This window comes from Polypterus senegalus, chromosome 7 (genome assembly GCF_016835505.1).
Source record: "Polypterus senegalus isolate Bchr_013 chromosome 7, ASM1683550v1, whole genome shotgun sequence".
NCBI lineage: Eukaryota > Metazoa > Chordata > Cladistia > Polypteriformes > Polypteridae > Polypterus > Polypterus senegalus.
In genome coordinates this window covers 125,956,812-126,175,641 of record NC_053160.1, presented here as the reverse complement: position 1 = coordinate 126,175,641, position 218,830 = coordinate 125,956,812, and the positions used below count along the sequence as shown (strand labels likewise).

Genomic DNA, 218,830 nt, shown 5'->3' with positions numbered 1-218,830 from the left:
GCCGCAAATCTTAATTCTTCACTTTTCTGGTTTTTCTTTATTCTCGGGGGTTTGCTGTGTATAGGGTCCTCTCTCACCAGCCTGCAACTTTTAATCCTATTAGAAGCTCTTCTACAGGTTTTAGAAATGTAGGCATGTTATTGCATATAATGTTTTTTTCTGTAATTGTTGATTGTTATTGTTGCTTATTGAACTCATAATAAAAACTGCAATCACAAATAAATAAATAAGGCAAAGCCATAGTTGTCTGAGCTGTTAAAATGCCAAATTGGTTTTGCCCAACTTCAACCTGCATTGTCTTTCTTATTAAACTTTATCACAAAATATCCACAGAAATATTTCATAATTATGTGCCTTACAAAAAAACATATTGACCTTGTTAAAAGCATAGAACTTTGAATGGAAACATTGACAGTCAACCCCACAGAAAAAAGGTTTTTATGATTTGGCTACATAGTGCACAGAATAAGCTTCAGTTGTAAAATTGCTGGTGATGTTAAGTTACATTAATGCTGTTTTCACTTCAGGAAAGCCACTGCAGGGTAGATGTGAAATACATTACATTTACTGGCACTAAAAAGCACTCAGTTAGCAACAGTAAATTTGCATATGACAAAGTCCTGCAGAGTTAGCACTCGCAATCACAGGTGACCAGAGGAGGTTACACACCGAGAGGCATGTGCTTTTGAAGTAAAAGTGCACACAGTTGCAGTATCTCAGCCTGAATTCACTGCCTACTTAGATAGTTTATTAACTCAACGGCATGGATCGAGCAGAGGTAAGATGAGAAGATAGAGAAATCACCAGAAATGAATCTTGCTGGCAGTTCAGACTGCATGGACACAGGTCCTGGGGACAGCTGTTGTCTGGAAAGGAGTCTGCTGAGGGCCAACACAATCCTGAAGCCTGTCTCTTCTCATGAGACTGTAGGAGCCAATGATAGTAAGGCATGCAATCATATGGAAGATACAGACTGGATGAAAGAGAAGTCCTCTCCCAGTTTAAGGCAGGTGGAAATGTGTCAGTTTGTTTTGCCTTTCCATGCCAACCACAAAGGAGAGCTTTCTGCAGGGCAGCTTTTAAAGTGGATTGACACCACAGCATGTCTGGCAGGTGAGTGGTAGCTGCAATGCCTCAATGGTTTGAGCATGACAGAATCTGAAGTTAAACATCTCTGCGTAGGATTGCTGGCCTCAACAAAAATGAAATATGACTGAAGAATAGCTGTTAGTCTTTTCACTTTGTCATAAATGCACCATCTAGGCCCTATGAGGCCCCACTCAAGGTTGGTTTGCATTATGTACCTGATGCTCTTTAGATAAAGCCCAACCCCTAACACCCTGTAGCAGAGAAACTGTATTCAGAGAATGGAAAGATGCCTCCAGTGTTGTATGTCTGGGTCTTCAAAGGAGATTTAATCCTAGTAAGATATGCCTAACTAAAGTCATCCATTATTTATTCTGTGGTACCCTTGCTAAAGTGCTCATCAGGTTTAACTTATTGTCATTTGTCTTGTTTTCTTTAGCCAGATAATTAAAATAATTCAGATTTTGGTCTGTGTTGTACTAAACATCCAAATGAAAAATGGGTCAGCACTAATTACAGTGAGCAAAGTGGGCATGACTTGGCATGGAGATCCAGTTCGCTCATTATAACACAGACAGCTGGCATGTCATCCTTTCAACCATTTATTTTTTGGACTTGCCTTATCCACTACAAGGTTATAAATATGATGTGTCTATTTAGGCTGGATTTAGGTCTGATCTGGATGCCAGGTCATTGTATGGCATTCTAATATTCAATGGGCAAATCAGCATCACAAGGAATCCAAACCACAATGAACACCGGATAGAGAATTACTTCAACAGGATTCAAACTACATTCAGTTAAAATATAAACCACTGTATCATCATGTTACTGTGCCTGAATATATAATAATAAAAAAACTATTAAATAATAATGAAAAATAACAATTCTTATAAAAACTACTATCATAATGGCGGGACAGCATTGCCTTACAGTTTCAGGAACACCTGACATGGTCACTGTGTTTATGAAGTTTGCATGTTGTCCCAATGTCTATATTGCTTTTTTTAACAGGTAGTATGGATTCTTCTCAGGTGTGAATGAGTCTGTGTATGTGAGTATGCCCTTAGTCCTGTCCAGGGCTGTCTTCTGCCTTATGACCAATGCTGGCAGGATAGGCTCTGAACTGAATGAAGTATGTTTTAGAAAATTATGTTTTTTGTTTTTTTGTATGTAGAGGGCAGTGCAGTGGTTTGTAAAAGGTTGAATTCCAGGCCAAGTCTATGTCTGTTGGTTGGTTTCCAACCACAAGACATTCATAGAAGATTGTGGTAAGTTAATGGGCCTGGTGTGAGCAAGTATGAGAAGGCCACTTTAGACTGGTAGTGGACTGATGCTTCATTAAAGGGTGGGTGCCAGCCAAAGCAGATTCCAGCCTCCTAGGACCATAAACCTGGATTAAGCAAGTTTAGAAAACAGACAGATAGTGAGTACATATTGGCTCAGTATCAGTAAATGTGGGAGTGTACAAGAGTGCCCAGTAGTGCCAGGGCAAGCTTGTAACTCTACAATGGAGAAAGTAGGTTCAAGAACTGTAATAGTTTTTTCTTTGTTTAGTACTTTTTTTCTTCATGGAAATGTGGTTAAATTGTTAAATTGTATGTTTAACACCAGCTGCTCCCAGAGTCCACCATGTTTGGCAAAGAAAGCTTTTCACTTATGCTACATATTGTATGCTCCCTGATGTTTGTATTTCTTTATTGTCCTCCTGTTACCCTTCTCTCTGATCTCTGCCCTCCTCTGTAAAGCTTATCTAATTTGAAGCTCCCAAGGTTTAATCTTTGTGTTATCTCTGGTCATGTTGCTGTAGTTAAACTTTAAGAAACCGAAAAGTACACCTGGCAACTGATGGTACTGTTCCTAAAAACTCCAATGTCCATTCAGCGCTTATTTTACAATTTTTCCGATAAATAAAAAGAAATAAATAGGAGAAAATACAAAAGCTAGAAAATTTCTGATGAAGATTTTCCTCAAGTTAGACAAATAGGAAGGAATGGTAACAAATTCAAACTGCAAGCACACTTAAGCTTTGTCAATGTAAAAATATGAAAAGGCATTTATATGTAATTCTTTGGGCCACCTTTCAAGAGAGATTTATTGTTTTCAAGCTTAACAGCTAAAGCACTCAGTCATCCATCCATTTATACACATACTTAGGTCCATGTTTAGGGACATGGGATGGGATTAATCTAAACAGGAGAGGCTCATACCCTGGATAGGACATCATCCCAACTCATGGATGGCCTTAGGGGCCGTCAATTTCCCTTCCAACTGGTTTATTTACTGGAAGCCAATTGTTGCCGTTAATGGAAGGTGTTTTAATCCAACTGCTTCTTTCTGCATTGTTTCTGTCTTAACAGAGGTTCCTATTGGTTGGCATAACCATCTGAGTACAGGATTATACCAAGGTTTTTTACATTCTCATCAGTAGGATGTTCTCATTTACCAGAATATTCTTGTACTAAAAGTCAGCCCTAGCATGCGAATTGGATGACTTACATGCCCATTAATGCAATGTTATTGAAACAACATTTTATTTTCTGATTTGAACAGCAGAGAAAAATGAATGAAAACTGACATACAGACATTCAATGGACATGTAAATTGCATTCAATAACATTTTTGACGTATACCAGGTCCGTGTGGTCCGTGTACTTTTTGGTATTTGAAATTTCATTTTAGAAGCAAAAACGAAAAAACGAAAATGAAAGGAATTTTGATTTTTGATTAAAGAATAAAATGAGAGAAAATAAGGTATTTTGTAATTCTGTGATAACAAATAGCAGTCATAAAGTTAAAATTACACACACTTTTCTGGATTTATTTGTGATTCAAATAATGAAAGTGAAATAGCTCAAAAACAATAAAACAGACGCATTTTCGTTGTCTGAAACCGTAAGTACTTCTTCTTCTGCATGATTTTTGACGACACGTGCGAACCTCCCAACGTCCTCCTCACAAGACATCGACTGACGGCCTTGAAGTTACACTGGCATTAGCAGAGGATGGACCATCACGTTGTTTTTCAGAACAGTAAAAGAGTGACACTTTGGGACGAGGACATGACTGCAGAAAAACGGAGTCGCATCTTTCCGGTAAAAATACAAACTTTGCTTCATTGATGTAGCAGTTGTTTATGAACATTATTGTTATTACTTACTGTGAAACCGCGAACATTTGGTGATTTCATTTACTAACACTAAGTCTGTCAATTTTTATAGTGCTAGCATTTTGAATGTGTGTAAATGTGTGAATGGTTCCTCATTGACAAATGTAACACATGTTAAGAAAACTTTCTGTAAATCACATCACTCTACTAACGTGTTACACTTTTGCGCACTGTTAATACTCGAAACGTTTACTAGCTATAGTAGCCGGTAAAAGTCAATGAGCAACCATTCAAAATGCTAGCACTCTAAAACTTTACCAGACTTACTGTTAGTAAATGAAATCACCAAATGTTGGCTGTCTCACAGTAAGTAACAACAATAATGTTCATAAAGGGCTGTTACATCAATGAAGCAAAGTTTGCAAAGCTTGTATTTTTACCTGAAAGATGCGACTCAGTGTCCTCGTCCTGGAGTGTCACTCTTTTACTGTTCTGAAAAACAACGTAACGGTCCATCCTCTGCTGATGCCATGCAGTGTAACTTCAAGGCTGTTGATCGATGTCTTGTGAGGAATACGTTGGGAGGTTCGCACGTGTCTTCAAAAATCGCAAGAGAAGAAGAAGTACCTCCGCTTTCAGACAACGAAAATGCGTTGGTTTTGTTGTTTTTGAGCTATAACACTTTCATTATTTGAATCACAAATAAATCCAGAATAGTATGTGTAATTTTAAGTTTATGACTGCTACAGTATTTGTTATCACAGAATTACAAAATACCTTATTTTCTCTCATTTTTTTCTTTAATCAAAAATCTAAATCTGAAAATTCCTTTCATTTTCGTTTTTTCTTTTTTGCTTCTAAAATGAAATTTCAAATACCAAAAAGTACACGGAGTGACCAGATTAATAGGGAGTGGCATATTTTCAAGGAAATCAATAGGGTCAGCAAAAGGAAGTGACTTTTAGAATCAATGAGGTCTATATTTCTCTATCTGTGTGATTGTAGATGACGCCCAAGGTATAAACACTAAGTTCTTGCATTTGTCATCTTGTGAATAAGTACTTTTATAAAATCTGGAACATCTGGTGTAGATTGATCTAAGTTATGTACCAGATGGAAGGAGAAGGAGAAGGAGAAAAGGGTGGGTAGAGTTTAACTAGTCAGAAAATTAGATTGAATCCAAAGGGGGGAGAAAGTAATCTTGACTGTAGAAGCAGCACACAACCACCCTCTCTACTGGTCTCTCATACTTCATAGAGATAATTGCCCTGTAGAAAAAAATCATTCCTTTCTGTGAATTTCTGAATATCTTCGTGACTCAGAAAGATCAGCCTATGGTGAGCATTTCATCAAAACAGATGGATGGTGTCGCATGTTATAGTGCTGAAAATAGTTTTACATTGTTGAAACATTTTGTGTTCCCTTGTTATCAAATTGCTTTCTAAGGCTTGGTGTACCACCCAGGCAAACTGATATCAGTTTAGATAGATAGATAGATAGATAGATAGATACTTTATTAATCCCAAGGGGAAATTCACATACTCCAACAGCAGCATACTGATAAAAAATATTAAATTCAAGAGTGATAAAAATGCAGGTAAAACAGACAATAACTTTGTACAGTATATTGTTAACATTTGCCCCGGGTGGAATTGAAGAGTCACGTAGTGTTGGGGAGGAACGATCTCCTCAGTCTGTCAGTGGAGCAGGACAGTGACAGCAGTCTGTCGCTGAAGCTGCTCCTCTGTCTGGAGATGATACTGTTCAATGGATGCAGTGGATTCTCCATGACTGATAGGAGCCTGCTCAGCGCCCGTTGCTCTGCCACAGATGTCAAACTGAAAACACTTCACAGAAAAGTGACTTCATAAGGTCAAAGCACAGCTCTGTGTAACAGTGAAACTGAGACTCTACTAAGGAGGAAATATAACACGTTTAACAATGATAGACATTTAAAAAATGTATATTTCTATCAACATCCAAGCTTTAAAGCTAAAGCAGACATGCTGTTTAGAAGGTTTTTAAATTATAAATGTTAATATTTAATTTACATTAAGATTATTTTTGCTTCATAAGATTTACATTTAGTTATGCAGGTTCTGTTTTCTTGAAAACTCTGCCAAAGGCTGTTCATGAGGCCTTAATAACTGTTAACATTAAAATCAAAACTGAACACCTAGTGATGCTCAATGCAAAATTCTTGTTTCTAGTTGTGTATCCAGCACAGATGAACAAGGTTCAATGCTGAAAACTGCACTGTGGAAAGGTTGCTCCACTTAAAAGACCACCTGAAAGACAAAATTACCTACAACAACAACATTTATTTATATAACACATTTTCATACAAAAAATGTAGCTCAAAGTGCTTTACATAATGAAGAATAGAAAAATAAAAGACATAGTAAGAAATTAAAATAAGACAACACTAATTAACATAGAATAAGAGTAAGGTCTGATGGCCAGGGAGAACAGAAAAAACAAAAAAAACTCCAGATGGCTAGAGAGAAAAAATAAAATCTGCAGGGGTTCCAGGCCACGAGACCGCCCAGTCCCCTCTGGGCATTCTACCTCACATAAATGAAACAGTCCTCTTTGTATTTAGGGTCCTCATGGAAGGACTTGATGATGATGATCATGCAGACTTCTGGCTTTTAGTCCATCAATGTTGGAGCATCATGATGCTTTGAGTAGATGGTGGTGGCGCAGGCCGCCACCACAAAGAAACCAGAAAAAGAAACAGAAGAGAGAGTAGGGGTCAGTACGGATTTTAGAGCCACCATGAATAGTTATTATAATAAATTGAACATACAGAGTATCAGGATTAAATTAAAGTGAAATTATGAGAAGGCCATGTTAAAGTAATGTGTTTTCAGCAGTTTTTTAAAGTGCTCCACTGTATTAGCCTGGCGAATTCCTATTGGCAGGCTATTCCAGATTTTAGGGGCATAACAACAGAAGGCCGCCTCACCACTTCTTTTAAGGTCATCCACGCCATCCCTGAAGTGGTGAGCGAGTCACCGGGCTGGACCACCCTGATTGCGCATGATATAGTCACAGACCCCGGAGTGATCGTCCGAGAGGCCCTATAGACTCCGGAGGCTTAAACGCCAAAGTGGAACTGGAGGTGCAACGAATGTTGGATATGGACATCATTGAGGAAAGTCATAGCCCCTGGTCCAAGTCCTATCGTCCTCGTTTCCCCGTTTTTGCAATGACTTTAGACGTCTAAACCAGGTCTCCAAGTTCGACGCCTACCCAATGCCCCGCATTGACGACCTACTCGAGTGGCTGGGTGTGGCCCGATACTTGACTACCCTTGACATGATGAAAGGGTATTGGCAAATTCCTTTAACAGCATCCGTGAAAGAGAAAACGGCCTTTAGCACCCCTAGTGGACATTGGCAGTTCAAGGTCCTCCCATTTGGGCTGCACGGGCCCCAGCTGACCTTTCAACGCCTGGTGGATAGAGTGCTGAAGCCCCACCAGTCCTATAGTGCCGCCTACCTGGATGACGTCGTCATCTATTCCGGCACCTGGGAGGAACATCTATTGCAGGTCTCGGCTGTCCTCGCGACACTGGCTAAGGCTGGCCTTCGTATTAACCCCTGTAAGTGTTTCTTTGGCTTAAAGGAGGCCAAGTATTTAGGCTACCTTGTGGGACGAGGAGAGGTGAGACCCCAATGTTCCAAAGTCAAAGACATTCTGGAATGGCCCTGTCCGAGTACCAAGAGACAGGTGCAGGCTTTCTTGGGGCTGGCCGGGTACTACCGCCGGTTCGTACCCTATTTCTCCGAGAGGGCAGCACCCTTGACTAACAACAAAGAAAGGCGCTCCCCTTCATGTGGTATGGAACGATAAGGCGGAACACACATTCAATGACTTAAAAAAGGCCCTAACGTCGGCACCTGTATTAAGGACCCCTGATTTTGGGTTACCATTTATCCTCCAGACCGATGTTTAGGACACAGGCCTGGGCAACGTGTTGAGCCAAAGCATCGATGGTGTTGAACACCCCGTGATGTATCTGAGCCGGAAACTGCTGGACCGGGAGACCCGGCACGCGGCGGTGGAGAGGGAAGCCCTGGCCATTAAGTGGGCCGTGACTTATCTCCGGTACTACCTGTTTGGTCGCAAATTAACTCTAGTGACTGATCACGCTGCGCTGCAGTGGATGTCCCTTCATAAAGAGTGGAACCCGCGGGTCACCAGGTGGTTTCTGGATTTACAGCCCTTCACGGTCACTTATCGCCGCGGCGGCCTTCAGGCCAACGCCGATGCCCTCTCTCGTATTCATGACCTCTCGGTTCGGTCCGCCCGTCCTGACGGTCTTGGGCTAAGGGGGGGGTCGTGTCACGCATGCGCGAGTAGGAGGCCGCGGATGGACTTTAAACCACATCGAAATGTTCGCCGGCAGGGAGTGGCGGGGTACTAACCTTTCTCCTTTGTTTTCCAGGACTAAAGACACTCCGCCATAAGGAACTTTCCCGCAGTACGTCCACTTCCGCCCTTCCTCCGCCATCTTCCCTGACGTCAGCAGTCCCATCATCCTCACGCCCTTCCCAGCATTCCTCCACTTCCGGCTCCTCCTTTATAAAATGGCCGCCGACGCCTAGTATGGCGTCGCGCAGATGAACGTGTTTTGTTTTCACTGTTTTGACCCGATTTATTTTGAATTGTGGATTGTCGACAATATACGGGGCCGGATAACCCCAAACCTTTTTGCTGCCTATTGTTTAGTCTTTTACATATGTTATTTCTAATATCATTAATTTTTTGATTGAAAAATACAGCAATAGCCTCACCGGTTTCACTGGAAGTATTTTGGAGGCATTCCTTTGCAGTACCTGGGTTTAGCAGACAATCAATCGTAGAAAATAAGATTCTGGGATTGTTAGCGTTGTTATTTATAATCTTAGAGAAATAGCTGCACCTCTCAAGACGGACTGTGTTATTGTATTCTGTTATTTTAACCTTAATCAGTTTAGTTTTCCTCCATTTACGCTCAGCTCTATGGCATGTTCTCTTTAAATCAGACACTCTTTGGGTCTTCCATGGTGTAACAATGCTAGACGATTTTTTAACTGTCTTTTCAGGTGCAACTATGTCAACAGCAGCTCTCACTTTAGTATTGAATCTTTCCACCTTACTATTTACATTATCCTCGCTATTATAGTTGGCACTATAAAGGGACTGATTGCTTAGAATGTTTGTAAGTTTTAAAGCTGCTGCTGAGTCAAAGAAGCATTTTTTAACAAGTTGCTTCTCATGAATGTTTTCTATCATTATTTCTATATTAAATAGTAGAAGAATATGGTCTGATAGACCCGTATCAATGACCTGTTATACATCATCTTTTAGTTCTTTGGTAATTACTAAGTCTAATGTATGATATGCTTTATGTGTAGGCTGATTAACGAGCTGTCTCAAATCAAAAGAGTCCAGAAGGTTCATGAACTCCTTTACTTTTAGGTCACACTGATTGTCGATATGAAAGTTAAAGTCGTTGACTATTAAGAGTGTGTCATAGTTCGTAATTAAAATTGACATTAAGTCTGAGAATTTCTCAAAGAAAGACGTGTTAAATTTAGGAGGTCTATACACGGATAATACTAAAACGTGAGAATCTCCATGAATAACAATGGCGAGATACTCAAAGGACTTGAATTTACCAAAACTGACATCTTTACACTTTAACTGGCAGGAGTAGATGTTTGCCAAGCCGCCATCCTTCTTTCCCTGGCAATCCACACGAGTAAAACTATAATCCAGAGGTACAGATTGGATTAGAACCGCCGCGCTGTCTGAGCTAAGCCACGTTTCATTTAGTGCAATAAAATCAATTTTTCTATCACTAATAAGATCGTTGATAAAAAACGTCTTGTTAGTTAAAGCACTAACATTTAATAATGCCATATTTAATGTTTGGAGGGGCAGAGCTGAATTCTATGTGCGTTATTGATATTTGGAACATTAACTAGATTATTTTTGTTAGCGCCACTGTGTGTGTGTTTTTTTATTTAATCTATAATCTGTTGTTATAGTTTTAATACACTGATCGTCTAAAGTAGTAATTGCAATTAAATTATTGGTGTTTATGCCGCACTGCCTAGATTTTTTACGTGCATTAAGATTGGTTATTAGGGTATTAATGTTGTGCACTTTTACAGAAGACTTTGTTAAGCAATTATTATGTCCTATCAAAGCAATAGCATTACAGAAGGGGTTAAGAGTAGAAATAGATAGTCAAGATAGACGAATTACATTTGCGATGTTTTCGGAGAGGACCCGGGCGCCAAATCTATTCGGATGCAGGCCATCCCGCTTGAAGAAACACGGCCTTTTCCAAAAGAGGTCCCAGTTGTTGATGAACCCGATGTCTTGATTCTCACAGAAGCCTTTCAGCCAGTTGTTTAATCCCACCAGACGACTGTAGTATTCATTTGATCGTCTGACGAGAGGTAGTGGACCTGAAATGAAGATCTTTGCCGATGGGGTCCTCTCCTTTGTGTCTTTAATTAGTGTTGCGAAGTCAGCCTTGAGACTCTCCAACTGTCGGTGCCTTATGTCGTTTACGCCGGCGTGTAATACAATGGATTCAACTGCCCTCTTCTTGTGCTTCTCGTAGACTGTCAGCGCACGTCTCATCACATCTCGGACACAAGCACCAGGAAAACAAGAAACAAAAGATTTCCGATTAGGGCATGTGATATTGAGGTTTCTTACAATCGAATCACCTACCACAATTACATCACCCGGGGTTGAAGGCAAACTGGGGACGTGGAGAGGGTCAAACTGGTTCTGGGTCAAGATGCTCGCCTGTGCTGATGGAGGTGTTCTAGCCTTGAACCCCCACCTGCATAGCTGAAACACGCCGAGGTCATCATTGGTGGTGTCGTCGTCGCTCCTACGAGGCGCGGGGTGAAGCTTGCTTGTCCTTGGAAGTGAGCAGCACAACGTGGGGACTTCAGATGGCGAGGATGATTTATCCAGCAGCCAAGCCTTCAAATCCCTAAGGTACCTTCGTCTGGACAGGAGTTTCTGAATCTGTTTGTTGAGTGCCTGGAGTTCTTCTATGATGACGGCAACGCGATTCATCTCACTGTCGGCCATTGTCTGCTTCTACTTCCGTGCCCTAGGAAAGAATGAGAGAGAGATTGGTTAGGATGAGAGAGAGACTGGCAGCAAGTATAGCAATCTTAGTATAGCTATCTCTGCCCCTATCACAATGACAATAACACAAATCTATCACACACAGAAATGATAATTTTATACTTTCTTGTATGCAAAAAACTGTATTAATGAATGTTTCAGCATACCAATCTGAAAACAGGCTCTTTTGGGGGATCCACAATAAACGACAACAGAGATGAATGCAACAGTCAGTGCTCTCTGTGTTCCTGTGGTTGTCCTCTTCAGATGTTGCAGAAGTATGCAGAAGTTTAGAGTGTAGAAGGCTGTGGAGAGCTACAAGTCCTGGGTTTGAACAGACATGTGGTGCACAGTGTGTCCAGGGTCCAGCAGTTGTAGTGTCTGAACATGACAGGGTGTAGTAACACTTTTTTAACATTAGGATAATATTGTTTCAAATAAAATAAACCAATCATCGTCAAACCAGCAGTTTTACTACATCTTTTTTGGAAGTGTTTGTAAAACACAAAAACATATTGACCTCTGTCTTGGCAGAGCACACTAAATGCTTTCTTATGGATCTGTACAGCACAAGATGAAAACAAAGGCAAACAATGTACAACATAAAGGACAAACATAACACAGTGCTATTACATATAATAATAATCAGAAATAAAAATATAATATGAGCAGGTTATTTATATGAGTGCAAAGCCTATTAAAACCATAGTGATACACTGAAAATCTTCACAACAGCCTGCAAGTTGTTGTACAGCTTTTAATGTCCCCTTGTGAAAATAAGATACATTTAACAGGTTACTGGTTGAAGTCCAAGACAGGATGCCCCAATGACTTGTGAGCCTGCACTGCTTGGTTTTTTCAGTAAGTTAGCAACCTTAGGAATGTTTCTCTTTCTTGAGTAATGTTTCCAAATGAACTTCCATTCTTTTCTTAAAAATCAGGATGGACATGACATCAGCTAACTTAGTGTGTCTTCCTCCACTCTAAAGGCCAAAATATTAGATGTTTTATATACTGTGTATCACCCTGATTCTTCTTCCAAGTTCTACCCAACAAGACTCTGTAAAATACTCTCCAAGCTCTTCTAAGTTTTTTAGTTTTGCCCTGAATTTTTGCTCTGTTTGTTTCTTAAATACTTCATCATGGTGTCCTCTGCTAACAGTAAAGGCATAGGGATAGATTGATGGTTGGCATAATGGCACCAGATTTAGTGCAGGTATCTCACAGCTCCTAGGAGCTAAATCCAGTTTTCACCCTGTTTACCGTCTGTATCGACTTTTGATGTTTAAAAGCATATTAGATTAGTTGCTGACATTGAACTGGCCTTGTGTCAGAGAGGTGCTGGTGTGAGTTTGTGTGAATGTGCTCTGTGAAGAACTAGTGTCTAGAGTGAGTTCTTTCTTACTTTGTTGTATATGAAGTATAGGGAAGTATTGTAATCGTCCAAAAATTCGACTTTGAGATTTTGATGAATATCGACATTTTAGACCTCCCTGAGTCTGATTTACTTACTCGTAGGGAAAGTATTGTAATCATCCAAAAATTCAGTTTGGAGATTTTGATAAGTCTTGATGTTTTAGACCTCACTGAGTCCGAAAATACAATTTTTGGAATTATGTCAGTGTGTGTGTGTTTGTGTATGTAAACATGATAACCTAAAAATGCTTTTAGTTAGGTCAACCAAATTTTGCATACAAGTATTAGGTACAAATCATAGATTTCTGTCATCTTTTGAGCTATTTCCGCTAACCAGAAATGGTACTTTTTTATTCATGCAGCTGCAGAGTCAAATTTATTCAACTTTATTTTTATAATAATTGTTCAATATATTATTAATTTGATATGATTTGTTGTTGATGGTTCTTTAATGTACATACCATAAAAATATAATCATTGACTTTGGGTTTACTCCTCAAATATCCATCCCCATGTCTGAGTATACGAGAATATCTAGGGGAGACCAATCCCGATTTTTTGTGATTGATGCTGCCAAAATAGATTCTCATTTTTCACAATAATATATTAGAAAAAGTTGGCTCCAAAAATCTTTTCATTTTAGAGTTTATGATTTGTTAATTGGTCAATCAATTCACAGTATACTAATTATTGAATATAATTTAGTGACCATAACATATTCTCAAACCTTTTTTGTTTAATTCAGGTGTTTTCTGAGGCCAGAGCTTATGCTAGCAACACTGGGTATAATGCATTAAATAAATTACAGCCTTGAAAAAACACACAAAAAAAATAACATTTTTTGGACCAAATGAACAAAAAATCATTTAAATAGATTTACAGAATGAAAACATGCACAAGAGATGTGTTCAGAGTCAGATGTGAGTCTTGACTGACATTGTGACAAGCATTAAAATTATTCCTAAAGAAGAGCCTGAATAGTTGCCTTCCAGCTAGTCTTACAAACGCCTATAAATGTATGCAGTGGGTGCTTTTAGTGGAGTATAATATGTTTTTTTTTCAAATGTCATTCTGGCGATGTAGCATTTCCCAGTGGACAGTGTAAAATGGCCAGTGACATTGTAAATTCCTTTTAATAAATCTTTCAAAATCTCATATTGAAAGTTGATTGATGGATGACTGATGGATATTTTTGAAAATGAGTTGTGCCTACTGCAGTAAGGGAGTTGTACAAATGTTCTGCTGAACTGACACAATTAGACTCATAAGTTTGAATATTTAGACTTTCATGGGGCCACAATGAAGCAGTCCCCAGGAGCTAGCGACACTATGCACTTTAATTATATTAGGTTGGCAGGGGTTTGCATGAAGGCTGCAGTTTTTAATGACCCTTCTTAGCTCAGATAAGTAACCGTCTGTCTACAAGAAGACATTATTTCATATGCATTTGGCAAAGTCCAGAGTTTGCTAGAAGAAAATAAAAATTGCAGATGGATACTCACGGATACTCACAGATACTGCAGGACTGCAAGATGCTTTTGACTGTGGTGTCGAACTTTCCTCTAGCTAGCAATTTATTATTGCTATTTTTAGTGCTTGGGCTGCAATTGTCAGAAGTCTGTTCTATTATTTGTAAACATTTTGTTTATTTTACACTTCTTTTTCACACCCTAATGTCTTACCCAGATGATTTTGCAAGGGTATGCTGTAGCTCTGCACCACCATGTTCCAGGCTTTGCCAAAATTAACATGCAAAGCACAGCTTTAGTAGTTTTTATTTTATATTTGTTCCAATTAGGCCAGCTGTCCCATTGATGTCATGTTTCAGCCAGCATTTCCCCCCCTGCCTGGGGTTCAAAGTTATGTTTCTGGTCTGTTGTGTCTACTTATATGCCATTTATTTGTATTTATGTTTATTTTATTTATTATGTACATTTTACTTAATATTCAATTGTATGTGGTAATGACATAAGTTATGTACCTTGTGTTTTCTGGGTGGTTCCCCAAGGAGCGGGCCCACCTGCCACTGACCACCAGGAATGGCTCTCCACCCTATTTATGGGAGGGCCTTGAATAGTTCCTGGTGGTTCATTACAAATACACTAGGGCAAGCATTTCAAACTCACTACCAATAGGTGGGCTGCTTTGACTTCCATATGTGCGTCTGCGGGCTACACTGTAACAAATACTATTATACAAAGTTACTGCAGCTTTCTTTCCAATACTGAAAACTTTAATAAATGTACCACTTAAAGTTTAAAGAAAAACTATTTATTTGCATACAATCTCCATACAACAGCATACAATTAGAGTCTTAGCCTCTTAGCTAGGTCCTTATATAGGAGTCTTACAGTCTGAGATCAATTTCTTTTGTCCCGACACTTGGCATCTCTAGTTAGTAACCAGTTTGTCAATATCAGGCTTGAAATCTTGTGCAGCTGCAACTTTTATTAGGGATGAAAAGTGCTCGACAGTAAGTCTTGAGCGATGTGGGGTTTTGGAAGCTTTCATTAACAAAAACGATTGCTCACAAAAGTAAGTGCTTCCGGACATAGACCGTACTCTCGATACCAACTTACGGATCTGCACATACGAGGGTGGCAGGTAAGCATACAAGCCTGGCAAACCAACTTCGTTGTATTTTGCCTTCAGAATAGAATCTGACTGCAGTTCAATCAATTCCATTTGGATATTCTCAGGCGCATTCTCAACGCTGTAAGAGAACAGCGCAAAGTCCTGTTCATGTGAACTGAAATCATGAAAACTCTAACTGAATTCATTGCTCAGTAATTCAAGTTGGAAAACAAATCCTCCAATAATCAAATTTTACTTTACTAAGATTACTTCAAAGTTTATATTGTAAAATAAGCCAATATGCCAAAAGCCCTCTGACCTACACTAATTATACAAATTCAAAATCACAAAAATCTGTTAATAAACAACTCACCAACTTCTCACGTCCACTTCAGATCTTCAGCTGTAGTCTGCACTAACTGTTCATTACAATACTAGCTCAAAAATACATAAAACTAGAGCGAAAAAAAAAAGTGAAAATATGCAAGCTATTACTAGTTGTGATGGTCAGTTCTGCCCAGTGGCCAGTCTCAGCAGCCCAGCCAGTAGTGTAGCCTGCCAGGCTGCTGCAGCCTAGCACTTCTGTTGCGACGTCATTGACTTTGTTCAAGCTTGTTTGGGGTTGATTGGGGGAGTGTCATACCTAGGGTATCAAGGAACTGACACCGCAGCTGGAACTATACTAGCAGATGACTTTTCCGGTACTGTAATGCCACGGGAAAACGTGCTTTTGTCAGAAGGCAGAAGTAAGAAAAGTCAATAAGTAACGCCGAAGATGCAGAATGATTCAATCACAAATGACAATAATCATTTTGTACAAGTTTAGTGCTAACTAGGATCTGTCATGCGGGATGCATGTTTGACATGCCTGTGCTAGGGAGTTGAGTGTTTCTGATGTTTTCTCTGCCTTCCTGTTGTTTTTCGTGTTTCCTGGATTTTTTCAACCTATGCCCTGTTTTTTGACAATGATTTTGGATACTATATTGGGACTTTGTTTACTGTGAATTACCTTGCCTTTTCAGCCAATTCCTTGGTACTCTTTGGAGCTTTGTGCTTGTACTACCCTTTGTTAAAATATACCTTTTATTTTATAAAGATCTTCATGGCCCTTTTGGTGTCTAGTTGGGGTTTTAATGATGTCTTCCCCCCTCTAGTGGGCAATTTCTGTAAGTGTTTTGGGACTTATGCTCTTGGGACTTTTTTAGTCATGACAACTGAATGGCATTGTGGTATAGTGGATGTCACAAGCCGTCTACTAAAGCAGATGGCCTGCTAGTAGTTTGGGTCCGACCAGGACTGAGGGAGTAACCAGAGAGGCACGAGAGGGGCAGATGTTCAAAACAGAAGGTAATTTATTTATTCCACGATGGAGTAAAAAAAATGATAGTTGTTGATGGAAAAGAACAAAAAAAAAAGGATGGTCAAATCCACTGACAAGACAAAATCAAATTATGAATAAAAAAAAAAGACAAAAAAATAGAAATTGGGAAACACCAAGGCTCTTACCCTATATATATATATATATATATATATATATATATATATAATCAATTCCAGTCCATGAAAAGTCCAGGGCAGCCTTAAAATAATACAAAACTGGACTCTGTTTCAGTCCAGGTCACCAGTACAACTCCTCCAAAAAAAAATCTCAGGAGTCTTTTTTTTGGTCCTCAGGAGCTTAACACACTCCTTTACAGCAACCAACAGCTCAGCCACTAGGCACCTCTTAGGCTGGCGTGCCTCATACTACCTACTCCTCTTAATTCTCTCCAAGCGATCCTTTCTTTCTCCCTTTTCTTTTTTTCTTACCTTTCTTGTGGCCACAACAGTACTTATAAAGCCTTTGCCATTGCCAGGATCAGCTTACCTAATCATAGGGAGAAACCATTTAAGTCCTGCCGGGGAAATTGTACACTGCAAGTACAAATCAAAATAGCCGACAACAACATATACATAATAAAACAATAAAACATTTATACCTAACCTCGAGGTTACCAATAAACAAACTTAAACATTACGATACATGTACACTACTAATGCAACTTGAACTCCCCCTATAGCTGTCGTTTGATCTTCCCAGGCACCTATGACTGCATTTAGCGTCTGTGTCCTTGTTAAATAAAAAAAAAAACCTGGCCGGTAAAAATAGTATGTTACACGTGAAACATCTAGAAAATAAACTAAACAACCGGAGGGTAAGACCAAAAATCTTAAAAGAAAAAAAACTTTTTTTTCCCCCCGTGGTAAACTTGCTGATATATTGTTCACCGTGGTTCACACTTAAAACTTAGATAGTCCTGCCCCATATCCATCTAAACCACCATGTATCAGCATTACGGTGAGGCTATAGTGTCACAGTGGATCCGTGGCTTAGAAAAAGTTGGTCATTTTAATAAATGAATAATTAATTGACCGGCTTGATCTCCATGGTTGTGTGTGCTCATGCAGATGCTGGGGGGTTGTCGGAGTACCTGGGTTGAGACACACTTGCATGTAAGGGTGTGGTCTGTCTCAATTGCTTCATCGGCTTCCTGTGGTCTGCGATTGAGATGCTGTACCCACGGAGGCATATAAGGATGAGCCGGCACAAGAAAAGGAAAGAAAGATCAACGAGAGGAAGACCCAATTGGGAGAATGGAAGTTAAAGAGAAGAGAAGCAAGCAGGAAGACAGGAGAGTGTTGGTGTGAGTAAGTGAGAGAGAGAGGGGAGGCAGGCAACCAGGAAGGAGAGCTCCTTCTGGGTCTGAAGAAGTGATCACATCAACTGAGCGGTTTAGAGAGTCAGAGTGATGGAGCAACTTGCTACGTACAGTAAGTCCTGGTTGGCGAGGCTTGAACTGAGAGCCACATAGTGAAAATCTTTTGGTACCCGAGCCTTGGGTTTGGATGGGGATATATATGGCCATAGAACAGCAAGGACCCAGACATGTGCAAGGTCAGCTGTGTCTGTTGACAGGGTGTTCTCCTCTGCTGCGAGGTCCAGTGCGGGATGAGCAGAAGAGATGTCAGTATCTAAGGGAAACACAGAGAACCAGATTTTAAATGACGGTTATCTGCCTGTGTTTTTCACTTCGATTAATCCTTCTTAAAAAGATTATTTTAGTTTGATTTTAAACTTCACCGTCACTTTGTTTTATGTATTATTCATTTATTGAATTTTGCACTGTACTTTGGAACAGTGTTTTTGACTTGTTTTTAATAAAAGCACTTTTACACCTTTATGCACCTACCTCTTGCTTTGTGTGAGTGTCCTCATCTGCTGGCTCATTCCTCAGGTACATTATCAATGGTGGCAGGCTCAAGAGGCTCCCTGCAAGGACTTGGTATCATGGGTCTGACCCACACAATCACAGGCATTTGATTGTTTTCAATCTTGAAAAGCAAGGTATATCAACTCCAGCCCTTAGAAGCCATATGTGTCTCTGTTAAACCAGAAAACCAGAGCTTCCAGAATAGTATTTATTTGTAATTTTTTCACCGATCAAAGATAATTATGATCCTGTATGACCGTGTAGCTGTCATCTAAACGTTGCCTCCTATGTGTCTTATCTATTGATGTGTGGATGAAAATTTGGAACTGACAAAATTTTCATATTTTTTAAATTTATTTTGATTACATTTCCTCCATACTATTCTGATGATTGAGACATACCCAAAGGAGGGATTATTTAGACCTTGTTGCCTTATTTGTATCGTCATATTGAACAGACTGAAATGCTGAACTGACATTACTGGAATTCCTTAATTTGGTTGAGGTTTAACAACTTGGATTTTTTGGCATTCTTTTTTGATTTGATTAAGTTTTTCCAATTGATTGTTTGACAAAAGGTTTGACGTAAAATTAATTTGAATTGTATATTCTTTTAAGTTAAAAGCATTTTTAATGAATATTTTCTGGGTGTTTTCAAAGTTGTGTTTAAAATAAGGATGACAAGGAGGCATGACTTTGCATTAACATGACAGGCTTATTGTTGCCTAATAGACAGAAGATATAAATCAGACAGTAGCCTGGTTAGGAGTATCTTCATTTACATCTGAGAATAATATAAGCCCTCTGTGAGTCTGCCCTTGGAAAGGCTCTGTGACTAAGAAATGAGCCACCTAAAAAGAGAATGAAGCTCATCCTAAAACTGCTGCAGCTACAAGAATCCAGGTTGTATACTTTATGTAATATTTTTGCTCCTGTTTATGGTTTTAAATGCTTAGATTATATTGAATAGAACTGCTTGCCTACACTGTCTGTGGATTGTTGCCAAGGGAATTAAGAGTGCATTATAAATTCCAAGTCAGTAGAGATGAGAGGGGATGCTCTCAGTAGATAGTCTGTGCATAGCATAGTCTTAGGTGAAATAGTACTATAACAGCAATTGTGTAACTTAGTGGTTGGAGCCCCCACTGTATTGTGGGCACACTATGACTGACAAACCTCAAGTCTGGTAAGCAGAAACAGGAACACACAGTAAAGGTATATGTTCTCACAGTGAAGAGAACCTAAAGTTTAGTGTAGCTGTGAAAAGCAAAGGACTTTCTATATTGTCTGTGTAGTTCTCAGTCCCATAAACCATAGTTATCTTCTTTGTCTGTCTGCAAAGCTAGCCAACACAACCTAAGAAATGCCTGTTTTGTTTCTTACTAGTCTATGAAGCATTTCAGTTCAATCTGGTGATGAAAGACTTGTTTAAGTGTCCAGCCAACTGCCCTTTTAGGAAGTGGCTGTTCATCTTTTTTTCTATACAGTGTGACAGATAGAGGCTGTATCGCTCCCTTGAACCCTTGTCCACGACTCCAGACACCAGGAAATAGTCCAAAGGTTGACTTTATTTATATGCCACAATGCACAAAGCACCCTCTCCTCCACTATACTCATATAAATCACCAATAATCACTAATACAAATACAATCCACCACTCCCAGATGCGTTGCCACCCTTCCACCCAGCTCAGTTCGCCGTCTGGGAGCTCCCAGAGTCCTTTTATAGTCCCTGACCCGGAAGTGTTTCAATCCCCAGTCCATGTGATCCTTTATCACTTCCGGGTCAGATAAAAGGTCCATGTGACGTACTTCCGGGGCGTAGGGTAAATAACCATTGTTCCTCCCTGCAGCGTCACCTAGTGGCCACCATGGCATCCAGCAGGGCTGTGTATAAAAACTGCAATGTCCATAATGCCCTGCTGGTCTTCAGGGAACCTCCATACTGCAGGGAGGGCTCCACCTGGCGGCTTGGGGGTATTGGCCGGGATAAACGGCCGGCCATACACCACAACTGCTTTACAGAGAAGAAACAGATGCAAAATATGATGATAATTTTTCAATTCTTCATTCCATGCCTTTATAAACAGTTGCAAAGTAATTACTGATAATTTTTCACAGGGGGGCTGATTGCAAATGAGGAATGATTTTATTTGTTCTGTCTGTGTTCATATAGGTTCTCTTTTGATATTTTGATTTCTTTTTATATTTCAAAGATATATAGGGTTTTGACTTTGTGTAAGCTAGTGTACGTGTCCAGAAATAGAGATGTGAAGTGTTGTGGAATGTAGCTGCTATAAAATAAAAGGACTAAAAGTCCTTTAAGCACTTTGAGCTACATTTTTTTGTATGACAATGTGCTATATAAATAAATGTTGTTGTTGTTGTTGTTGTAAAATATATAGCTATGGTAATTTTCCTTGTTCTGTGGTGTTTACAGAACTTCAGAGAGAACCCTTTTTGAAAGCTTCCAAAATCAATCAAGGGGTGGAAAATTTCAATTCTCAGGATACAGGTTTGACACTGAGAAGGATTCAGAGTGTGCCGTACTTGCGTGCCTGGTATCCCGACACGTTCCTAGTGGCAGAGAGTAAAGACCAGAGAAGATCAACAGGAAACCTACTGCTATATCAGGGCGAGAGCAGCCAATGCTGCGTGTGAGTTTTTTTTTCCTTTTCTTAGAAGTCAGAAAGTTAAAATCTTTTACACACTAAACAGCAGCATAGGCATGTCACTCAAATCTTATCAGTCCACACTGATGTATTTTATTATGGTAACTTATTAAAACTGACAAATGGTTCAAAGTGTATTAAATCATGAATCTTTCTTGGGCACTTCTCTAATTAAGTAGTTTCTCAGACAGTGAATGGGGTGAAAAGTCACATGGAAGACTCCCGACAAGTAGTCTCCTACTAACTCCTTTTTATATCTTCACAACAGCAGCCAAGAATGAAAAGGAGTAAAGACTGTCTGCCTTGAAAAAAACGTTTTTTTCTTCCTTTCTTTAAGAAATAGGCCTAGAGAATAGTAATTTCTCCAAAAATACACTTGACTCATATAATAGATTGAATTGTTTTATTAATGTTTCAGATTAGTAACACAGACACAACCTTTAATAGTAAGAACCTTATTGCCCAATTGCAACCTTGAATATGTATTTGTTCATACAGTATATATATACTCATGTATATGTACAGTATAAAAATTAAATAGCCTCACCTTTGCTATTAATTTATTTTCATTATTTGCATTATTGCTTACCCCATCAAGAACAACACAACAAAACTTGACAACGGCATTTCAAAGTAAATATGAGCTCCTTTAAGCCAGCAGGACTCAGTAGAATTTGATCATGTCCTCTGCACAAAATGTCAGTGGGTGGTTTCCAGGGGTGCCTGCCAAGTCCTGAAAGACAGAGACAATCCTGCCCGGACAGCCCTGCTGAGGCATTATCTTGAGCATAATAAAAAGCATAAAAAATGTTTAATTTCCCATAAGAGGCTGGAGGTTCAGAAATTTCTGCCCAATATACAGTTTTATTTTCAATAATAACTTTTAAAAGCATTAAAGTTTTCTAGTGGGTTCTGGAACATGAGAAAACATGAACCAAAGTCGTCAGAGGCTACAGAAATTGCCTTGATAGAAGCACTGGTTTGCCCGGTGAAATGACAATGTACTGCACTACTTAACCTTTTGTGGACAAACAACACAAGATGATTGTCCTTTTTTTAAATTTATGAAAACAGAATGTTGTAATAAATGCCCTTGAATGCGATAATTAAAGCTTGTGGAAAGCCTTACTGACAAATTTGCTATAGTTTTTTTAACGTATCTGTCTCTTTGTACAGATGTCAGTGCCTGCCTGAAATAACCTAGCCTCTAATGAGCAGACAAAAAAAAAATAAAGAGCTGAAAAAGACACAAAATTATGAAAAACCAAAGGAGAGCTGAAAGACACAAGTCCTGGCAGAGAAAAAACAAAAATCAAAATGAAAAAAGGCATGCCATGGAAAATAGAAAACTATTATGTGCTGTCTGTCTTTCCTTTGTGAGGTCATTTTTATACAGAACATTATTGTTGTTACAATAATCTAGTTTGGTGTGCACTGCTTGACATTATATACCTGTATTCCTTGGGTGATAAGTGCAAGAGCACATTGTCTTTTGTTTTGGGATCACGGGGGAATTTAGAACACTGAAACAGTGATTGTAAAAGACCATGAGAATGCAAGAGAAAACAGTCCGTTGTGGACAGCACATAAACCTCTCAATATTTACCACACATATTTACCTAAATATACAGCAGGATGCATTTACCGGCATTTGACCTGCATCTAAAAGATTTTAACTTTAAAATCTCGAAGCTTGAGCTTTAAATTAAAGTATACATTGACAGCACTCTTTCTCCTAAAGTTCTAAATACAGGTACTAAATTTTATGAACTCCTGACTGATGCCAAAATTCATAGATAAAAACAATGGTCAAAGTCGAGAGCACAAAACAATCAAACAAATAAAACACAAGGGCGAAACGAAAAGGAGTTAAAAAAATAAAACTAGAAACAAAACGACACTAAGGCCTACTTGATATGGAAACTAACTGTCATTAATAGAGTTTCTGTCTTCAAGATGTGAATCACACGAGGGATAATAAACATAAATGGCTCCATGTTGGTACTGACACCTCCCATGACATTGTGGATGTGACAACTGACGATGCATTCTCCACAGTTGTATAAACAAAGGAAATTTGGGACTGAAACTATATTAAACTATCAAAATATTTAAAAATTATAAATGGATCCCTAAGCTGGAATCTACATAATGAAAAATACCAAATAAACCAAAATACACATACAAGATGTGTTAACTGTGCAGATATCTAGAGATACACTACTGCTAGGAACCAGAATTAGACTTCCAACCTGGTTTCAACTGTTCAATTCTAGGACTACTTTTAAAATAGATTTTACATTAATTATAAAAAACAAACATAAATAGTTGCCCACTTAATATATACAGAGGAGATTTTTGTTTTCACTCCTTTAATTTTTCCACTGATGCTAATTTCAGGCTTAAAAAACTTTTCAGTTCATAATGAAGTTTCCAAGTTTTATTGAACACTGTCATCAACCCAAATGGGATACGGGGGTGTCTGTAGCTAAAGGTTTTCTTTCTAACCATATAGGTTTGCTAATTTTTTATTGTAATGTAGCAAACATTTATATATGTTATGTGGTGGTAATTTAATTTTTTATCTTAATTTTTTAAGATTTCCCTGATCTCCAAACACCTTTATCGTGTATAAATTATGCTTACTTTAATACAAACTTACTCTGTATCTTACAGGTCAGGAGTACAATTCTACATTGTCAAATTGTTTCATATATTTGTGATTTTGTACATTAAATTATTATCCACTACTCCTGTGGTGGAGTCATGTGTATTATACTATTTTTTAGGTTTATATTACTATATCTATGGATGTAAGAACATTAAAATTTCTAGCAATTATGTTGCCTAGACATAAAGTTCAATTTCAGTATTTTTACCACTATTATGGTGATTTAATTCCACTTTACCAGGGAGTTTACCACAAAGCATGTTTATGAAATAGAGAGTCAGTGAAACAAGTCTTATTATAAGTCTTGTTTGAATACGCCTCATCTTCCAGTTGAGGCTTTGGCTTGTTAACTCAAGACTGGATTAGGATCCAAGATCATGTACATGATATTTAAACAACCTGAAGAAATGATCACCAAGAACATCTTTTATGAATCAAAAAGACATAGAGGAGAGGGTAACATATGCAGATTGGGTGCCTGTGACTTTAAGGAGGAACTAAAGGTATATATGGTTAGTTATGATAAAGCTTGTAAAAGTAAAGGATAGAAAGTACAAACCATCTTGTTGTTTTGTGTATGAAAAATATAACATATTTTAGATAGGGTGGCAGTCTTTTCAGAAACTCAATAAAAACTAACATTTACATTGCTTAAGAAATGTGCCTGTTGATGGGAAAGCAAGACAAGCTACATAGCAAGCTATAGCAGATCGATTAATTGCCTGAGGACATTGTGGTTCTGAATATGTATATTACAGTATTAAAATGACGTGTTTGGAAATTCTATTTGCATTACCCAAATTTGACTTTTTTTATTTTGAATGATTTCCCATTAAAGTGTCATTCTACCAGTTTGGGAAATGTCATACATAATGTATGATCAACATTGCATATCAAGCAGCAACATGAGTGAAATTAAACAGAAGAAAATACTTCAGAATGGTAACTGCAAATCTATGTGTTTTTAATTTGACTGGAATATACATTTGTGTGAAAAATATATATATTTTTTATCAATCAAAAATAAGGCTGCAGCTTCTGTAACTGGTGGGAAGCCCCCAACTCCAAAACATGCTTGTGATGAAGAGTTTGTTCTGACTGATGATTCAATACAACTGGACATACACATGCATGTCATCAAAAATGCTATAGAATAATTCATGGTTTACATAGTTAGTCTCTACTGGATATGCTGTTGCTGTTAGATACGTGTGAGTGCAGACTAATGCACCTATGATGTTTGGGAAGCATAAAGAATATTATTGGATAAACTTAGGTTAAAGATAAATGTATTTTACATAGTTTCATCCTAACAGAAACTTAAAATTTCACCCTTGACTGCATAAATATCATGTTGACCAGAACATACCAGAAAAGGAACCCCTTTTGTCCAAGGCATATTATGCAAACCTCCGACACACAGATGCCTTTCCAAGATTCTCTCTTTCGGCAAAATGGTACAGTAATGCACCAAATGCAAAGAAGCAAACATTGATGGAGATTATACAGTATATATATATATATATATACACACACACCCTTCGGCAGAACTTCAACCACACACACACACACACACTAGACGCCCGTGATGTCATAGTTCAGAGTTCGCCGCTCAGTCATTCGCAGATTTTTCCTTAGAACCTAACTAATAATTGTTAGCGGAAACCACAAATATCCTATGCAATTTTTATGGCTTTTTTTCGTGGCAATACTATACTGTAGAGAGAACAGGAAGCAACAGCGGCTTGGGATAGTGAAAGTAGCCAATAGAATTTGAAACTGCAATTCCCAGCAGTCCCTGCAGTGGCTCTGATTGGTCTTCTGCTGAGGGTGCTGGGGCTGTTTAGGTCAAAGGATGTCAGCGCAGCTTTTAAAAAGGGGGCCGGTGATTAGCAAAAAAAAAGTTTTTGGAATTTGTGTTTCAAGTTCCTGTCTGTCTGCCTGTACTTATTCATTTTGTCCTGGATTGTTTCGTGCATCTGGATTGTCTGCTGTCTGCCTGTGTACATGAGGACTGTAAGTGGATTCATGGCCATCCTGCAAGGAATGGAGCACTCCTGAACCCGTCTTCACCATTTCAGGAACTACCGGTAGGACTATCTGTACATTCCCATTCAACATGCAGATCTCTGGACTATCTATTTTCATCATTACATTTTATCCGTTGCTGTTTTTCATGAGCCAGTCTCTTTTTTTTGGAGTCTCTGGAGGGGGTGCTAAGGGGGGTATCTTCTGGGGACTCCCTCATTCTGCTGGGAGACTTCAATGCTCATGTGGGCAATGACAGTGAGACCTGGAAGGGCGTGATTGGGAGGAATGGCCCCCCGATCTGAACCCGAGCGGTGTTTTGTTATTGGACTTCTGTGCTCGTCACGGATTGTCCTTAACAAACACCATGTTCAAGCATAAGGGTGTTCATATGTGCACTTGGCACCAGGACACCCTAGGCCTCAGTTCGATGATCGACTTTGTGGTCGTGTCGTCGGACTTGCGGCCATATGTCTTGGACACTCGGGTGAAGAGAGGGGTGGAGCTGTCAACTGATCACCACCTGGTGGTGAGTTGGCTTCGATGGTGGGGGAAGATGCCGGTTAGGCCTGGTAGGCCCAAACGTGTTGTGAGGGTCTGCTGGGAACGGCTGGCGGAGTCCCCTGTCAGAAGTAGCTTCAACTCCCACCTTCGGCAGAACTTCGACCACATCCCGAGGGAGGTGGGGGACATTGAGTCCGAATGGGCCATGTTCCGTGCCTCTATTGTTGAGGCGGCTGACCGGAGCTGTGGCCGTAAGGTGGTCGGTGCCTGTCGTGGTGGCAATCTCCGAACCCGTTGGTGGACACCGGCAGTGAGGGATGCTGTCAAGCTGAAGAAGGAGTCCTATAGGACTTTTTGTCCTGTGGATCTCTGGAGGTAGCTGACAGGTACTGGCGGGCCAAGCGGAATGCGGCTTTGGTGGTTGCTGAGGCAAAAACTCGGGCATTGGAGGAGTTTGGAGAAGCCATGGAAAACGACTTTCGGACGGCTTCAAGGAGATTCTGGTCCACCGTATATGGTGGGGATGGTGCGCTGCTGACCTTGACTCGGGACGTTGTGGGTCGGTGGGGGGAGTACTTCGAAGACCTCCTCAATCCCACTAACATGCCTTCCAATGAGGAAGCAGTGCCTGGGGACTCTGAGGTGGGCTCTCCCATCTCTGGGACAGAGGTCACTGAGGTGGTCAAAAAACTCCTTGGTGGCAGGGCCCCGGGGTGGATGAGATACGCCCGGAGTTCCTCAAGGCTCTGGATGTTGTAGGACTGTCTTGGTTGACACGTCTCTGCAGCATCGCATGGACATCGGGGACAGTGCCTCTGGATTGGCAGACTGGGGTGGTGGTCCCCCTCTTTAAAAAGGGGGACCGGAGGGTGTGTTCCAACTACAGAGGGATCACACTCCTCAGCCTCCCTGGAAAAGTCTATTCGGGGGTTCTGGAGAGAAGGGTCCGTCGGATAGTCGAACCTCGGATTCAGGAGGAACAGTGTGGTTTTCGTCCTGGTCGCGGAACAGTGGACCAGCTCTACACCCTTAGCAGAACCCTGGAGGGTGCATGGGAGTTTGCCCAACCAGTCTACATGTGTTTTGTGGACTTGGAAAAGGCGTTCAGCCGTGTCCCTCGGGGAATCCTGTGGGGGGGTGCTCCGGAAGTATAGGGTACTGGACCCCCTGATAAGAGCTGTTCGATCCCTGTACAACCAGTGTCAGAGCTTGGTCCGCATTGCCGGCAGTAAGTCGAGCCCGTTTCCAGTGAGAGTTGGACTCCGCCAGGGCTGCCCTTTGTCACGATTCTGTTCATAACTTTTATGGACAGAATGTCTAGGCGCAGCCAGGGTGTTGAAGGGGTCCGGTTTGGTGGACTCAGGATTGGGTCACTGCTTTTTGCAGATGATGTTGTCCTGTTTGCTTCATCAGGCTGTGATCTTCAGCTCTCTCTGTATCGGTTCGCAGCTGAGTGTGAAGCGGCTGGGATGAGAATCAGCACCTCCAAGTCCGAGACCATGGTCCTCAGCCGGAAAAGGGTGGAGTGCCCTCTCAGGGTTGGGGGAGAGATCCTGCCCCAAGTGGAGGAGTTCAAGTATCTCGGGGTCTTGTTCACGAGTGAGGGAAGAATGGATCGTGAGATCGACAGGCGGATCGGTGCTGCATCCGCAGTGATGCGGCCTCTGCATCGGTCTGTCGTGGTGAAAAAAGAGCTGAGCCGTAAGGCAAAGCTCTCAATTTACCAGTCGATCTACGTTCCTACCCTCACCTATGGTCATGAGCTATGGGTAGTGACCGAAAGAACGAGATTGCGAATACAAGCGGATGAAATGAGTTTCCTCCGCAGGGTGTCTGGGCTTTCCCTTAAAGATAGGGTGAGAAGCTCAGTCATCCGGGAGGGGCTCAGAGTAGAGATGCTACTCCTCTGCATCGAGAGGAGTCAGATGAGGATCAGGATGCCTCCTGGACGCCTCCCTGGTGAGGTGTTCTGGGCATGTGCAACCAGGACCAGGAAGACCCAGGACACGCTGGAGGGACTATGTCTCCTGGCTGGCCTGGGAATGCCTTGGGATTCTCCCGGAAGAGCTGGAAGAAGTGGCCGGGGAGAGGGAAGTCTGGGCCTCTCTGCTTAAGCTGCTGCACCCGCGACCCGACCCCGGATAAGCGGTAGAGGATGGATGAATGGATGGATGGATGTTTTTCATGAATTTTTCATGATTTACTGTGTGTGTTTTGTTTGTGCTTTGTTGTATTTAATGTGTAATCGCCTTAAGGGGAACAGGGGTGGTATTGTTGTTTTCTTATTTTATTTGTTTTCATTACATTCTTTATTTGCTATTTGATTACTGGTTTGCTTTGTTTTTGTCTGTGTTTGTGATTGCATGCGGGTCAAGGCTTGGTGCATCCCTGGAATCTCCACCATAAAAATAAATAAATCACTGTCTTCTCCCGCGGCACTACGCTTACTTAAAAGCCTGAACAGTACCCTCCTTTTTGGCTGATTGCTTTGTTTCTCTCTTCTCCCCCATACATTCTCTGCTCCTGTTGGGGGTTATGCTCCCCTATGATGTTTGTCTATTCTTTAATCGATAACTAACTGCATACTGATCTCCTGTTACTTCTGAAAAAGACATGTTTGTTTGAAGTGTTTGAATAAAGATCCTGGCTCCACAATCTCCTGTGTTTCTGTGTAATTCTGTGACCCAAGCGTGACCCTGCAGTACTGCAGTCTCACTGTTCCTGGGATTGAGCTGCTGCACTAAGGCTAGCCTGCAAGCATCAGCACTTACCTCTTTTTGCTTGCGTGCAGCCAGTTCTAACGCAGTTGGCTCAGTAATTCACCCATGGAGTTTCATCCATGGCATCAGTTGTACTTTGTACATATTGTTCCAGTAGTTTTTAAAATAATTTTTACAGTTCATTAGCAATGTGTAAAATGATCAGTGTTGCAGTAATTGTGATGCTCTTTGCATGAAAAAAAAATGTGTTCCATTAAAATCTCACTTTTTCTTTGTGAATTGTGACGTTTACTTAAGGTGCAGAAAAAAAGTTTTTGGCGTCCAGGGATGCATTAACCCCCAAGTATGTGGCAGTTTAAGGGTTAAAGCCCCAAGATGCCGCCGAAATGCCCTGCACCTTCTAAGGCTTCTGGCAATGAAAACGCGCTTGCATGAATTACAGTATATATAGTGGTAACATTGGTATTTTACATTCTGGCACTGTGTTAGACATAGCAGTACAGTATACAGGTTTACCTTTACATTCTTTATTTTTAGGTAATGTGTTAAGCTAAGTTTGAAATTAAATTGTGTTTAAAAAAAAGTAAAAAGTGTTTTGGGGGCATACTTAGGGTTTAAACTATGAAAATAGGCATTTTTTTAACCACATCCAAAATTTACGGTTTTTCACAATTTGTGGGTGCTCTAGGAACGTAACCCCCACAAATTTTGGGGGTGTACATATATATATATATACACATATATATAGTGATGACACGCATGGGTGGGTACACTGGCATCCCGGGTGGGTTGGACCCAGGAATAATATCCAACCTAGCAGGACTACGGACACAATAAGAGGCACCTTCCTTAAGTAATGTTACCTCTGCGAATACCCGCAAGGCACTGTGGATATTGTAGTTCCTTAGAATAGCCTTGTCAGGTTCTGGGGGCCATGAGGGGGCACTGCAGGGATTCCACTTCCTTGCTTTAAGGGACTTCTGTTTGACCTGGAAGTGCTTCCATCCTGCCACGCCCTAGCATTGGAAGTATTCCTGGGTCTAGGATAAAATAACCTGCTAAACATCATCCAGGCAAGTCAGAGTCGGGTGGAAGTGGACAAAGCTTGACTGGGAGGTGGAGAAGGGAACAAGACATAGTGGTAGGATTACTGTTTATTGCACTTCTGGATTCTCTGTAGAATGTACTTCTGTAAATAAACTGGTTTCATCTAAATGGGACTTGTGTCTGTGAGGTTGTGTCCGTGGTTGGGTGATGTCCGGCACTTTCTAATATCCTATATATATATATTGTCACACACATGCGCATGGGAGGCAGCTAAATGGCCTGAATGAGGGTAATTCCACGGCAGACCAGGGGGTGGCAGAGTGTACTATTCCTTTCTCTTTTTCCACTGCAGACAGATTACAGGAAATTCTGCCTGGTCCCGATAATGTCACCTCCAGATCCAATGACGTCATCTCCAGTTTCGGCCCTGATGACCTCCCTTCCTCTACACTCCCTTAAAACCACCATCTTTGCTTCATCAATATAGTTCTGTTTTGGACTCGACCCTGTACACAACTGTACACAATTTAAATGTTTTGCAGCCAGGAAAAATTATTTGGGTGGATGCCCCAAATCTTTTTGTGGCTCTTTGTCTCATCTTCAACATATATATATATATATATATATATATATATATATATATATATATATATATATATATATATATATATATATATATATATTAATGTAGGTAATGTTGACTTTTGCAAATCTTTATCTCTCATAGACATAGTCATCAGGGGTTTCTCCTATTCTTTCACAATCTTAGTAATTGATGTTATAAAAGGCTGATGTACAATCTGTGCTACTCATGGCTGATCATAAAGGATGTCTGAAAGAAAATTGACTTTTTTGTGCATTAAATCTAATCAGAAACATCTGTATGCAATTCATCAGTGTAAGTACCAGGCCATAATTGCCAATTTTTCTAATGAGGATTTCTGTTTTACTGACAGATACTCAGTTACAAAATGTTTTCCTTTTTAATACCTCATTATTGAAAAGAGAACAATATGGACTTTAATAAGAATAATAAAGAGTTTGTATATGATTAATTATTGAGGCATGCAATTGTATCTATTTAATATGCATATGAATATATTCTACAAATATGTTACTGTTTATTTTTAGACAGTATACCTACAGATATTGTCATGAGATATATCTCAAAAATGACAAAAGGCGGGCTTTCTTTCTTTCTAATCACTATTTGTGCTGGTGGTTTAAAAGCTTGTAGTGAGTGAGCTCCCCCCTCAATAAGATTTGCAAAACAAGGAGCACATTATGTTTGATCCTAAAGGATCTTGAAGCATGCATATTTTATTGTACATTTAATTATGGTGAATACTGTATCTATATTATTTATTGTTAGAATTTCAGTGACTTGTTAGAAGTTAAAATTATTAATTAATGAAAGTACCTAATATAATACACCTTTATATCTTATTTGTATTAACTTCACATATATTTTTTCTTTATCTCTGATTGAAATAAAAGGAAAAATGGGGATATAAAATGTGATATATTAATAATTATTTATGTTTTCAATGGACAGTATAGCTTTTAATATTTAGTCACTTTATAATGAACATGTCAGATTTAAACAATAGTGTAAGTAAGAATGCAGTAACTTTACATATGATAAAAAAAGTCAGAATCATTCTCTAACACTGTGTTTCATGAACTCTCAAGTCGCAACAGTACACTAAGGTTCATCTTCAGCCTGGTATGAAATAGACTATGAGGTGACGCTTAGTTGCTTCAGTTTGCAAGTGAAAAATCACCTAATCCTCATTGGTGAAACTGAAAGTGGCTGAAATATAACCTGGCTTGTCAATTTAAGCAAGGCTTGTGCATGTACCTTCAGGTGTTCTTGTTCTTTAGGCCAATACTGAACTCGCTAGTATGTCCTAACTGAAGTAGGTGCAGTCTTTCAAAATTCCTTGTCATTTGGCCTCATGTCTAGTTCATCATTAATTGTCATTTTCTGGATATAATTAAGGAGAAAAAAAGAGGAATTAATAGGAAAATTACTATAACGAGTTAAACTATTTGGCAAAATACAATTGTTAAATTTGCTATTAATATATTAGACTGTATCTCAAACTGCTGGGCTTTCCTAAGTATACAGTTAGAGAAATAAAAAAGTGGAGCTAATTAAACAGTGTAGAGTGGAGCTGTTGAACAAAAACTTACAGCCGCAAGGGTCTCCCAGGACTGTACCACTCGCTTAGTGCTTCACCTCCTTTTGCAGAAAAGGCAATTACATAAAGCAAAACTGCTTGAAATTATTAAAATTAGTTTTTGAAAATCGGCACCCTGAGTAACAAAGACTTTTGGTTGTCCCCATGACAGCATAGGCTGAAACCATTTAGAGATGCTTGTGCAATAAACGATTGAAGAAGAAGTCAAACAGTTTACAAAATTTTATAAGTGGCTGCAGGGATCTTTTTGAAAAAGGTAATTGGATTAGCCTGGTTATGGAGTTAGTAGAAATGCACCATTTCTGCATTTTATGTAAAGGCATGAGGAGAGGAAGACCATTGTTAGTTGAAACCACTAACCATAAGGTCCTTCTTCTTTCAGCCGAGAAGCATTCTGGAATTCCCTGTGTCACAGCTTCAGTGGATGACATCCAGTTTGAAGAAACTGTAAAGTAGGTTGTTTAATACGATAGTAGTTGAACTCAGTGGAAAAAACTTGGCCAAGTCATTACACTTCTGAATACATTGACTTAACAACATTTGCATATGACAGTGACACATTCTTTTTTGATCGACTAATGCATGCTATGTGTTGGGTGATGTATCATTTCATCTTGAAGTTTTAGCTACTCAAACATGCCCACTTTTGGCACTTCAATGCATGAGGGAAAATGTTTAGAGACACAAAAAGCGTAGTGTAAGTAAATGATGATAGAATGAAAAAAAATTAGGAAGAGACTTGGTCAGAAAACAGGCAAACATTTTAAAACACCAGAATACAGACACACATTAATTGTCAAAGCTTTTTAATCACAAAACCAAGAATTCAGATTTAAAAACAGAGTTGGCCAACACCAAGACCTTCAGGAAGTGCCTTTTAGCTTCCGCTAACACTAAAAAGAAAAAAGGAGTTTGTAGCAAGAAATGGAATCTCAAAATTAGGACACAAATCAATAGATTGCATTACCGTCTTAAATAGCAGCAACATAATAAAATCACATGTCGTGCCCAAAGAATTTCACACACCGTCTTCCACATGAGAATCATGAGGTATCATTACCATAGGAAAGATGGCAGCACCCATGAGTTTTCACCACAGAATACCAGTGCCCAGGTAAAAAAGCTCTCACAAAATGGTAGCATGTTGACATCACCATAAAACAAAAATAATTCACGTCCAGGACTATATAATGTTATAATGTTGGTTATGGTATGAGTTTGCATGTCTCCTCATGGACATGTTGCTCTTATCCATGTATCTTGGTATTTCCTCACATATTCAAAATATATTCTTGCTAATTTGATTGGCATCTTTCACTTGTCCTGGAATTAGCGAGTGAATGTGGGTGTATATAGAAATATGAAATTCAATTGGAATTCTGTCCAGGGTTGGTTCCTGCCTTATGTCTGATCGTTCCATTTAATTGAAAAACGACCATTTAATTGAAAAAAACACATACAGGGAAATTTTCATATTTGCATATATACATATATTTCAATATTGCATATGTACAGTATATTTATAAGATGACTTTTGTTCATCTGACAGTTGCACTCTGTTGGTCATATTCACTGTTAAATTTTGCAATACACTGTCCATTGGAATGCATTTTGTAATGCCTGTAATAATAAAGTGCAACACATTTTTCATTTTAACAGATGACGCATTGCAAACATTGCCATTGCGAATCCTACACCAAATGCTGCATAACTGAGGCAACAGACAAACTGAAACCAAAAAAAAAAAAGAAAAACCTAAATAAAACAAAATATAGAAAATAAAAGAATGATAAACTCATTCAAGCACATTAAACATTCTGGTGATCTGCCCTCCAATAATGTAACAAAATGACAGCATAAGTAAACTGTTTAAATAAATAACAAATTCCTTTAACCATGCTGGCATGCTGACCTCCTAGTACAAGAGTTTGAGACCCCTGTGGTTGTCCAGTTCCATCAGCTACCCACCACTATGTTACAGTCAATGGACTCCAAAATATTGTCTCTTTCAGCCATTTTTATTTCATTGTTTTTTCTGTTTAAAAATTTGTGTTTATTAGGTTATAGTATTGTATGTATCATTTGTTGGAATTAAAAATACAATGTGTTTTCTTAGCAAATGCAATAAACACCATAATGAGAATGATGCCCTTGAGTGAGTGTCCAGAGAGGGACACCACAGATATTGCAGACTCTGGATAGCCCTGATGAGTTCATTTCAATTAGGTGATGTGTCTGCAGTTGTATGTAGCCTTCCTGTTATGTTGAAAAAAATTACACCTTAAGAGTATGGGTCAAACTGATTCACACAATTTACTTAACACATTGACCATTTATTACCAGGACGCTGCAGTATAGACCTATGCATATATAATAAATAATGAACTCAATCAAAAATGTAAAGATTTGTATCAGAAAGCAATATTATTAACAATAACTCTATCAAAAATGGTAAGAAAATCTTAATTATTTTATGTTCACCAGTAACATGACTAAATGTCTTCTTTTAAATGAGAGTCCTTAAGGCGTGGGATCTCAGAGTGCAGGCTCAGCACGTGTACTGTAAAGATAACGCATTTCTTTGCACTTTCCATGCTTGTTATGCACAACACATTTGGTAGTTTGTGATTGTTTGAGCTCAGTGAGTGCCAGAATGCCCATATACTGATTTTTTGGACAGTAGTGACAAGTTGGATCATTATGATGAAGAAACACATTTGGGGAAGCTTTTTCTAGCATGAGTACCAGAGCCTACAGATTCCAAATCATCCAATTGATTGTCACTAAATTGATCAATGGCATTATCATCAAAATATTAATCTATAAAATCTAGTTGCCTTAAAAACCAGCATCGTTATGCCTTTTTGACGATGACACAAATACAGACTGTCTATTTGTTATCACTATTTTCTGCAAGTTGTTGCCACCAAAAAAAACATATGGTTATCTGCTAGGTGGCAGCACTATAGAAGTTAACCAAAACACAACAATGAAGCTTGCCAGCAAGTTGGTTGTGTCTATAATGGCTGAATACCGATATGAGTTCTTTTGAATGTCGTGTTTTTACAGGCTCAATGAGATACGACTTAACTCATACCTCATGTTCAAAGTGTTAAAGTCAAAAACAGGCATGAATCACATTAAAGCAGCAAAACTTCTATTATAGATTTTCAGAACATTCAGAAAGAAATATGAGAACATATGAAAGATACACTATAACAATTATTTACTAAACATTTTCCTTCTCAATCCACAGGATATATGCATGGTAAGCAGACACATCTAAAATATTGAAAAAACTAATCAAAGGCCAATGGACAGTCATGCATTGGCAGCCATATGTGGCTGTAACTTTGTCCAGTCCTTTAGTGGAATTGTAGTTCAATATTATTTGTGGCTTCATGTTCACTCTTTAACTCTGACAAGCAAATTTGTGTAATGTGCTCATTATAAGAACATTCTTATTTATCTTTTGGCAATATGAAACAATGGCTGCATTTTCAGGGAAGGTGTATTGTAAGGAATGCAGAGTTCCTTCTTGCATTCTCATAAGCTCATTGGGAAGTTCAGGTTTTTTTTCTAATTGTTCCCAACATGGTCGACCTTATCTTTTGTAGTTCTACACCAAGCTAGTAGGATGTGAAAAAGACATCACATATTATATTATGATTTTAAAGATCATATCCAGCACCACCAACATCTCTGGGTTCTTGTCGGATGTTTTTTTGCATGATTTTCCAGTGTACAATGGTATATTACATGCATAGCCTAATTTGGCATCACAGGCTGTTCATATTTTGATGGCTTGTCACATACTGCCAGTAAGGAACTGTTTTTGATGATTAGGGGTATGTTGTATTCCATGTATTTGTATGTTAGCAAAAGTTGGAGACTTAGCATGGTGGTGAAAATACACATCTCTAAACCGAGGAGTATATTATACCATCACCTGTCTGCAACATAAAATATATTCTAATTAGCCATTCCCTTACCCATCAAAAACAATTCAAACTTCTTTTCACATGAGTCAGATAACCATATACCACCCTCAAGGAACCAGATATTTTTGTGTTGGGTCTGAACACATTTATTTGTACCTTACACTATCCACGTCAAAATGACCCACAACATTATCTTTGTATAAAACTCTGTACAGACTTTCCCCAGTGCATTAGGGTGACAACACTTCGCATGTAAGGTCATGACCCAAAATGATAAAAACTGAAACAATTTCAGGGAGAAAGACTGATAATAACCTGTATTTTGGATAACTCAAAAATGGAAATGGGTGAAATTGTCCCATAACATAACATAATATACATTAATCTGGGGGACTTATATACTAAGGGGTTCCCCCTGCTCGCTTTGCTCTCCAGCCACTTCGCGTCTCTGCCGCTCGCATTGTGAAGAGGGGGGCTGAACGCACCTCAAGGAGACACAGTTGATCCTCTGAAACCCCCTTTTAAATGGTGATACAATGGGAAACAAATAGGTTTTTTTTTACCCCTCCCTTGCTAGATCAGCTGCTAGCTTGCTGCTGCTTCCGTGCTGCGTGATCTGCATCTTGTGCGGCGTTTCGAACATTTAAAAGCTTGCACTGCAGCTGTCCAACTCTTTGTGTTTTATTTCCGGCCCCAGGCGTGGTTAAATCTTTTGGCACGAAGTCCAGGCTCATGAGATTTGAGTTCTTGATATTTTTTAGTTTATAATTTAAAAACGGAATAAGAATTTGAAAATCTAACAACATTACATTGAAGTTTGATACCAAACATATATATGCAGGTTTTAAAATAAGCCCGATTTAAAGTGTGACAAAAACCTTGACATTAAAATGTCACCGTTGCACTTTTAGGCGTAGGATTTTATATATAGAAAGTATCTCTCTTTTATATAAAAAATCCTGGGATGAGACAAGACTTTTTCAGAGAGCTAATTTAAGTCTGGCAAGATGAGACTTTGAGCCAAGAGATTAAACCATGCCCACAGTCCACTCACCTCTCATTCGTGTAAATGCTATTGTCAGACGCAGTTCCCGTGGTCTCAGCTCTTACCTTTGATGTAATCCTTTTCTGGACAATAATTTTATACGTTATAGATGAAACATCAACAACTAAGCAAAGAAGAAAGGGCAGAGCATCGAAAAGACACCGAAAAGCATCAGAGAGAAAAGAATTCAAAAAAGATCAATAATAATTTAAGTGCAAATTTAAAAAATAAGGAAAGTTATAATCAGCCCAAGTGTAATTAAAAACCTAACACGTTCAAGCAGGTGGAAATAAATGACAAAGAGTAGAAGACAAAGTAGAACATCGTAAAGAGGTTCAAAAACATTGGCACGATACACATGCAGAGCAGGTTAGAGATTATGAAAGTACTAAAATTTGAAAGCCTCAAAAAACATAGTAAAGATCACATCAGAGCTAACAAGTGGAAATTATTACCTGGTGAAATAATGGAACAGCGAAAGATCAAATATATGGACATAGGTGATATGACAGAAATATGTAGATATTGTTCGGCTTTAAAATTTAAGTCTAATTTGTGCTGCCATCAGGGAAAAGTAGTGTTTCTTCCCAATGAAGAGGCATATCCGTGAGAAATAAAAGATTTGTTATTTGGTGAAAGTGAAATCCACAAACATTACAGGCAAAATATCGGAACCTACAATAATCTGTTCATGTTCGCATCATGCAATTCTCAAAACGTAGATTTACACGATTCAGGACAATAAACTATTAGAATCTGTGGTCCTACAACAATGAAACCTACTACAAGTTTAATTTCAAAGAAACCACAATTCATTCAGGTGTGTGATGAATTGTCAGCGATAATAGTTTTGAATGATGGAGATATCAAAGATAGAGTTGATATTCATGTTTATCCAAAAGCAAAGCACGATTTGTTGCAAGTGGCAGATCCTGGAAATTACTAGCACATAGTGGGTTGGCGAGCATAGCGAGCAGGGGGCAGAGCCCCCAGTATATATATATATATATATATATATATATATATATATATACTGTATATATATATATATATACTGTATATATATATATATATATATATACATATATATATATATATTTATAGTACATAAATGTATATAGTATATGTATATAGACTGCTCTCAAGTAGTATAATCCACAGGATTCCCCGAGGGACATGGTCGCATGCCTTTTCCAAGTACACACAAAACATATATAGACTGGTTGGGTAAACTCCCATGCACCCTCCAGGATTCTGCTAAGGGTGTAGAGCTGGTCCACTGTTCCGTGACCAGGATGAAAACCACACTGTTCCTCCTGAATCTGAGGTTCGACTATCCGATGGACCCTCCTCTCCAGAACCCCCGAATAGACTTTTCCAGGGAGGCTGAGGAGTGTGATCCCTTTGTAGTTGGAACAAACCCTCCGGTCCCCCTCTGCTCAAGGCTCAAGTAGTATATGTATATAGACTGCTCAAGTAATTCTTTTTTACTTAGACTCATATTTCATTTTTATTCAATTAAAAACACAATTTTATGTAAATTTGATTTATTTAGAGAATTTTAGACTTAAGATCAGTTTGCAGCAGTGCTATTGTATATAATTATTTTCTATTTGATATTCTGTGTTGGGCACTGCCTCTGTAAGGGATAAGGGGTCTTTACACTGCAGGTGGGGTCCTTTGACAAGAGCCTATAAATACCTAATTTGATTGGCATTTTTAAAAAATTGATTGAAAGAAGGAAGCAAGGAAGGAATATGTACTGACACTGTAATTCATCCTTTATATCTTAAAGTTAAATAAGCATTCACTATATGTTCATGTGTTTATTGCATTAGGTGGAGGTTGAGTGGAGGAAAGTGCGAATAATGAGGTATCATGTTGTAAGTCATTGAATATAAGTTCATCAGATTCTGATACACCAAAGAGCCACATATTGTTGAAGTAAAGATATATCCATCACCACACTCATATTAGTTTGGTCTCTTACTTATGAAGTAAGACATGAAGACTACATAGAAGTGCTACATAATTATAGTCTATTTAGTCTTCAATTTGCCAGTGGAATCTTTTGGATGTCAAGATGAAATCAGCCATTTTGGGAGTATTAGTTTGCAAGGTGAGGCTTGACAAACAGCTAACAAATATTTGTTTCGTGTGTGATGATATGCTTACAAAACATAGAATCAGTCTTTCCTCCAATAAACTAGGATCCAAGTCTCTAATGAGGCCTAGAAAGATAGGGTAGGCCTCAAACAATCAAAAGTAAGTCAGGGATCCAACTTGAGAAGCAGGCTTTGTTGCCTACACAGACCAAAAATGGGAAGAAGAGAACTGTTAAAAATCCCTGGCCTCAAAGAATAAGAGATTGTTTCTTCACAAAAATGGTTTACAAACACAAAAACCAGGGAAAAAGGGTATCTAATGTCTATAGGGACAAACCTGAACATAAGCAATATTAAGTCTGAAATCCTAATAACAAAAGACAAAGACGGGAGCAAGTTTAAAACACACGTAGATTAAAAAGCAAGCACTTATAAGAAGTTAGAAAGTGTACATGTGGCATAACATTCACATGCAACTTATTTGACAGTTGCTGCATTTCAAGTTTTTATAGTTACTTCATCAGAGTCAGTTATCACATTTTTGACTGTTAATTTTGTTAAAATCAATCATACATCATCAATAATAGAATGCAACTACATGTGTTAGTAGACTGCATTAAATACATGTTTTTCAAAAGTACTTAAAAATAGCATGTTACTAAAAAATAGGCAAATACGCTTGTGGTTATTTAATGCCATTTGTGACAAAATGAAATAAAAAAATGACAATTATGAAAAAAATAATTGCATACAAAAATGCAGTGATATATATGAGTCAATAAATTCTAAAAAATAGCATAATTAAATAAAAGTTATCTATAATTAAATACAATGTTTTCATTTTATTTTAGTTCAAAATTGTAATTGTATTACATGTAATTATTGCAGGTTTTATTTCAAAATCGCCTTATTTGTAAAGACCATTTTATTTCACAGTGTGATTTTTCCAAATGGCATAATTCTGAATGGCTCTTTTAATGCCAGCATTGTTAATTTCATAATGCCTCTTCTCATGATGGTTTTGTCACTTGTTAATCAAGCCTAACAGGCTGAACATCATCCTATTGGTTAATCCTTTGCTGTTGATTGCTTTACCTCATTGTAGGCACATTGTATGTTTCATGCTACTGCATTCAAACTGGCAGTAAAATGAGGCACTAAAATTTGCAATGTATAGAGCTAGTTTAACATATTGTAACTGAACCAAGCAATGGGTGTATTTGTTAAATGATAATAAACTGTAGGTAAAAAGCAAAATTAGCTAGTTAAACATTGTCACTGTCCACACTCCACGTGAAAAGAAGACATACTGTTTGTCTTGCTCTGTCCCCCTTCTTAATGTACTACAGTTGGTATATCTGATCACCTGTTCATGCTGTCATTGCCTCTCTCTCTCTCTGATTCAGCAAGAACAATCGACAACTCCTGCCTGGAGCTATTTTCTCTCACCTCTATATCTGTGTCTACCTATTGTCTAGAAACATTACTCCCTGTTCCCTACTTAAGGGTTATTGTCACTTAAGCATTTAGCCCTGCCAATCCTAACAGTGGTCTGTTGGCCATAATATGATGCTGTTTTAAGATGAATTGTGGATACATTGGTAATGCTCTGAAGTGCTCTTCAAAATATTAATGTGGCTGAAGAGTTTCTCATTAGTTAAAGATCAATTGAGAGGAGTGTCCGCACAGAAGATCATCTGCATTCATGAGTGCCTATGTGATTTCTTCACGGGCATTTTCTGTTTAAACTGCTACGAGTAAGAACTTCATCATTGTAAACATTTTGAAGAACACTTTTCTGTCTGAACATTTCTAATATATCATCAATTCATCTCAAAATAGCATCATGTATTAAATTATCTATTTTTTTTGTAATCAGTTTTTATTAATGTCAAACAAATAGCAAAGTAATAAAGAAGAGGACATTGAAATGTTGAAAAAAAAAACCAAAACACCGGTGGCCACCCAAAACCCACCCCATCCTGAAGCTATTTAAGAAAGCTGACACTAATTAAGGACAGATGGTACACTGGTACACAATGGTCATTTACAGGGCCCAGAGGCCCACATAGTCGGTTGAGGACAGAAATCTAACAGAAAAGTTTTAGATTGAAATCAAGGGTTTGCAGTCAGCCATGAATAGATCACGGAGATAGTATTTTCCTGTTTAATAATAGTATCTGCAGTTACCCCATTAATCTGTTCTAATAATGCTAGATTGTAAAAAGAGGGGGACCGGAGGGTGTGTTCCAGCTACAGAGGGATCATACTCCTCAGCCTCCCTGGAAAAGTCTATTCGGAGGTTCTGGAGAGGAGGGTCCGTCGGATAGTCGAACCTCAGATTTAGGAGGAACAGTGTGGTTTTCGTCCTGGTCGCGGAACAGTGGACCAGCGCTACACCCTTAATAGAATCCCGGAGGGTGCATGGGACTTTGCCCAACCAGTCTACATGTGTTTTGTGGACTTGGAAAAGGTGTTCGACCATGTCACTCGGGGAATCCTGTGTGGGGTGCTCCGGGAGTATGGGGTACCGGACCCCCTGATAAGAGCTGTTCAGTCCCTGTACAACCAGTGTCAGAGCTTGGTCCACATTGCCGGCAGTAAGTCGAGTCCTTTTCCAGTGAGAGGAACTCTGCCAGGGCTGCCCTTCGTCACAGACTTTTATGGGAGGTTATTCCAAAATTATCTATAATTCTATTCAACTTAACATACCAAGTTTTGACTGCCTCTGCTTGTTCGCCAGTTGGAATACAAATAAAGTCATTCTAAAAATCTTTGGCAGCCTACTATCTGCAATCAGGGAGGAGTAATCAACAGCAAAGGATTAGCCAATAGGAACTAGCTCAGCCAGTTTGCCTTTGCCTTAATTGATAAACAAGAAAATCATTCTGAAAAGAAGTCTTCTGAAATAAATAACTCAGAAATGAGTCATTTTGAAATGTGCAGTTTGGTAAATTCACATTGTGAAATAAAAATAGGCTTTAAAAATTAGGCCATTTTGAAATAAAATCGATAATAATAAAAAACTGTTGACACTGTATTTCATAAAAAACAGATGACCTTTCATAATAATTAGATGACTTTTATTTAATTTTACATTTTTTCACAATTTATTGACTCATTTATATATATTGTTTCACTTTTTCATGTGATTATTTTATTATTACTATTTTATTCATTTTTGGCACAAATCATAATCGATATGTGGTGTCTCAAAATCTTTCTTAAACTACAAATTTCAATTCAATTTAAATTCTTTAGTGAATTACTGAAGCTTCTCAGCTTTTTATAAAAAAAGAAGTGTCTTTCCGGTACAGCATTAGGGGGCACTACCCCTTTAGGTTCAAAATATGACACAGGACAAAGAACAAACTAAACTAATAAATACACAGTTAATATTGGAAAATCACACAATTAGATAAACAAGACACACTTTATTAAGAAGTAATTAAATACTTAAAGAAAGGTAAACCAGGCACTACAATGACAATACTGTATGCATGTGTTCAACACAATAGGCAGGGGCTAGGTGCCAATGATGAAGCTTCATGGTGTTAGCCTTTTGAAGCCAAACCTTTAAATATATGTAGGTCAGAATATAATTCACCAAACAGTATGTATCTTTGAAAGAAAAATACATCTGTGACAATGCTCACTGAGCTGCGGACTTTCTGTACACACCACAGCTCCTGAAGGAACAGTGCACATGTCTAAGCCTTTTTCACACTGTGCACAGAAACATTTTCAAACATGATTCAGGAATCTAGACAGCGTTTTGTTGCACTAATACAAGTCATACACAGGTTTAACAAAATCGTGGGCCAAAATGATTTAACAAGTTACTTATAGTCCTTCTGTCATTAACACCCCTGTGAAAATCAAAAAGTACTAATAATGCTTTGGAATTATTCACTGTTGTTAACATTGAAAGTCAAAAATGTTTGACTGTAAATTATTAAACTGTTGAACACATACCATCCCACTATGTGACCCTAATCAATCCAACTAATGTAGCAGAACTGAAACTGTCAAAATATACAAATACTAGAGCTTTGCACTTTGTCAGTGTCTTGGAATGGTTTCATTACAGGAACAAACTTTATCATTTACTTACATGGAATCACTGCAAATCCTCTTGTGTTTCTCCTCTAGGATTGGACAAATTATCAATGTTAAGGCTACAGTGAACAGAGCCTTCAACACCAGCATGGAGGTAAAAAGCTCATCTTGTCTAAGTTAGCCATAATTAGTTAGGAATGGAAAATCTGCTATAATTCAGAAGAGCCTCTGCTTCAGAAAACTCCTGTTGCCATTAACAGTTTAAATGTTTTATCTATCTATCTATCTATCTATCTATCTATCTATCTATCTATCTATCTATCTATCTATCTATCTATCTATCTATCTATCTATCTATCTATCTATCTATCTATCTATCTATCATTGCATTTATTTCAAAACCTTTAGTTGTTTCACTATTCAAGAGCCCATCTCACCTTTAAAGCAATACTCCATCCAAAAATTATATATAATGTTTTTTTTTATCTGTTGCTTACCCTGCATTGTTTGTAATGATGTGTAGACCCACAAACAATAACATTATACCACTCCAGAAAATAATGTCCTGCAAGACAGTGAAACACGTTCAGACTGGATCAAGCTTTTGGAGTGAAAAGCTTCATTGAAGACTATTGTATCAAGTATTTTGTAATCTTCATTCTCCATGAGAACATTAAATGAATCTTCAAATAACATAGGGTAAGTAAAAGATGATAAAAAATATGAATTTTGTGTGGCACATTACTTTAATAGAAAACATATAAATAAGTACAAATATTGCCTTAAAGAGAGTATACCAAAGGTGGCATTATAGACATGGATGCAGGCAAATTTGTTGATACCCTTATAGCTCATTGAAAAGTGCTGCATGCACTGCTATATACAATTGTCCCACATTTACCTGCATGCCTTTGATATGTCATTAAGTAAAGCAAAGAAAGTGTGAAAAGAAATAAAGTTTTGCTTCTTCTACAAAGATTTTCTAAAATGTCTTGAACACATTTGTTGGTACCCCTAGAATAGATCATAAATACATGTAAAATTCTGTTACAACGAATATCTTAACAAGGAAATTTTCATTACAACAAAGTATTTTTATGGTCCTGACAGTTTCCCCATATGACACGAGTCTACAGAAATCTCGTTACTAAGAAGTACATTCAGCAGATACTTTCATTACATCGAAGTGACTTTGAAATGCCTGAATGAATCATCCACAGAGTGGTTAGTTCTGTGGTTGCAGCTCAGTTGTGCACAACGATCCCCAAACAGAAACAATGTAAAAAAAAAATTCTTTCTTTGGACTTTGCTTGTACTGTTTTTTTGCTGTTTTTGTTTTCGCTGGTTTTCAGTGATACCTTTTGCTTATTGCTCATCAACATTTGGAAAACATCTATTTAAATTTAACTCATTGTCACCCTCCTATAGAAATGACAGACACGAAAAAACGTTAACAGTTCTTACTAGAAAAAAAAACTACATTTTTGCAGCTCTTGATTATGGTAAAAAGAAAAAAGACGTTGCCAGTGAATTCAGAATTTCGCCATTGACGCTGTCAACTTTCTACAAAGACCGAGCAAAAAAAGAAGAAAAATCTGTTTGAAAACGTATGCGAACTGATGCATTTGAAGACACCGAAAAAGCAGTTTTTATGTGATTCAGTGATGCTCGTTCAACAAACATTCCTAGTAATGCAGCACTCATTCAAGAAAATGTGAGGTTTCTAAACTCTCTTGGGACCTCCCCCAATGGGACAACACGCTGACGAGCATCCCAAAGTGCGATCACTGCATCTGTGGAAGACCGTTTATCCATTGCTGGGGCAACAGCAGGCTCACAGCACTACTGCGGCTCTTCACCGAAGCAAATAGAAAAGATCTTGATGGGTGATGCAAGGAACATTGTAAATGCAGGGAACAGTATTACTTGGCCACTAACCTGGCCACGACCCTGCCTGACTGCTGTGTCTTAGTATAGGAGAGTGGCAGATCGTGCTACAATAAATAACCCTACTGTTCCTGTTTCAAGCTGAATAAAGCTGGTTTTGCTAAAGAAATGGATGATTCAGCTGCTGATTGATAACTGCCCACAACATGCTTCCACATTTAGATAATGTTCGCGTTGAATTCCTCCCACCCAATTGCACAGCAGTGCTTCAGCCATTGGATTTGGGCATCATTCGCACCCTGAAAGTGTATTATCACAAGGAAATGCTGAGAAAAATTCTCATCAGCCTAACTTGTAGACAGGAGAAGGTTAAAATTAATTCAAAAGAAGCTATTGAAATGATTGCAAACACTGGGCACAAGTTAAGAAAACACTATAGTGACAAATACAGAATCTCATTAGTACGAAAATTTTCATTACAACGAAATATTTTTTAGGTCCCTGGCAATTCGTTTTAATGGAATTTTACCTGTATTTAAATTACAGTAATTTTTGAAACTATCTGTTGTCTTTAAATAGAATTAGTATCACACATGTCTCCAATTGTGTATTCAGTCATTCGGGTTATTTAAATGGAGTAAAGTAGTCACTTTTGGTACCATTGTGTTTCCAATACTGAATATGGACCAGAGAAAGCAAAGGAGAGAGTTGTCTGAGGAGATCAGAAAGACAGTTATAGATAAGCACATCAAAGGCAAAGGCCTATAAGACTATCTCCAAGCAGCTTGATATTCTTCTTACAACAGCTGTAGATATTATTAAGACGTTTAAGGTCCGTGAGAATGTAATCATCCTCCCAGAATGTGGTAGCCAGAGGAAAATGGACCCGAGAATGGACAGAAGGATAGTGAGAATGGTAGATAAAAGGCCAAGGACAGCTTCCAAAGAGATACGACCTGAACTCCAAGGTCAAGATCCATCAGTGTCTGATTATACCATCCGTTGCTTTTTCAGTGACAGTGGACTCAATGGATAAAGACACAGGAGGACTCTGCGGTTAAAAGAAAGCATACAGATTCTAGACTAGAATTTTCTAATGTGCCTATTGACAGATCACAATGCTTCTAGGAGAATGTTGTTTGGTCAGATGAAACAAAACCAGAGCTTTTTGGCAAGTCACATAAGTTCTATGTCCAGAGACAAAAAATGAAACGTTCAAAGAAAAGAAAATCATACCCACTGTGAAACATGGAGGATGCTAGGTTATGTTTTGGGGCTATTTTACTGTGTGTGGCACAGGGTGTCTCTGTGCAGGGAGCAAGGAAATCTTAAGATTATCAAGACATTCTGGAGCAAAACATAATGTCCATTGTCAGAATGGTCTGTCTCATTTGCAGGTCATGAATTCACCAACTGGATAATGACCCAAAATACGCAGCTCAAAGCATCCAAGAATGGCTAAGAACAAAGCATTTGACTATTTTGAAGTGGTTTTGTATTAATAAAATTGAATGATCAATTGATGACACCTCCATTATTTTATTTATGTCATCCTCAGTTGTGGTGCTATAGATTTAAAGATAAAAATAATATGTTAAAAGAAAAACAGTAGTGGTTTTAGTTTAAATGTATTGTGAAATTGCTGGAATCACAAGGGATGAAATAAAAAAGTAATATAATCTGGATGTAATTTTCAAAGAAAAGCCCAAATAATTGCACTTTAACAGTTTGTATTATGATTTGCAGGGGACACATGACAAACCATTAGATAATACTCCAAAAAAAGTTTTTAATGCCATCTATTCTGGTTGCCTTTATTAGCAGCTCTAGGCAAAGCAATCAACAGCTTTAGGCAATAATTAGCTCCAATCACACACTTTAATCATCCACAAATTTGTATCCAGCTGCCTTTCATTTTGTGTGCCTTTTTTGAAGAAATAAAATTAACTTTACATAGTTTAGGTTTATATAGATAGTACCTAATATGGCATGACTGGAAGTGGCATATAGTATACAGTATTTATTCTGGATCTTCCGAAAGTTCTATTACGCCCTCTTATCTTCTGGTTTCACCTTTAAGGTGTTTTGTCAAGAATCTGAAGTTTTTGGTTTTTCCAGTCCTCACTTTTAGTTCTTTTGCAGAAAGAGAACAAGATAGGCTCTGAGTATCTGGAGTGAACTGTAACAGTGTTAAAATGGGAAATTACTGGAATGAAATTCTACTCTTCTGCAGTATGACACTGATGTGCACTGCAAAAGCTCTTTACATGGCAATTTACTCTGTAAGTCTGAGATTAAACTCAGCCATGTAATGAATAGATGGATGGAGGGTAATGTCTGATAATACTAATAATAATGCAATATTTATTTGTCGCAATGTTATAATTTTAAAAAGAAAAAGAAAAATGGCAATTGATATCAGCAATTTTCTTAAAAAAATTTGTTATTTATGCAACCATGTTTATTTGCTCAAATGAAATGTTGGCAATCGGGTAAATGTTTCTCTTCAGTTTCTAAATCTGATTATAAATTAGAGATTGCCATCTGTGGTCCAAACAGAAAATGGATGGCACCGAAATCAGCATGTTTTTGAAACTCTCTAGCCAGTTTCTGCCTTGGAGTCCTGGATGATTACTGTTGCCAAGGTTACAGTATGGCTCATCTAGAGTGATCTTCATGACAAACTTTCAGCTTTGCATGGCAGCTCGGTTTGAATGAGATGGTTTGTGCTCACAACTTCAAATGCAAAAAAGGACATTAAAATGTCTTAAGTACCATAATAATGAATACTTTTAAAATTTGATGTCTAAGCTAAAATATGCTACCTTGACCCTCTCTAATAAGACATAACTAGAAGAAATCAGTAGTATTTTGCTCAAAAAAATAATAACAGAATAACAATTTAAGAAAATAATGAAAACATAGAACACATGTTGTTAATAATATTATAAACAGAAAGCAAAATTTACATATAAAAAGAGTGGAGAGTATATGTAAGGACTTTGGTTGCCACCAATGTGCTTGAGCCAGATATTTGAATGCATTTTTGAATAATTCTTAAGTGCAGTATTCACCAAAACTAAGAAAAATAGCTTCAATGAACCTTTGAGTAAGCACACAAGAAGGGGGAATTTTTGTGAATAAAGTCCTAGAAATGAAAATTATCTTCTGAAGTTGATTGTATGTTACTAGCATAATAAGCTGAAACCTACAGTAATTACAACACCTACAGAGCTCTCCAGCTTCCTATTGATTTCATGACGAAAAGAAATATCTGTTCACATGAACAAATGATGTTAATGGGTGAACTGGGAAAGAAGAGGCTTTCAGAGGAGAAAACTGACGAGTACACAGTCAAATCAAATGTGTTAGATGAATACTTTAAGAGTGGACCCATATAGACCCTTGAAGTATAATATAAAAATAATGAAAGATATTTTAAGAGTAAGCCCAAACAGACCCTTGAATTGTAACATAAAAATAATGAAAAATGTAGGGAAGCAGCAAATGGCACCCCAGAAGAAGCAAAACTCACCCCTATAACATTCATCAAGCAAGGCAGTATGTCACAAGCACCTGCACAGAAGAGAGACACCATATGAAGGCCAGCAAAGAATGGTAGATGCTGGTGCACCTCAGAAGGCAGTTAGTCTTCCCGAGAGAGATCTTAACAACCAAGCGCTAGAGTGAATTATTATGTGGTCTACATGGGAATGAAGGGTCATCATAATAAAACTTACTCATCCTCTTTAAAGAGGGCATGACAGCAGCCCATGAAAGAAAACATCTCAAGTATGCAGAGTTGGCAGTGGAGTGCCAAGACACAGGCTGATCAGTTGCCGGACCTTTTTCTGCAAAGCAGTAATTCACCTGCTCCATGGTGCTGGTCTGATGGGGTTAAACTTATGGAAAGCAAGCTGGGAGAGGAGGCAGAGAAAACCAGCTGCTGGCTGTGGCTTCGGAGGAAGGACAACATTTGGGGACAAATACCCCTGTAAAGGCAGTTGCAGGGGTTGATAGGGAGACATCCCCAATGCGCCCTCCTGCCAGGAGTAACGGATAAAACATCTGCAAATGCCAGCCTCCATCTGATAATCCAGCAGCTGACCCAGGGGCACTGACAGAGGTGCAACAGACAGAAATTCCAAAGCAGGAACCAACATCTAACCTGTACAATTTGTGTACTCACTTTATAGATAAGGCCAACACAGAACCAATTCTCAATAGCAAACAGAAACAGAAACCAAAAATCTTATCTTTCCCCTGTATGAAGATGTTTTTAGATATTACAATCCAAAGATTGGACAGACTATTTAGTATGCTACCATCTTCTGTAGATAATATGCACTCATGTCTACTGACTGTGTTTGCAGTCCAGCAGAATACAGTTTGTGCATGCATTGACTTTGACTGGAGCTTTAGAATCAGGTCAGAGGATATTTGTTACTGATATTCAGATCAATAATTTATTTTATTCAGTATCCTCTCTGCAATTTCATGCACAAAGTATAATTTTTTTAGAAAACTATAGAAACCATACAAAAATCATTACAACAAATACTTTTAAATACATGGCGAAAGTACACTGAAAATCAACATCATTTGATGTTAAAATTGTAACAGTATAATTATATTAGAAGTTTATTGACTGTCCAGCTCACACCAATTTCTGAATATGTGATACAATGCCATAATTGAGTTGTGTTACTGACAAATAATAACTGAGCTTAAACCTAATCAGATTCCATGTAACTGATGCTGATATGTGATCAAAATATTTACATACTTGGAGTTAATTTTTTGAGCATCTTCCCCTTTACTTGGAGCACTTTATACACACAGATCCATGGCATGACTGTTTACATTTAGACTTTTTACATTGGTTAACTAAATTGTTCAAGAATACACAGTGAGTCACAAATGAGTTTATTTCATACTTATTTATTTAAATACATACAGCTGCTGCCAACCCTTTAAGGGTACCTTTCGTTCCTGTGTTGCTGACCACAATGTCAGACCTGCAATTCCCAAGACGCACATACTGAGGTCTGTCTGTAAGATAGTCCACGATCCATACCACCAGGTATGAATCTACTCCCTTCTCTGTCAACTAGTCCCTAAGGAGCAGAGGTTGGATGGTATTGAAGGCGCTAGAGAAGTCCAGAAACATAATTCTTACAGCACCACTGCGTCTGTACAAGTGGGATTATGCGAACTGCAGAGGGTCGAGGGTATGGCAGACCTGCGGCCTCAGGTGCTGAAGCAGCAGCCGCTCCATGGTCTTCATCACATGTGACATCAGGGCGACAGGCCGGAAGTCATTCAGCTCACTAAGATGTGATACCTTTGGGACTGCGGTGATGCAAGATGTTTTCCAAAGCCTCGGGACTCTCCCCTGTTCTAGGCTCAGGTTGAAGATGCACTGTAGAGGACATCCCAGCTCCAGCACACAGGCCTTCAGCAGTCGTGGCGATACTCCATCTGAAACAACTGCTTTACTGGCACAAAGTCTCCTCAGCTCTCGGCTCACCTGGGGCCTCATGTATAAACAGTGCGTATGCACAGAATTGTTGCATAAGAACGTTTACACGTTCAAATCGCAATGTATAAAACCCTTGGTGTAAAGCCATGCACTTTTCCATGGTACCTCATACCCTGTCGTACACAAGTTCTCCGTTCAGTTTTACAGACTGGTGACACCCAGCATCAAAGCACTGCTACTGTTCCTGTGTGGTTACCCTTTATTTCTTAGAACCAAATTTCGGATGCGGTTTTATAAATACAATGAAACTAACCGCATATTGTTTACTAGCAAAATACCCACGCTTTGCAGCGGCAAAGTACTGCCTTAAAATTTTTATTAAGAAGAAATTTAAACCTTTTTAAACTGAGGGGAAATATACCAATAAGTATTTGTTATGGATCTCTTTGTATACCACATTGTGAGTTTTGGCCCTCCAGTTGTAATATGACCAAGCTGTGCACTGAGCTTACTCTTGAGCATGCAACGTACAGTTGGCCATGTGAAAAGTAATCTTGTTTCAAATCTCACAGCTTGGATTGCTGCTGTCATAAACGGTTTGAGTTTCATGGTTTGTTTCAATTACGAGAGTATTTGTAGGACTTGTGTTGAAGAGACATTCGGCATCTGTCAAGCGTTGTAAGTATACAACCGGTTTCATCGATAACTTCACATCCAGCTTTTGAGAGTTTAAACATTCATAAACATCAAAGTGTCCACTACTGAAATCGTCACCTGTCAATCTAAGATGTTTAAGAGGCATTGGCGGTTGTCGAAAGGTGTAAAATATTTGGCCATTTCGGTACACTTGAAAGCGACAACCGAACACTTCATCAACTCACATGCAGATCCATAGGTGAAGGGCTTAAGCATTTCACTCTTCTAGTGCTCCTGTGTAGTATAATTATCTCCTGTACCGTCATCAGTCCACACCTTGAACCTGTGCCAGTCATTCAACACATAAGACACAAGACAGATATCAAGAGTGAGCCTGATATGACCGTGCAATATGTAACAAAGAGAATGGAAAAGGTAGGTGCCATCTCCGGGCATGGAAACAACTCAGTAAGTGACAGTTCTTTGATCGATGGTGATCACCTTGATAGACATGTTAATGGGGGTACGGTTGGAATGATAAAGGAAATGGGTACCTGAACAATGTAAAGTAAGTCTAAAATACCTATACAATAACTATAATCATAATAAATTAACAATAAAACAGCGGAGAAGCCGTGGATTAAATTAAGAGGTTGTAGTTATCAGCAGGGAGACGTGAATCCCGTGGCGTAGCAAGGAAGGGAATGTAGAGTCTGGAGCAATGGACGGCCTTATATAGGCAGGCAGCCAACAATGTGGGAGGCGTTTGGATGGGGGACCCAACGCCGCCTCACACGGTGACCGAGCTGCAGGCTATGGACGTATATGTGTACGTAAGTAGTATTCAGTTAGCGTTGGGAACCCGCATACCAAATTTCTTGAAGATAGGTCCATAAGTAACAAAGACCATTGAAAAGTTCTATATGGCGGCCAACAGTGGCGTCATACCACCAAAATAAGTATGTACATTGGTTTCAGTTAGCGCAGGGAAGCCGCCTACCAAATTTCGTGAAGATGGGACCATGAATAAGAAAGTTCAACATGGCGGACGTTGTTGACCGTTATGACCGTTATGCGTAGAATTTCGAAATGAAACCTTCTTAACTTTTGTAAGTAAGCTGTAAGGAATGAGCCTGCCAAATTTCAGCCTTCTACCTACACGGGAAGTTGGACAATTAGTGACGTTTGGAAAATTCAATATGGCGGCCGACAGTGGCGTCATACCACCAAAATAAGTACGTACATCGGTTTTGGTTAGCGCAGGGAAACCACCTACCAAATTTCGCGAAGATGGGGTCAGCCTTCTACCTACACAGGAAGTTGGAAAATTAGTGACGTTGGAAAGTTCAATATGGCGGCTGACAGTGGCGTCATACCATTGAAATAAGTACGTACATCGGTTTCGGTTAGCACAACGAAGCTGCCAACCAAATTTCGTGAAGATGGGGCCATAAATAAGAAAGTTCAACATGGCGGATGTTGTCGACCGTTATAGACCGTTATGACGGTTACGTGTAGAATTTCGAAATGAAACCTGCTTAACTTTTGTAAGTAAGCTGTAAGGAATAAGTCTGCCAAATTTCAGCCTTCTACCTACACGGGAAGTTGGAGAATTAGTAATGAGTCAGTGAGTGAGTGAGTGAGTGAGTGAGTGAGTGAGTGAGGGCTTTGCCTTTTATTAGTATAGATTAGTGTAATGCATCTGATTGTAGATTATCCATCCATCCATCCATTTTCCAACCCGCTGAATCCGAACACAGGGTCACGGGGGTCTGCTGGAGCCAATCCCAGCCAACACAAGGCACAAGGCAGGAACCAATCCCGGGCAGGGTGCCAACCCACTGCAGGATTGTAGATTACCTGTAACAATATAATGGCCCAGGGAATAGCCATAGTATTCCAAATACCATAACTGCTTTAGCGTTGTTACTCTCACTGCATCATCTTCTTCTTTTTCTTCTTTCAGCTGCTCCCTTTAAGGGTTGCCACAGCAGATCATCTTTTTCCATATTACTCTCACTGCACCACTCTGAGTATTTATATCACTGTATCTGAATGGGGAATCACAGCAGCAGCTGATCGGAAGGAGAATTATCAGTATACAGCATCAAGCACACGCTGCCAAAGCCACAGCAAAACGTTTCAAAGCCTTTCCTGTACGGACTTCGCGGTTCAGAAACAGTTTCATCCCTGTTGTGTATTGTATGTTCAGTAACAAGTTCAATTTATATTGATGTTGATTGATATTCCTGTTGTTGGTAACTTCCTGTAGAATGTTAGTGGGTGGGATTTTAGAAGGAAAAAGGAAGTTCTTAAAAAAAGGCATCCTGGTCTTTTTCTTTGTACTGAGAGAACCTAATGAGAAACTGACACAGTTTTTACAGTTATTAAAATACTATATTAAGAATCACTATCAATGCCTGTGTGTCTTCAATAGGTATTATATCCCAAGAACTATAAACACACTGAATCAATTGCTCCTTACCTCACTGTAAACTTGCACTACAGTTATAATATTGCATAACCTGCACTTTATAAAGAGCGTATTTACATATGATGACGATATCATTTTTAAGATGAAATGCAGCAAAATATGTTAATTATATTATACGGATAAAACTTTAACTTCATTTAAATAATCTGTATTATTTAATAATTAAACGTGAGGACACCATGCCACAGCGCTAGCAAGTTCAAATATTGTTTCTGCCTTGCGCGCTGTATATTTGCTGAGGCTGGTGCGACACTGGAAGGATAGATGGATAGAATAATTAAACGCATACTATGAAGATATTTCAATGTTCCTTAAAAGTTTTGAAGAATCGTCTTTGTAAGCTTACAGATGGCTTAATGTCTATTAAAGAGCTGATTGTGTGGTGACTGGGAATTTGGGGAAAGAAAAGTAAGAATAGGAATTGCAGGTTAGTACGTTTGAAATAGACAGGACTGCTGCAATAAATTATTTCACCGAAGGTCGCGCATGGCGCAGCAGCATCTTGTGTGAGACATGAACAATCACTGTGCCATCATGTTCCCATGTTTAATAACATGCTTTCATTCCAATCATCATGAAAATGATATCACGTATACATCTCAGTATTTTAATTATTCAGACAGCTGTAATATCACAATTGTAATGGATTCTGTGTCCTGTCGGAGAAAGAGAAAGAATGGAAGCACGTAGTGATTCACACTCATAGAGCACATTGAAGATCAAATACAAAACAAAGCATTTAACATGCTACTTTAGTTATGATGGAATTTGAGAAACTAGTAAATTAAATGAATTTAAGATGAAGTTTATGATGTTCTACTTTAATGACAAAATAAACTCGTGATTAAAGTGGAAATTTCAAGATTAAAGCTGACATTTTGTGCTTTTTTTTCACTGTGGGCCTATTTTTTTGTTTGTAAACTAATAAGCTCAGACAGTAGGCTACAACTCGCCTTTTCACGGCGACTTTGATGTGTGAATTCTTTTTTATTTTGGCACTGTGTGACTTCGTGAACTTGAGCTTTCGAGTTTCTCCAACACACTATGTCACTCGTTCAACTTCTTTTTGTTCTTTATACCACTGTTTAAATCAACAAATAGTATGTTTTTCCTTTGCCTCCACTTGGTATTTGCTAAAATTCTTATATTTTCCCCTGTGCTTTTCCCCATTGTCTTTTCATAGAATGCTGAGCTTCAGAGCTATTTATATTGATTTGCATATTCAAAGAGGCGTAATTCCGGGAGGAATTGGGGCGGGACAGCACACGCGTGCACGAGCGTTACTTTTCACGCTGACCAGGATTTATGGAGTTATAGTACGCACAGATTCCTACATCTGGATTTTTATGTGCATAAGCACATTTCGGCTTTTGTGCTTACGTCATATTATAGTGCAAATTCTACGCACTGCTGTAATTGTGGGTGGGGATGGCTCTCCTATGCTGGTATCAGCAGAAGGATGGGTGGAGGGTGCAGTATTCCGAGGTGAAAATGGGTTAGGGTGGTCAAACCTGTTAAAGAAGTTGTTCACTTGGTTTGCTCTCTTCACGTGTCTTTTGATGGTGGCACCCCACTTCAAGCTGCAGCCAGTGATGTTCTTCATCCCATCTCACACTTCCTTCATGCCGATGTAGTCAGTAGTGCAGTCAACAACCTCCTCAATGTTCTAACTATGTGACCCTTGCAGGATATCCCAGTCCGTAGTTCCAAAGCAGTCTCTCAGAGCCTGCTCTGCCTCAGGGGACCACTTCCTGAATGAGCGTGTGGTTGTAGGTAGCTCCCTCACTCTTGGTTTGTAGTGAGGCTGAAGCAGAACCAGGTTATGATCTGCTTTCCCAAACACAGGCAGCAGGGTGGCGCTGTATGCATCTTTAACGTTTGCATACAGTAGGTCGATAGGTGTTACGATCCACATACTGGGAGAAGGCAGGTAATGTTTTGTCCAGCGTCACATGGTTAAAGTCTCCAGCGATTAGCACAAGCGCCTCAGGGTGCTGTGTTTGTAATTTAGCAACATCAGAATGGATGATGTCACCCGCTATCTCCACGTCTGCCCGAGCAGGGATGTAAACAATAACAACAATGACGTGTCCAAACTCTCTGGGCAAGTAATAGGGATGCAGACTTACGGCCAACAGTTCAATGTCCCTGCAGCAAGTGGAGATTTTGACGTTTACATGTCCAGAGTTGCACCATCTTGTATTTACATAGAGAGCGAGTCCTCCTCCTTTCCGCTTCCCGCAAATACTTGCATCTCTGTCCGCTCTAACTGTGGTAAACCCGGGTAGCTCCACGTTAGCATCTGGGATGGTAGTTGTTAGCCATGTTTCACAAAAACACAACAAACTTTATTCTTTGTAGTTCCTGACATTTTTCACCAGCGCGGCCAGTTCATCAATCTTATTTGGTAGTGATTTCACATTTTCCAGGATCACAGAAGGCACCGAAGGCTTATAACACCACTTTCTCGCAAGCTGCTTCGCTTTTACCTTAGCTCTGGCTCTGTTGCCATAATACCGCCTTCTTACCTCGTCAGGTAAATAGGGAACCACACCGGCGCGAGCATTTGTTCTCAGTGCTTGAAGTTGACTACTTGAATAGATGAGTCTCGGCTTGTAAAAATCCGTGTCCAAGTAGTAAAAAAAGTAGTAAAAAGGAACGAGTCCACATAAAAGAAAGTGATAGGAGTGATAGGAGCGATCAGTAAAATAGAGTAAAATAGAGAAAAAGGTAGAAAAATAAAGTCGTACACAGAGCTGCTGGAAAAGCTGCCACTCGTGGCGGTGCCTGAGTCATAACTGAGTAGACCTCAGTGTTAATGTTTGCAGTGCACCATGTCTCTATCATATGCCATTTGGTATGGGATTCTCTAAAAACAGTGTTAATGTTTGTGATGCACCATCTATTTGAATGACAAATGCAATGTATTTTATTAATACAAATGTTTGTGACGCACCAACTTTTAAGATGACAGAGACATGACAACTGGACAGTTGGTGATCACTTGACTTTGGATTCTGTTATCCTAATTTTGATTTATCTCAGATTGTGAGAGTCTTTCTGTCTGCTTTAGGCTAAATTTAGAAGATCAAATTAATGTATATTAAAAAAAAAATCACTGAAGTCATAATCTTTTCAACGTGCCTTCCTCCATGTTGGTTTGTCTAGATCTGCTGCCAGCCATGTCTGCATAGCAGTCTTGTGGCTCACTTTTTACTGAATAAAGGCTGGATTAGGGGCTGCACTGTGTGAGCTACTGCTTCTGTGAGGATGTCAGAGTAGGTTTACGGCTGACATATGGCTTCAGGGAGAATCTACAAACATCACACATTAAGCAAAGAGTTGCACCAAGGTCCTTAGAAGTGCAAAGCAGCATCGCTAGTCATGCTGACCACTGCACACTTATACATTTACTCAATTGTTTGCTCATTTTATTTTTGTGTTGACTTTGAAGATGCATTGCAGTTGTTCCTCCCAAATGGTACTGTGCAGATCTGAAAAGATGTATTTAAATTGTAAGGGACAAACTGACAAGAACTTAAAATGTAATAGTTCTTTCCCAGACTGACGTTTGCATATGGCATTTCTGAAATAGGTGTTTGCTTATATTGATATTCAAAAATTCTTTAATGCTCTTACCTCCATAACTATATTTGAGGCATTTAAATTTCACATGGATGAAAATGTTACTCTTGCATAGTATAAATAATAAAAGCTTCCTATGCTTCAAAATAGTTTCAACATTTAAACTAATTCCACTTCATACTATATGAAGACTGGATTAACAGTAATAACGCTACTTATCGGTACTGGCATATGCAGTTTCCTATTGATTAATGTGGCATAAATGGAGAACGACGCTGTAGTTTATGCTAAGACTACCAGTTATTGATTATAAACAGTGCATTTATTGTGATTAAAATGTCACACGTGAGATGGATAACAGAACTCAACAAAAATAGGAAAAGCAAAATTGGCCGACTTACTGTAGTTTTCCTCACAAAATTAATTTGGTTTCTGGTGGGATGGCTTTCTCACTTTCTGCCCTTCCAAAGTACCACTAACACTCTTCTTTGTAACTATCTCTGTCTCTCTTTCCAAATCCTCCTTTTTGTTCTCCCCTGCCAAAGAGCCCTTGTCCAATTCACCTCCCAAATTTTAAACCTGGCTATACTATAGGAAGTGGCCTACCTACATCATCCTAGGGTCACTTCTGTTCCAAGCAACAAAGAATCCTTCAGAGTTAAAAGTATTCTATTCAACTTTCAACTCTCAACCTCACTATGTCTTTTTGTGGTCCTTGGGAAAAATCACACCTTTGGTCCCCGAGTAGACTTAGAAAAGACCTTTCATGTAAGGCAGGACCTGGGCTGACTGATCTTAGTTTTGGGCATAAGAGTTTCAAGTGAAAAGGAGCAGGTTTTCTAATTACTTGATGTTTACTCAGGTGTCCTTACTGCTGTCAGGTTTATCAATGTTAGCTCACATAGTCCATATTTTGAGTTCTTTTTTCATTACATTTTCTTATTTTATATGTTGATTAATGAACAGTGTGGTATTGTGTGTTTTCTGTATCAATTTAGTATCTCCATCTCAGTTCAGGAAGTGAGCAGGCAATATAAGGCACACACTTTGGGCAATTATCTATTTCAAAAACCATCATGAAAATTTTACTAGTTAATCAGAGCAAGTTTCACTTGCCACATAAAGAGATTATTTCCTATTGTAGTCACTGTGGACAATCATAATGGTCGATGCGGCTTTGCGTATCACAGATCTCCAAACACCTCTTCCCAACCTAAATTATGCTTATTTTGAAAGATTTGTATTGAAGATGGAGTGAAATTTTATGTATTGTCATATGGTATTTATTGTGCTCTTTTGCACCATATTACCATTTACCACTGATGTACAGTATAAAGATTTATTATGATGTACTAATTGTAGCTTACTATAGTTATAGCTATGGCTGGAACACCAAGACAAATTCCAAGCAACTATGTCGCCTGGCAGTAAGCTTCATTACAATAATTAATGTCTCTCAAAAGTCCTTCCAGGGAAAGATTCTATTTTGAGAAACATCCTATAATAATAGGATGTACCATTGGCGTGCAGAGAAATTCACTGTTTCTCAGTTTCTTTCTTTTTTATTTTATTGAATTTATTAAAAGTAAGTTTCCCAGTTTCTAAATCTGCCCATCTCTTTCTTTCTCTGCTCCTAACCCTCAATGTGTCCATGCATTATGTAACTTTCCAGCTGCCTCTGATGTTGGATTCTCTTTATTTTGAAATGATTGTGCTTGTTGGAATTTTTGTATTGAATTCACAGTGTGTTAATATGGGACTAATGATTTTCATTATCATGAAAATATAATTAATTTGAAAGGTATTACTAAATAGTTTACCCAAACTGAGACCTGGGTTTCCAATTCACCATTAATTCTTTCATTGTAAGACACAGGAATGTTGAAATTTAAGTGACTATCTTTGGTAAGGATTGTAGGTGTAATATGATGTAATATGAGGCTAGGAGAGCCTATTGGTCCCCTACTTTGGATATAAGGGCAAGTTTTAAAAATGATAAATGGAAAGAAGCCTAAACCTTTTGATTTGCAACCACTAATATTATGAGTCAACACATCAAAGAAATATCACAACAGAGTGGTGTATTTTAAATTAAACATTGCATAATTGCCACTAACGTACAGTATCAGAAAAATATCAGAAAAATATATTACCCACTTGCCTCCTGTTGTCACATTTGTTACCAGGCTGGGATCACTGTTTCAGTACAAGATGTCCAGAGTGGAAATTTGAAAAGAGTCTGTGTTGGATATTCAACATTTGTTGCAAGGCCAGCAGCAGCTGACAAGGTATAGTATATATCCCTAAAAGTTAATATTAATGACAACCCACAGGCAGGCACTACGCACTAGCCACTTTGTGGATCTGCCGCTCGCATGTGGGTAAGTGGATGTACAATTTAAACAGATTGTTATTTTCATGGCAATTGTTACATATGCATAATAGAACTAACTATTTTACATTACAGTGAGTAATTAATCATAGTAAAAAACAGTAAAACCTAATTAATTGAAAGAAAATTATTTTCATGTTGTGTTAGAGGTATTCATTGCGTTATACGTTTTTGTTCTGTTTGGCTTTGAAATTAACATGAAAATACTTTTTAAACTTACACTTTTACTGTAAAACTTCAGTAAAAACAATTTTTTGAATTAAATTTTCGTCAATATCTCTTTGAATTTTGATTCTGTGTTTGGACTTACTTCGTGACAACACAACGTATAACTGCCCGTGAGTGAATATCGTTTCTTTCTCTCTAATAAATAAACCTACTTTTTGTATGTTTATCCCTGTGATTTGTTAATTGTCATAGCAAAAGTTATTGTAATGGGAAACTGTAAATATTTTCATATGAAAGGCATATCAAGATCTCCTTTGGTGTCTAATGTTATCTGTGGAAGATGTACCTTTCTTGTCACCTGTTAAAATTTTACATGTCATAATTGTTTGACAGCATAGTCTATTGATAAGCATTTAACCAATTTTCCATGTAACTGTTCGACAATTTTCACATTAATTCATTTGATTTCATCGTTTCTTGGTGCTATTGCCCGTGTAGGCATTTCTTCTGTTGATAACCCTTCGGGATGAAATTCTTCAATAAGATTTGGAGGTAATAAGTCTTCTTTTATTGGGAACTTAAAGTGAGGAAAACATAAAAATTTCTAAGAGCTGAGAACGCAGGAACGGTGTCTGACAAAAGCATTCACAAGAATGAGTGGTGAGAAGACCATGGGCGTAGTTGTAAATGGTTGAGAGGAGGGCAGGACTTGAAAAAATCTCTTGGCAATAGTCTTGTCTGAAGACTTTCTTTTATAATAGAGAGATTTAAATGGGTGTAAAAATTGTAACTGAGTTATGATATGAATCTGTTAGAACTATACACTAAACATAAGAGCAATTCCTTTTAAGTTATATATGAAACACCCAGTTCTAATGTTGTGACAGTATGTGAACTGACATTTAAGCTGTGCTAAAACCAAATTGAATTTTTAAGAAGATAACATACTTCTATTTATTAAACTATTTATTATAATAATTCAATTCTGAACCAACCACTTGGCAAAACAGATTTTTAAAATAAAAATGTTAGCATGGAAGTCATTTAGTTCAGACTGTATAAAATTAACAGCCATTTATGGAATTTCTAAACAGTAAATGAAGCACAATCAGAAAATATCAACTGATCCCCTTCAAGAGTTCACAGATATTTGCAACATATTTCTCACTCATATTTGAGAAAGTGCACCTGTTTCCTTCTTCCTTCCTAAGTCTATAACCATCTCTGTCCTTCATGTTTACCTTACCTTTTAAGTTATCATTGTACCATTCTAATTTAATGTAATGTTTCACTAGTAGAGCAGTCCAGTGTCAAATTTAAAACATTAAACAAGTCAAGAATTTCTAGCATATCTCAAAAAAGTGTCAGACATGAAACTCTGTACTTATTTGTGAACAAAATGAAAGAGTTTCACAAAGGGCTCTTCCAAGGCACATGTCCCATTATCTGTTAAGCATAATACAGTTTAATTTATTTTCTCTTGATTGCCGTGATTAGCAAAAAATTGCAACAGCTATATTTGAAAAAAATCTATTGTTAAGATTGAGACTAAGTATTGAATTGTATTAAACAAAAGACATGGTCAGCAGACAAAATGAGAAATCAAACCAGTCCAGCAGTACAGTGGTCAAAACAGGCAAGGGTCAGATTATTAGGCAAGAAAATCCATCTAATCAAACCAATTGCCAAAGCCAAAACACTAAACCAGAAACAATGTCAAATTAACATTGCAAAAGGTTCCTAAATAACTAGTTTTGGTTAACCTTAGTTACTCAAGGAATGTCAATGTACTTGTTACTTAGTTGGACTAATATGACAGCAGCGAGTTACTTGTGTACTGCTGTCTTATGTAGTCAGAGAATGACAACATGGTATCATGTGACCTTTGTCACATGACTGGCGGCAGGCAGAGCAGCTATAAACAGGAGTTTGTTTCAAAATATCTGCCACCTTACCAAAATCAAATACAAAATAGTGTGTTTACAGAATAATAATAGCATTAATAAACAAATTTAAATAAACATACAAAAATTCCAGAAATGAAATCAAGTGATTCCTCACACTACAACAGATCTTATTTATCTAGTAAAAAGGTTCAAAATCACAACACTAATGCCCTACAAATTACACAATCAGCAGATGAACATACTGAAGACAATGATAAAATCTATAAAGAAACAGGTAATACTGAATCAGACATTAATTTATTTGCTCAAAATAAAAAAAAATACTTTTACTCCAGTTCCTTATTTTATGGTTACGTTAAAAGATATTGAGCTTTATTAAAACAATTGTTTTCAAAGATGGATTGGCTTGCAATGTCAACTCTATTGCTATACTGTATACATATTATGATTGAGTTATGATTGATGTGCTAAAGTCTTTCTCTTAATGATAAAGCCAAGAGTGAAATCAAATGTCTATTACGCAGAAGGCCAGAAATTACTACCAAAACCAAAATGCTCATCTAAATCTGTATGTATTAACCAAATAAGAATAGTAACATTACTGTATTGCAATGCCTGAATATTGAAGAGTATTTGTTACATTTTGTGAACATTTTTCTGTGAGACAGATTTTAATTTATTCTCACACCAACATACTAAATAAACACCGAGCAAAATCCATCAACAGTGGTAGACTATTTCAACATACATGGAAAATAAACGTTCTGTTTTCTGATATATTCTACGACATCTTTACCTGTCTATTTTTAGATTATTCTAAAGCCAGTCAAATGCCTTCCTACACAAGAAGATCATGTTGAATATTCTCTTGCATCAGAGAGAAGGAGGTTAAGGTTGGACAATGAAAAGGCTTTCAATAAATTAATGCAGGAGACTCGTCTTCAAACTGGTGAGCCATTTTATTTTTTCTTGCTTTATGATTTGGAATACAAAGGAACCTGGTTTTTAATTAAACAAAATATAAATGTAAAAGAGGAACAAATTCCTGACTGCTTTCTACCTCCAGGATTAATGTCAAGTAGTCCTAAGTATTAAAAAACTATTTTGCTTATTAAACCACAAATTGGAGGTTTATACAAAGTACAAGAAAGCAGCAAAAGAAATGAAAGCACACAGGTTTTGACCCTGACTGCTGATGTTTTTCCCATTTCCTTAGCTCTAATATGCCACCAAAGCACTTTCTCTTCTCATTTACCACTGCTCCTTTCTCTCTTTCTCCCGCCATATCTCTCTCTTTACTACTGTCCCTTTGCCCAGAACCTATCCTTTTGACTCAAGACATAATTGTTTTCAATGGAGCAACTGTTAAATCACTTTCTAAGGCTTTCCTTTTAGGCTAAGCCTTGGAATTTTGTCTAGTGTCAGGGATGATGTTGTCTCTTTACCAGGACGCCAATGTAGAGATTTCTCTAGTGGCCCAGGACATTCCTTCCATGAGTAAATATTCAGGTGATGGGACTTACTGGCTTCTTCCTAACTTCTGATATGTCTTCTGGAAGCAGAATCCCATTTCTGTGAGCAATGATTAGCATCCTACTTCCTACCAAATTTGGAGAAATTGAATTAATCTACTGTCAGTTTTCTACATTGTTATTTATTTGGGTTGAAAGTCTGACATCCTCATGAATCCATGTACCATCTCAAGGTTCTAAATTCCACATAAAGCAGATAGCAAGATACATTTCATGCAAAATTTTAAGTACATGTATTCCTTTCTCTATAAACACTAACAGGAAACACAATAAAAAAACCCTGAACATCTAAAAAAAACAACAAAATAAGACAAATGTTAGATGAGCTTAGCTGTCCTAAGACCTACATTGGTCCAGCACAACAAGATAGCAAATATTTATGTGTTTTTTTAAATGTTGAACCTTTTGTCATTGCTGTCTGAAATGCTAGTGCCCTATCTGTCATCTACACTAGCTCTCTGATAACTATGAATTTTCCAGACTTTAAATCACAACTATGGCAACTGCTATAGATTCCACACCCAAAACAATGTACTCTATCATGTTTTTTTCTACATTCAGTAAGAACTACCAAATTCACAAAATCACACAAGACACTACCCTAATTTTAAGCAGTCACTTTCCTAACTACTGCAATAGACTTATTAAAGGTACCCATCCATTTAAAAGCTTGATTATATCTTGCCTGTAAAAGGGGCCTGAGTTGCTTCGAAAGCTTGCACATTGTAATCCTTTTAGTTAGCCAATAAAAGGTGTCATTTTGCTTGGCTTTTCTCTACATTCATAATGGCTAACACCCTAGTAATTGAAAGAAATAAAACTAAATCTGGCGCTGCTGCAATTTCACCACTGAGCATTAACCATAGTCACATCCAAAAAAGGTCTTCACAATGCTCCTAAATCCAAATTATGTTGTCCTTTTCCTCGGTTCCTGTAGATTAAATCCTCATTAATGCTTATTTGCAACAATAGAAAATGCCACTCTACTCTCTGAAATTTCCCCCGGGGGCAAATAAAATTCTTTTTTCTCTTTTACTCCTTCTATTCCTATTTTCCATCCATTCCAAAAATATTTTTTTTCACATCCTTGTTAAATATCACTTACAGTATTGCATTCCTATGGTACCCTGAAATGTTAAAATTCACCAGACTGGCATTGCATTACCCCTTCATTTACATTGAAAATAGAACAATGAAACATGGTACCACCAATATCAACATATAGAAATACATAAACATACAAAACACCCTGTTTAATATATATATTGTGAAAGGCACTACATAGACGCCCAACCTGGCACAGACTGACAACGGAGGCACGTGAAAACTAAAAAAAAAGATTTTCTTTACCTGTGGGGCATGTCTTCCACATGTCCCACAGGTAGTACACAGTCCCAAAAGCACACCAAACAAAATAAAGCAAAGCAACAAAACAAGACACACACTTCACCAGCACCACCACCACCACTACTACTCCTCCTCCTGCTCTTCCTCCTCCTCCTCCCGGCAAGCGTTGTCCTTCTTCTCCCAACTCTGGCTTGGTGGCTGCTGGTTTCTTATATAGCCCACCCGGAAGTGCTTCAGGTGATAATTAACCTAATTCAGGCTGCACTTCCGGGTATGGCTGCTTTCCAGCCCACGTGGGCTCATTAAGCCATGCAGCTCCCACTGGCAGCGGCCACGGAGCCCAACAAGGATGAGCTCCGGTGTAACATAATTGTGGCCCCGATGCAACCCACGGGGACTGTCACCAAGTGTTCCTGGGGGACGTAATGTGCATCCCATGGCTGCGCCTCCAGATCCAGTGCCAAAGGGGTGTACCGGCTGGCCATGGGTCCTGGCCGTCTGCCGCAATATATATTACTGCTCTATATTGTTTCATATTTAGTATCATCAGTTAATTTTGGAGTTATTGTCACATGCACACAGTGCAATGAAATTCCTGTCTACATGTTTGACCAACGTGGAGCAAGCTGCTACTCTCCCGGCAGTCCCAATAAACCCGCCTTAGGTTATGTATAATATTCATCCATCCATTTTCTAAACCCACTTATAATATAGCATCACAAAATAATACATAGTTGTAAGTGAAACAGACAAGTTTCCTTTCGCAAACAGTTTGACAAAATTGGTGCTGAACTTCATTTCACTTGCATTTTGTAACTGCAAAATTCACTTGAATGTAGCTTTGGAGATTTTTGGTGGGCTGTTGAAAGAAAGGAATGTTGCTCCTTAAGGATTTGGCAGCACCGTATACCACTTCTGGACCAGTATGTTTCTCAGAAAGTGGTCCAGATGAAAATAAACAGGGAAAAACTGTCTTTTGGAAATTCATCCTGGGTAAACACAACCCATAATGAAACAAAATGATACACTCAGACAAAAGCTGTAATCCAGAGAGACAATAAAACTTTCACCCAAATTGTTGTTGTGCCAGCAATCTTAGATGAGAATTTGCTTTGACCAGTACAAAACTTTACGTGTGCTGATAATGTTGTCCTCCGATCAGTCCCAACACTCTCATGCTGCATGATGGGAATTACATTTCCCCTTTTAAAAACAGTTTCGATTTGCATCACGTCCATTACAATCTCTATCCCCAATTAGCCTTTGAGTTAAGTTTCACCAATTACAACACACATGCAAAATGTAGTGAAAATCAGTTTGGCCATTTTTATATAATTGGCAAACAAAAACCCAGACATACAGATTGCAATTTTATTTATACTGTATGGATTAACCAAGAACAACAAATATTTAACACATTTTTCAATAAAGAAATACAGTGAGGCGAGGACTTTACATTATTTAGTGAAGACGTCGCCGGGTGCTTAAAAAAATATCAAAATATTGCTTAGATAAAATGGCATTGGTTCCATTCCAACTCCATTCCAGTATTTAAAACAAGGAAGCAGAAGTATGAGTTAATGGGTGATAAATGAGCACTCATTCCCAGCCTCCACAAGCAGAGGCAAAAGCACGCATTGGGAGCATTATGGCAAATACCTCCAATTAAACTCAGAAAATTCTTCAGTGCTTTAAATCATTTCCATTCATGTAAGTCATATCTCTGTCCCGTGTGTAGTCAACATATAAGTTTATTATTTTTTTTTCTTGATACATGACTCTTCATTAGGTCTGACTGCAGCTTACTTTGAATTGAAGGGTACATCCAAATAACAACAACAACAACAACATTTATTTATATAGCACATTTTCATACAAACAGTAGCTCAAAGTGCTTTACATATTAAAGAATAGAAAAATGAAAGACATAATTATAAAAAATAAATCAACATTAACATCGAATAAGAGTAAGGTTCAATGGCCAGGGGGGACAGAAAAAACAAAAAAAACTCCAGACGGCTGGAGAAAAATAAAATCTGTAGGGATTCCAGACCATGAGACCGCCCAGTCCCCTCTGGGCATTCTACCTAACATAAATGAAACAGTCCTCTTTGGATTTAGGATTCTCACGGAAGGGCTTGATGATGATGATGGTCACGTAGACTTCTTCCTTTTAATCCGTCCATCATTGTTGGAGCATCATGAAGCTTTGAGTAGGTGGAGGTGGCGCAGGCCACCACCACAAAGAAACCGGAAAAAGAAACAGAAAAGAGAGTAGGGGTCAGTACCGATTTTAGAGCCACCATGAATAGTTGTTATGATGAATTGAACATACAGAGTATCAGGATTAAGTTAAATTATGATTAAAATGAAGTTATAAAAAGGCCATGTTAAAGTAATGTGTTTTCAGCAGTGTTTTAAAGTGCTCTACTGTATCAGCCTGGCGAATTCCTATTGGCAGGCTATTCCAGATTTTAGGTGCATAACAGCAGAAGGCCGCCTCACCACTTCTTTTAAGTTTTGTTCTTGGAATTCTAAGGAGACACTCATTTGAGGATCTGAGGTTACGATTTGGAATATAAGGTGTCAGACATTCCGATATATAAGATGGGGCGAGATTATTTAAGGCTTTATAAACCATAAGCAGAATTTTAAAGTCAATTCTGAATGACACAGGTAACCAGTGTAGTGACGCTAAGACTGGTGTGATGTGTTCTGATTTTCTTTTCCTAGTTAGGATTCTAGCAGCTGCATTCTGCACTAGTTGCAAGTGATTTATATCTTTTTTGGGTAGTCCAGAGAGGAGTGCATTACAGTAATCTAGTCGACTGAAAACAAACGCGTGAACTAATTTCTCAGCATCTTTCAGTGATATAAGAGGTCTAACTTTACTTATGTTTCTTAAGTGAAAAATGCTGTCCTAATGATCTGATTAATATGTGATTTAAAATTCAGATTACAGTCAACAATCACCCCTAAGCTTTTTACCTCCGTCTTGACTTTTAATCCTAATGTATCCAGTTTATTTCTAATAGCCTCATTGTATCCATTATTGCTGATCACTAAAATTTCAGTTTTCTCTTTATTTAACTTGAGAAAATTACTATTCATCCATTCTGAGATACTAGTCAGACATTGTGTTAGTGAATCAATAGAATCAGGGTCATCAGGTGCTATTGATAAGTACAGCTGTGTGTCATCAGCATAGCTGTGGTAGCTCACGTTGTGCCCTGAGATAATCTGACCTAACGGAAGCATGTAGATTGAGAATAACAGCGGACCCAGGATAGAGCCTTGTGGAACACCATATTGGATATCATGTGTCTTCGAGTTGTAATTCCCACAACTAACAAAATATTTTCTCCCTGTCAGGTAGGATTCAAACCAATTTAAGACACTGCCAGAGAGGCCCACCCATTGACTAAGGCGATTTCTAAGAATGTTGTGATCAATGGTGTCAAATGCAGCACTCAGATCTAAGAGGATGAGAACAGATAAATGGCCTCTGTCTGCATTTACCCGCAAGTCATTTACTACTTTAACGAGTGCAGTTTCTGTGCTGTGATTTGTTCTAAAACCTGACTGAAATTTATCAAGAATAGCATGTTTATTTAGGTGGTCATTTAACTGCATAATGACTGCCTTCTCTAGAACTTTACTTAAGAAGGGCAGGTTAGAGATGGGTCTAAAATTTTCAAGAGCCGAGGGGTCAAGATTATGTTTCTTAAGTAGGGGTTTAACTACAGCAGTCTTAAGACAGTCTGGGAAGACCCCAGTATCTAGTGACGAATTTAAGAACATTATCAATTAGCACGCCTGATACTTCTTTGAAAAACTTTGTTGGTATCGGGTCAAGGACGCAGGTGGAGGGTTTTAATTGAGATATTATTTTTTGTAAATCAGGTAAATCTATCCTAGTGAAAGAGTTTAATTTGTTTATAACAGGATGTTGGGGTTTAGGGGGATCCTTAGTGTTGGGGAGATATACTATGTTATTTCTAATATCATTAATTTTTTGATTGAAAAATACAGCGACAGCCTCACAGGTTTCACTGGAAGCACTTAGGAGGCATTCCTTTGAGCTACCTGGGTTTAGTAGGCGATCAATTGTTGAAAATAAGACTCTAGGATTACTAGCATTGTTATTTATAATCTTGGTCATCAAATGGTCATCACTTGCTTCTCCCTGCATTTTCCTCCACCAACAGAGAGAAACAGAAGTTGGGAGCATGCACTGGTATCCCAAATTAGGACCTGAGTGCATTCGTGTAATGGATGACACCTCAGCACCACACTAACTAGTTCATATGGAATGGAACAGTGTGAGGTTTTTTGCAGTGACTAGAGTGCCAATCCTGCCACCAACCCCTGTGTTTTCCTTTCCACCAACCATAAAAGGAATTCTGCACTGAAAGAGGGTTCTTTAAAGATTTTAAAACTGGTGTGGAGAACTAAAATTGAGGTCAGAAGGACAAAGCTCAGGAGTCCAACAGTCCAAATCAGAAAATAAGAAATATCCACGATAAGTTTAGCAAAGGTTTTTGTTATCCGCAGCTGTAATAAAGACACAGCAAAGTAGGCAGCTATTAAAACCTCCATTACAATAGCCCAACAGATGTTAAACCTGGGTACCACGTCCTCACTAACAACAAGAAAAATTGCCCTGGCAACTGGAACAAGGTACAGTTCACTCAAGGCACATGAGACAACTGCCAGAAGAAATAAAATTCAAAAATATAACATCTCCTCTCCTTTTTCTCCTCTCTAAAGTAACATTCAGTTCTGAAAGTGTTACAGTAAAGCTGCAAAGTAAAGAACAGTAAAACTACAACAAAACCACGAGAATTCTGAGTTGTTTAGATCAGGTGAAAAATACGCAGCTGAAAAATGGCCATTGCTGCTTCAATCAATGATTTTCTTTTATTGAAGATGGTACAGAAACACACTGTACAGGAAGGTTACAACATACTGTGGGGTACAGCCCAGACACAGACAAGCAGACATGCTGGTTTCACCACACACACATTTATGTACAGTCTTATTTACAAGTTAGTGCGCGAACCCAGTGCCTCAGCACCAATCACCCCTTTATGTCCTGGCCGCACAATGATGCCTTTTCAGTCTTCAGACCATCTCCACTCCTTTCCTCTGAGCTCCATCCACTTCCACCCGACTCTCGCCCTCGAATAGAGGGAGGCGGCCCCTTTTATGCACCTCTGGATGGGCTCCAGGTGTTTCCTGAGGAGCCTCCACCGACACACCCCCGTGTGGCAGAAGCACCAGCTGTGTAGCCGGAAGCCCTCCGGGTGTCCCTGATCCTCTTCCCCCCAGCACTTCCTGGTGTGGCGGAAGTGCTGAGGTCCAGGGCTCCCAAGGCATTGGGGCGCCCCCTGGCGGTGCCCCTACAGGGTTGGGCTTCCATGCCCTCTACCCATGGCCCCCAACACAACCAGGGCAGTCGCCCCCTCGTTGTCCAGATGGAGGCACAAGCCCTCCTCCGGTCCTCCTGGGCGTCCTGGCTGGGTACCACCCCCACCCGTGTGCCACAGTACCTAGAGATGACATGAATAGAATAGCTGAAGACTAAAGGACCTCTACTAGATCTTAATACAGGATGCACTGCCAACAGAAAATCAATGAACTGAAACAAGATATATATGTAATGTATATATAGTCACAACTATCAATGAAAAAGGGAAGATGACTTTAAATAGTATTTTCTTAAGATGAGGAAGTCATGTTTATCAGGTTCTGCGGCTGGTTTTTAATTTTTATTCTATTTTTGTTCTTTTTCCCATTTTCTGTTGTTTGATTCTCTTGTGGGTTTATCTGACCATGGTCTTGAATTTTTTTCAAGTGCTGAAGATGGTTGTAATGACGAAGTATCAAGAGTATGTGAGGATGTGCCATGGTTAGCATGGTCATATGACATCATGAATGCCATCTTCCCACCATTAAAGGAGGCCTACAACTATAATATGATGATCAGCTTTTCTAATTTAATTTTGGAATTGCCAGATTCTAACCCTTTAAAAGTTTATTCTGCTTCTTGGTTGCCATTTGTGCTTCTATGCTTTTCACATTGTTTTTGCCATCTTTAGGCATGTTTATTATTGTACTTTAATGCTTCTGTTTGCTTTACCTTCAGTACTGTGATGGTGAGAAACCCATCAGAAGTTACAGTAGCTTGGTGTGCCCTCTAACTGCTCATGGTCAGATATGTAAAGCAAACTCTTTTGTACTCATTGTAGAGCTTTGGTTTTCATTTTTAATAGATTAGTAGTAGGGCCTATAACACCACCATGTCATGGTTTGGTGGCTGAGGTGAGAAAAAGGCAAATCTAAAGACACTTTTAATTTTTGATACGAGAAATGGACTAGGAAATTATGGGCTTTCCTTATGGGGAAGTTCAACTGAGTAATCTTCAGTCTAGAATTAAAAAATAATAATTTGAAGTCAAAGTAACAAAGCAGAAATTTCTAACAATGGCCATCGTGTTTCTCCTCTTTTTGTAATTGACATTGATTTTTCTTTAGCCTTAATACAAAGCTGTAACCCACATAATAACACACTATTTGATATTTTCTGAGGCAAAATCACGGTCCTAATGTATAAAAACCTTGATTCCATAATTTTTCTTATGCTCGAAAGGCAGAAACTGTGTCTACACAAAAAAAACAAAACTTGAATGTACACCACGTGCCACACCAAATTCCTTTATAAATCTCAAATCAACTTAAAACTATGCTTATACTTGTACTCCTCGGCACTGCTGGTGAGAAACAGTGTATGGCTTAAAAATACCTTTTTGAATATTCATGATCTAGTCACCATAGAAATGTGTCCATATTCCTCATTGGTCACTTTACTGTAAACCATGGAAGAATAAAGGAAAAAATCTCTTAAAATAAAACTTAAGTGAATGTGAACTTGAAATATTAATGACTGATGTGGCGAATTGCAAAAACATTTTTTTTTTGCTGGTCTATCTATGGGAGTCACAAATAAAAGAAAATTAAATCAAGAGTGGGAGCAGCTTAGGCTACACACTAAGGCATTTAACGTCCAATGTTGAAGACAGCATCAGTATTAAGACAGCACGTCAATTAACTGTGATATAATTAGTTCAACCGTATCAGAATTGGACTGACTTGTCACAAAATTGTGCAATTAAATGAGATTAAATGAGTTGCTAAAATGCACATAAAAAGAGTCTGCATAGGACTTACAATGTGGAGAGTCGAAATTTGCCATAACTTACAGCCAGTTTCCACACCATGTTTGTGTTTTATAAATGCTGATTTTTGCTTAAGTAATAGCTTATGCGTGTTTCCAAGTGTAAGTAAGTTTTATATATGATGCCCCAAGAGATGAACTAGATATTAAAGAAGACATAAGAGCCATTTGCTAGTTATGTAGGTTAATGTTAAGTTGACAGAAATATTTTCTTAGTTATGTTAAACATTTGACTATATATTAGTGCAGATTCTGTGGGAGGTTTTATTATAAACCCCACAAGCTGAATTGAAATTGAATATTCTATGTTTTGTCCTTCTGACTACAGATTAGTCTCAGTTAGTGACCTGCAGTAATTATGTAAGTAAGGTATGGAGGGCTCACAGTTTCAAACCATGCTCAGTTTGTAATGTAACGTGCTGTATTGGACGTGCAGCGCTATACGTTTAGAACATATTGAATGTGAAGTAAAGTATTGAAAAATAACTCATCTTTAAGTATAGAAAACAACTGAAGTTTAACAAGAAAAGGTTAAATTGAAAGAGGAAACATTTTTCCTTTTTATGCCTATTCTGCATGTGTAAGAACTTTTCTCTATTCTTCTGTGAACTGTTTACCTAGACTTTTCACTAAACCTTTTTTAAAAACAAACTTATTTGGACTGAGAAACTTCTTTTGGTATTCATTTGTCTCATGCTTGATCCTGCTTTACCTACCTAGTAGCTTCAGGAAAAGATATATTTATTATAATAGGATGAACAGAAAATGACAGGTAGACAAAAAGAATACCTAGGCATATCATGGCCGTTCAGTTGTACAGTGCCTTATGCATGAGTTTCACTGTCTGTGTCAATATCTGATGATCAATTTGCATTATCATTACTATTAGCTTGATTCAACAAATGGTTCTGTTTCAGTTTGTTTTAAAACTGGCTTTAAAGCTTCTGGTTTCCACGCCATTGTGTTTTTGTTACAGGATCTGCCTCACACATGAATATTGAGGAGTTACCTTAGATTGGCCAAATGCATAGAAATGTTAATGATTTTTTGCAGCATGCTGGTATTTTATCTACTAGATGGCAGCTGTCCCGAAAGTTATTCACGCTTTTTGCTGTAAAGTGGACCATTACACGTCAATACGAGTCTGACTTGGCCTTAACCAAATTTCATAGAAATTGCACCTGGTGTTAATGCCAAGTACCGTATAAACTCATGTTTAAGTTCTCCCACGGATAAGTTGGGGCTTGATTTTACCGTATAATTTCTGATATTTTATAAAGTCGCTTGTACAAGTCGAATGCAGAAAATTCACTCTATTGGTCCAAAAGATTATGATATGCTACCACTCACCTGAGAACACAGAGCACAGTGCCTTTTTTCTATGTATTGTGCCTACGTGACCACACGGTAATACCTGAACTATTCCAAAGCAACGTTTGCACTGATTTGTGTTTTGTGTATCTCACACCTTCGTACACTTTTACTGTAAGAGGATCCCTTATCTACAATGGAACTTAAATCAGAAGAAGATATGAAGCTGGTTTTAAATTAAAAGTCATTGAAGTGGCGAAAGAAATTGGTAACAGCTCTGCTGCAACAAAATTCCATGTGTCTGAGAAACTGGTATGATATTGGAGGAAGCAAGAAGAAAAAATTTTGTGTCGTATTTTTGAACGGGCGTATAAGTTGGGGTCTGATTTCATGATCGATCGATATTTCAGGTTTCAAGACCCGACTTATACGCGAGTATATACAGTAATTCTACCATTTTGTATTTTTGTGTCTTTTTTTTGGTTTTCATTGATTTTTAGAGTATCTATGACATCAACATGGGAGCCATTTTGTCTTTCTTTTGTTTTAGCAAGATTAGATCATGTTCACGAGTGTGTTTCCATGTGTATAACATGTGTATTCCATGTGTGTAATGGTAGTCTGGAATATGTGTGTGTGTCACTGTGAGTTTGTACCTTTCCTCATTCCTGATAATGGTGGAATGGCTTAATTTGTAAGGCTGGCCAGCAGGGCCCAACAGACTGTACAGGGAGGAGCCAACAGTATGTAAATGGGTGGTGGGAAAAAGGAGAGAGGAGCGCAGAGCCAAGAGAGAAGCAGACGTCATAAAAGGAAAAAGCAAGAGGGAAAGAGATTGACTCCACATGGAAAACGTCAGGTGAACCCAGGTTCGTTTCAAGACAAATTATTTTCCCTTTCTGGTAAAAGGTATTTGGGAGAGGACCTGACAGGCCAGCACAAGGGATTGTTGATCTGTATGTTTCCTGGAACAGGAGGTATGGTTCGGCACAGAGTTTAGATAGTCATCCCCAACAGAGAATATTAAAAGGATTTATGTATTAGTGGTATATGTGATTAAGTGTTTTTTGCCATAATGGAGTGGGAAGCGATGCAGCACGATATGTACAGTTAGGTCCATAAATATTTGGACAGAGACAACTTTTTTCTAATGTTGGTTCTGTACTCAGATGCAGTTGAAGTGCAGACTTTCAGCTTTAATTCAGTGGGCTGAGCAAAAAGATTGCATAAAAATGTGAGGGAACTAAAGTATATTTTTAACACAATGCCTTTATTTCAGGGGCTCAAAAGTAATTGGACAAATTAAATAACTGGAAATAAAATGTTCATTTCTAATACTTGGTTGAAAACCCTTTGCTGGCAATGACAGCCTGAAGTCTTGAACTCATGGACATCACCAGATGTTGGGTTTCCTACTTTTTAATGCTCTGCCAGGCCTTTACTGCAGCGGCTTTCAGTTGCTGTTTGTTTGTGGGCCTTTCTGTCCGAAGTTTAGTCTTCAACAAGTGAAATGCATGCTCAATTGGGTTAAGATCAGGTGACTGACTTGGCCATTCAAGAATTTTCCACTTTTTTGCTTTAATAAATTCCTTGGTTGCTTTGGCTGCATGTTTTGGGTCATTGTCCATCTGTATCATGAAATGCCGCCCAATCAATTTGACTGCATTTAGCTGGATTTGAGCAGACAGTATGTCTCCGAACACCTCAGAATTCATTCAGCTGCTTCTGTCCTGTGTCATATCATCAATAAACACTAGTGTCCCAGTGCCACTGGCAGCCATGCACGCCCAAGCCATCACACTGCCTCCACCGTGTTTTACAGATGATGTGGTATGCCTTGGATAATGAGCTGTTCTACACCTTCTCCATACTTTTTCTTGCTTTTTCTTGTCATCATTCTGGTAGAGGTTGATCTTGGTTTCATCTGTCCAAAGAATATTTTTCCAGAACTGTGCTGGCCTTTTTAAATGTTCTTTAGCAAAGTCCAATCTAGCCTTTCTATTCTTGAGGCTTATGAATGGCTTGCACCTTGCAGTGCACCCTCTGTATTTACTTTCATGCAGTCTTCTCTTTATGGAATACTTGGATATCGATACGCCTACACCATGGAGAGTGTTGTTCACTTGGCTGGCTGTTGTGAAGGGGTTTCTCTTCACCCTGGAAATGATTCTGTGATCATCCACCACTGTTGTCTTCCGTGGACATCCAGGTCTTTTTTGAGTTGCTGAGTTCCTTTTATCTGCCTTTTATCTGCTTAATTGATAATGACATAACGACGGACTTGCTCACAATTGCCCATGAAATAGCCTTTGAGTCAATTGTCCAGTTACTTTTGAGCCCCTGAAATGAAGGGATTGTGTTAAAAAAAATGCTTTAGTTGTCTCACATTTTTATGCAATCATTTTGTTCACCCCACTGAATTAAAGTCTGCACTTCAACTGCATCTGAGATGTTTCATTTAAAATTCATTGTAGTAATGTACAGAACCAAAATTAGAAAAAAGTTGTCTCTGTCTAAATATTTATGGACCTAACTGTATATAGAGGTGTTTCTTAAGTGTGTGTAATTTCTTCCAATAATCATTTTTTAACTTAACTCTCCATTCACTGGAGTGTTTCTGTACTTGGGGTGGTGTAGTAGGAAAGGAGTGTTGGTAGCTTACGCCCCAGATATTTTCTTTTTTTTTAAATTTTTTTATTCTTTGCTGCCGCTTTAGAATGGCAGCGCATATATAATTCTGCAGATTCGAGGAACGGTCCAACCAAAGTCGTTTGTTAAAGACTTAGACTTGGCTTGTTTAGTTTGTGCATTGTGTTTTCTCAAATGAAATACTCTTCAGCCCAGCAAGGTTAGCTTCTTGAGCAACTTCATTTGTTTCAGGTTTTCTTTTGGTTTTGATATCTTGGATCCTTTAAAAATGTAAAAACCGTCCACTTGCCCCTTTTGGTTCTGTTTGTTTGGTGAATTTAGTGTTTTCGGATCCAGTCTGTTTAGTTGCTCCCAAAACCTTCTTGCCAGCCAAAAAATAAAGAGATTGCTGCTCTGTATGATTGTACTAGCATGACCCTTACCATTGTGATTTTCAACAGGAAAGGTAGCTGAATACTGAGATGAGATGAGATGTCAGATCTTAAATATATTGAATATAAGATATATTCAAGGAGTACATAAACAAATGTTTAAATGATGCTCAAATTGTTTCATTGGGTCTAACGACTCATAGGGTTAGCATCTAATAAATATGTGCTATAATAAAGTGCTTACATTAAAATATTTGCCAAGGATCTGGTCTCATTATCTCCATGTAGTGAGGCTTAATCACATCCTACTTCCTTGCTTAGGATTTAATGACCATTAGCAGGGCATGGCCATTTAGTCCCTCTCGAATGGTCATTTCCAAACCAACACTGGATTAATTTCAGAGGATGCCCCACAGGCACCACTTTAGAAGGTCCGCTAGATGCTCCTTGGTACATTATACCCCTAGATCCCAGGTTTTCTTTTGAAGGATCAGGTTTTTAATACATATTTTTAGGCTGCTTGCACTATACCACAGGTGACAGGACCCATGTACAACATTAGAGGATAAGGAGCTGCAACCTTAGAAATGCAGAGTAAACAATATTCAGACATCGGTTAAAAAACAAAATATAACTGAGAGAATTTAAGGAAAAATTACCAGATGAGACATGTGAAAATATTCTATGCCTGAGGAAAAAAAAAAACATTTCAATGGGAAGAAGTTGATTGAAATACTCTGAAGTTTGGAAAAATATATTATTGAAAAATATATATTGATTTAGATTTGGTACAGGTAAGATTAAATTACTCCAGTAATCCAGAGATGCCTCTGTATGTGGTATAGTCAGCCATTCTCAAACCTGCTATATCCGAGCACAGGGTCACAGGAGCCAATCCCAGCCAGCACAGGGCACAAGGCAGGAACAAACCCCGGGCAGGGTGCCAGTCCACCGCAGGGCACACACACATACACCAAGCATACACTAGGGACAATTTCGAATCACCAATGCACCTAACCTGCATGTTTTTGAACTGTGAGAGGAAACCCACACAGACACGGGGAGAACATGCAAACTCCACACAGGGAGGACCCGGGAAGTGAACCCAGGTCTCCTTACTGCGAGGCAGCAGTGCTACCACTGCACCACCGTGCTGCCCTGTATGTGGTATACTTTAAAGAAAATAATACATAGTAAAAAAAAAAAAAAAGTATATTAACTGCACCTACCTGTAATTTTTCCCTCATCTATTTTTATCGACCATGCTTTTTTTTTTATAAGCAACAGTTATAAGCATGGTTTGTAGTGTGAACACTGGCTCTAACAGGTGTCATGGCGTAGCCATCATCATAAACTTCAACTTTAAAATCCAAATGGAAACAGATGCAACACATTGTTGCCTAAATTTGATTTTAATACTATTTGAAATCACACTGCTAAACCTGCCAAATCATTTTTCATAATACCCTGTATGTCACAGAGTTTTAACTTAGTTTGATTATACAAAACAAGGTGGAAGAGCCGATAATTCAGAATCAGCTAGATTTTTACAGAAAGACCTGGACAACATACAGGCTTGGGCAGATTTGTGGCAGATGAAATTTAAAATGAGTAAATGTACAGTATTACATGTAGGAAGTAAAAATGTTAGATATGAATACACAATGGAATGTCTGAAAATTTTAAGTACATCTTATGAGAAGAGTATAGAAGTTGTAGTGAACTCAACACTGTCAACATCTAGACAATGTACAGAAGCGATCAAGATGGCTAATTGGGTATCCGGTTATGTGTGCAGTACAAGTCAAAAGAGGTTATATTTAAGATTTTCAGTTTAACATATCACACAAATGTGGCCCCACCTGGTGTTCTATGTACAGGTCTAATCTCCATATTGCAAAAAAGACATAGCAGCACTAGAGAAAGTCCAGACCAGAGCGACTAGGCGGATTCTACCTGGTAAGAGCGTTGAGGACAGATTGGAGGAGCTGAAACATTTTAGTTTAAGCAAATAGAGATTAAAAGGTGACATGACTGAAGTGTTAAAATGATATAATTTATTAGCACAGTGGATATAGGCTGTTACTATTAGATACATTCTTCAACAAGAACACTGACACACTGTTGTAAACTTTTTAAGGGCAAATTTCACACATTTCTTCACACAAAGAAATATAAACACATAGAATAGGTTTAAAGAGGTAGAGCAGAATGTTTGTATGAATTGCCTATTGTTGTTACAAGTATTCCAGTGTTTGAATTATTTTAAATTAGGTCACAAAAACCTTTGGTTCAAGTCAGATGATAACTTTAATCAGAACTGCATTTATTATGGCATTTCTTCAAAGTGACACTCTTAAACAAAGTAACAGACAATGTTTCACTTTTATGAATTCATAGGTACTCTTCATCAATGGTGTAGTCATGAATGTCTTTTTTTAGGTCAGTTAATCATAGAGTGGAAATGTTTTGCTGATATTAATTTATTGGACAAATCATTTATTGTCTATTAATGGTGTTATGCAAAAGACCTTATTGTAAAATAAAGATCAATTAATTAAATCAATATAATTCACAGTTTAACAAAAACAAGATGGGCACCCTTAACATCGTATTATTAATCTGCAAGCATCCAAAAATGATTAAAGAGCAGCTTGAAAAGAGGTGTCAAAGAAAACAGGCAGTGAATGATGGCAAAAACTGGTACAGTGTTTCAAGCAGAGCCTTGGCTGTATCCTCAATCCCCTTAACTACAGCTGCTAGGTTATTTAGTATAGTCCGTAAAGCCTGCACAGGATGAAGCAGCTCCTCCAGCTCCTGAAGATTGACTCGGCCCTTGGATTGACTTGGCTGTTTCCAAGAGGGACATTGGCTTTTTCCACTCTTCTGCTGTGAGCCAGGGGCCACACGTTGGCTTTGCACGTGTTCTGTTGGGTTTCCCTTGATAACCTGGTAAATGGAAATCAGTAATTCCTATTGCCAGGACATTCTGCTCCATCTTAACTACTTTAGTGATGGAGTTCACACATTGATTCCACAACTTATTAGCATTATTTAAGAAAGAGGAAGAATCACTTGTCCCCAGTCTGGAATTCAGGATTCCTGGAATTAAATTTTGTTTGAGTTTGCATTCACGATAGATGTCTGTGTTGCTCAGGTCTCTCTGCACCTCATGGCATTCATATCATGGAGCTGAAAACACATTAGATGCCCAGCCTCATGTTCCCGTTTTATTGACTTTAGTCTGCAAGGGTCTTTTCACCACTTTTCGGGGACTTTGACCCTTCACCAGAATATACCTCATTCTTTTTTTCCTTGAGAAAAGCCCTGTTGAAGAGACCATCCAGTGTCCCTCCCACAAGGTACTCCTCTTGTCCATACTGATCTCATTATTGGACCCGCCACGTTGGCCTTCCATTTTTATTTATTAAAATGATTATTTGAGCTCCTGGACAGCAACCAGGAGTCCGTTGGACATCTATCATTCTCCAGTCTACTGGTCTTCCTACCTGATCTTTTTTCACATTTCTGGAATTGGGTGTTTGGTGCCAAATGTGTGGGATTAAAGATCTAGGTGGGGTTACAATAATATTCCAGGACCCTGCCAACCAATGGTTAGGTAATCCTGCCGACTACACCAGTGTAACCAGCAGGGCCATACCTGAGCCCCAAACATCAGACACAGTAATGCCCAACACGATTCTAGGATAAAATAAAATTTACCCAAAGCACCATCACAATAGTCACCCATACAACGATCAATAAAGAATAGATTAATCCAAACAAATTTTACACCCCTCCCCTGTAGCGCCCTCTGGCGGTCCCCAAAGACACCCACAGTGGCAGTGTCTCCAGACTACAACTCCCATGCCACCCTATGGGTATAGTAAAGTGATCCAGCCTTGAGGAACACTACCACCTTTTGTGTAGAAGAATGAGCTGCTACTGATGGGCTTTTTCGTCTGCTGCTTCCACTATGGCCTCATGGTCGGGTATTAATCCTTCCTTTACCCTGGCCAGGATTCCTGTTCTTCCTTCCTGATTATACCAGATATTGTATACACCTGACATTTTTCATGTATTGTGTGGTCTAAAGTACATTTTGACCTTTATCATCTTCTGAAGACCGTGTCATTGAACTTCAAGGCTACATTCCAAGGATGCATCTTTTTTCAGTCAAAGCTGCAGATATCACTCTTTATTGCATGTAGTAAACTTTACTACAACTGCACAGTTGATGACTAATGCACTAAATAATTGCATTACATCTTGGGACACAAACTTTTCATTGCAGACATTAATCTGTAAATATACCGTCATCTGAAAGTCTGTACCACAATTCTGTAACATCTAATTTTGATATATTACCGGACATGCTTCTTCCATCTTTTCATTCCTTCTTGTATATTTCAATGATGCCTGATTTTATTTTCATCAGATAACTTTTTGATTTATACAAAGTACTGAATAATTTAAAAATGTATATTTTTTTCTTTAAATGTTCTGATCAATTTAAGGATATATTTTAGAATATAAGAAAATGTTATGAAAAAATAAAAGAAAATGCAGGTCCTTGCTCTTATTATTGAATACTTCGTTTTTGGCAACAATTAGTGTAGCTGTATTTATCTAGGGCAGTGACGGCAAACCTATGACACACGTGTCTAAGGTCACAAGCCACAACATTTTGGGTGACACCCCAGCATTCACCAAGACCCAAGTTACCAATGAAACTGAACAAACAAAAATATAAGAAATATCAGACCCTTTACAACCCAGAGCTTAAAATGGATTCTCACCATCCATATCAGCACATCATCATTCATCACGACAGCCGCATAGTTCAGTTGACTTCTAACCAATGCACCGTAGGGTCGTTTTCATAGTGCAAGCGCGTGATCAGCAACTGCAGTCTCCAAACTGAGTGCACTGTTTTACATTCGTTGCTCGTATGAAGTGCATTGAATTATCTTGTGCCAGAAGTCAGTTCAACAACTACAGAAGCTCTGAACCGCACAATGAAAAAAATTATGGGATAACCCTTACATACTACGTTTGTGATATTTTCACATACATACGGGATATGTACGAGATACATAGTGCAGTTTAGAGCATCCATAAACAACACTGCTGCAGAGGTAAGGAAGTTATTAACCTTAAAGACTATTTCGGTATACTTCCTTCATAAGAGTCTTTAAAGTCAAGTGCTAACATTGTTTTCTCTCCGTTGTTACACATCGGCAAAGGGAAAGTAGACTTCATTTTTAAGTGTGTGCTGTTTTACATTTCTCTCAACTGTCCCTTTTAATCCCTTCTAAAACTGGCTTAGTTTCTGCGTTAATACTTTTGCAAGACCTTATTCTCAGTACTAAACAACATTAAAATCAACAAAAGAAACTGACTGACAGATGAGTTACTGCTGCTTGCTTGGGCTTGAAGAGCAGAAAGTACCTAGCATCAATTTCAGATATATCTATTAAAACTCAACTGAAAAAAAATCATTAACTGATGTAAAATCAAATGCAATGTGTTTCATATTTTTTCAGTTAAATTCAAAATTACTATTAAAAGTTGGGTGATATAGTGCACTATTTTAAGCCCAATTATCATTTTCTCTATTGTAAGTCACTGATTTTTCTTTTACTTTTATAATACAAAGTACCACACATGATTGGGCTGTATTTTTTAAAATAAATTAATATGTAAAGAATTGTTTCTCTTTTGTTTAGCAGGGCAATATGCCAGCAGAGTCAAGTTAGGCATTTTCAGAATTTTTGACATGCCGAGCCCAAAAGGTTCGCCATCACTGACTTAGGGTTTCCAAATAGTTCAAAATTGTTCAAATGCAGCTACCAGACAAGAATTGCAGCACTATCAACATTCTACTGTCACACAGAGTTAAAATTATGAACATTCCATTTTCTATAACTTATAGGGGTAAAACTGAATCTTCAATTTTCTATGTTTAGCTATATTATAGTCAAGTTGAAGTCGGTTACCACATAAATAAAAGAAAGCATGTTTATAACTGCTGTTACAGTACATTAACTTCATTACTGTTCCTCATTCATTGTATACTCTAACTTAATAAGAACTCTACATGATTGAATCTTTGTGTGTTGAATTAGTTTTTAGCTTTAGAATTTAAATTCTAAATATCACTTAGAGTACTGATCCTACCTGAAAATATTTTTTATATTAAAAATATTAGAATTCAAATTCTAAATATCAGAGTACTGAACCTACCTGAAAATATTTTTTATACAAAGTATTAAAAAGTCTCTAAATTTGTCTTAAGAAAATGCAGTGTTTCAGAAGAATTATTTAATTGTCAGGTAATAGGAATTATTTGTGATTTCTCTTTTAATAGTTACCGACCGTCTCATGACTGTCTCTTTAATGCAATGCTTTAAGCTTCTTAAATTCCATTGTTTGTTTTCTCATGTTATAGACCTTTTCCTCCGTGTGATAACAAATTTTGTATCTCTTTCATGTTTCATTTTCCCACCACTCAACAAAAAAACTTTTAATGTCAAACTGAAGACGGATCTCTGCAAAGTGGTTTAAATTATTTACAAATATAAAATACAAGATAACTGAGCACATGAGTGTTCCATTGTACTGGCCATCACAGAATTGCAGAAGATGTGAAGGATGTGACTTTCCACATTAAAGGAATACTGTCTCCTAAGGAAAAAGGGTCAGCTGTGTTCTTTCTTATATAATTCCTCTGTGTTCCAAGACTAGTCCAATCTGTCATTAACGTGGACCCTCAAGTACTTGTAGGAATGGTCCACCTCTATGTCCACTTCTTGAATAGTGACTGGACATAGAGGCACTTTGTTGTGGTGAAAGTCAATAACCAGTTCCGTGGTTTTGCAGATGTTAAGATGCAGACAATTCTCTTTACACAAAGAATTAGTTTAAAAGAGATGACTGATTTGTAGTCAAGGAGTTTCAATTTATTGTAGTATAAATGCACCTGTTTCTAGAAGATATAACTTGTGGTCAGTCAGTCACTTGGCCTAACCCACACAATGAAGAGAAAAGAGCACTCAAATAAAAATTAGAAGGGTTTCAGCAAATGTAAAGAAGTGCTATGCACATAACAATACATGACATGCAGGAAATAAGAGGTGACACATGCAAATCAGGGTTGAGTGTACAGAAAAAGTTCTAATTTAATGAAAGTAAAACTATAAAATCAATCCTTTTTTACATTGCATGCACATATCAGAGCATTGTATACATTATAGTTATAGTTATGCTATTGAATAATCAATATAAATGAATATAAATGTGGGTATATGTGTCTGTTTTTCAGTCTTCAGGGTTCCAAACCTTAGTGCCAAACTGAGATATAAACAAGCCTTGGACTGAATGCCATCACATATTAATAAAAATTATCAACTATGCTGGCTAATTTAAATTCGATAATTACATATTTGAGTGGAGTAAGACTATCAGGTGTTTAACCAAATTCCAACACCTTATTAATTGCGCTGCCTGCTAAAATAGAGATGTGCCTATTGGTCTCACTTGTTGACAGATTTAGTTATTCACTCATTTCTCATACAAAGAGTGTTTTTGTGTTTGTAAAATCTAGTAATTAATCTTACTGAAGTCTTGGAAGTATCATAACGTTTTAATAACCAATCCTAACACTTGTCCATGCATAATCTTGTCAGACAAAGGGATGTTCCAGGCAGGCAGATTGTTCCTGTGCATTAAAGCACGATTATTTTATGATAGGTCTGACAAACACACAAATACTTACAGCAATGCCACATATGTGGTTTGACTCTTGTCTCTCTGTGTTGTCCTTGATGTAAACCCTGTCGCTGCCCAAGCACCTATAGTAAAGTGGAGGGAAAAAACAGTCACATTGGGCAGATGACTATAAGAAGGACCTTTGTATGGTATTGTCTGTTGCAGAAAATTGTAAAATGTAAATTGACACAAATTTACAGTTGAAAAGGAGCATGAAAATGCAGTAGAAGGAGGAACAAGACTGAGCACAATCTTTGTGGTGGAGAATACAAACGTAGTCTATACCCGGCCAGATAGGAAACTGCCACACTTAAATTTGGTGGTGGCCACCTTGAAGACTTCATCGGCTTACATGCTTTAGAAAGAAGCAGACAGAACAGTCAAGAGGATTTAAATTGGATGAGGTTTTTTTTTTCACTTTTATACACAGCTCAAGTAGAAAATCTTTACATAAGTGTACTTGAGGAAAAGTAACATCCACAATAGACACCAAGAAGAAATGATTCACAAGCATTTGTGTGTCTACTTTTATCCCTTCAGCACTAACTTTTAAAAGTACCATAAATTTACACAGGCTATTACAAACTCAGATCAAATGTACTGTATGTTTTCATTATATGATAATAATAATAATAATAATAATAATAATAATAATAACAGCAGCTCACTACTCAAAACGCTAAATGTAGGGTGGACCAGAAATTTGAACCCATTATCTCATGCCCGCTTATCAACTGCGCCACCTGCATGGATCTGAGTGGAGCAGCATATTCACTGGTTGAACGCGATAGTGAAACGCACAAACACACACATAAGCAAACAATTTTTATTTTGTACTGACTGATATTTGGACTTCAGCAACCTGGCAATTGAACACTTTCTTATCCTTAAGTTTTACTTTTGAATAAAAGCACACTTGTTTTGTTATGCTTTTTGTGAAAGTATTTGATATTTGGACTTCAGCTTTCACACATTCTACAATTAATGTCAACATTATGTCATTATTACTATAACATACGAAAGCAAATCTGTTTTAGCTTTTTGTTCAACATTTCCTGCCTCACATTCCCTAAGTCATACTATATCAAATTTACACAGATCCTTGTAGACACAAAACATACATGAAATGTATATATTTTAAATAATGGTTTTTCATCCATCCATCCATTATCCAACCCGCTATATCCTAACTACAGGGTCACGGGGGTCTGCTGGAGCCAATCCCAGCTAACACCGGCCGCAAGGTAGGAAACAAACCCTGTGCAGGGAGCCAGCCCACCACAGATGGTATTTCATTTACTTATATAATTCCTTACAACTCATTGCCAGATAAACACTTTAACACATACTTCAGCTATAAGAATGGTAGGTGCCTGAGGCCTTCATCTGGCTGAATGGGGGGGTTTGGGGAGTGAAGGCTGTGTGGTGTTAATTGACACTTTTGCAAAACAAAAACAGGCAAATGACACAGTGATAAAGAGCTACAAGCTTCCTGGTGTATGTCAGGAAAATTTAGGAGGTCAGGGACAACGAAAAACTTCGTAGGCTTCAGGGATTCTAGCATTAACCACCTAAAGAGAAAGTATGTGGCCTGGAAATGGACTTCTGAGTGCCAAGATGCAATGGACCAGCTTAAGGCAGCCCTTCAATCCCCACCAATCCTGGCTCAATTTGACCTCACGCTACTCTTTCAAGTCCAGCAACTATGGCCTTGGTGCTGTTTTATCTCAGAGGAAGGATGGATTGGAGAGAGTGATTGCTTTTGCGTCATGAAATCTGCATGGAGCAGAGATGAGCTACTCCACCTTTGAAAAAGAATGTTTGGCAGTGGTAAGGGTGGTTGAAAAATGGCATCATTCCCTGGAGGGAGTTGCGTTTCAGGTATACACTGACTATAGTGCCCTGACCTAGATATTTAACCAACCCAAGATGTTCTCCCGATTGACCAGGTGGGTGCTATAACTCCAGGGCTTCACCTTCAAGGTGTTCTACTGGAAAGCTTGTGGCAATGTAGTCCCTGATGCATTGTCACAGATCCCTGAATCAACAAGAAAAGTGTGTGTGGCTATGGCACAAAGCCAATGGAATCATTTTCCCCTGGGCCTTCAGGACTTAGCTGAAGCCCAACATGTTTGTCTTGTGTGCCAAAGATGTAGGGAGGATCCTGGTAAACCACAGCCTGTAGGGTTGTGGAACTGTAGGGTGTACTATATTGATCAGTGCCAGCAAATACTTGGAGGAATCTAAGCTCTAGCTAGTGGTCTCAGAAAGGTACATCCCTGAATCCCTCCAATATTATAATGATAGCCCATTTGGATGATATCTTGGTAGGTTGAAAACCCTGCTGAGAGTGCTGGAAATGACAAGGTGGCCCTCTGGATGTGTGGGATCATATGAAGAGGTGCCAGACATGCCAGATGATGAAGGTCCAATCTGGAAAACCACCAGGAGAGCTATAATCAACCATGTTGTCTGGACCAAGCGAGATGCTGGCTGTGGACCGGATGGGACCCTTTCCTTCTACATCCACCAAGAAGATAGTCTTGATGGTCGTTGTGGATAATTTTTCAAAGTGGGTGGAGCAATTTGCCCTAATGGATGCCAAAGCCCAGAAGATCTGCTTCCATCCTGATGAATGAAATATTCACCCACTTAGGGGTGGGAACCAAAGCACTGTATATAGCATCTGACAGAGGCCTGCAGTTCACTAGTATCTTAATGCAAAAGCTATATGCTGCCAGCGGATTAAAGCAGAAATTGACCACAGCCTACCATCCCCAGACCAATCTGATGCAGAGGGTGAACCGGACCTTAAAGACTATGCTGGCCTACTACGTAGGTAACCACCATCAGGACTGGGACACGTGGCTTCTGGAGCTGTGGTTTCCCATTAATATGGCAGTGCATGAGGCTACTATTGCAACCCCTGCCTTGGTAGCACTAGGGCAACTAAAGGTCGCACTTGACCATCTGATAACAGCAGTACCTTTACACACCCCAATGCCTTACACTCACCACCCTGGGACAATTTAGGAGGAATGTTCAGAAAAGATTGGTGAGTGTGACAGCCAGACATGCCAGATATTACAACGCCTGGCAGAGTAAAGTGCATTGTTCGACATGTGACCTGGTGGGTTAGAACTCACCATCTCTCTGATGCAAGTAAAAGGTACAGTATACGTATGTTACAAGAAATCCCAGCGCTAAACTAAACAGAGTTAAATGAGGTCATCTTAACACATAAATAATAGGAATAGGTGAAACAGGACAGAGAATAAAAAAGTTTATAATTTTTTATTTTGTAACATGTATAAAAAATAGTTTTTTTTATTACATTAATTATAGACATTTCTTATTGCTAATATTGAATTTTATTCATAAGCCATTCATGAAAATCAAATATATTCAAGTAAATATATAATTTATGTTTGTGATGAGGAAGCATTTTTTGTGAAGAAGTCATCTAACGTGCCTTTTTCTCTGTCATTCAGCAAGCAATTGTTGATAGCAAGACATCTCATCAATGACACTTTGCTTTGCCTTTGAACTTCTAGCAAAATTGGGATTGTTTCATATAAACTGATCCATAATTTCTGTAATAGTGTTTAAACCTTTTTTTAGAAAATCTATTGAAAGTTCCTTTTGTTCCTCATCTTCAGAAACGCTAATTTGGTGTTCACCTGAATTGAATTGTCTGAGCACCTGCATTTTAGTTTCCAGCGAAATGCTTTTCGTTTTCACTTTGCTTTCTTTTTCTTTGCAACCACTCATTTTAAAACTAAAAAGGGATAATTGTTATCTATTACAGTAAAATAAAATTTTATGTTTATATCTTTACAATAACGGTGATGACCAATCATAAATGAACAGTGACACAGCAAACATACGTAATGTACTGTACTGCACTGATATCAAACGTGCTGCGAGACTGCATGTGAGTATCTAATTAAGTCATGCAATTGCAGTGAAAACCGATATTCTCGCTGAAAACCACACTTTTATGTGACTACAAACTGAATCAATGAAAAATTAGAATTTGAAAAAAAAACCACGTAATACCAAAACAGCGTTAAACAGAGCAGCGTTAAGTGGAGTCTTACTGTATTTCTTAAAGCTTGTGCCTAAATGGACAGGACTATCTTTAATTCTAAACCAACTAGGACCAAAGAACTACTACATACAAAAGGGTAAGGAAGCAGATATTAAAATAGATACTGTAAATGTGGTCAACCTTAAGCCTTATGTCCCCTCTTTATTCCTCTCTGACAGAGGCTGGGGAATGGGGAATTATGTAGCACTGCCACATAATATATTTTCTGGTTTGTCATTTGTATCTCTGTGTCATCCTTAATGTAAACCCTGTCGCCAGCCAAGCACCTATAGTAAAGTAGATGGAAAAAACAGGCACATTGGGCAGATCGCCATAAGGAGGACCTTTGTAGGGTATGATCTGTTGCAGTAATTTCCGGGAGGTTGCCATGGTAAATAGATGCTAGCTTACAGCTGAAAAATAGCATGAAAAGGCAGAAGAAGTATGAAGAAGAGTGAGTGCAATCTTTGTGGTGGAGAATACAAAAGTAGTCTATCCACAGCCAGATAGGAGATTGCCTCACTGAAATGTTGAAGCCCTTTCCAATTTTTGAAGTGACCACCTTGAAGAATCATCGTCTGTTGCACTCTAGGAAGAAGTGGATGGGACAGTCAAGAGGATTTAGATTGGGTGAGCTGAAAGCAATTTTTCTTTTTTTTCGGATAGAGCATTTTAGAGACTCTGCCAGAGAGTTAGAGAAAAAAGACTGCAATTTCATTGAAGAAGTGATAGAACTGCGTGGACTTCGCATATTGCCTGTGGGCAAAGAGTAATTTCCATTTGTGTTATTTTTGTACTGTATGTGTTGGTCTGGGGCAGGGGTCCTCAATTCTGGTCCTGGAGGGCCCCAGTGGCTGCAGGTTTTTATTCTAGCCCTTTTATTCATTACGGTGTACTGTTTTTGCTGCTAATTAACTGTTTTTGGATTATTATTTAATTGACTTGTTATTTAAGATTTATCTCCCTGAATTTCTTCATTGTTCCTCTGAATTGCTTAATTTATTTCCTTAAATGGCTCCCAAACAGAAATGAAATAAGAAGTGAGTGAGCCAACAGAAGACCAATTAAATCATGGCCTGGAACTCCAACCAATTTCACTCCAACCAGTTGCTTAATTAGGCTCTGATTCTTGTTCTTAATTAAACCTGTTCTTTAATTCTGTGGCTTGTTGCTGCTCTCATTGTGCAATAGCATATGTTTCCGAAATTGTTGATTTTCTCTTTTCAAAGAGCACTGTTAAAATGCTTTGGGGACCTGAGCAGATCAGCATTCCTGAGACCTTCAACTTTCATTATTTTCAGATATTGTATAATCAACAAAATGTTTTGGTTCATTTTATATATCATTATTGTTTGCCTGATAATTAAGGAAAAGGAAACAATTAAGGTATGAGGGGCCAAACAGGCCATAAATCATATATTTCTGTGTGTAATCTATTTGTTTACGTGTGAACACTATTGGTTTATGAACATTTACTATCGGTTTGCCTGCATACTTAATTGGTTTGCGTGCGTACAATACTGGCTTCATTCATATGAACTATATTGGTTCTTGTCTGTATATTATCGGTTTAGGTATGAACTATAACCATTTGTACATGCATACCATTGGTTTGCATATGAACTATATTGATTTGCGTGTGTATATCACTGGTTCCAGTACGTCTGTTATTGGTTTGTGAGTGAACTGCATTGGTTTACACTTGTATGTTATCGGTTTACATATGAACTATATTGGCTTGCGTTCTGTGTCGGTCTAACAATGGATCTGCATATGCACTATATTGGTTTCATCCACATCTTATACTGGTTTCATGTGGGTAACCTGTCGATTTTACGCTTGAACTCTATTGGTTGTATGTGTGTACTATGTCGGTTTCGCGTATTGGTTATGTGTGTGCACCATATCGCAACTCTGTGTATGATCTATATCGGTTTTGCGTGCGAACTATATTGGTTGTTCACGTGATCTTAAGCAGAAATGGGCAGGGCAAGAAACAGTAACTCAAGGTTCAGTAGAGTGATGGAGTGTAAAGAGAAGTGGCCAGGAGACGCATCTGCGTTTAAACGGCACTATATATTTTTTCTGCACAATACATTTGCGAAAGGACTTGGTGGTAATTATTACTATTTAACAGAATCTACCACTGAGTCTGTAATGAGCACAAGGCTGACGTTAGGTACGTATTCTTATTTGGTCCTATCTACATGCTTGCTTGCAACCCGCAGCTGTACTTTTTCACACAGCATTTGCAAAACAGGTAGCCTACTTATTCTAAAGGCAAAATATTCAACTTTACGATTGACGTCTTTATGCAACATAATGTTTAGTTACTACTAGTTAGATTTATTATGCCAGGCAACCCCGCACCGTGACGCACAGACAGGTGAAGTGACTTGCTCAGTGTCACACAGTGTCAGTCTCAGGACTTGAACCTGCAGACAAAGGGTTGAAAGCGCAAATCCCTAACCGCAATGCTTGCACATCTATAACGCGTATATTAATCGACTAAACGCGTCAATTCTTTGAAAAGCTAAACATTTAACATTTAGGACCTACATGGGTCAGTTACATCATATTCAGCCACCTTATCTTTCACAGTTTTGTGACAAGGCTGATGCGTTTTTTGAGATGCAGCGGAGTTTTGCTCTGCCAAGTGTGACTACTGGGGTGAAACTGACAAAGTATTCCCACTTCAATATCAGATAAACGGGATTTACTGTGATATTTAATGGGCACTATAAAGTGTTAAATCACGTTGGATCACCGTAATTTTCATTGTTTTGTGACATTGGCATATATAAACTTGTCCAGGACAGATTCCTTTGTTAAATTAGAGTTTAACATTTTTGATCCGTGCAGGACCAAAATGTAGAATATTTATTTTTTCAAATAATGGAAATGATGTAATGATGCTGATTAATATTTACTCTGTAGAATATTTTGCCTTGCTGTTATAATAGAATAAGAAGCTGGTTTGCAAACGCTGTGTGTAGCTGACTGCAAGCTTATACTGGGACTAGCTAGGAGTGAATAAAATGCCAGCTGAATGCGTACCTAACTTCAGCCCTAGGATCATTTAAGAATTAAGGGAAAATACTGGTAAAAATAATTACCACCAAGCCCTTTCACAAACATACAGTGACGTGCAAAAGTATTCCATCCCTTTAAAAGTCACGCAAATTTTCTGCATGACAAAAGATTTGTCCACATATTTATCCATTTGGTATTTTTAATGTGATCTCTTGTGCTGTAAGAAAATGTTATCAAACTCCAAATAACTTAACTAAAGAAAAACTCCAAAGTGATTGTTTGCCTAAGTATTCAATCCCAACACATTCATACTTTGTCCAGAACCTTTTTGCTGCAGTAACAGCCTTCATTCTTTTGGGGTATGTAAATATGCCCCAGTTCTGCACATTGCTCAGGCGTAATTCTTCCCTATTCTTCTTTGCATGATTTCTAGGTACCCTCTATGTTGGATACCCAGTGCCCCAAACAGTGCCCCAGATTCTCAACAGGGTTAAGATCAGGGCTTTGACTTGGCCATTCCAAAACATTCACCTGTCTGTTTTTGAGCCATCCCAGTGTCACTTTGGTCTAATGCTTAGGGTCATTGCCATCTCGAAAGATCTTCTCCCGAGCTTTAAATTCATAGTGGACTGGAACGAGTTCTCCTGCAATATTGTATGGTATTTGTGCACATCTATTGTCCCTTCAACTTTGACAAGATTCTCAGTCCCAGCACATGAAAAACATCCCCATAGCAAGATGCTGCCACCATCATATTCCACTGTAGGTCTGGTGTTTCTTGTAGCATGGGCAGTGTTTGTTTTACACCACAAATTCTGTACCTCTTTGAAGTTCTATTTTAGTTTCATCTGACCATAAAACCTTCTCTCCACATCTTAACCATATGTGCATTTATATGGACCATCTAAAGGAATGGCTTCTTTCTTGCCACCCTCCTGTATAGGCCTGTTTAATGGAGAGCTCTTGAAATTGTGGACCCCTGCACCTTCACTCCAGTTTCAGCCAAAAAGCATTGCAAACATCTGAGAGTGACGGTTGGATTTCTAGTCTCCTCTCTCACCAGTTGATATCTAAGTCTGATGTTCAGTTTTTAGGGACAGCCTGTTCTAGTAAGAGTCTGGGGGCTGTGATGAACCTTCCACTTTCTGAGGATGGATCCAGCAGTGCACAATGGGACATTCAAACTCTTGATATTTTTATAGTTATTTCCTGCTACCTTGTGCATTTCAATAACTTTGTTTCTCACATCAGCAGAATGCTCCCTTCTCTTCATATTTTCAGTGACTGTCCAACATAAACTACAGCCCCTACGAAGTTGGCTTTTTATATCCAGAGAGAAAGTAGCACCTCATTATGTTTAATTATGGCTGTCAAATGACTGCCACCTTTGTATTTCATTTGTCATTGGTGTAAACCTGGAGCTTTCAAAGTACAGAGGTTTAAACACTTATGTAAACACTAACTCTGAAGATTTTCTTCTTCAATTAAATGTCTACATAAAATGGTTTATTTTGACTTTGGAAATGTTTTGTTACAGCATAAGAAAAAATACTGAATGAATAAAAATGTGTACAAATATTTTGTCTATATTATGACAACTTTCAAGGGAATTGAATACTTTTGCACATCACTGTATGTTTGTGAAAGTGTTTGGTGGTAATTATTTTTGTTAGGTGCATATTCAGCTGCCTTTTTATTCACTTCTAGCTACATCCAGTATAAGCTTGCAGTCAGCTACTTAGTCACAAACCAGGTTCTTCTTCTATATTAACAGCAAGGCAAAATATTATATAGTGTGTACATTAATCAGCAAACTGATCCATTATTTAAAAAAATAAATATTCCAGATTTTCAACCAGAACTTGAATGGGTTGAAAATGTTAAACTCAACCTTAAAAATGAAATCTGTCCTGGACAAGTTTATATTATTCCAATTAATATACATGTTGTGGCATAGTGTTTAAGCCTGCACTTTTAAACTCTGAGTTTGTGGGTTCAAGTCCTGATAATGACACTATGACACCATAATCAAGTCACTTCACCTGTCTGTGCGGCGCTGGGCGAATGTAACTAGTAGTATTTAAATGTTGTATGTTGGGATAAAGGCATTAGTAAATATAGAACATTTTACCTTCAAAATAAATAACTGGTTTCAAAAGTTGTGTAAAAAAGTACTATGGCTGGGTGCAAGCAAACATGATCCTGGAAGCGAATTAGAAGCGGGCGAATACATACCTAACTTCAGCCTTGTGCTCATTACAGACTCAATGGTAGATTCTGTTAGATAGTAATAATTACCACCATGTCCTTTTGCAAACGTATTGTGCGGGAAAAAATATGGTGCAATTTAAACACAGATGCGTCTCGTAGCCACTTCTCTTTACACTCCATGACTCTACCGAACCTTGAGTTCCTGTTTCTTGCCCCGTCCATTTCTGCTGAAGATCATGTGAACAACCAATATACAAAGTAGTTTGCACGCAGAACCGATATAGATCATACACAGAGTTGCGATAGGGTGCGCACGCATAACCAATATGTTTTATACGCGAAACCGACATAGTACACACATACAACCAATACAGTTCAAGCTCAAAATCGACAGGTTACCCACATGAAACCAGTATAAGTCATGCATGAAACCAATATAGTGCATACGCAAATCCATTGTTAGACCAACACAGAACGCAAGCCAATATAGTTCATATGCAAACCGATAACGTACAAGCGGAAACCAATGCAGTTCACTCACAAACCAGTAACAAAATGTACTAGAAGCAGTGACATACACAAGAAAAATCAATATAGTTCATAGGCAAACCTGTGGTATGCACGTACAAACGGATATAGTTCACGCCTAAACTGATAATTTACGGACACGAACCAATTTAGTACATATTGTAGCGACCCGGCAGTCAGCGCTGCCGGAGTGATGCATTGTGGGAAGGTTGTACGTTCACTGTTTTTATACTGTTTCCCTGTTGTATTTATTAATGTTTTAACTTGTAAATAATTGTTGTGTTTGTATTCAATTAGTTGGGTGGGTTTGGGTCATCGTCGTCCGGGGTTATTTATTTTGTAAAAAAGTACCGTTTATGTGTAATGTGTCTTCGTGCATGACCTTGGCCGTGGCAGCGCAGTAATGTCGAGCTTTGTTTACTGGCTATCTGTGAATAAAGAGATACAACAGGACAGAGCTGTTATTCATTGCGAAGATTTTATCTGAGCAATTGATGCCGAGACACTCGGAGTCGTGCGGTGTATGGGACACGAGTGCTCGTTACATAAAAAGCTGGGTACAGCTGCGTGCTGCCGAGACACTCGTAGTCGTGCGGTGTATGGGACACGAGTGTTCGTTACTTAGAGAGCCGGGTGCAGCTGCGTGCCTAACGCTGGCAACCTGCTAGCCGACAGCTTGGAAGAGGTGCACGGCAGAGATCGGCTCGCAAAACTTCAAGACTCGACGGCTGTTTAGAAGACGCCGTCATGGAACAGAGTCTTGAAGAATTGGAGCGTGCCATCTTGGAGAACAGCATTACGATAGAGCGCCTGATCAGCGGAGCTGTGCGGAGAAAAGCGGCAGACCGGCCTGATGGTACCAGTATTCCCCGGACAGTGTTGCAATCTTCTGAGCACGGCCAGAGGAGGCCGTCGGCTGCCGCAGCGATACCCCAGGTTACCAGTCGGACAATCCGTTGCTCACGGTCGCCTGCTAAGCTACCACGATACAGCGGATTGACTCCTTTAGAACCCTACCTCGCACAAGTGGATCTGGCCGCGATACACAATGAGTGGAACTGCAAGGAAGCTGCGACACACTTGGCCCTTGCCTTGGAGGGTCCCGCACTTCAGGTACTCATTGATCTGTCATCGGAAGAGTGTCGTGATCTTCAGGCTCTCACCGCTGCTCTCACCAGTCGCTTTGGGCAAAGAACTTCAGCAGAATGCAGCAGAAACAAGCTGATTAGCCGACGTCGGCATGAAGATGAGAGTATAGGAACCTTTGCTGCTGACGTCAGGGTATTGACACGAAAAGGTTACCCTACTTTCTCGACAGCAGTAAGGGAAGAACTCGGACTTCATGCTTTCCTGCGAGGCCTCACACCAGAACGTCTTCACCAGCATGTCTGTCTATCGTCACCCCGAGATTTGAGCGAGGCAATAAAAGAGGCTGAGCGGGTCGAAGACATACTACAGGCGGAGTCACCGACAAAACGAACACCACGACCGAGTCGACTAACAAGAGCCGTTGAACGAAGGGAAGGGGACCTGTCTGAGGTAGTGGAGGTCAGCCGAGCCCAATCAACATCCACCCCCCGACAGAGACAACGAGTGGACTGCTGTTTTCGATGCGGAGAGCCAGGGCACTTTGCCAGGGATTGCCCTGCCCCAAGTCCGTTACCTCATACAGCATCACCGCAGGGAAACGACATCGGGGTGAGGCCGTGAGGGGGCCCTCGCTCCGTTTTTCAGCACCCCTCAACAAAGACTGCTTCAAAGTTGGGCTGTGGATTTTCCACGGACTATACCTGGACTGCACTATTGATGGATGGCCATGCAGTGCCTTAGTGGACACGGGGTCCACTATTTGTTTGCTGTGAAAAGGAGTGTTGCCAGAAACAGCTAGTCTTCTTCCCGAGGGCTGGACCCCCACAAATAGCGAGCTACGCACGGTTACGGGTGAACAGACAGTGATGCCCGGCAGGAAACTGTTGTCTGTGATGGTGGGGACGAGCCAGACCAACCACGAATTCTGGCTTGCAGACATTAAAGATCCGTGCATCATCGGGTTGGACTTGTTGGCCCACTGGGGGGCATGTGTTGATGTCTCTAGGGCCGTCCTCTGCCTAGGTAATGAGACTGTGCCGCTGCAATCGGGCTGGAACCGTCCTAGAAGGGCTGCTGGCTTGGATGTGCCTGAATACCACGGTTCACCGGCTCCCGACCATTGCTCAGGAGATGCAGAGACTCAAGGGGATCCTCAGGAGAATGCTGCAGCTCAGACCAGTGCTTCCCAACGGACTTCCTCAAGCGACCACCCATCAGCTGAGACAGTTGCCGCTGTGGAGGAATTGGGCCGCCGAAGTGGGGAACATCTGAACGCGACACAACAGGAGCAACTTCAACAACTTTTGAGTGACTACGTGGACATTTTTGCGGCTCGGGAGGAGGACTGTACCAGGACAAATTTAGTAAAACACCACATAGACACTGGCCATGCCGCTCCCATTCGTTTGCGCCCCCACCGATTGCCTCTTGCGAAGCGTCAAGCTGCCGAGGAAATGATTCGTGAGATGGCAGCCAACGATGTTATTGAGCCCTCGGACAGCCCCTGGGCTGCACCAATGGTTATGGTACGTAAGAAAACGGGGGGTTGGCGCCCCTGTGTGGACTTTCGGAGATTAAACAAAGTTACTAGAAAAGACTCATACCCACTGCCACGCATCGATGATGCCTTGGATTATGTGGCTGGATCCTGCTGGTTCAGCAGCTTGGACTTGCGCAGTGGGTATTGGCAAGTGGAACTGTCACCAGAGGACCGACATAAAACCGCATTCACCATAGGGCAAGGGTTGTGGCAATTCAAGGTGATGCCGTTTGGGCTGTGTAATGCACCAGCCACTTTTGAAAGACTGATGGAGCGGGTCCTGAAAGACATTCCCCGAACCCGGTGTGTGGTCTATCTGGACGATTTGTTAATCCATGCCAGAGACTTTGATCAGGCTATCCACAACTTACGGGAAGTCTTGACAGCTATTCGTAGCGCCGGGTTGCGGTTGAACCCCGCGAAATGTAACCTCCTCTCCAGACAGACTCAGTTTCTGGGACATGTGGTTAGCGAGAGTGGAGTGGCTACCGACCCAACAAAGGTGACCGCCGTGAGCAACTGGCCCCCACCAGCCAACATTACCGAGCTGCGGAGCTTTCTGGGCTTAGCCTCATACTACCGGAGATTCGTGAGAAACTTTGCCACTATTGCTAGCCCCTTGCACCGGCTGACGAGTAAGGGCCAACAGTTCGGGTGGACAGAGGACTGCGCCGCTGCCTTTCAACAATTAAAAACTGCTCTTACCAGTGCACCGATCCTGGCTTACCCGACCCCAACCAACCCTTTATTTTGGACACGGACGCCAGTAATGTGGGGGTTGGCGCAGTACTCTCCCAGGAGGGGGAGACCGGAGAAAGAGTGGTGGCCTACTATAGCTGCAGCCTCAGTCGGCGGAGAGAAACTACTGCGTTACCCGGCGGGAACTACTGGCAGTGATCTTGGCAGTGCGACACTTCAAGCCTTACCTTTTGGGCACGAAGTTTACGATTCGAACTGACCATGCTAGCCTTACATGGCTGTTAAACTTTCGGCAACCTGAGGGCCAGGTAGCAAGGTGGATAGAAATACTGCAGGAGTTTGATTTTGAGGTGTAACACCGACCAGGATGGCAGCATGCAAATGCTGATGCCCTCTCCAGGCGACCATGCGTCCTCAATGACTGTCGATATTGCAGCCGGCAAGAAGAAAGGGGTATGGGACCCTCGTCAGCAGCAGCCGGGCTAGAGGACACTGATGGGGCAGGGGAACCATTCACCATCGACCAGATACGGCAACTACAAGCAGACGACCAAGTGCTGGAGAAGGTCAGGGGTTGGCTGGAGACACAGGAATGCCCCGATTGGCAAACCGTATCTTCCCAGGGGCCGGAACTTAAGTTGTTACATTCGCAGTGGGGCAGCCTGGAGTTACACGATGGTGTAATTTACAGAAGATGGCAGGCACCAAGGGGAGGGACTGACCGTCTGCAACTTCTGGTTCCCCAGGCTTTACGTACAACGGTCCTCCATTGGGTCCATGGAGCCGCTGGATCTGGGCACTTTGGAAACGCAAAGACAGTGCGTCGGCTGCGGCAGCGATTCTATTGGCCGGGATGTCGACAAGATGCGGAAATGCACGCCCACTGCTGTGACGTTTGTACGGCGCAGAAGGACCAGGCCAACGCTCTCACGCGCCACTCCAACAATATCTCGTCGGGGCTCCCATGGAGAGGATTGGGGTAGATGTGCTGGGTCCTTTCCCTACCACAGAGGCCGGAAATCGTTTCGTTTTAGTGGCGATGGACTACTTTACCAAATGGCCGGAGGCATACGCCATTCCAGATCAAAGTGCCTCCACCGCCGCTCAAAAGTTGCTGGACGAAATGTTCACTCGATTCGGGGTGCCGAATGAACTGCACAGCGACCAGGGGCGGAACTTTGAGAGCCGGTTGTTTAAAGAGGTGTGTCAGCGGCTGGGGGTGAAGAAGACCCGGACTACTCCCCTTCACCCTCAAAGCGATGGACTGGTTGAACGGTTTAACCGCACCCTGGCCGCCCAACTTGCGATCCTCACTAGTCAACACCAGAGAGACTGGGATCAACATTTGCCTCTGGTCTTGTGGGCGTATAGGACGGCTGTTCAGGAATCGAGTCAGTGCACACCGGCGGGCTGATGTTCGGAAGGGAGATGCGCGCGCCGGTGGACTTGGTGTTTGGCTCGCCCCCTGAGCCTGAGCTTGCTGGCGGTCACGAGACGGATTATTTTCGACGACTAAAAGAGTGGCTGAACACCGTGCATCAACTGGCCAGGGAGGCACTAGCGGGAGCTGGAGCCCGTCAGAAACGGGCATATGACAATCGGGCTCATGGCCCAACTTTCAAACAAGGGGACAAAGTGTGGGTCTTTTGCCCACAAAGGAAACGGGGGTTGTCCCCAAAACTGACACACCATTGGCAGGGACTGGGAGAAATTCTGGACATAATTTCAGAAGTTGTTTTTCGAGTCCGAATGCCTGGAGGGGGCAGACGGGTGGTGCTACATAAAGATCGCTTAGCACCATACCACCCATTGGCCCCAGCACCAGAAGGAATTGGAACTCAAAGTGGCTCTCCAACCTCCACACTCGGTGTCGAGACAGACATTGAAAGTCTCCGGACTGCACCTGACACGAGTAGTGGCGAGTCAAACCGCCAAAGCGTGTTCGTCGCCGACCGGGACATTTAACAGAATTTGAATGTAGCGATTAGGGTTGTGAGGACACTAAACCCTCTTGGGAGGGGGCTATGTAGCGACCCGGCAGTCAGCGCTGCGGAGTGATGCATTGTGGGAAGGTTGTACGTTCACTGTTTTTATACTGTTTTCCTGTTGTATTTATTAATGTTTTAACTTGTAAATAATTGTTGTGTTTGTATTCAATTAGTTGGGTGGGTTTGGGTCATCGCCCTCCGGGTTATTTATTTTGTAAAAAAGTACCGTTTATGTGTAATGTGTCTTCGTGCATGACCTTGGCCGTGGCAGCGCAGTAATGTCGAGCTTTGTTTACTGGCTATCTGTGAATAAAGAGATACAACAGGACAGAGCTGTTATTCATTGCGAAGATTTTATCTGAGCAATTGATGCCGAGACACTCGGAGTCGTGCGGTGTATGGGACACGAGTGCTCGTTACTTAAAAAGCTGGGTACAGCTGCGTGCTGCCGAGACACTCGTAGTCGTGCGGTGTATGGGACACGAGTGCTCGTTACTTAGAGAGCGGGTGCAGCTGCGTGCCTAACGCTGGCAACCTGCTAGCCGACAGCTTGGAAGAGGTGCACGGCAGAGATCGGCTCAAAACTTCAAGACTCGACCCCAGGTCGCTACAATATGAATGAAACCAGTATTGTACGCACGCAAACCAATTAAGTATGCAGGCAAACCGATAGTAAATGTTCATAAACCAATAGTGTTCACACGTAAACCAATAGATTACACACAGAAATATATGATTTATGGCCTGTTTGGCACCTCATATTATAGGGTCTAAGTCTTCTAAAACAAGTCAAATAAAATTAATTCAAAAGAAGTTAATTAGCAGAAAAAACAGGTCACTAATATAAGAAAAGGGTTAGAATGAAAAACTGCAGCCACTGGAGCCCTCCAGGACCAAAGTTGGGGACCCCTGGTCTGCAGGGTGGGAGTTACATTTTCAGATTCGATTGTTGCCATTTACTGTATATTTGTGTGCTTTTATATAATCGATTTAATACATTTATTCTCCGCTTTGTCTGTTGCTCTTTATCGTTTTGTTGATATAATAATGCTTATGCAAAGAAATATTTATTTTAATCATATATGTTAGGTATTATTAGGTATAAAATGAAACAGTTTGTTTCAAAAGAAATATTACAGCAACTCCACAGGAAAATCTAGCATGGGACAAAAGTTAAGTAAGATGTAGGAGTTTCCGGACATCTTTGAGCAGGAGTTCCAAATAAAAACCCAATGAGATTTTAAAGAAATGGAGACCATCTTGAAGACAGCGAGAAAGATCTGAATCTGTGTCATCACTGCTAAAATTTTGTAGGCATGTTGCTTTTTTTGTTACTTATATTTTTAACTGCATTATTGAAGCTAAAAGTAGGCAACATGCTAAAAGTATTATATATCAATTGCATTTAATATTTGTATTTTAGATTTGTGCTTTAATAAGAAAGGTAAACTGTTAAATTTTAATTTAGTCTAGATTTTTACATTTTTCAGGTCTCAGAGGTTTAGGTGGTATGGGAGGTATCATCCTAGGAGTTTCATTGAAAGGTTAAGCATGGCTAGGGGTGTTAAGTACAGGTCTGTAAGAGAATGGCTTATAACAGGTGACTCAAACCTGTTTAAGTCTCAACACCAGGTGCTATGACCAAAGATCTGCAACTACAGAGTGAACAGGAACAGTCCTAAAGTCACCATTGCCTTCACATCTTTGACCCTTATCTGTTGGTATCCCTCCTGGCCCCGCTCTAAACAAATGTTAATGTCAAGGAGTGGCTGACTCAGAGTCCAGATCTTGGTCCAATGGAGAATTTTTGGCTGGACTTAAAAAAGACTGTTCACTCATAATCCCCATGCAACATGATGGAGTTTTAGCAGTTTTGCAAAGAATGAGGAAAAACTACTTTGCCCAGATGTGCAAAGCTAATAGAGACCTGTGCACACAAAACTTGAGATTGACTTAAAGGTAGGTGAATCCTTATGCAATAAATTATTTTGTGTTTTATGTTTGTAATTAATTTAGACCACTTTGCAGAAATCTGTTGGTCAAGGTGAAAAAGACAAATTAAATCCCTGTGATTAAAAGTTATGTAATAATAAAATGTGTACATTTTCAACTGGGTGAATACTACTCTATTTAAAGATACTTTTTATGCTTAAAAATATAAAAAAAAAAATACGTGATACACAATGTTTCATCACAAACCTGATGAAAGCTATACAGACAAAATGCCTGTTTCTTCATTAAGGACTTATGTGATACGGTCAGGATAGACACTGAGTTGTTGCTTACATCTTTAAAGAAGCTCTTTCTTGCTGGATAGCTCAGTTTTGAAAGATGGACTTCTTTCCAAAGCGGATTGGTGGTACTAATGGTTCTAATTCCAAGTAATGCATTTAACATCCTAGAAATTTTATTTAAACTTTCTTGTGATTTATCCTTACGTAATTTTACATGGTGGTTTTGTATAAACAATTTTGTTGTCATCTTGATGGAGTTCATTTGCAGCTTGCATGCAGAAGTTCAAAATCTACATTTTACTTTTACATAAAAATGTGTTGTCATATGATTATGAAACATAATGTGACAAATCCAAGTGGATTAATAAATATAAACTGAAGAAATCAAAAGCAAAACTGAACAACATATACTGGTGTAATGTTTATTTTTAATCTTCACTCAAATGTCTCAGATTCTAAAAAGGTTTTTCTTTCTGATGGCCCTCAACACTGTCCTGTGAGTAGCTCATCTATTGGGTTGGACTCTCCACTTCATATGAAGTTAGAATGTGGAGCACTAAAGCTGAGCACAGCATACTGGAATCCCAGAACCTGCATACAGAACAACTGAAAAAGTAGTGGTAATTTAATTGGTTTCATGAATATATTTTCCTTGGAGCTCCAAAATATTGTTTTTCTAATAAGTTGAGGTTATGCAATAATAAGTAAGCCATTTTATTTACAGAGAAGGAGGTTTCTCTCCTAAAATTCCACTTGCTAGTGTATTGTTTATTTAAAAACATGCCACGGCTGCAATGTTTCGTCCTCCACTTCACTAAGTCTGTTGCCCGGTCTCAGTGATTTGTCCTGCCTGCACTCTGAAGCCACAAACCTGAGATTATGATTTTCTATCTGGGGACAAAGACAATGAGAACAGTGCTTTTTTATGGGCTGCTCACGCTTCCCTTCTCACCTCCCTTTGTTTGTAATTTATCAAAGCTTTTGCTTTTTCAGGATCAGGCAGTATTGATTACTGTTTTGACATTTGTTAAACACAGCTTTCGCCTAGTTAAAATCACATTCTATTGCAGTCTGCAGCAGTCTCAACAGCTCTCTTGAAAATATTGTGGAGCTGGTAGGAACATGGGTGCTGCAAGACCAGAAAACATAAACAGGGCCATTTTCCCAAAAATAGTAACTAATTTTTTTTCTGCCCTAGATGCAGCTAATGGAAATGACAGCTCGCTAGTATCAACAGAAACTACTCGAGTAGAGAGCATTGAGCTTGTCCTGCCGCCGCATGCCAATCACCATGGCAACACTTTTGGTGGGCAAATTATGGCCTGGATGGAAAATGCAGCCAGTGTGGCAGCAAGGTATCTGAAATTTATTAAAGGGGCCATTAATGATAAGAAAAAGTGGGAGTGTTCTTGTTTCATATTTCTTTCTTCCAAGGTAAAAGTGCTGAGATGAGATCACATACAGTACTGTACCTCAGCAGTATTCAGTAAACGCTTGCATAGACTAAACAGATTTCTTAAAAAAAAAGGAAAATAGGACCATCTTGGCTATTTGCCTACTGCTCCCTTCCTCCTCTAACTGTGTTTGAGGACCAGTCTGGCCTATCTGTCCAGTCAGAATGTGTACATTAAGGAGTGTTCTTCTTTATTAGTTTTACTATAGAAATGTGGTGGCAGTCTGATTTGAAGGGCAACATAAAATGATTCATCCAATTAATTAGCCTTTTACCTTAGTTGACTAATCAGACTTACCCTGTAACAGGGAGCAGAAATGCCATTCCCGTTTGCGCTGATGGTGAACTGGCCCACCCAGGTTTTGGTTTTAAAGAAAACCATGTTTAGTAGTGTAGGTGTTAAGTCATTCACACAGTCTAAACAAAGACAAATAAATTCATGTTTTAATCATTCTGTTATGTAAGTGAAGATTGTATTTGGTTTTGAATTCACGCTCTGATGCAGCACTCTAACACTTTCTGCCAAGATGTGATTTATACAACTGAAATGCAACCTACCAATGTTGAAACATTTGTTATAGAATAACAAAGAAACATGTACACAGATTGGACTACCCTAGTCATTTTACCAAACGGCACAAAGGTTACAGCATTAAAGTTACTTGTCTTTCTGACAGTACTCAATTGTTTAGAATGTAATGTTTTACTTGTTATGAATATATACAAATTTTTAGGGAACAGTAAACAATATAATTTGAATATCTTGCATGCAAAGTACTAATCTCTATATATAATCTTCATTTGGGTCTTGATCTTTGTTTGTCCACGAATTAATTAGAAGAAGCACTAGATGGCAGTAGAGAGACAGCTAAAACATAGGCATTGTATTAAGAATCTCCTCCAGGCTTATACTACTGAAGACTGTAGTACACCAGTCACACCTCAAAACACAGACATTCAAACTAAACAAATTGTTGTGCTTTAAAATAACTAAAGAGATCTTCATTTAGATCTTGAACTTTGTTTGTCCGCGAATTCCATGCATGCGTAGACCACCTTCCAGTTTAGTACGTTGTTGTTACTCACGGATGTCAACAATGTGCCGGAATAACGAAAGGGGTGGTGGACAGTGTTACGCTGGTTAGCTCCTGAGGCCTGGTTAGAGAATGAGATTACCGAAGATAAAAGGTACGTGCCTACGTAACATATGAATGAAAGAGACAGTGGGTAAAATGAATGACAACGTAACAGCACGTTCCGTAAATTATTAATGTTACGTTGTAGCCGGCGAGTGCTGCGCGTCTCACAGTTGAACTGTTGTTTGCTCACATGTCAGTGAAGTGATCTCTATTTATGCTTTAAAGAGCCTGGATACCTATGTGTCCCCCTTTTATAACCATTGCTCCGTGCATATTGCCTTACTCTTTGGATTGCCACAAAGCAACCTGCGAGATTGGAGAAAGGTTGAGAAGACATCGTGAGAGGAAACGACAGCATTCTGAAAACGAGACGGACTGTGAACGGACAGAAACAGAAATGCTCGTACACCACCACATAATTACGATTCGGATAGTGATTCCGAGTGGGCCGTTCCTATCGAATCAATATCCAAGGGTTTTCTTTTTTAATTTTGTTTCCCTTATAAAAAATCATAATGCTGTGCGACGAAGGGCCCAGTTCACGACTGGCAGCCGCGTTTAAACAGGAAACCCTTCACAGACAACTTTAAAACACGCAACGTAGTTGGGCGCACATGACTAGTGTATTATTATTTCTTAAAAATTCATAATGTTGGTCTGAAAACCAGTGATTAGTCAAATTGTACTCTTCATTTTAAATATAGAAATATCATGGGATTTGTTTTAGGTCAAAATCTAGAAAGCTGCATGTTTTATTCATCTCATAACTAAAAGGTATAAGGAAATGAGTGTTTCATTTAATTCAAGCTTGCTGTTCTTTTCAAAAGCATCAGAATATCAATGCCATCATTTACAAAGCAGTGACAGGCCCAAGGTGGATTGTAAACTGTTGAGGTATACTTCTCCTGTCTTCAGTTTGAATGTAGTGTTGCAGTATCATCACATTTAATTTCTAATTTCTACTAACAGGAAAGTGGTACAATATCTCATTGAATTTCACTGAAGAGGGCATCTGCACTATATCAGTGGCAATGGTGATATCATATATAATTAAGAGCTTATTAGAAGTACCGACAAATATCTTCACATTGAAAAGAAAACATAAACAATCAAAATGTACAAAGCTAAGAAAACATAGATTTATATGCTATAAAAGGGCTTGTTAAACCCTAAGGACTCGTTTATACTTCATGCTCAGAACGTGTACGCGCATACATCATGGCTGCCACGCATTCCCAGCATTCCTTTGACGTGTCCTCTGAGCAAGGCCTCAGAAATTAATGCAACGCGTGCGCGAGTTGCAGTACTAGCAAAAAATTGGGTGGTGCAGTGTGATAAAAGTTGGAATGTGACGTCAGAGTCTCTGTATACTATCTACAAGTGACAGAAAGCCACTATGTGGATCCTAAGGGATCGATGTGCGCGCTTCGATGTTTGATGAATAGTTTGATGTGGTGAAGCAAAATGCCAACATACAGATGCATTCGTGGTGCTTTTATATTCAAGTGTTGCATATTCCCGATCGTAATGACACGATACATTTTAAAAGTCTCACATACCTCACATTTTAAAAGTCTCATATCCTAAAGGACTATTTTTAACATATACTAGAAAATACATATTAGAAAAGGACAAAATAAAAGTATAGTCAGAGAAATGGACAAAGGGCAAAACCATGAAGACTGAAAGCCTGATCATGAAAACATAAAGTGAGACTCAAAGATCAAAACTCTGTGGCCAAAATTTCCTAAATTCTTAAAGATTCTTTTCATAAACAACTACTGTTGTGTGTAAAGATTTTTTTAATTTTTTTATCTAAAAACTTGGATGATTGTAAATTCACATAACCATCCCTAAATAACCTCCTATGATGTTCACTGTCATCATCAACTGAAACATAGAAACTATAACAACAAAAAACATAAGACAAGGCCAAAATGGCACTAGGATGACATGACTCAAAATGCTTTACAAAAAAAATGAAATTAATTATTAATCTAAAATTAGAAATGATGCACCAAAACTGTTTCATATTACACCAAACTAAAAGTAATTACAAGTTAAAATGCCACAACTCCATATACAGTATTTAAAGATATGTGTTTATTTTATATTATGGCTTAGAACCCTACTGACATCTTTTGATTTGTTTTGAATGCCCTGTTGCTGCCTTATGTATTCTGCTGTTTAAATTAACTAGAATACTAATATCCCATAAGAAATAAGAACCATATTTGTATTTATTTGTTAGCTCACATATCTGAACAATTATTTAGCTGTGTCTTTAAGATCATTAGTTCAGTTCATGAGTGTTCTATATATTTCTCTGTTCCTATATCTACTTTCATGAAAACTATGATATCTCTTCATCACTGAAAATTAAAAAGATTCCAGAATGCTATAAAGTTATAATGATTAATATATCTATATAATGTAATGCAAGACAAGGATTTTTGTCTGGAATAGACACTTTCATTTTTGGAGTTATGACCTCAGAATTCTGACTAAAACATTCTTAATATTTTTGGTCAGAACCATAAAGGGTTTTGACCCCTATCTGACGGCCCTGTCTCGTTCAAAATGGCAGCAATTGAAAAACCACATGTTTTTGTCCTATTTCTGTGCATAACTTCTGCATATGCGAAGATTACTGAATGAAAGGGGCACATAAGCAGACACCTGCTAAAACGATTAAGAGTATCCCCAAGTCCCTAGCCCTTATAGAAACATAAAGGGGTATGACCCACATACAGTACATTCTCAATAATTAATTTTTTCACTCCTTATTTGAGCTTACTATTCCTATTACTGAAAGTTCATGATCAGGAACAAAATAAGCTTCAAATGAAGCAAAACAATTGCTTGAAGCAAAATTGATTATATGGGATTAAGCTAACAAGACCCTTAGACATGCAGTTACACATGTTCACCAACTGCTCCAAGATATTCAAAAGCAGCAAAGACCATTTTGAGTCTTTTTATTAGCCAGAAACGTCAGACAAAATTTCCCGGACAAATGTTCATAGAACATCATGTTTAATGAATTTAATTTTAACAAAATGTAAATTTCAATGTAACAAATGTTTTTTTGACCAAAAAATGGCCACCAAAGAGAATAATGTGATGTAAAAAAACTTAATTCCTTGTTTATACTTTCAGGAACCCTGCAACAGGCTGTCTCTTTTGTGATAGGTTAAATAAAGTTACAGTCTGTTGCAAAATTTCCATTCTCTGTGAGAGTGTAGGTGCGATATCATAAAGGTATAGCTGAATTCTGAGTATTTACCGAGCATCCAGGTGGGCAGTTGTGTCATGTGCGGATACTGTACTGTTTGAGTTTCATAGCGCTTTTCAAAGTTTTCTTTGCAATGAACAAAACAAGTGAGAAACAACGTCAGTTTACTGTGAAAAAAAAAGTTACACCTAATATTTCATTTTTATTCTGTATTCATACCTATATTTTTATTGAAAAAGTTACATCTAACATCTTATTTTCAAATATAATATTGCTTTCAGTTTTAAAAGCACTGTTTTTTATACAGGTATTGCCAAGCTTGGGTCAGAGAGTTGCACACAAGAAAGAAAGGGGAGTACAGGTTTCCAAAAAAATACATTATAGAGAAGGCAGGTACAGTCTCAAGTCTTCATTAAAAATAGGAGCTGTTACTTCATTACTCAAACACACAAGATAGAAACCATGACACTGAGTCAATCACCCTGCTTTAGCTCTCATCTTCAGATTAGAACTCCAGTGGCTTGGATTTACTGCTATGGCAGACCGGGAGACTGGGACAAACGGCAAAAGCCCAGTGTTAAAGCTGCAGGAAAGCAGCTATGGAGCTGTCCTTGCACCACTGCCATTAGAGATGGTGAATAATTAGAGACCCTTGTCACAATAGTATACATATTTCCCCCATCTTTGTCATAACGAAATTTCCATTATGATGAAATATTTTTATAGTTTTGTGAATTTCGTTACAATGACATTCCACCTGTATAACTGAAGTCATTCAGTCAGTCACTATCCAGCCCGCTATATCCTAACACAGGGTCACGGGGGTCTGCTGGAGCCAATCCCAGCCAGCACAAGGCGTGAGGCAGGAACAAATCTTGAGCAGGGCGCCAGCCCACCACAGATAACTGAAGTGCCTCAAGATTTCATTGAAGCAAATTATTTAACCACAGCAATATTCAGTAAAAATGCTTGTATTCAAGACGTAAGTGAAAATCCAAACTGTGCCATCTTATGTCCTAGAAAAGATGAAACCTTCCAAATCAATGATCAATATGAAATCTTAAATGACAATATGTAGAGTATTTGTCAATGGACTCAATGAAAGACGGAACTAAGCAGGATGAAATAAACTTTCCTGTCAAATTCCTTGGTTCTCTCACTCCAACTGTAACATATAACAGCTGCATTTGCTATGACAATTAACAAGTCACAAGGACAAACTCTCCAAAAAGTTGGGAATTTTCTTCCCTAATTATGTCTTCTCACATGGGCAACTGCATGTTGCTTTCTCAAGACCAACTTCACTTGAAAATGTCAAAGTTCAAATTCAATATAAACAAATATATACTTAATTTCTTATTTTCTAATAAGTGATTTCCTTATTTCCTATTTGTTATTACCAAATAAGAAGTGGAGGGTTGGTTTGGGGACATACCTCCGAGGATTCAAATTATTTAAAAAAAATTATGTGCAGTGCACAGGCTAAATACAGGTATTATAATAAATAACAAGGAAATGTGAAAATGATTAGGGTTGCCAGCTGGGGTAGAAACAGTTTGAATTGCCTTACAGCAAAATAATGGAAAATAAGAAAAGTAAATGTTGTTGATAGCATATTCTCAAGTGGGTTGCTTCAGAGAGGCTTGAATCAACTCCCTGAATAAATACCCACTTCCAGTAATTGTCTTCTGTATATCCTTTTCAATGTTTTATCGGACTCGAGGTGGGCACCTAAGAGGTGGAGTATGCCAGCTCACAAACCTGACTTTTGGAACAAAAAGGACCTCACCTCCCCCTCATATTCTGTTACACAATATAACTAGTCATTTTTTAATACGAAATGCATCTCCAGGGGCATGGAATGTGCAATACATTACTTGTCTACAAGGACAATTTTAGTCAGTCAGTCATTTTCCAACCCGCTATATCCTAACACAGGGTCATGGGGGTCTGCTGGAGCCAATCCCGGCCAACACAGAGCACAAGGCAGGAACAAATCCCGGGCAGGGAGGACAATTTCATTTTTAGCAAATTTCAGGGAATAATTATTCCACTGTTCCCATTTAAATGAGGTCAGCAACTGCTGAAATTGGTAGTGTAATTCAGAGAGAGAATGTGGGGTGTCCTCCTCAGGTGGGGCCTTGGTCTGGGACATCCTGTCAACTTCCTCTGTAGAGTGTGATACTGAGATATCACCTGCTTCCTACTTAATGGCCATAACCTCTCTTCTTTGAGCCAGGATAATCCACAGTGTGGAGACAACTTGGGATGGAGTTCTCCGTCCACAGAAAGGCCCATCTTAACCTTGATGTTCCTTTCTGCAGTTTCTTTTGGACCAGTCCCTCCCTAGTATGATGGGATACTGGGGATTCTGCATCATGTACATAGAGATAATGCAAGTATCCCTTTGAAATGTGACTACAGTTATACTGACGGGTTTCCCATGTATACATGTTAGACTGGCCTGTCTGGAGCCCCATTCCTGTGGAAGTGCATATTGGTAAGCAAAAATTAAAGCGTACCTTCTGGAATCAATGAGAGCAGTTACTTTACTAACATTTACAACCATCACTGCTATACATGGAGGTAAGAGTTTAGAGAATGACCATTACCTTTACAGTTAATTGACTTGTCCAGATAAGGACAGTTGGGAATGATGTGCTTCACCTCTCTGTACTTGAAAGAGCACATTAGGGGTGGAGATTTATCCTTAGGCCATGTGGCAGGCACTGTGTTTTACTGGCTGGGCTCTTTTCTTTGGCCATGATCCCTTCGGGGCTTGCGGCGATCGTCTGGCTCTTTCGCACCATTGACATAGATGACCAGCCAGACTCTTGATGGTTTTGACTAGCGAGTCAATGTGCTGCCACGCATGCCTGTGGACCTGTTAGGCTAGAGACTCGGCTAGCAAATTAATCAGGTAACTGCAAGTGACAACCTCAACCACCTGCTCTGTGGTGTTAATTCTGCACAGCTTGTACACTTTAGGCTTTAGGCAATAGTGCCAACCTTCGACTTTGGGTGAATAACTATTTGATGAGCCCACAAGTTGTCTCCCAGGTGCATGTGTGTAACAATGTATATATTGGTGTAGTAAACAGGCAAATATATTACATTCCTAAATATATAAAGTCAATGCTTGAACAATTAAAGTCACATTCTAAATATATTACTTGGTGACCCAAAAACGAACTGTCAAAAAGCGTATGAATTAGTTTTGAAATGATATATGAAAAATAAGTATCAACAAAATGTCAGAAAAAGTTATTCCATATCCCAGTGAAAACTTGCTTTTTTTGAGTTTTAACTGAACTTTAAAATTCACAATTAAGGCTCAGGAACTCTAGCCACATTGTGTCTTTTACCTTGCTTATCACAAATTATGCTATTGGTTGTGGTCAGTGTCCTTATATGGCAGCAAGAGCAGAAAAGGGGTATTCAAAGGCAGAACTTGAATTATGTCAGGCCTTTTCCAGTGTACTGATGTCTTCTTGGCTGTGTATTAACTGGAAAGGTATTCAGTAAAAAAAAATTATGACAGGAGAAATGAACTTCACCAAAAACAGTTATGGGTCAAAACAAGAAGTTAGAAAGAAAGCCAATAAAGCCATATTGCTAACCAAAATTCAAAGTCAAAAGGTCAGAGCTAGTTCCTATTGCCTGGAGTCACAAAAAACACTATTTAAATCAATCTTGGTTAATCTGGGAAAGCACCCATCACACACTCTCAGTGCATCATGTAAGAACAAAAACATAAACTGTCACATTCAAAACATTTGTTGCAAAAATGTCTTTAGACTAGCATATTTATTTTCCTTTTTACTATTACTAAACTGTTCTTTTTTTATCTTCAGTCCAATAACTAGATAACAATTCTGTGTGCCACCATCTTATATAGGCAGATTATGACGACACAGTGTGTCACATGATCCGGGCAGCATAACACTGCACCAGATCTGATCTACCATCTCTGCAGGATATTTATACCAGGAGATCCAGGACTAGAGCAACTACGATCATCAGAAACTCATCTAACCCCAGTAATTATCTGTTTGACCAGCTGAAATCAGGCAAACGGTTTAGGAGTATTATGACCAGAACAGAGAGGCTCAAGAGGACCTTCTACCCACAAGCATTAAGATTTCTTAACTTGGACATGCACCCCACAAATTTTTTTAACTGTTCCTTAACACAAACTGAATTTTCTATCTCATTGCTTCTCAGCTGTCGCCATGCCATTTTAAGTATATTCTATCCAGCAAACTAGCTCACTGACTTTACAGTACATAGTTATTCTATTCTGTTACATTTGCACATAGCTCAGATCTTGTTTAAAATAATAATGCTTTGGATATATACTTTTTTCCCTATATAATGTATCACCTTAGTTCTACCTTTTTAATTTAAAATTAAAATTTCTTCTTTCTTTTTTTAATTTTAAATTTAATTTAAATTATCTATTTGTTAACTTTATTGCACAGTCTCATGGCCGATTCAGGGCACATTTCACTGCATGTTGTACTTTTATAATTGTGTATGTGACAAATAAAAAATCTTTAATCTTAAATTATCTCTGCATCACAAGATTTACAAATTTCTATTTAACACTAGAATCCCTGAAGCCTACGACAAAACTCGTAATCTCATTCCACCTTAAATCCCTCGCACCTCTCCGTCAGCGTCTTTTGTTTTGTAAATGAGTCGATCAGCACAAGCAGCAAGCAGCCTGCTGTCATCCCCCGCCTTGACGGAGCTTAACTCAGGCAAAAAAATCTCCCAGCTCAAGCCAAGGCTCCTTATCTACGTGTAAGGTTCCTAGAGTTGTATAGGGTAAATAATACAGTATATCATTACTTGGAATACATGCATTTTATGTGTGTTCCGTGTCTACAAAGATCTGGGTAAGTGTAGGATAAAAGGAAAGGTAAGAAATGCTGAACACATACCTAAAGCAGAAACCTTTTCCAGGTTATACTAATAACAAGTATATAATGTATGAAGACTTTAGTCCAAATATCAGATAAAAACACTTTTATTCAAGAATATAACCAAAGAAAAAAGAAAACATTTGATTTACATATTAGCTGGCAATGAGTTAAAAACCCAAGCTCAAATGTCAATTGACAGAGACTTTTACGTGTTCTTGAATTGTGTAGAGGTAAGAATCGCTGTCTTATAATCAAAAGGTCTCGGTTTGAGACCTGGCGCTCTGCGTTTTGAGTAGTAAGCTGCTATTATTATTATTATTACTATAATATAATAAAAACATACATTTGATTTAAGTCTTTAACACCCGGTGTAAATTTTGGCTACTTGTAAAAGTTAACTCTTGTTTTTTATCATTCAGTTTTATTCACTCAGTGACTTTCACATGGTACAATGAACTTGCCTCTCCCTCTCTGAGTTGAAGGCATTTATCTCTATTCTTTTCACAAGAGCAGCGGTGTGGCTGATGCCTGCTCAGAACTATTTGTTGTACCGGAAATCAAAGATACAATGTCCCGTGACCACTATCAGACTATTATACAGCATTTGCACTTTGACAACAAAGACACCCGTGCAGAACATGTGAAAAATGATAGGTTTATTGCAAATTCGGACATCTGGCAACATTTTATTGAGAGCTGTGTTTTGAGTTACAGCTGACAACAAAGACTTTCCTAGTCTATGGTCATAAAGCTTATGGAGCTGGACAAAGAACAAAGGTTGTCTAATAGACTGCTGCACTGTGCTTGGCACCATAAAGTAAAATGGGACTTACACCTGCAGCTAAAGGTCACTTCAGTACGTGAGCAATTCACCACGCTGTTGTTTAGGTCTTTATTTCTAAAGAAAACTTAATTTGAACAATTTGTATTCAGTTTTTTCTTGGATAAAAAATTCATTCAAATGACAAGTTGATGTGAATGTCCATGTGTGAAGAAAAGTAACATCCACCATAGACACTGCAGTGTCTGTTTGCTCAAAAGACAACAAGAAAAAGTGATTGAGCTGTGTCTGTGTGTATGCTTTTATCTCTTCAGTGCTATATTTTACAGTCAGTCAGTCAGTCATTATCCAACCCGCTATATCCTAACACAGGGTCACAGGGATCTGCTGGAGCCAATCCCAGCCAACACGGGTGCAAGGCAGGAACAAATCCTGGGCAGGGTGCCAGCCCACTGCAGCTATCGTTTACAAGTACAATAAATTTACATTGACTCTTACAGACTCAAATCAAATGTATGTTTTTATTATATACTGTAATAGTAACAATAACAGCAGCTCACTACTCAAAACAGTAAATGCTAGGAGGACCTGGGATGGGGTTTCTCTGTATGTTTAGCATTTGTTGCTCAGAGGTTGATGCACTTGCTGCTTCCTGAGCAGCTCTTCTTTTCTCCACCCTAGTGGCCCGCTTCTCCTCTTCTTTCGTCGGCATCTTTTCATGTCACAACTAATTAAGTCAGTGTTTGTGTTGCAATTACTTAGTATGTTTTCTTTAATTTTTCACTTAAGCTGGCACTTTAAGTCTTCAAGCTGCCTCAAGAATGATTTAAGATATAAAGAGGTAGGGGAAGTGTCGGCGAAGGTGTACACAAGCTGAGAGTTGATTCTACAGTACAATAAAATAAATAAAAGGATTAATAATTCCAAAACTCTTCGTTATTAATATAAAGCTGTAGTGCAGAGTTTCAGCATAGTATACGTGTACCAAATTTCAGGCTACAGGTTATTTGAATTTTGACCTTGAACTTCTTGGGTTGACCTTTGACCTTGGAGGTCAATCATTACCCCGAAAGAGGATAGTAGACGTCACGTAGTATATCTGTACCAAATTTCAGGTCAACAGGTCAAACAGTTTGCGAGCTAAAGGTGATTTAAAATCCTGGAAAGACAAACGGACAGCCACGGTAGCGTATTATATAAGAAGACATGAAAAAAGTTTTTGTTTTAGTTATGTGTTCGACATTTCTTGCCTCGCATTTCCTGTCATCCTGCATTTACACAGACCATTGTATTCCAAATAATGATATATTATTTACCCTGTAAAATTCCAGATACCTTACTCCCAGCTCCTAGGATTTTGCATCTGACTTGACTTCAGCTGCCTCAGTGGGGTATGAGTGAGCAGGCCACTTGCTGCTTGTGCTGATTGACACATTTGCAAAACAAAGACGCTGATGAAGAGGTGCAAAGGAATTTAAGGTGGCCCAGCATTACGAATATTTTTGTAGGCTTCAGGGATTCTAGTGTTAACACTCGGCACACAAGGGTGAATGTCAAAACAAAAACACAAAGCCAGTGTCTTAGTCTGAAGATCTGCTGTTCAAAAATGTCCTTGTTTAACTTCCCCCTGTTATTAAACTGATCTTCTTTTCTTTATTTTTGATCTGATGACTGGATAACAAGCTACTATGCACTACTACCTTATATTATAATGATGATGACACAATCTTTGCATCACATGCCTTATGAATGCATAACACAATGGTATAGCCCAAGCAAAAAAATACTCACAAAATGGCAGCATGTGCAAATGATAGTCATAGCAATAAAAAGAATAAAAACATTTAAAAAAATCAAAAATTGAGGAAAAATAGTTCTATATGTTCCTACACAAATATTAATAACTGTGTCGCTGCAATGCTGTAGAATGGAGTAATGTGCAGTCCAGGGTGGCATCCTGTCTTTAGCCTCATACTCATGGCAACCTATTGATGGAAAATTGAACTGAAAAATGAATGTGTGACTGGATGCACAAATTATCAGCATAGGTCTGTAAATTTATATTATGTATCACAGTGATGTCTCCAAGTTACAATTTAAATTTTACTTCAATAAGATATATAGAATTGTCATTTGGAAAATTTCTGAGAGAATACCAACTAATGATCATTTTGTTACATTTGAGGATCACACTATTGTGCTCCATCATATGACATAAATGGACATTCACAATTTGGTGTGCTGAGTGATATGTGCTATATTTTGTTTTAGCAATATTTATCTTTAAAGTACCTGCTTTTTAAAATAATGTTGTTCTTGTTATTCACAGTCGCCTGTGTGGGTTCTCTCCCATCCTAAAGTCTGTTGATATGTTTAAATTCAGAGGACCTTCTACTGTAGGGGATCGACTGGTTTTCAAGGCTGTAGTCAACAACACTTTTCAAAAAAGGTATGCGTCTTTCCATGGGAAGATGAGTATAATAGGTAAGAGACCATTTTTTTGTTGCTGGTATCAGCCTGATTTATATAATGTTTCACATAGAAAACTCAGAAATGCAAAAAAATTCTCTTTTATTGTTGGTATTATTTATAGCACTGTGTACTTTTAATGGACCGAAGCATGTGCCTTGAAGAATAATAAAGAGATATAAAGGGTTAACTCAATTGATCTTTGCTACAGGCACACAATGGATCATGAATACTGGCATGCCAAATGCTGATTTTAGCCATTGTTTCAGCATCATAATACAATGCAATACAATACAATTTATTTTTGTATAGCTGAAAATCACACAAGGAGGGCCGCAATGGGCTTTAACAGGCCCTGCCTCTTGACAGCCCCCCAGCCTTGATTCTCTAAGAAGACAAGGAAAAACTCCCAAAAAAGACCCAGTAGGGAAAAAAATGGAATAAACCTTGGGAAAGGCAGTTCAAAGAGAGACTCCTTTCCAGGTAGATTGGGACTGCAGTGGGTGTCAAAAAGAATGGGGTCAATACAATACAATACACAGAACAGAACAAATGCCATTTTCATTTTGTTTCCCTAATTATCAGATTACAACTAGACTTACAGGATATATTGAGTTATGTGATTTATTTTAAAGTAGTTCTAAAACACGGTTCACCATCTTGCATTTTTAGAGCATCTTCTCCAATTTAAAAAAAGAAAGTTTCAGGGATATCAATGAGTTTCATTATTTATTTTTTCACCATATAACTTGTGGATGTCAGAACTGTGCCAGAATTAGTGCTGCACCAAATTGGGACCTGTATAGTGTATATACCTCCCAGTCCCAGAATCAGCCTAGTTATTCTCCTCTGGATTTTCTTTTACACTGCTTTGTCTCTTTTGTACCCCAGAGACTAATCTGTACACAATATTCCAAGTGAGGTTCCACTAGTGGGTTATATTACTTAACCATAATCTCCCTTGACTTGTACTCCAAACATCATGACCTATATAACCTAACATCATTTTAGTCTTCTTGAATTCTTCAGCACAGTATCTTGTTGTATGTAGTGATGAGCCCATTATGATGACTCTTAGATCCTTCTCATAAGGTGTGATTATGAAGTTCTTTTAATCTATAATCATGCTTCACTTATCATAGTACTAGATGTTACAGTTCTTGTCTATCTTGGCAAAAATAAAATGGCTTTAAAGATACCAGGGGATTCACGTATAACGCCGTGTGTAGAACTCGCACTATAACATGGCGTAAGCACAAAAGCCGAAATGTGCTTAAAAAATCCAGATGCAGGAATCTGTGCGTACTCCAACTTCCACGTTCTTCCACTACATAAATCCTGATCAGTAACGCTCGTGCACGCGCTTTATGTAACGCCCCAACTCCTCCCAAAATTACGCCTCTTTGAATATGCAAATGAATATAAATCGCCCTTAAGCTCAGCCTTCTGTGAAAAGACAATGAGAAAAGCACGGGGGAAAATATAAGAATTTCAGCAAATACCAAGTGGAGGCAAAGGAAAAACATACTATTTGTTCAAATAAACCGTGGTATAATCAACAAAAGGAAGTTGATCAAGTGACATAGTGTGCTGGAGAAACTTGAAAGCTCACGTTCACAAAATCACGGTGCTGGAAATAAAAAAGAAGTCACATATCAAAGTCGCCGTGAAAAGGCGAGTTGTAGCCCAATGTCTGAGTGTCATATGAAAGCTTATTAGGGTACAGAGAAAAAAAGGCACACAGTGGGGAAAAAGCACAAAATGTCAACTTCAATCTCCACATTTCCACTTTAATCACGTAGTTTATTTTGTCATTAAAGTAGAACATCATAAACGTCATCTTAAAATCGTTTAATTAACCAGTTTCTTAAATCACATCGTAATTAAAGTAGCACGTTAAATGCTTTGTTTTATGTGTGATCTTCTATGTGCTCTGTGTGTGTGAATCACTACTTGCTTCTTAAACCGTCTCTCTTCCTTCAACTGGACACAGAATCCATTACATTCGTGATATTACAGCTCTCTGAATAACTAAAATACTGAGATGTATACGTGATATCATTTTTATGATGATAGGAGTTAAAGCACGTTATTAAACATGGGTTTCACGGCGCAGTGATTGTGTGCGATTTTCGATGAAATAATTTATTGCAGCAGTACTCAGGAGCGGCTCTAGGCTTGTGGTGGCACTGGGCAGAGGAAGAATTGGTGGCTCCTTCGCCCGCCAATGTCAGTAAGGTAGCTTATGCACGGTGGATGGCCACGTCCTTTGCAGACACTGCATAGCCGCCTCGTGCTCATGACACAAGCATTTAACTTTTGCCGAAATTTGTTGCTGCAATTTTAGCTGTGTTGTTGTTTTCTCTTTCAGTTTTATATTTAATATATATTGGCGTAGCCGTCACTGCAGTCCTTGGTTTTCTTTCCCCAAATACCCAATCAGCTCTGTAATAGAAGTTAAGACATCTGTAAGCTTAGAGCGCCGATTCTTCAAAACATTTAAGGAACATTGAAATATCTTCATAGTACATGTTTAATTATTCTATCCTTCACAACACTCTCAGTGAAGAATATAGATTATTTAAATGAAGTTAAAGTTTTATCTGTATAATATAATAAACATATTTTGCTGCATTTCACCTTAAAAATGATATTGTCATCATATGTAAATACGCGCTTTATAAAGTGGCTCAGATTGTGCGATATTATAACTATAGTGCAAGTTTACAGTGGGGTGAGTGTACTTATAAGTACAAACAGTTCTACAAGGAGCAATTGATTAAGTGCGTTTCAAGTTCTTGGGATGAAACTGTTTCTGAACCGCGAGGTCCGTACAGGAAAGGCTTTGAAATGTTTTGCCGTAGCTGAGACAGCGTGTCCTTGAAGCTGTATACCGATAATTCTCTTTCCGATCAGCTGCTGCTGTGATTCACACTCAGATACAGTGATATAAATAATCAGAGTGGTGCAGTGAGAGTTATATGGAAAAAGATGATCCGCTGTGGCAACTCCAAACGGAAAGAGCTGAAAGAAGAAGAAGAAGAAGAAGAAGGTGCAGTGACAGTAACAACGCTAAAGCAGTTATGGTATTTGGAATACTATGGCTATTCCCTGGACCATTATATTGTTACAAGTTAATTACAATCAGATGCGTTACACTAATAAACAATACGCGGTTAGTTTCAGTGTATTTATAAAGCCGCATCAGGAAAATAAGGTGTAACAACAGAGGAACAGTAGCATTGCTTTGACGCTGGGTGCCGCCAGTCTGCAAAACCTAGTGGAAAACTTGCGTACGACAAGGTATGAGGTACAGTGGAAAAGTGCGTGGCTTTACGCCAAGTGTAGGTTTTATACATCGAGATTTGAATGTGGAAAAGTTCTTATGCAAAATTTCTGTGCGTACGCACCGTTTATACATGAGGCCCCAGGTCTTTAAGGATATGTCTACTGCTGTGCAAACTGGTGCTGTTATAGTCCTAGGTTTAAGTTAAGCATTTTAATTGCAGTGGTGTTCACTTATTTGCCATTGCCACATGGTTTTTTGTACTTGTACAAGACATGACATGATGTTGTCTTCCTAAACTCAATTTGGATGGTAAGAATCGTTACTATGTCCTCTGGTACAGCCCTCTGTGACTTTGTAGGCAAAAGGTGTTTTTAATGGTCTTTCAATGAGCTTAGGCACTTCTGTTGCTTTCAAGGAGTAAGGCTTCTTCTTCCAGAATGGTTAAGTCACTGTCACAGTTCTAAAGCTTGTTGAACAGATCTAAGAGAAAATGTTTCAGCAGGTAGCTCAAATGGACGTCTGAGTGTCTGGCTGCAAGCAGAGAGTGATTTGAGTCCCTAAGAAAGTGTTAAAGATACATGCATCTACTTCCAGATACAGTTCAGCATCTGATTATAAATATGTGAGTGTGCCCATCAGAGTGGGCAACAGGGTTAACTTGCAGTTGCAAGCTCAAGGTGAATGTAATTCTAGGTACGTCTTTGTCTGGAAAAGTGTGCAGACATGCCAGTTCATCTCTGATTAGCATTATTGATAATCATATAAAATTCAGAAGTCAGATATCCTACAGCAGATAAATGTCAGGCTAAATGTAGTCAGGATATGACTTTCTCCATATTTAGAAAGTCACCAGAGTTTGAATTTACCAAAATATACGTAAGATACAACACCTCTGAAGTTTATTTTTGACATTATTCTGCTTTAACCCTTACAATATCTTTATCTGCAGACCCAATGCTGTGCCTTGCAGGCTTTTTTGAACCAATTGCAACAACCAATTTTAGGTGCCATAAACAACACATTTTTCACCTCAAATCTGTTTTATATAATTGACCAATATATATAACTTTTAGAACAGATGACATTTAGGATGATTTTATAGACTGAGAAGAAACAAAGCACCTTAAATTCAGAGAAACATACAGTCATAATCAGAATCATTCTTACCCCTGCTGTTTATAAGCTTTGCCCAGCCTCTTGATGCTGATTGATCATTTGACTTTGTTTAGTTTTGGCATAATACCTGTGTGGTTGTGGAAATAAATCCTTTGCATGGCATTGCACACCATACTGAAAAGCATTTCCTTATTTGATGTTTGTTTTATAATTGTATTATGAAAAAATCATGCGTAAAATGAATATGCAAAATACAATGAAATTCAATGCATATTCATGTTTGTAATTTCATCTTGGCACGGATAGTCTTCCATATGAGAAGGCCAGTACATATTTATCAATCTGTATGTACAATCTGTACATATTTATCTAGGGACATGTGAGGCAGTCTGAGTCAAAACTTTTTAATTATGTTTGTAATATTTTATGTCAATTGGTTTCTTTTTAATGACCATGTTCCTTTTTCTTGGTTGAATCAGGCAGAATTTCATATAGAAAACAATGCAACTGAGCTTTGCACTTACAAAAGACACTTATTATAGAGTATGTAACTTATTAGAAAAGGGCCAGCAGTATTTTTGACTGTCTGAAATTCAAAGAGATAAAGAATTTCCTTAAAGAGTGTCATCTACATGGGTTGCCCTAGTAACCAAAACACAGGTTTTTAAAGATTGCATAAGTGCTGCTTTCAAATACTTTGGAATTACTCTGTTTTAAATTTAATTGTATGTTATCTATCTTTGACTGATGCAAAGTTGCACTTTCATTGTGTTCATCATCTGCACTGCTAAAAATTTTAATCTTAAAATGTGTTTTGAGACACCTCTAAGTACTAACTCAGTTTTGCATAGTAATATATCAAGAATGTTGATTTGTTGAAGGTTGATTTGTTTCAAACCTTTTTTTGTAAAACTTGAGTTATTTGTATGGAATGCTATTTGATTTTAGTAAAATCAATGAAATCTAAAAAAAGAATCTGAGACAAATTTTGCATTACTCTTAGATTTAAAGAAATGTTGGAGTGCAATATATCTGAAATAGATAGATAGAGATAGATAGATACTTTTATAATCATGGGTCATTTCATTGTCATTTTTTATTGTCTGATGGGTAAAAATGCACAAGTACTTTCATTATGCAGAGCCCATTTTAACCAAATCCAGGCTCATGCATTTTGCAGTCTGTTTTACCATTCAAAGAGGCGTCTTATTTAGAGCCTGTACATTATCATGTAGTCCTGGAGACCCAGTCTTTCCATACAGGAACTGGTCTTCATTTAATTGTTATCTTTTCATACAATTTATAAATGAATACTGCTTTGTTTACTTTCAAAACTATTTTAATTCTATTAATTAAATTATATATTTTGGAAAATTTAATTATTTCACATTTTTAGTGTACAATTTAATCCAAATAACATAACAATAACAATAATTTGCAGATTCAACCAAGGCTTATTTGTTTTTTGTTCCATAAAGACTCCAACTTCCTCTCATATCCCAAAGAACAGTGCAGTTGCCAATGGTTAATACATCTGAACTGGTGTAGTATGAGTGAAGTTGGTTTTATGAGTCAGTGTACCTTACGTTGTACTGCTATCCTACCCATGATTGCTTCCTTCCTTGCATCCCTGGCTACCGCAACTCTTTATCGGAGTAAACAGTTTCTGCAGTTAATATGACAACATAGATATTGCTTTCTGCATGAAAAAAACAGACTTCTGGGATTCATTTTTGAGAATTTTAAAGATGGTGTACATTTTCTCAAATAGTTTCAGTTGTTCAAAATGCTAGCATTGCATGCTTTCTTTTACAGGCAACAACACATAGTGTCAATAATGTTTCAGGTTCAAAATTCTAGATTATTACAGTTAATCCAAGTTAGGCTCAGGAGTGACAATTAATGATCCGCTTTACAGTGTAATGGCTCAATAATTCATGGGTCAGTATTCTGCTGCTATCCAGTGGACGAAATAACATTATACTTCAAAAAAATCACGAATAATTCTAAGCATTTGTCACTCTAAGGTAACTCCCCCTCATCGATTTTCATTGGTGACACACAGCCTTCAACCAAAACACAGTAGCATGTAAATCAGAATCTGTAAATCCAGTTTTAGAACAAACTGAAACTGAAACATTAGTTGAATCAAGTGAGAGTGATGACAATGTGAATTTTTCATTATATGTTAACATGTTATGTCATATTTTCTCTTCTTCATCTGCACTTTGCAGGGCTTTTGACAGATGTAGATACAGAGTGAATAAAATGGTTAATGAATTATGTTGTTGACTTATTTAGGCAAGCTATTTATACTACGGTGAAGAAGGGGGCTAATGAGATCACACCAGCAGCAAATTCACCAGAGCCCCATTTGTTTTCTGTTCCATAAAGACTCCCTCCTCTATAACCCACATCCCAGCCATGATTGGTTCCATTCTTGCTCCCCATGCTGCCAGGAGATACTCTGGCTCTCACAATTCTTTATTGGATTAAGCATTTTCACCAATTAGATAGATAAAAAGAGATAAACTTTCTGCATGAAGAATCAGACCTCTGGTATTCATACTTGAGAAGTTCAAAGATGCTACATTTTTTCTCATATTGATTCAGTTGTTCACAATTGTGAATTTTTAAATTTAGTACAAAACAAAATAGCATTGTATAATTTCAATTACAGCACGCCAGTATAGTGGTCAACTCAGCCTCTTCATGGATCCACCACCCTGGGTTTGAATCTTGTGCAAGGTTGATGTCCGAGAATGTTATACTAGATGATTCTACCCTTTGAAGCAACAATTTGTTTTTTTTAACTGTTTTGTTCACTTTCCAGTGTCGAGGTGGGAGTGAGGGTTGAAGCTTACAATATTGAAGAATGGACTCAAGGAAAACCTCGGCACATAAACAGTGCTTTCCTCATCTATAGTACTTCAGGAGTTGACAATAGACAATTTCCTGGTGTTAAATATACAACAAAGGTAACTTTTCTTTTTAGAATCAGGTGATGAGGTGATTCCCAACATGAATGAGAGACTCTCTATTCATAGTTCAGTAGATACTTTGAACAATTCATAAATTGCTGAGTTTTTGGCTTGGATTAACAAACTTCACTGTCTCACTCTGTTATAATTCTTTCTTAAGCAACTGGAGTTTATGCTTCTGCTAGCTGCTATGGTCAGGTCAAAGCATTTCAAACTTAGTTGATTATGGATTAATATACTGCATACAGTATGTAATGTTTTATATATAATATACTGAGATTTAAATTAACCCACAGGCTCAGTTATAAAGTGTTGAAAATAGCTATATTGTGAATGAATTGCTTTGCCATTAAAAATAAATGCATCCATCCATTTTCTAAACCTGCTTATCCAAATTGTGGTCAGAGAGATCCCAAGCCAATCTCAGAATACATTTCAGGGGTGTTGGTGATAAAGAAAAAGAAAGCTAAAAATTTGAACAATTCTCCTCACTTGGTTAGGATTTTAATAACATAGATGGTTATGTCTGCTTTAAACTAAATATTTAGATTGATTTTGTTCTGCTTATTTTGAAATATAAACATACTGTAAAAATTAGAAAAAGACTGAAGGAAATGTATTCCCAATTAAATTTAGCCAAAATACTTTCTCTGGTATGAGGTGTTTTATTAATGAGAATCTATGAACCAGTGTGACTTGTGTTGAGTTCCTCTTCCGGATAGCTCGGCTAAGCCATTAGCTACTAAGCTCTTCCCTAGTCTAATTGAAAAAGGATTATAATGCTACTGAACCTTCATAGCAATTACATCGGATTACTCCAAAGATAGACATACAGGTTAGTTTTGATATGTTAATTTTAAGCAATTTTTCCACTGTATGTCTGAATGGTTCCTTTCTGTATCATTTGAATAATTAATCCTTTTCTAAGGAAAGCTTCTGTGTTAATAATTCACTAACCGTAAACTTCCCGTCAGTGAATTTACAAAGATTTTATAAATTGTTGTCTTTAAAATGAGGATCAGTAGTCCAGGAGGCTCCTAGTTTACATATCAGCTCAGCAACCAACCATCAGTTTGACCTTTCCCTTCTCTTGATGTGAGCTTTAAGTTTTTTTGATTTGCTCTGTTATTTAGAATGTTCACAACCAATGCAATAAGAATATTAACAACCAATTTATCTGCTTGTCTTTTAAAGGATGGGCTCCGACGATATGTGGGTGCAATTGTTCGAAAACGAATTAGGGTGGCCAGGTAAGTGTTGTTCTGTACAAGTGCCTCAAGTGGCAATATATAACTGCAGGTGCTCTATATTTAAGACCTATTTTTTTAATAAAAGTGTGTTGTTTGCCCCTGTTGTTTTGTACACTGTGATACATTCATATCAGCTCAAGAACAGTAGGATTGAGTATTACTGTGACTTAACCTTTAATATCTATATTCACTTTACCTTTGCTAGATAAAAATTGTTATTCTGTCTCATAAAACGTAGTATTAATGCAGTCTCTTAGCAGTGCACCAGTGCTTTTTCCATCATTTTTACATTTTGCTCATTTTTCAACCACAAATTAGGCTACATATTTGCCAAACCTTTTCATTACTCTCTTGCCTGCTCCCTTGATCAGCTTACTGGCCTTTTATGTGACCTTGTATGTGTGACAGCTCATGCTACATTGACATCTCAATGACAGTCAATGCCAATAACATTCCATCCTTTACCATGCTGCCACAAGTAACAATGAGAAGCTCTTCACCCAATGTGGAGTCAACCATACATGTAATCAATACTACCAAATGAACCTGTGAACACAAAGTGTTGTGAAAACTGGACACAATAAACCTGAAGATTAGAAAACTAGTCTGAAAAGTAGAGAGTTGTTAAGGTTTAGCAGTGTTTTCGCCCTTGTTGAAGTAAATTTTCTGTAAAATAATGTTTTTGTTGATTTTTTGATATTTTGTTATTGTTTTTGTCTGTTCTTTGTACTTATGGCATAGTGTATTTTAATTATTATTGTGTTTATTTATCTGGCCTTCTTTCTTAAAGTGGAGACCACCTGATAATCCTGCTTACACCAGATGTATGAAGGGAGAAGCTTCAGTTCTTGGTTTATACAGAAGCATATGCATTGAGATTTTGATTTATACTCATTTTTTGTGGTTTTTGCTCTTCTTTGTGTATATCAACCCCTGTTACTGTATGTTTGGATTTGTGTTCTTGGTTTGTTTGCCTATATGCCAAATCCTATTTTTGCTTATATTCCCTTTTCTTTCTCTATGTATGCATTCTCTATGTATAAAGAAACGTTGTTCTGCTATTGCAGACCTGAGGCTTGAGGAAGGTGTTCCTCCTACCTCACTTAATATTACTTTTAAGTATTTTTCAATTTTAAAAGCTTGTGTCCTGTATTGAGGCTGTGAAGGCTAAAGCCTGCCTGTTAAATATTGGGTCAGACTGCCTGTGGTAAGGCCTACCTTGGGGAGGCAGACTTGGGTAAGGGCTAGTCTGGCTTGTAGTTTTTCATGGCCTGCACCCATTTTTATGTTTTGTTGTGGCAGGAAATCATAGCTACAGTAGAAGAATAGAAGACACATACATGTTGTATAGTAGAATCTGCAAAGTGTCTTATAAGTGTGCTTTAAAATGGACATATATTCATTTTCAGACCTATTTGCTCCAAAAAAAAGTTCAAGTTGTGCTGGAGTTGATCTCAGTAGTTTTAGCCTAACTTCAGGAGCTAATCCATAACCGTGATTTAATGCCATGCCAGTAAATCATTGGACATGCAGACTGTGTAATAGAAAAAAAAAGAAAACATATTTGATGTAGAGCCATTCAGCTCTTGGGAGACATAAATGATCTAAGGAATCTGCTGAAAGATCACAAAGGGAATTAAAATGCAATTTTTTTCTTAATTATCAGTGTTTCACACTGTCCACAGTCTGCTCTGGAGACAATGTTAACTTATCTGTGTATGAGATTGCAGGTTTAGGTTTTTTCTTGCTTGCCTAATTTAAATTAAAATTGAAAAGCCATGGTGGTTAAACATAAATAGTGTTGGAAATACAAAGGAGTAAAAGAGAATCAACCTGATGCACCTGAATAATGAAAGAGGCTGAACATGCAGAAAGAAGACACATATACCTGTATGTTAAACTAGCAGCTTGTGAAGAAAACCAATCTTTAGAGACACATGAATTGTAAATTCCTTTGAGACTAAAGGTGACACAGACATTTTGATATAGGGTTAAAGAAGAAGGATACCAATTGTGTGCAATGAAAATAGGAATAACGCAGTCATACTGTATTACTAAATTGAGTTTATTGAAAGAATAAAAAGAGAGATGTTTGGCTTATACAGATGTTGAAATGGCATTGTGGACAGAGGAATGCTGATGAAAGCACAGAAAAAGTCATACTGGAGTGGACCAATAAAGCTATTTTAAAATAATTTATAAAGCAGTGTTTATAATTCATTAAGTAGCAAATGGACAAAAAGAGTAGCATGACACAGATGTTTACAGGATAAAGAGATCATAAAATAAAGTGCAAAGAGGGATATGCTCTCAAGTGAAGCAACTGCAGCGGAGTACGCTTATGTTTCAGAACACAGTACAAAACAAACCAAAGAGGAAATTGAGCAAAGTAGTAATAAAAGAGAACGAAGATTCATTATGAAAATCCATGGCTGAAAAAATTCTGAAAGACTCTGTGTCATTGTCTAGAAGTACCTGCGGAACAACAGCAATACACGAATTCATACTGATCAGAGATATGCCTAAGTCTGTCTTAGAAGAATGGTGCACCAGCCACTGTGTAGTAAAATACGTTAAGGGACTTTTGTCTAATCAACATAGGTGTCCTACTCTTTGAGTCCTGTCAATGCGTATTCAACATTTATGATTTAAGTGTTTTGTGTTTAATGTGATTTTTAGTTTGGGAAGAACAGGGTAATGAACAGAATATGGAGCTAGCAAATGTCCCTTTATAATCTTAAAGTCTTTAAAAATCGTAAACACTTTTGTCCCTCCAATATATTCTTTATTGCTGAAATTTTGTGAATGTGACACTGACATGCCAAAGCAACACTGGAAATGCAGTTCCAGTGTAATTATTAATACTAAAAATTCTGTAACATTACTTTTATGGTGGTTAGTTCCCAGTTTTTAGTGCCACTCAAAGTATTTTGTCCAAATTAATGAATTCATTTTTTATACTTCACCACTGGTATCAAGCCTGTCCTTTGCCACAAACAATACATGGAAACAGTCTGCTCACTTTTGAAAGGAGATGTTCACCAGATCTGTAAAGATTAATAAAAGTCTTTAGAGACTTTGAGCCCTGTTATCCCAGTTACCTATTACATCACTCTTTCTATTGCATTTTGTTTCCTTTTTCTCACCTTTAAAATGTGTCACTAACTCTAAGGGTGTTATAATTTAATTATAGCTCAGAATTTAATGAAACCAACTGGGAAATCCACCCTAAATGTAATGAAATCTACTGTTGAGCTCAAGATTCCAGATTATACCAATCAGTATCAGATAAAACCAGAAATAATTTATTCTTCTGGGATTTGCACCAGAGGAAAGGCATAGAAACTTAAAAAGCTTCTGGATATTCTGCGTAATAATCATCTTTTGTAAAATATAATATATTGTTTCCTGCAGAAAACATATTCTTTCATGTAAAGAAGATGGTCCGCTGTCTGTGCCCTGGGAAAAAAGTAATCAGGTGAGGTTTTAAGTTTCTTATTGATTTTTTGGCTGCCAAACTAGTCACTGAGCTTATAATAAACTACTATAAGTAGGATCCTTAGGCAGTCCCAGTGAATGCCTTGTAGAGTCTAAAAATGATTTCAGCTCATTTCAGTTCAGTTTATTTTTGTATATTGCTCTTCACTGAGTGCAGGTGCAAAGCTTTATGGCAAGTTCTGAGGTAAAATGTGAAAACAAACCTTACAAATCATTAATTTCACAATGAGTACACATAAAAACACAAATTTATTTAAATAGACATGGAAACAAAGAAACTCATTAACACAGATAGAACCCAACAATATCTGTCCATTAATTAATTGTTGAACTATGATCTAAACAATTAATGAATTATTATAGGCTGTAACAGAAAACACAAGCAGAGGGTTTGGTTCTCAGTAGAGACAGAAGTGTGATATAAAGGCTAAGCAGAAAGTAAGTATGAATACTGAAAGAAATATAGACTAGATTTAAAGCTAAGTAGTTGGTGCTAAAGTGGATGAAGAATATTAGTTGCTTCCCTAATGGGTGCCACTTTTGTCTTCTTTCTATGTGATGATTTATTGGTAAAATAAGTTTTTAAGTGTCAAAAACAGTTAATCAATTTCTTGTTTCAAAAAAGATTCCTAATAATCCTAATAGAAAACACAATTTTCCAGATCCACTACCATAATTAAAACATACATAGATATTCTGGTAAATTTTGTATTTTCATTCGCTTTCGTGTTCCTACCAACACATTTATTCATTTGCTCTGGGAATACCTAAATAAACGAGAAAGACAATATGGCAGAAAACACCCAACTCGCACTGGATATTCATCCTCTCTTGAATACCAAAAGCTCACTGTTCATCAGGTGGAGGGTTGATTGCAGCTTGTTGAGTTTAGAAGGATGAATGCAGCTGACAAAGCTATTAAAATGGGTTGAAATTATCAAGACAGGCAGCTAGGTCAGAGGATAAATGAACAAAAACATGAACAAAGAATCAGGCATGGAAGAGGTTTTGAGTAGACAAAATGTTAAAACATGGCCCAGCAAGAAACAATAATTAGATTACTGTATTAAGAAGGTTATCAAAGCGACAGTCTAAAGGTGAATGCAAAATATTCCAAAAAATAGTCCATGATCTATTATACAGTACTCTAAGTAGAAACTTGGAATATATTCTGAAACAATCCAGGTGATCTGTTTACATTTAGGAGCAAATTAAGTTGGCTTTGAGAAACAGCATAAATGACATTGACGTGAACTGGCTTATGGGAGGCAAAAATGGCAGAAAGTATAAACAATAATTTAATTAGTGTCTTCCTAATCATGTTATTACACACAATTTTTAGACATTTAGGATAAATCATAGCACCAATAAGCAATAGCCCCTTGAGCACCACAAATGTCTTCTAACTCAAAGGTGGTGAAATAGATATGAACTATTTGCCTCTTATTAACAACATTTATGGAAGCCAGAGACAATAAAATTCTACCTCAAAATTTTCACCAAGCATTAATCACCGTCTTTCCTAAGCAAAATAAGGATGTATTACAATGTGTATCATACAGACCAATCTCACTTCTGAATAATGATGTTAAGATACTCTCCAAAGTCATAGCTAGGAGGATTGAGAATGATGTGCTTCTTTTGGTAATATCAAAAGAACAAACTGGATTTATTAAAGGCAGACACTTAGCTTCCAATCTTCAACACCTGTTTAATGTAATATATTTACTCACAAATTCTAACACCCCAGAGATATTCTTATAGTTGGATGCAGAAAAAGCATGAATGCAAAAAGTATGAATGAATGGAAGTACCATTTCACTACATTGGAGAAACATTTGTGTGTGGATCAAATTACTGTATACCAGTCCAGAAGCTTCAGTTTGCATTAACATTATTTCAGACTACTTCAAAGTAGAACGTGGTACTAGACAAGGATGCCCCTTGTCACCACTGCTTTTTGCAATCGCCATTGAGCTACTGGCAGTTCACTGTCAAAATGCTTATGAGATAAAGGGGATTATCAGAGAAGGACTTGGACAGAAAATTTTACTATATGCAGATGATATGGTACTATATATACAGTATATAAGATCCACAAAATCCAATGAACTCTCTGGGACACAATATTAGATTGGAAACCTTCCTTTTTATCATCGCAGATCAGTTTAACACTAGAATTACCAAAGCCTACGGGAAAACTCTGGCCCACCTTAAATCCATTCACACCTCTTCGTCAGTGTCTTTTGTCGATCTGACACTGTTTGTTTTCAAATAATATTGCATTAGTGCGATGATGTCTTCTGGTTGGTACTATTCAGGTCATAAAATGATTTCTTCAAAATGTCACATTGTGTCTTTCTTTCAGGTGTGTAATAGAAACCACAGCATAGAGAGAAGTGTGCGCATTGCAACAGGTACACATGTCGTAAATGTAGGAAGGACTGTCCTTGCGTGTGTGTGTGAACTGTTAACATTTGAATTTGATGATTGCATATAGCGCTGAACTGACCTCATAAAAGGTCATAAAATAAATAATTCCAAATATCATATATACCTACATATGGTTTTTTTTGACATCATAAACCATAAGGTGCATACTAATTCTGCATGAGCAGGTACACTCAATAAAACTGAATAAAAAAAATATAGTGATGGTGAGATACGAAGAAGGCAGATTCACCAGTGTTTGTGTGTCAACTTTTATCCCTCCAGGTCAGAGAATGTCCAGTTCCATTGCCTCAAAACACCACTCACATCTACAGTTATTCCCAGTTTCAAATATAAACTAACAGCGTCAGAGTATGTATCGTGATCGTGACTGAGAGAATAAAAGTGAAAAAAAGGTAAATTTTACAAGTACAGTACTACAAATGTACACGGTCTGTTACAGATGCAAACCATATGTATGTGTGTACTGTATAATATTAACAATAACAGCAGCTCAGTACTGAAAACAGTAAATATAGGAGACAGGATCAAACCCGTGTGGCCAACCGGGGACTCTTAATTCTAAGTCAGCAAATCTTACCGCTACACCACAGAAGCTGTTGAATCGTCCTTGAACCTTTTGTGAAAGTGTTTATTTGATCTTTGGACTTCAGGTTTCACACATTCTATAGTTTATGCCTACATTTTGTAACATTTATTACTAAAATATAAGTTTCTGTTTTAACAATGTGTTTACACAGATTACTGTAGAAACGGAACACACATGAAATGCATGTGTTCCTAATAATGATCTATTATTTCCACTCTAAAACTCCAGCAGTTCACTCCCAGATAATCAAACAAGGCATGAGCTGGGAGAACTTGGTGAACAGTCTGCGATGGTGGGGGGATGGAATAGCAGGCTGCTTGGTGCTTGTCTTAATCAGCACATTTACAGGACAAAAGACGCTGACGGAGAGATGCGAATGGCTTCAAGGTGGGCCAGATTTACGAGTTTTCTCATAGGCTCTGGTAATTCTAGTGTTAAATACCCAGGGGTAAATATCACAAGTAAACTTAAAGCTCTTTATCAACAAAATTTTGCTGTCTGTATGGAAAAAAATTAAGCAAGACTTGCATCTATTTCTAAACATTGCAATATACATCAATAAATAATTTTTTAAGAAGTCAGATTCAATCATAACCTCATTTTTTTGGAATTCAAAACATCCATGTATCCAAAGGACAACCCTACAAAGACCTAAGGAAGAAGCTGGAATGGCTTTATCTAACTTTCAGTTTTATTATTGGGCAGCAAATATACAAGCTATAAAAACCTGGACATTTAGACAAATAAATGAACATATAGGCTTGATCCACAATAGAAATAAAATCCTGCAGTACTTCTTTATATTCCTTGCTTTGTACCTCAATAAGTACAAGTTATCGCCAATATACTAACAACCCAATTGTGCTTCATTCACTCTGAACCAATGTAGGAAGTACTTAAAGATAGAGTAGCTTCTATCTGTGGCACCTCTGCACAATAACCACCTTTATCCACCGTCTCAAATGTATGCAGTTTTTAATGTCTGGAAAACATTTGGGATTAAATCACTTAGGGACCTGTACATAGACAACATCTTCACATCCTACGAACAATTACACTTCAAATTTAGCTTTCCAACAACACATTTCTTTCACTACCTCCAAATTATAAACTTTTTTTTGTTAAACAAAACCTGCAAAATTTTCCTCATTTTTAAAGTCCCTGCCTTTCAAAGATCCCAGAGTACAGTGGGAAAAGGATCTCTTACTCAACATTTCAGAAAAGGAGTGGAAGGCAGCCATGCACAGAATTCACTCTAGTTCCATATGCACAAAGCATACAATTATTCAACTTAAAATTGTACAGTATATCGAGTGCATCTGTCTAATTTGAAATTGTCCAAAATGTTTCCAGGGTAAGATCCAACCTGCGAACGTTGCAATCAAGTTCCTGCCCCATTGGGCTGTATGTTTTGGACGTGCACCAAATTAACATCATTTTTTTTTTTTTTTACCAAATTCTTTAAATGCCTTTCAGACAGCCTTGGAGTCACAATCCTTCCTAATCCACTAACAGCTGTGTTTGGTGTACTTCCAGATGAGCTTAAAGTGGAGAAGGACAAGCAAACTGTAATCGTCTTTACTTCACTATTGGCATGTAGACTTGTCTTGCTCAACTGGAATAATCCTAATTCACCTCTTTTAAATCAGAGGATAACTGATGTTGTATATTATCTGAAATTGGAAAAAGTCAAGGATCTGTACAAAAACTTCCTTAAAACCTGGCAGGATCTAATCAATAACATTTTAGAATAAGCATTTAAATTGAGGAAGCAGATTTTCTTCTGTTTTTTTATTCTATTTATTTATTTCCATTTCCTAATATTAAAGTTTTATTCTATTGGCCTAGGTCTCTTTCTCAGGGGTAGGGGTTGATTTGTTTCTAACCTAGTTTTGTAAAACAATGAATCAAAAATAAGAAATCCACAAAAGTACTAACAATAGCATGTCCTCCAACTACTAATAATGATGATTGGGAGAATATGACCCCTTTGCCTGAAAAAAATAGTGTGTGCATGTGCGTTGCAAGTAACGTCACCATGCTGCCATTATATGGAGACACACAGTCATTTAGATTTTTTATAAAACCATATGAAAGATTTCACAAACTACATTCTTAAACAGTTTAAAAAACAAAGAATTATAAGGGTTTTGTTGTTTTTATTTTTGGGTTTTTGCCTTGACTGTGATTGTTGTATTCCAGTTTACTGATCATTCTGGTTCTCCCCTTACTTCAAACGTCAAATATCTGCCACTCAAGTATAAACTAAAAAAATGTGGTGAGCCACTGAGACTTCTGTACCCAAATTCAGTCTTTAAACTGAAATTTAAAGTCTTCAGTAATGTTCATTAAAATACAAGTACAGAACATAGTCATCATGTAATAGCATTTTATAGCGAAAAAGGACACTCCAACTGTGTCTAACCTAAAAATGAATATCATTACCTGAAAATGTGAACTAAGGTATGTGGATTGTGTCTTTGCTGGCTCAGCCCAACTTGTGGCTTCATAGGATTTTTCATAAGGATGGTGTATTTTCCAGAATGATAGAGAACAAAAAGAGATGACTGAAATTTATTGTTGTGTGTGGAAATGTGACTTTGTCAGTTGGCGACTAAGAAGCCATGATCAAGCAAAATAAAGTTCAAAGAAACAAACGAAATGTGTGTGTATATATATATATATATATATATATATATATATATATAAAAAATAAATTATCAGTTGAGCTTTCCTAATCTTGATGGAAAATTGTAAAAATAAAAAGAACTATATTTAATAGAAAATCCAAAGGGATTTGACAGGAATTTTTTAGTGGAGGAAGAAGGATACTTTTAGAGTTGCTGAGTGGTCTGTAAAGCTACTAACTTCTGTATTTTATGTACAGTATGAATGCATTGATATACAGGGCTCAAGTGTCTATAAATCTTTCAGCAGGAATAAGTGTGAACCAACGCCATTTTTCTTCACCTCTGCACCTTCACATCTATTTAAAAGCTACCAGTTCTTCATTGTACATTTTCAAAGATTTAAATTTGTTCAGTGAGTTAGATATCTTTAACCCTAGAACAGAGAAAACATAATGGATTAAAGCAATTCTTTCCATCAGTACAGTAAATCATGAGCCATTACACCATTTAATTATTCATAGAAAAAGACCATTTAACACAAGTGGTCAAAATTAGGAAGTCAGATGATCATGAGTCCAAAAACACTAATGAAACATTAACCAAAACCAAAATCTAAAGATTTTGAAAATAAGTCGAAATACCAGGGAACCTATAAACTAAGGTTGCCCAAAGGGTCAGATGCAGTGTACCAGAGATGGTACTTTACTAGCAGTGGATCAAGATCAGACTACCTAGTACTGTACTAAACGTAGATGATCCTCACATCTAAGTGCTGCCTCAATGAAAGTGGAACAACATCAATACCATGTTTAACTAATCCACATATAGTCTTGTTTTGGCCCTGTATTTCTCCTCAGTTTGCCTAGCTGGCCATTTGATTTCCTGTTAACAGTGGCAAGTAGGCAATTATCGTTTTGTCCTCTCTCAATTGGCAGCATGCAGCTACACATTCATCTCAACTTAAAGGAACATACACAGGGAAAAAGTATATCCTCATGTAAACTTAATAAAATTTACAGTTGTTAAGCTACATTAGAATGAAATGAGTTTAGATTATCATTGTATACGTCATTCACTTAGAGCATATGACAAGATCCTGAAATCTGTGGAAAGTAAATGGAAACTAATGATGGCAAGAAGTACACATTAGTAGAATCATATCCAAAGCATAATTGTCTCTCTGTAACTCATTTCCCAATTACTTCGATAATAAAATAACAGAAAAGTTGATACGTGTCATTCATTATGTACCCAGGTTATCCAAATAAACAAATTAATCCAACAGTCACCGAAGCATATACAATACCTATTCAGAGGCTGGACAATATTTATAAAGAATATCTCATCTCAGTGCAAACTTCACAGTAGATCATAAGGTAAGAGAGTTATGAGAGATCTAATATGACACCTGGAGACAAACCTACTAGTTCTAATATGTGTCTGTTTTTTGTTTTTTTTTTAGTTACATTGAGCTTCATTAACTAAGCATTTCCTTACACTGCAATTTTTCCCATGTGTATAATTGTAAGTGACAAATAAAATTTGATTTACCATATATACTCACATATAAGTCAGGTCTTGAAACCCGAAAAATCGATCATAAAATCAGACTCATATGCCCGTTCAAAAATACAAAACTTTTTTTTTTGCCTCCTCAAATCTCGCATCGGTTTCTCGGACACATCGAATTTTATTGCAGCAGCGCAGTTACCAATTTCTTTCGCTATTTCAACAACACTTTATTTAAAACCAGCTTCATATTTTCTTCTGATCGAATGCTCCATTGTAGATAAGGGATACTCTTATGATAAAGGTGTATGAGGGTGTGAGATACAAAAAACACAAATCAGTGCAAACGTTGCTTCTCAGTAGTTCGGGTATTACAGTGTGGTCATGTAGGCACAATACATAGAAAAACAAAAGGCACTGTGCTTCATGGTTACTCTCTCAGGTGGGCGTTAGCATATCATAATCTCTTGAACCAATAGCGTGAGTTTTCCACATTCAACATTATAAAATTTCAGAAATTATATGGTAAAATCAAGCCCCAGCTTATCCGTGAGTATACTGTATGTGGTAATCTAACACAACCCTCCAAAAAAGTACAGCATGGATGAAACTGGCAGCATCTTTCAATGTTCACTTTCCAAACCGGTAGCCGAGCAATTTCTTAATTAATGACACCGACTGTTTCTTTTTATTGAAGATTAATGGTTAAATGTATGTTGATTCATACTTTTCTGTTTCTTATATTCAGCAATATAACTATTTCCATACATCGCTTGTCTTTTTTTATGGTATTGATTAAATATACTTGTTTTAGGATCATATTATACTTCAGCCCAAATGTAAATATAAAATGTGGTTGGCATATTTTTTAATGGCATAAAAGTGCTTTTTCATATCTGTAACAGTCTGTCTGTTGCATTTGGAATTCATTTTGTAACATTAAGACCATTGAACCTGCTCACAAGGTTATTAAGTTTGTTCCCCCTCACCAACTCTAAGATGCACACTGCAGCTGAACTTAGTCTTGGTCATGATCCACTGCTAGTACACAGCTCTGAGACACACTGTCAAAAGACTTAATGGGTCAGTTGCAGTGTGATACAAGCTTGGAAGAATCATAATTTTGAGCTCGTATCACACTGCAACTGACCCATTAAGTCTTTTGCAAACATTCCACAAACTTGGACATTGTTTGACCTGTGACTCTGGCTTAAATATTGCCACACCAATAATGTCATGAGACACACATTCTGGGGATGTGTCCTTGATAAAAGACAACCATAACTAGCCAAAAGTTACAAAAGTTACAGTGCTCATAATAAAAACATAAATGCATTGTGGTAAATCCAAAATGTGACAGTAATAATAATAAGCCTCCATTTAAAATAGAAGTAAAGTGAAACTAAATTCCACATAAATCCCTATAAATAAAGTCCCCAAGAAAGAAGCATTAAGCTCAGAACATAAATTAATAAAGAATAAGAATCATAATGTTGTGCCGGCTCCAAAAAGAACAGTTTACTACTAAATACCCTTAAAAGGACAGTTGGGAAATAATGTTCTAAAATAATGGCTGAAAAAATTAGATATCCTTTAAAGACAATTGAAACAAGGATCAGTAAATGAAGAAACAGAGATAAATGAATGTTGAAAGGCTAACACAATAAGTCAAAAACACTAGGTAAAATCAAAAGTCATGAACAAATTACAAATATAAAGCCAAAAAGAATACCAAAAACCAAAATAATCACAGCAGAAAGATTTGCATTTATCCCAAAACTGAGATAAAGTGCATGCAGAGCCAGCATGTTTCATAGCCATGATGTTAATGTGTGACACACCGCATTATATAGACTAGGGATCTCAAACTCCAGTCCTGGAGGACTGCAGTTGCTGCAGGTTTTCATTCTAACCCTTTTCTTAATTAGTGACCTGTTTTTGCTGCTAATTAGCTTCTTTTGAATTAATTTTAATTGACTTAATCATGGAGACTCTGATGGTTTCTTTTTCCTTACTTTTCAGCCAAGCAATAATGAGATACAAAATGAACCAAAACATGACCAGCAAACTGTGACCATCATACAATGTCTGAAAATAAAAGGGGTAGATTGTCTTAGGATTGTTGACTTGCTCCCCAAAAACATTTTAACAGTGCTCTTAGAAAAGAAAAGGAAAAAATCAGCAATTTTGAAAATGTATGCACAATGAGAGCAGCAACAAGCCATGGAATTAAAGAATGGGTTTAATTAACAACAAGACTCGGCACCTAATTAAGCAACTGGTTGGAGTGAAATTGGTTGGAGTTTGAGGACCTGACTTAGTTGGTCTTCTTTTGGCTCACTCACTTCACATTTCATTTCTGTTTAAGTAACGAAATGAGCAATTTAGAGGAACGATGAAGAAATTCTGGGGAACAAATCTTAAAAATTTGCTAATTATAATGAGTTAATTAGCAGCAAAAACAGGCCACTAATTAAGCAAAGGGTCAAAATGAAAACTTGAAGCCACTGTGGCCCTCCAGGACTGGAATTTGAGATCCCTGATATAGACCTTGTAATAATATGCAGAAAGACCCAAAACTGAAGTGCCCATAGAGTTCCAAAATGATATTGTGGTTAAAACAAAAATAAATAAATAGAATTCTTATTAAACAAATGTTTATTCCTGACACATAACACATACATTTTCCACTAAGTTCTCTTTTTTCCTCCCACATCTCTAATAATTTTTGTGTCAGGTTAACTGTTGATTCTGACTTGACCCAGACTGTGGGTGTCTCTTTGAATTATTATCTTTATCCAAGGCTGGGTCCTGTCTTGCACCTAATGGTACCGTAACAAGCTTTGCCCCATAATCACCCAGAACTGAATTAAGAAGGACTGATAATATAATAATTAAAGTTAACAGCCACTTTCAGCTGGCGTTAGTGCTTCCATGAGACTGCAGTTGACATTTTCAGTTAGTTGCTGTTTCAATTCTACTGATGCTTTGGAATCTCAAGGTACACAACTGAAAAGCCCTTCAATGCATTGCTAAACCTCACTTTCATTATCCATCCATCCATTTTCTAACCCGCTGAATCCGAATACAGGGTCACGGGGGTCTGCTGGAGCCAATCCCAGCCAACACAGGGCACAAGGCAGGAACCAATCCCGGGCAGGGTGCCAACCCACCGCAGGACACACACAAACACACCCACACACCAAGCACACACTAGGGCCAATTTAGAATCGCCAATCCACCTAACCTGCATGTCTTTGGATTGTGGGAGGAAACCGGAGTGCCCGGAGGAAACCCACGCAGACACGGGGAGAACATGCAAACTCCACGCAGGGAGGACCCGGGAAGCGAACCCGGGTCTCCTAACTGCGAGGCAGCAGCGCTACCACTGCGCCACCGTGTCGCCCCCACTTTCATTATGCTTTGGTTAAATGCATTTTTTGTTAATATTTACTTTTTAAATATATAACAGAAACAGACATTGTTAATAGTGGTGTATTGTATTGACCAGAAGTCACCATACATTCTTCAGTATCACTTTAAAGTCATTGAAAGCTTCACTTGGAGTGCTGCACGCGAATGCTGGCGTCACTTCATCATAATACTGTACTTTCATTTCCTGAAAATATTTTATTTGTTTTGTGACCCAAGGTTTTTTTTCTTTTACAAGAATACAAAAAAGAAACACATCAGGAACATATAACAAAAAATGAAATGTATTACAAAGAAAACAAATCAGTATTAAAGAAATGAAGAAAAACAGACTAGAAATAAAACTCAAAGCCCCCTCCAAACAAGATGTCTTTGATCTTTGAACTCTTGTTTATTCTGCCTTGCTCTCCTGCTGTGTGCACTGATTAAGCCTTAAGCTGTGATACTTGTAGACTGGAATGCCCTCCCATCTGGCATGCATTCTTTAGAATCATTTCATTCTTCAAAAATGTATGTTTTTTTAGTATATTATAATGCTGGATGCATTGGTCTCATTAATTAATTCATCCAATTTCTGATTTATTTTGAGTGTATAGGAGTTGGTGGAACTTACCACGTATTTTTCTTCAGAAACTGTACATATTGACTGTCACATTTATAGCACAGTTTTATTTTGGTTTGAATTCCTTAGAATTTTTCTCCATGGTGAAAAATTCAATTAAATAAATATACAACAATATTATTATTATGTTCAATTTGTAGAATAGGTTTTTCTGGTCAAGGTCCAGAGGTGGGTAGAGTAGCCAAAAATTGTACTCAAGTAAGAGTAGCTTTACTTCAAAATAATATTACTCAAGTAGAAGTAAAAAGTAGTCCACCAAAAACTTACTCAAGTAAGAGTAAAAAAGTATTTGGTGAAAAGACTACTGAAGTACTGAGTAACTGTTTGAACATAATAATAATTTATTTTTTAGAAATGCAATAAGAGACAAAAATATAAAATAATGTGTAAATTCTGCTATTTCCAAATAATAAAATAAAAAAATTAGTAAAAATAAATCACATCTTTACAAAGTAAAGATGCACAAATAACACAAAGTTCCAAATCTCAGTTTTTCACAACAAAGCTTTTGAAGCCAATACCTACAGTAGGTAACATGTATGTTTGAACAATGCAAACTACTATTAGTGACAAGATATCCTGTACACTGACAGTATAATACTGCATATGCAATGTGGTGTAGCAGGTCCACATCTTCAAAAGAAAAAAAGGCCAGTTTCAAATCCATAAAGCCGTGTCACTCTCCGTGGGTTCAATTGCATGACCGCAGGTAGTTAATGAGGTAGTTGGAGCGAGTCACACCTGCACGTGCGGATCCGATCATTCTCAATTGCTTTATTGGCTTCCTGCAGCATGTGATTAAGGTCCATGGAGTCAGGACCGTATACTGTATATATGGGTCAACACAAAAAAGAAGGGGGAATCAAAGAAAAGGAGAAAAGACATGAGGTTAAAATACATGAAAGTCAGGCTTGGGAATGACGATCTGGTTCTTGCAGTGAAGCTGTGACTGTTTAGCAATGAACAGGCACCCCGCATGACTAAAAAGTTTCTCACAGGCTGCAAGACGCAGGAAGTTTATGTGTGGTCATGTGGCTGCATGGCTACGTCTGATTGGTGAAACAGTCATGCAGTAGATCCACTGGCAACTTTTCTCTTGCAAAAATATAGTTTAATGTATAAATGGAAAAAAAGTAACGAGTCGAGTGTTGCCCAATGTAGCGGAGTAAGAGTAGCGTTTCTTCTTCACAAATGTACTCAAGTAAAAAGTAAAAAGTATGGTGCAGTAAAACTACTCTTAGAAGTACATTTTTTTTAAAAAGTAAATGTAACGGAGTAAATGTAACTTGTTACTACCCACCTCTGTCAAGGTCACAGTGAACAAAGACTGGTACCTGTAATATTACACCAGCCATAAATGATATTGTGTGGTCCTCTTACACACCCACGCTTGTGCTGCGTTGGTGTAAACCCAGTTAGGAAGAACTTGATAGAAAGTTCAAGCAACCATCATAATCATTGTTATCAAGTACAGGGAAGGATAAGTGGCTACATGTTTTGATGGCAACCAGTCTTTCAAAGGGTTTTCATCTTTTCACTATCAGTGAATTATGGGGTTTTGGAAAATCTAAGTGAAAAGGTCTATTTTATCTATATATATATATATATAGTCAATGTATGTGTGTATGTATGTATGTATGTATGTTCCAGCATCACTTTCTAATGGCTGGAGCAATTTTCATGAAACTTGGTACATGTTTCTCATTGGTAGACTAAAAATACTGTTGGGTGAAATCAACCCTAACTTTTTAAATTATATTTTTCTCAAACAATTAAAAAAAAACTTTATTTTCCTCACGGGCAACACTGGGTATTTCAGCTAGTAACTATTTGAAGTTGCCTCCTCTGAGTTCATTCAGTTAAGAAATCTCTTCATATTCTTTGGGATTTTGGGATTACTATGTTGGAATTTGGATTACACATGTCCTAGAATTAATGAAGATTACTGGCCAATGCATCCAATTCTAGTTTCCATTAGGAAAAAGGAGATGTGACTGTACTCTTCATGTGTATTTGCAGTTGAGCAACAGTGGCTGATGTCAGTATATGTAGACATCCATTGCAGGTGCTGGTCAGGATTTGATGTTCTGAATGTGATTGCTGAGTTAGTGCATTTCAGTTATTGACTAGAAATGCTACATTGTTGTAGTTTTATTTTGGAAAGTGTTACAGAATTTGTTTCCTTCTCTTTCTAACAGGCATATTTAAGCTATAATAATATAGCTGCTCTTACTGTATTGGCAGGAAGAATTGGATGGGAAATAAACATTTCACAGCCTAAGGTAAGAAATTCACCTTTGCACACTACCAGCAATGGGTTCAAAAATGCATGGATAGATGGACACTTAAAACTTTGTGGTCCCGTTATCATATATGGGTTAACAGGTGATTACAGATGGAATGCAGGTCAAGCATTGCTTGGCATCGAGGCACTGCATAAAATGTTGTTTACGTGACATAAAATTGTGTTTAATTGTCATATGTTACATCAAGTTCACTTCAAGTTCATGCCATTTGCGCACACGCTGTATACAGGTTAATATTAAAATAAAGTTTCTTGTCAGCTTGGTGTTAGTTCCTATTAACCTATTTGCAGAAATTGCACAGCATCCTGTAATTTTCTTAGGCAATCTTCTGGCCTCCTCTAGAGGATAACAAAATTGTAAAAAAAAGGGCACCTTCTTAGAAGCAGCAAAATGGCATACATGTCCATATGAATGTGCCTAGGACTCCTAATTTATGATAGGAGTAGGCTAAGGTCAGGGGTATCAACAGACTGGATTAGTAGATTTTGCCTACAGCTATTATTTACAGTCATGTGAAAAAGTTTGGGAACCCCTCTTAATTCTTTGAACTTTTGTTTATCATTGACTGAGCTTTCAAAGTAGCAACTTCCTTTTAATATATTACATGCCTTATGGAAACAGTAGTATTTCAGCAGTGACATTAAGTTTATTGGATTAACAGAAAATATGCAACATGGATCATAACAAAATTAGACAGGTGCATAAATTTGGGCACCCCAACAGAGATATTACATCAATACTTGGAGTTGAGCCTCATTTTGCAAATATAACAGCCTCTAGATGCATCCTATAGCCTTTGATGAGTGTCTGGATTCTTTATGGAGGTATATTTGACCATTCTTCCATACAAAATCTCTCCAGTTCAGTTAAATTTGATGGCTGCTGAGGATGGACAGCCTGCTTCAAATCATCCCATAGATTTTCGATGATATTCAAGTCAGGGGACTGCGATGGCCATTCCAGAACATTGTACTTCTCCCACTGCATGAATGCCTTTGTAGATTTCAAACTGTGTTTTGGGTCATTGCCTTGTTGGAATATCCAACCCCTGTGTAACTTCAACTTTGTGACTGATGCTTGAACATTATCCTGAGGAATATGTTGATATTGGGTTGAATTTATCTGAACCTCAACTTTAATAAGGGCCCTAGTCCCTGAACTAGCCACACAGTGCCACAGCATGATGGGACCTCCAACAAATTTGACAGTAGGTAGCAGGTGTTTTTCTTGGAATGCGATGTTCTTCTTCTGCCATGCAAAGTGCTTTTTGTTATGACCAAATAACTCAGTTTTTGTCTCATCAGTCCAAAGCACTTTGTTCCACAATGAATCTGGCTTGTCTAAATACAGAAAGGGCTTCTTTCTCATCACCCTGCCATACAGACATTCTTTGTGCAAATTGTGCTGAATTGTAGAACGATGTACGCATACACCATCTGTAGCAAGATTTTCTTGCAGTTCTTTGGAGGTGATCTGTGGGTTGTCTGTAACCATTCTCACAATCCTGCGCATATACCGCTCCTGTATTTTTCTTGGCCTGCCAGACTTGGGCTTAACGGCAACTGTGCCTGTGGCCTTCCATTTCCTGATTACATTCCTTGCAGTTGAAACTGACAGTTTAAACCTCTGAGATAGCTTTTTGTAGCCCTCCCTTAAACCATAATACTGAACAATCTTTGTTTTCAGATCTTTTGAGAATTGCTTTGATGACCCCATGCTGTCACTCTTCAGAGGAGAGTTAAGGGGAAGTACAACTTGCAATTGACCACCTTAAATACCCTTTCTCATGATTGGACACACCGGTCTATGAAGTTCAAGGCTTAACGAGCTGATCCAACCAATTTGGTGTTGCAAGTAATAAGTATTGAGCAGTTACATGAATTCAAATCAGCAAAAGTACAAGGGTACCCAAATTTTTGCACAGCCAGTTTTTCATATTTGATTTAATTTCATACAACTAAATACTGCTTCACTAAAAACCATTGTTCAGAAAACGCCCCAGTACTCAGATGTTCCTAAGAAATGAAAGACCTACCACTGTTATCCTTTTTGTTGCAAGTAGAGTAAATTATTATGCAGGCTGAGAGGGTTTCCCAAACTTTTTCATATGACTGTAGGCTGAATATTCCATCTAAATCAGCTGTGATTTTTGTGGTCAGCATTTTAAGGAGAGTAGTTCCGGCATTCGGTTTTCCCATAGTAGATGACATGTTCATAAGAGATTCAAAGGCATTTTCTAGGAGGCCAAGAGGTTTGACTGTCTTCTCAGTCAGACAGGACAATCCTAATTTACCTGAGGTGCCAAACCACTTTAATGTCAGCATTTTGTATTTGAAGTGATGTGATTATTTTTTAAATTTTACATGCTGGGATTTATTCCATTTTTCATAGATATGCCAAGTACTTGAAAATCTAGCAAGCAGACATTCTATTGTTACTGTTAAAATCCTCTGTGACAAATGACAATCCAGAATTACATGCCTATGCAAGGAAAATATTTTTATTTCTTATTATATCTGTGCTTCAAATGACACAAACAGCAAAAAGCTACATTTTATAAATGTTAATTTATATATCAATGGGAGGTAAGATTTTATTGAGATATATCCTCCCCTCTGTTTTAATTTAATTCAGTTTGTTTTGTGCAAATAGTTGTTTTGTGCTACCCTCTTATTCTTTTTGCTGCTTCAGTTTTTTTCTCAGCATAGTCTCACATACCTGTGGTCACTGCGAGACAGCAAAGACAAAACTAATGAATACTCGCCTGACTATCACTCTTTCAGTGAGTGTTGTACTGCCAAATGCACTAACATGCAGGGGGTAAAAAATAAAGATGGTCAAGTAACAACCTAACAACTGTAAAAATCATTTTTTTGTAAACAGCGGTAAAACTAGGTTTGATAAATAAGGCCTGGCAGGAGATTCAAAATCTTCATACCTTGTGCAAATGCAAATAAGCACATCACTATTGTTTGGATTGGATTGTTACTTTTTATTTTTAATTTGTTCATTGTACAATGCTGACCCCTGGTGGTCTTTTTTTAGAAAGTCAATTCCTTATGTCAACAATTTGATGTTTTCAAATATATGAAATAATACATTTTCCTGTTCAAACATACAACACTAGAAATTTCTAAAATATCTAATGAGCAGTTGTCTTTTGATCCCCTGTGTAGATGCAAAAGTCTGGTTAATATGCAAGCACAGAACCTTGTTGATCCTACACGTATATTATGTCAGGGATATAAGCAAAGCTGATGGTCTAAAATAGTTATAAATCCACTTCAAAATCAACTTAACTTTTTTATTAAGGGCTTGAGGTATGAATCTGGAAAAGAAAGCTTTCTCCACAAGTGAGAATTCCTCACCTGGTATCGTACATTTATAATTTATAATAACTGATCTCTTACTGTCCATCTTTAAAACAGTCATGCTCCTGGTTATGCTTTTCATGCTAACACTTCAGAGTAAGCTTTTTATTTCAGTTAATTAATCAGTTAGCTTTTTTATTTTTTCTGTTTTATGCTTGTTGGCCTTGGAGTACAAATTATATATGAACTAAGTAACAAACATTTTCTAAATACAGAAGGGTAATAAAAATGAATGTTCACTGCAAAGTGCAATCCATGGTTTTGTATAGTTGATGTAATTAGATTCAGATCAAATTTAGTAAATGAACTGACTAATTCTGAAAGGTCACTAAGGCCATTTTAATTTTTGAGATATCTAACACATAATGGTTTCTTTGAGTAGGTCTCAAAAATACTGATGAATTTTCTGTTAATTTATTAATGATTTTACACAATTTCTTGCTTTACAATTTTTAGAGTAAGAAACTACAGTAATAAAATGTTATGGAAAACCAAGCATTCATAGGTCAATGGTAATGCATATGTTTCACTAAAACCCTTTAGAGCTCCTTATGGGTAATCTGAGTTTGACTGCAACTCCTTCTCCAGCTGACCCTGAATAGCTTACCTACCTGACCCTAACTGTCCACCTTCCTGACAAAGGAACTGGTGGGAACTTGTAAATTTAACATCATTACACATGAGCAGCACGATAGCCCTGCTAGTAGATGGATTTAGCATTCTGGGTTTGAATCTCACACTTGGCCTTTCTCCCTATTTCTGCTTCAGTTTTCCTCCTCAATCTGCAAAGACAAGCAGGTTAGGCTAACTTGGCATCAAATCTCTGATTTCATGTAGATCAAGCTGTCTAATATGTTTAAGAAATGTTTGAAGGCTATTTTGTTCTATGTCTTATTGGTAAAGGCTTTGGAAAATACTTATAGCTATGGAAAGACCAAGTAGCTTTGGTTTAAAGCTCTTTACTTGTGATAGTCAATTGAGAAATTTTGTTCTATAACACTTGTTTCAAAGTAGTCCTCAGACTAACATTTACTTGATTATGTTGACCTCTTTTGAAAGTCATGTTGAATAAAAGCATGTACTAATAAATGTAAATGAAAATTCTTAAACTGAAATAAATCTTTTATAGCACGTACTTCTCAGTCTTGGAATCAGCCTAGTCATTTTCCTTTAGAATTTCTCTAGTGCTGCTATGCCCTTTTTTTTAAAATATAGAGACCATATCTTTACACATTTGAGGAAAAACACATTATGTCATTCCATAAATTCGGTAAGATAGCATAATGTGTTGAAAAGAACCACTTATTCCATAAAGAAAGACTTATATCTTTATAATGCTACCATTTCCTACACCATCACAAATCACAAAAAATATATACCGTAATAGAATAAAGCCTCTCATGTTCTTGACATTTGTACTAGCACATGATGTGCTTGTGGTATTTAGCTGCATCACATCAAACCTATAAATGAATAAATATTTGTGAGTGATAACACATTCAGTAGACCTTCATGACGAGAGACCACTGTGTAGTAAAACTGAGCTTTGGTGCCTCTCTTCTCTGATTACACATGTGCAACATTGCTTTACTTGAAATGTGTCAGCTTGGAGCAGGGTGAATGAGGCAGCTAAAGATAATTGAACAAAAACCTAGTGAAAATGACACTGAGGAAAAATAATCTCCCTCCCATTACCCCTTAAAGAAAAAATTACCTTTGTATTTTTTTATTTTCTTGTTTAGGTAGATTTCATGTCTCTGTTCCACAGAATTCTGAACATAAAGTTTTTTGTGGACAGCTCAGAATATTAAATGTGTTGTCCTTAAGGTACAATCGTAGAGGGATATGTCCACATAACATTAAATAATGGTTTTCTTTATATCTCTACATTACATAAATGCATGTTTAATTTTAAAATGATTGAAGAGAATTAGGCAACTGCAGTTGCTGATCTTGTCACCTGAACATGTCCTGTTAAGTGATTACAAATTGCAGGGTATGTCAAATCAGACAACTGCATAACGACATTACAGGACAGTTTCCAAAGTATTGCAAGCTTGCCCCTTTTTCTGAAAGCCAATAATATAATAGCCCATGTGAAAGATTTTATTGGTGCAAGGAATTCAGTCACAGTATCTGCCCTTTCATTTCTTTTTTACTCTTCATGGTATGTAAAACAAACAACATCAGACAGATGAGCCTCTCTTCAGGTTTAAAACACTTGTGTTTCTTATTTCTCGTAGCTACATTAAATGCATTGCACTTCTGAGTTAGAGCTAATTTGTTGTTAGTTCTCCCAAGCACACAATCCAACCCCTTCCACTTAAGATAAAACATCAAACCTGCCGACTGCCTCTGACTCACTAAGAATTATGTAAGTGAAGTCTGTGACTGAAAATCGCTGGTAAAGTTGTGTAATGTGACATGGTCTTAAGAGAGATAAAGTTTTCATTCCTTTGCTTCTGAAACCATGTTGTTTGACTCATATAGAGGCCAGGTAATGTGATTTAGAGCAATATTTTGTTATGAAGTTACATTGGCAGCTAGCCCACATATACGTTTCTTCTGAACCCTTTACTAACCGGAAGAGCCAAATAATACTGAAGACAACATATAGTAGCCTTATTAGGACAGAAATAGTATTGTCCACAGGTTCTTTGTCTGTGAAAATTTTGTTTTTACCATGTTTAGTATAGTCTGCAAGTTCCAGCAAATCTGCATGTGAAGAACAGTTTCACAAACAGGACAGATGAATTGATGATATTTGTCATAAAAATTTGCAATGTTAATACACTTTATTCTTCCAGTAGTATGGTTGAGAATGGATCAGGTTTAGCACATGTCATAGACCTGTCACACCAGGTAATAGGCTCTTGGTAGTACAATTATAACCATCTACCTGCTAAAAAAGATGATAGCTGCCATGTGACTTAGAAATTTACCAAGCTAAACTTCCACTCCCAGGAATTCCGTATGCATCCTCTACAATCCCTGCCCCATACAGTGTCACAAACATGAGATTAGGAGACAGTTTATGGGCCTGAATAAGTGTGAATTTCTGCAGGACTGGGGGTTGGCTCTGTCAGATAATGCATTCTCTCTTTCCTCCTCAGCTGTAGAACATCAGAAGGAAGTCCCTCCTGACAGCCTCAATTCCGGTCCCAATGCTCCTGACCTCACTTCCTGTCCAACCTTTACTGACCTCACTTCCACCATTTTGTTCACTACCATTCAGTTCTGTATCGAGCTCAGTCTGAAAAGACACTGTTTTGCATTTCAATTGCTTATTTTTGCAAGTATACAGGGTGGCTACCCCAAACCTTCTTTGTTCTCTTTGTGATTTCTTCACAAAAATATAATAGAATGAAACTCTAGGAATATCTCCTGCATGTTAACGCATCTGTATTCTGACTATTGTGCTTAGAAAAGGAATATTTTCTAAACAAAACATTAAGCAATTTTTAATTGGGCTTCTGCATTTATTAATCTATTTGAAACAGTTTAAATATCTTTCAAAACATCCAGCAATAATGGTTACTGATGTAAAAATGTTTGTTTTTCTCAGATACGAACCTACATGCATGAAGAATATGATTCTCTGTCAGTAAAGGTGGAAATGGATGTGAATGTTTTGGCCAAAAATTCCTTTTATATGTTGTCAGATCTGAGCCTTCGACCTAAGTGGGACAAGCATTATTTGTAAGTTTATTATTACAGAGTAAAGAACATCATTTGGGTGGAAAGCTTGATTAAAGAGGGTTGCCAGAACTGTACCTGGTGGGCTGCAATAACAGAAGCTTTCTAGTCCAACGTATCAGTTGCTGTTTGTACCTTAAAATAAGATTGCTGCTTCATTTAGAAGTGTCTTATGTAGCAGTGCATAGGCCTCTAATAAAATTACAGCATATATTAGTCTGGTTATTGAGAGGAATTAATTTTTGCCTTGACTCTACCACTTCTTTCTGAAAACCTTAGCTAGAGTAGTACATTTCTTTTTTGGTATGCTAGGCTGTCTGGATGATATATAACATAATCTAGTTCAGGGTTCTGGGAGATCAGAGTCTGTGCTGGCTGTACTTGACGATAAACTCTGTACGAACCAACCCAGCCCATTGGAGGTCCCACTTAAACACTGAACATGGGGGTAAGAGGCATGTTGAATAAGCTGATTTGTTATCTATTAAATTAAATACAGTTATTTATTAAAATACTACATGCTTGTTTCTCATGGTACCAGAGAGTTGTGATGTGCTGTATGTTGGCTAATTATCTAAGTAAGAATGTCACTGTACACAGTGCAATACTGTTACCAATACTACTTACAAAGGGTCAATTTAGTACTGCCAATTAACCTAACATAAATGTCTTTAGGTTGGTAAAGGAAAATACACACAGACACGGAGAGAATATACACACAAACATCAGGATTAGAATCTAGGATTCTGGAACCATAAAGCAACAGAGGTAGCCAAAATGTCACCCTCTAGCCCGAAATCAGTACCACAGTTCTGAACATAATATAAATTCTACATTAATGTTTTTGTGAAAAACAAAATCATGAAGATCTGATGGATTCTTTACAGGTCTAAATTATCCATTACATTTTATTGTCAGCAATGAAGTCTGCAGCAGCTGTGGTGCTCCAGCACTGAAACAGGACAGGCCTGGATCAACAAGGGTATTCACGGCAAATTAAACATGTAATGTCAAATTTCTTTTTCTTTTCAGGGACTGTAAAGAAGTTGAATCAGTTGGTAAAGATGATCGACTTTATCATATTAAATGTCAAGAAGTCAACAAGGAAAAAGCCAGAGACTTTGTAGTGCTCATGTCACGCAGACGGCCATCCAAAGCAGGGTTTGTATCAAGCAGCTAAGCCTTTCACTTCAATGTATGTTGACATGACTCAGTGGAATTGAATGAGGCAATTACAGACTAGGAATATTTGCTGCAGATCATTTTCAAGAGTGAAACAGGAGAATTCATTTGTATTATCCGTAAAAAATGTTTTTATTGTAACACTTATAACAAACAGTATGGGTTTCTTAACTCAGATTATACACACAGAATATTGCCAGGAGGATACATTAAATAATTAGTCTTTCATATCCAACACAAAAATATCACAATTTTGGCATGGATATATTTTATTTTCTGCTACCACTTAGTGTGACCTTTCAGTAACTAAAAGAAATAATTTTAATAATAATAATTTTTGACTGCTACAGGGAATCCTACATTATAGCATTAAGGTCAGTCATTGTGGCTTCAGTTCCCCCTGATCCCGGATACACAAGAAGTGAAGTTCTCTGTGCAGGCTTTGTTATTGATGGTGATGCCAATGAACATTGTAAAGTAAGTCTTTATTTCTATCTAAAGTTAAGAATTTTCTTCAAGAACTGCTTGAGCTTTGTTTTTCTTCTCTCTATTAACACCTACATTTAGTATGTGTTTATAATACTTATTTACTAATTTTGTTTTAATCTTGCAAGGTGATCTTTTTTGTCTTATGAAACCAGTAGTCCTTCCAGAGTTTCTTTAATGATTCTGTTTGCAACAAAGGCAACAGAAAGCAGATGAATTATACTAAATAAAAATACACACCAGAAAAATTTTTAGAAATCAGGCTCAAAAGAGAAAACTGAAGGAAATTTGATTTTAATTTAATCAAGTGAATGAACTTATTTAAGATGTGCATTAATAAGTAACCTCAAGTGCTAAGAATGCCGGACAGGGAAAATAATGCCACAGTGTTTTATAAGCTGCAATCAGGCGGCACTTGTACAGGGGCTAAGTAACACTCTTCGCAATCATCCTCTGATGCACCTACAGTGTATCTGCTTTTTGTATTTATAATGAATGATATATTAATGGTAATTTTATGCCACTTTCAATGTGCCAGTAAACTGGTATGCCAGTCCACTTCAGGCTGGAAAGGTAATTGCTGGCATATTCTCTGATGTTTTATAATGCCTATATTCATCAATAAAGACTGCCTTTATCCCAAGTTATAGTGCATTCAAGCCTTCAAACAGCAGAAGCTTACTGCTATATTTCTATACACTAGCTTATGGGAGCTCGTTGAACTAATGCCTTGCTGATTGGGTCTGGAAAGGCTCCAGTCCTTTATTTTTTCAGTTGGATAAAGCAGGTTTAAGAATTTTATATTGCCATGCTATGGCTTATTCTGCTAGTCCTTTCATTTTTACTTCCCAGTAAATGACAAACTATTGTATCTCATGTTTTATGCGGTCCTAATCCTAGCAATTTATGAATAACAAGTAACCATAGATGAGCAAAGATTAAAACAAAGATTTCATAGGCCACATCATGTTTTGGATTCATATTCAGATGTATTCCTTCCTTTACAGTTTTCCACGCTTTATTCTATTAGCAAGGGTTGAGGAGGTATATTTTATGTTAGTGATATCGATGATAACAGATGCCGAGACATTGACAGGCCCTTGTAAGATTCTGACAATTGGAAAGGAGTTGCCTCTTTTAGTGCTGATGTTCATTATCATACCAGAGTGGAAGGTGAAATAGCACTAAGTGATTTCTTGATTCGATATTTAAAAAAAAAAATAAGTACACAAAAGACAATATTATGATGTTCAGTACTTTTATCTGATTTTCTGCAACTTCTTATAAACATTAAATACATTCTACAAAATTGCCAGCGCTCTTTCTAAGCACAACTACATTGGCTCTGCCTATATTGCCTGGTGGTGGTGATGGTGGGTGTATGAAAATAAAATGGAGGATCCGAACAGGAAGAACAAATAGGGTTATCTCTGCTGTTTGCAGGCAGTACAACAGATAATATTCATTATTGAATATGAACAAGTCACCCATACACTTGCTGTACTTGCAACGTGTTCTCCAGACTCCCTATCAAAACAGACCCCTTCTAAGTAGAGTTCCATAAAATATACTCCAATCCATTGCATACTGTTGGCAGATATATGGATATAAAACCTGCAGTCACTTATTGTATTGCAGAACAGTTTTGCCTGCTTAACTCATGCCCTAAAAGTACTTTTTGTTTTTTGTCGGTGGTTAGAAAACTACACTAACTAACCCCTAATTCACATCAAAGCAATTCATCAGCACACACAAGCACTTATCCATCTATTTCACACTGTCTCCACTTTGTATTAAAATGCTATAACTGTAAATAAAAACAGCAGCTTTTGAAATTTTTCTTTGTGTAAATTTTTTAATGTTTGTGTATCAGTTAAGGGGGAAAATTACATTATTGGCCATTTTAGTTTCATGTTAAGTTTGAAGTTTTTGTTTAGCAACAGAATTGAGCTTCCAAAATACAATAGATTTAGATATTCCACAAGAAGTGCATTAATTTGCACTAACATTTATAAACACATTTTCCTGGTGATCTTTTAATTTCTTAAGGTTATTATAAGTTAGGGGAAGTTGTTTTTTTACCAGAAGTCAGTAATAGGATGTGATGATGTGGGTTTGATGCATGCTCCCTTCTCACTTCTTGGAGCCCTTGAACCCTAAACCGTTGGTAATGTCACCGATGAGCTTAGCAGTGAGGCAACAACATAGCAAGGGGATGGTGCAAAAGTGTCAAGTGCTTTTATTTAAAAACAACTAAAACAAAGTGTTCAAAATAAAGTGCGGTGTCCAAAGTTCCAATAAATGAATAATCCATAAAAGCAGATGTGACACGTGGAGGTTAAAACCAATAAATAGAAAAAGTCTTAAAACAACGAGGTTAAAATACTGAGGGAAGCAATCCTTTAAAACAACAAAGCCCGGTGTCTTCTTTCCTCTGGCAGCTTCACTACTCATCCTATCTGGACTTCTCAACAAGGGGAGTCGCCTTACCTGCTGCTGGCCTTCTGTCCACTCTCCTCCTGGTCAGTTGTCTTACCGATCCCTGGCTCCAGTAGGCTCTACGAACAGCGACTTGGGATTCACCAACGACCAGGGCTCTCACGCTGGGGACACCACGTCCCAAGTCCCAAGTCCCGACTCCCTCTGCCTTACACGGAGAGTCATCCGCCTTCCGGTCACTTCCGTCCTTCATAAAAACAAACTCTGTTGGAGCGACCACAACTACTACTGAGGGAATAAGGGTTCATTCTTCATAGCTCCTCCATGCACCACACAGGGACCCTGACAAGGTTTCCATTCTGCAGTGCAAGTCCCAGACAACCCAGTCAGAGGAGTACTGACACTCCTCATGCTGGGGGGCGAATTATTCATAAAATCCCGTTGTCCTTGTCCATCCATTATCTATTCCTCCCAACTGCGAGGGTAACCCACAATCTTCTCAGCCAGGATACACCATCATCCACCATTCACTTCTGAGTAATGCCTCACACAAACTTCACTGCCGTCATGCCTCTTTTGCCTACCTGGAAAATGCCTAGATTCTGTGACTGAATTCACAATTAAATGGCCTCCCTTGGACTAAAATCAATGTTAGTCCCAAAATATCCTTAATATCTTAAATATGACAAATGCTCCACCAGACGAGTGTAATTATAAAGTTCAGCAGGTGCAAAGATAGGCTAACAAAGTGTTCTAACCCTAACCCTAAGCCTAACCCCAACACTATCCCTAGCCCTTAACACTAGAATTACCAGAGCCTACGAAAAAACTCGTAATTCCGTCCCACCTTAAACTGCTTCTTAAATCCCTTCATACCTCTCCGCCAGCGCCCTTTGTCTTCTAAATGTGCTGATAAAGAGAAGCCGGCTATTCCATCCCCCCACCAACTGTTATAATGGTGCAAAAAAATGATGGCACATGGCATTTATGTGTCAATTATAAAAGCTTAAACTCCAGTAAATTAAAGATATACGTCCATTGCCCACAACTGATGACATTTTTGATCCCCTCAGTATTTCAGTGTTCAACTATGGACTATGAAACTATCTTCAAAGTACTGGCAAGTAAAGACAGCATTGAAAAACAGGTATGACCATCTAAGAGTAGACCATCTCAAACTATAACTCTCAAAGTGTAACTTTGCACAAGAGTAGGTAACATTTTTGGGAAACATCAACAGCTGGGCTTCACCTGATAGCAGAGACATTAAGAAAGTTAGGAATTGGCCTATGCCTACAAATCTGACTGGGTTACAGTATGTTTCTCTTACAGGCATTTCATTTACTAAAATGTCATAGCCACTCCATGTTCTCATTCAAAAAGGGACACCTTTTGGTTGAACTTGCATGGAGCGGGAAATATTTGGTTCCCTTCATCATGCATAGACCAACAGTCTCATTCATGCATATTTAGATTTCACTCAAGAAGAGTTCCTTCTGGTTACAAGTGGATCAAGCACCACCATTGGTTAGGCATTGTCCCAGATGAATGATTACCACATGGAAAATGTTGCTGCTTATGGTAGTCACATTTTAACACCTACAGGGAGTGGTCAATATATAAACAGAGAGTTGTGTAGTCTTATAGTGTAGTCCATTTACCACTTCACATGCCATTCTTTTTGTATTATAACTGACTATAAGCCTCTATTAGTTTTGAGAAAAATGGCATTAGACTGTGATCTAAATGGTTGTAGAACCAGATGGCCTCTTGTAAAAGACCCATACAATTAGACATATCTGTGCAATCATGGATTAAAATATGCAAATGATGATTCTAAGTCAAATGAGGAAGTGGTTACTACTGCTGCAGTACAGGAAATAAGTGTCATCCCCACTCAAACACAGACTAATGAAGAGGAAAAAGAGAGAGAGATAATGAAAGAAGGAGACAAGGGATGGCATGTAAATAAAGGTCATAAGGAGGAAGTTGTGTTTTGTATGTGAAGTTTTATTAAGGCACATCACACTACTCAACAATTACAATATATAAAGTTTTAAAATTTCAAGCGACCCTTAAAGATTATTCCTTTCCATCGGTCCTGTAAAGTATTTAGCTATACTTCAGATAAAGAAGGATTCAAGAACTTGTTAAGAGCACAAGATGTAAAATATTGTTGTTATTTGGCCACAAATACAGCACAGTACTATGCTGGTGAATGTTGGTGAATAAGTACTCACACATATCAGAAATGCCATTACAGACATAAAAATCATATATATGCAATAAATAATTTTCAAATCAATACAAATGGAGTAAATAATAAAATATATATGTATAATAAACATATTGTCATGACCCTGTGGTGCTAACATCTGGAGAAAGTAAGTATTGGCCAGGTGAACAAAGTTTGTTGTCTTTAATTATTAACACCAAAACAAGAATGAAAGATCAAATCAACTATGCAAAGCACGTTCCCAATGTTCTTGCCTTGAGGGATGCCATCTTCACCACCATGATGTTCTGACCCCAGGACACACCAGGATAACCTTCTGCCAACTATCAATGGCTTTCCTCTTAATGCCTCATTAGTTGGCTACTTCTACCCTCCTTCTGTCTCTCTTGACACAGTTTTTCAGAGCCATTCCATCTCTGAGCCTTAAATCTAGGAAGTTAGTCACAGTGCCCTTTATTTTTTATTATTTTTAAATACTCCACTGGATATTACAATACAGTATATATACAATCTACTACACATGCATTATGATCCACGATTTGGGCAGTAATTAAGAGCTTTGCCGTTTCTTATTTGGAAATTGTCAAAGAGAGACAGAGAGAGTGCAAGCAATATGTACTAAGCTGGTAGTGATTAGCAGACACAGATTCCAACAAAGCAGGTAAGGACTTGAATGTAATATATACAGTTAAAACTCAAAAAATAGTAGAGGAGATATTAAACAAAATGGCTGGAAAAATACTCTGCCTGCTTCTTTGTGGCACAGCTCTTCTTGAAAAAATAATCCTATTTGTTTACTTTCATAGTTTATAATATTATATATTATATGTTAAAGATGCTAAGATTTGCACTGGGTGTGACAAGGATGGATAGGATTAGAAATGAGTACATTAGAGGGTCAGCTTAAGTTGGATGGTTGGGAGACAAAGTATATTGGGGTAAGGATGCTAAGGATAGAGGTGCCAGGGAAGAGAAAAAGAGGAAGACCTAAGAGAAAGTTTATGGATGTGGTGAGAGAGGACATGCAGGTGATGGGTGTAACAGAAGATAAATTATGAGAAAGTATACCAGGTTTTGGACTCTGCATGGAAAACATGTATATACATCTCTATTTGGTGCTAATCTTCAATCTTTAAAGTATTTGGGAACATATCGAGATATATGGAAAATCACATTCTATGTCAAAATGATAATATCAATTTAAAACAATATCATCCAGCTCAACCTCTAGGTGGTGGCAGACTCTATATTGTTAATAAGTAATAGAAGATCTATTGAAGGAAAATGGCAGTGGAATGAGTAACAGATAACCACTAGAGCTGCATCAAAAAGATCATCTGTGATATCTGTGGACATCTGCTATATTTTTGGTAGGTCAGGATACCTCCCAATTACCCATGCTGGGGCACATTGATGCAAGGAGCACCTGAGGCCACTAAACGTAACACATAACTGTTCTTAAAAATTATAATGGGGATGACCTGACCTGGCAAGTGAGGTGAACAAGAAGACTTTGTGGTGTGGTAATGAGATGGGAATTTGGGAAGCCATTCCACCAGATAGTCACAATGACTAATTCATGAAGGAGTGCCCAGAGAGGTATAAGGGTTTTGGTTTCCTTATTTTTAAATTACTTAGTTTTTCTTTGTGTTTATTCCGGCTTCTTTGATGGGTGAGGCATTAACACTTTTACCTTAAGTAACAGTTTAACATAAGCTACAGAGGTAGCCCTTTCCCAAAGGAGTCACTCTTGCAGTTGCTGTACCGGGGGCTGCATTTTAATTTAAAAATCCTATCCTTCTTTCTACCATCCTAACAGGTGTCCTATTATAACCAGGTGACGTCTGGAGTGCTACCATTTGTTGCTGGAACCCTGACAGGATGGTCAAAATCAGTGGAAGAAACTGCTTTATCGTGTATCAGATTTCTGGAAAGTGTTCAGAGTGTGGCATTTTGACAGACTGAGAACGTCTTTTAAGGAGAGTATTGGGATTGGAAAAGGAAGGTGATGGGGTGTGGCTGAGGACCCCCCAACTTTTTTAAGCATTTTCTCCTTGATTTAATATATTATTCAAATATTGACTTATCCTTTTCCACAGTAGAATTGGTATAGAATCTACATGAGGTCGTACTGGTCAAATATCTCGGAACAGTGTACTGTATCACCTGTTTGTGCATCTGAATTTAAAGGTGGTTATTGAAGATTCAGTTGAGCAATGCTGCTTCACGGTTCCAAGATCAAAGGTTTGATTCCAGTCTTGTCCAGTTCCCTAAATGGAGAGTTCACTTTTTTCTGTTTTAATGTCGATTTTTTCTTCTGGTATGCTGGTTTTTCACACATCCGAAAATCATGCATGTTAGGTTTATTTAAATTGTCTTATTATGATTGTGTGCAAGTGCAAATGTGTTTGGTTAGCAAGGATTCTATCCTAGATTGTTTTTTGTTTGTTTCTAATGCTGTTGGGATAGGATATGGCTCCTTTCAATACTGGAAAAAAAGGATAGATTTCAAAGATTCAGTTTTAAAAGTGGCCATGAGCACTGAATAAACCAGGAATAAAAGGGAATAAGAAAGAAATTAAAGGGAACTTCATTATAATATTAGACTGTAAGAAACCAAGTTCATTTCATAAATGTTCTTTTTTGATAATTTAATAAATCAGAGGATTTTAAAAGAAACTGAAGTCTAGTTGTTTGTTCAAAGCTTTCATCACCTAAACAAGCAAGCTAAAAAAGTGTCATCTTTTCAAGTGTAATGTTTTTACAATAGAATATAACCATAGAAGAACATTTGAATGCCTCAAAACACTTTGTGAAGTATACTGAAAGACATGGGCTGTTTCACATCTAGTCAAATTCATAGTCATCCCATCTATATATAGGTGTACAGTGATTGATATGTGTCCATCCTAGACCTCAGTTGTATACTAAACACTGGGATAACACAAAGTGTATGTATTAATGCTTACTTTAGAAAAAAGCAGAAGAAGACAGCCCATCATCATCACCAACAGCAGCAGAAGAAGAACAACTAGGCAAAATTGCAATTGGTGCCAAATAGGTTTGTTTTGAAGAAAGGATGTATGGAAGCGCAGTCAGATGTTAAATGTCTGTGGCAGATGGCAGCAGTGTGTGGTAGCTGCTCTCTTGATTACCTTTTTCAAATTTTTTTCTGCATGAATTAGTCTAAACAGTAATGTAGTTACAAAATACAAGCCATTTAAGTATCTGTTGTGATGTGCGATTTTTCATATAAGTTGATAAATATTTTGTATTTTAATTGTAACTTGGGTAAAGCAATGTAATATTAGTGTTGCATTATGTGAGAAGCATTCATGTTTACAACAACTAACCCCCCAAACCCACCAGGAACGGGTCTCTTTGATTTATACGACAGAGTTGGTGTCTTAAACCAGTTTGGCAAGTGTTTCAAAAGTAAAGTCTTTCAACCCCCGCAAGAAAGCCAGGCTGCCTAACTGCTAAGCTTTACCTTAACATATGGTCTTGGGGTGGTGGCAGGTGTTAAGATGTTCTATTTCCTCATTGGTCTTAAGTATGGCTGTTTAGAACTGGCTTGTATCAGAAGCCTTCAAGTACCACGGCGTCCTATTGGCTCTAGGGGTTGAACAGAACATCTATAAATCTGCTTGCTTAACCTCAATCTCTCTCTGTTACTAACATCTGATAAAGGAGCATCTCTCTCTCTTACCAAACTGATGAACTGAAAGGACAACACAATGGAGAGCACAGCTCGGCAGCCATATTGAAACAGGCTTGCGGCCTGTTCTGAAGAAAGCTGACCACAAATGATGCCTTAACTAGATACATTAAGTAACAAACAAGTCTGTGTGCCGCCTGAAACTACACATCACCATTTAATCAGGTTGTATGGTTGCCAATATTCAAATGTACTTTGCATATTGTTATTATTTATGAATATTATCAATAATGCATTGTTTAAATTGTAACTTAACTCCTGCTTGTCTTTTACTACCCCTAATTGCCTGAGGTCATAGATGTAGGAGGGAAGGTGGAGAGAAGTTACAGTGGTGTGAAAAACTATTTGCCCCCTTCCTGATTTCTTATTCTTTTGCATGTTTGTCATACAAAATGTTTTTGATCATCAAACACATTTAACCATTAGTCAAATATAACACAAGTAAACACAAAATGCAGTTTTTAAATGATGGTTTTTATTATTTAGGGAGAAAAAAATTCCAAACCTACATGGCCCTGTGTGAAAAAGTAATTGCCCCACAAATGGCAAAAACATGGAACAGTGGTGAACCTTCCCAGGAGTGGCCGGCCGACCAAAATTACCCCAAGAGCGCAGAGACGACTCATCCAAGAGGTCACAAAAGACCCCAGGACAACGTCTAAAGAACTGCAGGCCTCACTTGCCTCAATTAAGGTCAGTGTTCACGACTCCACCATAAGAAAGAGACTGGGCAAAAACGGCCTGCATGGCAGATTTCCAAGACGCAAACCACTGTTAAGCAAAAAGAACATTAGGGCTCGTCTCAATTTTGCTAAGAAACATCTCAATGATTGGCAAGACTTTTGGAAAAATACCTTGTGGACTGATGAGACAAAAGTTGAACTTTTTGGAAGGCAAATGTCCCGTTACATCTGGCGTAAAAGGAACACAGCATTTCAGAAAAAAAAACATCATACCAACAGTAAAATATGGTGGTGGTAGTGTGATGGTCTGGGGTTGTTTTGCTGCTTCAGGACCTGGAAGGCTTGCTGTGATAGATGGAACCATGAATTCTACTGTCTACCAAAAAATCCTGAAGGAGAATGTTCGGCCATCTGTTCGTCAACTCAAGCTGAACCGATCTTGGGTGCTGCAACAGGACAATGACTCAAAACACACCAGCAAATCCACCTCTGAATGGCTGAAGAAAACCAAAATGAAGACTTTGGAGTGGCCTAGTCAAAGTTCTGACCTGAATCCAATTGAGATGCTATGGCATGACCTTAAAAAGGCGGTTTATGCTAGAAAACCCTCAAATAAAGCTGAATTACAACAATTCTGCAAAGATGAGTGGGCCAAAATTCCTCCAGAGCGCTGTAAAAGACTCATTGCAAGTTATCGCAAACGCTTGATTGCAGTTATTGCTGCTAAGGGTGGCCCAACCAGTTATTAGGTTCAGGGGGCAATTACTTTTTCACACAGGGCCATGTAGGTTTGGATTTTTTTTTCTCTCTAAATAATAAAAACCATCATTTAAAAACTGCATTTTGTGTTTACTTGTGTTATATTTGACTAATGGTTAAATGTGTTTGATGATCAGAAACATTCTGTGTGACAAACATGCAAAAGAATAAGAAATCAGGAAGGGGGCAAATAGTTTTTCACACCACTGTATATACTATAATACCTTATAAGCAGAGGTAAGTCTGGGAGACTTGAGGTGTTCTGACAAAGGCTACTTATTAATAATACAAAATGGGAAAGTAGAGCAATATATTGCTCTACCAAGACAAAACAGTGTCTAATGCTCTTTTAACTAGAGCTTTCTTGAGTAACCTGGATAAAAAATAAAACACAAAAAAAAAATCATGTTATAGTAACCTGTAGCTTTCCAGCTGCATTATCTACTGTCATGCAGTCAGTTTGAAAAATGTTGATTTTCTCCTGCAAATTCATTCTCTCTGGCCTGTCAATCTCTGCCTTAATCTAAGACTTAAACCTTTTGATTCTGGTTGTCGTTTGCCTAGTTTTATTTCCTTTACACAGCTGTTTTGGCTCCAGTTAATCACTTAGGTTCAGCCTACACATGATATAACTGATGATTAGCATCTGCTTTGCTATACTTGCTTAATCAAGCCCCGGGCTATCAGCCCACAAAATCCTGATATCTTTAACTGGAGACTGATGTATCACTAGTTTCTTTCTTTAAGGACATTCAAATATCTTATTGTATTGCCTCACTTTTTTTTCAAAAGGAATGTCTGAAACTCTAAAATGCACTCTTTTCTATGAACACACTAATAATCTAACCATCTAAGACTAATATTTTTGTGAGGTATCTAAAGTGCCTAGGAGGATTATATATGTTGTGGTCGGGTAGTGGAAGGACAGGCTGGAATCAGTCAAAAGTTTGGGACACCAACTGGGCTGCCCCTTTTATTTGTCACGAGACAAAATGAACCAAAATAAAAGAAAAGAAAAAATATGCAAATGCACTGCTCCCCGCTTTGGGGTTCCTCCTACTTTGGAGTTTTAATATTGTGCTCCACCAAGCAGCTTATTCGGGTCTTCCGGCAAAAGACGCCTCTCTTTAGGCTGCAAAACTCTCAGAAGAGGCGGGGCTAAGTACCCTTACTGGCCGGTCTCTCAGAGCTGTGAGGGAAGAGGAGAAAAAGGACAAAGTCAGTGTTAGCCCCCACCTCAATTCGTTGAGTTATTACATACCTTTCCCCAACCTTGGGAGCAATCCTCCAATGACCATGCATGACGTGCCCCTCACTTAGCTTGTGCCTGGAGGGGCGAGCAGATCTCACCACGAGGTCATGGACATGGGAGAGGGCATCTGCATTGGCATTTAGTCATCCTTTCCAGTGAATCACCATAAATTTATATGGTTGGAGGCTCAGCAACCATCGTGTGATCCTCAGATTTGAGTCTCGAGAAGCAGAGAGCCACTTCAGGGGGGAATGGTCCATGACAAGTGTGACAAGTAGTATTGAAGTTGTGTCACCGCCCATTTGATGGCTAGTGCTTAACACTCAATCGCTGCATACCTCCTCTCCTGATTCAGCAGTTTCTGAGATACATAACGGGGTGTTCTGCTCCATTGATGACTTGGCTTAACACGGCGACAAGACCGGTGTCCGAGGTGCTGGTCTGGGGACTAAAAGCACTAGAGAAATTAGGTGTCGTTAATACCGGAGCAGAAGTTAGGGTCTTATTTAAGTTACAGAATGCAGTCTCGGCTGTGGGATTCCACACCATCAAATTGGGAGCCTTCTTTTTTGTTAAATTGGTTTGGCTTGTTCAGTTAAGTGGGGCACAAACCGGCAGAAGTACCTCACTAAGCCTAAGAAAGCCTGTACTCGCCTCTTTGTTTGCAGCCAGTTGTAAATGTCGCCTATTTTAGACTGCTGTGGTTTGATCTGTCCATCGCCCATCACATAGCTAAAGTACTTTGCCTTGGTTAATCAAAAATGACACTTTTGGTGTTGATCCGGAGGCTGTCTTTGTGGTTGGCCCAGAGAACATCTCGCACGTGCAGCTTATTCGGGTCTTCTAGCAAAAGACACCTCTCTTTAGGCTGTGCGTCTTTTATGGCGAAACCCCAAGAAGGGGCAGAGCAAAGTTCCCTTACTGAGTGGTCTCTCTGAGCTGTGATGGAAGAAGAGAACCAGGACAAAGTCAACGGTAGCCTCCCTCTTGTCTCGCTGGGTTATTACATACCTTTCCCCAGCCCTTGGATGAGTCCTCCAACATCCATGCGTGACAATGTCTACAATCAATTTAAAGCACAAATCACAGTGACGTAATCTTTTGCAAAGGTACCAATCAATTTTGCACTGGGTTTCCATGTTTATTTTTTCCCAGCCTTGGCTACAATCTTTACAGAATAGTTCAGCCTGTGCTTCAGTACAAAGACTTCTGGACCTGATCTAAACTGAAAAATTTGTCCATGCATCATCACCACAGCAAAAAGGCATTCATTTTTTTCTGCTTTGCTTTCTTTTATACTCAAATTTTGTAACAAGAAAAATACAGTATATAGCTTTTAGCTATTTTGTATTTTGGCCATACAGTACAGTACATCAATGTGTAAGTATGATCTTTAGCTAGCTAGCTAGATACTTTATTAATCCCAAGGTGAAATTTACCCAAATTCTTCTTTTTATCATTTTGCCAATCAGAACTGGCATTGATACATAAAGAGAAAAATATCTGTATCTGTATTTGGGCCATGAAATCAAAAGTGTCTCCATTTTTACCACTTGCTTTAACTACACATGTAGCATTTACAGATATGACACTACAAACCCGACACTAAATTTGCTGTTATTTTTTTATTTCTCTTAATCTACCTTATTTATTGGTTTTCCTTTATTTCTTATTTTACCATTGCACAACTGAACTTATTCCATATTCACTCGAAGACATTGTGCAGAGGAATAATTTTAATTAGAGGTCATTTTCTAGGTAATGGCCATCAGTGGGCAGCAGGAAGACCAATAACTGAGAGCAGCAATAGACAATAATTCAATTATCTGAAAGCAGAAATGTGCAGTAGGGAGACATTAAGACTGCATCCTGGTTTTCAGGTTTTCCACATTTCTTAATATTTGGCTAATCATTAAATTACATAAAAACAAATATTTTCTCAGATGTATAAGGTGAAGTTAAATGGTGGCAGATGGTCGTTTTCATTCTGTATGGTTTCACATTAGCTTCCAATTTTTTAGTATAATTACACCAAACATAATTTTTCATTTTAAAACTCTTGATTATATTACTTTATTAGTAAAGCTGTGATATTAACATAAGGTCCATTACATGCCATAAAATATTGTTTTATGTATTTGCAAAACATTGCAATAAACATCAAACAGAAAATTGTATGTCATTTTGTGTCTTTGGGAAGCTTCAGTATATTTTTTAGAAAACAATTACTGAGCTGCAATGGACTTTCTCTCATCATTGCTTTCTACTTTGTGGCAGATGTCACTGGCATAGGTGCCAGCCTGTATAACCCCAGGCTTGGTGAAACTGTCTTGAGAATAGCAGGGTGGATGAATCATTGAGATGCAGTGGACAATCTTCTGTTATGATTCAGAGGTTTGAATTTGTCCGCTTTCTTTTTTTATACTTATTTTTCACATTTATTCTGAACTTGAGTGCTTGATTAATTTTTATTGTTATATTTTTAACTGTTAGCCACAGTACCTATCAAAGACAAGTAACAGAATAAAAAATATTTGCTATCTCTTGCCCCACGTGTCCCTTCAGTGCCTTTCTCTGTATTCACGTGTGTGAATGTCTGTTAACTGGCGCTTCCTTTTTGGAGTGTGTTCCTGTAAAGCTTGCAGACTCTCATTACTTTTGAGGCACTTTGCTCACCTCCTGTCTGGTTTCATACTTGCTGCCTTTGAAGGCGAAGCTCTCAGCATGTCTCATATATCTTTACTTCTCCTTGTGTGTCTCACATTCACACTTCCTCTGTCACAAAAGTCAAAATGACCAATCAGATAAATAGAGGGACTGGACACACAGACCTTAGAGTTTTATTATATAGTAGAGTATTATTTTTAGGGGGATTTGATTGATGGCAGCACAGTGGCGCGGTGGGTAGCGCTGCTGCCTCGCAGTTAGGAGACCCGGGTTTGCTCCTCCCTGCGTGAAGTTTGCATGTTCTTCCCGTGTCTGCGTGGGTTTCCTGACGGGTGCTCCAGTTTACTCCCACAATCCAAAGACATGCAGGTTACGTGCATTGGCGATTCTAAATTGTCCCTAGTGTGTGCTTGGTGTGTGTGTGTGTGTGTGTGTGTGTGTGTGCATGCGTGCGCGACCTGTGGTGAGCTGGAGCCCTGCCTGGGGTTTGTTTCCTGCCTTGTTCCCTGTGTTGGCTGGGATTGGCTCCAGCAGACCCCTGTGACCCTGTAGTTAGGATATAGCGTGTTGGATAATGGATGGATTTGATTGATGGAGAATTTATTTGTGGAACTATTTTGTGTCTTCCTGTTATTTTTGCATTAGTTATTTTTCCCACTTTATTTTAAATATGTCATACCAACATTTGTTTACATGCGTGCACCTCTATTTTGGACCATTTTCTTGTTAGAAACAGTGCTTTACTGCTACCATGTGACAGGAGGAAGTGATGTCATTGGGTTGTCACTAAGAAGGTGGCACACTTTCTTCTGTGTACAATTTTGTGGATAGTCTAACAACCTTATGTGCAGCAGATAGTCTCAAAATCTCACAAGGAAGTTAGGATGTCTTGTGTGTTTCTGATTGTGATTTTTGGCTTCCCCATAGACCTTTGGTATAACAATCTGACAGACCTTTGGCTTTTTGTTTTTGACTTTATCTTCTGGTCCACAACCTTCATTTCTTTTTGTCTGCCATTGTTCACATTTAGCAGTACAGATTCCTAGCAAAGCAACTGAGATGTTACTTGTTTTATTTTATACACAGAAGAGTTGTAGATTAAGTATTTATTTTGTTGTGATATGACAAAACAAGGACATTCTCTTCCAAAATCATCTAGTCATGTACAGCCTTCCAAATTGGACAAATGCATGAAAACAGCACTTTAACAGAGATCAGTAGAAAGTGCTACATGCAGGACAAAGATGCTCTAATTACGAGAAAAAGATTGGTGAGACTGACCCACAGGAAAAAAGCAAAAAATGGTTTTACTTGGAAAACATATTTATATTGGCTTAACATCATCAGTGTTCAAACCAATGAAAACGACAAATAAACTGTTATGTTGAGTTTTCAATGTCCGTTCAATACAAACAAAGGAAAATTTATCTTATATTCTACAATAATCCAGTTCATCATGTATAATAAAAAATCAACAAAACAAACAAACAAAAAAAAACCAAAAGATTAAGCAGGGGTAATTATTTTATAGTTACATTAAAAATATTATGAAGTGAGTTATGTTTTAATTTTTTCTGTAAGTCTTTCGCAACATCTTTTATAGGATAAACATTACCCTGGTCACAACAAGCATGCACAGTATCAGAATTTACACAATTAAAGTCACCAGTGTAACACCTTAAAAGCCAAAGCTTCGTATTCGACTTTATCAGAGTTTGCAAATAAAACCATAAAACATCATTGATTATGTGTAAAATTTTTTGATTATTGTAATTTCCAGCTACACATCATAGGACTACTGCTTTTTGACAATTTAGGATTATTATTTGTTTTAGACAAAAGATCTGATGGACTTTTGGTTATTGAATGATGTTTCTTCTCCTGGTCATGTCCATTCAAAATTGTGTGCTTTCTAATTAAAGAGACAGAATTAAAGAAACCTTTGCAACTTCTAAAGAAGCTTTCTACTATACCTCACAAGAATAATTTGATATTTTCTGGCTACAGTTGCATTGTCGTGGACTCACACCATAAATGAGCCATTTCAGTTTGCAGATTTACACTGTGGTAACTTGTGAACTCGTGAACCCACAACAACTGGATTGCAGAGGTCCTCAGAAGCAGTTTCTCTAAAGCTTTAGCCTGTCACACAAGTGTGCAGTAGAGACATCTTCAAGGTTCTGTTAAAGTAAGAGGTTCCAGTCCAGGATGAGAGTAGGTATTGTCCCTAACCACTTCCTGCATTTTGCCTACAGTACTATAGCGTTAAATCCCAGAGGATTCCTGATCATAAACCAGGCTGCAGAAGCCCTGGCCCTTGTGGCCAGCTGCTATAAATCTGGACCCAGAAAACAAGAGAGCATTCAATTCAAAAGACTTGTTGATGGAAAGCAAAGAAAGAGGCAACAATAGCTTGATTTTTGTTTAATTTCTGTTACTCTTTAAAAGACGATTGCTGTGCTGGTAGCCCAATCCTTAATCATGTGTCAGAGTGATTGCTGAAAAGCTAAAGGAGAACTCCTGACGACAGCCATCAGAGACTGCTTCTAAACACTGCAAACAGAACATTTCCTGGTGAGATCAGATGAGCTGTCTACTCAGACCCCACCTTACTGTGATCAGTGTTACACCATGTCCATGGTAGTTAATACTAGAAATGACCTACACATTGAATTATGGAAGGTGTATGAAGAATCTTTCAGCTGAGTAAGATAAGTCAACACATGAGCAATGTAGTGTAGGAGACTGAAATAAAGTTTTCATTGCATAGTATAATTCCATCCTCAAATAATGCTCTTGAAGTATTAGGAGTAACTGTAAGTCCAACACTTTCTGACAGATATGCAGTGTTTTTTCCCACCAAAACGGTTTGAATCCTGGGAAATCTGAAAACATATGATGTGACAAGGCTATTGCTTGATGGCATCACTCAGAGTTATGGTCCAGTCACAAGACAGATGTGTGAAATGTATGCATTGTGAGCTGAATTACACCATGCTTGTAGTTAGTATGAGTGTATGCTTGTTTATGTGTAGTTTGTTTTCCTGGTTTTAATATTTTTTATCATTATGATGACAATATCACTACAGCTCAATTTTGGAATGCTATTTTGTTGTGAACGTGTCTAGATCATGACCAGATGAAATACCCAATATATCCATCTCTCTTTCCAGGGCTAAAGGGTGAGAGATGTGGAGGCAATGGTGACTTTAGAGCCCTAAAGATTCTCCCTGCAAATTCTAGATCTCTTGTTGTAGCACCTGATGTTGAGACTTTAAGAAATGTAAACTGTTGCAGGCCATAGTATCATGAAGCTTTCTGAGGTGCACAGACCTTGGACTGGCCAGATCTCTGGTCACTCTGATGGCTGTCATACTCAGGGAGTAGCTGTTGCTGTGGCGGATCAGCTCCTTCCAATGGTGTCTGATGTCACTTCTTTCAACAAGCATGTTATGAGACTCAGATTACGGCACTCACTGGGTGCCTTGTCTGTTGTCTCAGTGTATGCTCCAACCGAGATCAGTGATGTCTTGGTGAGGGAGACATTTTATTCGCAACGTTAGTGGTTGATGGGTGTCCGTGAGGTGACACTCCTCTGGTCATGGGTGACTTCAGTGTGACCACTAGCATTGACAGGGCTGGATATGAAGATTGTGTCGGCCCCCATGGGTAGGCAACTGTCGTGAAAATGGCTCCATGTTCCTTGACTTTGCAAAAGGTCAAAGGCTGTGGATCATTGAATATTGGTTCCAGTCCCTTGAGCTGCATTGTTGGAATTGGTACGCCAATACATTTCCTCCTATGTGTGCATATAGGTACACCATGCCCGAAAAATGCAGCACTAACCTGATTTGCTGAGAGTGCAGGGATTTTTTTTTCCCCTCAGCATTTACCATTGTAAAACAGGTAGTTGTTTTTTACTGCACAATTCTTATGATACTGACATTCTATTTAAAACCAAATGAGAAATTTAAAAACGGAGTAGTTACATTGTCAATCACAATGGCTTATTGAAAAAAAGTCCACTTTAAATTTTTTAATGCAGTCAATCCAGTGGTGAATTGTAAATAAGTCACATGCTCTAGGAGATGCTTTAGGTGGGTAAACTTTTTACATGATCATTATCAGAATAGCAGAATTCTATTCCAGCTCTGGTGTCCAAGACATTTGCAGATATTGCAGGTAATTGGGACTGATCCAGTCAGATAGCATATGGGGTCCATGCGTGATATAGAGTGTTGTATTACACATGCTCTTCCCTTATACCGGTAACCATTTGTCTTAAGGGAACTTGTAATTGTAATTTATAAATGCTTCTACATTGAAGTTCGGGCTCAGATAAGTTCCTGGTAAGTTATTATCAATGCTTGGATTTTTGTCTTGTCTCTCCGACAAGATAATCATCTTCCTCTGCTATCGGAGGAGCTGCATAAACTCATTTCAGTGACAGCACTCTTTTGAGGTGCGCAGATCGGGGACTGGCCAGATCTCTGTAGGTGGATACACCTTTTATTGAACTGTTCAGTCTGATGGCTGTCATACTTAGGGAGTAGCTGCTGCTGTAGCGGATTGGCTTCTTCCGATGGTGTCCGATATCACTCCTTTCAATGAGCGTATTATGAGACTCAGATTACGGCACTCCCCGAGTGCCTTGTCTGTTGTCTCAGTGTATGCTCCGACCATGGTGAGTGATGTCTTGGCGAGGGAGACATTTTATTCGCAGCTTCGCTCGGTGGTTGATGGGTGCCCACAGGATGACACTCCTCTGATCATGGGCGACTTAAGTGCAGCCACTGGCACTGACAGGGCTAGCTATGAGGATTGTCTTGGTCCCTATGGGTCTGGTGACCATGATGAAAGTGTCTCCATGTTCCTTGACTTTGCTAAAGGTCAGGGGCTGCGAGTCACTGGACATGGTACTAAAATACTGGTGGTGCGGTGAAGAAGATCAATCACATCCTCGTGGGCAGACACTGGAGGCTCTTACAAAACTCTAGGGTCTATAGAAGTGCCCAGTTTGTGAATTCTGACCATAGACTTGTTGTTGCTACTCTTAGGATCCAGCTTAGGTCCAGTAGGTTACCACCTGCTAGGAAAATGAGCCTGGACTTGGCCAGACCCCAAGACCAGGCTATTTCTAATGAGTTTGCACGCAGTTTGTGTCAGGAACTTTCAGATTTGGGTACGACTGCTGATCCTAATGTTATGTGGGAGACCTTCTGTGACAAGAACCTGAAGGTTGCTGAAGGATATGTTGGTGTTACTGGTGTTCTCAGAAGGAGGTGTTTCATCTTGCAGGGCACCCTGGATATCATCGAGAGGAGTTGCAGTGCACTCAATGGCAACTCTCATCTGTACCGGGAACTGAGGACAGCTGCGAGGGCTCTGAGAGCAGATAAAGAGGCGTTTGTTAGAGGAATCTCTGAGCAAGTAACACACCCATCTGTGGTCTAGTGACCCACGTCCTGCTTACAGAGAAATCAAAGCATTATGCACATCTGAATCTGTTCCTTGGAGAGTCGCAGTCAGGACAGCTGATGGAACAGTCCTTACGGATGACACTGCAGCTGTAACCCGCTGGGCTGGCTACTTTGAACAGTTGTTCAAAGCTGATCCTCCGGCTACGACGTTGGATATCGTTGGGTCCACGGTTCTTGAGGCTGATCCTCCAATTAGGTGTGAACCACCCAATCTCACTGAGATTGAACAGGTGGTGAACCAGCTGAGGGAGGAAAAGGCTGCAGGGATCTGTGGTATCCAGGGTAAACTTCTCCAGGCTGGTGGTAAGGCTGTCCTCCTGGCATTGAAATCAATCTTTGCTTCCATTTGGGAGACTGGGATCATCCCAACTGACTGGAAAATGGGACTTATTGTCCCTATCTGGAAAGGGAAGGATGATCGCCTGGATTGTAGCAACTACAGGGGGATAACACTGCTCTCGGTGCCGAGTAAGGTCCTTGCTAGGGTCGTCCTCAATAGGATCCGTGATCACTTGCTCACCTACCAGCGACCGGAACAGTCTGGTTTTATGCCTAAGAAGTCTACCATCGACCGCATCCTGGCACTGAGGGTTCTCATAGAGCACAAACTCGAATACTGGCAGAGTTTCTTTGCAGCCTTTGTCGATTTTCGCAAAGCGTTCGACTCAGTTGATCAAGCTGCCCTGTGGGACATCCTGAGGGTTTGTGGGATCCCCTCGAGGTTGCTGGATATCATGGCACTGGTACTGTGAGTGCTGCACAGAGTGGAGGCAGGACCTCTGCGTTTTTCCCAGTTGATTCTGGGGTTTGTCAGGGGTGTGTTCTTGCTCTTACTCTGTTCAATGCTTGTATGGACTGGGTGTTGGGTAAGGTCGTGAGGTACAGCGGTTGTGGGGCATCTGTTGGTGAAGAAAGATTCACGGATCTTGACTTTGCTGACAATGCTGTAATCTTCACTTGCATCAATGAAGGCTTTGATCGGGGTGCTCGAGAGACTGTGCGAGGAGTCTGAGTGTCTGGGCTTGCAAGTGTCCTGGATAAAAACCAAGATCCAGGCCTTTAATGACCTCTTGGGCACAGCCATCAGCAGTGTGTTTGTTTCCGGAGTGTTGACCTTGTTGAGAGGTTTACATACCTTGGCAGTGACATTCATGTCTCTGGTGACTCTTCCTGTGAAGTCAGTAGATGGATTGGGAGAGCATGGGGGCTCATGAGGTCGCCGGAAAGGGGTGTGTGTCGCTCCCAATATCTATGCAAAAGGATGAAGGTCCAAGTCTTTAGAGTCCTGGTGCTTCCTGTCTTGGTATGTGGTTGTGAGACATGGACGCTATCCAGTGACCTGAGACGAAGATTGGACTTCTTTGGTACTGTGTCTCTCCGGAAAAGTCTTGGGTACCGTTGGTTTGACTTTGTGTCGAATGAGCGGTTGCTCATGGAGCCCCAAATGAGCCACATTACCTGCATTGTGAGGGAGCGTCAGTCACGGCACTACGGCCATGTGGCGCATTACCCAGAGGGTGATCCGGCTCATAAGATCCTCATTGTTGGTGTGGCTGGACCAGGCCAAGGGGTCGCCCACGTAACACCTGGCTGTGGCAGATAGAGTCTTTTCTGGAGGGTAGGACTGGACCGCGTGTCTGCCTAGGCGTTTGAAAACCGGGATCCTGAGCTGTTTCGACGTGTAGTGGGTGCAGCAACGCACTTTACCAGTGCATGCTCCCCAACTTGACTTGGATTTTCTAACTTTCTGTGGAAGGGACTTTAACTGCCATCTTTGGCCTATGCACCCTTGTACTCTCCAACTTGTAACCCCATTTTGTGGACACAACCCGTCTTAAAACTCTAGTTCTGCAGACTTCCTATTATTAACTTAAATACTAAAGTGGATGAAGGCTCAAAAGAGTAATTCCAGAAACAGCCACTAGCCTCCAATTTTTGTATCCTTTTATTACCCCCCAAGAGTCAAAGCAGCCATGGACTTTAACCATGTTGGAGACTTTAACTTAATCTGATAGGACTTTAACCCACAATGAGCACATCCTGCTTCTCACTAATGATCCTGGCAAAACCCAATTTTATTTCAAACCGAGATAGTTCAGCTCCTTTTCTGCTGAATCTTAAACCAGTGAAAACCTGCTCCAAATGTCTGACGTTCCTGTCGTTTCTAAATCTGCAACACTTGTCAGGTTTGACTACTCAATGCACTTCTACCTTTGATTATGTGAGGCTCTGAACCAACACAATAAAAATAACGGCATTATTTTTAATATATAAACTAAATCAAATCAATAGCAGGTGTAAAATCATTTTGCATCACGTATTTCAGGAACAATGCTGTATAATTTTATAAGCCACAGTCCTCTTGCAAGTTTTGATTGCACACTTGCTCATATCTGTACAGGTAATCCCAGACAGCACTGATGATGCTATGTGGAAGCCATACCATCTGTTAAAGGACTCGTTCCATATGACCTTGTTAACTCTCCATTTTCTGCTGCTGAATAAAGTTGTAACCGATCAGATGCCTACCTGATTACATGATGAATGAGAACGTGCTGGCATGTTGGCATTGAGGATTTCATTATTTCTGACCATATCAAAAACTCCATTTGTCACAATGATGTCCCAAACAAGCAGAGACCCACCACTGTGCTTCACTGTCCTGTTGACTACAGACACTCATCCACATAGCACTGTCCAGCTCTTTTAAAGCAACACTGCTTGAGCCAAAACTTTGATATTTTGACTCTTCAGTTGAGAGCATTTGCTTCCATTGTTCAGCACCCCAATTTGTGTGTCTTGTGCTTAATGAGGAGCCTTAATTTTACTTTTCCAAGCATTTATCTTACTTTGTGCTTTTAAACATTTTTTCCAATAGAAGTAAAAAAAAAAAATTGGAAGCGATAGAAGGCAACATTTCAAATTCAACAATATAATATTTCCTCACTCAGCCTATTCTAATAAAGTGGAAGCGGGTCCTTCCACTAATTCATTTTGCTTCTCTTGGATACCAATAAAGGAGTACTTGACCCAGAATTGAAAGTTTCAGTCAAGTAAAATGCTTACATATTTATGTTTCATTTCTTTGTAGATAAAGCTCGATTAAGTCTTAAAGAAACTCGCTGGTATGTGTTTGATGCTGTGGTTAAATCTTCATTTAGAACATCCAAGGTAAATAGTCCATTAAAGTAGACCCACTGGAGATATAAGGGTTAGTAAATCCATCCATCCATAGATTAATAAAACAAAACTACATAAATTACATTTCAAATTTTCAAATGTTCAAAATGGAGCTGGTTTCTTATTCAAAAACCAGAGATTAATCTTTCAAGTAGGGACTATTTAAAATTTAAACACCATTAAAGAAAAATAGTAGCTGTTTATCCAGAGTGATGAAAGTAAATTAAAATTGTGGACCTGTATTTATATGTCACAACTGATGACATAACGGTCCCAACCATCTCAGTCACATGACTAAAGAAAACAAGGCGTTAACTAAACATACATTTTTCAATATTTACTCTATTATAAATAGACAATGGAAATGAATGCTTGGTGATTTTGGATTTTTTTTTTCTTTTAGTAATGGCAAGTTATTTTTTTGTTAGTCTGTATGTTGAGCTATAGGGGGTCAGCAATTACTAAGTCATACATTTCTGACTTCTGTTGGTCAGGCTTGTAAAGGCTTCTGTTACTTGAGTTAAGAGTTTGGATTTTATGTCATTTTGAAAACTTGTTTCGGTTTTTCTGATAAAGTGTTTTGGGCTTTGGCCTTAGACATTTTACACTAATACTGCTTTTGTGTGCTTTCAATCTCTTTTTGCTAGCACCATAATTCATTTTGTTGAAGAAAAAAGAAATCATAGGTCAAGCCATCAGTGAAGCTCCTAGCATCAGTATTGGTGACCAAACCTTGAAAGTTGTATAATGAATTCACCTACATCCGACCAACACTCTCCAGTAAACCTGTCCCTTGACCCAGAGATCAAAAGGTTGATGGAGAAAGCTGCTGCTAACCATGGCCAAACTTTCCAAGATGGTGTGGGGAAAAAGAGCAGCTCACCACAGCCACCAAAATGGTAGTGTACACAGCTTATATACGGACTACTCTTATCTACAGCAGAGAGAGCTGACAACATAGATGCACCAAGGGGACTGCAGCTTTCATCTGTGATGCTACATTGAATCTTGGGCATTTCCTGGAAGGACCACATGCCGAACAAGTTTGTACAGGCGCTTTTTACAAAGACTCCTTACAAAGCGATATCTGCGGTGGCTGGGCCATGTCCACACTATGCATGATGGTCACATTCCTAAAGACATCTTATATGGACAGCTTGTCACAAGATTCTAGCCTGGAGCCAATCCCAGCCAACACAGGGCGCAAGGCAGGAACCAATCCCGGGCAGGGCACCAACCCACCGCAGGGCGCACACCCACACACTAGAGACAATTTTGGATCGCCAATCCACTTAACCTGCATGTCTTTGGACTGTGGGAGGAAACCGGAGCACCCGGAGGAAACCCACGCAGACACGGGAAAAACATGCAAACTCCACGCAGGGAGGACCCGGGAAGCGAACTGCACACAAATCATTTTATCAAATAAAATGTTAGTTACAAGCCAGCCTAAACCTTTTCATATAAGGTAGCTACAATTTACTAATACATAAAAAAAGGAAAAGAAGTCAAAATAGATATTCTTTGATGCATTTGGAGCTGTGCATATTTAATTGCTGCTGGCAAAATGTATTTTGATTTGAACAAACAGTAAATATCTTTTCACATAATTTAACGGCCTTATATCGATATTGTATGCACAGACTTCCACAAAAGCTGACTATTGACTAATAAAAGACAAATATTTTACACAGATTTCTGAGTTTTTATTATTTACAAAAGGCAAAAATTTTTTTTAAGTTAATTGATATGTTTTTGTATATTTCATCTTCTTGCTTCCACAAACCCTGCTGCGCAAAGCACTTGAGAATATCAATATAAGGTGACAAGTACAACAAAAGTTATACATTTTCCTATAAATTTTTTGATATGACTATACAAGGATGCTGAAAATTGTTTGGAGGCAAAATGTACAATCATGAAAAATTCCAGTTAAGCTTTTATCCACAGTAACATCATATAACTTTTTTTTTTCTTTCACAAAAAACATCCTTAATGGTGAATCAGAATGTCACAATTTTTTGTCCTTTGGTTTTCACTTTCTTCACAGGCCCTGGAATATCTTCATGATCAGCACTCATTTGATTTGACCATCTTCCTACTGTCACAGAATTTCCTAATTAGAAATGAAAGGAAAAAAACAAGCAAACACAAAAATAAAAACACATCAGAATTTAACATATTTAAAATGAAATACAGAAGAAAATAACAATGATCACAGTGTGCATCCAAAATAGAGGCATTTATCAAATTATGTTATATACATCTCTGCATTACAACTACATTTTATGCTTTATTGATATATTTCTTAACACAACAACCAACTCTATCTTTGATTAATTTTGAAATGTTATTTAAATACCAATAATAACATACTCTTTTAAAAATAAATTCAGAAGGCAAAAAATAAGCTTACATTTATTAAGCTATGACACAAAATACAATTTTATTACCCTCTTATAACTATCCACTTCTGACAAAACAAAGTACAAACATATACAGTGGTGTGAAAAACTATTTGCCCCCTTCCTGATTTCTTATTCTTTTGCATGTTTGTCACGCAAAATGTTTTCTGATCATCAAACACATTTAACCATTAGTCAAATATAACACAAGTAAACACAAAATGCAGTTTTTAAATGATGGTTATTATTTAGGGAGAAAAAAAAATCCAAACCTACATGGCCCTGTGTGAAAAAGTAATTGCCCCCTGAACCTAATAACTGGTTGGGCCACCCTTAGCAGCAATAACTGCAATCAAGTGTTTGCGATAACTTGCAATGAGTCTCTTACAGCGCTCTGGAGGAATTTTGGCCCACTCATCTTTGCAGAATTGTTGTAATTCAGCTTTATTTGAGGGTTTTCTAGCATGAACCACCTTTTTAAGGTCATGCCATAGCATCTCAATTGGATTCAGGTCAGGACTTTGACTAGGCCACTCCAAAGTCTTCATTTTGTTTTTCTTCAGCCATTCAGAGGTGGATTTACTGGTGTGTTTTGGGTCATTGTCCTGTTACAGCACCCAAGATCGCTTCAGCTTGAGTTGACGAACAGATGGCCGGACATTCTCCTTCAGGATTTTTTGGTAGACAGTAGAATTCATGGTTCCATCTATCACAGCAAGCCTTCCAGGTCCTGAAGCAGCAAAACAACCCCAGACCATCACACTACCACCACCATATTTTACTGTTGGTATGATGTTCTTTTTCTGAAATGCTGTGTTCCTTTTACGCCAGATGTAACGGGACATTTGCCTTCCAAAAAGTTCAACTTTTGTCTCATCAGTCCACAAGGTATTTTCCCAAAAGTCTTGGCAATCATTGAGATGTTTCTTAGCAAAATTGAGATGAGCCCTAATGTTCTTTTTGCTTAACAGTGGTTTGCGTCTTGGAAATCTGCCATGCAGGCCGTTTTTGACCAGTCTCTTTCTTATGGTGGAGTCATGAACACTGACCTTAATTGAGGCAAGTGAGGCCTGCAGTTCTTTAGACGTTGTCCTGGGGTCTTTTGTGACCTCTCGGATGAGTCGTCTCTGCGCTGTTGGGGTAATTTTGGTCGCCCGGCCACTCCTGGGAAGGTTTACCACTGTTCAAGGTTTTTGCCATTTGTGGGTAATGGCTCTCACCGTGGTTCGCTGGAGTCCCAAAGCTTTAGAAATGGCTTTATAACCTTTACCAGACTGATAGATCTCAATTACTTCTGTTCTCATTTGTTCCTGAATTTCTTTGGATCTTGGCATGATGTCTAGCTTTTGAGGTGCTTTTGGTCTACTTCTCTGTGTCAGGCAGCTCCTATTTAAGTGATTTCTTGATTGAAACAGGTGTGGCAGTAATCAGGCCTGGGGGTGGCTACGGAAATTGAACTCAGGTGTGATACACTACAGTTAGGTTATTTTTTAACAAGGGGGCAATTACTTTTTCACACAGGGCCATGTAGGTTTGGATTTTTTTTACTCCCTAAATAATAAAAAACATCATTTAAAAACTGCATTTTGTGTTTACTTGTGTTATATTTGACTAATGGTTAAATGTGTTTGATGATCAGAAACATTTTGTGTGGCAAACATGCAAAAGAATAAGAAATCAGGAAGGGGGCAAATAGTTTTTCATACCACTGTATATGTCATGTGCAACTGGCGTTATTGGAAAATTAAAACTGTAGGCTGTGACAACGGTGGTCAAAAAAGCAAGAAATGAAAATCAGGCAAACAGGAAAATTCAACTGAAAGAAAGTTGATACTACAAATGAACTTTTTGAAAGTTCTCTCTGAAAGGTTCCTTCCAACTTGGACTGAAGTATAGGAGAACTTCCACCTCGAGTAGAGTAACATAATTACTAACAGTAAAACTCTCAGGGGAGAGAAGAAATTTCTGGTAGAGAAGTCCATAAGGACAGTCTTGATAGCCAATAATGTTCTGTGAACCACTCCTCATCATAAGCAAAAACAACATATTCTTTGTATAATATGTCACTGTCAAAGTCCACTAGTAGTGCAAGTGAAGCCATGGTTCCTGTTCTTCAAAAATGTTTGCCCATATGTAGTGAAAACAAGTGAGCAAGCAGTAACCAATTGGTGTATAAAGAAACGTATGTAGGATAATTTTCAATTAGTGTACAGGTAAGAACATTCTTATATGAGTCAAAGGTTTTTATAAACCTCAGTTTAAATGTTAATGTTTACAGAAGATGAAACCAACAGAATTCAAAATCAAATTCAGGGAATTTATGACAAAACCCATGCAATGTAGGATCAAATCAATGGAATTTAAAATTCAATTTGTTTGCAAAATGATTTTATAAATGGATATATATTACCAATAAAAATACCAGCACAGCTTTGTTTGTGGTTTTCAGTTAAAATACTATCCATGATTGGTCACATGGATAATTCAAATAAAAATAGTAATATTTTACATGTAAGTAATTCTTAAAGATTCTTAAAGCAGAAACCTTTCCAAAACTTTTTGGTCAAGTAAGTATACTATACTGTCAGGTGTCACAGCTGGTTGGTTGCTCTGTTTGAGTGCTTTTGCTTACTGTGTGGTATGAGGATTTTTTTGCTTACTGATGTGACATTATCTTTACAGTTTCTGTGAATATACTTAATGCCAAGCACAGGCACTTGTACCTTATAATATGCATCACACAGGTATTAATTAGTGTCCCTGTAGTGATCACTGCACAAACAAAAGCAGCAGAGTGATGTAGTTACATTGTAAGCTTTTTCTGACATTTTAAAGAGCTTAATGCCTTCTTGGTGAAGATATGTCTTATAAACAATACATTAAAGACATCTTAAAGACATAGCATTTAGAAAACTAGACTACACATATTAAGAAATTCAATGTACCTGAGCTCTGATTTTCTGGACAGTCCTTCTGGAAGTGCTCTACTGAACCACATACTCTACAGCTGCCACCTATTTGAACAAAGATATACTTTAAAAATACTGGTAAATATCACTTAAGCACACTTTTAAAATTGTGTTGCCATTTACAGAGTGCTTAAGACAATGAAATTTCTTATGACTATGGATCAACATAAGGAATATAAAAGCCCATTTGCTTCAGCCTCAAACTTACCTCTAAATTAACACTTAAACTGCTAATAATACATTCAGACTCAGTAGTACCAAAACCTGTCTCTATAATTTTAATCAGCACTTATGCACATGATATTTAATATTTGTACACTGTAATAAAACAGTCCCTGTCACAGTTAGATGAAACAATGAACCTATAGACATTGTTGTGTCAACTATTACAGTTTTCTAAAAGGTACAGATATTGAATGTGCTTTGCTGTTTCTGAAAAGAAGAAAATAAACAACATAAAAAGGGTTTTGAAAAAGTAACAGAAGCCGATTCATTTGAACAGAATCATAATGAGAAATGGTTTTAAACTTCAAATTATAATTATTTCAATCATTACATGGGTTTGTCAATAAATAGTTAATGAAACCTAAGTAGTAAATAGTCACCATTAACATTAACTTGCAAACTAATAGAGCAGTCGTTAAATGAACAATGGTTACAATAATGAAAAGTATTTTTCAAATTGTAATTTAGCCCTATGAATATTAATATTTGCTTTTTCTTCCACGTCCCAAAGGTATGCATGCTAGGTTAACTTGAAACTCCTCATTTATTCAGTGTTCAGTGTTGTTTTAATTTGACAGAAGTTAAGGATGAAATCATACTCTTATCGGCAAAAATGTGTCAATTTATAACACTAATGGGATAAAACACTGACTCATTTAATCTAACTCTATTTTTCAAGTACATAAGCAAATCTCCATAGTAAGACTGGTTATACTATATGCATAACACAGAGATTAGCCCTTATATTTTCAGGAAGGCTTTTAAGCAGTATATGCGATTAGACATTAATTGAACAAGACATTAGACATTAATTCAATTAAAACATTAATTGAATCTATACAAATATGCATCTTAAGTTCTAATGGTTACATAAATGTACAATCAATGAGGGACATATAGAGCATTAATATGTTATTTTTATAATAAATTATTAAAACAGTCTTGATATATTCCGATCTCAAATACTAAAAAAAATCCAGAGTTGATATTTTTTTTCCCCCAGAACAAACCTCTTCTTACCGTGGCTTGGGTCCTTGAAGTCATCCCCAGTCCTAACATGGATCCCTATCCAAGCCTCTCTGACTCCAGCTGCCTTCTCAGACTTATTCAAAAGCAAGCCACATGTCACTCTCATCCATAGCGCTCAGTGGGAATAACTCTCTTCAGACCTGAGTGTCTGCCCCTCTTTCTGTCAAGGGCTCTCCTCATAGTAGCCTACATCTATCACCTGCTCGCTCTCTCTCTTCTAACCTTTATTCTTTGTTTCTTTTCACTTTCTTCCTTCTCTTTTGTCCTTCCCTCACTGCTATGCAAGCTTCTCTTATACTGCCTCTCCTAACTGGGCACGAGTGTGGGACAATAATGCTCCCTCCGAGTTGCTAAAGAGGGACCTGACTGACGCACAGATTCACACATGACATCACCATCAACCAGGAACCGCAACTGTTCCCAGAACACTGTAACACTGCATTGACCACCAATCCCACCCCATTTCTATAAATACTTGAAGGTATGAATACTAATTTAAATACAACATTCTTAAATTCTTATTCCATATAAATCAATCAACAGCCTGTATTAATGAAAATGAAGATAGTCAACAAGTACAAATACTCCATACTTGGAATAATACATAGAAAGACAATGACTGCTGTAATAGTAACACCTTACTAGTCTTAAACACATCTCTCCTGAATCCTGTAAACTGAAACATTAACTGAATCAAACCATTCTCCTACCTTGTGAATATACCCCTTTCGGGTTAACAGGACAGGATCTTGAAATGTGTCCTGATGCACCACAAATGAAGCATTTAGCAAATGGAAATTCTCCTACAAAAGAATAAAAGTGAAAGCGTAAAGTGTACATGCTTAGTATGTACTTGTGCAAAATTACTTAAAGAAAAAAGCTATTGATCCAATGTAAATTTGGTAAACAATAACAAAAAAAACTTATTAAAACTATTGATATTTGGACATTAAGGAAAGTGGTTTCAGTGGTATATTAAGGGAATATTTAGTGGCTTTTACTTTAATATTTCCGGTATCTGAAATTTGAATATTATTTTTTTTCACATAATCTAAACAATTTGAATCCTTTCAGTAGTGCTGGGCGGTATACCAGTTCATACCAAAAACCGTTTTTTATTTTTGTTATGATATGGATTTTTCTTATACTGCAACACCGGTTTAAATTGCCTAAACAATGTTCGGAACGTGGCGCAGCTGGAACCTGTTTAAGGGGGACCTTTTTCACTGCTACTCTGCTAAACACATGCCACAGAGGTGTTGCACGGGGCCTCTTTTTCACTGCTACATTGCTAAACAAGCATACAACGGAGTACATGCGTTAGTAAGAGGCACTGCGCGGTGAAATTGGACAGAGAACATTCCGAAACTGAACCTGTAGCAGACGATAAAGTTGAACATGATGACACAGAAGAACTTTTGCTGAAAAAAGGAGTCATGTCTGTTGTCTGGAGATACTTTGGGTTTAAAAGGTTGGATGTGGACCATTATGCTCAAATGTGTGAATACTGTTTCTATACTAATGGATAATACTGCAAGCCAAGTTGTATTTTTTTCAATACTGTGTAATGTACTTGGGTACTGTGTAATAGTGTGACGACATGTTGACTTTAATCTCAACGCTTATGACGAGAATAAAGTCAACATTTCTCCTTTATTCTCGCTGTTTGTCAAGATTAAAGTCGACATGTTGACTTTATTTTCGTAATTTGTTATTAAAGTAGAACATCGTAAACTAAACTTCATTTTAAAATGAATATTTGGGATGGATCGATTTTCTTAAACCCCTTCATAAGTTATGTAGCACATTAACTGCTTTGTGTTGTGTTCCCGGAGCCATGTTATGTGCTACATGCTTCTTAAACTGACTTCCTCTTGCAATAAGAGGAGGCGCAGACAGCACACAGAATACATTAATTTCATGATATTCCTGGTCCCTGAACATTTAGAATGCTAAGATAAATACTTGATATACTTTTCATGATGAAATGTATTAAAGCATATATTAATCATGTGGGGGCACGGTGGCATGGAGGTTGCACTGCGTCCCGGGTGTTCCCTGCATTGAATTTGCATGCTTTTCTGGTGGGTTTACTCAAGCGTGCTTCAGTTTCCTTTCAAAGTCATGTAGGATGGCGGGTTTTGTTATGCTATATTAACCCTGCTAGTGTATGTATTGCTCATATTCACCCTGCGATGTGCTGGCGCCACATTCAGGATTTCCTCCTGCCTTGCGCACCATGCTTGCTGGGATGGGCGCAAACCTGAATGGACGGCATAATTAAACATGTGTAATGAAGATTTTTTTTTTTTTTAAGTCTAAGTTTATAACTAGTTTTATTTTCACAAGGACGTTTATCGTGTGGCGATTGGTTATGTGAAGAAAGAAAAAGTAAGGATAGGAACTGGGGGTTTAATACGTCAGAAAGAGACAGCACGCATGCAATAAAGAAAGCCCGCTCATTGAACTCTGTGTTTGTGTCGTTGACCACCAGATCACGAACCCGACATTTACGCCACACAACCGTGCATGTTTAATACCTGTTTTAATGCATTTCATCATGAAAAATTATCTTAGCATTCTACATTTCCAAAGAGTAGGAATATCATGAAGTGAATATATTCTGTGCGGCCGGTCACTGCCTCTTAATGCAAGAGGAAGCCGATTTAAGAAGAGCGTAGTGATTAACAATTTGGTTGGGGAACACATTTAATGTGCTACATAACTTATGACAGGGTTTGAGAAAATCTAGTGAATTAAACATTGATTTTAGGATGAAGTTTAGTTTACGACATTCTACTTTACTAAAATTAAACTACGAGAATAAAGTGAAAATATCGACTTTAATCTCGACATATAGTTTTTTTTTCTTCACTGTGTTCATAGTTTTTTTCTTCACCGTGGCCTTAATACGATTCCGTAGGGCTATACCACAAATAGCATTATAAATGCAAGTTGCAGTTTTATTATCTACTAGCAAAATACCCGCGCTTCGCAGCGGTGAAGTACTGCATTCAAATTTTTATTAAGAAGAAAATTAAACCTTTTTAAACTGTGGGACAATATGCCAATAATTATTTGTTAAGGATCTCTTTGTATACCATGTTGTCAGTTCGGCCCTCCGGTTGTAACATGACCAAGCTGTGTGCTGAGCTTACTCTTGGGCATGTAACTTACAGTTGGCCATGTGAACAGTAATCTTGTCTCAAATCTCACAGCTTGGATTGCTGCTGTCATAATCGGTTTGAGTTTCATGGTTTGTTTCAATTACAACAGTATTTGCAGGACTACTTGTGTTGAAGTGACATTCGGCATCTGTCAAGCGTTGTAAGCATACAACCGGTTTCATCGATAACTTCGTATCCAGCTTTTGAAAGTTTAAACATTCATAAACATCAAAGTGTCCACTACTGAAATCGTCACCTGTGAATCTAAGATGGTTAAGGCATTGGCGGTTGTCGAAAGGTGTAAAATATTTGGCCATTTCGGTACACTTGAAAGCGACAATCGAACAATTCAGCGGCAGCCATCAACTCACATGCAGAACCATAGGTGAAGGGCTTAAGCATTTCACTCTTCTAGTGCTCCTGTGTAGTATAATTATCTCCTGTACCGTCATCAGTCCACACCTTGAACCTGTCCCAGTCATTCAATACATAAGACAGAATGTTCCTCCGGATATCAAGAGTGAGCCTGATATGGCCGTGCAATATGTAACAAAGAGAATGGAAAAGGTAGGTGGTATCTCCAGGCATGGAAACCACTCGGTAAGTGACAGTTCTTTGATCGATAGAATTTCTTGAAGATGGGCCCATAAGTAACAAAGACTGTTGAAAAGTTCAATATGGCGGCCGACAGTGGCATCATACTACCGAAATAAGATGCATACATTGGTTTGTTAGTGGAGGGAAGCCGCCTACCAAATTTCGAGAAGATGGGGCCATAAATAAGAAAGTTCAACATGGCGGACGTTGTTGACCGTTATGACCATTACGCGTAGAATTTCAAAATGAAACCTGCTTAACTTTTGTAAGTAAGCTGTAAGGAATGAGCCTTGCAAATTTCAGCCTTCTACCTATACGGGAAGATGGAGAATTAGTGATGTTGGAAAATTTAATATGGCGGCTGACAGTGGCGTCATACCACCGAAATAAGCATGTACATTGGTTTCGGTTAGCTAAGGGAAGCCACCTACCAAATTTCGTGAAGATGGGGCCGTAAATAGGAAAGTTCAACATGGCGGACGTTGTTGACCGATATGACCGTTACACGGACAATTTCGAAATGAAACCTGCTTAACTTTTTTAAGTAAGCTGTAAGAAATGGGCCTGCCACATTTCAGCCTTCTACCTACACGGGCAGTTGGAGAATTTGTGACGTTTGGAAAATTCAATATGGCGGCCGACAATGGCATCATACCACCGAAATAAGTACGTACATCGGTTTTGGTTAGCGCAGGGAAGCCGCCTACCAAATTTCGTGAAGATGAGGCCATAAATAAGAAAGTTCAACATGGCAGACGTTGTCGACCGTTATGACCGTTACGTGTAGAATTTCGAATTGAAACCTGCTTAACTTTTGTAAGTAAGCCTTCTACCTACACGGGAACTTGGAGAATTAGTGATAAGTGAGTCAGTGAGTGAGTGAGTGAGTCAGTCAGTCAGTGAGGGCTAAGCCCTCACTGACTGACTCACTCACTGATTGACTGACGAAGTAATAAGTCTCAGGGACAGACCCAAAAAAAGGTTGCCATTGATTTCAGGCAAGATTGCTTTTCTCCTGGACAACTATACGTTGCATTCTCAAGAGTGAGCTCACGCAGCTTCGTCATATTACAACCAGAGTGCTGAACTGACAACATGATATATAAAGAGAACTATAATAATTGTAATAAACGAACAATAAAACAGCGGAGAACTCGTGGATTAAATAAAAAGGCAGCTTCCTTGGCAAAGCAAAGAAAGAAGATGGCTTTATATGTCGTTTGTTTATAAAACAGCGGAGAAGCTGTGTAAAGGCTGCTTCAACAAAAGCCAGCGGAGCGCCTTATATGAGCAGGCAGTCAGCTAAAGAAGGGAATCAATAAATATCTCTAATCGTGATAAACGAACAAAAAATAGCGTACACGCCCCGGATTAAATAAAGGAAATGGGTACCTGACCAGTAAATCTCGAATAGCTACACAATAACTATAATAATCGTAATAAACGAACAATAAAACAGTACAGAACCGCGAAGCAAGGAGAAACAACTGCCTTATATGGCATTCGTTTATAAAGCAGCGGAGAAGCTGTGTGAAGGCAGCTACACAAAAAAACAGCAGAGCGCTATACTCTGAATGTATTCCTCGCATCACCGTTATACCCTCTGATCTCCCATTTGAATTCAAATGCCTCAAATTTCCAGTAAGGCTCTGCTTCGCAATGACAATTAATAAGTCTCAGGGACATACCCCACAAAAGGTTGGCATTGATTTGAGGCAACATTGCTTTCCTCCTGGACAAAACTATACATTGCATTCTCAAAAGTAATCTCAGTGCACAGCTTGGTCATATTATTTTGATATATATATATATATATATATATATATATATATATATATATATATATATATAGAGATATATATATATATATATATATATATATATAGATAGAGATATATATATATATAGATATATATATAGATATATATATATGTATGTATGTGTGTGTGTGTGTGTGTGTGTATGTATGTATGTATGTATGTATGTATATATATATGTTGATGTGTGTTGATATGTATATATATATGTAGATGTGTATATGTAGATATGTGTATGTATATATGTTTATATGTGTGTTTTTTATATATATATATATATATATATATATATATATATATATATATATATATATATATATATATATATATATATAAACTGCTCAAAAAATTAAAGGAACACTTTGAAAACACATCAGATCTCAATGGGAAAAAGAAATCCTCCTGGATATCTATACTGATATAGACTGGGTAATGTGTTAGGAACGAAAGGATGCCACATCGTTTGATGGAAATGATCAACCTACAGAGCCCTGAATTCAAAGACGCCCAAAAATCAGAGTGAAAAAATTAGGTGGCAGGCTAGTCCATTTTGCCAAAATTTAATTGCAGCAACTCAAAATTGTACACAGCACTTTGTATGGCCCCTGTGTTCTTGTATACATGCTTGACAACATCGGTGCATGCTTCTAATGAGATGACAGATGGTGTTGTGGGGGATCTCCTCCCAGATCTGGACCAGGGCATCACTGAGCTCCTGGACAGTCTGAGGTGCAACCTGGTGGCATTGGATGGACCAAAACATAATGTCCCATAGGTGTTCTATTGGATTTAGGTCAGGAAAGTGTGGTGGCCAGTCAATGGTATCAATTCCTTCATCCTCCAGGAACTGCCTGCATACTCTCACCACATGAGGCCAGGAATTGTCGTGCACCAGGAGCCACTGTACCAGCATAGGGTCTGACAATGGGTCCAAGGATTTCATCCTGATACCTAATGGCAGCCAAGGTGCCTTTGTCAAGCCTGTAGCGGTCTGTGTGACCCTCCATGGATATGCCTCCCCAGACAATCATTAACCCACCACCAAACTGCTCATGCTGAATGATGTTACAGGCAGCATAATGTTCTCCATGGCTTCTCCAGACCCTTTCACTTTTGTCACGTGCTCAGGGTGAACCTGCTTTCATCTGTAAAAAGCACAGGGCACCAGTGGTGCATCTGCCAATTCTGGTATTCTATGGCAAATGCCAATCGAGCTGCATGCTGCTGGGCAGTGAGCTCAGGGCCCATTAGAGGACATGGGGCCCTTGGGTCACCCTCATGAAGTCTTTCTGGTTGTTTGGTCAGAGACATTCACACCAGTGGCTTGCTGGAGGTCATTTTGTAGGGCTCTGGCAGTGCTCATCCTGTTCCTCCTTGCCCAAAGGAGCAGATACTGGTCCTGCTGATGGGTTATGGACCTTCTATGGCCCTCTCCAGCTCTCCTAGAGTAACTGCTTGTCTCCTAGAATCTTCTCCATGCCCTTGAGACTGTGCAGGAGACACAGCAAACCTTCTGGCAATGACACGTATTGATGTGCCATCCTGGAGAAGTTGGACTACCTGTGCAACCTCTGTAGGGTCCAGGTATCGCCTCATGCTACCAGTAGTGACACTGACTGTAGCCAAATACAAAACTAGTGAAGAAACAGTCAGGAAAGATGAGGAGGGAAAAATGTCAGTGGCCTCCACCTGTTAAACCATTCTTGTTTTGGGGGTCATCTCATTGTTGCCCCTCTAGTGCATCTGTTGTTAATTTCATTAACACCACAGCAGCTGAAACTGATTAATAAGCCCCTCTGCTACTTAACTGACCAGATTAATATCCCATAAGTTTCATTGACTTTATGCTATACTCTGATTAAAAAGTGTTCCTTTAATTCTTTTGAGCAGTATATATATATATATATATATATATATATATATATATATATATATATATATATATATACACACACACACACACTAGCAAAATACCCACGCATTAAAATATTTTACACCTTTGGACAACTGCCAATGCCTTAACCATCTTAGATTCACAGGTGACGATTTCAGTAGTGGACACTTTGATGTTTATGAATGTTTAAACTTTCAAAAGCTGGATATGAAGTTATCGATGAAACCGGTTGTATGCTTACAACGCTTGACAGATGCCGAATGTCACTTCAACACAAGTAGTCCTGCAAATATTGTTGTAATTGAAACAAACCATGAAATTCAAACCGATTATGACAGCAGCAATTCAAGCTGTGAGATTTGAGGCAAGATTGCTTTTCACATGGCCAACTGTACGTTGCATGCTCAAGAGTAAGCTCAGCGCACACCTTGGTCATATTACAACTGGAGGGCCGAACTTACAACGTGATATACAAAGAGATCCTTAACAAATAATTATTGGTATATTTTCCCTCAGTTTAAAAAGGTTTACTTTTCTTCTTAATAAAAATTGTAAGGCAGTACTTTGCTGCTGCGAAGCGCGGGTATTTTGCTAGTTTATGTATATAACTTAGCTTGAAGCAAGGTCCATATTAATGCAGTTTGCCTTAATGATGGTTCAGTTGGTAAAGATGTCATCACCAAGTTGCAATTGTTTTATTTTATTTTTATTTGGTGAACACTGTGTAATGCACCTGGGCTTGAAGTCTTGGAAGTAATAGTATTATTACTGGAAGTTGCACTATTATTTACTTTATTGTTATTATTTATTAGTTTAAATATTATGTAGTTTAATGATGATAAAGTTGTTTTAAAAGTCACTTAAACATGTCAGTGGACAGAGATTGTTAACATTAACAAAGTGTAGTTGGTTTACAAAAAATATTTACTATTTATTCCTTTTCTAAGACATTGTTCAGTGCAATACAACTTTTGACAAGCACCTTTGGATATTTTACTAAGTCTAAATGCCTCTTCGGATGGTTGAAAATATTTTTTCAAAATTTTAGTTTAAGTTGTTTGCAAATATTGTTCAATAAAAAGGCTCTATATTTTGAATGCATCTATCATGCAGTGTGATTCCTTCTCTTCATTAGTGCCACACCCTTGAAAACTATCACTTTATGGGGCCATGCAAACTTGTATTAATACTTGTGTGCACATTACAATGTTTTTTTATACAATGTACAATTCTCATGACAGTGGAATAGGTTATTCTTAGACAGTAGTCGCAGTAGTGCAGTGGAAATTTGGTTAACATCCACTCATGCATGGGGAAAAAATACCGTGAAACTGGTATAATTTTGAAAAATACCGTGATATAGAATTTTGGTCATACTGCCCAGTGCTACCTTTCAGGTGTTAATAATGTAAAGTACTGAAGTAGAATCAATCACAATTATATTAATAGTAGGACCTTCAAAGCAGCATTCCATCTTCTTAGCCCAATGTAACAGCCATTCATTTGATATAGCTCTAAATGATAATAAACGTTTGATAAGTGATTTTTAACTTTCACATAGATATTAAATATTACATAGATGTAAAGTGTTGGGTACCAATTGCTTATTTGATGCAGCCAACAAAATTTCAAATTAATTTTCTAAACAATTGTTATGGCGGTGACCAATCCAGTCATAGTACCTTGACAATGACACTATCAGAAAATGCCTTTGCTTTTTTGTGAAATACAGTGATGCTCTACTACTGTATATACTTCAGTCCCTGCTACAGACTTTGACAGATTTCCTATAATACCTCGGTTATAGCAGTGATAATATCAAAACCGAATTTAAACATAACATGAACAGAAAAAGTGTGAAAATGTTTTGCAGGATATTTTTTTACTAAATTAAAGACAACTATTTAAACCAATGTTTCACTTTCTTACCAACTGCAGGGTCTATTTTTGCTCTGCATCTATGGATTTCATGTTCAGCAGATCCACAACGGTAGCAAATTCCTCTTCCCAGTTCCTGATCCTCTTCTGCCTGTGGACAATCGGCTAGACCATGGCCAGTTTTTCTGCAGTTGAAACATATCTGTTTTCCCATCATAAAAAGGGGAGGGTAGGAGGTGTGGATGGCAAACAAAAAACAGATAATTAACAAATGCTGACATAGAAGGAAAAATTAAAAATTTACTAGATGGATGCATTTATTGTGTTCAGAATAGCTTTATTTCCCATGTGACTACTCTAATTCTTGAGGTGACTATGGAGTCTTTCAATCCTAAATTTAAAGTAGAAAAAAAAATATAGGCTGGGAAAAACATACACACAACTTTCTGACAGGGGAATTAGCTCTGAGGTATTTATGTTGTAACAAACAAAAAATAAAAAACAACATTCCTGATGCATACTTTACCATCTCTACCAAAAAGAAACAAAGGTAGCATCATATGGAAAAAAAAACTCATACTGTGCCAAACATTCATAAAGCAGTGGGAAAATGCTTTTAGGTAAATAGCCACAATAACACAGATACATTTAGGTTTTTGAAACAACGATAATGTTCTTGTGTCATTAAGTAACAGATTACACAAAATACCCATCTACTAAAACAATGCTGCTGAAAGGAGGAAACCTCAAAGAAAATAGTAAGTGGGGAATCTTCTCTACCAAATATATACAGTACTGTGCAAAAGTCTTATGCTCTTGTGAAAAGAATGCTGTAAAGTGACAACTCTGTCAGAAAGCAGACCTTTGAAGAATAGTTTTTATTCACCAATACACATTCTAGAAAGTGCAATAAACAGAGCAAAACATAAATGAAATCAACATTTAGTGTGACCCTCTTCCTTAAAAATAGCAGCAATTCTCTTAGAGCCTTTGCATGCAATTTCTGCAAGTACTCGCATGGTAGGCTGCTCTAAGTGAATTTGCCATATGCAGACTTTGGCTGTCTTACTTACTTCTGTCTCTGCAAATAATCCCAGTCTGGCTCAACGATGCTGACACTGTCACTCTCTGGGGACACACCATCTGTTACATTATAGACAAGTACCTGACTGTACTTCTCAGCAATGTGGGGGTCTAACAACTTTTATCAAATCACAAGCTAAAGTTGCAGAAATGCAGCCCCAACCCTATAGGGAACCTCCTACTGTGCATCACTGTTACCTACAGACATCCATCCATGTACCATTCTTAGGCCCTTTGGCAAACAAACTGCATGCACTCTGTGAGAGTGGCTTTGTTTGTTGTAAACATGAAGAGCACTTCTCATAAGACTTCTTTGGAATGTAGATGGGTGTCCCAGTGGTTTCAACCAGTTCTGCACCAATAATGGCACTGGATGTCTTAAAGTTTAAAATGGAAGAAAGCTTCATGTATTGCTGCTTTGCTTCACTCGGTTTCTGTGGCTGACCACTGCTTTTCTGGTTCTCAACCATGATTGCTTGTTTGTGAGTCTGCAAAAGAGCTTGAGCTGAGCAAAAGTAGCGGGTGTTTGGAGGTGTACTTGAAAAAGTTCTGTGTACTTGTACTTGTTTTTGTTATCTTAACTAGAATTGAGGAGGCAGGGTAGAAAACAGTTAAGATGCCTGATCAGGCATTAGTCGCTGTAGAAGCAGATAAGACAGTAAAAAATTAACTAGCAGCAGATATTCACTAAGCAAGATTTATTTATTTATTTAAGATTGATTAGTTCTTAGCAGTAGTACAGTTAAGTGGGTGACAGCATAAGGGTTTATTAATATGGGGGAATACAGACAGTGTGATTGGAGAGCTTTTAAATAAGGAATAAGACGAGCGCAAAGTTAGAAAAACAGTCAGAGAAAATTAAACTTAACCTCGTAGAAGTACAGACAGCAGGCAGTTGAGAGGAAGAATGATATAGGAGCGTAAAGGGATGATGGCTTGGAGGAGCCAGTCATCTGTGAGGGCTACATCTGCAAGTGATGACAGTTAATCCAGCACCTCGAGCTCAGGGACAATAACTTGAGGAGAAGCTGGCTGGCCTGCAGTGCAGTAGAAAATGGGCAGACCTGGCCCAGATGTCCTTTAGAGACATAGTGTGAACCTATAAGGTGGCATGGGAAGAGATTCCAGACCAGACAGGTAGATTTAGGTAGGTCACGGTCAAAAGGCACACTGTTCAGCATCATCAACCACAATATTAGAAGTGTCAAACCGTTTTCAGGTCCTTGCAAAGCTGGACGGTGTCTCTGATGATTCTGACATGGTAGGCAGGGATAAGCAGTTCCAATGGGCCACCTCAAAATCAAGTCCCAGAAAGAGAGAGATAGTGATAGTTGGGGACTCAATCATTTGGGGGACTGAAGCACAGGTTTGCTCCAGAGACAGAGAGTCTTGCACAGTGTGTTGCCTTCTAGGTGCACAGGTGGGGGACCTCCCTGGAAGCGTGGATATGTTTTTGGCCAGAGTGAGGGTGGATCCAGTTGTCATTGCCCATGTTGGAACAAATGACATACATAAGGGTAGTCTGTCAGTTGTGTAATCCAAATTCAAAATTCAAACAGTTGGGTGCCAGGCTGAGGAGCAGAACTGATAATGTAGTCTTCTCTGAAGTTCTGCCTGTGCCACATGCCAATACAGGTAAGACGGAGGAGATTGGAAGGCTTAACGCATGGCTCAAATCTTGGTGCAGGGTAGAAGGATATAGGTTTATGGGGCATTGGAACTCCTTTTGAAAAGAATGGGACCTTTTCTGCCACGACAGGTTACATCTGAACCGGAGGGGTACCAATGTATTGGGGAGGCATACGAGTAGGCTAGTCGAGGATTGTTAAAAATAGGGAAAGTGGGGGCAAGGAGTTCAGGACAGGCCAGGTTTAGAACTATACATGGAGGAACAAAAAATGCTGTAGAAATAAAAATGGGAGTAATGTATATTCTACCCCAACAATTAAATATAAAAGGAGTAATACATTAAAAATAGCTTGCCTTAATGCTAGAAGTATCAAAAATAAGATAAGTGAGTTGGAGTGGTATGTAGAGGAGCATAATTATGATACTATAGCAATAATGGAAATCTGGCTAAACAGCAAAGATGGGGATGAGTGTAACATACAGGGATACACATTTTTAGGAAGAACAGACAGAACAGAAAAGGAGGTGGAGTTGCTGTTTATGTCAAACAGAATTTAAAGTCCTCTTCATTTGGACGATTAACCCCACCTTAATGAGGACATGTGGCTTCGCCTGGAAAGCATTAGGGAAAGAGGCCTTATTTTAGTAGTGTGTTATAGACCACCCAATGCAGACAGTAATTTCATCACACATCATTTTAGTAATATTAAAAAGGCAAGTTTACAGGGGGATATTATAATAATGGGAGACTTTAATTATCTGAATATTAACCAAGATAACCCTGCAAATGGAGGAGCACAAGAGCAGGAGTTTTTAGAAATAAACAGTGACTGTTTTTTTAACACAGCATGTTAAAGCGCCAATGCGGGGTGAAGTTTGTCTGGTTTTTGTATTTTATAACAATCAAGATGAAATTGAGGGTACAGAGGTGAACCACTAGGGTCAAGTGACCATAATATAATACAGTTCTTGGTGTTTTTTTTTTTAAAGAGTGCGGATGCAAAGACTAAAATTCTTGTTTAACTTTGGTAGGGCAAATTTTGAGCAGATGTGACAAAGTCTAAGGAGGATAGACTCGGTTAATCTTTTAAGTGTGGAGACAGCCAAGGAGCAGTGGAACAGATTTATAAATGTTCTGCATGTAATGCAGGACATGTACATAACTAAATTTGGAATTAATAGGAAATTTTAAAAAACTCCACAGTGGGTTAACTCTTTTAGGGCGGATGTCGACTTTTGTCGACAGAAGGGGCTGAGGGCCGATGTCGACAAAAGTCGACATCCAGGGATAGAGGGTGACAATCAGCTGTCAGAGATTTGTCAGATTCCGATTTCTTTGATAGTGATCAGGAGATTGAGGAAGAAATTGAGGAGCAGGCATCAGCCGATCGGAGACTAGCCGATGCCACCGCAGCTGCTCGGCTGGCAGCTGAGCGCATTCGCGCTGTCGGTGCACCTACGGCAAAGTTCGCTTGGGAGGAATACCCAGAAATTGATCCTTGGGAGCCGAACTGGCTACCGGACTTTACAAAAAGGCACGGCTTGCTGCTGGACACAACCGATTACACGCCGCTGGACTATTGCAGGCTGTTTTTTCCTGAGGCAGTTTTTCAACTGATAGCTGATGAGACAAACAGGTACGCAGAGCAATTTTTTGAATCGCGGGATGCGCTTGCTCCGCATTCTCGTTTTTCGAAGTGGAAACCCACAACCAAAGACGAGATGAAGGGCTTTGTGGCATTGCAGATAGAGATGGGACTGGACTGGCGATATAATTTCAGGGAGCATTGGTCCAAACGTACTTTGTCACCTGGTGGCTTTGGACAGGTTATGCCGCGTGATAGGTACCTGCTGCTGTAAAGCTTCATTCACTTTTGTGATAACCAGAAGCAAATCCCAAGGGGTGAGCCAGGCTATAACCCCATGTATAAAGTTTAGCCCCTGCTTGACATAGTGGAGCTAACCTATAAACAATTTTATCAGCCTAGCCGTGATTTGTCTGTGGAGGAGTCCATGATAAAATATAAGGGACGGCTTTTTTTCCGCCAATATATGCCAGATAAGCCCACCAAGTATGGCATCAAGGATATTGTATTGGCAGAAGCAAACACTGGTTTCTGCCAAAAAATTAATTACTTACACTGGTAAGCATTCTTTTCAAAGATAGAACTGTCCTTTAACAACTCAGGTTGTGCTGGAGCTGCTTCAGGGCTATGAACATTTGGGACATGTTGTGTACATGGACAATTTTTATAATTCACCAGAATTGTTCATAGAGCTACAGAGCAGGGGAATTGGAGCTTGTGGCACAGTAAGGGTGAACAGGAGACACATGCCTTTACAGTTGAAGCCAGAGAGGCTGAAAATGAAAAAAGGTGACAATCCTGTTTTCATGTGGGCGGATAACTTGGTGGCATTGACATGGCATGATGTCAAACAGGTGACTTGTCTTACTACAGTTCACACCAACAATTTATGTGAGAAGATAATTTCGTTCAAAAGGAAACCCAGAAGGTAGGAAGCTGGACAAGCCCATTGCACTTGAAGAGTACAATTGTAAAATGGCTGGAGTTGATCAACTGGATCAGATGCTGGGGTCATATGCTTACGGCCATAAGTCCACCAAGTGGTACCACACTGTGTACCATCGCATCCGTGAGATTGCACTCACAAATGGATATATATTATTCAAGCAGGCAAACAGTGACAGTACTATGACTGCGGCAGATTTCCGCAAGAAGGTGGTGGACAACTTGCTGGCAGAATATGTTGGAGTGCCTTTGGCAAAGCAGGGAAGGCCATTACAAAGAGCAGTGCCAGACAGGCTGACTGAGCGCCACTTTCCTGCAACATATGAGGACAAAAAGTACAAGCCTGACTGTGTTGTGTGCAGCAACAGACTATTGAAAAAGAGGCACCAGTGCAACACATATTGTAAGCAGTGCAAGGTGGCATTGCACGCAATTGGATGCTTTGAGCGTTACCAAACTTTGCTTTGTGAAATTTACAGTATGTGAAATAATATGTTACATTATATAGTATGCAGGCTCATACAAAATGCAAAACAGTTATATTGTTCAAAAATAAATATTTTTTGTTGCTTTGATAAGTTAAACAATTGTTTTGTGTTCTTTTTGTAAAACAAAGTTTTTAGAAAAATATTCAGCCCTGGGAGAAAAGAAAAAAAAAATTAGCCCTAAAAGAGTTAAATAAAGAGATAAAAAAAGAAGCTGCAAAGGAAAAAACACGCTTTATACGGCATATAAGACTAATAACTCCAAAGTGAATCATAGGGCGTATAAGAATATGAGAGCAACCATTAAGAAGGATATTAGGGAGGCTAAAAGACAGCTAGAAAGAAATATAGCAGATAAGGCAAAAGACGACCCAAAGAGATTCTGTCAGTATTTTAGTAGTAAAAGAACAGTCAAGGAAGAGGTAAAGTGCATCAGAAATGGTAAAGAGGAATTAAAAGATACAGACAGTGAAATAGTGGATGCTGTAAACTTGCATTTTTCTGAGGTCTTCAAAAGTGAGGAACTGGATAACCTCATAGTGGTAAATGGGACTACTAAGGGGTTACTGAAGGATTTGGAAATTGTGGAGGGAGAAGTACTGCTCAGATTAAATAGGCTGAAATCAAACAAATCACCAGGACCAGATAATATTTACGATTCGAGTTCTTAAGGAGGGTAGCGAGTACATATATAAACCCTTGGCGCATAGTTTTAGGAAGTCACTGCGCACTCGGGAAATTCTGAAGGACTGGAAAATGGCAAATATTATCTTGTTATATAAAAAGGGTGACTGGGCAGATCCAAGCAACTATAGGCCAGTAAGCTTAACATGCATCACATGAAAATTAGTGGAAGGAATTATTTAGGATAAGTTTGAGCAGCACTTGGAAAGTACAGTATAGGAGTTTTCTGAACAATGTAAATGCCACACAGGCTGCACAGGCATCCTAGCCAAAAAAAGGAATGATTCCTTAAACAGATGGGAGGCTCCCAGCAGGCAGACAGGCATCCCAGCCAGGAAGGTGAAGGGGATCACACCCGGAAGAGAGGGCCAGAAAGGATGGATGGACAGTTGACCAGAAAGGGAAGATGTCGCAGGGGACTTTTTACTTGCCCAGCACACTAGATAGCAGTGGCCCTGGATATCAGTGTCCAGTATGGAACCAGTATTGCATGCTGGGAAGTGTAGTCTGGCAACACAGCCCTATTAGTGTCCTTGGGTGCCGCAAGGGGGCACTGCTGGGAGGTGAGCTCCCTAAAATGGGACTTCCATATGACCCAGAAGTGCCTCCTTCTGGCGATGGCCCTGGCACGGGAAGTACTACCGGGTTCTTTAATAAAAGGGACCACACTCCCTTGTCCAGTTGAGTCAGAGGATGGAGGGAGGAAGTAGAGCAGCACTTGACTGGAAGAGTTTAGTACGGTGGTGAGAAGAAAAATATTGTGGAGAGAAAAACTTGTGTTTGTGCTTATGTGACAGTAAAGGTATTGTGGTAAACAAACCCATCCTTTATTTGAACCAGGGACTCTTTGTGTGTTCATGTTCGGGATCTTGGACTCGCTAATGCCTGGTTTCTATCACAACAGTCAGCATGGGTTCAGAAGAGGGAGGTCATGTTTTACTAACATGTTGGAATTCTATAAGGAAGCAACAGAAGGATATGATTAAAGGGGAGCAAGATACTTATCTTGACTTTCAGAAAGCATTTGATAAAGGTGCCACATGAGAGGTTGGGCATCCAACTAAAGGAAGTTGGAGTTCAGGCGGATATTTTTAGATGGGTGCAGAATTGGCTCAAACACAAGAAGCAGAGGGTGATGGTGCGAGGAACCTTATCAAAATTGGCTGATGTTAAGAATTGTGTTCTACAGGGGTCAGTGCTAGGGCTGCTATTTTAATATATATAAATGACTCAGAGTAACAAGCTGGTTAAGTTTGCAGATGATACCAAGATAGGTGGATTAGCAGACAATTTGGAATCCGTTAAATCATTACAGAAGGACTTGGACAGCATACAGGCTTAGGCAGATTGGTGGCAGATGGAACTTAATGTTAGTAAATGTAAAGTATTACAAATAGGAAGTAAAAATGTTACATTTGAATACACAATGAGAGGTCTTAAAATCAAGAGTACACCTTATGAGAAGGATTTAGGAGTCACAGTGAACTCCATGCTATCAACTTCCTGACAAGTGTTCAGAAGCCATTAAGAAGGCAAACAGAATGTTAGGTTATACAGGGAGTGCAGAATTATTAGGCAAGTTGTATTTTTGAGGATTCATTTTAATATGGAACAAACACAGTGCTATCAGTCAATCCAAAATGTTAATAAACCTGAAACCTGAATGTTTCACAACGGAAATGTGAGTGTGAACATCATCAGGGGAATACATATGTGCGCACAATTATTAGGCAACTATTAGTGTGCAGATTTATTATGCAACTAAAGGAAAAATGAAAATTTTCCCATCTCACTTGTTTATTTTCATCTGTTATAGTGAGAATAATAAACAAACACCTCAAAATTTACAAATAAACATCTCTGACATTTCAAAAAAAATAAATCAATCAATCAATGACCAATATAGCCACCCTTCTTTCCAATAACAGTCATAAGCCTTTCCATTCATGGAGTCTGTCAGTTTCTTGATCTGTTGACGATCAGCTTTTTGTGGAGCAGTGACTACAGCCTCCCAGACACTCTTCAGAGAGGTGTATTGTTTTTCTCCCCCGTAAATCTAGCGTTTAAGAAGTGCCCACAAGTTCTCGATAGGGTTTAGGTCAGATGAGGAAGGGGGGCCATGTCATTATTCCTTCATCTTTAAGGCCTTTACTGGCTGGCCACGCAGTGGAGAACTTCGATGCAAGTGATGGAGCATTGGCCTGCATAAAATCATGGTCTTTTTCCTGTATCACTGTTTGAAGAAAGTGTCTTGAAAAACTGGCAGTAGGTTTGGGAGTTGATTTTGAGTTCATCTTCAATGCAAAAGGTCCAACTAGCTCATCTTTAAAAATACCAGCTCATACCAGTACCCCACCTCCACGTTGGAGTGGAGCTCTGTGCCCATTACTGATCCACAGGTCCATCCATCTGGTCCATCAAGAGTCACTCTCATCTCATCGGCCAATAAAACCTTTGAAAAAAATCTGTCTTCAGATATTTCTTGGCCCAGTTTTGACGTTTCAACTTATGTTTCTTGTTCAGTGGTGGTTGGGTTTCAGCCCTCCTTACCTTGGCCATGTCTTTGAGCACTGAACACCTTGTACTTCTGGGCACTCCAGGTAGGTTGCAGCTCTGGAATATGAAAGTACTGGAGGATAATGGGTTCCTGGTAGCTTCACGTTTGATTCTTCTCAAATCTTTGGCAGCTAATTTGCGTCTTTTGTTCTCAACACGTTTCTTGCGACCCTGTTGACTATTTGCAACAAAATGTTTGATGGTTCTGTGATCACACACCAATATCTTAGCAATTCCAAAAGTGCTGCATCCCTCTGAAAGACTTTTTACAATTTTTGACTTTTCAGAGTCAGTTAAATCTCTTTTATGGCCCATTTTGCCTGAGGAAAACTAGCTGCCTAATAATTCTGCACACCTTAATATAGGGTGTTGATCTCCTTAGGCCACACCCTCCCTCATTACACAAATACACATCACCTGACGTGCTTAAATCCAATAAGCATTCAAGTTAATACAGCTTGGAGTTGGAATATACGCATTAAAAATGATGATATGGTCAAAATACTCACTTGCCTAATAATTGTGCACACAGTGTATAGCACAATGTGTGGAGGTTATGCTCAACCTTTATAATGCACTGGTGAGGACTTATTTGGAGTATTGTGTGCAGTTTTAGACTCCAGGCTACAAAAAAGGACATAGCAACACTAGAAAAGGTCCAGAGAAGAGCAACTAGGCTGATTCCAGGGGTAAAGGAGATTAATTATGAAGATTAAAAGAGCTAAGCCTTTTCAGTTTAAGCTAAAAGAGTTTGAGGTGACACGATTGAAGTGTTTAAAATTATGAAGGGATTGGATCGAGACTGTCATTTTAAAATGAATTCATCAAGAACATGAGGACACAGTTGGAAACATGTTAAAGGTAAATTTCACTTGTTAAAGGTAAATTTTCTCTTTACACAGAGAACCACAGACACTTGGAAAAAGCTACCAAGTACAGTGGTAGGCAGTAACACTTTAGGAACTTTCAAAACCAGACGATGTTTTTTTCGAAGAATTAAGCGGACATGACTGGCTAACTTTGTTGGACTGAATGGCCTGTTCTTGTCTAGGTTATTCTAAAGAGTTTTTTCAACATTAGAATTACCAAAGCCTACGGAAAAACTCGTAAACCCGGCCCACCTTAAATCCGTTCGCACCTCTCCATCAGCATCTTTTGTTTTGTAAATGCGATGATAAGCGCAAGCAGCCTACTATCCCATCCAGCCACCACCACAGAAACGGCAAAAAGCTCTCCCAGCTCAAGCCTTGTTAATCTGGCAGTGAGGTACCGGGAGCTGTATAGTGTAAATAATATATGGTTATTTGGAACGCAGCATTTCATGTGTGTTCCGTGTCTGCAAAGATCTTTGTAAGTGTATCATCACAGAAATACATACCTAAAAAATAAACTTTTTTCATGTTTTAGTACTAACAACAAAATATTGACATGAACAGTATAATGTGTGAAGACTGAAGTCCAAATATCAAATAAGCACTTTCACAAAAGGTACAAGTATAACAAAACAAGTGCGCTTTTATTCAAGACTATAACTGAAGAAAAATAAATCGGGTTAGTGTACTTCGTTGTTATGACTGCTTTGGTAGTACAGCGGAAACAACTGCTGACTCATAATCAATAGGTTGCGGGTTCGGGCCTTGCCAAGTCACAAACATTTTGAGTAGTGAGTTGCTCTTATTGTTACTATTATACAATAGAAACATACATTTGATTTGAATCTGTAATAGCTGGTGTAAATTTATGGTACTTGTAAAGGTTAGCTTTTTTTTTTTTAAATCATTTTTATTCTCTTGGTTATGTTTCACGCTCGCCCCGATCTGACACTGTTAGTTTTCAAATAAATAAGTGCTATAAAAGAGGTGAACTCAGATGACGATGGGGAGTTCTGCATCGGAGAAAGAGAACAGAAGCCCTCCCTGCAAGAAATGTCCACTCACATATAAGAACACCACAGCTGCACCAGGCGTAAAGGCGAAAGATGGCACCGTTTGGATGCAGCAATAGGCCCGGCATCATGATAGCCAAATTAATCTTAAAACAAAGATTATTCATTTTCATACATTTCAATTACCTAATAAAAATGACTGCAGTATTAAAGGTATTCAGTGTATTTTGATGGAAAAATGCAATTAATTTATGTTCTGTCCGTAAAAAATGGATAATGAATAGCAGTTCTGCAGTAACACAAACAGAACTTACAACTGCACAAAAGTCATTTAAACACATTAAGGAAACAACTGAGCCACAGGGAGAAGGTAGCAAAAGATGTCAAAATTTTAGAAAAACATCATAATGAATAAATGCAGGATGATGAATTCTGAATAGGCTCCTGCAAACAAAAGCACCTAAAGATTTATAGAAGAAACATTATTACTTCCAAATCACAAAAAATGTACCATATCATTCTGCTTAGCCTTCTGCCTCTTTATTCTTCTGTCATTTTTTCTTTTATCTTTTTTCAGTGCAACAGAGAGCTCCTCTTTAAATGTTTCACTTTCTGCTTCTACTCCCACATAATCCAGTGGCAAAGGCTGGCCACTTTGCTTTAAATAATCTAGGAACCCATTCACATCTTCATTATTGTAGTCCTTTTTTTTCTTCTTTGTTTTATGTATGGCACCTCCTTGTTGATTCTGCTTCACTGAGAATTTCTGTGCATTTGTAGAAAGTTGAGATGAACCTTGTCCACTGTTTGCTTTTTTAGAAGTCTGCCACATCTGATTCCATGGTGTAGCATTAGATGGCTTATGTCGGTGGTTATTTCCACGGGCCCATCGAGTCATGGCTTGAAAACTGTAAAATAACAAAAGAGGAAACATGTTTTTAATATCTTCTTACTTGATTAAATGGGTTGTTACACTGTGATTTGAATTTTGAACACTGGATTGCTTAAACATCTGAATAAAATATTTTTTTAACATTGTGAAATCCACTTTTACAAGCTTATTGTTGTATGCATAAAGGCTAGGGTTAATTTAATATTATAGAAAATAACTTTGTATTGACTGAATGTGCATTTTAAAGTGATAAAATGAGTCAAATAACATCATATTTTTCTGTCAGGATTTCCATTGAACTGACTTGAAACTTACTTGTTTCAAATTTGTGGTTAAATTTCAAATAACTTACTTTGAACTTGTTGGACCCGTTTCATTTACTTTACTTTATAGGTTGAACTGTGAAAATATATATATATATTTTTAATTTTAATGTAGCACAAAGAAAGATGAACATTTTTTTCTTTAAATTAAAAACTGAAACACTGCAGTAAGCTGGAAATGAATTAAAGAATAAAACTCTTTCCAGGTTCTGTTTTTCTCATTATGTTTTTAAATAATGACACACACTCTCTTTCTCATGGGTGGGGGTTGATTTGTTTCAAACCTGTAACATTACATCACTGCCAGTCGCATTTACAAGCCATCATTTTCAGCTAAGATGATTAAGCGTTCTTAATATTTGTCCCAATAATCAACATTTGTTTGTTGCAGCTCTACAGAACACAATAAAAGTGCAGAGAAATTTGTAGGAGTGCAGTGCAGGCACTGTAGCTCTCAATGGAATAACTTTAGTAGGTAGATTCTAAAAACTTTTTAATCCATTTCACAGTTGTGGCTATCCTACCAAGACTGGTCAAAAGCTGAAAACAGGTCTGGGCAAGACCATTAAAGGGACCACTCTCACTTACACAGGTACATAAACATACACACCAGATTCATACAGTGATAAATTGCAAGTGCCAATTAATACAACCTAAATAACCAAACCTTTCTAATTAATTCCTTTTTTACTTGAGTACTTCTGGCCAGTAATTTTCATGAAGTGAGACTTGCAAAGCTTTCAACTGCTTCAACTGAACAGTTATTAGTTAGAGAATCTCTTCGTGGACTGGGGGGTGGGGTTCCTCTGTGGAGTTTCAAGTGGCTAGATTAATCAATGTTAGATCCAGGAGCATGGGCCCCCCATGGGGGTTTTTCACAGCTTGATCAATTAATAATAAAATGGGTGATTCCATGTCAAATTGACCACTGGCACACACAATTCAGACTCAAAAAATTCTGGGAAAAATTACCAGGTATACCCATATTAGTTAGAAGACACCCTGTAAAATGTTTTTGATGGAAGATCAATACTTTCCAAGATACAGTCAGTCATTCGATCCGGTGTCATTTTTTCATCAAATTTCACAAGTTCATAGCTCGAGAACTAAACCACCAAGCAGGCTCAGACTTTGCACGCTGGTACATTAATTAGTATAGCATGTGACGAAATTGAAGCATTTAGTCCAGATGACCCTGCAGGGTCAAAGCAGCCCCTTGAAATTGACTAAATTTGAGTTTTTTGTTTAGTTATGTTTAGGCTTCAGAAACACATATTTGTAGCTAACATAGACTTTTGATTATTTTTTTCCTTATTCAGATAAATATATACGTCTTCTGAAAAAAGCAATAAACAAAAGTAACTGCATCAGGGTCTGAATAGCAGACCGCTTAAATCCATAAAATCATTTCGGATTTCATTTTCGTAACCCTTATGGCATATGGGAATGTGCAGATTATTTTTAAAATATTTGTCATTTATTCTACATTATCCCTTCTTTCTCAAAACACAAACCCTACTTTTCTTATGCAAATCTTTCATGTTTGTTTTCCATTGTAAACACAGGCTGAATGTGCCATGTGTCAATAATGGTAATTGTTGAGTTTTCAATTAGTAAGTTATTAAAAATGTCAAAACTTTTTTTCATATCAAATGGCGATGTCCTATCTCATGATGCTGAAAAATGAATTTGATACTCAGTGGCCAAAAGAGTACCTAGTACTCGGGAATACCACTGATACATCCCTACAGTCAGTCGGGTATCTGGTGAAGACAGTCAAGTGACTGTCAGAATATTCCCCACTGAAGCAGCAGCTGAGATCCTGCCTGTTCACGATTATACTCCTGATGGATCAGATGCGTCCCTCACATTAGATTAGTGTCCTATTGGAAGGTATGTTGGGTGCATATATGATCAAAAATGTTGGATTGGTGTGATTCATGACAAGAATAAAGCAGAACCAGACATCTTGATATGTTTCATGTATCCTGCACAGTCTTTCCATTGGCTCACCTAGAGACAATATTTATTGGGTGCCATTACAGTATGAAATTTGTACTGCTTAGTGAACCTATAACAGTCAGTGGGAGGGTGTACCATGTTGATCTCAAAGACAAAGATACCCTACACTCTGCACTTCAATTGAAATTAAAATTAAATGTGTCACATTCCTGCTCCTGTAATACCAAAATGTTAACATTTCATTGTAAGTAGTGATATATTTAATAATAAATCAAGCAGCTGTTGTTCGTGCCTTTGGTGACTTTTTTTCCATTAATCCTATACCCAAATTAGTGATGAAGAACTTGATAATTATCATTACAGAGAAATGGTGAATTAAACCCATGTTTAGAATGGAAAATAAAAAGTAAAGATTCACATAAGAAAAGTAAGACTTGTTTTTGTGAAAGAAGGGACCATGTAGGATACAGGAAACATTTTTTTAAAAAAATGTCTGGATATTCCCACAGTGCTTTAAAATAGACTTCAAATTAGACCCAAAATGATTTTTCTGATTTGAGAGGTCTGTTGGTCAAACCCTGATGCAGTTTATTATTTGTTTATAACTTTTTCATGTCCTGTGTCGATATCTAAAATGGAAAAAAATCAGCAGGCTGTATCAGTTAAAAGTATTCTTTCTAAAAGCCTAAAAATGACAAAGCCAAAGATGCAAAATATTTTTTTCCATTTTTGAAAGTTTATTCTTACGAAGTTGTGTCATCTGGACCAAAAAATTTTGATTTTGTTACGTACTATACCTATAAAGGTACCAGGATGCAAAATTTGAGCCAGCTAAGTGATTTAGTCTTTGAGATATGGTCTTGTGAAATGGATGAAAAAATAACGCCATGCCAAATTTGACACCCCTCTCCCTACACAAAATTAGCTATATCTTGGAAAGCATTCATCTTATATCAAAATAATTTTACAGGGTGTCACCTGGGTAAAATAGATACACCTGTTTTTCAGAATTTGTTTGAGACCAAATTGTGTGGGGTTTCTGGAAAATTGGTTGATTTGACATGGAATGACTCAGACAGAAGACTGGGTTGCTTCAGGGTTTACTAGCAGAGGAGCTCTGCAGATAAGACAACAATTCATAGCCAGCTTTTCACAGACAATAGGCAATAACAAGGTTAATATACAGTACTTATCACACCTGCCTTTTCCTAAATGGGCACAAAATGTCTATGGACTGATGCTGGCCCATGGGAAACAGTGGCTTAAAGCACCAGGAGGAGTGAAATGCTGCTGCACACAGTTCTCTTCCACTCAAGCTGCTGGGAAGTCTTATACAGCATAAACAATGTGCTGATGGAAAGGCTCCCATGTGCACCCAGCTAGACTGTTCAGATGCCGAATTGCCCGCTGGTCCTGAGGCCCACACAGAGTGGGCTGAAGCCCATATGGAGCCCCACTGTGTTGGGATTAGTCCCCCATTAGGTGTCTGGAGTGTATGCCCCTTGAGTTACGAAACCATCGCCCCTTGTGTCCATAATGCAGTGGGCGGAGGATTCTTCATAACTTTCATACATGGAATCCGAGGTGGTCGACTATTTCACCTGATGAATTGAATGGATGTGTGCCGACACAAACATCCAGCAAAATCAAGTACCTTCCTGCAGGTGCACACAGTCTGCTGGTGTTACATTAATTTGCTGGGAGAAAAATAAGCAAACTATATAAATCGTAAAAATTAAAGAGTAATTTGCAGTTTAAGTTGCACAGAATGTTTCTCTGTTTCAAGATAGATCGATTCACAAATTCACCAATGCTTTTCTATTGCAGATTTTGAAATTTCAAAACTTTACACAGGGAGATCTGTTTGAGATATTACAACAAAAATTGAACTGTCTAAACAAATTTCCTTGAACAACAAGTGTAACACATTTCAGCAAAATTGGTCAACTGGGAGCGGAGTTGTTTTGTGCAGTCAGATGGATGGAGAAGACAGACATTGGCTATTGTAAAAGGTGTTTTTTTTTTTTTTGCATTACATGCAAATAAAACTAAAAAACTGATCACAATGACAGCCACAATAGATTTACAAGACGAAGTCCTAGCTCTTCTTTTTATGTTTTAAATCCACTACTTCTATGGAGTTTGTCCTCTTAATTTAATTGCGACAATTAACAAACAGCGGATACAAAGTGAAAATGACAGAAGTTTACTGAAACAGGAACAGCTGTTTGAGAATAAGTTCCATGTATGTAATCTTCACCAAGCCAAGGTTCAAATAACCAAAACATTTTAGAGAAATATGAGAAAAAGATCATGACAAACAAGACTTGATTGTTAAGTTCCTATCCAAAAAAAAAAGAATGAAATTCTGCAAATATTTTCCAGAGTGAAACAATAAAAATAATTGGAAAATATTACAATGTTTACATCAGGTAGATTCCAAATAAATACAAGACCTATTAGGAAATAAAACCAGTAAAACAACGCTGTGCCCAGACTTGAACTTCAGTGCAGCATGATGGGTGCTGTGTTTGGTTTGACACTTTATCCCACTGGGGAATTAAAGCAGGAATTAATCTTTTATTTCCTGAACAAAGCAGGCAACGATGTGGTCAATCATCTGTGAAATGGAACCATTTCAACATACTGTACAGTGTCACATGTTTGAACGAGGGATTTAGAAATGACAGCAAAATAAATAACCATTAAATACAATGCCAAACACAGCCGCAATAAAGGAATGGAGGCATAGCATTCATCTTCTGAATGTAATGGACATGACTAATATTGTCCATCCAGCTTATCTGTACCCATGGCTTGTCCAAAAATGTGATTGAATTAGCGGAGTCATACGTTCAATCCAAAATAAAATGTATACAGTTACAAATTCAAAACATCTTCATTGGCCAAAGTTTTGTGTAGCTCAGCTCATGATGCTTTAAAATCAAAGTAAAATTTATTGGTATAATAAACTGAAAGGTGAAAACATAATAAAGCAAGAATGATAAATATTTGAATAGTATGGGAGTGAATGGGTGTGATTTCTAGTTAAGAGTAACTACTTGTGTTTGTTGCGGGATTTTTCTTCATGTTCCTTATTGGGACTTTCTGAGTCTACTTTTTTGGAGACCTATGATTGTTTGGAGATCTACTTACAGTTGTTCCATTGCCTTCGTTAAGATGTCGCTGGCCATCTTAGGGTTTGCACAAGCCCTCTCTTGCTCATGACATTTTGGTCTGACCCAGCATACCATGAGTAAGTCGCAACTTTCTTTCTGGTTTTGTTCTGTAGTCTGTCCATTCTGCCATGGGGCTGGCTGGCTGGCTAACATGTTTTTGAACCTTTGTGTCAGGGTGGCATGTTGGGGAGCACGTGGCCGCGTGAAGAGTGACTAGTTTTTATTTTATATTATTATTTTTTTGGATCTGGTCCCCTGTTCTTCAGCGTATGGGCTAAAGCGTATGCTTTTTCATCTGTTGAGCTGAGGAGTTTGAACTGGATGCCTCGCCTAGGAGCTGGATTATATAAATCACTGTGTTGCTCTAGGAATTTTAAGACGGCCCCACTATATACATCGCAGTTCTCGTTGAAGGATGCGCTGGAGTATGCCCTCTGGTTTCCTGAATGTCAGTTTAATTCCTACCATCTGTTCTGCTGTTTGATATTCTCTCAGTGGATGCGAGAGGTGCGAGGGGCGGGGGAGTTAACTTTGATAACCTTCGCTCATTCAGTACTCCCTTTATGATAAAGATCAATCAAAAAGACCGTGAGACACCTTCAAACTGCTTCGCGAAGATAGCCTTAATGAACCTTTGGTCCGTAGCCAACAAATCTTTTATTTTAAATTACTTTTTAACGTCTCGCAACCTGAACTTTCTATTTATGTCAGAGACTTGGTCAAGTGCTGGCGAGTCAACTTTTCTCCATGATCTCACCCCTCCTGACTGTACCTTTTTTAGCTCACCTAGAATCGCTGGTCGAGGGGGTTGGCTTGCCACTGTTTTCAGAATCTTTTTAAATGTAGACAATTTCTCCAGTTTTGAGCCTCAGCTGTTTAAAATTGATCTCACAAATCCCATACCCTGTGCACTGGTTTATAGACCTCTGGATATAATAAATAATTTGTCCCAGAGTTCTCAGAGTTCTTATCTTTCATGGTGGCACTGGCTGATAAAATGCTGATTCTGTTAGATTTTAACATTCATGTTTATTGACAGATTAAAGATTTTAATTCTTGTGGACTCTTAATTTTACTCAGGTGGTGTCAAGTTCCACACATCAGGAAGGACATACACTGGACTTAGTTCTAACATTTGGCCTCTCTGCAAATAACCTGGAGATCTGTGATGCTGGCATTTCTGGTCATTTTCCAGTTGTCTTTGAAAGTAAGTTTTTGTGTCCACCCATTAACTTCACTAAACCACAGCACTTTTTGCTCACTTTGTCAAAATATATACTGCGCAAATTCTGTGACATCTTCTCTGACAGTCATTTACCCTTGGTGTTAGAAACCCTCTCTGTGTGTTTGGATATTACTGATATGGTTAAGCTTCTCTGTCTCAATTGTACGGATACTCTGGATCTGGTCACACCCTTAAAGTTAAGGAGAGCTAAGGTAAAAGCCAGTGTTCAGCCCTGGTTAAATGATGCTACTCGTGCGCTCAGACAGGAATGCAGGCAGGCTGAACGGAGGTGGAAAAAGGACAAACTGCAGGTCTTTTATGAAATTCTCAGAACTCGCTGGAAGTCCTATCAAGAGGCTGTGAGAGTACGGCCGACACCCGTGAGCTTTTTCTCAATTATTTTATAAATAAAATTCAAGCCATTCGTTCCAACATTAATCTTACTTCCTTTCAACCTATTTCTTCTTCTCAGCTAACTGATATAATGCTGCATATGAAACCTTCTAATAATCTGCTAGATATCTTACCCTCACACCTATTTAAAGATACTTTCAGATGTTTTAGTCCAATTGTTTTGGCTATTATTAACAACTGTCTAAAATCTGGTATAATGCCAGACAATTTTAAACATGCAATTTGTTCAGCCTTTGCAGAAGAAGCCCACACTTGATCCTACAGCTCTTTAAAACTATTGGCCTATTTCTATGCTCCCATTTCTGTCCAAAATTTAGGAGAAAGTGGTTTATTTGCAGTTAATTTCATATCTGGAGGATAACAATGTATGTGATGTGTTTCGGTCAGGTTTTAAAAAACTTCATAGTACTGAATTGGGTCTGCTGAAGGTGACAAATGATATTCTATGACACTGGACTTGGGCTCTTCTGCAATCTTAGTCTTACTGGATTCTCAGTGCAGCATTTGACACAGTGGACCATGGGGTTCTGTAAAACCGCCTTGAGGATGAAGTAGGCTTTCAAGGCTGTGCATTGAAATGGGTCACATCCTACAGAACAGATCTATGTCTGTTAACATAGATGGGAATTTCTCTCAACCAGCTCCTCTCACTTAAGGCGTCCCACAAGATTCTATCTTGGCTCCCCTTCTATTTTCCCTTTATCTGCTTTCCTTGAGGGCCATCTTTTACAAACATGATGTTGCGTATCATTGTTATTCTGATGATACGCAGCTGTACCTCAAAGTTAGTTCTGACATCCCTTCATCTGTAAAAAAAGCTGTTAAATTGCTTTGAGAATATTAAAATATTGGATGGCACATAATTTCTTACAATTAAACAAAAATAAAACAGAAGTCAGTATTTTTGGTCCTACCACATCTGCAGTTGAAATCAACAACTCAGTTAGGATCCTTGGCAGCAATGATTCATAATGATGTCAGAAACCTAGGTATCCTCTTCGAGTCATCACTAAGTTTTGAAAAACAAATCTCCATTGTAGTAAAGTCCAGTTTTTACCAACTGAGGCAAATTTCTAAACTAAAATCCTTTATCACAGAAGGACTTGGAAACAGTCATTTATGCCTTTATTACATCTCACCTACAGTTGTGCTTGAAAGTTTGTGAACCCTTTAGAATTTTCTATATTTCTGCATAAATATGACCTAAAACATCATCAGATTTTCACTCAAATCATAAAAGTAGATAAAGAGAAACCAGTTAAACAAATATTATACTTGGTCATTTATTTATTGAGGAAAATTATTGAATATTACATATTTGTGAGCAAAAGTATGTGAACCTCTAGGATTAGCAATTAGTTTGAAGGTGAAATTAGAGTCAGGTGTTTTCAATCAATGGGATGACAATCAGGTGCGAGTGTGCACCCTGTGTTATTTAAAGAACAGGGATCTATCAAAGTCTGCTCTTCACAACACGTTTTTGGAAGTATATCATGGCACGAACAAAGGAGATTTCTGAGGACCTCAGAAAAAGAGTTGTTAATGCTCATCAGGCAGTTACAAAACCATCTCTAAAGAGTTTGGACTCCACCAATCCACAGTCAGACAGATTGTGTACAAATGGAGGAAATTCAAGACCATTGTTACCCTTTCCAGGAGTGGTCGACCAACAAAGCTCACTCCAAGAGCAAGGCATGTAATAGTCGGCAAGGTCACAAAGGACCCCAGGGTAACTTCTAAGCAACTGAAGGCCTCTCTCACATTGGCTAATGTTCATTTTCATGAGTCCATCATCAGGAGAACACTGAACAACAATGGTGTGCATGGCAGGGTTGCAAGGAGAAAGCCACTGCTCTCCAAAAAAAACATTGCTGCTCGTCTGCAGTTTGCTGAAGATCACATGGACAAACCAGAAGGCTATTGGAAGAATGTTTTGTTGGAGGATGAGACCAAAATAGAACTTTTTGGTTTAAATGAAAAGTGTTATGTTTGGAGAAAGGAAAACACTGCATTCCAGCATAAGAACCTTATCCCATCTGTGAAACATGGTGGTGGTAGTATCATGATTTGGGCTTGTTTTGCTGCATCTGGATCAGGACGGCTTGCCTTCATTGATGGAACAATATATTCTGAATTATATCAGAGAATTCTAAAGGAAAATGTCAGGACATCTGTCCATGAACTGAATCTCAAGATAAGGTGGGTCATGCAGCAAGACAACGATCCTAAGCACACAAGTCGTTCTACCAAAGAATGGTTAAAGAAAAATAAAGTTCATGTTTTGGAATGGCCAAGTCAAAGTCCTGACCTTAATCCAATCGAAATGTTGTGGAAGGACCTGAAGCGAGCAGTAAGGAAACCCACCAACATCCCAGAGTTGAAGTTGTTCTGTATGGAGGAATGGGCTAAAATTCCTCCAAGTCTGTCTGCAGGAATGATCAAAAGTTACCGGAAACGTTTAGTTGCAGTTATGGCTGCAAAGGGGGGTCACACCAGATACTAAAAGAAAATGTTCACATACTTTTACCACTCACAAATATGTAATATTCGATCATTTTCCTTAATAAATAAATGACCAAGTATAATATTTTTGTCTCATTTGTTTAACTGGTTTCCCTTTATCTACTTTTAGGACTTGAGTGAAAATCTGATGATATTTTAGGTCATATTTATGCAGAAATATAGAAAATTCTAAAGGGTTCACAATTTTTCAAGCACAACTTTAGATTATTGTAATTCATTATATGCGAGTCTGCTAAAATCTGCTCTGTTGCGTCTTCTGCTAGTTCAAAACACTGCAGCTAGATTCTTAATTGGGTTCTAGAAAAAAGGATTACATCTCCCCCATTTTAGCCTCTCTCCACTGGCTACCAGTGAGGCATCGCATTGATTTTAAAATCTTGTTTGTTTTTAAAGCCTTGCATGGTCTTGCTCCAAAATATATCTGTGACTTCCATCACCCCTATGTTTCACCAAGAGCACTGAGGTCCATCTGGACAACTTCTCTTTGTAGTGCCAAGATCTTGGCTGAAATCGAGGGGAGTCAGAGCTTTCTCAGTTGTTGATCCTAGGCTTTGAATGAGTTGCCTTTTCACATCAGGTCTTTATCCACTATTGAGGTTTTTAAAAGTCGACTTAAGACTTACTTGTTTTCTTCTGCTTTTCACTGTTTAATGGTGGATGTTATAATTGCTTGTCTTATTGATATGATTCTGTATGATTGTTTGCATTGTGTTTACTCTAAAGCTTCTTTGTATAGCACTTTGGTGCAACCTCTTTTATTTAAAATGTGCTTTTATAAATAAATCTAAAAATACTACAGTTAAGGTCAGTCCAATTCAATTGCCAAGTCTGCATTATTATACAGACAAAAACAACAGTGTCTGATCAAGAAAAACAAATGCAGTTTTACAGGAATTCTAAAATAATGAATTGGTCTCCAATTGACAAATCTTGAGTTCACCAAAGTAGTATTGAGAAAGATATTAATAAAGGAGGAAGAAAAAAGGGGAAAATGGCAGCACCAGTGCCCAATTTCAGCATCAGGCTAACAAATCATACAAAAGCCATCATGGATGCCAGTCTGCACTAATACAAATCATAAACTATCCAGAGAAGTGCATAGAAGCCAGTTGGTCTAGGAACGACCAGAGAACTATTTTCTCTTGAATCAACAATCAACTAGCATTTCTAGTTCCCTCCACTGCACATCAGAGTGACTTTATGGGAATGAATATGCTGAGATACTAAAAAATGTATTAGACTCCCTAGGTACAGATTTGTGATAATCATATATGGCAAACTACTCAGTTTTATATAAATGTATTATAGATAAGTCCAATCAGTCTAAGCAAATACATCAAATCAGAATCACTTTCTATAATTCTTTAAAACATATTCCTTCTTAACATGGTATTCATTAATAACTATATAAAACAGTAAAAATCAAAATAATCATGCACGTCTGTTGCCAGATGTACAGAGTTATGTTTTGATTTTTGTCAAAAAAATAGTTCTGCAGAAGTACCTAGTGAAATGATGTGCAAGTGCCAGTCACTGCACCTGTCAGGATCTCAGTCAGGATTATATATAAATCTATTCATTTTTATGTAAACATCCATAAACATAAATGTATTCAAAACATTTTCCAAAAAAGAGACTCACAATAAATTCAAAACTGAATGTGCAAGTTCCAGTGCTAAATGAGCGTCAAATTATTTGCTATAGCCTCACTTGCTACCTTGCCTGGCCATGTTGCTTACATAAAACACAAACTGCAGTGGGCCCAAAAATAACAGCTTTTCTGCAACATTTCCCCAACCTATGTTGCCCTGGTTCAAAGCCTAATGGAAGTAATTTATGGTGGACTGAGGCCAGCCCCCAAAATAAGGTCTACTTTTCAGTACAGCAACAACCAGACATTCAATGAACCAAACGAACGTTAACTCTAGTGCTGCTTCCACCCAAAGTGCTTATACTCGGTAAATTCTAAAAGGCAGACTTAATGATTAAATATATCCTGTAATAAGTATCAAGAATAATATTCTATTAACACTGTAAAACTGAATATTGAATATGTATAGCACACATAAAATGGCTCAAAAATAACTACTAGTCATTTTTTATCTTGTTGTTTGTGCTGGTATGACACAATACTGTTGCATGTTTTTATACACCAAAACAGAATTAGCTTTGACTTGACATCTTTGACTTCAGGCACTACAATGCTTCTACTATAGTAACTTCAAACTTTTTTCACTTTTCCATTCAATATTGACTACCCAGTTTAGCACAAATTGAGGTAAAGTACATTTGCTGGAGAGAAAATTTTCACTATTTGTCTGAGAATGTCAATGTAAGAAATTCCACTGACACCTACTTTATACAGTCTAAGGAGTACCATATGATTTTGAGCTTATTCCTTTATATACTGTTTATTAGGACAATATGTATAGTCCATAAAAAGGTATTTTTGGAGGCTGAATTATATTAGAGCAAATAAAACAGAATTTTTGAAAAGCTGTATTAACCTGTGACACTAGTATAATGCATACATATCTGACTTCATACTAGGATATAAATACAACAATCATACCAGAATATTTAAATGGAGGGAGAACATTTTTTTGCTTGAAATAGTGTTATTGACAAAAAACACAAAGTGCTGTTAGTGCCCATACAGAATATACAATGTTTTAGGACCAATAGGGTATTTCTAGAACTATGCCACTATGTGGATAGTCATGCACAGAATTGCTGTTCACTTATTAAATGTAATTGAGCATGTATTTATGTAATATTTCAATACATCTTTAAATTCTGATTTGGTGTGTCCAAATTTACTTTTTCATTTTATGTAGGAATTTAATAAATGTGGATAAATGTAATATTACAAACATGAGTCAAAAGCAAGGCTCCTAACCAAAACCTCCAGCAAAGACTTCGTAGGTACAGTGTACACATACAATGGATAAGAGACTGCACAATTTAAAAAAAACCTATTGGTAACCCATAGATTTGAGAAGCGAATACACTGCAGTCACTTAAATCACTTTTCATCCAAATATCAAAAACATCTAAATAAAATCAAGTTATTTTACTTTTTTATTTTACACTGTTTATAAAGGGCCTTTAGTTATTATCTGGAAATTGATAACTGTGGTCACACTAAGGGGAAGCAAAAAGATTAAGAGTTCAAGTTCCTTTTCCAAAGCCAAAGAAGTAGCTACTTTGCACAAAAGCTGCCTGAAAGAAAACCTCCTGCATTCAGTCTACAAGTATCTTTTTGTGAATTTTAGGAGCTACAGATGTGCTGGTTACAATTAAGATGAAAATCTCAAGATGTCAAGTGTGAAACAAAAAGTTACCCATTACTTGACATACAACAGTGTTATTCTGAAACCTTTTGGGAATGCAAAAATGGAAATTGTATAAAAGATTTAAGCACCACTACAAAATATAGTCTAGTATAGCTGTAAATAAAAGAAGTAACAACCAAAGGACAGAGAATCTATTCCAGTTAATAAACATTTGGACAGCTACTTGGAAAGAACAGCGACCAAGATTAAACTTTTCACTGCTTCCACAGAATTAGCGCACCATTAAGACCACCTGCACCATGTCAAGATATTATACAACTGCTTCACGAAACCACGTTTTCTGCAGGAAAATAATCGGTAGCTAGTCAATGTAATGTAATTTTATTTTTACTTAAATGATGTGTGTAAAGATAAAGAGGTCATTTTTAGCTGTAATCTTTTCAATATCAAAGAACCACTTAAATCTTGAATACAAATAAATATGCAACAAGCTAATCAAGTTAGTTTATTACAAAGCAAATTAACTTTTCTCAAGGTCAGTCAGTAATAACAGTAAATATAAACCCTCAGAATTTACCAGGAGCATTCAAGCTCCACATGAGAACTTGCATGTCTACATCTCCTGCAATCTGTAGCACATGGAAGATGGTGTGGATTATATGTCAAATAAAATTATTGTGAATATATTTCCTGCGTTATCTAAACTGAGGAAGATACATAAAAAATGGCAGAAGCCCTGTAGTGCACTGCATAAATTGCAGATAATACAAATTAAAGTAGCCTCCCTGAAACTTAACATAATTATACTAGATTCAAAAAATAAGTTGTTCCATTACTATAGTAATGAATAAATTGGAAAAATGTCAGATAATGTAACAGAAAATACTGCAGAACATAGATACTATTCAAAACTAATCAATATTTCCAATTATACACAAAGTTCAAATAAAAATAAAGAAAAAATGAAAACTACTTAGATAGAAGCACATATCTGTTTACCTATTATGTCTGATAAACTTAAAACCTAGACACCAGAAGCAAGACTAAGTGGTCCCCAATTACTTCTTAAATAACTGTTAAAAGCATTGCTATAATAGCACTGTAGAAATACTAAACTCTTTCTCTATAATATGCACGCAGGAAGTAAAACAAAAAAAAAAATTCTGACAAAAAAATTTCTGCCAAAAACTGTTCAATTCCAAATTGATAAACTAAAAATCCTCCCAGGAGCTAAACTCAGGTACATTATTTGTTATCTTAATCCATGTACCTATGTTACTTAATGAAAGCAAATGCTGTACAATATTTGCACAAACTTTACTTCTAACAAGATTCCATTACTGTTCTCCAAGCCTTTTTGTAAAAATATAAAGTAAAACCAGGCTTACTTATTCTGTTCAAAAATCAGAACTGGTCTATTAGGTCTGCTGTTAATCTCTGCACCAAAAAAATGCAAACGCCTAAAGGATTATTCTTAACTGCTCATTACCTGGTTTCATTAAGTATATCTTGTTGCTTTTTTCTGAACTTTCCCTACGATTACGTTAATTGTGTGTTACCAAAACTGCCCAGACTTACTATATTATTCATTTCTTTCTTACTTTGAACAGTCCTTCTACACCAAAAGTGAAGTGCATAATACTTGTAGATATAGTTTGTAAAATACCTTGTTGTGGCACTACCCAGCAATGTACTTAAAATGTAACAACTTTCATGTTAAGAGGCTGGAAAAAATAAACCTTACCTGGATTGATTTAAATAGTTAAGAAGGTCAATAAGAAAACAATTCATTTTTTATATATTGAGAGAGACTAGAGTTTTTTTTTTGATTTCCGTTACTTTTTTATAAATGTAAACAAAATGTAAATATATTTGTTTTACAAATACAATATTCACACTAAAGCAGTTCCTCAATACATGTCTGAATCTAGAGCTGATTAAGCTTTGAAATAATTCTAAAGCTGCACCATTGTCTATAATATAGGGTGGTCCAGATCTAATTATGTAATTTTCATTATGCTATAACAAGTTTATTACATAGAAAATCACCCGAAAAATACTGGACCATCGAGAAGTGGGTGAACTGACGACATGAAAAATCGTCTCTGCATAAATCAAAGTCATCCAGACCAGGGGTCCTCAATCCCAGTCCTGGAGAGCTGCAGTGGCTGCAGGTTTTTGTTCTGACCTGGTTGCTTAATTAGAAAGCAATTCTTGCCAATAAAGCACTAACAAGCTATGAAATTAAATTAACTCTGCTATGTCAGCTCATTCTCATATCCTAGATTTTCTTTCCCTTTCTATCATGCAAATGATTTGAAGGCTAAAATGGACGAGTAATTCTCAGTCCTTCACTTTTTTCTCTTCATTTTTCTTTAAAGTATTTAATTAAACCCAATAGCGCAGATAAATACACACAGGTGTAAATGTAAATAAGCTAAATGGAGAAATGCTGCTCTCTCTTGTCATTTGCATGTTATTGATAATAAGGAGCAATTAAAATAGCTGTTTAAGACAAAATTAAGCAATAAGGGCTCAAAATCACTAAAGTGAAGCAGAAGTGTTACTTTAGCAATAAGTGCTTTTTATTAAGCAACTGGGTTGGAGCAAAAACCTGCAGCCACTGCGGCTCTCCAGGACCGTGATTGAGGACCCCTGATCCAGACGATCTGGATCTGCATAATTAGATCTAGACCAACCTGTACAGGAAACTCTGGCAAGCACACAGCTCCCTCTCATCCAACTATGGGCAACAATGACCTACTCTCTACTGTAGTTTGAACTTTTCCATGCCTATAAGATATCTCTGCCTGTCTTAGTGGCATTGAGAGGAACTAATTGGGGACTTTCCAGTATAAAAACATACCTGTACACATGCCTCTAGTACTTGGCTTTAGCTAAAACGTACTGCAAATATGTTTTGAATCGCCTAGGCCTCTGCTTTCACCAGTGTGTTATGAATTAAACCCATTGGCAGCATAAAAGTATGCATTGCACTAAAGAAACAGCAACCAAGTTCCCATCAGCATATATTCTTCACAGGTGCACATAAATATACAGCCTAAAAAGGACTTAAAAGCAGTGCATAGCCCTGTAGTGGGAAACAAAAGCATTTTTTACAAGGAAACACTAAAGATGTACTGTATATGTGATTTAACTTTAAAGGAATACTCCACCCAAAAGGTATATATTTTATGTGTTTCTTACCCCCATGTACTGTTCTTTGTAGAGACAGCCAGGAAAAATAACTTAATCTCATATCTTCATATTGAAACAATGTGAAAAATGTCCAAGGAGAAAAGTTAAATAATTTCTCATATTACTTGTGCCACATAATCCATATGTCCGCTATCCAGCTCCTGATCACCCAAGGGGGTAGGGGCTTATGAGTCTTCAATTCAAAAAGTTTTTGTTTTAGTACTAGTTCCTTATTTATGACGCATATTGTCTTTTGGCGAAGTACTTTAATTATATTTTACCAAAACAGCATGTATTTTTGCACGTTTTGATCAAGCTATGGTTTATGAGACAACAGGAAAAAAAAATTTCATAGACTTTTTCACATCATTTGCCGTTGAACATAAATGGTCACTAATGACTTCTGTTAATGTCATAAACTTCTCTCTCTCATTTCTGCATTAAAACATGAGATTAAAAATTCTGTCTCATCAAAAAAATATTTTTGGGCGGAGTATCCCTTTAAGTGTTTTTATTTATGTATTTATTTTTGAAAACTTAAGGTGACAAATCATAACCAAACATGCTGACATGACAATATAGTGCATGCAACTCCTTCTCCCCTATAAAGTATACACGTTTCAAAACAAACAAGGTTTACTTTATATGATCCTCGATCACAGTAAGCGGGTGGGAAATGCAATCGATGTGCTCGGACTCAAAAGAGCAAGGATTAATTGGTTAACTCGGAAGCTCGAAAAGCGTTTTCAAAACATTAAAGAAAGAAAAACTCAACAAACAGCTCGAAATACGAACTCTATTTCATTTTTTAAAGATGCCTTGTGGAATAGACAAGGGACGGTTTCTAAATACCACCTTATAAAAGAAAACATGGAAATTTACAAGCCCTGTAAAGCAAATTGAAAAGAACATTAGATGAACTTGACGCTGGCGTAAAGCAGATTCCATTAGATTTAAACTACCGAGACTTTTATGGAGGTAGATTGAAACAAAAACGGCAAGTTAACTGACACATATTCTTTATACGAGTGTTGCAAATCTGCGTCTCGGGTACACTTGTGAATAAGCCAGGAAATGCGTCCTATCAGGCATAAAATAATTCTACATGAACGCAAAGTTGCGCGGATACTCTTAACAATAAGACAAGTCTCCAAACAATCTGCTTAACAGTGTACAAGAAACATGCAGACTACGCTTACAAATATTGATGGCTTCAGTATTGTAGATGCTTCAACCTGTTGCTCTTCTCGTTATAAATTTCGATTCATTCGCTAAACCTGTGGTCATAAGTTAATTATTTTTCTTTCCCCTCATAAAATGCATTACAAATAAAACGTACCTTATATAAGTTGTTGGGCGTAATCTAAAATATAACGCAAATCCGTTTTAACAAAATAAGTATTATATAGTCTTGAAACGAATTGTCTGTTGAAGAAGTAATGATACCGTTGACAGAAATAACATTAAAAAAAGTAAATCGGCTCACGTTTACTCACATGAGTGACGCGTGTGGCTTCCGGAAACTTTGTGCAACCGTGTTAGTAGTCCGGGTTTCATAACTAAAATGCGAGTGAAGGTTCCATTTGGCTTTGGCTTTAGTCATTAAGGCTTAGGTTGCTAAAATGCATACTACATCTATTATAACTGCATTGCTTTGTAGTAGAAGAGTCCGGATACTAAACTGGCCTGCCTTCAGTCCAGACCTTTAATTAACTGAAAACATTTGGTGCATCATGAAACGAAACATATGACAACAGAGACCCATGACATTTAAAGCAGCTAGAATCCTGTCAGATAATAATGGGACAACATTCCTCTCCAGAAGTCCAGCAACTGGTCTCTGTTCAAAGATGTTTACATACTGTTGTTAAAAAAAAGATAGATAGATATTTTATAATAATCCCAAGGGGAAATTCACATAATCCAGCAGCAGTATACTTACACAAAAAAAAAAAAAAAAAACAATATTAAATGAAAGAGAAATAAAAATGCATGTAAAAACAGACAATAACTTTGAATAATGTTAGCGTTTACCCCCCGGGTGGAATTGATAATGTGGGGGAGGATCGATCTCCTCAGTCTGTCAGTGGAGCAGGACAGTGACAGCAGTCTGTCGCTGAAGCTGCTCCTCTGCCTGGAGATGACACTGTTCAGTGGATGCAGTGAATTCTTCATGATTGACAGGAGTTTGCTTAGCTCGCCTCGCTCTGCCACAGATGTTAAACTGTCCAGCTGTATTCCTACAATAGAGCCTGCCTTCCTAACAAGTTTGTCCAGGTGTGAGGCACCCTTCATCTTTATGCTGCCTCCCCAGCACACCACCGCGTAGAAGAGGGCACAAAGAGGGGATGATATACAGTGGTAAACATGGCCCTGTCCCAACTTTTTTGAGAAGTGT

General features: G+C 38.2%; 2 protein-coding genes across 4 annotated transcripts; one reads left to right on the top strand and one right to left on the bottom strand.

The window, feature by feature from the left end:
• The first annotated feature begins 712 nt into the window (after positions 1 to 712).
• Positions 713 to 157,502, top strand: LOC120532848 (acetyl-coenzyme A thioesterase). Its single transcript, XM_039759273.1, has 15 exons — positions 713 to 1,113; positions 32,812 to 32,881; positions 43,673 to 43,733; positions 59,850 to 59,951; positions 62,941 to 63,079; positions 102,958 to 103,114; positions 115,625 to 115,744; positions 123,003 to 123,147; positions 124,345 to 124,400; positions 127,815 to 127,878; positions 141,330 to 141,413; positions 148,374 to 148,507; positions 149,537 to 149,665; positions 150,037 to 150,163; positions 156,667 to 157,502. Exons 1-15 carry the CDS (start codon positions 810 to 812, stop codon positions 156,802 to 156,804), a joined length of 1,830 nt encoding a protein of 609 aa, XP_039615207.1. The 5' UTR covers positions 713 to 809; the 3' UTR covers positions 156,805 to 157,502.
• Positions 157,503 to 174,102: 16,600 nt separating this feature from the next.
• On the bottom strand, positions 174,103 to 218,050 carry zcchc9 (zinc finger, CCHC domain containing 9). 3 transcript variants are annotated; one of them, XM_039759269.1, is made up of 6 exons: positions 217,929 to 218,050; positions 199,932 to 200,328; positions 188,619 to 188,769; positions 179,925 to 180,017; positions 177,937 to 178,005; positions 174,103 to 174,702 (listed from the first exon to the last, which is right to left on the bottom strand). In XM_039759269.1, exons 1-6 carry the CDS (start codon positions 218,033 to 218,035, stop codon positions 174,590 to 174,592), a joined length of 930 nt encoding a protein of 309 aa, XP_039615203.1. In that variant the 5' UTR covers positions 218,036 to 218,050; the 3' UTR covers positions 174,103 to 174,589. The 3 variants fall into 3 exon arrangements, with proteins under 3 accessions (XP_039615203.1, XP_039615204.1, XP_039615205.1); XM_039759270.1 differs by lacking the exon at positions 217,929 to 218,050 and adding an exon at positions 217,772 to 217,922; XM_039759271.1 differs by lacking the exon at positions 217,929 to 218,050 and adding an exon at positions 217,632 to 217,713.
• Positions 218,051 to 218,830: the final 780 nt, after the last annotated feature.

What these genes read in the sequence shown, in the direction of transcription:
- LOC120532848 (XM_039759273.1), top strand. Translation starts at nt 810, where the DNA reads ATGAATCTTGCTGGCAGTTCAGACTGCATGGACACAGGTCCTGGGGAC. An exon ending in GGCCAGCAGCAGCTGACAAG is followed by an intron (nt 59,952 to 62,940) that starts GTATAGTATATA and finishes GTCTATTTTTAG; the next exon opens with ATTATTCTAAAGCCAGTCAA. An exon ending in TAAACATTTCACAGCCTAAG is followed by an intron (nt 141,414 to 148,373) that starts GTAAGAAATTCA and finishes TGTTTTTCTCAG; the next exon opens with ATACGAACCTACATGCATGA.
- zcchc9 (XM_039759269.1), bottom strand. Translation starts at nt 218,035, where the DNA reads ATGACTAAAGCCAAAGCCAAATGGAACCTTCACTCGCATTTTAGTTAT. An exon ending in AGGCTAAGCAGAATGATATG is followed by an intron (nt 188,770 to 199,931) that starts GTACATTTTTTG and finishes ATGGGAAAACAG; the next exon opens with ATATGTTTCAACTGCAGAAA. An exon ending in GAAAGGGGTATATTCACAAG is followed by an intron (nt 178,006 to 179,924) that starts GTAGGAGAATGG and finishes TTGTTCAAATAG; the next exon opens with GTGGCAGCTGTAGAGTATGT.